The sequence below is a fragment of the Camelus bactrianus genome, chromosome 7 (assembly GCF_048773025.1).
Source record: "Camelus bactrianus isolate YW-2024 breed Bactrian camel chromosome 7, ASM4877302v1, whole genome shotgun sequence".
In the NCBI taxonomy this organism is placed as follows: Eukaryota; Metazoa; Chordata; class Mammalia; order Artiodactyla; family Camelidae; genus Camelus; species Camelus bactrianus.
In genome coordinates, this window is record NC_133545.1 from 37,673,483 (window position 1) to 37,886,272 (window position 212,790).

The 212,790-nt window shown below is 40.8% G+C and overlaps 1 protein-coding gene and 1 non-coding gene across 5 annotated transcripts; both read right to left on the minus strand.

Moving 5' to 3' along the window:
• Positions 1-18,069: 18,069 nt before the first annotated feature.
• NPSR1 (neuropeptide S receptor 1) lies at positions 18,070-154,521 on the minus strand. 4 transcript variants are annotated; one of them, XM_045516950.2, is made up of 9 exons: positions 154,378-154,521; positions 126,257-126,389; positions 65,844-65,947; positions 56,427-56,520; positions 50,025-50,226; positions 34,389-34,465; positions 24,463-24,549; positions 19,430-19,609; positions 18,070-18,787 (listed from the first exon to the last, which is right to left on the minus strand). In XM_045516950.2, exons 1-9 carry the CDS (start codon positions 154,519-154,521, stop codon positions 18,696-18,698), a joined length of 1,113 nt encoding a protein of 370 aa, XP_045372906.1. In that variant the 3' UTR covers positions 18,070-18,695. The 4 variants fall into 4 exon arrangements, with proteins under 4 accessions (XP_045372906.1, XP_010953686.1, XP_010953688.1 ...); XM_010955384.3 differs by having other exon boundaries at positions 18,070-18,548; positions 19,429-19,609; XM_045516951.2 differs by having other exon boundaries at positions 18,685-19,609; positions 65,844-65,914.
• On the minus strand, positions 36,046-36,148 carry LOC123616963 (U6 spliceosomal RNA). The gene has a single exon (XR_006725050.1). It is a non-coding gene; the product is annotated as a U6 spliceosomal RNA (small nuclear RNA).
• Positions 154,522-212,790: the final 58,269 nt, after the last annotated feature.

Here is a 212,790-nt window from a genome sequence, read left to right on the forward strand (position 1 = left end):
TTTGTCTTTAAGAAATCCCACCTCAAGAACTTTATTCTTTCAGGTAACAGGAAGTTCTGAGGTAGGCAGACTTCAGGCATAGCTAGTTTGGTGGCTCAGTGGTGGCACTGAGGACCTAGGTCTTACTGTCTGCTCAGGCCCCCTGAGCACGGACTGTGCCTTCAGTTCCAGCACCACATTGAAGCACCACAGGCAGGCCCTTCAATACTCTGCCTGTGGCTCCCCCTAAAGAACAAGGGAACCTTCCCAGCAGCTGCCCACTCTCAGAAGAGCCTTCCCTTCACAGCCACTGAGCTGGAGTGGAAAAAGAGAAGAATCTTGGTATCTTCATATCGATAACAAACACTGTCACTCCTTCCTAAGGAAGAAAAGCTCCTTCAGGCAGGTGAGCAGGTGAGGCTCACGTCCCAGCGGTGGCGGATGACTTCCCCAAGAGTGCGCCTTTGATATACAAACCAACCAACCCAGAGCCCATACCCTCATCTTCTCCAGTGTCAAACCCTCACACACCACGTCCATATCCCCCCACCCTTCATCACCCCACGGCCTGGTGCCCGACACCCAGAGCCCACTGAGATTATTCAAACTCTCCCATCCTAAGCTTACTCAGTGTACCTACCCTGCTGGACCCCTCACTTCTGGGGAAAACGCCAATAAAGGCTCTGGGCCAGGCTTCCCTCTCTGCCTCTTCTGCCTCCTGACCTACCTGGGTACTTCCCTGCAGTAATGAGGCAGGACCCTGTGGGGCCTTCCCAGGACAGACCCCTCCCCCATACCCTCTGCTGTGGCCCCTCTCTGAAGTACCTGGATCATAGTGCCAGATGCACATTTCCTGAGCTGTTTTACAGGTGCTAAAACCACCACCAACTGGAAGAAATTAACTACTTGGTGACCATGAGCCCTCAGATCTTCTGGGGCCTAGGGACTGATAGTGCTGACCACCCTGTTACCTCAGCATCAGCCGATCAGAGAATTGTGCATGAGATGACCACATACCCTGACACCCACCTCCCTCATCTGGCCTTTAAAATTGTTTTGCTGAAACCCTTAGGGAAGTCGGGGTTTTAGAGCATGAGCACTCTGCCCTCCACCCCATCCTCCTTACATTGGTGCTTTTACAAAGAATGCTTCACTTTCCTTCACCACAACCCCGTGCCAGTAGATTGGCCTCACCACTGGGTCTTCCTATGTGTGACCCCATTTTAGTAAAGCCTCAAATGACTTATAGTCCACCCACTACCCTGTTTTTCACCTTCCAATTAATACCACCACAGACGTCCGTTTCCTTTCTTTCTTTGAGCACCTCTGAGCATTTCTTTTCTCCACTTCAGCTCTTTTCTGAGGGCTGGACCCTGCTGCTCTGTCTGGGTGTCTGCTGTGAGGGGACAATGACATCCTGGCCAACTCCAGCTGGGCAACATCCTCACAGCCTCCCGATGCTCCTTGGGTGTCAGCTCTCATCCTGCCCCTGGGGGCTCGGCAAGTCTCTAAGCCCTTGTGAGGAAAGACGTGGTCCCAACCAGCATCACTGGCCTCACCTGTAAGCTGGTTAGAATCGCAGAATCTCAGGCTGAATCCAAACCTGCATTTTCACAACATACCAGGGGATTCCTGTACACACTGAACTCTTAGGAGACCAGTTCTAATGGCTAACATCTTCCAAAGAGCATAGCTGCTTCCGGTGCCCTACACTCAAGAGCTTGATTCAAGGGATTGTTACCCCAAAGGGGAAAGGGGAAAGACCCCAGTTCTTGTCATACTTGTAAAGAGATTATTCAAACGGGAGAGGAAGCGCTGTGTAGCGAAAGATTTCAAAGGATTTATTAGCAAAGGGAAAGTATACCTCAAAGAAAGCGAGGCAGGCTGATCCAAAGGTGGAGAACAATGGTCTTTGCCCCTACCCTTATAACCTCGCTTAGAGGCGGGCTCTTGATTGATTGACGGCTCTAGCCCCTGAAGTGCTGAGTCATGATCATCCCCTTTTGCGCATGTCCTTACCCATAATGCACAGCGAAAAGCCCATGGGAGGGGCCTAAACCAGAACGCTAATTACATTGCAATGAGCCTCCGGTGGTGCCTGATTAGGTCCTTCCCGCTACCGGGATGTTGCGGCTGTCAGGTTCTAACCGGTTTCTTGCTGGCGCTCCTTTAGAGGAGGTAAAGCCCCTTAATGCTGGAGGCGGGCTTACCGCCATCTTCCAGACCATCCTCCGTCTCCTCCACGTAATTGGCCTGGTGCCCGCATTTATCTAACTACCTATCACCTGGCACCTGACCCTGCAGCTCCATCACCTGTCTGTCCTCCACCCCGGACTGGCCTGGAGCTCGGCAAGTTTAAGGTAAGGAATCAAGGCATTCTTAAGGAGGGCGTCAAGCCCCACAGTTCCTGGAGGCCTCCACCTGCGGCGGCTCTTGCTCCCGGCCAAACCTGGCTGAGATTGTGAGGAGAGAGTGAGGACCAGGAGGGACAGCGGCACTGAAAATACTGACTAAAAGGGCGAGACTCCTCATCTGTACTTGGAATGACAGGACCAATTCTGTTTAGGAAAAAAATACAATAGCTCTTTATTCACTGGGTGTTTCAGGATTTCAATGGCAGGAACCAGCCAGATAGGCCAGGGAACGATTAACAGACAAAATGCGAGGCATTGTTGCACGCTTCGCTTAGGCCAGCTCTGAAAGCACTATTAAAACAAGCTTTGTTCACACAGCCGCTGCCTGGGCCCCACCACCTTCCTCAGAAGTACTGGTGGGCCTTGGACAGGCTGAGGCCTATTCATCTGTGCTCAAGAAAATGGAGGTGGAGCTACAGCAAACTGTGTGGTCTTGGGAGGGCGAGAGTGGAGGGGGAGACAAGGAGACAAAGGACAGGTGGGACAGAAGGTGACAGGGGCTTTGAGGAGAAAGGGGAAGGCGGACGAGGGCAGGGAACTGTCACCACTGGCCCACGCCATGAGACAGGGTGTCAGAAAGCCCCCGTTCAAACCCCACAGCCCACTTAGGGCTACATGGCTTGGGCATTTTTTGCATCCTTTCTGAGTCTCATTTTCCTCGGCTGCAAAATACAGACACTGCCATTTAGCTCACTAGAGGATGTCACAATGAAGCTAAATGAAATAGAGTATGAGAAAGTATCTAGTACACTTGGCACAACAGTCATGAGTTCTGGTTCAGAAAGTCATCGCTTTCTGTTTCCTGTCAACTAACACACACCGCACCCCCAGCCCTGCCAGTTCCACCCCCTAAGAGAGGTTCAGGGCCGATTCCCAAAAGCAGTGAGGGGAGAGGGGTGAGGTAAGTCTGGTGGTAGTTAGAAGACTGTGGCAATTATCCTAGCAGTAGTTAATTATGGTCTGAGCTAAGGCAGGGTGTGTGGAAATGGAGAAAAGGCAGCGATTTTCAACAGGATCTGATGTCATCAAATCTGTGTTTTAGAATAACCACTTTCAAGCACTATGAATGGGTCTGTGTTTTCTCCCCTTGTATTATTTTATTGTTTTCCTTGAATTGTTTTATTGTCCAATCCCTGTTTCACTGATTCTTGCCTCCACCTGGTGATGAAGGACAATTTCCTCCTTGCAGTTGCCAGAGGCTATTGTTCAGGAACGTTCTGCCTGCTACCATACTGTGTCAGCCCTGTCTTGGAGGGCGGCAAGATGGGCAGCCTTCTTTCCGTGGTCGTTACGGGACTCGCTTCCCCAGAACCTTGGTGCTCAGGAGAGGTTGGGAGCCACTGCTTCCTTCTTTCTGGCCTTCCTCACCCAGGCCTTCCCCATCTGTATTCTGTTTTGACGGAGAGGTGGGGGGTGGGGGATGATGACAAGCAATCCTGATGGGTTTACACTGGAGCTGCTAAGGGGGCAGACACAGTAACTGAGAGCATAGCACCTGCAGTACCCCAAGTTCAGTGCAGCTGTATGTTCAGATCTCATTCCCTTCCTTTGACTTTGGAGACTCTCTGCTAAGGGACCCTCATCTCTCATTGGTCAGAGAGGCTGAAATTCCCAGTCTCAACGTACTCCCTAGCTGGATCAGAGCTACTCAGAGCCAGATAGGCCAGGTGGGCATAAGGGAGAGCTGGGGGCGGGGTAGGGGGGAGAGGGGTGCTGACTGGTGGGTGCTGAGGGGCGCTGAGACCTCGTATCTCCCCAGCTTTCTGGTGGAGCATGATAAGGGATTCCAGACCCCTCCTCACTTTTACTTCCAACATACCCTCTGGGCTTCTGATACCTGTTTTCCTCCTGCTGACTTCTTGTTCTTTAATAAAGGAAATTCACCAGGGGTTTATTTAATAATATTCCAGTGTACACTAGATTATTTGGCTATTTGGCTAGTTTGAACTGTTAGTCTTAGATTCATCTCATTTGATTTCCTCACACACTTCTTTGTTTTGGGGGTAGGGGATTGAGAGAATTCAGTATATTATAGTTTCTCATGTTGTAAATTTTAAAGATAGTAAATTTTTAATAAAACTGATGGGCTTTTTCCATCTGGGGTAGACGTGTGTCATTAGTTTATTCATTCTGCAGATTTCCGAGTGCCTCCTTTATGTAAGTGAACTCTTATACTGAATGTGAGACTATTTTGTACTTCTGGAACCTATGCTATGAGGCTGCTGAGCCTGGGGAGCTGCTTGCTTTATAATTTCTTAAGAGATACTGCTTCTTGAAGAAGCTTCATTGATGTCTCCAGTGACTCTCCTTATTTCCAGGTGAAAATCAATCATTATTGTTGCTCCTTGGGAGATTCGGGAAATATCCAGGAAGAAAGGCTATGTTCCTCTACAGCTGTGACAGGTGTGGGTCATTGGGGACTTGACTGTGTTTCTGCAGTAGGACCCAAGATGTTACTGGCAAGTGGGCATTGCCCCCAGGCCTGTATTCCTTAGCCTGATGAGCTGATCTAGCCTACTGCCTGTCCCTCCACCTCCTGGCTTCCAGGCCCCAAATAGCTTCAAGCCCTTCCTGAAGATGGGGACAGGAGATGCACTGGAAGTCAGGTCAGATGCCAGGATCTCCTTCCTGGGTGGAAGGATGAGAGTATGGACAGGAGTTAGTTCTCCTCTCCCTAGCAGAGGAGAAGTCAGCTCATTTTTTTACCAGCACCACAGTGTCCTTGAAGAAACCTCCTTTGTTTCTTCACGTGGCCTGGAGAATTCTTCCATCTGGTTTGAGTTTTGCTGTGAGTGACTTCTCCTTCACCCTAACCTCTGAACCTCATAATAACCTAAAGAATAAAGCAAAGATTCACCTATCTTATTCTCCTTTCTTCCCAAAGTGCCAGTCTTGCCAAACTCTTTATAATTTATTCACACTCTCTTCCTAAAGTTAGTCACTCAAGGCATCTGACAGGTAGGTAGGAAGAAGCAGCTCACATGTTCATGGTTTTCTAGGGGGTCACTCATCACAGTCACATCACAATTATGGGAATGGATTGTTCTGGTTAGACAAGGCCCAGTGACACACTCAAGTCAGGTCAAGGAAAAAGGGGGTTATTAGAAGGATGGACATGGAAGAAACTGAATAACTGTCAGGCTCCAAGACGGTGCTGTGGATGGGTTCCTCCAAACTGTTCTCTCCCTCTCCCTCCTCAGGCCTCTCTCCCTCTTCCTCTCTTCATTTGCATTTTTCTGTACAACTGCACCATTGTTCTTTCTCCATCAGTCAACTTCCTCTGCTTACTCACTGGTCCTGCTGTCTTCTGGGCTTGAAATGGTCTACTGTGACCTCTCCCATTTGAATCCTGTATCATGAAATTTGGGTTTCAATTTCCCCTAAATGGCTCGGTCTCTTGGCCATAGTTTGCTGACCAGTCTGTGGATGAGCCCCCATAGATCGAGGCTTTGGCCACATGGGACTGAACATTGGCCTGAGGATTAAAGGCTGTGCAGGACAACAGTCCTTAGAAAGGACTGTGGGCATGACGACACTAAACTAAGCCCAAGCTAACATCATCCCTGCCATGGGGAGGGGCTGAGCTCTTCTCTGTCCATTTCAGGAAAAGGGAGGTAGTCCCCAGGGCAGGTGGACTCTGAAGCAGGGAGTTGCTGAGGACACAAACTTCCCTAAGAAATAGCTTGGTGATCTGTGAACAGGTGCCACTATTCTTTAAAAAAAATTAAAGAATGTGCCAAGAACCTCCATTGGGTCTACTGAGAATGACCCTTTGTGGACTCTGGGATCTGGAGCAGGTGGAGAGGGAGGTCAAGAAGGGTTGTTTCTCCTCTAACTTTAACCCAGCGTTGCCCAAAGGGGACTATTTGGCTGGACTTCCATGGACTGGTCACAAGAGAGAAGCAAAAGTAGATCCTCCTCTGTTTTATGCCTAAGGAAGTTAGGAGGGTGTGTATCTTGGAAAAAAACTGATAGAATCTGGATGAGGAGCAAAGGAAAGATTGTTAGAGGTCAAAACAAGAGGTGCATAAAAAGAAAACACTTTTTTGGTGGGGAGATACTTCCTTCCATGGTAGCATGTGATCATCTTAGTCTCTGAAAAGAGGCTCCTTCAGTCCTACCTGGTGGCTCAATCTGATTGGCTTGAATGTGGGGGAGACTATACTGAGCATGCTCAGCTCTGCTCCACTCTTTCTCTTGGGCTTAGGCTGTCCACAGGGGACAGACGTTTTCTGTTGCTCCTTTATGTCTCCCCAGCTAACTCCCTGCTGTAGGAAAACCTGTCCTGGGTCAGTGCTTCCAGGAACTAGGTGGGGATATCAGGCAGGGGAGCCTAAGTGCTACAAGAAACAACTTCCAGAAATCTCTTAGCTTCCCACTTTTCTAAACCTTCAAAGTCTTCTCCATTCAGCTTGCAGATGGAGTTGGGGGGAGCATGAGAAATAAATCATGGGAAGTTTTAATGGCTCATGCTAAAGGGTATGCATAACTTTTCTCACAATCCATTGGCCAAAGTTACCTATAAGAGAGGCTGAGGGATGTGCAGTGCAGCTGTGCCCAGGAGGAGCAGTGCATACAGACAGTGGTGAGCAGTAGCTGATACGCCACAGAGGGAAAGCCTAATTCTACAGTTCATTATCAGTAGGCTCTCTTCCCTGTAGGCACAAGCCGCATTTGTTAGCAATAAGGGTGCTTCTTTAATCTCCCTTCTGCCATGCTTTGTTTTATAATCTGTTCAAAGCTCTCATGGGGAAGAGAGAGGTTATTTTTGGACCCCTCATCGCCAACATTTGGTTGCAGGGCCTTGGAACAAGGAGAAATAAAACATAGGAGGTGAATAACACATTCGGAGGAAATTGGACTCTAATTTTCCTTGAACATTAAATCACAAGGGGAAGAGAATATGATTTTGGACTTTAAAGCGTTTGGACTTTAATATCTTTGGACTTTAACTTAATCGTTGACTTTAATCATTGAACTTTAATTTCTTCCCAGAAAATTCATGATGAGAAGGGGTTGATATTCAAACTTGGAACATCTTGTAATTGGTATTTTATTGCTGGAGTATGTTAATGTCATTTAATTTCATTGTAGAACATATAATGATCTATATTTAGAATGATAGTATAATTTGTCACCCAAACTAGGATCGTTTTGAGAGAGAAAGGTGGCTTTATTAATAATTATGCTGGGACAACAGGCATAAACCTATATTGTTTGGTTGACCTGCAATGTATGATTGCTCTAGCTATATTTGACAGCATGGAAGGGTATCATTAGGAATGGAAAGTGTAATAGGGAATGGATTTCTAGCAATGGAGTATATTTAATTAATGAAGATTTCCTGACCTATATAAGAGCCTTCTGGGGATTAATTCTGATATGTCCACCAGTGGTCCCAGGAGAATCCACAAAGGAGCTGTCTCAATCAGGGGCCATCCAAGGGAAAGAGATTGTAGAAGATTCTTCAGATAGAAGGGACTCAATGCAGGAAACTGGGTACACAGGCGTGAGAGGGCTGAAATAGCAAAAAAAAAAAAAAAAAAAAAAAAAAAGGTAACATAGAGATTAATAACGGCAGAAAGCAGCTACCTTCTCTAAGACTGGGGTGATTGGAACACAGGAAAGAAGTCCCTCCACCGTCCCCCATTTTGTGTTCTTTTTCCCAATCTCCTGCCCATCTTCCTTTGGCTGACCCTCCCTAATAGGAACCAGCTGTCAAGGGAACTGGGAAATGCGGTTTGCTGAGTCCCAGCCTCAGCTTCAGCATCAAGAGTGGTGTCGAGGGTGGGCTTGGAGTTGAGAAACAGTAGGGACATAAAGGGCTCAGATGCAGTGGATGGCGCTGGGGGAGTGCCTGATGGAAGAGGAGCTGAAAGGTCTGGGTAGAACTTCTGATCTCATCTGGAGATGGCCACATTCCTGGTTGGCCGTGGGCTTAACGGTTAAGTACAAATGGGTTGAGAACGAACAGTGGGGAAAGTCGGTGGTGGATGATGCTTCTCCATTTCTGACGTCTCCTTTCATGTGGAGATGTCACGTTCTCAACTTTTATTTGCTTTAATGGGGAGAATAAACTGGGCATGTGCGGCTCCCCTTCTCCTGGGCGCAGGCTGCTTGCAGGACACTGATGTTCTCCTCTGCCCCTTCATCTGTAAATCTCACTACTTACATTTATTGGTACCTCACCTACTCTATTCCAGGCACTGGCCTGGCCCTGGGGATGCAGCAGTGAACAAAATAGACAAAGATCCTTGCCTCATGGGAGTTACAGTCAATAAACAATAAACATAATTAGTAGATTCTGTAGTATATTGGAAGGTGATAAAGGCTGGTGCAAAGAAAAACACAGTAGTGTGGGAGATCAGGATTGCTAGGTGGGCAGCTGCGCTATTAATCAGCGTGGCCTGAGTAGGTTCCATTAGCAAGTGCATTTGAGCAAATGAGAGCTATTTGTCTGCCCACCATCAGAACCTCATAAACACCAAAGCTTTTCAGGTAAATACTGATTATTCTGTTTCTCAGTCCAAGCAACCGCTTATTCCCAGTCTTGGACATGCCCTGAGTATCTTGTTTGAGGAAGGCTCTGGCCCCCAGTAGAGGCAGGTTTAATCACTAGGTTTACCTGCTGAGGTGTCATCTTGGAGCAAAGCCTCAATCATAATTGCCCGTAATTAGTGCGTTAGCCAGCTTCACAAACAGATGCACGTGATCCCTTCGCCTACTCACCTCACACTGCCTCGGCTTTGCAGCCAAGACAGCAGTATTAAAGCAATAGCTATTGCTGTTGGCAAACAAATGTGCACACTGTTTGTGTTTAAGGCAGCGGTCTTCAGGTTGTGGTCCAGAACCTGGGAGGGGAAGAGGCATGTCTCTGAGAATCTTTCAGGGAGGGTCTTTGAGATCAAAACTATTTTCATAGTGCACTAGAATGTTTTTTCCCTTTTTCATTTTCATTCTGTCATGTGTACAGTGGAATTTTCCAGAGGTGACATGGCATGGAATAGCATAACAGATTGAGTGCAGAAGCAGATTAAAATACTCCTTTTTTCCCCTAACTACATATTTGTGTGAAGCCTGATTTTCTTTATATATTTCTATCAAAACAACATATTGCAACAGATTGAATGCAGATCTGAAAATCCAGCTGTCTTCTATTAAGCCAAACTTGAAGAGATTTGCAGAAAGTTAAAACAAGCCACTCTTCTTGCTAAATGTTTTTTTGGAGGGGAAATACAATTATTTTCCATATAGAAGATATTTATGTTAATATGTACTGATTTTATATTATTGTTTATAAATGAGTTCATAAGTAAATACTAAATATTTTCTCAGTTTTAATTTCTAATGCAGTAAATATCAATGGGTATATTACACATAAACAACCGTAAAGGGCTCTTAAGACCAAAAAGTTTAAGAAAGGCTGTTCTCAAGGGCTTTGAGATGATGCCACATCCACATATTGTTACAGCCCCCAAAACATCCCTTTAGAAGCATCCGTTTTTGTTCCCGGACATCATGTAAACACCTGGCCATACTTCCCCACTTCACTTTCTTTGGGGTATCTACCTGCATGCAGAACTACCTTGTATCTTTCTATTAAGGTATCTTCTTGGAGGAAACTGCCTACATTTAGTCCAGAGTGGAAGTAAGAAATCAGAGATGTCCTGAGTTTACCTAAGAGGTTGCAAGGTGATAAAGTTGGACTCTTAGGAGAACACATCTGTCCTAGCATTGGATCCAGGGCAACAGGACAGAGGTAAGCAAAGGTGGCTCCCACACTTTCTGGCGATGAGGAACTTGGGCTGTAATGACCGACATGTTTTTGATCACTGGCCCATTGAAGAGCTGCTTCAGAACCCCCTTGCATTGGAATCACCCAAGTTGCTTGCTGTACATACAGATTTCCAGGCTCTGTCCCAATCTTTGAATCAGAATGAGGCTTGGGATCTCAAAATCTGTACTTTTTTTCTAACCCCTTGGGTGATTCTGTGATGCAGCCAGGTTTGAGACCATTTAGTTAGCCATCTTAAACCCTATCAAGTCGTTGTGGAGAGGAGTTACATGCTTTTGGCCCCCAATGTTTCTCCCAGTCACCTCCCAGGGGCCCAAAGTACCCACTTGCTGGTGATTAATTCTTTGGGGATAGGACGAAACCACCTCAAGTATTCCCTATTTACGTGAAATCCTCGCCCGAATGCTGATGCAGCTGCGCTCTGGGAGGAACGTCTTAGCAGGTGTATGATCTACTTGCTATACATGAGAGATGAGGAAGGGCAGAAAGGATGGGGACAAGAAGGGGAGACTCTTTGGCAGGACATGGAGGTGGGAGGCCAGGAGTAACACCTTAAGGACTCCAGGCCCCCTCAGTAGGCACGAGAGAACAGAAGCTGGGTACTGATTTCTGCTGAACTGACGCCCAGGGCTCTGTGGAGGAGCCAAGATATTTCTGCAGATTTTGAAAAATGTTGGCATCGATATTCCTATTACTGGATGCTAATGATACATGTTGGCTCAGAATGCAGAAAGATAACCCAGACGAATCTCTCAGCCATCTCATCTCTGCTGTTCCTCCTGTGTGACTGAGACCCAACCGATCACCTCCCTGTTTCCAGTCTGGCTCCCTTCTCGGCATTGCTTCCAGAATAGTGGTTCTAAAGACTTTTTAAAAATAGAGTTTTAGAAGCTCTTTTTGCTGTGAAATACAACACAAATTAGTAAAAATGCACAAAACATAAATAAATAGCTTAATGAGTAATTAGAAAGTGAACACCCTTGTAACTGCCACCCAGAGCAAGAACTAGAACCTCGCCTGCCCCTCTTGTCCACGCTTCCCCTCCCAGCACAGCTCCGTCCCTCCCCACAAAGGTGCCCCGATCTCGGCTTTAATAAAAAGTAGTTTCCTGCTTCACTTTATGTGTGCAAGCACCGCCAAAACATAATAGTATAATTTTGGTTGGTTTTGAATTTTACATAAATGAAGTCATATAGTATCTTTTGGTATCTCCTATCTTCTTTACTTTTATATTTGCTTTTTAAAGATTTTTTCATGTTGTGGCAAGCAGCTGTGGTGTTTTGTTTTGTTTTTTGGGGTTTTTGGGTCATTTTTGTTGTTGTAAAGTATTCCATTGTATGAGGTATACCATACCCTGTCTATTGTACTGGTGGGCATTTGTTTTGCCTCCAGCTGGGGTTCTTATAATCACTGCTATTTTACACATATCAAGGTGCACATAATTACACTCTTCTGTAGTATCTGTACTCAGGAATGGAATTTCAAGGTCATAGGGTATATGTATCCTTAATTTTATTAGGTAAAGTCTAGAATAGTTGTACTAATTATTCATCTACCAGAACAGAATGAGAATTTCTGATACTCAATGTCCTCACCAACACCTGATACTGTCAAAAGTTTTTAATTTTTGCCAATCTGGTGGGTGCATATTAGTTATCTCATCGTGGTTCAATTTATTTTTCCCTGACTTTTAATGAGATTTAACACCTTTTCATGTTTATTGGCCATTTGGAAAACCTCTTTTCTGAAGTCAAGTCTTGCCCATTTTTCTGTCTTCTTTGTCTTTTCTTACTGATTTGCATGAGTTTTTACATATTCTAAAATATAGATCTTGGTTGTTTGCAAATGTCCTTTCCCATTCCAAAGCTTGACTTTTCACCCTTTTTATGATGTCTTTTGATGAACAGCTTTTCTAATTTTAAGTAATCAAATGTATCGATCTCTTCCTTTAAGAGCAGTAGTTTTTGTGTTTCATTTAAAGAGCTCTTTTCCTGTACAGAGGTCTTAAAGATATTCTCCTACATTATTTCGTCAAGGTGTTCTGTCTCATGTAGTTAGATCCATAAGCCTTCTGGAACCAATTTTGTGTGTCATCCAAGAGGCTTTCATTTTCATTTTTTCCCATGTGAATGCTCAATTGTCTTTGCATCATGTATTGAAAGGAACACCCTTTCCCCATTCCTCTGCAATACTACCTCTGAAATATATCCAGTTTTTCTGTGGGGAGGCATCTTTTTCTGTTGCATTTGCTCATTTGTCTACTCTGACACAATACCACAATATTTATTATTACGGCTTTGTGATATGGTTTGGTATTTGGTCAATTAAACATTCTCATTTTATTCTTCTTAGTCAAGAGTGTCTTGGCTGGTTTTGGCCCTCTGCATTCCTAAGTAAATTTTTATAGGCACTTTGTCAACTTCTACGAAATTCCTGCTGGACCTTTGATTGTCATTGTATTAACCTTACAGATCGATTGGAGAAGAATAAATGATTTTATGATATTCAGTGTTCTAAACAATAGTCATGATGTATTTATTTCTACATTTAATTAGTTCTTCTTTAATACCTCTCAATAGTATTATGGTTTCTCCATAGAGATATACCATTTATAAATTTATTCCTAGGAACTTCATCTTTTAAGGCTATTTTAAGTAATAATTTAAGAAGTAATTTTGTCTCTGTTGCTGTTGTGTGGAAATGATATAGATATTTATATTGATTTTGTATCCTGTGAACTTACTAGACCCTATGATTAATTCTAATAGTTTATCTTATTTAGCATTACAATAGAATTATTAGTTCTAGTAATTGTATATTATTTTGGATGCTCCACTGTACATTTATATCAATAATACTGGTTTTTATTATTCATTACCAAAACTTAGACCTTTTATCTACTTCTCATTGTTAGTTTCTGCTTGGTTTTCTGCACTGGCTGGGATCTCAGTACAATATTGAATAGAAATCATGACGCTCGCATCTTCACTCATTTTTTATTTCAAAGGGAACACCTCAAAGTTTCATCATTAGGTTTTTTGATACATGACTTTTAGAGTTAGGCATTTCTTTTTATCTCAAGCTTGTAAAAATCTTTTATCATGCCTGGATTTCCAATAAGTTTATCAAACATTTTCCCTGTTATCTATTGTTATTTTTATTTCAGTGTAATCTATTAGTGTGTTATTTGAGTGAGTTTCTAATATTAAGCCAACTTTGCGTTCCGAGAATGAATACAACTTGGTCACAAGTGTGGGTCTTTTTATATTTTGCTGGATTTGGTTTGCTAACATTTTAACTGGAACTTTTGTTTTTATTTTCCTGACAAAAGTTTGCTTGTAATTTTCCTTTTTGCAATGTCTTTGTAGGGTTTGGGCATTAAAGTTTTTTTAAGCCCCATAAATAATTGCAGAAGTCACTCTTTTTCTAGTCTCCTGAAGAGTGTATAAAATCGGAGTTGCTTTGTAATTAAATGGTAGTAGAACTCACCAGTGAAGGAATATCCTTTCTTTAATAGTTATGATACTTACCACTCAGATTTTTTGTTTCTTCTTACGTCAGTTATAGTAAGTTGTCTCGTTCATCTATATTTTCAGTTTGTTTTAGTATAAACTTGATCGTAATATCCTTTTATTATCTCTTCATTGACTCCAGGACTTAACAGCAAATATCCTTAATGACACTGCTTATATGTGCCTTGTCTCTTTTTTCCCTTTGATCAATCTCACAGGAGGTTTATTAATTTTATTATTTTTTCAAAGGACAGAATTTTATCTTTTGAGCTTTTAAAATTTTTTTGTGTGTGCTTTCTATTTCATTAATTTTACTCCCACTCTTATCATTTTCTTCCTTTCATTCCTTTGGGTTTATTTTGGTGAATTTTTCTAACTTCATGAAATAGATGATTTATTCATTGACTTTGAATTTGTCTTCTTTTCCTTGAAATGTTTGTCCATATCCCGCAGATTTGATATTATTTTTTTATCATTCAGTATAATATTCCATATCCTTTCTTCCTTGACTATAGTCATTGAGAAATACATTTCCTAATTTCCAAACATGTGGGGATTTCCTAGTTATATTCCTGCTCTTGAGTTCTAGCATAACCGCACTGTGATCAGAGAAACCAGACTGTATGACCCCAACCTTTTGAAAGTTTTGAAGCGTTTTTTATGGCCTGACATGTGGTGAACTTTTGTAACTGCTTCACATGCACTTGAAAATCCTGTTTATTGTGGGGTGGAAGGATAAAGTGCTCTTCTTGTGTTATTCATGTTGTTCCAATTGTGCAGATCATTCCTCATTTTGGTCCGCTTCAATTCCTGAAAATAAGTATAATAAAATTCCCCTCTACGGCTGTGGATTTATCTGTTTTGTAGTTTTGACAACTTTTTAAATACGTATTTTGAAGGCATGTTGTAAATGCACAGAAATTTAGAATTACTGTATCATCCTACCAAGTAAAACATTTATCACTTGAAATGTCTGTTTAATGCTATTAATCTTTTTGCTCTTAAGTTTATTTAGTTTTTATTAATATAGTCTCCCTGGCTTTCTTTTAGTACTATTGCCATGCTTTTGAACATTCTTTTACTTTCAAACTTTCTGTGTCCTTGTGTTTTAGGCATGCCTTTTGCAAACAACAGACAGTGTTTTTTTTTCAAGTCTAGTCTGATAATCTTTGATTATTAACTGGAGCATTAAATCGGCTAACATTTATTACAGGAACTGATAAATTTGGATAAAAATCCACCATCTCCCTGTGTGCTTTCTATTGTTTATGTTCCTGTTTCTCTCTTTTCTTGCCTTCTTTTGGACTGCTTGAATGATTTTTTATCATTTGTTTTCCTTCTCTTTTAGTTTTGGAGTTACATACTTTATTTCTATTATTTTAGTGGCTACGACATGCATTCTTGAAATGAAAACATGCATTTCCTCTAGGTTTATATATACTATGGTTCTGTGTATGAATATGAATACTGTCACCTCCTTGGACCTTCTTGGGGGTCCCTGAGCAGTCTGAAAACCATGAGACTGCATGAGCCAGACCTCCATCCACTTTAACATTCTATAAGCATGGAATTGCACCTTTAAAATGTTACCCGAACCAGCCCTGTTAAGGATAATGCATTTTTAAAATGCAATCACGGAGAAATGAGGCATAGGTTTTTCAGTTTTCCAAAAGCGAGGAGGTTGGCGCCTAAAAAGGACCATCTCCTTTCAATCGAGTGCAATTGAAAAGCTGCAGGAAACACTGGGAGACCTGCATATAAAGTAAGATGTGAGCACATATCAGGTGATTAAAGAACTGTCTTTGCTAGCAGGCCTGCAGCTCACCTAAGATGATTCCAGAAGAGCAGAACCACTTTATTTCTTACTAAAAATATTTTTGTTTTCCTGTTTCCCCAGCAGACCCAGGCTTGTCCCTTTCAGCACTGTGGATACAGGTGGAAGAGGCAAAGTCCTTTCTGTATCTAAGTGTATAGAGTTGTTCAAATGATGTGAGGAAGAAAGTTTAAACTGCTTGTTTGTTTGCTTGAAAAGGGATGCGTTTTTCCTCATCATTAATTACAAGTTAAAGCCATTAAAAAGATATTACCAGTTTCTAGGGGGGAAAGTTAGGAGATGTTGCTTGGTGCAATTAAACTTCCATTAAATTATGCCCCACACAAGTCCTGAAAGCAGATAAGTTTTTACTATTCATATGTAATTTTGTTCAGTAAAGTGGAAACACTTATTTTTCTCTAGCTTGGCTAAATATATATTAAACACACCTATTCTTGTTATCCTAAATGTTCACCTGTGCCCAAAGCTATGGGATAATGCAACCATAGACCTCTTTGACATCTTGGTGTGGGAAGTATGCACCTTTATTTTATAGAGTACCCTGCTGGCCTCTGCCCTGACTTGGGCACCCAAGCTACAAACAGTGACATCACAACACTAAGCTGCTCACTTCCTCCAGGAGCTCAAACTTTGTTTCCCTGTTAAGGAATGATGTTTCTCTGACTTCATGGTGATAGATGGGGGGCTTTACACCTTCTAAAGGGCAAATGATTCAGCTTTGAGCCACAGAGTCATTGGTCTTCGGGGAAAGGATTCCAGAAGCTCTAACTCTCTGGATGTAATTTAAGCCACTACAATCTTAGAACCTGTATCTGCAAAGAACCCACGAGAACCTCTGCTCCAGCCTTACTTGCTCCCATCTTACAGATGAGACAATCGATGCTCAGAGACATTAAATGATTTGTCCAAAGTCATAAGACTGGTAATTACCATTGTTCCATAATGTTGAAATCACATGTCCTCCCCAAATACATGAAAATGAGGATTCCCAAATCCACACCAATTTGAAGCAAGTTTCATTTTAATGGCAGTTTGTCCCGCAGCAACCTGTACCATTATCTTACTGAGTTCCCAGCTTCGCTGGGCAAGGGAGACTTGGTACTACAACAACTATAAAATCACAATCACAGTTGTTAAAGAGCACAAAGCCCCTCACTCGACTTTCTCCTTAACTTTCAGGATCTTTTGATGGATGAGATAGGCATGTAATGTCTTTTGCAGACCAGAGCTTGACAGAGATCAAAAGCATCTGTCAGGAGAACCCAGGTCTCCTGTTTTGCCGTCTAGGACACCCGCCAGATTTTCCTCTGTTAATTGGCTCTCATGCAGCCATTTTGTGGGTCTTCTGTGGCACATCTTGATTTAAAGTAAAATGTCAAAAAGCACTTCTCAATCACTCAGAGCTTCCAGAGTTGCTCACATTTAGCTGATTGGACAGAAAGGAAAGGAAGGCAGTCTCTCTGTTGTGTGGACATACAACTAGATTATTCAGGCCCTTCCAATTCAGAGAATAATTCTTAGAGATATGGTGGCTGAGGGGTCTGATTTCTGCCTAAGAAATGCTTTCCCTAAGGTCAGATGGAATTGAAAAGTGAGTTTATGGGGAAAATGCCACTGTGACCTTAAACATGAAGTCTTTGGGTTGACACCGTAACAAGGAATGGAGTGCTATTAAAATATATTGCACATTTTAATAACTCCACTAGCAGTAGACCAAAAAAAAAAAAAGATTTAAGCTCAGAATAATTTTGGGAAGGAGGATTTTGCCAAGGAGATTTTAATGTCAAGAATGTCTGTGAGGCTAAAAATAAGGAGCTCACGCGCATCCCAGAGCCGTGGGTGGGGATGTATATATATATATATATAATCAAATTAAATTATTCCACTTCCACTTATGGAAAAATCTGATGGTAAAATTTGACTAGAAAACATTTAGTCATATTTCACTTGGGTTATGCTTATAAATATCAAACTCCAGACTTGCCAAAATAAGTCCCATCAGTGCTTCCTGGCCAAGGTGTTAGATAGACAATGGTTGTGACATGTGAAAATGATAAAGATCTTACAGGAACATCATGCCTGGGAAAGCCACAGGAATGTAGCTCCCAACTAAAGAGGGAGAAGTGTCCTTGAGGTGTGAGGAATGGAGCCCAGAGCGGCCTAAATGTAGAATGCAAAAGGTGGGGAGACTTCAGAGAGCTGAAAGGACATGTGTGAAACCCAGGTCCCACCTCGCAAAGACTGGAGGCTGGAGACCCCTGACTTTTTGCACTGTTTCTTTTCCTACCAGAGAAAGCAACCCTCAATTTCTACCTTGCTCTGGAGTGCCAGCATTTGTGTTCTTTCTACAAATCATTTGTTGATACAATGGGACTGTGAGGTTGGCTGCTGCCAATACATCCATCTGCCAACCAAGGCCATCTGCAGAGGAGACACAAAGCATCAATGCCTGGAAATGAATTTGTTGGCATTTCAAGGACAAACATCTCTTTGGCTATAACTACTGAGATTTCAATCCAAAAATGGGAGGAAAATCTAGGTCCAGGTAAGTCTTTTATTTACTTCTTAAATTGTAATTATAAGACACATGTACAACTATGCTTCTTTAGTCCCCTCTGCTTGCTCAAGCTTGGAGCCTGGGCCAGTGATGTCTCTGTCCATTGATTCAGGTGCCGACCACCTGGGAGTAGTGGGGAAGGAAGGGGCATCTCTCCTGGCTGGTATGAATAGTTGGTGACTTGATATTAACCAATACTTGCTGATGCAGGTGACACACATTAAGGCATTTGCCTTGTGCATCCCCCGAGTGATGAAAGGTGCAGGGTGGAGAAGTTGGCTCAGGCTTTGTGCACATGCCCAAGGCAGTGATGGAGACCCAGGAGAGCTGATGGGGCTCAGCCTGACACTACCACTGCTCCAGGGTCTACATGAATTCCGGCTTGGACAGAACCTGCATCTCATGCCTCTCACTTCTCTCCCGACATGTCATTCTGGAATCCCGTGATCTTTGCTCCCTAGAGAAAGAATAGAGCAGAGAAGGAAAATAATTTGACCTGATGAAAAAGGAAGTAGGGATGTTAAAAGATAATAGTTATAGAGAATGTATTAAGGACCAGATACTGTGCTAAGCACTTTATATGTAACCCCCTCACCTTCCTTCCTCACTGCTCACTTCCCTCCTTCCCACTGGTCAGCACCAGAGCCCAAAGGACAGAAATATCACTGGCCAAGAGGTGGGAACTGCTATTAGCCCAATTTTACATGGGAAGAAATGGAGGATCACGGAAGTTAAGTAACTTTCCCTAGGTCCCAGGTAGCTATGAATCAGCAATGGCAGGATTTGAACCTTGGCCATTGACCCGAGATGAAATCATTTTACAATTCTATCGCCTATGGATTTTTCCACCTGCTCCCTGTAGCTTGTGCAGTAAAACAGCTGAAAAAGAGCAAAATGACTGAGTAGTTGTGGGAGGGATTTGATTTCAGCTCTGTGGCTAATTATTCTTATAATCTCAATAATGTCCCTTTACCTCGGGAGCCCTAATTTGTTTATCTGTAAGATGATAATAAAGTTTCAGTCTTGCTGCCACCACAGTGGCATTGCATTGAGACAACTCATGGGGAGAAGCTTTGAACTAAAAAAAAAAAAAAAAAAAAAAAAGTCTTTGATGTGTGACCTGATTAGGGTGCCTGCTATAAGAGGTGATGTGTGCAGAAGAAAGACCATGAGCCCTGGCCGGGGCTGGATTTAAATTTGTCACACTGGCAGAAACCTTTTGACCCTCAAATGTCTCATCTATAACCTGCCAGGGAGCTCTGGCGTGAGGAAGACACACGTCCACGTTGAGTGCTCTGGCCAGGAGCATGTCCTTCCCGGGCAGGAATGCCCCTTACCCGCAGGGGAAGCAGATGGAGCCGCTGAAGACACAGTAGATGAGGGGGTTGATGGCGCTGTTCAAGGCCGGCAGGTTCTGAATGATCACAGAGGCATAGAAACGCTCCTTGGTGTTTGGAAGGAGGCTGAAATTGTCCAAAATGTCGAAGAGGAAGTATGGACTCCAGCAGCAGATGAAGGCTGGGGAGAAGACAGCCATTAGCATCACAGCAGAGCACAGCCCCGCGGGGGGCTCCCCGTGTTGGCCTTGGCAGGAGCTTCTGCGAGGAGGTTTCTTAGCACCTGGAATCTCCCCAGAATATTTAGAACAGTTGTGTGTGTTGACATTAGTGTCATGTTTACTTAGATACACACACACACACACACGCACACACACGTACATGCATGCACATCGCATAGATACATTTCTAAATTTGAGTAAATTTGCTAGAGCTTCTCTGTCTGTAAAGGGAGGGTCTGATTTGACTACTGTTGTAACTCTTTATTGAAAGGCTAGAAACTGATCAGCATGGCCTTAGCCTCTCATTCAACACAGTGAGAGAAAATCCAGCAAAACCCTTTGGAGACTGTGGGAAAAGACAGAACAGGAAGCCCTTTGTGCAGATAGTGACTCCTGGTTTTAGGGTGTCGCCAGGGGAAGGGGGAGAGGAAAGGGTGGTACCTGATGTTTCAAAACACGGCCTGCCTGAATTGTAAGACTCTCAATTTTCTTTTCCATTTCTAAATCAGCCACTTCAGAAAACACCCACCTTAGACCCCTTTCCAAATCAATTGGTGTGTGTGTGTGTGAGAGACCCTGATTCTGTTTGGATCCAAATCCTCAGAGGAAAGGAGTGGGAAGTGGAGATCCGGAGCGTGATGGCCAGTTTCATGTGCCACCTTGACTGGGTCCTGGAGTGCCCAGGTATTTGGTTAAATGTTATTTCTGGTTGTTCCTGTGAGAGTGTTTCTGGCTGAGATTAACATCAGAATTTGTCCTCCCCTCTGTGGATGGGCCTCATCCAGTCCACGGAAGGCTTGAAAAGCACAGGAAGGCTGAGCGGGAGAGGCTTCACTCTCTGCTTGACTGTCTTCTGGCTGAGACACTGAGCTGCTTTTGCCTTCACACGTGGACTCCAAATGAAACAGTGCTGTCGGCTTTCCTGGGGCCATAGGTCTTGAGACTCCTCAGCTCCACAGTCATGTGAGCCAATTTCTTATAGTAAATCTCTTTACACATATATGTCTTATATCTATGGAGGACCCAGAGGTAAACCTTCTTGGGGTTGACTGGACACACACGTGGGCTCTCCTACTTTCTCTCCACATCCTTTCCACCTTCCTTCTGCCCCTTTCTGCCCATAGTGATTTTCCTCGGAGAATTCAGGCTTCTTTTGCCCTCCGCCTGAAGAAACCAACTTTCCTCCATAAATCTCTGACTGACACATGTCTTTTCCCCCTCAGACCCTGGCAATCTGTTAAAGGAGAGCAATCCAAACACAAAGACCACTGAACATTCTGGGCTTTGGTGGTGAAGCCTGGCATTGGCCCAGAATAGTGGTTCTGGGACATAGAGGGACAGAGCTTCTTTGCAGAGGAATTTTGAAAATGTGTGTTTATGTATTTGTGTGTGTGTGTGTGTGTGTGTGTGTTTGGGGGGAGGGTTCCGGTTTTCCTAGGGATACGAGTGCCTGCCCCTGCGCGATGCAGGCAGTCCTAAGCATGTCCTCACATTCTTTGAATGCTCATTTGGACATTCATGTAGCAGGGAACCCTGTTTATAATTACCTCAGTCTAGCAACCTAACTCTGTCTTATAGATGCACACAATATTTTGAATATACTGAATTTTCCAGAAATGCAATTCCCTTGTAAATGGAGAAAAGATTAATTTCTTTAATTTAGAACTTTAGCAGGATTTGTTCCTCTGCTCAGAAAATAAAGTCAGTGGCAGCAATACTGCTTTATTTTTTATGTCTCCATGAAACACACCTGTACTGGGTTTCATTTGCAGCTAGTGCTACGTCTGACTGACTACTTCATTATTCTACTAGTATGGCTGTGCCCATGTATTTCTATATTGAAATCTGCATTATTTTATTATAAATTATTTTCTTTCTATTCCTCTTTTATATTATTATATATTGGTCTTTTAAGAATTATCTTAGGTAGCTTGTTTTATATATACATTTCACTTCAGCATGGTAGAGAGGCATAACAAAATACTCGTCACAGGAAGGGCCGTTTTGATTGGGCTGTTGACGCTGGCCGACCTGCTTGTGGGCACCCCTGCTCTCTGACGAGAGGGACCCTCAGCACCTGGGCACGTGGTTCCTGATTACAGAAGGCCACGTTGGCTCCGAAACACATGTATAAGATGTGTTTCCTGGCTTAACATGCAGGGGATGTGTATCTATGCTTCTCATTGTCTGGGAAGGCAAGAGAATCTCTGATCTACTTCAGAAGCTCTGGGGAAGGATTCTGAGCCCTGGTAGGTGGCAGGTGCTCTCTCCCCAGGTCTGCCTGCAGTGTTGTTTTGTGAGTATGTTCTGCTGGCAGAGTCACACTGCGTGTGGTCTGCGTGGCATTTTGCAGTCACGTTTTAAGAAAGATGATGTGGGCTGTTCTGGTGATTTGATGTAATAGCAGAGCTAACGGGAGACCTGTGCTTTCCCAGAGCTTCCAAGAGCTGCAAGGGGGGTAGGGAGGGGTAGTCTTTGAGCTAAATAAAAAGGAAGTGGCACAAATCCCTTGCCTTCTTGCATATCCTCATTCACTCACTCCACAGATTTAATTAGGCACCTACTGTGTGCAGGACTTATTTAAGGACTTGGTGATGATAATGTAAGAAACACAAAAGCAAAAGTGATGGCTCTCATGGATTTATGATGCCAGCAGGGGAGACAGACAATAAGCAGATCAATACATATCCTATATTGTCAGGTAGCAGTAGAAATACAAAGAAAAATAAGGCAAAGACTAGAGGAGTGCTATGTAAGACTTGCCAAGGAGGCCTTCCTGAAGAGGTGGTGGTGTTGGAAAACAAAACGATGTGGGGGACTAAGCCTTGCCACCAACTGAAGGCAGGGCGTTCTGGGAGGGGGAACAGCACCAGGTGTGAACAAGTTGACATTCTGAAGAAGGAGCAAGAAAGCCAGTGTGGCTGTTACAGAGTGAGCACGGAGGAGAGTGGGGAAATGGGGCCGGAGACACGGCTGGGGGACAGATCACACAGGCTATGTAAGACGTGGGGAAAAGTAGGATTTTATTCCAATGTAGTGGGAAGCTAGGAGTGGGCTTGTAGGGGAGTGGTAGTGTCTGATTTACATTTTCTAAAGGATCACATTGGCTGGGTTGCAGAGAAGGAATAAGAGAAGATCAGTTGCAGGGTTGCAGGCAGAAGTTAGTAGGAGCTTAGACCAAGGAAGTAATTGTCTGGATGGTGAGAAATGGTTAATTTGAGATCTCTTTGGTAGGTAAAACCTCTAGGCCTTACTGGTGGACTAGACATGTGGGGTGGTAGAGAAATAGAATAAAGACAGACAGATGACCCTTAGGTTTTTGGTGTGGACACTGGGTGAGAGATGATGTCATTTACTGAATTGGGGATGACAGGAGGAACAGTGACTTTGCAGGATGTAGGAGCCCATGCCGAGACTTCCAGTTTGACGTGTTGAGTATGACAAGTTTATTAGAAATATAAATAGTGATTTCAAATAGAAATCATAGATAAAATTTCCAAGCAAAGAAAGCGTGCCAAAGAGGGGCTAATCAAATGTTGCTTAGAAGTCAAGTAAGGGGAAGACTGAGAATTGACATTTGAGTTAGTGAATTTCTATTGTCAATGAACATCACTTTTAGGAGACTGAAGACACCAAACAAATTTATTTTTTTCTGTTTTAATTTGATATGTAGAATTTTTAAACCATATCAAATATAGCATATATTATCACACACAAAAAAATTGACATTTGGCATCTTGGGGGTTGTGGTGACCTCAAAAAGGGTGCTTTTATTGGAGGAATAGGGAAGAAAGCTAACAGAGATAGGCTCCAAAGAATGAGAGGTGAGAAACAGAGGAGTTGTGCTAGAAAAGGGAGTGGTGAAGACGGTCTGTTACTGGAGACTTGATCGGGGGAGCTATTGACAGTATACTTATGTGCATATCATCCAGTTGAGGGGGACATCTGTGGGGGAGAAGACGTGATGGGAGGAACAGAATGCTTGAGTGCAGGAAGGAATGGGATACAGGGCTCAAGTGAGCATCTTGGGTTTAGAAAGAAGCAGAGTCATTTTACTCACAACAGCAGGAGAAAGGACAGAGCACATACTAGAGATGCAGGTAGGTCCATGGATGTGAAGGCAGGAGAATGAAGTTCTGTTCTAATAGTGTTTTCTTAGTGAAATAAAAATCAAGATCATTAACTGAGAAGCTGTAAGGGAGAGGAAGTTTTGAAGTTTTGAGAATAACAAAGAACATACACCAATCTGACACATATTAGGTGCTCTGGAAATACCTTTTTTTTTTTTTTTTTCCTGAGGTGAAGTGACTTTATGGGTTTTAAGAGTAGAGAGAAAGGAAAAGGAAAGGGAAGGTGACATGAGGGCAGAGAGAAGGCATCTGTTAGGGAAGAATTTATAGTGACCTTGAAGCTAAATATCCAGGAGAAAGGGAATGCCATTTCTGTGTTACTCTGGAGGCTGAACTTCAGCCCTGGGGAGTGTGCCTTAAGGAAATCAACTGGGTCAGCTGCATGATGGTGAGCACTCTCTTCAGCTAGTCACGTCCTAATTAGATTTTCTCCACATTATCCACCACATGGCTGTGATGGACAACAATTTTATAAAGAGAGGGGTTAGAAACCAAATGTGGACCCTTGAAGGAGCCACAGGTGGACTGGTAAGTTCCATACATTCCTCTCTAATTAGACAAAGGTAGAAGTGCCCATAGACAAATTCTCTACTTCTGTGGGCTTTCCACTACCAGGTCCTAGGTATGGGTTTGCTTTTGGAATGTCCACACGGTTCTGCAACACAAGGAGGGACGCCTCTTACCGAGAATGATGACAATGCTATACTTGATGGCCTTGATTTTTGCCTTTGAGATGAGCCCTCGGCTATAACTGGTGCACAGCTTTCCATCTGCAGATACAAAGGAGAATGTTAAAAAGAAGTGCTGTTTCTGCCAATAAGAGCATCGTAGGTTAGACCCACAGTGCCATGGGACCACTTACATCCTGCTCATGTATGTCCAGGAGGACCTCCTTGGACATTTTCAGGGTAAAGATGACTCTGGGCTGGATGCTGGAAGCTGCCCAGTTTGCAGCTTAATATAAAATGCAAATGCATTGGGACATCCAGACTCTCAAGAGGCTTGGCTGTTTGCCCTGAGTCAGCTGAAGCTGGAATTAGCCGTGAGACCAGAGGGGGCGATGCTGAGACACCCATCTGGTCCCTTCAGCAACCTAGGGCAAAGCCTTCTTCCTAGCATCGTTACTCTAGACTAACTTGTTCATCTAACTCAGAAACTCCATTCTCAACAAAAGCTCAAGCCAGGGATACAGTAAAAGTCTGTCCCAAATAGGAGCCTGTATATAACTTTAACCCTATGTCGTTGCTCTTTGATAGTAAACATGTGAGGGGTAAATACAAGAATCCACTAGAATGCAAGCTTGATAGAGACCGGGACTTTGTTTTCTTCACTCCTATATCTTCTAAACATAGTGAATGATTGATAAACATGTGTTGAATGAATTAATATAAACCTCTCTCAAGCCAAGAAGTAGTGGTAAAATAAATGTGGATTAGGTTGGGCAGCGTTCAGAGCAACAGTTCTTAGTAGGAGCAGTAGTTAAATGGCAAATTTGGGGTTGGAGATGCTGATAGGGTATCAGGGTGATACAAGGTGGAAGACTTTACTGTCAGGGCTTCTACCAGCCCGTATGGTGCCTTTGTGAAAACTGGGAAAAGTGCCCTCCCTGTGGACGCCTATGGCCCTGTCCCAGAGCAGGCCCTCAATGAGGGAGGCATGGACGAAGGCCAGCCCCACACATCTTCAGCTGAGTGCCCGTGATTAAGGCTCAAGGGGCACAACCCTAGTGGTGGTCCAGGTCAGAGGCCCACCTAGAGCACTCAAGTCACATGGAGAAGGGCGTTGTACCCGAGAGGCCAACTACGGTGCTCGCTTGTCCGCACCACTTTGTTCAGACTTCACGCTGGAAGTGTATTCAAATCCCCGTGGAAACTGGTGTGAAATTTACCTTTGCATTATTTATTCTACCCGCCTCCAATCCCATGCAGCCCAACCCACCAAGCAGAGCACATCTGCTAAGAGATAAGGACTGAACCAAATACGCTAAAACAGACTTCGTCTTCCCACGGAACTTTCGCTGCGGCAGGTAACGTCACACACCCTCCACTAGGCTGGGTGAGATGAGAGGGACCAAGTCTGAAAACCAACTGTGAACGAAGAAGGGGGCCAACCCCTCGCCATTATGGAGAGGAGGTCACATGGCAGAGGCAGAGATCCCCAAGGCAGAGCTGCAGCTGTGGGCGTGGGACTGGGAAAGACACGTGAAGCAGAGGGAACGTCCTCAGCCAAGGCACGGAAACAAAATGTCAGAAGTGCTCAGACCTCAGTGAGTCACCTCCCCTGGCGGGAGCCTCAAAGGACGCTGGGTTTGAGGGTGTTGAGAACTGAGGCCAAAGTGGGATGACCTTGACTGTCTCCCTGCGGAGTTTGGGCTGAATTTCTGAGGCAGCCGCAAGCTATCGAAACTGAGTATTTTCACAGTGTGAACATTTACTCACTGGAGAGGACAAACTGTTAATGGGAATAATAGGAATAAGGGGCTTTTTATGTGCAATGAACCGAAATGCTAATTATAATTGATTTTTTATTTCTTAATGTCTAGCCCGTAAGACCGTTCTTAGGCCCTTCAGATTATCCTGTGCATTTTATAGAACCACAGAACTTCTGTGGTATAAGGAAGCAAATGCTTCAGAAGCATTTATAGCAGGGGTTTTCAACTGAGGGCAGTATTTCCCCCTGGAGTTACATTTGGCCATGTCTGGACACATTTTTGGTTGTCACTGTTAGGGGTGGGTGCTACTGGCATCTAGGAATGCTGCTCGACATCCTCAAATACACAGAACAGCCCACTGCAAAAAAAAAAAAAAGAATTATCTAGTTCAAAATACTGGGAGTGCCAAGGTTGAAAACCCCTGATTTCCAAGGTGGCATCTTAGGAAGGACACAGAGTTCGGGGTCAAACCTAAATGCAGTAAGTTCTACAACTTACTGCCAGCAATGTCACCTTAGGCAAATTGCCTACTGTTCTCACCCTCAGTTTCCCAATTTCAAAAATGAAGTATAGAACACCAAACTCACAGAGTTATTTTGAGGATTAAAATAATGTATTCAGGATGCCAAGCCCCATGCTGAGAATGCCAATTCCCTTATTAGTTGTGATGAATGAGGTTTTAATGGTATTTCAGGAGGAGAATGAGCTGCTTTTATGGACGTGAACAGAAGGTATTACTACATTTAGATAGGCTATTACACAATTTTATCTGTATATAGGAATTATATACATCAAAAAACGATCAGGGTGGGATTATACCCATGGGAGGCAAGTGAAAAAGACAGCGGATCAAGTTATATCTTTTCAAAGTATCTGCATTTGCTGGACTGACAGTTGGCTCCTAAACAGGGCGGCTCTGAAGACTTAGTTGGTTTTTCAGAAAACTTCTTGAGAATGACATTTGTGCTCTGAAATCTGTTTAAAATGGAAACTGGCAGTCCTTTCCACAGGGCAACTGGGTGACAGTATAATCAGCTCGTGCCCTTCAATCTCCCAATGGGACCAGTGAAAAGCATCTTTAATCTGACCATTCTAGGAAATGCAAAGCCTCCAGCTTCTGAAGATGGCCCTTCAAAGTGAGCTGAGCTACAAAATGCTGATAATTCTCCTTTATTGGGAGATAAAAGGATTATTTCTACCCAGGCCTTGGTGCTGAGCTGGAGCGAAAAGCAGTTAAGTTCATCTGTCACTGTGCATTAATGGGGGGGTACCCTAGAGGCGGTGGGTTGATTAGATTCAGGACTGGAAGCAGCATGCTGCCTTAGGCTGTCCTACTTAAAGGATGCTTCCCTAGCGGGGGTCCACGCTAGTCTCCAAGTGGCCGGTTCCTGCTTCTGACCTTCCTGGGGCTTCATGCCCCTGGTAGAGCCACTGGGAACCCATTCTTCTTGTGAGCTGAGCACTGGAAGGGGGAGCAGTTGATGTCTTGGGATTTTAAATGAAGCAGAATTTATTTCTGGTGGGTTGGGGGACTGTCAGTGGACCTGTAATGAGTGCGGGTGGTTTGTTTGTTAACAAGGAAGTTTACCCAGTAATAAGTTAAAAGAAATACGTTTTCATGTGTTGGGAATTTTATTTTCTTCAGGTTGATTTTAAAAATTAAACATTTTTAAGAGTTTTGCCTGACTTCTAAAATTTTTAAAACTTAAAATTTATTTTCAGTTTCTGATCATCGATGTCCTCTTTATCTGTAGCTAGAATGAATGTTAAATATTTTTAGCAGCACATTATGTCTCATTTGCTGCAGGACTTTGGCCACTTCCTTCGAGTGGTGTTTTTTTTGACCCTCTAACAAACAGGAGGTCATAGCTAGACATTAGGAGGTTTGACCTAACTCACCTAAATCACAACCTCTTCTTTTCCTCAGCAACTCAGTTCAGGTGGAACCAGGAACCCTGACAAGTCAATAATAGTGGCAGAGACAGGTTAGCTGTCCACTAAATCCTTTCCTTTGCCCGCAGGGCACACAGAGGGACTACGTTTCCCAGCTTCCTTTTCTGCAGGGTGTAGTCAGTCCTGTGCCCAAGTCTGTCTGTGGGTACATGGGAAGGATTCATATATATGTTCCCGGGCCTGGCTCAGATAAACCGCCTGAGTAATCCTTCACCCTCTCTCCCCTTCCCTGGCCTGCTGGTTGCTGACGCTGAGCGATACCTCCGCAGCCATCTGTTAAGGGTGGCAGAAATCTCCGTCTGCTTGAGTTTCTGAGTGACTGTGTGTCCTTCCGTTTAACTTTTACTGTCGGTTGGACTTTAACTGAACAGAAAACAAACTCCTGTTTTGTTAAGGCTGTTGTATTTGGGGGTGTTCTCTGTTACAGGTGCTAGTGTTTCCTTAACTAATGCAGAGATTGGTGCTGCATATGCAGTGTTCTCGTAACAAAAACCTAAAATGTGTGACATCGGCCTAGTGGGAGGGCAGCAGGTGGCAAGGAACCTGGTAGGACAAGCTGGGACACTAGAGCTCCACTGGACAGGAGTGTCACATATGAATGCCTATGATGGCAGAATGTCTGCCTACTGAGACTGGACCCCCAGGGGACAAAGGTGGCGTAGTTGTCCCAGAGAAAGAGAACCAACAGAAATACATATAAATACATAGTTATAAGAGGAAATTTATAGTAGGAATTGACTCATGCAGTTATGGAGGCTAAGTCCCATAATCTGCTTGCTGTCTGCAGGCTGGAGACCCAGGAAAGCTGTTGGTATAATTCAGCCCAAATCCAAAGGCATGAGAACCAGCAGAGATGATGGTATATGTCTAAATCCAAATGCTGGAGAAGCAGGCAACCAGGGATGTAAATCTCGGTCCTAGCTGAAGACCCAAGAACCAGGAATTTCAATGTCCGAGAGCAGGAGAATATAGGCGTTCCAGTTCAAGCAAATTTGCCCTGTGTCAGCCTCTTTTGTTCTGTTCAAGCCCTCAGTGGATTGGCTGATACTCACAGGTGTTGATGAGGATGATCTTTACTTAGTCTGCAGATTCAAATGTTTCCAGGAACGCCCTCAGACACACCCAGAAATAATGTTTTACCAGCTCTCTGGCTAGCCCAATCAAGTTGACACACAGAATGAGCAATCGCAGTTGGTAAACTGAATGTTAATAGTATGTGTTGATTGCTACCAGCTGTGTTTAGCAAAGTATTAGAAAAAAGAGACAAACTCAGACAAGAGTTGGTTGCCTTCTGAACAAAAGTGAAGGGAAGTTAAAATTTGGGATCTTACAGAGTTACAAGGGTCAATTGCTTCTAGACCCTCATAGCACCGGCTACATCCTTTGTGGGGCCCAGAACAAAATGAACATGCGAGCTAAGCGCTAAAGCAAACGTGTATACCCTCTGAGTGTGCAGGTCCTGTGCCAGTGGAGCCGGCCCTGGTACCCAGATTAAGTTAGAACACTGAGAAGTTTAAACTAACAATGGCCCATTAAGAATCATTCTGGAGGAGAAGATCAAACTAAGGATGTGGCCTCCCACCTATTGTTTTAAATGGCCCTAAGCTAGCTTCCATTCAGTTAAGAGACAAGGATTGGATAAGGAAGCACAGAATCAAGTCAGACTTGTGAATGATCTTCAGAAAGACTTTGCATGTGGTTGCTGGCGTGTGAAGCTGATTGGAAGCAAATAAATCAGAAGCCTACTAAGTTTTTTAGGAATGATATTGCTAAATAAACCATGAGATTTATATCTTTGTTAATACTTAGAAATATCAGAGTTTAAAATTTTTACCAATTCTGTGGGTGAAATAATGATACCTAATTGAAGTTTACATATGCACTCTCCTGATTATCAGTGAGATTGAGAATCTTATTTTTGGCCATTTCTTTTCCCTTCTGTGAAGTGGCTGTTTGTGTCTTGCTCCTTTTTCTTCTATTTATCTTTAAAAAAATTTTTTTTAATTGATTTTTAGGAGTTCTTCATACATTCGAGATCCTAATCTTTTTCCAGGTTATATGTTGCAAATAGCTTCTCCCACTTTTTGGCTCGCTTTTAGATATAAACAGAGTCAAATTTATCCATCTTTTCTATGGTTTAATGTATCTTGTTTAAGAAATCCTTTCTGATTCCAATGTCATAAAGATAACACCCTAAATTTTCTCTTAAATTTTTAGAAGTCCTACATTTCACATTTAAGTCTATAATTTCCCTGGAATTTAGTTTTGCCTAAGGATTGTAGTGAAGTTCTGATTTCATTTCTTTCCCTCTGATCTTCTGACATATTTCAAGTTCTCATATATATGCAGGTGTGTTTGGGGGCTGTTTTATTTTCCATTTTTCTATTGAATTGCATCAATACCGCACTCTATTAATCACTCTGACTTTATGATAAATCAATATTTGGTACAGTAAACCTCTGCTAACTTGTTTTACTTCTCCGGAACTGTCTTCTTGGCTCTTGAAATTTCCATGTATATTTTAAAATTGGCTTGTCAAGCTCAATAAAATGTCCCATTTCAATTTTAATTGGAACTGCATTAATCTGTAGATAAGTTGGGGAGAATTGACATTTTTTATGGCACTGAATCTTACTATCCATGAACATATTATAAGTCTCATTTATTTATATTTTTTCCATAAAGTTCTTTGTATCTTTTGCTGAATGTATTTGCAGAGAAGCCATTTTACCTTCATTTACTGATGAAGAAAGGTAGCTAGTGGGCTTATTTTAAGTTCATTTAGCTAGAAGTGAACAGGACTCTAACCCAGTTCTTAATCCAGAACCTTTTTCCTCCACCTCATTCTGACCTGTTTAATTGGAAACATGCACTTTGGATACAGCATGAATCACACTGCATCATATCTTCTAAGACGTAACAGCCAGATGCAGGTATATTCAGATATGTGGTAATTTAGTCTATTTCATGGGTTCACCTCCCCACCTCCTGCCTCCATGTAGTAAGTGTTCTGTTTTATAGGAGTAAATAACCCTGGACATTTATGAAAAATAACCTACAGGATTGGAAACCTCATCTGCTCTACCTTTTTCCTTCCAAGCATTTGTGGGATAGTCTGTAGATTGTTTTTAAACAGTTTGTTTTTTTTTTTTTGTCTTTCTGTCAGCCTTTGAGGGGGAGAAAATAGACACATTTGCCAGAAAGAGGAGTGATTTAAGTTAATGATGGCTTGAATTTTGCAGGCCATGTTTACAAAGTGAGCTCTGTTCACACTAATCACTGCTTATGTCCCCTTGTTGGTGAGCACTAGTCCTGGCATGCTTACACCACTGGAGACCCTGTTTACCAGCCAACTCCAGGGCTGCTTGGCTCTAATGACAGGTAAAAAGTCAAATGAGTTCCGCTTATGAATAAGATACAAAGGTGATATGGGCTTTTGAGACTACAATCTGCTCCTCATTCCAGAAGGGGGTCACTGATGGTGATACGAAGATATACACAACTCAAAGATAGGCGTCATGGAGATACAAACTTGTATTAAAGAATAAAAACAGACCGTAGCCATGTCCACCTTTCGGCAGGAGTCACAGCATACTGTATATCAGTGGGATATCAGATCTCTGTGTGGCTCTGTAATATTTCAAGCACTGGAGGATGGGAGAACCCAAGAGCATAGGAATTGGAAAATCGAGTAGCAGGGAGATATGGGAGATTCTAGAGAGAGACAGGAGCCCAGCCACAGCAGTGGAAGGCCTGCTGCGAAAAAAGGTGTGGGAGACACCTGAGGTGGTGGGGTAGCTGACAGAATGTGGAAACCTCTCATCACCTCAAACATTAGAAAAATGAGGTGGATTCCATGGTTCGCTGGACCAGGAGCAGAGGGAACAGAGGGGTTGTAGGAGGTGAGACAGGGTGTGCACTCCAAGAGACAGGGAAAGAGGGCACAGCAGTCTCCTGCAACTGGCAGAAATCACAGGGCAAGGTTTTAAACCAATCTGATTTAAATCCAACAGCACAGGAAGACCGCCGCCTACTTATAATTAGGTCACCCTTTAGATTTTTAAATATATCAAAGTGAAACAGTTCAGGAGATGACTCTGGAATAGCTTTCTGAAGACAGAGCATGGGAGGGAGTCTGGTGGAAGAGAAGCCATGCCAATGATCCTGAGTTTGGGTTGTTTAATCAAAAAAACTTAAAAAAATTTTGAGCTCTTTTTTCAGTCATTCACCACCTTCCCTTCTGTAATGTCCTTCTGAGAGGCAGCCTGATGTAGAGAAGAAAAACGTGGGCTTTCTAGCCAATCATATGTGCATTTGAATCCCACTGTGTCATGTGCTACCTACAAAAACAAGCAAATTGCTTAACCTTCCAGCCTGTCTTCCCTTTGTAAACGATAAGTGATACCACTACCTCACAGGGGTGGTGTAAGGATTCAGGGAGATAAAAGTATGGAAAGGACCAAGTGAACTCGCTGACAGTAGATGCTCTGTCTTGTCACTTCGTGTTGACAGACTGAACACACAAATGGACGGTGGCCAGATTGTATATGAAAATGGAACTCTCACCCACACTGTGCAGCAGCCATTCGGGGAAACCAACCCGTTATCTACAGTACCCAGACCAGGAAGCCAACCTACTATGTACAGGTCAGACTTGCAGGAAGTCAGACCACTGTCTCTATCCCACAGTCCAGTAAACCAAATAATAATACCCACATAGCCAAGACTCAATAAGTGACAGCTTCTTTAATTTTTGCCCCTATTTTCAACTTAAAACCAACCCAAGAAAGCTAAATATGCACCCCTAACCCATCACATAGGATGGGTTCTAGTTAGCACACTTAAATCTTCCCCCGATAGCCACCAGTCAGGGCACACCTGAAGCCTTCCCTTTCTTCCTCTAGAAAGCTTTCCCATTCCTCTGCTTGCTTTTGTGTTTCCGCCAAAAGATGGTGGCTGACTCCTTTGCTATAGCAAGCTTTGAATAAACAGCCTTTGTTCTCATTTGGTTGGTCTTTGTTTATTTCCACTGTGTCTCCTTTTCTTTTCCCCTGAATGTTCCCCTGTTATGGACTTAATGTTTGTGTCCTCCCCAAATTCATATGTTGAAGCCCTAACTCCCAATGTGATCGTATTTGGAGATGGGGCTTTTGGGAAATAGAGGTAGGTGGGGTTATGAGAGCAGGAACCTTACGATGAGATTGGTGTCCTTATAAGAAGAGACATTAGAGAGATTTGCAAAATGACTTTGCAAGGTGACACATCTCTTAGTGGCATATCTGGAACAGAAATGAGTTCTTCTTACTCCAGGGATCAGTGTTACACCTTGCAGTCCTCGTGTGAGTGCATGTGAGTGAGTATGTATGTGTGTGTGCATATGGTTGTGTGTGTGTGTGAGAGACTGGGTGTGTGAATATGTGCATTCGATTTGTACGAGGAATGGGAGGAGGCGTGGAAGCTCCTTGAGAGCAGAAGCAGTCTCCTCCTTCAGAACTAGCTGCGTTATAATAACCAGAACCCCCAGGAGCCCTTTCTCTTTTCTTTTGGGGCTGCTGGTTTGCTGTGTTCTCTACAGGTCGAGCTCATTCAGCTCCAGCAGTGTCTGCCTAGGAAGCAGGCAGGGTCTCCAAGTCTCAGTAGCTACTGTGTAGGCGGTGCTCTGCACTAAGGTTTGCAGAGATGAGACTTGGGGAAGGGTTTGGTGGGCACTCTCAGGCTCATTCTGGCATGAGGTGATGGGGTGGGATGGTGGGGAAGGCACGGACCAGGCCTTGACTGGCTTAGGGTCCAGCACTGTTCTCCGGATGGGTGGAAGTTTTCTTGTAAATTGAAGCCAAATAGAAATGTCTGTCCTTGTGTTTTGCTGAATGTGTGGCATCCTCCCTGCACAGTCCTCTCTTTTCATCCGAGTCCTCAGGGTGCTTCTCTGCCAGACCTGAGAGAGTGGGGCGACCCTCAGATCCTGGCTCAAAGGCTGCTTGGAGGGACTCTTCTGGCACAGCTTGGCCAGCCCCAAAGTCCCCCTTCGTCAGTTTTCAGGGAAGCCACGTGGAGAAGGGCAGAGTCTGCCCTGGACAACTTTGGTGGGTCTGACCTGCCAGCTGGGCCTTGGTATAACACAGCAGGCTTGCTGTGTCCAGAAAGCTCAAACTCCTGTTTGCTAGAGGAAAACGTCTGCAGAAGCAAAATCAGCTAAGAGTTGGGTAATGCAGATTAGAGACTTACCTGAGCAGTTGGAAATCACCATCTCATGGGCTTTGCTTTTGATCCAAATAGTTCTGATCACAATGGCATAGATGACACTGTGGAAAGGACCAAAGATAATACTTAAATGGCTGGTGGGTCCCTATTGTGGGACCACCCCCAGTTCCCTGAGTGTGAGGTGTGGGGACAGGGGTCTCTCAACCATGGTCTGTCCCCCTCTATATTTCCTGATTACAGAGTCACAGTAGATTGCAGCTACTTTTTTAAGCAAGGAGGCTTGGACCTGGTGAAGTTAAACAATTTCTCAGTCAAGACTATTGAGTTAATAATACAAACCTCAAGATTTTCTTAGTAATCAAATGTAACATTTTAAGTGCTGTGCACAGTGCCTGAAAATTAGCAGAGGCTCAATAAATGTCATTTATTTTCCCTTCTTTCTTCCTCATTTTTCACAGAATATCACACTTACTTTTACATGATATAATCTGCCCCCAACTGGAAGAAAAAAGTGTTAATGACTCAAAAGCATTAGCAAATTTTGTATCCTTTGTCCCCTTTTATAAATATAAACATTTATGCCCTTCTTTAATTAGTTATTTGACATTTCTAATATATTAAGAACCTCAACTAAAAACTTTGAGACAAAGCACTGCTTTATTTTAAAACTGCACTAACTTCCCTCTTGAGAATCACTCGGTTAAAAAAAAATCAGAGCTCTAGTTTGAAGTAGCTGACAAAGCACTAATTGCTTTTAATGAGTTTAGAATATAACTTAATTAATGACTGTGTGAAAACTCTCTGCTTCTTATTGCCTATCCCTGATTAGAGAACCCCTCTGAGTGTTCCAGGAAGGCTCGGCGCCTTTGTGGAGCATCCTCACTCCTTCTCATATACCTGCCCAGGGATTTTCTGGAATTTATATGTCTACATTAAAGAAAAAAAGAGAAAGAAAATTGTTAGGGAGTCTATTCTTTAGCCAAAGTTGAATATTTGTTAAAGCAGGGAAATTTTTTCCCCGGGTAAATGAAATACAAGAAAACGTTACAACAGCACCCAGCGTTAATCGTGTATTACAGTGGCAACCCCAGTGCTTAACTGATCAGTAATTCAAGTATTTACTGACCATCAACCATATACACAATGGAAAACTAAGAAAGATTTTATGTGTTAGGGGTTTGGGTCTTAGTCACCCTGACCTCATCTCCTTAGGACCAATCAGGCAAGTGGAAAGCCAATACCAGCTTTACTCTTAGCCAGGAAAACTAATAAGTAGGGTGCCCCTTCAGTTTATTACCTAAATCAAGCCACTTCTCGGGGTGCAACAGTCGTGCATCAGAAAGCACTCGGAGTCATATTAGTTCCCTTCTTGCTGACTTCTTTCTTCTAATTCATCAGCAAGCTCTGTGGATTGTCCTTCAAAATACCTCCCTCATCTGTACCTTCCTCTCCATTCCTGCTCTGCATCCGTTTGGACCATTTTAATATCTTTTTGTTGAATATTTTGATGATTTTTTTTATTGTGGCAAAATAAACATAACATAAAATTTAGCATTTTAACCATTTTTAAGTGTACGGTTAGGTGGCATCAAGTACATTGACATTGTTGTGCAACACCACCATCATCCATCTGCAGAACTTTTTTATCTTCCCCAACTGAAACTCTGTACCCATTAAACACAAAAGTATGCTTGACTTCACAAGTCAACGTGTCATCCTTATGCAGGGGCCATGCTGATCATCTTTGTATTATTCTAATTTTAGTGTACGTGCTGCCAAAGCAAGCCCCACCCCCTCCATCATCTCTTGCCTGATTAGTGCCTTAATCTTCTAAATACTTTCACTCTGCTCCTTCACCAACGCCCCCACTACAATCAACTGGAGCTCTGGGACAGAGGGCCATTCCCTGGCTTAAAAACCTTTCAGCGCCTCCACTTTTCTAGAAGACGATATCCAGTCTCCCAAGCAGAGCATTCAAAGCCTCCCACAATCGGCCTCTGCCTTCCTCACCTCCATCATCATCCTCCTCCTTCCCTGCATCCCACTGTCTCTCAACCCACCTTTCCCCACGTCATGACAGGAGTAGCCAACTCAACTAACCCAGACTTCATGCTTCATAGGCAGTTGACTTTGGGCAGATATGAGTCCCAGTGCCTTCCATTTCTCTGTGTGTCTGCTTTGCTTTCTTCCTGAAAAATTTTTTTTTTTTTTTTTTTTTTTTTTTAGCTCATTCACTATATATCACTTTACTATGAAAGCTTTCTGAGCTGTCTCTGTTTCTCAGTGACAGTCAGCACCACCTACCTCAGGGCCTCCATGCTGGTATAACACTCGGTACACAGAGCCTTGTCTATGGCAGTCATAGCTTTAAAGATCAAGTAGACTAGAAATAGCCCATTCTCAGAAATGTGGCAGAGGAACAGCATCTCCATCCTTTTGGGTCAACTTCTTTCATGTCATCTATCCATTTCCACTCTCTCAACAGGCATAGCTTTTCTTCAAGTTTCTTAGAAATTGGAAACCTGAAGGGTCACCTAGATTGAGAGAAGTATCCCTTCCCTGCAACTGGTGGTTTTATTTCTTGATTTTATGGAAGACTGTCCAAACATAGACCCGTTTTCCTTCATGGCCTTCATGGAGGCACCTCATGGCGGAGGGAGAGTGTGAGAGCCCAAGCCAGAGAAAGACCTTGCAAGTGGCATTTAGTACTTAAGAGGATGCCTGAGGCCATTTCCTGGGTCTTGGTTCTGGACTGTGTGTGAGGAAGGTTCAGGAAACAGAATAAAAAGTTTTTTCTGTTCTCAAGTCATATGGAGAGCATTCTGCTCAGACCATAAGTGCCCCTTTCACGACCCCTGCAGGACTTAGCACAGGCCTGGGGACTTACTGGATGCCCAGCACAGTTGTGGGGCCACAGGCTGTATCTCAGCCAACTGCCTCCACCGTTGCCTCACTTGGGGGCCTGAGGTTGTTGTCCAGTTGTGCTCTGTAGATCTCATTAGAGGCCAAGCATAGGGAGTAGGGGTAGGGGAGCTGCTGCTTCTCTTGGCATGGTCCTTTTTCTCTTCTTCTAGCAGGGACCTTAAGGATGCTCCCTGGTCAAAAGTGTCTCTCTCCTTCATTATTAATTTCACTATGTTTATTTGAGCACTTACTTTGTCTCAGGCACCTATTGAGCCATTGTGGATACTATGGCAGGTAAAACAGAGTCCCAGCCCTCCTGGAGCTCACATCTTATTTGGGGAAATAGACAATAAAATGAGGATACAGGAATATATGATTACAAAGGAGCAAAATGCTATGAAGATGAAATGTAGGGTGATACAACAGTGTATAACAGAAGTCCTGGCTTGCTCTGGGGGTCAGGGAAACCTTCTTGGAGAAGGTGAAATTTTAGCTGATATCTGAAGGATAAAATAGTTTCTAAAATGCAGAAGAGGATGATCATTCAGGCAGAGGGAACAGCATGTGCAAAGGCTCTGAGGCAAGGGGGAGCATTCACATTTGAAGAACTAGAGAAGGCCAGTGTGGCTGAAACTCAACAAGTAAGGCAGCTTGTGTAGTCTAAGATAAGGATGGAGAGTGAGGCAAGGACCAAATCACACATGGCCTTGTGTGCAGGATTAGAGGTCACGAACTTTATCCAGAAGCAATGGAAATCCACTGAATGGCTCTAAACAGGAAAGTGAAATGATTGATCAACATTTTTTCCCCCAAATCAGGCATTGTTCAGTATGCATAACTTGTTTCTGTACATATGTATAGGCTGGTACATGAATTGAATAGTCCTAGAAGGTATAGAAGAAATTTTTAACAGTGCTACTTCTAAGGAGAGAGACAAGGCAGAAGGAGGAGGAAGATTTTTATTTTTCATATCATACTTTTTCGTTGGCTTACCAATTTTCCCCACAAAGTGATGAATCTGGCTGTGGTGTGGCGTAGGGATTTAATGGGGGCAAAGAGTAGACAGGAAGCTATTGCACCAGAGTGAGTAGAAGATGGTGCCCATCATGGGAGTATATACTGATGGAATTGTCTTTAAATTTTATCCCTTCTTTTGTAAAATGGCTACAGTAGAGTGGACTGATGATACAGAAGAGAGAATGTGCTCCAGAAGCAACTCAAGCTATTTGGGGCAGGGATCCTAAATTGAGAACAAGAGTCAGGTGCCCCATTCTCACCCCAGTAATCATGTAGACAATGGTCAGGAGAGAGGGAGTCAGCATTGAGCCAGTCCCTGTACAAAGTGCTTTTTACATCCTCATCTCATTAACTCCATTGGTTACGATGGTGCTGGGCACTGTAGGATAAATGCCTAATATATTTTGATCATGGTTTCTGTTTCACACAAGTTCTCCTTGTACGATTTCATATATGAACTATGGGAACAAAAATTTATTGTCCTCATTTTATGGATGACAAGGCTGAGGTCCCATGACTAGGAGGTGTCAGAGACCAAATTCAAATCAAGTTCTGTTGGCCACCAAAGCTCTGATGAGATGTTGTGAGGACAATGGTAGTGATTTGCTCACCATAACAGTCAACCAAATTATGCCAAACCTTTCATGAAAATTATTTCATTTAATCTCTCTGACAGATTTATATGGTCAGTGCTAGTATTATTCCCATTTTCTAGATGAGAAAGCTTCAGTTTTTAGAAGTTTGGTGACTTACCTGCATTCATACAGCTAGAAGATGGCAAAGCTGGACCATAGCCTGGGTCCTCTGACTTCTAAGGCTTGTTAACCAGCACGTGAGGCTGTATCAGAGCAAGGAGGATGCACAGAACTCCTTTGGGGGATGTTTTGGGACTACACACGGTATCTGTGATGCTAGCCACTTCCTGAATACCTTCTTTGATCCCTAGACCAGGTTAGCACCCCCTGCTGTGGGTGTCAAAGGACTCTATTTACCTTATCGTGACACTCATCACACTGTGTTATAACACCTCCTGTAATTGGCTGCCTTCTTGGTTACACAGGAAGATTACTTAACTTAAAAATTATGTATGTCTTAAAAAAAGAAAAAGCTGCAGGAGTTTAGCAACACTAAACCCATGCTTAAAGAAATATTGAAAGGGCTATTCTAAATAGAAAATCAGCAGGATGCTACAGAAATGAGAAACACACAACTGGAAAGGTGATAACTCATGAATTACAAATAAAGTAAACATGAAATTATAAAAGAAGACATACAAATCACTGAGAGTGGGAGAGGGAGGCAGGGAAATATAGAATATTTTTTTCTTTCTTTTTAAAATTTTTTAACAGTAGGATGGGTTTGAGATCATGTTACTATCAGTTTAATAAAAACAGTTATAGTAATGGGTGGATAGATTTACAAAAAAGGGTAACCACAAGCCAAAAATTTACAAAGGAGTCACAAAAATTAAATAAAATCCATGATAATACAAAGGAAAATTACCAAACCACAAAAGGAAGAAGAAAGGAACAAAGAGGATATACCAATTCAACTGCAAAGATAAGTTCAAAATGGCAATAAACACACATCTATCATTAATTACTGTAAATGTTAATGGACTAAATGCTCCAGTCAAAAGACACAGAGTGGCAGACTGGATAATAAAGCAAGAACCTTCAATATGCTGCATACAAGAGACCCACTTTAGGGAGAAGGACACATATAGATTGAGAGTGAAAGGATGGAAAAGGATATTCCATGCAAATGGAAAAGCCAAAAAAGCAGGTGTTGCAGTACTGATTTCAGACAAAATAGACTTTAAAACAAAGGCCATAAAGAAAGGTAAAGAAGGACATTTTATAATGATTAAAGGAGTGATACAAGATGAGGATATTACACTCGTTAATATATATGCACCCAATATAGGAGCACCTAAGTACATACAAGAATTACTAACAGAGATAAAGGGGGATATTGATGGGAATACAATCATAGTTGGAGATTTTAACACTGCATTAACATCACTAGACAGATCTTCCAGACAGAAAATAAACAAGGCAACAGAGAAATTAAATACTACAATAGAAAAACTAGATTTGGTGGATATTTTCAGAGCATTACACCCCCCAAAAATAGGATATACATTCTTTTCAAGTGCACATGGAACATTTTCCAGGATCGATCATGTACTTGGGCACAAAAGAAACTTCAACAATTTTAAGAAGATAGAAATTATCTCAAGCATCTTTACTGACCACAATGCCATGAAACTGGAAATTAACAACAGAGAAACAAAGGAGAAAAAAAGGAAAGCATGGAGATTAAACAATATGTTATTGAAAAAACAATGGATCAATGAGGAAATCAAAGCTGAAATTAAAAAATACCTTGAGACAAATGATAATGAAAGCACAACCACTCAAAACCTATGGCACACAGCAAAGGCAGTGCTAAGAGGGAAGTTTATAGCGATACAGGCCTTCCTCAAAAAAGAAGAACAATCTCAAATAAACAATTTAACCCACCACCTGAATGAATTAGAAAAAGAAGAACAAAAAGCCCCAAAAAGCAGCAGAAGGAAGGAAATAATAAAGATCAGAGAGGAATTAAATACAATAGAGATTAACAAGACCATAGAAAAAATCAACCAAACCAAAAGATGGTTTTTTGAAAAAGTAAATAAAATCGACAAACCTCTGGCCAAACTCACAAAGAAGAAAAAAGAGACAGCACAAATTAGCAAAATAAGAAAGGAAAATGGAGAAATTACAACAAACAAAATAGAAATACAGAATATCATACGAGAATATTATGAAAAACTATATGGAACCAAACTGGATAACCTAGAGGAGATGGACAAGTTTCTGGAAACATACTGTCCACCAAAACTGAATCAAGAAGAATCTGAACACTTGAACAATCCGATCACTAGAAAGGAAATAGAAATAGCAATTAAAAACCTCCCTACAAATAAAAGTCCAGGACCGGACGGCTTCACCGGGGAGTTCTACCAAACATACAAAGAAGAACTCATACCAGTCCTTCTCAAACTCTTCCAAACGATTGAAAAGGAGGGAATACTCCCAAACTCATTCTGTGAAGCCATCATCACCCTGATACCAAAACCAGGCAAAGACACTACAAAAAAAGAGAATTATAGGCCAATATCACTGATGAACATAGACGCCAAAATCCTCACCAAAATTTTAGCAAATAGAATCCAACAACACATAAAAAAGATTATACATCATGTCCAAGTGGGGTTCATCCCAGGGACACAAGGCTGGTTCAACATACACAAATCAATCAGTGTAATACATCACATCAACAAGAGAAAGGATAAAAACCACATGATCATCTCAATCGATGCAGAAAAAGCATTTGATAAAATTCAACACCCATTTATGATAAAAACTCTCGCCAAAGTGGGTATAGAGGGAACATATCTCAACATAATAAAAGCTATAGATGACAAACCTACAGCCAGCATAGTACTCAACGGTGAAAAACGCAAAAGCTTCCCGCTAAAATCTGGGACAAGACAAGGATGCCCACTATCACCACTCCTATTCAACATAGTCCTGGAAGTCCTAGCCACAGCAGTCAGGCAAGAGAAAGAAATAAAAGGGATCCAAATTGGAAAAGAAGAGGTAAAAGTGTCATTATATGCTGATGACATGCTACTATATATAGAAAACCCTAAAAGGTCCACACAAAAGCTACTAGAGCTGATTGAAGAATTCAGCAAGGTAGCAGGTTACAAAATTAATGTTCAAAAATCAGTTGCATTTCTTTACACTAACGATAAATCAACAGAAGAAGAAAGTAAAGAAACAATCCCCTTTAAAATAGCACCCAAAGTAATAAAATATCTGGGAATAAATCTAACCAAGGAGGTGAAAGAATTATACACAGAAAACTATAAACCATTGATGAAGGAAATTAAAGAAGACTTCAAAAAATGGAAAGATATTCCATGCTCTTGGACTGGAAGAATCAATATTGTTAAAATGGTCACACTGCCCAAGGCACTCTACAGATTTAATGCAATCCCTATCCAATTACCCAGGACATATTTCACAGAACTAGAAAAAATCATAATAAAATTCATATGGAACCATCAAAGACCTAGAATTGCCAAAGCATTACTGAAGAGAAAGAAAGAGGCTGGAGGAATAACTCCCAGACTTCAGACAATCCTATAGAGCTACAGTCATCAAGACAGCATGGTATTGGTACCAAAACAGACATATAGACCAATGGAACAGAATAGAGAGCCCAGAAATGAACCCACAAACTTTTGTTCAACTCATCTTTGACAAAGGAGGCAAGAATATACATTGGAATAAAGACAGTCTCTTCAGTAAATGGTGTTGGGAAAACTGGACAGCAGCATGTAAAACAATGAAGATAGAACACTCCCTTACACCATATACAAAAATCAACTCAAAATGGATTAAAGAGTTAAACATAAGACAAGATACAATAAACCTCCTAGAGGAAAACATAGGCAAAACATTATCTGACATACATTTAAAAAATTTTCTCCTAGAAGAAATAAAAGCAAGAATAAACAAATGGGACCTAATGAAACTTACAAGCTTCTGCACAGCAAAGGAAACCATAAGTAAAACAAGAAGAAAACCTACGGAATGGGAGAAAATTTTTACAAGTGAAACCGACAAAGGCTTGATCTCCAGAATATATAAGCAGCTCATACGACTCAATAAGAAAAAAATAAACAACCCAATCCAAAAATGGGCAGAAGACCTAAACAAGCAATTCTCCAAGGAAGACATACAAATGATCAAAAAGCACGTGAAAAAATGCTCAATATCACTAATTATCAGAGAAATGCAAATCAAAACTACAATGAGGTATCACCTCACACCAGTCAGAATGGTCGTCATTCAAAAATCCACAAATGACAAATGCTGGAGAGGCTGTGGAGAAAGGGGAACCCTCCTACACTGCTGGTGGGAATGCAGTTTGGTGCAGCCACTATGGAAAACAGTGTGGAGATTCCTCAAAAGACTAGGAATAGACTTACCATATGACCCAGGAATCCCACTCCTGGGGTTGTATCCAGAAGGAAATCTACTTCAGGATGACACCTGCACCCCAATGTTCATAGCAGCACTATTTACAATAGCCAAAACATGGAAACAGCCTAAATGTCCATCAACAGGTGACTGGATAAAGAAGAGGTGGTATATTTATACAATGGAATACTACTCAGCCATAAAAACCGACAACAGAATGCCATTTGCAGCAACATGGATGCTCCTGGAGAATGTCATTCTAAGCGAAGTAAGCCAGAAAGAGAAAGAAAAATACCATATGAGATCGCTCATATGTGGAATCTAAAAAACAAAAACAAAAACAAACAAACAAAAACAAAGCGTAAATAAAGGACAGAAATAGACTTACAGACAGAGAATACAGACTTGTGGTTACCAGGGGGGTGGAGGGTGGGAAGGGATAGACTGGGATTTCAAAATTGTAGAATAGACTACACTGTATAGCACAGGGAAATATACACAAAATGTTATGATAACTCACAGATAAAAAAATGTGACGAGTGTGTATATGTCCATGAATAACTGAAAAATTGTGCTGAACACTGGAATTTGACACAACATTGTAAAATGATTATAAATCAATAAAAAATGTTAAAAAAAAAACTATTGCTAAGAGATTTAGAATTCCAAGAAAAAAAAAATTATGTATGTCTTGCTATTTTTGTATCCCCCTTGCCTAGCCCAGTGTCTGGTAGAGGGTGGGTGACCTATAGGTATTTCTAGAAATAATAAATAAACGGAAAGAAGCATTATGGGTAAGAGGCTCACAAGCATATCTTGTGTAGTTGGGCCTAGGGAGATACGAAGGCAGAACCAACTTTGGGGAGAAAATGTAGGAACTTCTTATTACTTAGCAATCTAAGAAAAATTTAAAGTCTTGCTATATATAGTCCATTGCCATCAGGTTTGATGGGCTCCCAGGACAGAGAAAGTCAAAGGGATGCTCTTCGTACCTCCTTATTACCACTGAATTAACTGAGATTTCCTAAGTGTCCCAGAAGAAGCGTTCACTCTGATGACTTCAGTAGTTCAGATGAATCCACTGATACCTGGAACCAGCAAGTATGGGCACTTGGGTACCAGTAGGATACTTTTTGTAGCAAGTTACAGAAAACTCCCAACTCAAAGTGGTCTAAGCAACTAGAATATTTTTTATCTCTCATGATTGCAACCTCAGAGGATCAAAGCTGAACTTCAGAAACCTGGATTCTTTCCATCCCTTTCTCTTTTCTTTCCAGTGTAAGTGTCTTCCTAAGTCAGGCTGCAGCTATTCCAGGTGTCAGTCCAGAGACAGCAATGTCCAGAAGAAGATGAGAAGCCATTGTCTCTTGGACTTGTTTCCTAAGAATGGGGACATCTTTCCACAAGCTCTTCAGAAGACACTCCCTTACATCTCATTGGCTAGAACTGGATCACATGGCCATTCTTGGGCCATTCACGTGTGGAGGGGAGGGACTGCCATGAGTGGCTTAGCGTGGAATGGATGTGGAAAATTCAATCACAAGTATCTACCATAACCTAGCAGACTAGTGATATTGGCTTTTTCAAAAGACGTAACTCTTGCCACCCCTCAGTTAATAATATAAAGGATGTCACTTCCTTCACTGCTGAAATGGGTCATCTGACCTTGGCCTTAACCTTATGCCTTGGGCAGTGCTGCCTTGGACCTTGGGGTCCCACTATGGCCTTGTATTCCACAGAACTATACTGACCTCAACATAGAGCTTTCCCACAGTCTGATCTCCTTGCCCCAAGCAAAATAAATAATTGTTTTCTTTGTGTAACACAAATCAGTGCTTTATGACAAATGTGCTCTTTTTCACTTTTTCCTTTGCAGTTGTTGGCTATGGATCTTTCATGCCTCTACCTTTGTCTCACAGAGTAAAAATGATCGGTGAATGAGAAATCAATTAGGTAGCAAGAAAATCACCACAGCTAAAGTAAAGCAATTACACCAGGGCTAAAAACCTTCCCCAGCAACAGTCAAACAGCTACGTCAAGGGAATTTTAAAACAGGAGTTGTGTTGACCCAGAAAAACAATGTATTGCCTTTATTGTCAGTCACTATGGTTTCAAGTCCTGGGAGCCTGATTTGATTAATGACAGAACAGTGAAATCTTCATTGATACAGAGCTCTCATGAGAGTTTGTCACTGGCAATACAACTCCTTCCTTCCTCTCTTTCCCTCCCTCCCTGCCTTTCCTCCTCTCTCCTGTCTGCCTTCCTCCTTTCCCTTCGCGTGTATTTGTGGAGTGCCCCCCATAGGCCAAAAACTGATCTAGGCACTAAATGATCAGAAATTTCCATATTGAGGGTGTGTGTGTGCGCGCGTACGCGTGTGCATGTGTGTGTGTGTGTGATGAAGTGACATGACACTTCCGTCTGGTGGACAAAGTTTTCAGTCAGGTTTGCGTTGTTTATTTAATCCAGCACGTACGAAGTGTCCACTGTGTGCTGGATTTGGAGCCCAGAAGTTAAACAACAGCCCCTGTACTCAAGAGATGCAACCACACAAGCAGGTGGTGACACTACCATGAAGCCTTGATGGCAACACGGACAAGCTGAGGCAGGTTGTGCTCTAGGACTGGCAGGGACAGCTCCGTGTGGGGTCCGTGTTTGAAATGGGGGGCAAAGAATGCAAATCATTTTGCCAGAAGCAAGGCAGGATGAGTCTAGAGGAGTGTCCAGGCATAAGGGATGATGCGCACAAAGGCACGAGGTGAGAGGAGTGTGGGGCATCTGGGAAACAAAAGATGGTTTCTAAGGCTGGAGTAGTGGATGCAGGAGAGTCTGTGAGCAGCTTCCCCGGGAATAGCCACAGAGTCTGGAAAAGGCGAGCCATCTTGTCCTACCTACCAGATAATAAATGTATACAAACAACAGTACTTAATTATAGCAATATGCTATTAGTGGCAGGAAAACCACTAATTTAGTTGTTTGTGTATTCTTGCCTTTTCTTAATTATGTCAGTCACTATTACCTGGAAAAAAAATGAAAGCAAATTCAAAGTGAAGAAACATAACAAACTAGGGAAATATTTGCAACATATTTTAAAAGGTTATTGTATAAAGAATTCTCTAAAGATAGAGAATAGAGAAAATAAAAGCAAAATAAAGTGAAGAGAATAGGAGTTCAGAAACAATAAGAGCATTTATAATATAAATATACATACGATAGAATTCCCATTTTAGCCCATAGAGAAAAGATAAATTATTCAGTAAGTGATATTGGGACAAATGATCCAGCATTAAAAAAAAAATTAACTTAGGTCTCGAATTCATATTAACATCAAAATCAAGTAAAAGTATTTTTAAAGTGATATTTTTAATGTGTTCCCAACACAAATTATTTTCAAATAATTAAAATAATAAATCATAAAGTAAAATTAAAGTATAGATAAGTAATGTAAAAGGGACAATTCCCTAAGAAAGAAATGAAATGAAAAAATATAAAATGTGAGTAGATGTGAATACACTAAAATGTAAAATGTCTATATATTACAGAAAAGCCATATACATTTCATTCATATTTTCACATGCGTTTATATAAAGTTCTGCAAAGTGCTTTCCTATGACTTTTTTTTAAGTCGAGTCATTTGGCTTTCTTGTTTCTAATTTTGGTTATTCATGATTTCGCCTCTTTCCTTGATGATGTCAGTCTTATTAGCCGAAAGCAAAATAAAGCCATATTCAAAATGAGGAGGCAAATGACAAACTAGGGAAATATCCTCAACATATAAAAACAGGAAAGGTTTTTACATAAATAATATCCCTAAGAGAGAGAACAGAGAAAATAAAATGGAGAAAAATGGGTAAAAGAATAAATAATTTACTTAAAAAGCAAAACTGAATACAAACATAAAATGTGCTCAGTCTCATTTGTGATGAAAGAGATGCAAATTGAAACAAGATATATATGTATTTTTTGCTATCAATTTGGTAAGAATATACATGTGTATCTCTGTGTATGTATATATATATATATATATCATGCATGAGGGACAATAAAGCATGAGGTACGGTTAATAAAGTGAGCGAACACCTTATTTGAGTTGTGTCTTGTCTACTCAATCTTGAAATTAAGAGTTTAACCTTTTCTAAAAGAGCCATGAGCAATAGAAGCTCAGGGGACCAAAATGTAGTTAAGAAAAAAGGAGTTAAGCTTTAGCTCTGAGACAGATGAAATTATAGCAACTTATCCCAGGAACTGCTTGGAAAACAAATTCCCCACAAAATTCCATCTGGGCCTGGTCTTGGTTCAGGAAGTGGAGAGGAGCCGAGAGTGGGGGATGATGCCACATCCCCGCATCTCCCGCATCCCCCGAGAGGAGAGGAGTTCTCTCTCCAGCGGAAGCCTGACCACGGAAGAGTAAAGATGATGACTTTATCAGGCATGAAATGCTTTAGGGAAGCCCAAGGACAGAAGAAGTCACTGAATTTCGTGGTTCTGCCCCAGCTGGAGGCAAAGAGCCAGGAGCAGGACTTAGGGAGACTTTGGTGAAGGCTGAGTGAAACCCGTTTTCAAAATCATTCCCTTTAATCATTAAATTAGACTTTGCTTTTTCCAAGGATACTACAAGAAAGCACAAGATGGGCCGTAGGCAGGTTTGAGGAGAGGTCCCTGTGGGAAGAGGCAGCTCAAACTAAAGGGGGAAATTTCAGGCAGTAAAAGGCCAGTGTGAGGGATCTGTCCAGACAGCACATTGTGAGCCATGTGGTTCATGGCTGCACCCGCCTTGCTGAGCAGAGGTTTTGACTGATTTCAGGAGCTGATCGGAAATCAATCAGGAGAGATGCAGGGACATTCGCTGCCACCGGTATCGATGTGTCAGTTGTCTGTAATGGCATGAGCCGCTTCCTTCCAAGTGCTTTCTTAACTCTGCGGCTGGCCTCTCTCCTCTTCCATGTGCTCCTTTGAAAGTGGCTGTTACTTACCTTTGATTCATTGTCTAAATAACCTTCATCTTCCCTTCAAGTTTCCTCCCAGATTCAACTTGGTAGAGAGGAGAACAGTAAGTTGAAGTGAAATGTAGACGTTAATTTGTGGATTCAGCAGAGATAACTGGGTGGTATCCAATCTTAGCAAGGCTGCAGGGCTGACTGCGGGAATCATTCTGCTCCTGTCCAGCTTGACCTCTGATGGAGAGCAGGTCATTTCGTTTCTTTTAGTCCTAAGTCTACTGGTGAAAAGTTCAGGGGCTGGACTACATGATGGATAGCATTTCTTCAGCTTTAGTATCTTAGGACACTAAAGATGAGCAAAGAGCAAGAACAAGTGATTCCTATAATGTCAGAAAACACTTGAAAAATACCCAACCACTTAATCCAAGAAATAAATGCACACTGAAACAATGAGATGCTTCTTTAAACCTCTATTCTCGGTAAAGATTTAATGAAGAAATGATGCCACCTTCCTTTGGGTTAGAGGAAGAAAAATCAGCTCTTCTTTGCTGTTGGCAGGAATAGACATTTTTTATAGGGCAGTTTATGAATATGCATCAAAAGGCTTTATATGAGCATGATCTCTGATCTCGTAATTCCACTAGAATGAGTTCTAAGGAAATAATCAGAGACTCATGAATAATTTTAAATACAAAGATTTTTTTATCACAGCATTATTTATACAATTGAAAACCAAAGGCTGATCTTCCTTTGCTTGGGACAAATTATGTGACACTATATGGACACTCAAAAGGTGCAGGGTCAGCAAGCCCATGTACGTACTCAACGTGCCAGGTATCTCCCTGAAATTCCCACTCCCATCCATCCGTGCAGAGCCACCCTTTCGGAGGTGATCCTGCCACGTGAACAAATGAGACCCTGCCTTATCCAACTGGTTGTGGTCTTCTCTGCTGAAAGACCCATCACTGGCTGCAGGACAAAGGGAAAATCCTATGGCTTGGTTACTAAGGCCCTTCACAATTGTGCCTTACCCCGCCCAGAAAGAGCTTATTTCCAACTCTCTTCCACTGGCACTGCCTGCCGGTCCTTTCCCGTGGACACGTGTACTCTGATCTCCAGTCACCAGGGAACCTGCCTTCTCTCCACCTTCCCCTTCTCCTATCTGGAGCCTTCCCTCCTTCAAAGGATGCATCCAAGAAGTGTCCTCTGCCATTACTTGACCTCACGGCATACATGCTGTAGCACATTTTTGTGTACTGTGTTTTTTGTTCAGCTTTATTTCAAGTCTGTCTATCTTTTCGATTGTAGTGTAAGATCTCTGAAACTGGTACTAGGTCTTACATTTGAAAGGATGCATGATATTAGAGAAAGAACAGGATATGAAATCAGACAAACCTGGGGTTAAATCCTGTGTGACGTTGGGTAAGTTGCTTAACCTCTCTGAGCTTGTGAATTATCATTTATAAAATGGAGATAATCTTAGTTATTTCATAGAGTGGTAGTGTGGTTAATGGGACAATTGTAGACCACTTAGCACAATGCCTGCTCCACTGTACACACTCAGAAAAGGTTCATTTCCTCCTCCTTATTCCATTTTGGAGGAGTTGCACTTAGCACATAGTAGCTTTAGATAAAATCTCGTGGTCTAACCAGTTCCCCAAAGGACACCAGGAACAATGAGTGACCTGTTGGGGAGGAGAGCAGCAGTGGGCAGACCAGGAAAGCCCCTGTGTGGGTCTGGCCTTCTGGCCTCTTACCTGATAATTGTCAGAGGGATGAAGTACACCAGGAAGGCCACGATGGTCATGTATGGGGTCCAGTAGGAGTCATCAGGCCACAGGGCCCAGCACTGTACTTCACCATTGGAGAGTTTCCTTTTCCCAAATATGATCAGGGTGGGAATGGAGAAGAGGAAAGAGAGGCTCCAGGCAATCACGATGAGGACCTTGGCTTGCTTCTCTGCTCACAGAAAAGAAAGGGATGCCTGGGCATCTAGGAACATCTTTTGGGAGCACACTTGGCATCTAGTGTAGATGAGAGGTCTACATTGTATGAGAGGTATTCTAGACCCTCTCGGAGCCTCAGTTTCCTCATGTGTAGAATGGGTATAATAAGACCCGCATCTAGGGCTGATGTAAGGATTAAAAAGAGAATGCCTACACAGAAGTTAGCACACTGCCTGGCATAAGGTCAGTGTCCCCAGATTTCTACTTCTCTTCTTCCCTGATTTACCTGCTCATCTTGAGATGTTGATGCATCCATTCCTAAAGGACTATGGAGAGCTCAGTTTGTATCGCGCATATTTGGTAAATTGCTGGGCAAATGCTTGTCTCTGGCACCTTGTCCCTCCTCAAAGGCAGGGATGGGACCTTTGGTCTGTCTTTCTTCCTTCTATCGTACCTAGCTCTGCGAAGAACTGTGTCAGTGTTTGAAAGCTGTTTTCCAAATGTTAAGTAGCCTTCCTTTATTTGAAGGAACAGGGCAGAAATTGTAGGGCAGGGAAAAAACACTGGACTTGGTTCTGGAGAGCGGGGCTCATTCCAGCCAAGCCCCAAAGCCTGGTAGCTGTGACCCTTCACACTAGATTTGGGCTCTCAGATGTGATATTCTGAGCTTGGCCTGAGTTCTTCTCTATAAATTAAAAAAAAAAAAAACACACTCTGCCCACCTAACGAGGTCATGATGCGGCTAGAGAGAGAAAATTGATATACATGAAAATGCTTTTTAAAAACAGTTGTATGAGTTGATGCCTTCTGTTAAGCCCTTGTTAAAGCCTTTCATCTTCATCCGCCCTTAGCTGTGCTGCCTGTGCTGCCTGGAGCCGGCGAGCCTCCTCCATCCAGGGACAGGCGATCTCCCTCCGCCTCCAAGCCTTCAAATTGGAAGCAGGTGCATGGCTTCAGGTGGGGCCAGAAAGGTACAGAGGGCCTGGTCTAGGAGCTGTAAGAAGTGAGAAAAATTCTAGAAGAAACTAGGTAGGGACTCTATTAGAATCTTGAGTCTGAAATATTGGGGAGAATGATCTAAGTTTCTGATTTTGCTGAATTGGCACTCTGAAATTGGTATTAGATTTAGAAAACAGTTGTTACTGACACACTGAACAAGCAGCAATCTTGGGGTGGAATTACAGTAGCAGTATTTTAGGCCTTTCCATTGTCCCTGTGCGTGTAGGTAGGAGGGTGGTAGCTCACCTGCTCCTGGCTGAAAACTCAGGCAGGCCCCTTGATGTCAGTGATCATTCATAGGTGGCTAAAAAGCCCTGTAGTCTCTGTAAGTGTTAACCAGCGCTTCAGTGTAGTAGTGAACTTAAAAATTAATACGTAAAATTCCAGATAACAATATTCAAAACTCCTAAGATGATTTCAAGTCACGTCTTCTTTGCTCAGGTGGGCCTGCATCAGGTAAGAACCTGAAGTCTGGGGTTTGGGGCTTCTCTCAGCTGGGCTTCAGGGAGCGAGGAGGGGCGAGGGGACAGGAGAGTTGTTATTTGGCTGGTACTGACTGTTACAAGTTGCCTCATGCTTCATGGGCCTGGCTGCTGTTTAAAGCTGATGCTTCATCTCCTGAGGAACTTTCCTGGGTTCTTTGGAAACTCCGATTTCCATTTGCCTGACTTATTTGGCCTCTTTCCATTGGCTGTCTGCTCCTGTTCCTCCCTGGTACCCTCCAGCCTCTTTCCTTGCGACCTCACCTCTGCTGGCAGAAGTGCAGGAAGCCCAGGTAGCTCAGGGACAGCCAGAACCTTCCACATCTGTCCTAGAGTGGGACCACAAAATAAACTCTCCAGGGGCCAGTGTGTGGAAGTGCAATTTAAAAAGCACTGATAAAATAACATTTTTCCCCCCATGGTTACACTAAACTCCAATTTTATCAATAGCCTATTATTAAGTATTTAAATTGTTTCCAATTATGTTTTATTATAAATAATTCATATACATCTCTTTTCAATGCTCTGGTTATTTCCTTAGGATGAACTCTTAGAGACTGAAGATTTGGGAAGATGTTGCTAAATTTCCCCCCAAATTGTCTGCAATTTATGGCTCCCTCTGGAAGTGGACAGAAGTGCCCGTTTCCTTACACTCTTCCCACACTGAGAGGATTCTTCCTCCCAATCTTGTTATCTGGTTGGTAAGATTTCCCAACCAAATGTTCAATCCTGTAGTTCTTCACTTAGTAGTCAAAAAGGGCATTTCTACGTATTGTTCATTTATTTGTGTTTCTTTGTTTCTTAAAAATTTGTTCATGTCCTCCACTCACTTTTTCAATTGGTATGATCTTCTTTCTATGCCAGAGTTCTTTATAAGAAGGATATTAGCCCTTTGCCTGCCATATACAAGTATTTCCTGTCATTTTGCTTTTAAAGTGTGTTTACAATGTTCTCTATTTGTATAAATAACTAAATTTTTTTCCATGGTAAAAACTATATTTCCCTTATTGTTTTTGCTTTGGGTGTTTTCCTAGAAAGATATTTTCCTCACCAAAATGATGAGAGTTTTACCCAAACCCATATCCTCTCATGTTTAAAATTTTAACTTTTCCAATCCAATTAGAATTTACTTTTTTCCTCAGTTTTTAAAAATTGAAGTATAGTTGATTTAAAATATTGTGTTAGTTTCTGGTGTACAGCATAGTGATTCAGTTGTACATACTCAATCTAACTGGAGTTTACTTTGTAATTAGCTGTGACAGGTAGTGATTTAATTTTTTTTAATGGCTAGACAGCTAGTCTAACACTGCACACTGACAGATTCATTCTTTTCTAACTGATTTGGTATTCTATGTGATTTAGATAGGTGATTCTGCTTCCAGTATCCTATTGTTTCAATTATCAAAGTTTCATATTCTATTTTAATATCTGGCACTCTTTATTATTACTTTACATTTTCCTAATTATTCTCATATTTAATATTCCTACATAGTTTTAAAAGTTTCCACTCCTCTGGAGTTGCTGGCTAAGGAAATTACTGCTTTTGTAAAAAGCAGTAAAACATCAGTAACATGTGGCCCCTTCTTTCTGCTTGCCTTCCTTTGGCTTCACTGCCGTGTGTGTGCTCAGCCACAGGACAGTCCCTCCCGGCTTCCACTGGCTCCACTCAACACTTTGCTCTGTGGGGAATCTCTTTCTCCCACCTGCTCTTTGCTCAGCCACAGAAACCCCCAACCCTGCTCCTCACAGCTGCCACATCTTGGTGCTTCCCACCAGCTGGAGCACCAAGATGACACTAGCAGAGGGTTCCCTGGACCCTTCACGACCTGTTCCACCCACTACCTCACCGCATAATCATGAGGATCTTTTCAACTTCCTAAAAGGCCATGCAGCTTTCCCAGGGGGTGTGGCATCTGTATCAAATACGGCTCCCCAGTGCTGGGAATCCCTTGAAGTTTCTGATTTTCAGGTGGCTTCCTTCCTTGGCTCCAGTCCAGCTGCAGGTCTCCTCCTATTTGTGTTTCTTCCATGACTTCATTTGGGACTGGGCAGGGAGGGGAAAACGGCTAATTTCTTTTTCCAAGCTTGCATCTTTCCCTGAAACTATTAAAGATGATTATTTTCCAAGTGCCCTACGTGGAGCCTCTATTAATTTTATAGTGAGGAAATAAATCGCCTTACATCTTTAAAAGAACACTATAATATTCATTGCTGCCTTTCCTGTAATTTAGAACACAATTTGTAATATTGCACAGTATCTCCAAGAATCAGTTATATTTCTCATAAGCTAAACAGTTGATTTATTTTTTTATCTAATGAATGTGGTGAGACCACATTTCCCTCCTGGCTGTGGATCCCAAAGCCTCTACTTCCAGCAAGTGTCCTGGGACACCCCCTCACACATTTTTTCATACTTATGTTCCCTTCACTCCTATTTTTTTTTTACCTTAAAATACTCTGGTGTTAGTGTCTTTTTGTACACTGCACACAATACTTCCTGGAGACTGCCAGACATAACAAAACAGATGGATGAGTAAGGGTATCACACTTTTGCATACATACATCATAAAATGTCTCCCCCAGTTCCCCTCATCCCATCCCCTGCCTTCTTCTCTGCTATAATCACTAGAGCATGACCGTGCCTGGAGAGCTTGGTGCTTGTCTTACGCTTTTAGCACCCCGTCACACACATAACCTAGCAAAAGCCTAAGAAGCAGGTGTAAATTCTATCTTAACATTACTTTTAACTGCACACAACACATCTATATGTTTTTGGTATAAAAAATACTTTATGGCATGTAAGTCCCTGTGGGTCTACAGAGAGTCCAGTCCCCCCACCCACCAGAAGTGTGGACAAGTTGGTGTGCAGTCCTTGAAGGCAATTGTTTATAATTCTGAGACCTCCCTTTTTCTTGCATTCTCTCCTGATTGTCTCTCTCTCTCTGTACACAAGATCTAGCACTGTTTGTGTTTTTTCTTTATGTTAATGTTGTCATACTGCATGTACAATTTTATGTTGTTTTTACCACTCAAAATATGATGTAGATATTTTCATGTCGATGCATGTCACTGTCCATGGCTCTACCACATCCTTACTGAGCAGCACGGTGTACAGTAATCGAGGGCACCTGAGCTAGCCTGGACTGTCTGGGTTTAAATCCTGCCCCTGAGCCTACTAACTGTGTGACCTTGGACAAGCTATTTTAACTCTTTGAATTATAATTGCCCAGACTGTAAGATGCAGATAATAATAGAACCTACCTCCTAGAGATATGAGGACTGAAGTATTCAATGTACATAAAGAACTTGGAGTCATGAGTAGCACATAGTATACTGTCCATAAATCTAAGCCACTGAAACTTCTCCACAGGACACTAGCCACTCCTCCACTGAGGGACACCAGCGTTAGCATTGAATTGCTGCTATTCTAAGCAGTGCTACAACACACAACACACAACACATGCGTGTGCCTGCACACGTGTGAGTGTCTGTCCAGAGAAGATACCAAGAAGTAGAACTTATCAAAGAGCTGCACATTTTAGATTTTAATTAAATACTGTTGTCATTCAAAGTATCTGGGCCCATACTCTCTGATGTATTTAATATTATCTGATGACATTAATTCTGCTTATTCTAAAGTTCTGCTTGCTCTATTAAGTTTGCTTCCTTAGGTGTAAATTCTGCAGAATGGTATTTTAAATGTATTATCTATTTTCCACGGTTTGGCTTTTGTGGAAATTTTTTTTTAATGATATTTGATTGCATCTCATTTTTGTAGTCAAGATTTCATATTAGGTTCTTCGTTTTATCAGTTTTCAGAGGCTGCTTGAGAAAGTATAGTACGTTGGCTCCTTACTTGCTTTAGGGGATCATGGAGGCAAGTGGGCTCTGTGGGCAGAGCAATGTGCAATTAGTCCTGTGACCAGGTACCCACCACCCTTCCAAGGTGTCATTGCTCTGTCCCTGTAAATCCAGCATCTCCACTACTTGGAAGCAGAGACCTCCATCCCTGCTGCCCATCTGGGAAGGGGGAGGGCATTGGGAAGGGAGATGTGCTATGATGAACCCTCCTCACTGTGCTCCAGGAATCATCCTGGCAGTTCCCTTGTGTCCCTCTTGCTCTGGGTATTTACACGATCTGTTTAGGAAGACTTCTCCTGCATTGCTGCAGCATTACCTGTGGGTGCTGTGGGCACTGTGGGCTGTGTGGTTTCAGCTTTCCCTCTGACCCATCTGCTTCCTTCTTTCAGAGTTTCTTCACTGTCTCTAGATCAAGGAGGGTTTTCCTTGTTTCCACTGTGATTATCAATTAAAAACATCTTTCCAATTATTTCTATGGTTTGGGAGTAAGGAGGGCAAAGTGCTTCTTTCTGAAAAATGAACAAGTTGAAGTGGGAGTGTTCACTTCTTTGCATGGGGATGTATGTCAACACTCCCTTAAAAAAAGAAAAACTGGAGGCATCAACGTCAAGGTAAATGGTCACAAAGTGGATCCAGCAAACCACCTTTCCTAGTGGCTCTTGGACGTCCATGGGAGCCATCGGCATTTTCCCAGGCACCCGAGCTTTCTTTCCCACATCTTTTTGGACAATCAGACTCATAAAATGGGGGAGGAAGTGGAGGAGGAGGAAAAAGACGGAAGAAAAGAACCATAATGAAGAAGATGATGTAAGTGAAAACCCTCACCCAAGGATGATTTCCTTACAGAATGGCACTTGGTTGAGCAGCTCACCTCCTTGCAGGAACTTCATGGGGTAGACGATGGCATGGTACCTGTCTATGCTGAGGGACACCAGGACATAGGTAGAGGCGTAGAGCAGCACAACCTGAAGACAGAAATGAGAGGAGGTAAGTGGCTTCATAGAAGTGAGGAAATGCACACAATGGAAAGAAGAGCATTTTGTTTGTTTAGAAACCTGGGCACTGAACCAAGGGACGGATGAGGTTTGTGGTTCCAACAGGAGTGACTGACTCCCCACGTCGGGAAGAAGACTGCTGCTCTCGGTGCTGGCATTTGCACCGCTAGCTGTAAGAGAGTGCTTCCAGCTCTCACTTGCTCCCTCATTCACTTGGCTTCTTTCTCCAAGGATCAGTCCCCCTTGACATATGCACAGTATATTTGTTTGTAATTGACTTTTAAAGCTATACTAATTTTCTCTGCCACAATGGACATTCCAGAATAATAGAAGCAAATATCCATTTGCTTTTTATCAGTGTGAGCTGTTGAGAGACAATGACAGTAGCTAGGAGGGATGGATTTCAGGGAGCCCGTGCGCTGTTTTGAATCATTTATCACCGTCTGCAGTGACACTCTCAGAGCTCCCATCCTCATCCACTTCTCCCACAGAGCTGTTCACTAGGGTCAGCCCTTGGGTCTCCTCTTCTGCCTTCCCACCCTCTCTTTTATTAAGCTTATTCATGCCTTTTAATTATCCTGTGTACAGTGATATTTTCATTCGTTGCAGACGAGAGAATTGAGATATAAGAGGTTATATCTCTGATGTGAAGAGCACACTCAAAATGTAATTAAATAAAATATCTCTGAAAGGATGATCAAGGTGGAGAATTTTCAGATAACTTTGAGTCTCATTTCTACCAAGAGTTCAGCCATGTCATGGCTTTTTAACCTCTGGGTGAAATTCAGAGTGGGTAGAAAAGTAACTCAAAGATTGAAGTCTTAAGGGTGAGTGTCTGAATTTCTTCTAAGATGAAATAGAAATAACATGACTTTGGTAATAACCTTTGTCTAAACTTGTACCTTTTTATTCTTTCCCTGGCTCAAATACCAATCAACTAAATCACTGTTCTTTATTATTTTTATTTCTATAATACTACCACAAGTGCACCTCAGCACTAGTGTTGTAGAAGGTGCCACAGGGAGGGCATTCTGAAGACTGATCAGAGATTGAAGGCTCTCCTGAGGGATATAAGAAGAAATTCTTGTTTTGCTAAAAAGGTGATAAATAGTCAGAGAGAAAAAAGATGGCCAAATTTAACAACAACCACCAAAATAAGATGACTGCCTCCTTAGAGAGGACTGGGATTTCTATGTGTGATCCATGAATTCAGAATTGTTAAGGTGGGCCACACTCATTGGACGAGATGGCATCAGAGGAGGATGGAAAAGAGAGCTCCCAAGGGCAGAACCCTATGGGTTAGGACGCTGTGATGAGAAGGTCACAAGAATCTCTGCCATCTGCGGTCGTGTTGAGTGAAATAGCTGACACAAATTCAAAATCTCGAGCAGGAGGAATGGTCACAATCGAGTGCCCAGAGAAGCAGGCAGAGTAAATAAAAAGAGATCCACTTTGAGATACAGTCAAAAAGAGTATTTAATTTCAGGGGTCTTCAAACATCTAGGCAGGCTTTTAAAAAATGTTAAAGATTATCTAAAAGAAATGCATATCAAATTGTCATGCCTCTTCTCCATGAAAACAAATGCCAGAGAACAGTATACAAAATATTTAGAGTTTTGAAAAAAAATTATGACTCAAGAATTTCGAATATGAAAGAGAACATGTATATAAAAATAAATAAAAATAAGATAAAATAGATGAAAAAGAGAATTTTGTAAATATTTGTGCCAAGGCACAGATTAATTTTCTTGGATACAGAAGAAGGGAAATATAACATCACCTTCTCTTTCTGAAAAATCTTTCCTGAGGAAATATTGCTGCTGTTTGAGAATTGTTTCAAAATTAAGAACTCAAGAAGAGAAAAAGGGATAGAATAATTACTGCTATGGTAAACAATGAGTCAGAAAAAACACAAACTGTTCATAAAATAACTATGAATATAGTTACGAAATATTTCAGAGAAGAATCTGGGGAGTTGAGTGAGGGGAGAGAGTAGAAGAAATCACGTTAAATTTCCATTTAGACATTTTAGACATTTTTTTGGTTTTTAATTTGATAAAGACATATTACATTTAAATGTTAAAGATAAGCTATGATAGAGTAAACTAAAAATGGAGAAAAAATTTATTAGTATCCTATGGCTACTGTAGCAAGTTGCCACAAACTTTGTGGCTCAAACCAACATAAATTTAGTCTCTCACATTTCTGGAGACCAGAAGTCAGAATCAGTTTTACTGGGTCAAAATCAAAGTGTTGGCAGGGCCACCCTCCCTCCAGAGGCTCCAGTGGAGAATTCCTCCCTTGCCTTTTCCAGCTTCAGGTGGCTGCCAGGATTCCTTGATTTGTGGACCAATCCCATCTCTGAGTCCATGGTTACAACGCTGCTCCTGTCTGTGTGTCATATCTTCCTCTGCCTCCCTCTTACACGGATATGTACTATTGTATTGGGACTCACTAGGATAATTCAGAATTATCTCCCCATTTCAAAATCTTTAATCACATCTGCAAAGTACTTTTTTTTTTTCCATATAAGATGACATACATACTTTTCATGAATTAGGATTTGGAAATGTTTGGGGACCATTCTTCAACCTAATACAATTAAATAAAACCAAATAGTAAAGGAAAATAATTGAATAAAAAAATTAACACAGAAAGATTAAAATGAAGTGATTGAAATAAGACCGAATACTGTTTGTCAAAATAAATATGAATGGCTTGAGCTCCTTCACTAAAACAAAGACTAATTATACACCTCTTCCCAAAGTCCAACTGTATGCTGTTTAGAAGAGAATCCTCTAAAATCAAAAGATTATCAAAGTTTAAAGACTTAGAGAGCAATGTCCAAAGGTATACTGAGAAGCTAAAAACTAAAAGAAGGCATTTATTACAATACTACTATTAGACAAATTAAACTCAAAGCAAATAGCACTACATGGAATAAAGGGATTCTTTATATTGATAATAGATACAATACACAATGGCAATAGAATATTAATAAACCTAGATGTAACAAGTAACACATCACTAAATATGTGTAACTAAAATGTTCAAAGTTCTGCAGAGGGAAATAACACAGTAATGCATAGGTAGAAATATTTAAACAAACTCTAATAATAATACACAATATTGTAAAATATCTAGATAATATTTCAAAAATCAGTCATAAACTAAACTACCAAGAAAATGTCAATAGATTCCAAAAAGTGGAATTTACACAATTCACATTTTTAAAACAGCAATAAAAAAGCTGAGATTAGTATCATTTTTTTTTAAATACCACTTCAAAATTTAAACACCCTTATAATTAGCTTGAGTCAAGAAGGAAATTAAAGTACAATTATAGTCAATTCATAAATGTCAACAATGAAAATTCTACACATCAACAACATATGGGCTACCATTTGGAGAACAGATGGCAGCTTGAGGACATATGTCTGAATTCTCACTACCCCACCCTCAATTCTGACAAAAATGACCCAGGAAATATGAAACCAAAAAAAAAAAAAAAAAAAAAAACTTGCAGAAAAGTAAGACTTAAATGCAGGAAACTTAAAAATGTTTATTTAGAAAATATACCAGATTGGATTCATTTAAAGTAGGATCTCTGGACTGACTTTTAAAAAATCAATATACTTTACGTTTTAGAATAATTTTAGTTTTACAGAAAGAATTGAGCAGATAAGGCAGAGTTTCCGTATTAGCACTCCTCCCTTCCCCACACTTTCTCTTATTATAACCACCTTAAATTAGTGTGGTTCATTTTTAAAATTGATGAACCAATACTGATACATTATTATTAACTAAAGTCCATGGTTTATACTGAGATTCATTCTTTGTGTTGTATGAGGTTTGGCAAATGCATAATGTCATTTACCCACTATTATAGTATCATAGAGAAGAGTTTCACTGTCCTAAAAAATCCCTTGCACTTGACTTATTCAATCCCTCCAAATCTCTGGCAACCATTGATCTTTTTACTGTGTCCGTAGTTTTGCCTTTTCCAGAATGTCATATAGTGATAGTCATACACATGTAGCCTTTTTAGACTAACTTCTTTCACTTAGCAATATGCATTTAAGATTTCCCTATGACTTTTCATGACTTGATAACTCATTTTGGTTTTTATGCTGAATAATATTCCATGATATGAGTATACCACAGTTTATTTCCTCCATGTTTTTTCATGGCTTGATAGCTCATTTTGTTTTATCACTGAATAATACTTCATTATATTGATGTATCTAAGTTTATTTATCCATTTAGCTTTTGAGGAGTATCTCACTTCAGTTTTTGGCAATTAAGAATAAAACAGCTATAAACATTGTTGTGCAGGTTTTCATGTGGATATCAGTTGTCAGCTCAATTGGGTGAATACCTAGGAGCACAATTGCTAGATCGTATGATGACAGTATGCTCAATTTTATCAGAAACCACCAAACTGTCTTCTAAAGTAACTGTTCCATTTTGCATTCCCACAAGGAATGAATGAGACTTCCTGTAGCTACACATTGTCACTACCAGTTCATACTGTCAGTTTTTTTTTAAATTTTATCCATTTTAATAGATGTGTAGTGGTACACATTGTGTTTTAATTTGTAATTCCCTCATGCCATATAATGTTTAGCTTCTTTCCATATGCTTGTTTGTCATCTGTGTATCTTTTCTGATGAAAGGTCTGTTCAGATATTTTGACCGTTTTGACAATGGTTGATGGTTTTCTTATTGTTGTGTTTTAAGAATTCCTTGTATATTTTGGATATAAATTCTTTATCAAATCTATGTTTTTCAAACATTTTTCCCATTGTGTGCCTTATTTTTTCAGTCTCTTAAAAGTGTCTTTTGCAAAGGATAAGCTTTGAATGTTCATAAAACCTAAGTGTTCGCTTTTTTCTTTCATGGATTATGCTTTTGGTGTTGTATCTAAAAAAAAATTTGAAAAATGTAAAATCTCCTAGATTTTCTCCTATGTTATCTTCTAGCAGTTTTATAATATTGCATATTTCATCAAGATCCACAATCCATATTAAGTTAGTTTTTGTGAAAGGTATAAAGTCTGTGTTTAGATTCTTATTTATTTAGTTTTGCACATGGATGTCCAAATTCTCGAGAAGCATTTCTTCATTAGGCTATTCTTTCTCCATTAAATTGTCTTTGCTTCTTTGTCAAAGATCAGTTAGACTTTTGTGTGTTTCTGGGCTCTCTATTCTGTTCCACTGATCTATTTGTTGATTCTTTTGCCAATATCATGCTGTCTTGATTTCTGTAGTTTTTATAGTAATTTTTGAAATCTGATTCTATCAGTCTTCCAAACTTGCTCTCCTTTTTCAATATTGTGTTGGCTATTCTGTGTCTTTTACCTTAAACTTTAGAGTTTGATCGTATCTATAAAATTACTTGGAGAGATTTTGATTGGGATTGCATTGAATTTATAAATCACATTGGGCAGAATTAACTTCTTAACAATAGTGAATCTTCCTATCTATGAACATAGAATATCTATACATCTATTTAGATATTGTTTGATTTTTTTTAATCAGAATTTTTCAGTTTTCTTCCTATTGATCTTGCACATATTTTATTTTATTTAGACCTAAATATTTCATATTTTTGGTGCTAACATAAATGGTACTGTGTTTTTAATTTATAATTCAAGTTGTTCATTGCTGGCATACAAAAAAAAAAGGCTTTTGTGTACTAACCTTAATTCTGCAAACTTACTATTTTCACCTGATTGTCTGTGAAGACAAACTTGTCATCTGTGAACAAAGATGTTTTTACTTCATCTTTTCCAATCTGTGTACCTTTTATTTCTTTTTCTTGTCCTATTGAATTAGTTGGAACTTCCAGTAAGATGCTGAATAAAAGTGGTGAGAAGAGACATATTTGCCTTGTTTCCAATCTTAAAAGGAAAGTTTCTAGTTTCTGACCATTAAGTATGAGGTTAGCTGTAGGTTTTTTGTAGATGTTTGTTATCAAGTTGAGGAAGTTTCTCTCTATGCATAGTTTGCTGAGAGTTTTTATAATGAATGGGTATTGGAATTTATCAAATGCTTTTTCTGTTACTATTGATGTAATCATACAATTGTTTTTTATATTTGATGTGATGGATTACCTCAGTTAATTTTGAATGTTGAACCAGCCTTGCATACCTGGAGTAAATCCCCCTTGGTCATGGTGTGTAATTCTGGTTTTTTTTTTTTTTCAGGTTTGCCACAGATGAGTTTATTCCTCACTCTGAGATGAATGTAAGGTATTTCTTTTTTTTTTTTCTGTAATTCATTTTATAAGTTCTTTTATTCAATTTGCTAATATTTGTTGAGAATTTTTACATGTATGTTCATGAGAAATATTGGTCTGTAGTTTTCCTTTCCTGTAATGTTTTTGTCTGGTTTTGATGTTAAGATAATACTGGATTCATAGAATGAGTCAGAAAGTATTCACCTTGCTTACATTTTCTGGAAAAAAAATTGCAACTAATTGTCATTTCTTCTTAAGTGTTTGGTAGAATTCAGCATGGAACTCATCTAGGCCTGGTGCTTTCTTTCTTGAGAGGTTATTAATTGTTGACTTGATTTCCTTCATTGATATAGGTCTTTTCAGATTGTCTGGTTCTCCTTACGTAAGTTTAGGCAGATTGTGTCTTTGAAGGAATTGGTCCATTTTATCTAAGTTGTTCATAAGTTTTCTTTATTGTCCTTTTAATGTTCGTGTGATCAGTAGTGATGGCCCCTCTTTAGTTTTGATGTTAATAATTTGGGCTATTCCTCTTCTTTTCCTGATTAGCCTGGCTAGAAGTTTATCCCTTCAAAGAACTAGCTTATGATTCCATTGATTTTCACTATTGATTTCTTGTTTTCAGCCATTTTATTTAATAAATGCCCCATGGACTGTTGCAAACTTCTGGTTAATTTCCAGGGTGTTAAATTTTGGATTTTGACAATTTTTACGTTTTCTTGGTACCTTTATGGAGAAGAGAATTATCAGAGTTTCTAACTCTACCATTTTGCTATGTTACCAGAATGTATTTACGTATAGTGTTATCTTAATAGTCGTTGTAAATAGTGTTAGAAAAAAATATTACTGACAAGAATAATTCTTGATAAAGAAGGCATTTTATAGTTAACAATTAGAGAAAAAAAGATCATACTGTGTTTTTGAAAAATGTGAAGGTAAGTGTGGAGCCAGCCTCCAAGACATCCCCAATGATACTTGCCTCCAGGTTTCACTTCTGTGGCTCCCTTCTCACCCTAATGAATCAGAGCTGACTTGCGTGATCAGTAGAATAATGTGGAGGTGATGGTGTATGACTTCAGAGACTAGTTCATAAAATATATTGCCACTTCTACCTTGGTTTCTTGAATGGCTTGTTCTTGGGAAAGCTGGTTGCTGTGTTGTGAGGACACTAAAGAATACTTGTGAGATGCCCACGGGGAGAAGAGGTGAGTATTCTGCCAAAAGCTAGCACTCTTGCCAGATCTGTGAGTGACCACTTGAAAATGAGTTGTCCAGTCCCAGTCAAACCTTCTAATGACTGTAGTCTCAAGCAACATCTGACTGAATTTTATGATAAGCCTTTAGCTAGATCTGCAAGACCCAGCTGTCCCAGAATTGTTGATTAATAAAAACTGTGAGATAATGTTCACTGCCTTAAGCCACTAAGTATTAGCATAATTTGTTTCTCAGCAATTGAGGCAGCAAGTAATTGAAAACATTTATCTACAAGGAAGCAAAAATCCTCAAGAAAAATTGAAATATGTTTTAAAAAATTGCCCCTGAGAGAATACCCGGCCCAGAGAGTAATAAGAGATCGTTCACATCTACTAAACTTCCAAGGTTATCATCAGAGCACAAAAAAGATTATAATTGTAACTATTCTCTATTTGCTTTCTGAAGATAGAACAACTCCATTATCAAGATCTGAATATGATAGAACAAATGGAAATTGTAATCTCACTTAAAAATATAGATGAGAGATTCTAAAAATCCTACTAACAAATATAATGCAGCAGGCTAAGCCTTTCCGGAGATGCACTACACATCTATAAAGCTACAATAATTTAGACCTAAAGTAATGGTATCAGAATAGAGATATATTAATGAAAAATAATTTTAAGAACTCAGAACAGAGCACATCAATCTTAACGCCAGTTATGAAATAGTTCACTCTTTCCATAGTTAGTTGAAGTATACAATCTATATTATATACCTATATGATGTATTAATAATATATGTATATGGTACATATGTAATACTTTACACCAAATATATGTATCTTACATTTATATTTTTTCATTGCAGTATGCTCAACAGGCAAAGCGTAAGCACCTTTAATCTAAAAATAGATATTAACAGTAACAGAAAATAGCAAGTATTCCAGCTATAAAAGAACTGAAAAAGGATAATAGGCAATTTAGAGAAGAAGAAATTTAAATGCCCATAGATCTTTTAAAAGGTTCAATTTAGGTAGTAATACAAGAAATGCAAATTAAAACAACCTGAGATAATATTTATTTTCTAACATGCTGCCAGAGTTTTTCAAAAAGAACAGTAGCCAGTGTTGGGCTAGTTTGAGGGAAAAAAAGCCAAAAAAAAAAAAAAAAAGAATAAAAGAAAGTTGGCCTATTTTCTGGAGATTATTCACCCAGTGCTATGTATGAGCCAAATGTTTGTGTCCCTCTCAAGTTCACATGTGGAAATCTTAATACCCAGTGTGATGGTGTTAGGAGATGGAGCCTTTGGGAAATGATTAGGTTATGAGGGTGGAGCCCTCATGAGTGGGATTTGTGCTGTTAGGAAAGCTGTCCAGCAGAGCTCCCTTGCCCCTTCTGCCATGGAGGAATTAACGGGAAGTCTGCAGTCTGGAAGAAGGCCCCCACCTGCCCATGCTGGCACACTGATCTTGGACTTCCAGCCTCCAGAACTGTGAAAAATAAATGTCTGTTTTTTATAAGTCATCTGCTCTGAGGTATTTTTCTTGTAGCGGCCTGAATGGACTAAGACAACCAGAATATGTCAAAAGCTTTAATAGGGACCCAGAAATTTTACTTAATGCTTGAAATGAATGTTTATGTCCTTATTATTGCTTCTTTGTGTTTTCTTTACACATGTATTATTTTTAACAACAAAAAAATTTTTTAAAGTCCTACAAATTTTGTTTGTCCTTTCCACTAGGAGGGAGTGAGCAGTTTGTTGCATTGGAGTGCAGGGTTTTATATTATTTTCCTTATGGAGAATCCAAGGGCTAATTTTGGTGTCAGTTTGTCTCATCACATGTGGAAGGTGCCACATACCTGCAAGTAGCGGACCACTCGGCAGACCAGATCGGGAGCCATGAAGTCTCCAGTGAATCGCCAAATGATATCTGTCAAGATGTTAACCAGTCCTGTGAAAGAGTCTAACAAAAACAGTGGTTGAGTTCAGTCTCTTTCAAATTTGCAGCTATGCCACAGTAGAAATAAATTCCTGGGGAGATTTTTTTTTTTTAATTTATTAGGTGGCCACTGAGGAAATACAAGTCAAGGCAGGAGTTTTGACTTTATTATTGGAGCCTGTTACCACTCAAATGTAGCCACTTAGGAAGGATTTTGGTAATGACTGAATTATACTAATCAGAGTTGTAACAGTCTATTGGATGTCAATGTCCATGGTCTTCACCACACTATGTGTGTTTTTCTCTTCCCTTCCTTCTTTCCCTCTTTCTTTATTTTCCCTCTTTCCTTCCTTTCTTCTTCCCTCCTCCTCCTTCTCTCTCTTTCTCTCTCTTCCTTTCTTTTCGTATCTGTTTTCTCTTATTCCCTAAACTAATGTCCAGGCATGAGGTTCTGTCTTCCTCCTTTTCCCTCATTCCCTGCCCTGCCTGCTCTGATTTCTCTTTATTTATAGGGCCACTCTGCCCACAGAAGTCCCTTTTATTCCTGCAGAGAACTAGGAGGGTCAATCTTCCCTTTCTGCATCTTCACAGTAAGTCTGAGTCCCCAGTTTAGCATCAAAGCCTTCCACGATCTGGTGTTAGCTGCCTCTTGCCAAGTCCCCAGCTGTCATTTTTATATTAAACATCACATGGCTCACACATTTGTGTTTTCAGAGATACATTCCCTCTGCTTGGAATGGCCTCTTTCCATTTCTCAGCCTATTGAATTGTTGTTCCCCTTTCACTCTCTAGCTGACGTGTCCCCTGCTGCAGGAGACTTCCTTAACCTCATAGTAGGGTCCACCACAAAAGACCATGTGGCCCTCCCTGTCTTATGCCTGTCTGCCTCTTCCCTTTTGTTTCTCTATAGATAACAACAATTAGAAGCATTGGCAAGCATATGGAATGACAGCAAAATTTCAAAAGATTGGAGAAGAGAAATCTCACGACAGTTCTGGGTAGTCAGAGAAGTTCTAACTGAGAAAGTCAGATGTCTTTAGAGCTGTGGGTTGTGATTTGATCAAATAAGAATTTCATGGAGCTTTTCCTGGCAGGGATGGACTGGATGAATGAGTGGAATAGACATCGGAGTTACTTGGATATTCTCTTTTGGGTTTTATTTATTCCTTAATTTAAAAATAATCAGAAAAAATAAAACCCCAAGCTTATGTTTCTCTAGATCTAAGTGGCTATATGAACAATTATAATGTACTCCAGTAAAAATGGTTTTTTTTTGTTGTTGTTGTTTTCTGCTGGAGCTCAGTCCTAAATAAACCCACTTCTGGGAGGAGACTACCAATGGCCTGTGCCACTGCATTTGTTATTTCCTATTAAGCAAATGCTGCTCTATCTGATCAGTAAAAGCTATTTAGTTGCCTAAGTAACTGAGTACGTTGCAAATAAGCCTTTCCTAAGTGGTCATTAACAGGACCTTGGGAACAGGTTACAGGCTTAATCACTTCCATGTATGACTCTTGCTTGTTAAAAATGTCTTCCCTGAAAGATTCTAGGAAACGGTTATACTCAGCAAAGCTGAAACTGGCTCACAAAGGGCTTTATTGTGTCTCTGATATGTTCTCGGAAACAGGAACATGGGTTCCCAATTGGAGCATGAATATGGGTAGAGTGGGAAGAAGTCAAAATGAGGTGACACCTGAGCTGAGCCCTGAAGGGTCAGTAAGGAGAGGTCAGGGGAAAGGGAGGAAGGACATTGATTCTGGCACAGGTGACAGCATGAACAAAGTCATGGAGGTGAGAGAAAGGGAGATGAGGAACCAAATAGCTTATGCATGTGGAACAACATCAGTTTGTTACTGTTGAAGCCTAAAACAGGTGCTTGAAAGAGGCAAGAAATGGTCCTGGAGAGATAAGATTCTAGGGATTTTAGAGTCTTATATGCCCATTAGAGGAGCTTTCGTTTCTCCATATACTGAGTGAACAGTTAAATGTTCATGTATTTAGGCACGTGTTTTACATAGATTTCTTTACTTACTGTGGTGGTTGGGGAGTGGGAGGAGTGAATTTGGTAGGTTCAATACTGGAATTACTGTTTAGATTTGTTAGGAAATCGTGCAGAATGTCCAGAAAGAGATTGGTACCTAGTCTATGTCAAAGAGGAGTAAAATTATAGAACAAGGTGAAGATTTGAGATGTACTTTATAAGGTAAAATAAGGAGAATTTGGTGACTATTAGATGTTTTAGAGGTGAGATAGAGGGAAACGTTGACAATATATTTCAAGTCCTGGCTTGGTATCCCCTTGTAGATGGTGGTGCTTCCTGTGATACGGGAGGATAATCTCATTCTATTTGCTTCCTGTTTTCAGCTGTTCCAAATGAAGCTGCCATGAACATTCATGTATAAGATTTTGCATGAACATAAGTTTTCATTTCCTTAGGGTAAATATCCAGGAGTGAGATTGTTGAGCCATAGGGCAAGTATCTGCTTAACTTCATAAGAAACAGCCCAACGGTTTTCCAGAGTTCCACAGTGATCTCCACCAAAAAGTCTGAGATACAGTGCTTGTGCATCCCTGTCAGCACTTGGTATTGTCAGTATGTTTCTCTTAGTCATTGGACTATGTATGTAATGGCCTCTTACCGTGGCTTTGATTTGCATTCTCCTAATGGTTAATGCTGTTTTTGCTTTGGTCATCCTCAGCCGTCTTTGGATGCTCTCTTAGCGTGGGAGCTGGGGTGCTGGAGGGTTTTAATGCTCCACTCTCGGCTTTCTGTTGCATCTGCATTCCTGTAAGGCTGTACTGCCTGTTGCTCAATGCTTGCTGTGCTGGTGGATGTGGGGCTATATTTTGTCCTGACTCAGCTTGGTCTCACATAGACCTGTGCACCTGGGCCTTGAGGGTGGGACACTCTCATTGTTCCAATTCCTCGCTCCCATGGCAATCACACTCCTGCCTTTGATCTGGGGTGATCTTGTGTGGGAGAGAGTTTCAGTCTCTTCCCCTAGCGGTGGGAGACTTCTGATGGTATTGGTGTAGTATCCTGGGCCAGCTGCTTTGTACCTCCATCCCCAAGAGTTGAGGGTTTCTATAGTTGTTTTCTGTTCCTGTCCCTGTGCTCCAGGGGCATCAGTATTTGGTCTCACAGGAGCCTGGGGGTTTTGCTGAGAAACATGACTCCAGGAGGGCAATATTTCATGCCTTTCCTGCAGATGTGGCCTAAACTTTCCTGTATACATGCACACTGTCTCTGCACCAACTCCTTTATTCTGCCATTGTAGTGTGGAAGCAGCCATAGACACTCCTCTAACTGAATGGGCATGGCTGTGTTGCAATAAAACTTTATTTGTAAATATAGGCATAAGGCTGAATTTGGCCTGTGGGCTGTAGTTTGCCAACCTTTGGTCTACAGAATAAACTTTAAATGCCTTATTGTGACTTTGGGAGCCTTCCTGCCTCCCTCTTCAAGCTGATCTTTTCTCCTTTTATTTTAAATTCATACTATAAGAGAAACCCTTTCAAACAGCACATTAAAGCTGATATCCAGTTAGTTGGTCAAAACGTTGGTTATAGAAAGGACACCCACAAGCCCACCTTAAAATATCTTAACACAGCATATAAATGTGCATTTGCTTGTCCTTTCTTTAACATAGGGCCAAGACTTTTTGATTTTATACATCATCTTCTTTTGGTGCATAAAATAAACCATAATGCATCTTTTATGATTTCCAGTTCTGGTTTCTTTAAATTAGAGTGAGAACTCGAGATATCAGCAAAGCAATTTGAGGCAGAATCTCATTGTAGGGATTTTTATAATCCGCCTTCATTCTTTTATAGTTCCATTCCCTGAGCCTAATTCTACTGCAGCTTCTGGTGACTCAGTAAAAATAAAAAGTCAAGTCTTTTCAAAGTATTCAACTTAATTTTCACAGAAACAACTCTGCTGTGTTGTCTGTGTTCATTATAATTGATATGTTAATTATGTAAATGAGTACAACTGGCATAAACTGGTTGGGAACAAACACTTGTGACTCCTATAACCCAAGGGTGGGGAGCAGAAATGGACAGGCTTTTTAGGGTCTATCCATCTCGTCATGGATGCTAGTTAGTCACAGTGTTTTGCAGAAAGAGTGGAGAGTGTTGGTGAATCCAGTTGGCAACAGCTTCTACGGAACCCCTTACTGCTCCTTGACCATCCCCAGCCGTTCATTCTGCCAGCCCCTTTCTTTATGCTGTTCCCTTGATATGGGAGGTTCTTTATGCACCTCCACCTGAAGGGCATTTCCTAACTCTTTTAGGTTTAGTTCAAGTTTACTTCCTTTATGATGCTTTTCCTTTTCTTCTTCATGAAGACTACTGAGATTGGTTGATTTCTTCCTCTGGGCTTCCCCCTACCCTACTATTGAAGAAGTACCTGTAACACATCAACACATTTTTTCCCTTCTTTCTGATTCTACTATATGGGAAGATAGAGATTTTTTAATTCACCTTCATATCTCCGGACCCTAACATTGTCTTATTAAGTGGGAAAAGCTTGATGACTTTCCGTTAGGTGTATAACTATATTATTATTGCTGTTGCTTGATTGGCTAGCTACAGGAGAGGTGGTTCCACAGAGCAGACTGAGCCACATTCACCATCTCCTTCAGCGGAGATTAAGATAGTGATTACAGAATCAAGATCCTGGAAGAAGGAACATGATTGGACATTTTCATCCCCAAGCAGGTTTCTGAAAAAATTTGGATTCTAAGGTCTCTGCTGGGTGGCAAGACCACAGGGGTGTGCCTTACTCATGTTTATAGTCTCATCTCTTTTCATGGTGTCTTACAAGATACTCAGTGCTTGCTAGATAAAAAAGGAAATGTTGGCCTAGTAAACAGATTTGCAAACTTCTTGAAAATGCAAGGCCACCAGTGTAGGATTCACTCTGAGTAGAGAGCAGGCTGAAGCATCATTTCTTGGATTTCTGCTTGCTCTGAGTTGATGTTTGAACTTTCCCCTGCAGAGCAGAACACAATTTTTATGATAACATTGACATTTTTGATAAGGTCAGTCCTTTTTAACTCCAACTGTGGTGTTATGGGTGAGAAGTGCCCTGGTTTTACTGTAGGGACACTCTGGGTAACAGTTTCAACTGTGAATCCCCAGGGTTTATGATGCTTCTATCTCAACTCAGTGTCTTTAGTGTTGTCTGTTTTGTTTTTAAAGCAGGGGAGGTGATACTAGCTTGTCTGCCTGCAGATGCACAAGAAACTATTTTTGATATTACTAAGGATCCCACTCCCTCCCACTTTTCTTTTTTAACAACCATATGCTTGAGAATGCTCTAAATGGAACAAGATTTGAGGACCTTATGTGAAAGTTTGTTTAATGATAGAGCTTGCATTGCCCAAACTGATGTCAGGTGCTTGACTGCCAATTAAAATTATTTTTCAAAAAAGTAAGTTCCTGAGTCTCTTAAGTTTTGGGCTCATTTTACAATACTAATATGATTCTGGCACTGTGCCCTTCACCAAGATTAAGTACTAGCTGAGCTTAATGGCCTAAACTGTCAACTCCCTGGCTCTTTATTAATCCCGGGAAAGTGGCCTGCACCTCAGCCATTACTGCTCAATTAGGTAAATAATCATCACATCCATTCTCATTAGAGCACTCTCTTCACAGAAAGCTTTGTTCATGAGATTTTTCAATTAGTCTTAACAAGTCATAAAAATGCCACTAATGTCTTCTTTTCTCCATTGGTCCACCAAACAAATAAAAATCATGTGTCTAATTAAGGAAACCTAAGTCCTCCTAAAACCTATTCCCTTTGCTTCTGTTGTGTTCAAAAGCCAAGAATCTCATTGAATGGGGCCAGTGGGCCAGCCTGGGTCATTGATCATTGCTGAGTGGTGAAGAACTCTTACACTCATCTGTGCAAACACCAGGTTTGGCAAGGGCAAATATTTCCATGAGATAAGGGAAAATAAGGCTTTGAGACACTGCTATTTCTCCTCTTCACTCCCCTTTAAGGGGAAATTTCTTGAGGCATGGTTGTGCTGTTATCGTTGGACAACATGAGACTCAAAATGGACAACTTGTTTCCTCTTTTAATGAGATTTTGTTTTCCTAGCAAGAAGAATTGACATCAATGACCTGGGATGTTTAGAAATCTAATGTGGGAGTAGGGAGTTCCATTTGCAGTTATCCAAGAGATAAGTTCTTTGACTGACTTTCTTTCCTTCGTTTTGCCCAAGGACAGCTGGGTTGTAGCAGGCTGGGATGGAAATGGATGGAAGTGGTAGATTGCAGCAAGAAATATTTGGTTCCCATCTCATCTTGCTGCAACCAGGTATAGGTCTGTAGGGCATGAGGCAGACATGGGGACATACTGCTCAGGTCTCTCTTCAGGAAAGAACTTGCTGTCCAGCTTTCCAGAACTTATGGTTCAATGGCATCCTCTAGTTGTTAGATTCCTGCAGGTTTGCCTCAGCTTTCTAGTTGAGATCATGCTGTTCTTACTCCGAGCTCTGCCAGTGCCTGAGTGAGATGTAGGTAGAAGGGTCTAGTCATTTCCATGCAACCTGGGAATCCTTTAATGAGCTGGCAGAGCTGCTGGGTTGCCATCCTGCTCTGATGGGTCCTGCTGATCAACCCGGCTTCTTTTCTTTTCTTCTCATAGGTGTTACTTCCCTCAAAACCTTTGCTTGCCTAATTCCGTTTCCCAAAGAACCCAGCTTGCAACAGGAGGTAAGGCAGGAAGGGACACAAGATCAATTCATTGTCTTGGGATGGTCTTTATGGCCGCTTCTTTGCACAATCTAAGATCTTAGCAAATACCCTGTTTTGCTGACCCTACCCAGGACTGTACTATGCAGTGAATCACCTCTCTGTCATCAAGGGCTTTGTAGTTAACAGATATTGTTTAATAATCATTAGGACCAGGTAGCCCAGATGCTGTTAGTCCCAAAACAATGATGAAAACCTTCACTGGTGTATTCCCAGCACCCACGAGACTAGTTACCCATTCATGAATCTTAAGTAAGGAATGCACAGTTTCCAAGTACCTATCCCCATATCCTGGGTTAACTATAAAATTGTCCCAGTGGTTCCTGGACGGTGTGGAGTGCAGCTATGAGTGCTCCCAGATAGGTCTGCCTGATCCCGATCCCACCCTGTGAGTAAGTTACTCTATAATAAACTGATCATTGCTTATACAGAGCTGCTTGCCTCAGTTTTCATTTTCAAATGCCTTCTCAGTTCGGTGGGCACTTTTCATTCCCTCTGTGCTCCAACGGGCTTCATATTTTTGGCTACTATTGGAAGTATGCAAGAATCACTGATTTCATTTATTGTAAGGATGTTGCTGAGAACATTTTACTGAAGTATTATCAAAGTCCTGCATATAAGGCTCCATGGAATCAATGTTCGTGATCAGGAAGCATCTTGCAGTGCAATTCCCTTGAGGCTGGAAGGACTCATATCTGAGGAGTTTTGCTGTTGGTTTTGGCTAGTAGGGAGCACAGAATGAAATACACTCACCTCCAGTAACTTTGTAGTATCTCAAAGCCTGAATTTGTTTTTTGTTTTTTTTTTTTGTCTCTGTAGTTATGGTTTATTTTCCATGACTCTCATATTTTGTTTTGTATTTCTCATTTTATTGGTTATGCCTTACCTGTTATAGGCAGTGGATAAAGCATGAGTCCTAGAGCCCGACTGCAGGGTTTTGAATGTTGGCTCTCCCATGTAGGAGCTGTGCCATCGTGGGTGTGTTACTAACCACACTGAACATCAGGTTCTTTGTAAAAATATGATAATGAGAGTCCCGGATTTATAGGGCTATTGTGATGAGATGATGCATGGATGTAAAGGATGTTCTTGGGACAATTGGTGAAATTTAAGGCAGTTTGTAGATTACGTAGTCGTACATATTTAAGTGGATGGATGAATGGATGGATAGATGGGTGGACTGGGTGAACGGATTGAGAGAGACAGACAGACAGACAGACAGAGGGAATGATAGCAAATGTGGAATGGGTTAACATCTGAGGATTACGAGGACAGGGTACACGGGGATAGTTTGTATTATTCTTGAAATTTTTCTGTAATTGTGAAATCATGTCAAAATGAGAAACTAACAATGCAAAGTGTCCTGGTGGGGAAGACACATGATCTGGTCCCTCAGCCTCTGGGGCAGAGCCTGCAGGATGCAGCAGTTGTGAACTGCACAGGACTGCAGATGTGACATGCTGAACAAAGGGTGCTACTCTATTAGAAAGTGAGTTGTATAACTGTTTGCTAAGTTTCTTCTCATTCAGACCAGTATAGTTCTTCTGGGCAAACTCCTATTCAACGTATGTGTTAATTACTTGTTCAGAGGAACATTTGCAGGCAAGCTGATATCTGTTCCTTAAGGGCCACCAGACACTGACTGCACTTCACACTTTTGGGTGGTGGAGCTGAAGTATAGATGCTGTTAAAAAGCAAATCTAAAATCACAACAGCTAATGCATATAGTGCTTACCATGTGCTGTGTGTTTCTCTAAGCACTTTATATATAAGAACTAATTCAATCCTCACCACAATCCTATGAAGTAGATGCCTTGAATATAACCCTCATTTTACATACAGATGAAGAAACTGAGGCATAGAGAGGGTAAGCCGCTTGCCCAACTGTCAGTATGTAAAGGAGCCAGAATTCAAACCAGGCAGGAAGTCCCAGAGTCCAGGCTCTCTCCTCACCACTCTACTCTTCTGCTTCTCGGGGGACTCTAAGCAATGAAACTGCTCTGTCCAGACTATTCTTATAAAGCAAGCTGAGGCATCCACGATCAGAGTTACTCCCAGAGTCTGAGCTGCCCATAATATATTGGGGCAGAAGGGAGAGGTCTGTGTTGAGTGAAGAATGGAGCCAAAAGCTAGGAGGAGGCATGGGAAGGTAAGAGCGAGCAGGTGGGGGAGACTAGCAGAGCCAACTTGCAGAGCCAGAAGAAAGCTGGATGATTTTGGCCAAGGGGAGTCACTAGATCAGGAGAGTGAGATGAGGCAGTGCCCAGCCCCGTGGGTGTTTGACAAAAGCGGGAACTGACGGGTCGGTCTGGGAATGAGAGAGCTGGCGGGGCTCCGGAGCTAGTACTCACACCCAGGACACTTTGGATTTCTTCCTTGGAAAAGGCTTGTTGGTTCCAGTGTGTTGTATGAGGCCGTGGCCTCATCCTTCCAGGAGACACCTTTCCTAAGAAATAGCTCTCTGAGTCAGATCCTTGTCTCCAAGGAGAATGGGGACAAATATTGGCTGACTACCTTGGTGCAGGGCATTGTGGTAGGAAATTAACATATGTTATCGTATTTAATGCAGTGTTTTGTATGAGTACATCTGAGCCAAACTCTCTACCCTGCAAATAGAACAAGTGAGCATTCACAGTGTGCATTCAACTTTGGTTCAGTGGAATTGGGAATGTAAATTGGACTTTTACGTACTTCTAATTGAATAGAATATTTCTATTTTATTATTTTTTATTTTTATTTTTTGGTGGGGGGAGGTAATTAGGTCTATTTATTTATTTTTAGAGGAGGTACTGGGGATTGAACCTAGGACCTCATGTATGCTAAGCATGTGCTCTACCATTTGAGCTACACCCTCCCCTCAGAATATTTCCAATTAGACCGAACAATTGACTCTAATGTGCAGTACAACTACAGATACTCAACAACAACAACAACAACAACAACAAACAACAACACGGAATCTTAGAAGAAGGAGAAACACTGTCATTGAACCAACATAGAAACTTCTGCATGTGATAAATGTCAACTTCAATAAACAAAGAAGGCTAGGCCAGGCAAAATTAAGTTTTACAAAATTACATAATCTCTTTCCATCACCGTAACTGTCCAAAGAAAGGCAATAATGTAATTTTTTCTGCATCTTGCGGTCATTACGAGGATTAAGTAAAGCACGTTTCAGTGCCAGCCACAAAGGAGGACCAGCGTGCTACCTGCTGTAATCACTTTCCCAAGAGAGAAATGAAGTTAGGAGAATTTAAGTAATGTGTTGAAAGCCACGGAAATAACAGACGGTAGAACCAGGACTCAAACCCAGATCTCTGGACTCTGCCACCTGTTTTTGTACAGTTTTCAGGCTAAGAATCTTTTTTCAAGAATGTTTTAATTTTTGAAAAAAATCAAAAAAATGTTTTTGTGGAACGTGAAAATTATACGAAATTCAAATTTCAGTATCCACAAGTAAAGTTCTGCTGGAACATAGCCATGCCCATTCATCCACATATTGTCTGCAGTTGCTTTCAAGCTACAATGGCAGCATTGGGTAGTTGAGACAGAGATCATATGGCTCCCAAAGCTTAAAATATCTGACCCTTAGCAGGAAAAGCTGGCTGAACCTCATTCTAGACCTTAGACTCCTGCTCTTTCCATTACGCCCATTTGCTGGTGGATCCAGATTGCTTGTGACTTTGCCAAATCTTCCACATTCTTGGGAATTAGTCAATTACCATGCAGGTTGCACCGAAGTGCTCCCTGCTGGCTGACATTGGAGAGTTCTGAAGGTACCAGATGGGAACAGATTCTTTTCTTTCATCTTAGCAAAAATCCAATCTCACTCTCTTTTGTGTTCAAAAGGATTTGATTAATTAGGACATGAAAGAGGAAAAGAACAATCCACGCTGTTGGGCCGGGCTGAACTGGCAGTTGGAGTGGCTGTATTTCAGCTCCTCCTCCCCACGTCTGACCAGCTCTGTCTAACAGGCTGTGTACTTGGAGATTGTAGCACAAGCTTTAGAGTCAGGGACGTTTGTTTGTACTGTGGCTTTCCACTTGCTAACTATGACTTTTAAACTCCCTCAGTTTCAGTTTCCACAGGTCAAAAAATGGGAGAAATAAGAATACCTATAGCTCAGGTAATATAGGGAATTAAATGAGAAAATAAAAAGGTTTCTTTGGGATTTTGTTTGTTTGTTTTGCAAAGAGTTGTTTCAGTGAGCATTCAGTAAATATTAGCTATTATTACAATTTGTGGTGCTTACTTATCAGCAGGGAAGGAGCTAGTCTCTGACCCGAGTAAGTTAAAATGCCCTGGAAGGTGTTTTTAAAATGTGTTTTTGTATTTTTAAAAAAGTAATACAAGCACACAATACAAGATTCAAGTAGTACAAGTCATAAAAATAAATGCCTCACAAAACAATGTGTCTGAAATGTTCAAGGCAGTAATAGTCACAATAGCTGTAAACTGGGAATGACCCAAATGCCCATCATTAGAATAGAGAAATCGATTGTAGTATATTCATACAATGGAACTCCATTCAATAGAGTGAACGGTCTATAACTACAGGCAACAATGTTGATGAATCTCTTAAATGCTAAGCAAAAGAAGCCAGGCAGCAAAGCACACAGACTGTGAGATTCTGACTAGATCAGGTTCAGAGTCAGCTGAAAACTCCTCTTTGCCTCTGGGATCACCCTACGTGGAGGAGAGGGGTGATGGTGGGAAGCTGGTGGGAGGAGGCTTGGGGGCAGCTAGTAATACTCTGTTTCTTGACTGGGTGCTGCTTACACAGGTGTATTCAGTTTGTGAATATTCATCAGCTGATGCTGGTCATACATGCACAGGATTAGACTTCATATTTCAATAAAAATAATAAAAACAGAAAATAAAAGGCACCCTCCTACTCTTGCCTCCTCGTCACTCAGTCCCCTCCTCAGAAGCAGCCACTCTTACCATCAAACAGAATATCCAGAGATAGTCCCTGAATATATAAGAACATGTCTGCCTGTGTATAACGTGTGTATTATTATTATTTCTTGAGAGCAAGTTTTTGTTTCATAAGGACTTTATATTTCAGAGAAGTTTTAGGGTCACAGCAAAATGAAGTGGACGTACAGAAAGTTCCCGTACACCCCCTGCCCCCGCTGACTCCCCTCACTATCCCACCCCACACAAGACAGGTGCATTTGTTACCAAAGATGAACTACACACACACATTGTAATCATCCAGAGTCTATAGTTTACACAGGGTTCACTCCTGGCGTCGTACATCCTAGAGTTTTGGACAAATGTATGCTAACATGTACCCATCACGACTGCCCTTCGCTGCCCTAAAAAGCCTCTGTCTGAGAGCAGGTTTCGATGTACGTAGCCCTTTGTGCAGTCAATCACCTGCTGCAAAGGGGCCAGTAGGTCTCAGAAGGGCAGGCAGAGCAAAGGAGACCAGGAGTCCCGATGCTGGGTGGCCCTCTCTGACCTGGCAAGGTTTCTGCAAATGTTCGGTGAACTGTCAAAGTGAATTTAGGGTCTTCAGCATTCTGGGCCTTCTTCCTAGTGTTGGGCTGGGCCCTGGATAAAGTCATCCCTGCCTTCTCTGTGTCTGAAACTCCAGGTATCCCATTGGGCCACCCAGGCCTTCTGCTCGTGATGAACATTCACCTGGGTTTGTGAGTCAGAATAACACCTACTGTCTCGGAAACAATTTTCCTCATTTTGAAGCTGGCAATGTCCGACAATAGAGTGGAATATTTGAAACCAGGACCACCATGAAACATCTGGAAAGATATCCTTGTGTTTCTGGTCTTTTGTTCTGTTTTATCCTTCTAGCTGGTGACTTTCTCCTATACTTTTGGCAGCAGCAACAACCATTCTCTTAACACACAGTTCCAGCTCCACCTGCTCCATGAAGTGTCTGCCATGTTTCCCTGGAGGACCCTGATTTGCATCACTTCATTTAGTGCTTATTTAAATCACCATCAGTCCGTAATTACAGATTGCTGACTACGAGGCTTCAGATCCCCTGCCATGTGCTGGGAATTCAAGAAAGAAAATTCCATTCTTGTCCTCAACTTGGCACATTTTAGTGTTAAAGGGAGGCATGTAGAATAATTAAACATGGTGTTGCATGATATCTGCACCAAGGATGGGGTAACCGATCAAATCTGCCAGAGTACAGACTGAGAGGATAAGGCAAGCTTCATAGAGGTGCTTTGCACCTTGAAGAATGAACAAGGCTTTGCTAGACAGACCAGAGCAAGAGATGGGCACTCACGTAGAGACAGTGTCACCTGTGAAGGTGTGAACATATGAAGCACATGTTGCCCTCATCATTAATGTGTACATCTCATTTAATATGTTAATATGCATATCATTTAATTTACTAGTCTTTCCAATGAGATTGTGAGAGACTCATGGATAAGACTCAAAACTTGGGCTTCTCTTTCCCCACTCCCCCAAACACCTAGCAAATTTCTGGACACTAGAATCAAATAGAAACAAAAGATGAAGGACAAGCATGGCAGGAATCTTCTTAAAAGATTTAACCAGAGGCCTGAATTTTAAATATTCAACAGACCTCCATTTTTAGACTGTGAACTTCTCACTGGAATATATAGGAAATATAAAGGAAACCTTTATATATAGGAATATAAAGGAAGCCTTCTAAGGAGATAACACTGAACTTGAAGTGGAGCAATTGCTATTGTCAGGGCCAGACTGTGCTGAGCAGCGTGGCTCCTTCTCACTTTCTGCCCTATTCAGTGCCCCACCCCAGGGTCCCCAGGGCTTGGGTCTCAGATTCTCAGGAGGATGTGAATTCTTTTGAGTGCAATGGGCCTGTGACACAGTCACTGTCTGAATCCATTGTTTGCCACTTAATTGCTCTGTGACCTTGGGCAAATTTCTTAGACATTTTGGGTTTCAGCTGCTACCTTATAACATTGAGGTAGCTGTACTTTGTCAAGGTTAAATGTCATAAGTGTCTGGAATATAATAGGGTCTCGATAACATAAGCTTTCCTTCCTTCCTTCTCCTCACTTCCTTTCTGTCCCCTTCCCTTTTTCCCCTGGAATGTTTAAGAGGAAATTCGGGCAAGGGAGAGCCTAGGAGATAGAGAATGAGGAGATTCTGAACAGCTGATAGGAGAGGTAAATGGATGGACCCCGAGGAGATTAAGACATTTTGGCATATTTCATGCAATTTACCACCACAGATCGATGCCACTGCCTCTGAAAAGTTTCCTGAAGATTGAAGTTGGGGGTTTCTTCGGGCACCACATCAGGATTTGACTGGCAACAAGGGGGCTCAGCTTTGTTGGGGTTGCAGAAAAAGGACAGGGTACTATTTATCTAGGAGAAGAGAAGATTCAAGGTCACACTCTTGACTTTAGTATGTGCCTGTCATACCTTTCCTTAAGAGCTGTCACCTGGGAGGAGCATTAGACTTCAGGCTAACATAGGGCTGGGCTCAGGGTCTTTTCTCAGGGATATCTTGGAGCTCCCAAGTGGCTTGCCTTACCCCCAGGTCCTTGGTCCATTTGTCAGGGATTCAGGCACTGTGGAGAGACGGATGCATCTGTGTCTATGATTCTAGAATGACTCACTAGGATCCCTCCCTGTATCTTCCACCCTACTCCCAGGCAGGAGATTCCCAACACTCCACTTAACCTCCTCCCACCCGCTCTTGCCCCCCACATCAGCCCACCAAAACCAAGGAGCTCTCAGTCGTAAACAAATCCAACTGACAAACTAATTCTTAGGGCCTAATGGCTTAAAGGCTGTTAGTTCTCTCTGCAGCATTTTCATTTTAATGGGGGCAGCAAACCTTGGCCCAGGAGGGACTCTTTAATGGAGGGATTCCAGGCAGTGTGGACTGCAGAGGAACAGAATGGGCTGGCAGCTTGCCCAAGGTCACACGGCAAGGTGGTGGCAGAGCTGTGAGTAAAACCCAGCTGCCCCCCTTCCTGTCTCACACTGATGGAGGCTGTCTCTTGTTTGGTCACAATGAGGACTCCCTGCCCCATTCTCAAGCCATGTCAGCGACTGTGGCCCAGCCTGAGTGTGCAGAGGCTGTGATGTGAGACCTAAACTGTCCACCCTCACTGCTTGAACCTTGCAGGAAGTTGAGGCGGCTTGATCAATAGATATTGTGCAAATGCCTAGAGCAATAACATTCACTTCCTTTATCAGGCTAACAGTCCCCATCAAGACTGTGCCTGCATTCTGACAGTTTTATTTTTCCTGGTCTGTCAGCCTGAAATCAGGGTCTGACTGATGCCCATATGAAGCATAAAAGGTATATGACTGGCAGAGGCCCAACTCCTTTTTCTCTGAATTAGAGGCCCTTGCTTCACGAGCTGGCAAGGGCCCCAGCTCTATGCACATCAATTATGCTCTCTGGCTGAGAGCCTTGCTGAGCAGAACCAGGCAGAAAACATTCCTGAAGCCATGATGAGCCTCATTTGTGATGCGGTCCCCATAGAAAGAAAGCAGCCAGGCAGTGGTACCCAGATCCCTTTTCTCCATCTCCTCTTCCTCTCCTTCCAGCTAAGGGATCCTGGAATCTAAGCATTTGCTACACTTCTGTTTGTAGTTGTGCAGGAAAAATAACATTCGTCATCTTCTGAAACTGAAATTAATAGCTACTATAAACACTTACTCTGTTGGATGTCAAAATTTAATTGCCATCAATTAAGTGTTTATTCTTCTCGTGACTCTGCAGTCCTCTTAAAATTCTAGAAAGCTTACTCAATATCAAGTTGTGTGTGTGTGTGTGTGTTCCTTGGTGTCATCCCTTATCCTCACTGGCATCTACTGAGATGATGTCCCCAAGGAGCCTCCTTGATCCAACTGTGGGACTCCTTTAGGCCACTGGCTCTCTCTGCCCTTGGTTGCTCAGAATATATTCTCTGTCCCCGCAACAGAATGCCGGGTGCAGAGACCATATGTGGCTGTTTCAGGTTCTCTGTCTAGACACTTACAAACACATTTCTCACCTTCAGTGCTTCATGGAGAGGGGAACCCAGTGCCTCACTCATTCCCTGGATTGCCCTTGAGAAAGTAGGTAGCGCAAGTCACAGATCCTCTTGCTCTTGAATTTCTCCAACTTGCATCTCCCCTCCCGTATCCTCTCCACATTTGTCCTGTAGTAGGCTCGGCTCTCAAGGTCTCCTTCTCAGCAATGCCCTGATTTCTCAGCTCCTATCTCCTGCACATGTTCTCCTCACCCTTTCCCATTCCTGGATCCAGGTGGCCTGGCTTTTCATCTTTTCTTCCAAATCATTTGAAATTCAAAAGCCAGGAAGTAGACTATTTTATTTTCATGTTCCTTTGATAATCCTTCACTGTAGTAGTAAAAACCTTATGATATAGCTGTCCAAGTGGAGGATGATGTAGTGATAGAAATTCTAAACAGGAGAGGGGCAAAACACATTGGTTAAGAAGCAAAAACCTTATACCATTACATTAGATATATTTTTTAATTGCTTGCAGTCTTTCTCAACCAGAGTTCCAGAGAAATCAAAGACCTAGGGGCAATGATGAGCGCTTTCATTTCCTCAGTGTTTCAACATCGGCACCTTCCTTAAAGTGTCAAGGGCAGTTCCCACGGGTGGTTCCCAAAGCATAGGAGAGAAATAATTCATTTAAATCAATGGATGCTTTAGGGACGGGATTCCCAAAGTGTGATCTGAGGGCCTCTAAAGGTCCCTGAGACTCTCAATCTATCAGGTCAAAACTATTTTCATAATAATCCTAAGACTTTATTTGCTTTTTTTACTTTCATCTCTCATGGGTGTACTATGGAATTCGAACAACTCCACTGTGCAAACGTGAGCATCTGTGTACACACAGAAATGAGGTGTTCAGAGATTTCATATATTGGAAATATCAGAAAAACAATATTATATAACATTAAAATATATTAAAAGAAATAAAGCAGGGGGTTATAAATTGGATGACATTAAAAAGTGACTCTCTAATTGACCAGGCATATTAAAACAAGAACAAAATAAAAGTTTTAGAAATGACAAAAAAGTATGTAATAATTAACATTTGTATCTCCATAAACATGTTGAAGAGAAGATTGGAACCAGATGAAACAGAATTAGTAAGCTTGTGGAGAGGTCTCAAGAAATTACCTTGAAAGCAGTAGAGAGAGACAAAGAGGCAGATCAAAGAGAAGTTACAATGACAAAGGCTTGATCTCCAGAATATATAAGCAGCTCATACGACTCAATAAGAAAAAAAATAAACAACCCAGTCCAAAAATGGGCAGAAGACCTAAACAAGCAATTCTCCAAGGAAGACATACAAATGATCAAAAAGCACATGAAAAAATGCTCAATATCACTAATTATCAGAGAAATGCAAATCAAAACTACAATGAGGTATCACCTCACACCAGTCAGAATGGCCGTCATTCAAAAGTCCACAAATGACAAATGCTGGAGAGGCTGTGGAGAAAGGGGAACCCTCCTACACTGCTGGTGGGAATGCAGTTTGGTGCAGCCACTATGGAAAACAGTGTGGAGATTCCTCAAAAGACTAGGAATAGACTTACCGTATGACCCAGGAATCCCACTCCTGGGCTTGTATCCAGAAGGAACCCAACTTCAGGATGACACCTACACCCCAATGTTCATAGCAGCACTATTTACAATAGCCAAGACATGGAAACAGCCTAAATGTGCATCAACAGGTGACTGGATAAAGAAGATGTGGTATATTTATACAATGGAATGCTACTCAGCCATAAAAACCGACAGCATAACGCCATTTGCAGCAACATGGATGCTCCTGGAGAATGTCATTCTAAGTGAAGTAAGCCAGAAAGAGAAAGAAAAATACCATATGAGATCGCTCATATGTGGAATCTAAAAAACAAACAAACAAACAAACAAAAACAAAGCATAAATACAGGACGGAAATAGACTCATAGACAGAGAATATAGACTTGTGGTTGGCAGGGGGGTGGGGGGGTGGGAAGGGATAGACTGGGATTTCAAAATTGTAGAATAGATAAACAAGATTATACTGTATAGCACAGGGAAATATACACAAAATGTTATGGTAGCTCACAGAGAAAAAAATGTGACAATGAGTGTGTATATGTCCATGTATGACTGAAAAATTGTGCTGAACACTGGAATTTGACACAACACTGTAAAATGCTTATAAATCAATAAAAAATGTTAAAAAAAATAAGAGAAGTTAAAAGATGTACTGAATAGAACGAGAAACAAACATCTCATTGGAGTTCTAGGAGGAGATGTTAAAGAGAATGGAAGAGAGGCATTCTTCAAAGAGATGGTGGCTAGAAATTTTATATAATCAATGAAGGATGCCAGTCTCAGATACAGGAAACCTGACACAGTCCTGGTTTTACATATCTCAGACTATTTTCAGACGATATTACAGATTTAGGAAGAGGAAATGGTTTCACAGAGATAGTGGATGTTGTTTTGGATCACAAACCAAATGGATTTTTCATCACGAGCAGAGCACTTGGGGATCAGGGCTTCTTAATGGGTCACCTAGAGTTTCCAACACAAAGAAGTCATGGGGAAACTTTATCAGAGTCCAAGGCCAACACTAGGAAGGCCTGGCCATCCAATTCACTCTGATAGTTCAACAAACATTTGTTGAATCCCTGCCAGCTGTCAGGATCAGGGCTTCTTCCCAATTCCTCTGCTCTCTCTGTTCCTCTTATCCTGAGGTCTGTCTCTCACCCTTTTGTAGCAGGTGATCAAACTAGACACAGGGCTAGGCACATGAATGCCTGCTCTCAGGAATGCAGAAAAGGATGCACCATAAACCAAGAAGCGCAAAATGTCGGAATAAAGAAGAACATATCAGGCAAATATGAACTAAAAGGAAGAGGCTATAGCTACATCAGTATAAGATACAGTTCTTAAAAGCATGACTAGAGATAAAAAGTTACTGAATATTGATTGAAAGTTTAATTCACCAGGAAGATGTCATGATTCTAAACTGGTTAGAATAAATAAAGTAAAAAATTAATGAAGCTACTGGGAGAACTAGGCAAACCCACTACCATAACTGCAGAATTTAGCAGCATCTTTTAGTTATTTATAGATCAAGTAGATAAAAAAATCACTAATGATAGAGGAACTCTGAATCACACACGAAACAATCTTGACCTGACGTAAATAATTAATAATACTTCTCAAATCTGGAGAACATGTATTTTCAAAGGCACATAGCTCATTATAAAAATGTTATGCATTATGCCATATGTCAAGTTTCATCCAATTTCAAAAAAATCTAAAACATAGATGAAATTAAGCCAGGAAATAATAACAAAGACAAGCATAATACTTTTGAAAATTAAAATTCTAAATAATGATTTGTCAAAATTGTCAAGAAAGAAAAACTCTTTCTCCTGGTAAAGAAGAATCTAGGTTTTCTAGATTTTCCTTCCCTATATGGTTCCAGGTTAGAGTTTTTCCACGAGAAATTTCAAAAGGAAAACTGACAGAGGTCCATAGCCATAGAAGGCAGATGTATGAGTAACTGCAAGGTTCACAGTAGCTTCTCAGGCTTCAGGAAGAGCCTGCTTTGCTTCTGCAGGTGATTGGTGGGAGCTTTGCCATAGATCTTGAGAAATGCTGCAGTTCCCTGAAGAATGTTTAAGAACCACTAGCTTTGGGGGAATCTTACCTTGACTTTCTGGCTTCAGCCTTTTTCCCCCCACCCTCTTTGAGAGGGAGGTGATTAGGTTTATTTATTTCTTTATTTTTAGAGGAGGTTCTGGGGATTGAACTCAGGATCTTGTGCAAGTGGTAAACATGCGCTCTACCACTTCAGCTATACCCTCCCCTTGGCTTTAGTCTTCTTGATCTTCACTCTTCTAGCTCTGCTCACACTTAGGAAAGTACAATTTATCTACTAAATCCCTTTATTTCAGTAATAATTAGAGTAACTCTGATTTCCTGATCAAATCTCGACTGATACAGATGGAAAGAATCCCAGTGGAGTAGGTTTGGGGAGGGGAGATTAGGAATTAGTTTCAGGCATGAATTGTTTGAGATACCTTTTGGCAGTGATGTACAATAGGGTTGCATATTCAAGTTCAGAGTTCAGGAGTGAGATCTAGTCTGGAGATGTAAATGGGAGGTTTGTTGGCATGTAGATGAAATGTGAAGTCATGCGGCTGTGTGAGATCATTAAGAAAGTGGGTGTGACTAGAGAAGAGGTCTCTGGGACCAAATTCTGGGATGCCTGGCACCAAGAGATCAGGGAGAAGATGAGGAATACAAAAAGGATACAAGGAAGGAGGGACCAATAGGGTGGGAGAAAAAACAGGAGAGTATGGCATTCCAGAAAGCAAGTTTGGAATGTTCTGCACGGAGGAGGGAGTGATCAATTGTGTCAAATTCTGCTGACAGGTCAATCAAGATGATGGAGAACTGAACGTTGATTATGCTTACCAAAAATATGGAAACTAGAGAAAAGTAGAAAGTTGGGAAAGAATGAGGATCATATGCTATATCATCATGAAAAACATTAGTTATTTACATTAATTTTTCTATGGAAGGCTTTTTGTATAGCTGGAGTTCATGGCACATATATAATTTTCTATCTTGCTTTTCATTTACTTCAAGCAATTTTTTTCTATATTATTACAAATTTATTACTAAAACTATTTTTAATTATACATTATATTCTTTGAGGGGATTCAGCATATATTATTTAACTGTTTTTTCAATGTTGGACATTTAATTTGTTTACAATTTTCTGCTTTATAAATAGCTCTGCAAAATTTCTTTGCAAAAAGCTTTATCAGCAGTTTTATATGATTTCCTCAGGGTAGATTATCAAAACCTTAACTACTATTTCAAAGAAATGAACATTTTTAAAGCTCTGTTTTATGCTTTTGGAAATTAACTCAGTAAGCATTGCTTTTCGCAGGCCTCGTTCCGTTTTCTCTGGATCTTGAGTTGAGAGCTCTCACTTTTCCAGCTCTCATAGTCCAATAATCACTCAGTTCCTTTTCTGGAGGAAAGAAGGAAGGCTGGCACAGGATTTGTAGGGAGCATATGCGTGGCATCCAAATATGTATTTACTTAGTAATTCATTTATTCATTCCTTCATTTACCAAAGTCAGCAAAAAAAGAGGAGAGGAACAGGGTTCTGGGATAAGAAACAAGAGGGATGGCCCTGCCATGAGTAGCACAAGCTGGCCCTCATTTTAGCTTTGACCTCCAGGGTTGTCTTTTCCCTGAAACCTCCAGGGCCTCCCCAGGAAGCATGACCATCTCTGCCTCTGCATGTGGCTATTCATGAAGACTGGGGAGGGGACAGTCAACCACAGATTATTCCTGTGGATCACCCTACACTGGTGAGGCTCAGGGAGATGTAAAGTCAGAGACTCACTGAGGTTTGACTGGTCATCTGTTGATTTTGATTACCCTACATCTATTTCTTCTTTTGATGACAGTATCTCAATTATCTTTTCCCGAGGAGGTCTTAATTCACTTGATTTGGGTGAATGACTCCATCCCCCCGCACCTAGTGTGGACTCATAACCCAATCAGAGTTATTGACCCCATGGTCATCTTGATTGGTTACTAGCTTTAAGGAGAATGTACCCCTAATGCTGCTGGGGTTCCTTGTGGAGAGAGCCTACCTGAGAGAAACACCACCTCAGAGAAAAATACAACCATTAAATGAGAGAGCAAGCAAGAGAAAGACAGATAAGATCAGTAGGAGATGACAGAGAATACATTTGCAGGTGGACATGAGTTTTCAAGAAGACTGAAACCTAAGAATTTCTATGAAACTTCATAGCCATAGAGACCAATTTGCTGAGAAACACTGTCCTCAGAGGAGATGCTCCATCTCAGTCTTAAAGAAAGGAAATGATAAATCTCGTCTCAGATAGGGGCAAGATCCTCATAATGAGATGTTGCTATTTTAATATCCAGATCTCCCTTGAGAATAGGCATCTGTAATTGAGTCATTTTTTCTTGTAACTTATGAGCGAATACAATTTTGCCAACACTGGCAAAGAATTATTTTTCAAATAACTAGAGGCTTTCTTTGATGATTGCTATTCTGAGGCTTTGCATTGTACTCAAAGCTTGAAACATATTAAGTTTTGAGAAGGTTCTCTATATTTTCCATCTCCGTATTGTCCATCTTAATAAGTGCCACCAGATACTTCAAGCTGTCCAAGACCTACACCTTGATGTTAGATACTTCCTGTTCCACTATTTCCATCATTCAGTCATCATCAGGGTTTAGATCCTAAATTTTTAAAAAATATATCTACATCTATTGCCATTGCGTGGTTCAGAGCATCATTCTTGACTCTCATCTTGGATGAGAATCAGGTGGAGAACTTAAAAAAAAATAGTGATGCCCAGAAGTCACCCCCAGAGATTCTGATATATTTGACCTAGAATGGTGTTCAGGAATCTGTAGTTTCAAAAGCTCCCCAGCTGACTCTAATATCCAACCAGGACTGAGGACCACCAGATTTAAGGCTAGCTTGAGATCCTTATCATCTTTTTAGGGCTATGAAAATAGTCTCCTAAGTTGTCACCTTGACTCCTCCAGTCTGGTTTCTTACCTGTCTGTCCTGCTCCAATCTGTCTGTCCATTCCCAGGGGAATCTTTCAGTGAAGCTGGTTTCCAGAGGAACCAGTCTGATTCCATCACTCCCATGGTTGTGAGCCGTCTGACCCTCACCCCTAAGCATGGCTTGAAACTCAACCTCAAGGTCGGCTTCCTACCTCCCATCTCCTGACTATCATCTCCCATGACTTTCCCCTCTCAGTTTGTTCTGTAGCAGTACCAAAGTAGTCTTTGATATTCATAAGAGAAATACCTCCTGACAGTTGTTAAACTCCATTTTCTTGAATGTCACATAGTATTTTCCATACAATGCAGTGAATTATAACTGAAAAAAATTGTGACTTCCATGACTCTATAAATGCAGAACTAAGGTAATTAAATAGCAATTATAGTATATTTTGTCATAAAAATAATCTCTACACAATATTGCATTACATCTCTACAGTAATACTAACCAAGAATGATGAATGATGTTAATTATTCCTGTAGAATCCACATTTGTACAGAGCTGTGATTAAGGAGCCCTCTCCTCACAAAGACCTATTATCCAAATTCTATAAAGAAACAATATTTTTAAAATTTCCAACCAACTTTTATTTTTCAGCATATGCTATTCGAAGCCTTAATGGTACTTTTGCTGTGCATGGGCTCCTGTAAAGGGCCAAACACCTCCTAACACTCTACATTAACCACCATTTTATCATTCATTTATTTTATCTTTAACTGGATGAGCAGTTTTTGAATTATTCAGGCAATCATTCAGTTTCATGAATCACCTTTACCTCTTTCTAAATGTTGCACTTGTTATCATTCAAACTTTAACAGATACATGAGTTAATATTTTTCTCCTTTGTCATTTATCCAGAACTTCTCTTTTCTGTCCAAGATCTGTTGACCTCTCACTCTTTATGGCCATCTAGCGCTGGCAGTTAACACAAAACTGTGTTTCTGTGGCTACTTTTCACAAAATAACAGCCTTATATTACAAGTGTGCATGTGTATCTGCTGACAAATACACAAAAAGTTGTCTAGTAAAAATGTGACTGCTGGGTGTGTAGATGACCTCACTCATTTGTTTAGCGATGTGCTCTGCACACTACCCTTAAAGCATGGGTGATCGAATCTAGCCTCAGTGAAATTAAAATCCACAGAATGTCATGAACCTCTGATATGGATATCAGAATATACAGAAGTGACCCTAAGATTCTGTTTGGATACATGGGATAGTCCAAAAGCAACCCTGGGAATTCTCACTCAGTTGCCTAGATGATAAGCCAGTGGGGACAGTGAGTTTTCCCCAGGTTAAGAGGTGGGGCTGCACCTGAACTCAGCTCCTGTGGGTCTCACGTCGGCAGCTGGCTTTCCTAAACTTCTGTAAACGACTGACATCTACACTATACTGCCTAGTGTTCAGGTGGCCCTTGGTCTGCCACTACCATGCCCTTCCCCTCACTGATAAACTTGCTCTATCCCTTGATAAGTAAGAAACGTGAGCAACTGGGGAGGCTGGGTTCCTCCCCTGGAAAGTACCCTCCTGGTCTGTCTCAGCACTTCCTGTGGTAAGACATTAGGGAAATCTGCTTTTATTTTTACTGACACTTGCTTTACAAGTTTCATAAAAAAAAAATGCTGTCTTTTACCCATAACCAGTGAGGTGAACTCTGACCCGAGCACTATTACCTAAGAGCCTTTTAGTGCCAGGTGTGAATTCTGGAAACTGAGACTTCAAGGTGTTGCTTGTTTTTATCAGGACTGCTGTGCTCCGTGCCGTCCTGTGCCCCTCTCCTTCTAGCACACTCTGTTCTTCTGCCTATGATCCCTCCCTCCACTGGGCACCTGGAAAACCTCAGCTGGGACTTCAAGATCCTTCTGTGCAGAATTAAGTCTCATCCCCTGGCCTTCATCCAAAGCAGAGAAGCACCACCCTCTCCTCTATGTTACTGAGAGTTGCAACAGACCTAGGCAGTTCTCCAGTATTGGAACATCATTTTCCATGAGTGGCCTGCCTGGGAGCCAGGGGTTCACCCCAACTATTTATTTTGTATGTGCAATTACTATTTTTATTCCATAAGTAATATATATTGATGAAAAATTAGAAAGTACCAAAAAGCAAAGTATGATCCAGAGATAAACTTTCTAACATATTCTTGATACCTTTTCAGATTTTAGTAAAAATGGTCTGATGCGTTTCCTTTTTGCATCTTACCTGTTCACATATTTGTGTTTATTTTTTCTTTTTATTATGGATTTGTAGGAAGTCTTTATTTGGTGATTACATCAACCCTTTATCAGTTATGCAAATACTACTCATATTGTGAATATTTTAATTTATAATTTTATTAAAAAAATTTTAACTTCATGATTTAAATTTTCTGTTTTTTATTTTTTATTCAAATCTGTTAGTCTTTCTTAATACTTTCATCCTTGATGTCACACTTAGAAAAATCCTTCCCCACCCTCATTATTGAAATTCTTTCCTAAATACAAGTTCATGTTTATATTGGAATTTTAAACCTATTTTGATGTTTATTTTAGTATAGCTCCCTCCTTTCTTCCTTTCCTTTCTTCCTTCCTCCAGCAAATGTTTTTCGAGTACCCACTCTGTTCAGGCACTCAATTTTTTGGTGCTGAGGAAACAGCAATGTACAAGGATGACACAGTTCCTGTCTTCATGGAGTTAACCTTCCAATGAGAAAAACAGAGAATAAACACAAAACCCAAATAATGTAGATTTTGACACAGAGGGATAAGTGCTATAACAAAATAGGAAGTGGTCTAAGAAGCTAGGGAATGGGGTGGGAGTGTTTTATATAAACAAGCTAAAGATGGTCTCTATGCTAGCTCCTAGGTTGCTTATTTCCTTCACAACAGGCTGAGAGCCCTTACCTCAAAAGCCCACTGGCACCAAACTCAAGTTTTTACGTCCAATTTCTTTACATATAGCCTAGATAAACAGGTCTGTAGCCATAGACAGCTTGCCTGCTTTGTATACTCTGAAAAACTGCCCAAAATCTTTTAGCTTTATAGCCATCAAGACCGAAAGCGGATGCTGTCGATTTTGGAGCTCCCAGACCCTAGACTCCCTGCTGTGCTGCTGAAACACATCACCTAGACACATAAACCCCTCTCTGATCCCACTCTGGCCTTACCTTCCTTTTTTTCTGAACAGTGAGCCCTACACTGTAGCAGCTGGACAGCCTGTGGCTTGTGGGGGACTTGCTGATGTGCAAACTCGTCAAAGCATCGCCTAGAAAGCTCGTGTGTGTTACAGGCACCTCGCAGTCACATCTTTTTCACTGATCGGCCCCCAGATCCCTGAAACCCTCTACAGGATGCTATTTCAGCTAGGAAGACAAAGGAAGAGCTCACTGTGGAGGGAGCATTGAACAGAGACCAGGAATAGCTTTCGGGGAAGACTTCAAGTCCGAGGGAAGAGCAGCCACAGAGGGGGGAAGGCAGCACTGTTAAGTTCGTGAAGGAAGGCTGGCGTGCCCAGCTTCCGGAGCACACGTCCTGCCCTGCCCTGCCCAGCTTCTTAGACCACCTTTTCTTCCTCCTGTTCATTTCGAAGAATTTCTCTTATATCCTAAAGTCTTATGTATATTTGATTTGTTTCTGGCCTTTCATTCTGTTCCTTCACTTTTGAATCTTAAGCCAAGCCTCGTTTCAAGGTGAGCAGTTACATTTTATGTAGTGTTTTCCCTTTCACAAATTTCTTGGAAAATATCAAAAATATGTGTTTCCAGATGTGCTTTAAAATAGTATCTGCTAGTTTTAAAATTAAAAAATCAATTGAAGTCTTCATTTGAATTTCATGGAACTACGATTTTCACTGGAGTCTTTACAATGTGATGTCTTCTGACCAGAAACATTGAATAGATTTTCAGTTGTTAAATCTTAACAGTGTCACTAAGTGAACTTCTGTAATTTTCTTCATGTAAGTCACTGCATTTATTTTAAAGTGTATTCATATGCATTTTATATTTGGTTGCTATTGAAAATTCAATCTTTAGTTTTTAATTATATTTTCTAATAGGTTATTGCTGGTATGTAGAAAAAGCTAATTGCTTTTTCTATTTGGTTCATTTTATAATCAGCTACTTTAATTAAATGTCTTACTAGGACCAGTGAGTTTTCCAAACAGTCTTACATTTTCTTCTAAAATAGTCACATCATTTGCAAACTGGTAATTTCACTCGTTTTTTTCACTTACACCTTTTATTCTGTTGTCTTCTTATTGAATAGCATTAGCTAAATTCCTTAGAGAGTTTTCTTTTGAACTACAGAAACTTTGTATGTGTTCATTGATTTTTCTATCAGAGGTTGGTCTGTTTTTTTTAAAAGATGTTTCAATCTTGCAAAGTTCAGGGATATAGCTCTTCACTGGGATTGGCCATCCTTTGATTCTTTTATTCACAAGGAGATGGAAATTTCAGGACATGGAGAGGCAAATAGAGATCAGTCAATGGATTTTTCTCCCTCTCTGTCCTCTCACGTGTAAGGTTAAGCAATCTCCAGAGATCCTAATAGGTGTGTAGCAGTATCTAACTGTTGTTTTACTTTGCAATTCCTTAATGACATATGTGGAACATCTTTTCATATGTTCATTTGCCATCTGTATATCTTCTTTGATGAGGTGTCTGTTCAGGCCTTTTGCCTATTTTTTAAATCGAGTTGTTTGTTTTCTTGCTGGTGAGTTTTGAGAGTTCTTTATATATTTTGGCAAATACTCCTTTATCAGATGTATCTTTTGCAAATGTCATCTCCCAATCTGTGTCTTACCTTCTCATTCTCTTTATCCACTTCCTTTTTATTACCAAGCTGGTGACAACAATTAGCTTGGCACAGTGCAGAAAGCAGTCTTTCCACTGGGTTTTGCCCACATTCTGGGGTACCCTACTATTCTCTTGCTACACAAGGAGTTCAGTGTGAGGATTCTGATTATGAGCACAGGCTCTGGGATGTGTTATTCTGGGTATCGCCTGGTTCCACTGTCCACAAGGTGTGCCGCCTAGCTAAATTACTTAATCTCTCTGTCCTCAGTACCCTCAATCACAGATGGAGATCCAACCAACACTTATCCCAGGGTGGCTGTCAGAACAGAATAAGCTAATTCCAGTAGAGGATTTGGCACAGTTGCTGGGACTTAGTAAATTCTCCAGAAGTGTTATTATGGGTTTATGACATGGATTGTGATGTCCTTTTTGGGCTTTAGAGTCTTAATTACCAGGTTTTAGCCTTAGAAACATTTTGTCTTTTTGAAATATGTGTGATTTCAGGAATGGTTATGAAAGTTGTATCTCCAGGCACCTTGTAGCTGTTGGCAGTCTACTGTTTTGAGAGCTGTGGGCTGAGAAGGGTTTTAGAGGTCCCCTCCCTTCTTGGTTCTTTTTAAAAGTGGAATTTAAATGGATTATTAATTTGGGTAGCTTGGTAACACTTGTGGTTTGTTACCATTAGACATTTCTCTCATCTAACCCCCTGGGGAACAGACATAAGGGGATTTGTGTTTAATTATTTCTGTCCAATAAATGAGGGCTTCACTGCATGCTATATTACTATCTAACTTTTCATATAGTATAATGATAATAATAATCACTTCCATTTACTGATTACCTACTGTAATCTCGACACTACGCTAAGCACTTTGCAGACATACATGATCTCATTAATTTTTATATATTATTAACACATCCACTTAATAAATGGTACAATTGAGACTTAGTTAATTGGCTTGCCACCTTCACCTGCTTGGTGACACAAAGAGCTGGGATTTGACTCTAGACCCTATGATGCTGTGTTCCTGACCACCTTGTGTGTATCACCACCAGATACCCACTCAAGATTCCCAAAACATTGTTCCAAAACAATCTCCATAAGAAAATTTTGAGGGGGTAGTTAAAAAATACTCAGCTTCCTGGGTTCCCCCCAGACCTATTGAATCAGGCTGTTTGCTTTCTCTCCCTTTCTGAATACATCTTACCCCACAAACGTTTTACACTTATCAGAAGAAAGAAAGCTTCCAGATCCTTGGAGGAGGGAACAGATGTCAGGAAATAAAGTCGTATGGGCTTATTGGTAGAACTAAATGAGTTTATATCGAACTATGAACAAAGGCTGCCAAACTCTAAGGGAAAACTTACATAATATGTTTTCTTTCTCAGGTTTATTTTTCTGAATCTGTCTGTGGCAATATGTCTTCACTGTTTTAGACTTTTTCCTTTATGCTCGTTATGCCATTTTCCCAGATCTGGTTATAGAAGGTGATACAGAGAAAGTCAATATTAATTATCCTTTTGGAGAAACCAGCTCAGGTTTGGATGACTGTTAGGACAAAGGTCAAAGTGAATGTATAATGGGTCTTTCTTAGATAAACAACAAGTTTCTACTGTATGGCACAGGTAACTATATTCAATACCTTGTAGTTACCTATAATGAAAAATAATATGAAAAGGAATATATGTATGTAGTTCATGACTAAAATATTCTGCTATCTACCCAAAATTGACACAACAGTGTAAACTGACTATATTTCAATAAAAAATATAGGTATTAAAAAAACAAATAAATATAATGGGTCTTTCTTGATAACAGCATATTCTTTCAAATAAAAGCCCCTAACTCTTCAGTGTGGGCAGTAGATGGGTTTTGGCTCAATCAAATGGATACATTTTCTCTCTGACATCTGTAGAAATTGGGTTACCTTCTTCCTGTTGATTGCTGTAAGGATAAAATGACATACATTTATAATAGGGTCTGGCAAACTAAGAAACATTCATATTATTTCATTATGATTATTATCATTGTTAGTGTTATAAATTATAACTGGTAAGAAATGTTGAATAGGTCAAGTGAAAAAGAAGTCCTTTTTTGATAAAGAATTTTGTTGAAGATTTGGAATGAAAATCCCACTGATCTATTCCTACTTCAAATGTCTGCTAAAGATCAATAATTATAGACCACTTTATTTTCTGCCATTTAGAAAGTTGTGCCTCCTTCCTCCTGCATGTAAAAGGATGCTTTGTTCAAATCTGCAGGCACTTGGAGTCCTCAAGGAGAACCTGTCAGTGTGATGAATCTTCATGTTCTGACAGGAGCTCCCATATGCTGGATGATATTTTGGAGCAGGTCCTTGGGGAAAGGACCCTTCAGATCCAATGAAGGTCACAGTGATTATTACTGGGCAATGGGACATCACTCTTGTTATTGTAAGTCACAGAGGTCAAATGAAAATTTCCTAGAAACAATAACTGTGCTCTGCTTGGCTGGTCCAGGCGTCCTAGGAGTTCTCCATTCAGGTGTAAATGAGGCACTAAGCAGAGACGAATTCTTTTCTGCAAAGGAGCCTTGGGCAGCCTGTGTGGAGATTGCTACAGCCAGGATGGATGGATTCACTTTGACATAATGTGCTGAGAGGTTCCAGAGGGAATGGTGCTTTCCTCCTCCTGTGAAAATGTTAATTCAACTTTAGCGGGTGTGTTTGCAATTTGGCTGGGAAAGGCCGCTGTGAGACAGCCAAATAATGGGGCACACTTCCGGCTGATAGGTCTTCCCTTCTTCTCCAGCTGGCTGACTCTTTCTTATCCTTTAAACTCCAAGGAGGCATGATTTCTTACCGCACTGTAATTATCTGCAACCTCACTCCCATATCTCACCAGTCTCCATCCTAATCAGCCTTGTCTTTGGAATCACTCAAGTCTGCCCACTTCTGTCCATTCCCACTGCCACTGTCTGGCTTCTGGCTGCCATCATCTCTCAGCTGATTTGCTTCAATTACCTTGTCTCTTATACCAGCCCTGCAATCCTGTCTCTACCCTTGAAGATCTAATTATGTCATCTCTTGAAATCTCTTACATGCAACTTGCAGAAAAACTGGAGAATACAGATGAGTCAGACAAACCAGGATAAAACAGGAAATAACAAGCATGCAAAATCTTGCCATCTAGATATAGCAACTATTAACATTTAACTGCAGGAATTTCTAGAATTTATTTTCTATTTATGTGTGTTTTTTCCCTAAAGCAGAGTTATATTGTATATACTGGGTTTTAACTTTTTTTTTTATGTGACAACATATTGTAAACAGGTAGGATAGGGGATCTCAAGAGAAACAGAACAGGACATGGACATAAGAGAAGCCATTTTTGGCCTCAGCCATTTTGTGATCTAAGGCTGGCCTCAATGCTTGCCCTTGAACAAGTCTCAGAAATTAATGATCTTAAGGGAACAAAAGAATGCAGAAACGAATGACTGCTATCAGGCAAGAGACGTGATATTAACAAAGATAATATTTCAGTTGTTAAAGTCTCCCAGTTCTGTTTCAATGGAAAAGATTAGCCTGAAGCCCTTAATCATCAGGTCATCTGGAACCTAAGGGAAGATGACTTGACCTTTTCTGACCTTTGAGACTTCAATCAACTGAATCTTGGATTCTGTCCACCACCTCCCAAGCTTCTTCATGAATATTACTGTACCCTTAGCTTAAAATTTCCCCAATTTTGCTGTTCAGGGAGATGCTGCTTTGGGAAAGATCTCTGATGTTCTCCTTACTGTAAGTAATAATAAATCCTTCCTTCTCCCAGTCTTTGGCTTGGCGCCCATCAATGGGTGAACCCAGTGTTTGGATAACAGTATCACAGCTTATTACCCTATAAATGGACTTTATTTACATTGTTCTCTTTTATTCCATCATAGGTAAAAAGTATTGTTTATATAATCAATGCCACCATTGTTTTACTCTTAATATTTTTTTTCACTTTATAACTAACATTGTAAATTATATCCTTATTTAGAAACCATACACCATCCTTAAATAATTCCATGGGTAATTTTTCTAGTAATGGAATTAATGGTACATTTATATATATTCTTTTTCTAGTATAATGTTTGATATAAATGTTCAGTTTACTACCACATGTATCAATTATTTAAGATGACCTGTATTTTAATAATTTTAGGGCCTCTATACATGACTTCTTCAATTTTAGGCCTTAAATTCTGCTCCAACTCTCCAATAGTTGTGGGATACCTTTACATATATTTTTAAACATTTAATATTAATGCCATGATTTTTACACCACTATGAAACTAAGCAGGACTTTCCTGGGGATAAAAGCCCCTTGTGCCCCCTGTTTCTTGTTTGTAGAAAAAGTCTATAGTCTCCTAGGCCTTCTCTGAGTTCCAAAGAAGAGACTCAATCAGTTACTAATTAGGGAAGTGAAGGAATGCAGAAACAAAGGAAAAGTAGTCAAGAAACAGTAGTTTAGTGATAAAACAGAGTCCTAGTTTCTCCTCAAGGGACATACACAACAATCTGACACATATCTTCGAGTTGTTTTGCAGTTATTAAGACACCCTCCAGGGGAAGATGTTGACTACATGCTGAGAACAAGCATGTAGGCCCCAGACAGGTTGGAACTGGAAGGTTGATAACTGAGATTCCTGAAACATCACCCTGTTTGTTACCTTACCATCAACCAATCGGGAGAAGGTCCATGAGCTGATCGGGAGAAGGTCCATGAGCTGATCACGCTCTTATGATCCTCTCCCCTAACATTGTCTTTAAAAAATCCTTACCTGAAAGCCATGGGGAGTTTGGGTCTTTTGAACATGAGCTGCTGTTCTCCCAGCTTGGCTCTGCAATAGATACTATACTTTCCTTCACCACAACCCACTGTCAGTAGATTGGCTTGGCTGCGAGGCGGGCTAGTGTACCCAAGTTCGGTTCCGTAACAGCTGTAGACCTGCATTTGTCATTTTGTTACCTTCATACATGAAAGGTAACTTGGCAGCCTATGAAATCCCTGAGCCAAAAACTATCCCCTTAAGAAGACAGATGTCTTACAATGATGTGATGTTTGGTTTACTGTGGGTATTGTAAGTAAACAATTTTGTTCTACCTAAATCTTTGAGGATTTTTCCTTTGACCATTATAATTGCAGTGCCTGCACATAAAATTAGTGTTTTTTGAGTGAATGAGTAAAAATGCTTTGCTAAGATGTGACTAGATGATGGTGGAGGTGGGGTATCTTTTCAATTATTGTGCCTGAAAATGGTGAGCTCTTGCAATCTGCTTACACAGATCTCTCTCTCCCCCACTTTTCAAGCTCAGGAAAGATTTCTTCTGTTATAGACTTGATTCTGCTTTTCTCTCTTTCATTTTCATTTCTCTTCCAGGAACACTCTTTGCTGTCTTCCATTTCTATCTCCTCTTACTGTGTTTGACTTTCTTATCCTTTCCCTTGGCACCTGGAAAGACTTCTCAAACCTGTCCTTCTGCTATTTGATGGGATCTTCTGCACCACGAATGGGCCTTTTTCAGTTGTCATTGCCTCAAGTGTTGTTTTGGTGACTCCTTTCACACCATCTTCCTCCATTCCTCTCCCCACCTTTTTGCTTATGACACTGTTCCTACGTACACCTTCTTCCATCTTTGGATGACACTAAAACATTTCCTTGAAATCTCTTTTTTTCTAGTCATTGAGGTATATTTTTTTAGAGATGTCTTTTTCTTCTGAGCCTTCCAGATGTTCTTTCTTTTTTCTTAGAATAAAGTATGTTTCTATAGTTCCAAATTATTTGATGGATTTTTTATTTTTCTCTAAAAATAAACATTTCTTTTCAGATTTGATGCTTAGAAACAGGTACGGTAAATGAATTACTCTTGTTCCTGCTCTCTGTTCAGCACATGGTGAACCAATAATAAACACCCTTTATTGCATCTGGAAGGCAGCGCACAAACTGAGCACAAATAGCTCCAGGCCAATTCCAAGTTTCTTATGGGTCTTTATCCAAAGGAAGTCTTCCCTCTCCTTCAATTGCCTGATTCTTTAGGACTCTTCATAAAGGTAGTTAGGTATATACACACACCACATACATGTATACCTCACATCCATACGCTACACATAGACCACACAAACACACACACACACACACAAAGACATACCACATACATATACCACACACATACGTATATGCTTATACACAACACATCACATCACATATCACATACGTAACATACACACACACACACACCCTCAGTGTATCGCACACACAGACAACACTCCACACCCCACACATCAGACAGACCACATGCAGACATATACTACACACGCCCCACCACACATGCCACACACACAGACACCCTGCCCCCGCAAACCTCCAACAAACCACGCACAATTCCCACCAACTCCCGATGTAGACTGTTACCAGGGGACTTCTCTCAGCTCACACACCCAGCTGCTTGCTTGTGGGACTGCAGGTCACATTAAATCCTGAGTCAGCTCCTACATCCTGCCCGTGTTTCCCCCCAGGACTTGTATTCCTTTTTAGAAAGTAGTTAATGGGGTCAAGAGTCCCTCCTCTGCTTGCCTCCCAGCCCGGCAGCATCAAAGGATGAGCTCCTCCTTGTCTGGAGGGTCATACGGGCTGCAGACAGCACCTCGGTCTTGCATTTGTTGACAGTCTGTTTTGTGTGATGCAGAGGACTCCCTGGCTTGGTGTTGCTCAGTGCAGCTCCATCTGCTTCATAAGTAGAGTCAATTCCTCCCTGATTCTGACATTAGATTGTCTGTCTGTGATAGTTTTCAATAGTAATGAGAGTTTTCATTCCCCCCCCCCATATTTTTAAAGTGAGAAAATTGGACAGGTTGCATTGAGGGCTGTTAGCCAGGCACAATCTTGAACTGGAAGTCCATCTAGATTTTTTGCATAAGAGAATGAAAACATTCTGTTTGTGATGTAGGAAGACACTGGCAGCAGTGTGAGAATGCGTTTGGAATCCTCATTAAAGAATCAGGTATGACATATATATTTATTCAGCAAGGTGCCAGCTGTATGAAAAATCCCTTTCTTGTTTCCCATAATATTTCTGAAACTTCTTAGCAGCACATAGAGACAGAATATCATCATTATCCAGGGACTGCGTGTTACCGCTTTTTTTCTTAGGGCAGATCTTTTCTAGGTCACCTGCTGCTCCAAGACACAGCTCTGAACAACCTAGCCTGCTAACCATCTGACTCCATTCTCCTAACTAAGTCACGAGAGAGAAAACGGCTTTGCAGCAAATTACGTCAGGCATTAGCATCTAAATAAAAGGAGAGGGAGAGGCCTCCCTCGCATCTCTGCTGGAGAGGTGCAGGGGTGGGAAGGTGTCTGCATTCCCCGCACGTGTGCTCTGAGGGCTTTCTCCTTCCTCCGGCCCCCTGACAACCAGCCAGGTTACCATCCCATTTTCTACTTGTTGTCTAAACCTCCCCCGTGCACTTACTAGGTACTGAGTACTCACTTACTCCCGGCATAGTTACCACCTGCCATGGGCTCTGGATAAACTTACAGAACAAACCCCGTCCTCCGCCTCTCTCTGCTCCCTGCTGACCCTGGGCACCTTCTCTCCAAGCCAGCAGGGCCAGGAAAAGCATGGGCCTCAAGGTCAAACAAACCTGGATTTTAATTTGTCACTTTGTGTCTACTGGGCACTTTGTTGAACTCGACTTCCCATCTGTAACAGAGGGGTTCAAGGTCTCCCGGATTTTGCACGGCCATGTGTGTAGAATGTGCATGTGAGTTAAATTAGGTCACATCTGCAAAGTGCCTGGATATTATCTCCATTTTGCAAATGAGGAAATCTGGGAAGGATGTAATGACTTTCCCCAAGCTTGTGTGGCCGTGAAGTGGCAGAACCAGCTACTTGCAGTCTGTATTCCTTAGGCCACAGCTGCCTCCTCCCTGGTTCCCAGACTCACAAACATGGAGATTCAGCAAATACACCTGCAAACATTCTATTCTATTCCAATTCATAATTATTCTACAAACTCCAGGACTCCTTTGAGTCTTCGTCTTAAATCTAAGAGTGCTCCTAATTATGAAAAAGCTGTTTCTAACCTTTTTTTGGACCTCTGAGACTTGCAGGGAGCCAAGGAATGGATAGTTTCAGAACAGCCCGATCATAGAAAACAATCCTCTAAAACAGAGGTCTTCAGGTGGGGTCTAGGGACTCCCAGGGATACTTTGAGACCTTTTCAGAGGAGTCTGCAAAGTCAAAACTATTTTTACAACAACACTAGGATTTTATTTGCTATTTCCACTCTCACTCTCTCATGTGGAGTTTTCCAGAGGCTATATGATAATGCGTCTGATTCTCTGATGCCAACTGGGTATCCAACAGTCCAACTCAGTTCTGACACTGACTCTCAGAGTTGGTGTAGACACTGCAGGTTAGGGGCTCAGTCCTACAAGACTGCTCACTTCAGACATCAGCCACATATGGGTGCCCAGGTGACCCACACTTCTGCCCGGCTGACTACGGATTGGGGAGTTCCCACAACCTTCCCTGTCCCTGTTTGATAATTCGTTAGAACAACTCAGAAAACTCAGGAAAACCTTTGACTTATGTTCACCAGTTTATTACAGAGGCTACAAGTCAAGGAATGGAAGAGATGCACAGTGGGGCATGTGGGGCACCCACGTGGCTTCCATACTCTTGTCAGGAGCACCGCCGTCCACCACTTTGATGTGTTCACCAACCAGGAGGCTTCCCAAACCCTGTTGTTTAGGGGTGTCTTATGGAGGTTTCTTTATATAGGCACGATTAATTAAATCATTGGTATTGGCGATTGAACTCAATCTCCAGCCCCTCCAGAAGGCAGAGGGTAGAGCTGAAAGTCCCAACCCTTAATCGCAGGGTTGTTTCCTCTGGAAACCAGCTCCCATCCTGAAGCTACCTAGGTGCCCTCCAGGAGTCACCTCACTAGTACAAACACAGGTATAGTAGAAAGGAGCTTGTTACGAATAACAAGTGCTTGTATCACCCCATCACTCAGGAAATTCCAGGGATTTCACGAGGGATGGGACACACGTCAAATACATGTATTTCCTACCAAGCCACACGTGTAATTTCACAGCTAACCAATGAAGAAACAATGCAATCATCTTTTTTATTTTGTTTTGGAAAAAACAATTACTTTTCATAATGTATGTTATTTATGTTAACATTTTATTATTGTTATTTTAAATAAATTGACAAAAATATTTTTTAAATTTCTCAACTAAATTTCTAAGATGATAACTAGGGATAAGTGAACCCACATAAACAAAAGTTAAAACTCCTGCTTTAAAATACGGTACCAGAATAATTCCCAGCTGGATTTGATCATCATTGTGTTTATCCCTGTGCTTACACTCCCCCAGAGGGCGACAGTGACACATTGAGAGGCCCCGGGATACTAAATCCTTTAACTGAGTTGGGGGATGAGGGGGGTGGGCAGGCATCTGACATGTTTGAGGCCACTCAAGGCTCCCCTTGCAGGACATGTCCTAATAAAAATGCCTTTGGTTCCAGAGCTCACACTTGCTGGATGTGCACACTGATTGCTTCTTGTTCGCTGATGAATAGCTCCTCAGATTACCATATACATGCTGCCTTCCCAGGATTTGAAAGTAGTCTCTTCCTAGGGTGAGACCCTGAGAACCCTACGGGGCTCCTGGGGGCACATTCTGATTTGGGGGCATGGCTCATTCAGAGCAGCCCTGTACCAAGTAGTAGAGACTGTCTCTGGGGTTCCCAGGGCTCTCATTTGGATCCTTTCCCTTCTCAGCTCCTCAAATCCTCAGGCTTTTCATCCTCTTTTATATCTCCCCCTTGTCTAACTTGCTTTCAGAAAAGAAATTTGAGAAATTAATTTATACTGAGGTGTGTGTGAACGATAAGTGTTGCTATATATCTTCTCCCTAGAATGTTTTTGTTTTGTTGGAATGAATGTGCCCTGCCTTAGAGAATTTCAGACACCAGGAAGTGACACGTGATAAAAATGTTACTGGAGTAGGGATTTTCTGGTATCCAATAAAGCACACCGAGGAGGGAATTGCCTGGCCTCTTTCCCTACAATAGAAGCCTTTGTTCCCAGAACAGCAGCCACGGGGCTCCATGTAATCTGTTCCTGAACACCCCAGTCCCCGTGTGAAGCAAACAAGAACAGTGGCAAGTCAGAGACTTGGTATTGAGAGACAGAGGAAGGAATTAGGACCCTTACACTGCGTTGCCCCCATCCCAACGCAAGACCCCACCATGCAGATCTGTGTTCCCAGGAACTGTGGCAGATGTGGAGAGAGGAGAAGTGATCTGGCTCAGGCATTTAGATGGGAAGAGGGAGGAAGTAGGGGCAGGTAAGATACCTGTCCAGTACTTTAAAGAATCCTGATTAAATCATGATAGCTAACATTTATTGGGGCTCATGTATCAGACACGGTGCTTAGCACTTTTCTTCCTGATTCAATAAAATTCTTGTACTGACCTCACAAAAAAGGAACTACTTTCATTTCATTTGACAGGTGAGGAAATTGGAGCAGGAAGAAGTCAAGTAATCACCCTGAGAGCTCTCCCAATAGAGAATGGGAGAGCCAGGATTTGAATCAGAACCTGCTGCCAATATGTACACTCTCCTGCTCTTCTCAGATACGGGTTAACGTAGGAACACAGTGTTTTCCTGACAACGCTAGGCTCTTCCAAGGCACCAGATAAAGTGCCTAGAGGGATGTGAGGTTTGCCATCATTTTATATGTTGGTAAATGTCATACATCTGCTTGTTTCCTCCCAGGGTGGAGGGACGAAAATGCCGTTGTTATAATTGTCTCATGATTCAAGTAAGAAGACTCTCTACCGACAGAATTTAGAACACAATCTTCCTCTCAAGCCTGTTCTCAGCTGACTGGGCCCTGAGGTGTGTATGACCCACCTGTAAACTGAGATCTGAACAGCTCAACCCCAGGCATGATTTGTGCCCAGTCCTGGTGCCTCCACTCAGGACTCCAGCCACATCATCACCCCTCTCCTGGTTGTCTGTGCTGCCTTCTTTGAGTTTAACCAGCTTCCTCATTCTGACTCAACTTTCTCCTCTTGGAGGTATATGCTAGGATTGCTTCCACTAACCTCATTTGAGCTTTCCCACCTGGTGTTGCCCCCACGAGTGGCCTTCCCATGTGGCATCTCCAGCATCAGGGCACCCCTGGGGCTACAAAGATGAGCCCGCCAAGTCTCTAGAGTAAGAGTAGATGACGCTTATGCTTCAGACAGTCTCCAGACGCAGCGCCGTCCAGGCTGCTTTGCTGTCAGGACCCTGATGCATCAGCGCAGCCTCCACACTTGTTACTGACAACAGAGAGGCAGGCAGGGTGATTTTAAAGGGACTTTTTTCATGGCTTCAGCCTGGAAGTGGCACAGTCACTTCTGCTCACAATTCATTGGCTTGAACAAATTACATGACCCCATCCAGAAGGTAAGGATTATTTCTGCCACACATTTAAGATAAGACCACACAGAATGTTCTGTAAGGCTGACTGACAATTCCTTGGTAGAGGCTCCAATGAAATGATGGTTTTCTGACTTTCTTAAATGCTTCATTGCGTGAGCTACTTTATAATCCACTTGTGCCTGATTGGCTGTCAAAAAGGGGATTTCTTTGGGAGAAGAATTTTCTGGAGTCACATTCCTGGGTACTAATTCCAAGAGCAGTACTGGCTTGGGACAGCATTGCCTTTACCTGCTTGAGCTTCTTGATTTTTTCTAAATTAGGTGTTCTTTCTTTGCTGCCTTTCAAGCAGCCCGAATTAGGAAACCGTCAGATATCTCTGCTCTATTCTGAAGCATCAGCCAGGCAGAGAGGAACCTGCCACAACCCAGAACGCCTGTCCTGACAGCCAGGCTCTCCTCACCCTCTTTCTCAAATCAGCTGTCCTCAGTCTTCCTCCAGACCGAGGCAGCACAGTTGGACTTGTCATTGGTGTTAACCCAAGCACTTGTCTCCACAGTGAATTGTGCTAGCCTGGGGCTTCTGTTCAGAGATCACTGCTGCTCGGTTGAGATGGGAGGTTTGTGACCCTAGAACAATTTCTTATGAACATGCATGTAGTCATGTGTCCTTTGAAGAAACAGTGCATCTTCATCCATCTGGCTCGCGGTCTCTGCGGCGCTCCCTGATACATAGCCAAAGTCACGGGGTAGCCCACCTACCCATCTAGCCCCAGCCCCAGCTCTGCTTCACTCCTGAGTCTAGTCAGGAACAACGCACTGGGTCTTGGATGGGGAATGACTCTGTGGACCCCCACTTAGTCAGCCATGGAGCTCACATTCCAGCTCTGCTAAGTGACGTCTGCCTTCTCTCCGAGTTCATCTTCCAGGGGATCTGCCACCTTTGGGAATTCTGAGGAAGTCCTGCGAGTGCTTACTGTGCAGAAGTCCTTCTATGGGAATAGTTTTACAATCACTTCTGAAGGTTGTCGTGTTCTGAATCCATGTTTCTGTTTGGCTTTTACACCAGGATTTCCACAACCACAGCCAAGTATGGACACATTGCCTGATTCCAGCAGTGCAGTCACTAGTGTCTGAAAATCCACTCCCCCCATGAACCATGTTTTGTGCTATTCACACCCTTGTGTGGCCACTTCATCTTGAATCCTGGCTGTGACTCATGCCTGACCAATGAAATGTGGCAGAAGCGGCACGTCATAACTTCTAAGCCTGGGCCACAGGAGTCCTTTTAGCTTCTGCCTGGTGCTCTTGGAATCCAGCTGCCACCCTCCAAGCTCGGGAGACACCCATGTGAAGATGACCTGAGGAAGCTGCCTGAAAGTCCTTGCTAAGCTGCCAGTGTCACCATGCCAGCCATGCCAATTAAGCTATTCCCAGCCGAGTCCCAGACATCCGGGAGTCCACCTCATGGACCTTGCTGTGTCCTGCTGGATTTCCTGACCCTCAGAAGCATAAGGGGCAATAAGCTAAGGTTTTAAGCCACTATCATTTAGGATAGTTTGTCACATAGCAGTCAGTGACCAGAATAGGGGACCTTTGTTTATATGAATGATGTCCCCTAGGGGTGTCCAGTGGACATGGCACCTGGTGTCTGGTACACAGTAGGCATGAGATCCTATTTCTTGAGGTTCTCATATCCGGAGGGAGCTGGGGCAAGTCCTGGACAGATGGTTGGTTCCCCAGCCAGCGGGGAGAGTTTGCATTTCCTAGTCCTGGACACTGCAGTCTCCCCAGTTCCAGGCTTCATTCAGGGAGCCCAGTTCCCTGCCCTTGTCCTGGAGCCCTGACCTCCCCTCAGAGATGTGGGAAATAGAAGCTAAACGTCACATCTCGACTCCCACTGTGTTCTGCAGGGCTCCCGCTCCCCCAGCCTTCCCGTCTAAGGATTTGCTCTTTATTTCTGGCCCCTGAAGATTTCACCTTCTGCCTTTGAGATAAATTATTAATTTTTAAAAATACATGTTTTTTTTTTCTTCTAGAAGTTTTAATTTGGGGTAGGGGTGAAGGTGGGCTACAAAGGAGGAATTCAGAGGCTGCTCCAGCTGATATTTTAACCTCATTTCCTTATCTTCTCTCTAGAATGTTTTTGGGCATTGGTCCCCACATCACAAGACAGTGCTAGCAAAACTAGCAATATGCTAACTCCTTCAAGAGATGCAAATTCATTCAGAAAAATGAAACCTTGTCCTTGGCTTCTAGATTATTAAATTCACAGTTGTATTCTATTGTTCCACTAGGATGGTTCTGACAATTGAAATTCTATTTGCTGTGGGGACCAGCGATGGTAGTTACTGATCAGCGAGGCACCCTCCCTGCCCAGTCTGGTCTCTTTTAACAACCACCAAAGAGCTGTGTCCTTAAGATCACGCCCGCTTGTAATCCATCTCTACTGCAGACAACAGCTAATGGGGCCAGGCTGCTCACATGGGTCTCCTAGATAATGTAGAGGGTTTTTTTCCATTTATATTTTAATAAAACTAGCAGATGGGAAGTCAAGCTGTAACATTCGGCTAGAGAATTAATATACTGAAATGTGGCCTTTTGACAGATGCTCAAATGAGTAAAAGGCTATCAGGGCAAGTGAATGGAGAAAAAAATAATTATAGAAGGAAGGAAACTGGAAACAGAACTGAGATGATTACATACATCCTTTGAGAAATGAATAAAGGACTCTCTCAGAAGTAATTAAGTCTCCTTCTTATATCCACATGCTGCGTTTTGGCTTGCACACTTAAACACATCTCCAGTTCAGTTGCACCTCTGCTCAAAGACTTCAGTGATGACTCAGTTCCCTAATTTATTACACTCCAACTCCTAGAGTTGGTCCCAGGCTTCTTCAGTCTGACCTCAGCCTACCCCTAGAACAGTGATTCTTAACCTTGGGTACATTTTTTAATCACTCTGGACCTTTATAAGTTGTGGGTGCCTTCTCACCTACACAAAAAATAGACCAAACATTGTAAGTAACACGCATGCTAACCATATCATTGTCCATATTATACCCACCAACCAACTTCAATAATGGAGCTGAATTTTGAAAAGATCACTTTGGCTACAGTGTGAAATAAGGACATAACAAAACAACAACAGAAGAAAATACGACAAGGAATGCAAGTGAAAAAGTAGACTGGAGAAGTTGAGTTTCAGATGGGTATCTGTGGCCTTAGACAACAAATTAATATCATTTAAATATATACTATAGGTTAGAACTCAGGTGGGCTCTGAGTGCAAGGGGGAAGAAAATGTATAAAAACAATATGAAACAAAACAGTGATCTCCGGTGGTTCACAGTGCAGTGGAAGAGATAATATATAACAAGCTTCTGTAATACTAGGCATATTGTGAAAACTGAAATGGCGTAAAGAACTACAAATCAATTACAGTGGGGAAATAGAAAGCAGAGTGTGTGGTGGATGTTTGTAGAATAATTAATGGGGAAAATGCTGATGCCTGGGTCCCACGTCAGAGATGCTGATTTCACTGGTCAGGCTAGGACCAGGCATCAGTACTTTTGCAAAGTCGTCATTGACTGGAATGTTCGGCCAGTGCCAAGAAGTGTGCAGTATGGTCTCATCCACCACTTCCAGGCTGCTGGGGGCAATGGAAGGGATGCCTTTCCAAGAAGCCTGGGCTTAAGTCTCAGATTTCCCGACAAAGAGAGCAGAGACTAAATGCTAACATTTCGTGGGCAGGATCTGTGCTGGGCATTTCATGGGCATCTTCTTAGTGTTTCTCAACCTTGGGTACATATTGAAATCACCTGGGGACTTTGAAAAACTACTAACGCCTTGATTTGGCCCAAGACCAATTAAATCCGATGTTCGGGATGGGCCTGAACATAATTTTTTTTTTTTTGGTAATGCTTTTGTAGTTGATTATCTGCTCAATGATAAGAACCACTAGCCTTGGAAGCTATGAGGTGCCTCTAGTGCATAAATTTATAAACCCACTCACGCCTTTGTGGAGCCCGTGTTTTCTAGCCAAGCAAGCCTGTTTGCCGTCTTCCGAGAACAGCGCATACCTCTTGACATCCTGTTTTCTGGGCCAGAACAGCTCCCAGCCTATCCCTTTGGGGAAACTGCCCATCACTGAAGATCCATCTCTTCCAGAAAGGCCTTTCTGATTTCTTTTATGAGAATATAATTTCACCTTCTTTGAAATCCTCTTAGCTCTTGCTTTTAAGGATTTTTTTTTTTCATGACATTCTCCCTGGCCTTGTGTCATTTAGATGAACAACTTTGATTTCTTCTTGCTATACGGAAGCCCCCCAGTGAAAGACAATTTCCTACTAACTTCACTCTTCCCTACTGGGCCTACCAGAGGGTCTTGTGCACAATAGACCCCAAATTAGTATTTCCCCCACTGAATCACACTGCAGGCCAAGGAGAGCATCTTAGTTATCTAATACCAGGCCAGATAGAAAGATCTTTCTCTTCTTGGCTAAAGGAATTCTTTTCAAGCTTCTGATTATTCATAGTCTTTGAGACTTCAACATAGGAAGTATAAAGGGCACTTGAGTTACTCATAGTGGAATCTAGGAATAGGTAATTCACAGTGGATTTCTTTCCTCTCTTCCTTTGCTTTCACTCCTCTCATTGAAGGGAGGCCATTGTATATTTAGGCTAAGGATCTTGAGGAGAGTGTCAAAAATAACTAAGAACAGTCCTTACACAAACCTCCTGAGCTTTTCAGGTTTGGCCAGGAAGTAGCCTCTCTAGGTTTTCCAAGTAAGAAAGATTTTAGATAAGACTTTGGAAGGCTCAGGGAAGCTTTCACTTGAGTTCATAAAATCAAAAATCACTTGAATGGCGACAAAGCTACTGCAGATGAACTTAGTTGCCTGCAGCATCAAAGCAGGTAGTTTGCAGGAGCTTACCAGGAGTCTGCAAACTTCTAGAATCTTTGAAAGCACCAGGAAAGCAAGTAATTTCCAAGAACTTGCTTAGAAGGTGCTAATGCTAATCCCATGTTTGCCACCTGCTTATGCTCTGTCAGACCTGCCGCTGGGGAAACTGATTTCTCCTCATCTGTCTTCCAGATCTCATGTCTGTACCCCTCAGTGGCCAAATGTGACCTGGAAGTAAATGGAAAAAAACAGTTCTGGGGAATGCAGGCTGTGATACAAAGCAAAATCTAGAGAGAGGCAGTGAAAACATCAATTAACAACAGAGAAGCTGGCAAAATGAACTCAAGATACATCAAGGCAGGCTTATTTAGGGGAAGACTTGGAGGGGGATAAAGAGAAAGAGGTGATGTAAATGGGAGAAAGAAAAAAAGCTCAAGAAAAAAATGTCTTTTGAAGCAGGGTGGGTAGCCAACAGAAAGGTACCTCTGTGTGCTGGTCCCCAGGAGGCTTACAGAGTGCCTTTCTGGTGGTGAACTTGCCAGGGTCTGTGGTTTTGTCCTTGGCACAGCTGGTCCAGAAATTAGGCTTCTAATCCGCAGCTACTTCTCCAAAAAACTCACAGTTTTCTGATAACAGTCTGTCTGAGAGGCTTAAGTAGTCATCAGAGGGTGGTGTCATGATCACACAATCAGAACAAGAACTGGTGGCTGGTCTTAGAGACACCCTCAAACCCTCTCGACCAGCATGTGTTTAAAATCTGCACCCACTTCTGTTCCACTGGGCCAGGCATGCTGCCTGTTTTGCTCACCACTTGATCCCAATCCCTGACACTTAGCATCAGCTTGGTACATAGTAGATGCTCAGTGAGCTTTGATTGATCAAATGGATACATAATCATGGTGAGGCCTGATGACATGTCCTTGATTCAAAGGACAGAACACCACGCTAGTGACCTGACTTAGGACATCTGTCTTGGCCAGTAGTAGACAACTAATTCCGTAATTTCTCTCTTTTTATTAAAAAATTTCAAATTGTCAGTCTCTTTAAATTTATAGATCTCTACAGATATACATGATATGATATGTGATATGCAGACATACAGATAAATATGTACCTCTCTATATATAATATAATGTATCTATGTATTATAAACTGTATTCTGTACATTATTTATTATATAATTTCTGTATATATTAAATACACAGTTACAAAAAGATATATATTATATAATGTGTATATCTAATGTTTGGATATACATAGAATAAATATATACCTATATATAATCTATATATAAAATAGATATGTCTCTATTATATGTATATCTATACATATAATATATACATACACATATTATGGCATATTACATTATCATATTACCTATTGAGAGGATTGCATATCACTGATTAAGTTACAGTAAAGTAACTATTTCTGTGGATCTAGAAGACTCTGCCTTTTCCCCTCATGGATTGGTTTAGTAAATTTAACTATTAAAAGGATACCTTCTTTCCCTCTCTTTCACGTCCTGGGGTTGGGGCTTCCGGAATGCTCACCAGGATTTCCTACATCCACATGCAAAGAGGCTCGACTAACCACTGCCCCTCACCTGTACTTTTCCAGCACTGCCTGACCAGGTGTCTTCCAGAAGGCTCCATGTTTCCTTCCATAGCTTGCCTTCTCTTCACTGACTGTCCAGGAGGATTAGACCAAGCTTCTCAATGGCCCGTTGATTAACTGACTGATTGATGATTGATGGAGGGAGATCAAAACTTCAACACTGGATTGTTGAGCTAGGGCTGACTGAGAATTCGCTGGGCGGCAGGTGTGGTGAGGACTATTTTTCCCCATCTCCCTGGCTTTGTTGATGCTGTGCCCTTGATATGAAATGCTGCGAGTTCCTCCTGCCACCAACTGGTTAATTCAGTCTGATTAATTCTCTCCACTTTTCTGGGAGCTGTTCATGGTGTTCCACGAAGCCTTCCTAGACACCTCTGTCCTACTTTGTTCTCTTTTGCTCTAATCTACTCTGTACATTTGGCTATACTAGTCATTTTAGTGCTAATTACATTCCATTATACTTTTCCTGAATTCCTTCAACTGTGTATGTGATGATAAATTCTTGAGGTAAAGGAACATGTCACATATTGGGGGGGGTGTGTATGTGTGTATTTCCCCATTGTGCTTAGCAGAGTGTTAAGACCTGTAAATATATTATATTCATTTTTCATTTGTTAATTCATTTTCTCAACAAATATTTATTGAATGATTACTCTGTGTCCAGGTCCTTTTCTAGGTTCTTGTAGAATAAAGATCCCTGCCCTATATTTTAGGGAGTTAGGCAAACAATAAACCCAATACATAAATAAATTATTGTATAGTAGAATGTAATAATTGCTATGAAAAAAGAAAGGAAAAATAGAAGAGAGTGCAGGAAGTCTCAGGACTTCTAGGGTCTCGGTCTGGTAGGCTGTATTAATTAGGTTAGTCAGGGAAAGCTCCCATACGAAACTGATACTTGAGCAAAGATTTGAAGAACATGAGACAGTGGGCCACGCAGACATCTGGGGAAAAAGCTCTCTAAGCAAAAGGTACAGCGTGTGCAAAGGCCCTGAGGTAGGATTGTGCCTGGCATGTTGGAAGAACAGCAAGGGGTCCTCTGGGCTGGAGGAGAGTGAATGAGGGAGATAGCAGTGGGAGAAGAAGTCAGAGAGGTAATGGAAAAGCAAGATCATAAAACCTTAAAGGCCTTCATAAAACTTTTTGGATTTTACTCCTGGTAAAATGGGGAGTTCTAGGAGAGGTGTGAGCAGAGGTATCTCGTGATCTGATTTTTATTTCAAAAAGGACCTTTTAGTTTGCGAAGTTGAGAGTATTCCAGAGGCCAGAAAACTTTCTCTTTAAAGGATCAGATAGTAAATATTTTAGACTTTGTGGGCCATACAATCTGTGTCTCATCTGTTCATTTTTATGCTATTTTAGTACACAAGTAGCCATAGACAATATGTAAACAAATGGCCCTGTCTATGTTGCAATAAAACTTTATTTACAAAAATAGGTGGTTGGCAGAGTTTGACTTATGGACTATAGTTCGCCATCCTTGGCGCAGACTACAGGGAGGCAATTGTAGAAGCAGGAAGACCTAGTAGGAGGATGTTGCAGGAACCAAGGAGGAGATGAAGAAAGCTCAGAACAGAGTGGAAGCAATAGAGACGGCAAGAAGAGGCTGAATTTCAGACATTTATGTATTTTTAAATCAGATGACTTTCTGATGAATTGGATGTGTGGTGTGAGAGAAAGAGGAATCTAGGCTTACTTCATATTTATTCTAAGCAACTGCAAAGATGTGCAGGCATCAACTGAGGTGCAGAAAGCTGTACTTGAAGAAGGGCATTTTTAGACATATCAAATGAGGAGTTGGCAGCATGAGTCAGAGCATTGTGAAGTGGATTGGCCGAAAAAGTCTGCTATCAGGACATACATTAAACACAAGTGTTGATTTCTTGAATTTTGAGACAGTGACCCAATTGTATAAAAACCTAAGGCATTTAGAGGCATGCAATGATATTATAATGGAGGAAGAAGTTGGTCATAGATCACGTCCAAGCTTTGTCTTTAAAGCAATGATCACACTGTTATTGCCCAAGAAGCAGTAAGCCAAAGAAAACTGAACTGAAAGTCACTAAAGTTGTAAAACTTCCTTAATGATTAAAATTAGAGACAGGCAACAATTTTTAATGTTACACATTTTGGCAGAGATCATCCAGGATGGAGCCGATCATTGCTGAGCCAAGAACAGGGTTGCACAGGACAGAGTTGTAGTGGTGTCTGTCTGTATACTGAGTCACTCTATGCTGGGAAATCCTCCAAGGGTGACCCCTTGAACAGATGCTTGGTGGCTCTCAAGCCTCTTGGGGAAAATGACACCCCTGCAACTCCATGTTCCTTTTTCTTGCTTCCCTCACACTACGGAGGAGTGATGGTGGAGGACAAAAGACACTCAAGGATTATGCCAGGCCACTTACACTCTCTGAGCCTCGCTATCCTCATTTGGAAAATGGGAATATTTATCTCACAAGGCTGGTATAAAGTTGAAAGAGATGATGTTTGTCAATATCCATTTGGAAACTCACCCTCCTCTATGAATATCAGGGATACAAACACAACAGCAGTTTAGCTGATCTGTGTAACTTCCCCTGAGTTGAATGGAATAGGCTGACTTTATAACTTCATAAATATTACTTTTCTCAGGTGGTGTTTTAATATTTTTACTCTTCAAAGATATTCAGAAGGCTCTTGGGCAGTGGTATATTCTGCCCTGCTCTGGAATCCAGGCATTAACTGTCCAGCAGCTCCAGTCTTGAAGCCCTGAGAAAAACCTTTCCCCCTCCCCTAAATAGAAGCTCCTGAGGATTAGGACTCAGTCTTTTCCCCCCTACCATTTGTCTAAGATTACCTCTCCCACATCTACTTCTTTAGGTAAGCACTGGCTCTTAGTTCAAATACCCATCCCAGCCCCTCAGACTGTGTGCTTCGGGAAAAGCTGAATCCATAGGAGTGGGACATTTGACTTAAGTCTGGGCTCATCGATGTAACTGTATGTCTTGTTCACACTGATTAGTTCAAATATGAGCATCTAGCTCAAGTTAGGTTGGTGAAGGGCAGGTAGAGGTTTGCTAAGCACTGCTGGGAAGGGTGCCTTCCTGCAGTTCTCAGAAAGCTTCGAGAAGTCACAATCTGCACGCATGTGGTCAGGAGTTCCACGGGAGTCATTAGTATGAGTGGGATTGTGCCTCCCATCCCAAATGTATTTGGTGAAGTCCTAACTCCCAGAACTTCAGAATGTGAGAGTATTTGGAAATAGGGCCCTTAAAAAAGTAATTAAGATAAGATGAGGTCATGTGCATGAGACCTAATCCATCTGACTAGTGTTCTTAAAAGAACAGGAGATTAGGACACAGACATTCACACACACTGAGGAAAGATCAAATGAAGCCTAAAAACTGATAAATAGAAACCTCAATTAAAATGGAGTTGGGAGGCCAGAAGGGGGAGCTCTCATGTCCTATGAAGATGGCAGAGCTGGACAGGAAGACTTCCCCTTCACCGAGCCAAAAAGAGAGGCCTCAGAAGAAGAAACCAAACTTGCCATCATCTTCATCTTGGACTTCTAGCCTCCAGAATGTGAGAAAATTAATTTCTGCTGTTTAAGCCACCCAGGCTGCAATGGGTAATTGTTATGGCAACCCTGGTAAATGAATACAGCATCCTATAACCAGGACAAGGAGCAAGGCTGAGAGTGATGCTGTCTACCACGTCAGAGACAGGATCCTGGCTGGCGTTCCTGAATTGCTAAATCAAATCAAGCCCAAGGCTTATTCTGCCAATGAACTTTGCATGACCAAAGCAGATTGTTCCCTTTGTTGCTTTATTGTTTCAAATATAACTTATAACCACTGTGACCTTAGTACCTAGACCCAAACCTCACCATAGTGAGTGCTTAATAAGATTTGTTGAGTGATGAAGGAAGGAAGGAATGAATAAGCCACAAAAGGAATTGTAGTGTGTTGATCTGGGAAGCCCAGTGATGCAGAAAACAACAGAGGAGTGAGTCAACCTTATACTGTTACTATTATTATTACATTCCATTGGCCACATTCCTTCTGTGTGGACCAGGAGCCAGAAACCACCATTATTAAGCAACAGAGCTAATTCATAAAGGTGACCTGTTCTCATTATAACAAAAGTTGTTTAGTTAGCAGACATCCGAAGATGTAAAAATTCCCCTCAATTTCTACAACTGGAAATTTCTACTTAGAAGCACAGGACTGTTAGAACCGGATCCCTTCTGGTCTCTTAAGATCATCCAGAGAACCCCTTCATTTCAGAGATGAGAAAACAACATCTTAGGTTAAGTGCACTTCACGGGTCACACGTGTGCTACTGGTGGAGCAAAGAGAGGAACAACAACAAAAAAATCCAATTTCTCTAAAGGAGAAAAAAGCTTTCCTAGGATAAGAGTCCATTCCTTTTAGTTAAATTATTCCTATAGTGATAGGACAATACTTTCTTTTCCTGCTCAAGAGAAACTGATTTCTTTACAAACATAGACCATCTCTTCTCAGAGCAGGAAACAATGATGGTATTGTGCAGCCACTGTAGGAATAATCTAGATAAAGGCATGCACATTTATTCACACATTAGCCAACTAAGCAACTTTTGGTGGGTTGAGTGAGTCATAGCGTAGAGAGCTTTTATAACATTAAGCAGAAAAGAGCACACAAGAGTCAGGAAAAAAAATGTACATTCAAAAAATCCCTTTAGTTCAGGAAACGTACCTTAAATATTAAGCAGTGTGTTTTGCGTTCTTGTTACATTTTAGAAAAACTGACATTATGGCATAAAAGGTGAACAATGAGATAATAAGACATTAGGTAAGTTGTGAAAAGAGAAATACTGAGAAGCTGATGGCAATAGAAAGGCACTAGATAATATAAAGAATGAATGTTTTGAAACTGCTCATAGGGAAAGCAACTTTTAATATGCTTTAGGAACATTAAAAAGTAGAGTTAACACTGCTAATCAAAATTAAATCAATGATTAGAAAAAGTTTTAATATTTTTTCCAAATGTAGAAGAATAAGACCAAGATATCTAAATGATGGGAGAGAAGGACCAGAGTTACATGTGGGTAGTTAGTGTTCTGGAACATCACACCCGAACAAACAGAAGATAATCAATATTCAGATGTATGTAAAATGAGCTAAGAAATCACTTTAATCTGCAGACCAAAAGCAGAAATGATCTAACAGATCAATAAATAGATATAACCAGGCAAAAGTATGACTCCTCTAAGAAAAAAAAAGTATAGAAACAAAATAAAAAAATTGATAAGCTATAAAGGAAGAAATTCCAGGCTGACTTTACACCTCTTTTGTAACATGAAATGCCAGGAGTCAATGGAACAACACCTATGGCGATTTGAGTTGTGAATTCAAGATTTCCACATATATAGTCATTGTTGGAAGAGCAAGAGAAAGTTTTTTTCATTAATGCCAGGTGCTTGAGACTGCTGAACCCATCCTGAAAGGGGAAAAGTTGTTACTCAAAGTACTCCAGAAAACTAGAAGCTCTGTCAAAATAAAGAAGCCAAGAATGGGGAAGCCAACGCTGGTGAGCACTGAAACATCCCAACATAGAAATACTTGTTGATAACTACTGCAAGTATAGTCACAAAGCAGAAGACAAACGCAATAAATATATTTTTAAATGAGACTTTATTAAAATGCTTAATCGACTGCTTAGAAAACAAATGCAATAGAAAGTAAATAGATTTATTTAATATTAATATCCCATAAGTAAAATTTAAGCAAATTGATACGTGAAACCAGAAGGATTGTGTGTGTGCATGTGTATAATATTAACCACTTAAAACTATATTAAAGATATATTATAAAATTCAACACCCATTTATGATAAAAACTCTTGCCAAAGTGGGTATAGAGGGAACATATCTCAACATAATAAAAGCTATATATGACAAACCTACAGCCAGGCCAGCATAGTACTCAATGGTGAAAAACTCAAAAGCTTCCCACTAAAATCTGGGACAAGACAAGGATGCCCACTATCACCACTCCTATTCAACATAGTCCTGGAAGTCCTAGCTACAGCAATCAGGCAAGAGAGAGAAATAAAAGGGATCCAAATTGGAAAAGAAGAGGTAAAAGTGTCACTATATGCCGATGACATGTTACTATATATAGAAAATCCTAAAAGGTCCACACAAAAACTACTAGAGCTGATTGAAGAATTCAGCAAGGTAGCAGGTTACAAAATTAACGTTCAAAAATCAGTTGCATTTCTTTACACTAATGATGAATCAACAGAAAAAGAAAGTAAAGAAACAATCCCCTTTAAAATAGCACCCAAAGTAATAAAATATCTGGGAATGAAACTAACCAAGGAGGTGAAAGAATTATACACAGAGAACAATAAACCATTGATGAAGAAAATTAAAGAAGACTTTAAAAAATGGAAAGATATCCCATGCTCTTGGATTGGAAGAATCAATATTGTTAAAATGGTCACACTGCCCAAGGCACTCTACAGATTTAATGCAATCCCTATCCAATTACCCAGGACATATTTCACAGAACTAGAACAAATCATAATAAAAATTTATATGGAACCATCAAAGACCTAGAATTGCCAAAGCATTACTGAAGAGAAAGAAAGAGGCTGGAGGAATAACTCTCCCAGACTTCAGACAATACTATAGAGCTGCAGTCATCAAGACAGCATGACTGGTACAAAAACAGACATTTAAACCAATGGAACAGAATAGAGAGCCCAGAAAAGAACCCACAAACTTTTGGTCAACTAATCTTCGACAAAGGAGGCAAGAATATACAATGGAATAAAGACAGTCTCTTCAGTAAATGGTGTTGGGAAAACTGGACAGCAGCATGTAAAACAATGAAGCTAGAACACTCCCTTACACCATATACAAAAATCAACTCAAAATGGATCAAAGACTTAAACATAAGACAAGATACAATAAACCTCCTAGAGGAAAACATAGGCAAAACATTATCTGACATACATTTCAAAAATTTTCTCGTAGAAGAAATAAAAGCAAGAATAAACAAATGGGACCTAGTGAAACTTACAAGCTTCTGCACAGCAAAGGAAACCGTAAGTAAAACAAGAAGACAGCCTACGGAATGGGAGAAAATTTTTGCAAATGAAACCGACAAAGGCTTGATCTCCAGAATATATAAGCAGCTCATACGACTCAATAAGAAAAAAATAAACAGCCCAATCCAAAAATGGGCAGAAGACCTAAACAAGCAGTTCTCCAAGGAAGACATACAAATGATCAAAAGGCACATGAAAAAATGCTCAGTATCACTAATTATCAGAGAAATGCAAATAAAACTACAATGAGGTATCACCTCACACCAGTCAGAATGGCCGTCATTCAAAAGTCCACAAATGACAAATGCTGGAGAGGCTGTGGAGAAAGGGGAACCCTCCTACACTGCTGGTGGGAATGCAGTTTGGTGCAGCCACTATGGAAAACAGTGTGGAGATTCCTCAGAAGACTAGGAATAGACTTACCATATGACCCAGGAATCCCACTCCTGGGCTTGTATCCAGAAGGAAATCTACTTCAGGATGACACCTGCACCCCAATGTTCATAGCAGCACTATTTACAATAGCCAAAACATGGAAACAGCCTAAATGTCCATCAACAGGTGACTGGATAAAGAAGATGTGGTATATTTATACAATGGAATAGTACTCAGCCATAAAAACCGACAACATAACGCCATTTGCAGCAACATGGATGCTCCTGGAGAATGTCATTCTAAGTGAAGTAAGCCAGAAAGAGAAAGAAAAATACCATATGAGATCGCTCATATGTGGAATCTAAAAAACAAACAAACAAACAAACAAACAAAAACAAAGCGTAAATACAGAACAGAAATAGAATCATAGACAGAGAATACAGACTTATGGTTGCCAGGGGGGTGGAGGGTGGGAAGGGATAGACTGGGATTTCAAAATTGTAGAATAGATAAACAAGATTATACTGTATAGCACAGGGAAATATACACAAAACGTTATGGTAACTAACAGAGAAAAAAATGTGACAATGAGTGTGTATATGTCCATGTATGACTGAAAAATTGTGAGGAACAGTGGAAATTGACACAACATTGTAAAATGATTATAAATCAATAAAAAATGTTAAAAAAAAAGATATATTAGTCATGAGCCTTTAGGAACCAAATAACAAAATGTATAAATAAATATTGATAAAAAATATTAGGAAAAAATGAGAGAAAGCATGAAAGTTTTTGACAACACTTTTAGTCACCCATGACGTATCAAATAAGCATGACATACATATATGCAAATAGAGGAAATTTGATTTATTAATTAATAAGGGAAAATTCAGAAAGGTAAGTGCAAAGAATACATTGGGAGACCATATACATATGGACAATGGAACTCTGCTCCACAACCTGTAGCAACTAGCTTAGGAAGCCAACTTACTATCTGCAGCAACTAGTCCTGAAAGCCAAACAGTAACTGCTGTAATGATCTGCCCCAAATAGCCAGCACTTGATTAATGACTGACAGCTTCCCTAGTTAATAGCTGACTCTGCTTCCCACGTAGGACCAACCAGAGAAAGCCAAACATGCAATGCTAACCAATCACAGAGGACGCTGTGCTTCTGAGTAGCCTGCCTACAGCTTCCCAAGCCAACAGCCTCCAATCAGGGCACAGCTGAAGTCTTCCCTTTTTTGCCATTATAAGGCTTTTCCACTCCTCTGCCTACATTTAAGTCTCTGCCAACACAAATAAGTGGCTGACTTCCTTGCTATAGCAAGCTCTAAATAAACAGCCATTGCTTTTTCTCATTTGGGTGCTCTTTTTTTTTTTATTTCCACAACTTTAATTATTAGGTCCTATTTTCTAGTATACATTAAGTACTTTTCAAAACAAATGATTACATGTTATACCTCAAAGATAGTTTTAGTAAATTCCAAAGAACAGGAATCCTTCTAAAACTATCCTTTGACTGCAAAACAATAAAATGAAATGTGAATTATAAAATGTTAAAGAAAAATAAACTCATCTAGAAATTAAAAATAAAAATAGCTCAAAACTACTAAATGGTTATTGTGTGAAAGAGGAAATAAATTCAATACTAAAATATTTGGAAAATAAAAACAGTAAGAATTATCTCATAAGGTTTATGAATTCAGAAAAAATTCAGTCTTGCAATAATCAATTTGGATTGCAATAATCATTTTGTAATATATACATATATCATTACTTTGTGTGCGTTAAGCTTATACACAGTCTACATCAATTTTATCTCAATATAGCTGAAAAAAATAAAAAAATAATTGAATGTACAGAATTAAAATAAATGAACAGAGTATGCAACTCAAAAACCCAGGGAAAAAGTGGATGAAATCAGCATTGGAAAGTGATAGTGAACTTCATGTAAGGCTTTGAACACCTCACTCTTCCTGGTCTCATCTCCCTTGCTGAACCTCTCAATTTTCCCTGCTGTCAGATAATTAACAGGAAGGTTTTGAGGGTGGCACATTCCTTAGTTTATTAATAAATTGCTCTCCAGGAAGTGCTTTGAGACAAAGCTAATTTCCACCAATATGAGAAGATTTGGTCCTATCAGAAGAAGAAAGTTATTTGAATATGTGCCAAAAAATGTTTTCTATCTTTCCTTGGTTGAACATTCAATGGGAGTTACTCTCATTAGCTCCCCTTCTTTATTGCATTTGAATAAAAAGAGACAAGTCAGTCTTGAAGATGATAAATGACTAATAAATTTTAATTGGCACTTTAGCTCATAAAATATAAACAGGCATTAAAGTCATCCAGAAAATGGTCAAAATGAAAGTGCTAAAAATTGCAGAATGTGCCAAAATAGCAGTTTCAAGGTCTTCTGGTTCTTTCCATTCTCAAGACTAAACCTAAAGTCAAAATTCCTAATGGAAGGTCTAAAGAAGAATTAGGTAAGATTTTTTTTTTGAAGGGGTCAGAAATATGGAGAAGAAGGAAGTGAGTTAAAATATACAGATGCAAAATTAAGACAATTCTTCCATTCAAATGTCTGATGATGTGTGCTTTGTTTTCATAAATACATGAGCGCTGCTATAGTTACTGTGGGGAAAAAAAGACAAATTAGGTGTGACTTCTTCTCTGATACACTAGCTAGGATAGAAGAAAATGCTCTTTTTTAAAATAAGCCAATTATACTTGAGTGGGTGCAGGCTGAACATTAAGAGATGAACAAGGAATCCTTGTGCTCAAAGAACTGGTCATAGTTTCTGTAACTATTGCAAGCCAATAAAGCTTTTGTTTTCAAGGTCCTTTTTTTTTTTTTTTTAAATTGAACTACAGTTGATTTACAATGCTGTGTTAGTTTCAGGTATAAAGCAAAGTGATTTAGCTATATATATATTCTTTTTCAGATTCTTTTTCATTATAAGTTATTACAAGGTATTAGATATAGTTCTGTGTGCTATACAGTAGGTCCTTGTTGTTTATCTATTTTAAATATAGTAGTGTGTATATGTTTAATCCCAAACTCCTTATTTATCCCTCCTCGTCCCCTTTCCCCCTAGGTAACCATGAGTTTGTTTTCTCAGACATAGAAAACAAACTTTGGGTTTCAGGGTCCTTTTTAAACAAGACTTAATGTGGATCTGTGTTGATGTCTTCTAGAGCATTTGTCCTATGACATTTTCCATCATCTTTTTGTCCTGGGTGACCTAAAAGAACATCGACCAATTATGAAAGTCAAAAAAGTGTCTTCCTTTGATGCAGTAAGTTCACTTCTATAAACTTTCTTAAGTAAATAATAAAGAATTCTCACAAGATGTAATTGTGAGACTATTCATTGCAGGATTGCTGGTAATAGCCAAAGACTGGGGAGTGGGGATATAAATAGTCAACAATAGGAGTTTAATACTTAATGAGACAGTCATCCAATGGGTCACTGCATGTTTGGACAACGTGCAAAGTGCTGGCCCGCCAAGATAAAAGGTCAGGAAAAGACAGAATGACACTCTGGAGGAAGCATCTTCAAAGCAGGGGAGTGGGTGGTCAAACAGATTCGCTGTGTAAACTTCTGCATTCTCAAAGGAAGCTAAAGAACGGAAGACCAGCTACGCCAGAGACTGCGACTTACCTCTACTCTCTCATTCTTCCTTAGAAAAAGAAACCTGATTTTATTCTGGCCAGTGGGTTAACAATAAACAAATAAAAACATTCACCAGCTCTTTCTTCATTAGAGATGGCAAATGAAATGCAAGCAAAAACTAATGGGTGGGAGTTCCAAGAATGCCAGTTTAGAGGATGAATACCTGGTATGGGCCCCTCTTGTCCTTCCTCCACTCTTCTTTTCTGCTGACTAGAATTGGGGAGTAATGGCAGGAGTTCTAGCAGCCATCTTGAACCAAGAGCCATCCATACCATGAGCCAACCATCAGGATGAAAATCCTTTAATAGAGTGGAGATATAGAGGAGGTTGGGTCCCCAATGATAAGGAAACACAATACGAGCCCTAGACTGCCTATCTCCGGAATTCTTTACATACAGTAAAAATAAATCCTTGTAAACCTAAGCTACCATTATCTGGATTTTATAGATATGCAGCTGAATCTAATTCCAGTTGATTCACCAACAAAATGAGTAAGAAACCAAATGGAAATCAAAATGTTCCTCAAAGAGTCACTCAAGGATAAAGGTATGTAAGTAGGAGGCTGTTCTCAGGAGGTGAGTCATGATGGAAAATATTTTTTAATGAAGGGCATTAATATTGCCTTATCCAACAATAACAGTTAGAGCTTATTTTTCTCCATCAGAAGAGCATATGTGTGTCACTGATGATGTCAGTTGAATCTGATGATTTAAAAATATGTTTATATGAAAGAATCTGGTCATCCTTCAAGGCAACACCGGAGAGTCAAAGACACAAAGGAGCAAAGTACATTGTCTTGAATAAAAGAATAAATTAGTTGAGGGCTGCAGTGAACTTCAGGCCTTTTGGAAGACTCACTCTTTAGCAAGTGACTCAAAGGATTCAAAATTAATCATTTCATTCATTTTATTTCAATGAATGGAACAACTATGGTGGTAGCATTAACATCTAGCATTTATTGAACAATTACTATGCGCATTACACTGTCTTAGGTACTTCATAACTATTATCTCATTCAATCCTCTCCACAACTCTGAGAGGTATCTTTACTTTTTGGATTAGGAAACTGATAATCAGAGAAAATAAATCACTTTCCAGAAGCCACAGAGCTAGGAAGTAGAATTGCTGAGAGTCAAACCCAAATCTGAATAACCTAAAATACTGGCAAAGCAAAATATCCATCCAAAGAGGTGAGTTTGTGAACATTTTTGTGTATTTTAAAGAGTAATTTTGTACAGTAGGTGATAGAAGAATAGATGTGTTAAAAGATCATATATCCACTTGGGATGTTGAATAAAATAGAAAACTGAAAATGTTGCCAAATCTGGCCCTTTCCAAAACTTGGAACCACTAACATTGTCTGCCTTTATATAAATTCCTCATGCCTCCCCAAAAGGATTTGAAGTAGGAAAGTCTGAAATGGGTGAAATTTGTGTTCGGTGACATTGGCCACTTCCTCAACCCCTCAAAAAAAAAGATTAGGGAAACTGAGATGCCTGTGAAACGAGAGGAAGAGTTCAGCAGAGTTAGGAAGCAAAACCCAGAAGTGATGAGTAAAAAGTTAAGTCCAAAAAATTTGAAAAAATCTTGAGGAGGACATGAACATAGGGTAGGGGACTCAAATCAAATTTATATAAATTATCTCAAAGGACAGGATCCTTTAGTTATTACCTGAGTAAACTTTATATATGTGCATATGTATTCTCAACTCCCTCAGTGAAGGATCTGAGATCATGGTGAAAGATCTATGAAGGAAATTTTAACATCTTACATAAGAAGTTAGGCCAACTTCAGACCCTAAGCAAAGCTTCTCTCTCCAAGAATTCTTCACGTGAAATGCTCCTGATCTGACTCCTTAAATTTTTTTCCTCGAGGGAATAAACAAATAAAATATAGACTATCTAGAACATTCATGAGAAATTAAGTCCAGATTGATACAGCAGACTATGGATTCAAATAGAAAACACAACTTTTCTCTTTGACAACAGATAGTAAAATTGCCATTATTCATTTATTGATTATTCTGGACAACACTTTAACTTCTAAGCTGATATCCTTGCCACCTCTGAATTCTTTCACTCTGAAAGAACACATGGTTCCAAAGAATGTGGGTTACAACACTGTACTTGAAAAAAAATTAATAAAAAAAGTAAATTACTACACCCTAATCCAGGGATTTCTTCCTCTTAGTATTTGCTAAATAATCCTAATTACCCTTTATGGCTACAATCCTAGGAGTGAAAAATGGGGAAAGACTGAAGGAGTTTCCTTCCATCACAAGTCCCACTTCTGTGACTCAGGCTCCTTTTACCATCTCTATATATCTCAGTAGTGCTCTTGTTTTTCACCCTGGCCACAGTAGCCCAGCTCAAGCAAATGGGCCTCCTACACTTTGTTAAGGGGGGGTGGGGATTTCAAGCTACCAACAATGAAAGGCTAAGGTTCTTTTGGAAGTTAATGTGTCATATTTTTCATATATTGTGGCTCAAGACTAAACTCCCAAGAACCTTCTGCTGCCATTACTGCAACTGAGAGCACAGCACAGGTTGAAATGTACCTAACAGCCCTTCCTTTTTTCTTTAAAATTTTTTTTTTTATTGAAGTACAGTCAGTTTACAGTGTTGTATCAATTTCTGGCATATAGCATAATACTTCAGTCATATAGAAACATATATATATTCATTTTCATATTCTTTTTTTTACCATAGGTGACTATAAGATATTGAATATAGCTCCCTGTGCTATATAGTATAAACTTGTTGTTTATCTATTTTATGTATATTAGTCAGTACCTGCAAATCTAGAACTCCCAATTTATTGCTTCCTACCCACTTCCCCCCACTGGTAACCATAAGTTTGTTTTCTATTCTGTGAGTCTGTTTCTGTTTTGTAAATAAGTTTGTTTGTCTTTTTTTTTAGATTCCATGTAAGAGTGATATCATGTGGTATTTTTCTTTCTCTTTCTGGCTTACTTCACTTAGAATGACAATCTCCAGTTTCATCCATGTTGCTGCAAATGGCATATTTCTTTTTATGGCTGAGTAGTATTCCATTGTATAAACATACCACAACTTCTTTATCCAGTCATCTGTCAATGGACATTTAGGTTGTTTCCATGTCTTAACTATTTTAAATAGTGCTGCTGTTAATATTGGGGTGCATGTGTGTTTTTGAATTAAGGTTCCCTCTAATAGCCCTTTCTAATAGTCATCAACCATTGCTCCTTGTTAGCACTTAACACTTACAATTTTTTTCTTTTTTTTGAATTTGCCCTATAGTCAGATTCAAGTTAACCTCATATGACAATTATCTTGTTCCCAGAGCTCAGGACTCCATGGCTGTCTTGGGCTAGACCCTCTGGGAATTCCATCTGCCCACTCTCTTCTCTGGCCTGTGGAATAAAACTCTCTCCTTGGTACTGTTTTCCTTTTGAACATGAGCCCTACCCATTTGGACTCTACTCTTCTATGTGGGGGTATTTCTTTCACAGATCATTTTTAAATTTGAGAATATTTCATCATGCCCTGTCTAGGTATGATGTATTCACTCTTCAATGGTACTAGCCAGTCTCCAAATCCACATTTAACCATCTTAATCCAGGGTATGATCCTTATACTATGCCCAGCAGGGGTGTAACACATCACTCACATTTCAAAAGCAGTGCTCACAGACTGAAATACGCAAAGTCCTTGAGACTTCACATTTATTATTGAATAGAGACTGGGATATATTCTTTAAGCTCATAATATGGTATGATATGGTATTATCACCTTAGTGAACTATGGAGGCTACTGTGTATAGGGAAAGTGGAAGCCTACAGAACCCTTTGGTAGCACTGATAATGGTATTTTCAAGTTTGTTGTATAGAGAGTTATTTTTATATTGGAATCTTGTAAAAATTTAAATATGCTATATTTGCTGGAAGAGAAATTCAAATTTGGGTTTTATAACCCTATAGAAATTACTCCCAAATTTGCAGTTGAGTTTTAGACTGACAGTACACCGATTCTGTTGGTAAAATAATTGAAAGCTAGGAGCCAGAGGAATTTTGCACCCAGCGTATTCCTCTCGCACCTGCAGTTACTTACCTGCGATGGCCAGGTGAGTCACGAAGAAGGTCATTCTTGACTTCCTCTTCCTCCTCCATGTAGAGAACAGCACGATGGCATTTCCAACAATGGTGAAAACAAAGAGGACCCACAGGGTTATCAACTGCTCTGTCTGTGAGAAACAAAGCAATACAAAACCAATGTACCAGTGAGGACCAGTGTGCTTTTACAGAATGCAAGTCTCAGGCTTTGGTGTTGGTCTCCTGTCCCCACCTGTGAAGCTCGACTTTCAAGAGAACAAAGACACAATGGTCCTTATTTACACCAGCAGCAGTGTAAACTGATGCAACCTTTAAAAAAGTCAATTTGGAAATGTATGTCGAGACAAAAACAGTATATGTGGAATTCTTTGACCGAGCCATTTTAAATTTATAGGAAAGAATTCAAGGTGTGAAAAAGAACACTATAATCCCAAAGATGTGCATATTCATTGTAAGAGGAAATTGGAAATTGTTTAAAGATAACAGGATACTTAAGTAAATAAAGCACTTCAATTCACTGAGCTATTATGTAGCTATTAACAATGACAGGCATGACAATTAGGTGGCAACATTAAAAGTGCTTATAATATAATGGTAAGTGGGAAAACATGATAAAATTGTATATTGGGGGTGATTACAACTCCGCAAAATTATACATGTAAGAAAAAGACTGAAGTATACTAAAATATTAAGAGTGGTTATTTTAGGGGAGTGTGATTATGGGTTATCTTACTCTTTTTCCTTTGACAGAATTTTATAATATTAAAGTTCCACTGAATAACATAGAATTAGTAAAATGAAAAAAAAAAAAAAAAAGCAGGAATGCTATTCATTGAAAATGCCAAGCCCTCCATAAAAAATTTTCCATGATTTCTTCAAATGGAGCTTTTCATATGTTTCAAGTCCATAGCCCAAAATAAGCAGAGGCCCAGGGCACTGGGATAGGCTGGACGCAGGGCTGGGGCAGGGCTGGGCGGTGGGTGAATATGAAGCCAAGGGGATCCAGCGGCGAGTCCAAAACTGGAAGCCAAGGGACTTCAGCCCAGAAGGTTTGGGCAGAATCCTGGTAAGATGCACACGTCTAAGACTGGAATTCAGAGTGCTTCTGCTGTTTGGAGGAGATGATAGGAAGAACCTGGAGAAACCCCTTGTGATGGTAAAATGGTATGTGTGGATCCGGCCAGGCTCTGCACTCGGTGGTTCTGTCAAACCATGGTGTATGATGGTTGCTGTGAAGGCACTTCGTAGATGGGGTTACATCTGCCATCACTCGACCTTAAATAAAGCAGTTTACCCCCTATAAATTGGGTGGATCTCATCCAGTGAGTTGAGAGTCTTAAGAGCAAAAGCTGAGGTTTTCCAAAGAAGGAATTCTTCCTCAAGAAATCCTTGGAGAACACAGAAATTGTGCCTGAGTTTCCAGCCTGCTACCCTCCTTTAAGGATCTCAGACTTGCCAGCCCCCACAATCATGTGAACAGATTTCCTAAAATAAGTCTCTCTCTCTTTCAATATAATATAATATTATCTATCGATCGATCGGTCAATCTACCATCTTTCTGTTGGTTCTGTTTTCTGTGAAGAACCCTGACTGACACCCTCCCTGAGTACCTGAGACATCATGGCAGCACTTTTTCTTATACTAAATTAATTTTAAATCATACAATAACAGACCAATACTTTCTTCTTTGAAAACAACTCAGATAAAACTCAAATCCACTCTGGCTTCCATCCTCCATCTTTTCCCCTCTCTCAGAAAGTAAACATCATTTTGATTACATTGTATATCCTTCCAGTCCTTTGAATTATACCTTAGAAGTATGTACACACACAAACACACACACACATCCATAGCAAATATATATCAAGCTGATATTAAAGTTCTCCATCTCAGATTTACAAATGGGTTCCTGAGGCCCTGATGGAAGTTAGGGCCTTAGAGCTGCAGAATGGTGGAAGTCAGGGAGGATAGGCATTGGGGTGGTGCTAGGGGGAGGGTAGGTGCACAACTGGAGGGGGAGGACCACAGGGTTGATGACCTCTGCTGCTTTGAAGGGCACAGGTGGCAGATACCTCACCTCCAGCATGCTTACATCATCTCCCTTTTGGAGGGCAGAGTCTTCTTTGCTCAGTATCAGGCCATATACTCTTTCTCTGGTCCTTTTCGGATGAGAAGGGTCACACTTTTCTGGATGACTCATTCATTTCTCTAGCACAAGATCTGGGTGGCACGGAAAAATCATCATGAATGGAAAGTAATCATTATGAAAAGGGCTATTCTGTATGGAGTGAGGGAATGAATTTTTCTAAGGGAATTCTCTCCTTTGAGACCCATGGACAACAGTGCTGTCAGGAGCAGGTACAGCAGGGGAAGGCTTTAAGTACCAGACTGATGTTCCCCATTCAGCAAGTGGTGTGTAGGTGGTAGGACATAAATAAGTGGTCTGAACTTGGAGGACCTACGTTTTAAAACTGCAGAGCAACTTGAGGACCAACCTAAGAAACTAGGATTGGAATTCTCTCTTAGCAGGAGGTCTCGTAGACACTAGGTGCTGATAGATGATGCGGGCGCTACATGAGGCATCTGTATACGTACTGGGACATGGTCCTAACCTAGTGTGCTGTCAGGGAAGAGGATGGTGTCCTGGGGGTATTCATGGTTCAAAAGAGATCAAGGAGCCCCTAGAGCAGGTGGTGTGGCAGGTAGGGGTCTGCGTAGTCCTTTCCAGCCCTGCTGAGAATGCAAATGAGAGATTTTCCAAGATTTTCTCCTGTTTCTCTTAGGAAATCTGTTTCCTAGGGAGAAGCATTTCAATGCCTTAAAGTAATTCCTTTTTTTTTTTTTGAATTACAAAACACTGTATCACATCCAGTAAATTTTCTCAGCTTGGGTGGGGGTGGAGGGTAATTTATTTCCAACTCAACCTGTACTAAGTCAATCTCTGCTGAAGTCTTTCAGCCTCAGAGGAAGAAGGAAGGGAAAAGTTAGAGTGCTTGTGATGTTTGTCAGATCAGAAATTCAGATCTCTATGGAGAGAGGGGAGAGAGCTGTGTCTGGAAGCAAACAAAGGAGGAGGTGTGGTACTCTGCAGGGAATGGGAGGGTGTCAGGAAGGCAGTGGATACAGAACTGTTTTCCTCGCTGAGATCCCTGTCTTCACCTGCACCATCCTGGGGCCTGCCCGGCTGCCCACATCCATTTAGCTGGGAGAAAACAGCTGGCCACCAGTCTCCTCCTTGAAGTCTGTGACGTTTGGTGAACTTCCCACAGAAATCTGCCTCAGCCCCAGGTTCTGGACTGAGTCCTTCTGTTCTGGGATTCCCTGGGGGTCGGCCCCCATCCCTGATTCTCCAGAGAGACTCTTAGTTTACAGAGAGAATAAGTGAGCCTGCCTGCCCTGCCCTCAGGCAGCTTATCTGCTCTCCACCTTACCATCTGCACCCTACAGAGGTCCCTCCAACCTTCCAGCAGGAGGGTGTCAATCTCCTCAATTTTCTACTTTTGACACAAAAATTTTTTTTCAACTAAAATTACACTCTGAAGACCTTTTGGATGAGAATTAGAAAGTGAACCCAGGGTAATTTTGAGCTAGAAGTCAATTTTTTTCGAGAATATACCTCTCTCCATGTCCCCTTTCAATACATGACTAACTGCCTGCGGTGAGTACAGTCAGGCCGCATTTCCAGAAAAGCAATACTGAAGTGGATCAATGATTTGCTTTTCATGAGGTGCATTGGTGACAATGCTGATTTCCAGAAATCAAGTTTCTCTAGTGGGCCTACCAGTGGGCATGGAGTAGCTGCTTTTTTCATCTTTGTCCTGCACAATCACAACCTAGCCATCGAATCTCTTCTAAGTAGGTTTGGGGTTCAGATCTGCTCTGCTGGGAGCACAGAGTGACAAACACTGCAAATCAAATTATCCTGGTTAGATGTATCAGGTCAGGTGTCAGGAGGGCTGGTGCAGTCGATGCTGGCTTGGCTGAGCCTTTTCTTAGGAGCTTCCAGTAACTGTGCTTTGGGCTGGTCCACCCAGGGCGCTCTGTAAACAGATCAGTGTCTCTTCTCCTTGGAGTTAGATGATGTCTGTGGGGTGGGTTGAGCAAATCCTGTGAAATTAGGTCTGCTTCTTCTGCTTTGGAGTTTTCTACTGGAAGACAATCTCACCTTAACTCATTGGCTTCAGGAAATTTACAGATGGAGAAAATTCTCTATTGTTGCTTTCTAAGATCCACGTTTATTTGTTAATTCATTCTATATCAATTAATTGTCTACAGTATAAAGTACTGGTGCTACAAAGGGTATTAAAACATGTAGATTGCATAAATTATACCCAGCCGAAATTAAATCCTGTTTCATCAAGTTGTACAAAGGTCATTAAGTATGAAAACAGTTACGTAGTTGTAATATCATTTTACTCATAGCATTCTTAACCCATGCACGCACATGCACCTGAACAAACACACACACATCCCAAGGTAATATGAAGATTTCAGATATTGTGAAATTTGGAAAATTGGAAAATGTGCATTGGAGAAACAACTTCAGAGGCATTTGAGCATCACAGAGGTGAGCAGTTTGGTAGAAAATTTGGTAGGCTTTCAACCCAGCTTGACTTTGAATCGGATTCTTTATTACTTGCTAGATGTGTAATACATCAGTAAATGATAACCTCTCTGAGCCTGTTTTCTCATTTATAAAATGAAGATGAAAATAAAATATGCCTCAGAATGTAATGGTTAGTTATGATGATGAAAATGGAGATTTCTAGCTCAGTGCTGGATGCATAGTTCACAGGCAATAAGAATTGGCGAATTCTCTCTTGGTTTTGTGGGCTACGTACAGATTTGAGGAGTGATTATAAATAATTTACTACCTTTTCAGAATGATGCTTGAATTCACTCTGTTCATCCTATTTTCAGTTCCAGTTTGTTGGAGTTTCACCGGAGCCTAACAGGCACTCCACCTGCGCCCCTTCCCCACAGGTACTAATGGTGTGTCACACCACCAGTCTCAGACGGATTTCAGATTATAGTTGGGGATTAAATGCCCCCTAGTGGTCATGTGAGGCAAACATTCAAACCAGATTCTCAATATTGAGCAGAATAGGTGAATTTGGAATTTTTCAGTGACTAAAGACTAGAGTGTTTTCAACTCAGTTACATAGCTATCAGCTCATGACTAATTGGTTTTCAATCTCAAGTTAATGAGGTCACGCAATGACGTTAGCTCCTTGCAGATCAGAAAATTACAACCTGGGATTGAAAGGGATGAGTTGCAGTGTTCTCTTGACCATGCAGGCGCTGCTATGGGGCTGAGAGCTGGGATATGACTCCATGGGATAGGAGTCCAGAGTCAAAACGATTTCCAGGGGGCCAGACATTACGTCTGGCTCACCACTCCGGACTGGCATTTTATCTTCCCCATAGAAAGTGCTTATTAAATATCTGTTGGATGGATATATGGTTGATGACAAGGGCAAGGATACTTATAAGTTTTCCAGAAAAGGTTACTTGAAATGCAGATCATCTTAGGAAATACAAGGCATTTAGTTGGATGACGCTAGTTGAAACTAGGTATGTCAGACTTGTCTAGAGAGGAAGAGATGATTTACTCAAATCTAAGGAATAATAATCCTCTTTTCCAGTGGAGTCCTGGAAACTGAAAACAAACAAAACAAAAACAAACAACACTCTAAGTTATCTTTAACAGTCACATGGTGAATGGGAATGAACTAACATAATTTGATCAAATCACATGAATCTAGCTCCTGACTGACTTAGTTTGTGATGTATAATAGGTACTCAATAAATGCTGTTGGTGACTGTCATGTGCCAAGCATCACAGCCTGACCAATGAAATGGCACTGTCCTCAATCTTATAGGTAAGGAAGTGGAGTTCAGAGAAGTTGCTACCTGGGATACCTGGAGCATAAGCGATGCAGCTGGAATATGAACGTGGCTTTGCTTGAAAAGTCCACACTCAGATTTCTGTAGTGGTTTTCTGCTCGAATTTTGGGCCAGAGATAGCATAGTTGCCTCATTTACTTTCAATTATCAACTGGGAAACAGATCTTCATTTTCCCTCTGACCCAAAACTTGTTGGAAGCTGGGTTTCTGGAGCTGGTTTCATGACTGTCTTCCCCAAGACTTAGAGTAAAGTCAATACTCAGTCTGTGTTTGGATGGATGGACTTGGGAGTAATGTGTGGCTTCCACACTACAGAAGTCATAAATATCACACAAAATGCAGCTGTATCATCTGCCCCAGCGATCATAGAGCTTTCTGTACCCTTTACATTTTCATGGTTCACTTTATGATTCTTGTTATTTCTGTGATGTTGAAGATGAATCTCTCAAACACAGGAAGGAACAAATATATCACGCTTCCCAAGGGAGGAAATGAAGTCTCAGAAAGGTTATGATTCAGCCTCAGTTCTCAGCGAGCAGGCAAAGCAGATTTGCTGTCCTGTCACTGAGACCCGTGTGTCACCTGCCATTCACAGCACCCAGGCTCTGAGGCCAGCTCCAAGCCTCATTAATTTGCCTACGTGGGTTGGAAATATCAAAAGCAGAGATCTGAAAATGTCTAATTCCATTGAGGGTGAATCACTCTGTAACACAGGGAGCACACAATTTAAAGTGAGACAGTTAGGAACAGACTGCAAAGCTTTGGGCTCCCGAAGTTGCTTAATTAGACTTGGGGGATGAGAGGCATTAAGAGGATCTGTAGACCCCTGGGCAGTGACCATTTCTGAACAGTTGGAAACTTCTCATTCAGGAGTCTCAGTTTTTAACTTGTGTCTCACCCTACTTGCTGCTTCAGAAGCACTGCCAGGTGGTTAACAAGCAGTAAGGCGGTCAGCCAGGAGGCATGGAGGTAGGACTGGGCTTGCTCAGGAGTGCCCACCTTGGCTTCTCCTCCCCACCTCCTCCTGATGATGCCCTTTTTGAAAACCTGCATTTTAACCACCCTCCCAGTAACCCAGCTTGGAGACACTCTTGAAAACGCAGTGAAATTATTGTCATCACAACCACCAATCTGCATTCATCTTTCCTAGCTGTTTTACATAGAGCTGTGGGAATTCTATCTTGGATTACTTCCAGGATAGCCTTCATTCCTAATACTCAATTGTGAAAAAAATATACAGCAAGATTTTTTATTAATTACTATTTCAAAAAATTAGAAATTTACATAAAGCTACACATAAGTGTGAATGTCAATTCCAGTCTTACACTTTTGTAAGGCTTTTCATATCATTTTAACAGGGGTCTAGAACAGGGATGCAGGTTGCACCCTCTGACGAGGGGATGGTGGGACAAGCTAGCAGGGGGGCCTCCTGCATGAAGAATAGGAGATCCTGTGTGGGATGGGAGGTATTGTCATAGCCTGGATCTGTTGAGGTTGCCAAGGTGAACCCAAATTGTCGAGCACTAAGAGTCAATCTGTGAACTCTCATGCAGTATATAAAAGGGGGAAGTCATTTACCCTGAGGGGAGAGCCTTAGCATAGGCCTATACGTTGGTGTAGAAATGATACTCAGGCCAGAAGTGGGAAATTCTCCTTGAAATCATCTTGCTGTGAACATGATTATACTGGTTTGCATTCTGCATAATTAAGCTCAGCAAACCCTTATTGAGAATCTAGCAGCAAAGTGCAACATACTTTGGCAACCATAGTTTCATAGAAGTTACATAGGACCACAGAAAGAAGGCTAAGACCAGGGGCTCCTTGTCTGATGGTGGAGGCATACATGTAAACAAAAATTTTCAAGGTGAACTACTGTAATGGAGATGTTGTAGAATCCCAAATAAGAGACATAAAGTAGAACTTGAGGAAGAGCTGGTCATGGCTGGTCAAAAGGCACATCCTAGAGGAATTAATACCTGGGTTGAGTCTGAAAATGAGTAGAAGTAGCCATGCAAACAAGTAGGTTGCTTAGCAACAGTAGGAGTAATGGCAGACTGGAAACTTGTAGGTTAATAAGGACAGATAGGGGCCATCCATGAACATCATGTGGTCACAGAGCAGAGATAGGCTGATAATGAGAAATTGGACCTGTGTCCTAAACACCAACTCTTTCAAAAGTGGAGAGAGTCCACTCTGGGTCTTTGTCCTGAGTTAAAGAATTTGCTACCAAAAGGAAAGATTCCTCTCCGTCTTGAATATTCTCCAACTGTCTTCATTAACTGAATTAATTTGCCCTCCCTCGCAACACCATCATCATGGGTGACAGAATACAGCTTTAGCTCCTTCAAACTGGGGCTGAACAGGAGAGCAACTCACCACCTAATGTCTTAGTTTAGCCTCCAGGACACACTGAATAACTGCATCAGCTGTTTCTACTCTGACCAGAAAAGGTTAGTTCTTGGTCTAGGGTATTTTATTGTTACTACCATGAGTCATACTTTATATTTAATTAGCAATGTTAACTTTCCACAGCCCAATTGTTCTCATTTCTGTCAGGTTTCCGTGCAGATCAGGAGCTGCATTTGCATAACTGACTGAGTTTTCTGTTACTAGTGAATCCTTGGATCTGTTACTAGTGGATCCTTGGATCTCAACAAAAATGCCAGTGTCCTGTATTCATTTAGTGTGAATCCTATCTTGTGATTGATTTTTGAATCTCAAAAGGACCTCCAGATTAATCACAAATAGGGTGTCCTGGAAGCTTTGAGTCAATTAAATTATGGGGTTCCATCTGAATTCCCCTAGTATATCAGACCACAGATGCTAGAAATCATCTGAAAACGCACTGGGCTCCAAGCCCAGGGAGACATTAATTTTTGTTGAACAAATGAATGACATGTCTTCTATGTACCAACATCTGAGATTAACATTTAAATTGCTATTTGAGCTCTAGACTCTTGAAATGTAGAAAACTAACATTTGGATAAGTTTGGCCCAAATCTCTAAAATGTCATCGAAACCAAAGTAAATTACTATGTAATAAAAATATCAAGAAATTATTTTTCCTCATGACCCACATAATTAAAAAAACAAGCCTGTGGGACTTTGTTTTTTATTTTGGAGGAACTACTGAACAGGGGAAAGTATCGGAGGCACTTTCCCTCTGAGGGCTTTTCCCAGCTCAGACCGTGATGTCTGCAATCTGTAATTTACAGTTCGCCCAGGAGGCTGAAAATAAAGTAGCTAGAATAAACCGGGGAAGCTAGCAAGCGGAAGAGCAGAAGCAGATGTGAGGCCAGGGTACGGAGCTGAACGTCATGGTGGATGAGAGCAGGCAGGGGAAAGGGGCATGAGAGGAGCTCAGTGTGGGGATTCCAGGGAGACCGTCCTAAATTGCTACTCCTGGCAGCTTCAGTTTCTGTGCATCTGAGTTGGATTGGTCTGCAGAGTTGAAAAGGCTGAAGAGTTAGTGTACACCCAGTGGCAGCTGGTCATCTGCCTTGGTTTCCGTTGTCCTCTCATTCTCTTGCCTGCATTTCTGGTCCCCTACATGCTGTCTGAGTCTTGCAAGCCTCCCTAGCCCAGGGTTGAACGCTAGTTCCTCCATCTCTCACCCGTCACTTGGGGGCCTAGCCAAAGATACAGGCACCTGCCTGATTCCAAGCATCACTCCCACTCCACCTGAGCCTCTTGGATTTCGATGGAGTTGGCCGCATCACCTTGGGAGTGTGCTCAGGAGCCCTGGCTACCCCAGCGGGGGCCAGTCCCCTGGGCCAGGCTGGTCCTCTAAGCCTGATGGCTGCCTCTGTCTAATCCTCTTCCTACAATTCTCTGCTTGACAGGGAAATCCAAGTGCAGTTTATGGTTCAGCCTATCCCAATGATAACAGAAAAATAACACAGTTGGACAATGGATTTTTAAAGGAATAGATAATGCACAGGTTGCATGCTTAATTCAGAAATCACTATTAAGATATCTATTGGGGGTTGGAGTGGGAAAAAATTCTAAGGGGAGCAATAGGAGAAAGGGGAGAAAGAAATGAAATGGGAGAATCACTGCATTGCCCCCACTAAATCCCTTAATTCTGCTGGGGCTCTGGAAGTGCATAACCTTCATTATTCAAAGATCACACCCCTCTCCACACATTTCCTTACTAGGGAGACTCTGGCAGGTCCTCAGACCCTTCAACATGTGATCCTTGGGGGCCAGTGCATTATCTGGAACCTCCTCTTCTCCCATTCGGCCTACTTTGCAATCACAAAGGTGTCTGCTCTCAAGTGCCTTTTTGAACCTCCCTTTATATTTCTATGCAGAAGAAATAGGTCTTTTCATTTGCTCTCATGGAAGTACAACATGCAAAATATATTTGAGACATTGCATGCTGTATTTTACATTATTATTCTGTTGTTTCTGATAATAAATATAATATATGCTCACTGTTAAAGGTTTAGTAAAATATTTTAAAAGTACAAAGATAGAAACCCACCTTCCAGAGAGAATTTCTTACTTTCCCATTTTTGGTATATTCCTCTCCGTATTTTCTGGGTATATATCTACATGTAGATATTTATATGCCTATAAAACTTGGAATATATTATATAGGCAGCTTATTGTATTTAAAAAAAAACCTCTAGCATTGAATGAGGAACAATAATTAATATAGGTGCATAATATTTCTTAATACTCCATCCTATGATTCTGTCTCAATTTTACTCTTCTACTGTCAGATACGTACTGAATAAAACAACCTAATACATATATGACTATGTGTAAAGATTTCTTGAATATTTCTTTAGTATTCTTAAGGTTTAATCCTGCAAACAGACCTTCTAAGTCATAGTGCAAATATATTATTTAGTTGTATATTACCAGATTACTCTCTAGAAAAATTGGGTTAGTTGTCTTGATTTACTGTCCCACCAAGAGTCTACAAGACTGTTACATGCTTTATGTACCATTTTTCTTTAATCATTATCAATTTGATATGTTGCATATTATATTTCATTGTTAAGTTTTTATTATTCAGACCACTAGTAAATAACCCTTTTTATACATTCTTTTAACTCTGCATTTAATCTAAATTTCTTATTTTCTTTGCCCATTTTTTTTTTGTTAGAAATACCTTTTTTCTTCTAAGAGCTCTTTATACATTAAGGATGTTTAAATCATGTTATATTGGTAATGTAATTATTACATAGTCTATATGTAATGTTATAACTTTATATACATAAAAATACTATATATATTTATTTTTATCGAATATACTATTCTCAGATTTTTGTTTCCCTTTGAATTTTTATTTTTAGACTTAGAAAGTCCTGGCTTATCCTCAAATCAGTCTGATAATTATACTTTTTCTAGCTGTTTTGTAAAAACGTAGTTCCAAAATCCAACTAAAATAGATTTTACAACTTTACATGAGGTAAGAATCATCACCCACCCACCCACCGGTCTTACTGCCAAAATATTCATTCCTTCTTACTAATTTTTGTAGTGTCTTTGTAGTGTTAAGTTTATATTTGAACTATAATTTTATCTTTAGGGCAAACTTTGTTATTATTAATCTATCAACTACTGTGCTAATTCAGAAATGTTTTGCTTAATGCAGATTTATATTTATTAATAACTGACAGAGAAATATCCCTCTTCCTTATTAGCATTTATATTCAGATCTCTTAGGTTTGCTTACTTTTTTCAAATGAGTTCTTGAATTATTTTCTCAAATTAAAACAAACACATTGAAGATTTGACTAAAATTGTTTTAAAAGTAATTTGGGGGAGAATTGACATCTTCACAAAATTTAGTCTTTCTATCCTGGAGCACCATGTGACTTTTCATTTATTCATGTATTTTATATATTTCAGTGATGCTTAGCATCGTAAATTAACACTGTCTTAAGTTTGACTAGTGCTTTCCAGTTTATAAAGTATCCTCACATCTTCATGATCCTCTCAATAAGCCAACCAGGAGTTCTGACTTAGACTTAGACTATGGTTCCTGTCCTGACTATCATTTAATGGGTGTGTGACCTTGGTAAGATCATTTTACCTCTTGGCCTCATCTGCCCAAAGAGGTGCTTCTGTTAGGTTATTCTGCAGCTTCCTTGGGGAGAGACCATGATGTGGCAGAGCCCTTCCTGAGGTGTGTTCTAGGAGCCATTGTCTCCATGGTGTATTATTAGCAGTAATGCTGTAATGTCCTGTGGTCAAATACATTTAGAAAATTCAGGTTAAGCAGAATTAAACAGATTTTTTTAAACTGTAAGCCTTCTCAGAAACTTAATAGGCTAACACATCCTCTCTGTATACAATAATATATAATATGCACTAATTTTGCAAATATTTTTGGTGATAGACCCCTTTTATCTGTATAGCAACCTACATAATTAGACTTTTGTCTAATTAGATGTTTCATAGAAAATCTTTTGGGAAATTCTGATATGGTAGAAAGAGCATGTGTTTTGGAACCAGATCTGGCTTCAAATTTTGGACTTTTAACTATGGTGTGAACTTGTCTTCTCTGAGACTCATTTTCCCTCTCTATAAATCAAGGATAATAAAGACCAATTCAGAGCTGCAGGAATTGCAGGAGACTGTTCTGCTCACTGTAAAGGAGCAAAATTTGCCCCCCAAAAATGTATCTCTTTGGTGTGAAGATTAATGTAGGCTGATTATTTTAAGAAAGAGAAGACTCAGGAAGCCTTTCTTTTTACCTCCCCCTTAGTTGGCTAAAGAATTTAGGTAAAGACCAGGTGACTGAAGCATTGTGCTGTACACGAGAAACTGACGCATTGTAAACTGACTATACTTCAATTAAAAAAAAATATATATATATATATATGAACTGTTTCCAGACTAGAGCTATTATGCCAGTGATATCTGCAAAGAATGTGGTCTAAGTGTGGTGGGGGAACTCGCAGGCTTAGAGATCAGAGTCCACTCTGTCCCACTGTCTCTGCAGGGCCCAGCAAACATTTATTTACCAAACGTTTTGCTTTTCCATCTCCATGTGACTTGTCTTCCACCCACTGAAGTCTAGAACCCCTATTCCCAACATCTTTCATCTTTAGATGAAAATGGTGTTTAAGGTGAGAGTTCTCGCCTTAAATTTTGGTGAGTTACTCGGTTCTCCTGGGTCTCTCCCATGTACATATACTATCAAATTTTGTTTGGTTTTCTCCTGTTAATCTGTCTCATGTCATTTTAATTTTTAGAACAGCCAGAAGAACCTGGAAGGCTAGAGGAGTATTTCTTCCTCTCCAACGTCACCCATATCCCCCAGCCTTTCCCAGAGGGAGAATTATATTTCTCTACTCCAGGGTTATCAGATCTAAACTTACACTGGCCAATGAATTGTGAGCAGAAGTGATATATGTCATTTCTGGGCAGAAGCTGTAAGAGCCAGTGCAGGGTTCACTGTTCTCTCTGTCTGTCCGTCTATCTTCTGACTCTGATATCATGGAAGCCTGTGTTGTGTTGAACAATGATCGGTATCGAGGCTGCAAAGAGGAGAGGAATTTTATTTGGGGGTCTTAAGAATTGCAATTTGGGAGACACAGATTGGTGTAAAACTAAAAGAGTGTTCTGGGGAAGAGAAAGAATCAGGGGCTTATAAAGACAAAAAGCCACAAAGTTGTTAAAGTTGCCTAGCAACAGTTGTGATTGATGTAAGTCAGAAAATATTTGCCCTAAAGAATCAGAAGTTGTTTTAGGATAGAGATACGGGTCCAATAAGTAGATAGGCGGTCACAAGTTAGAGTAAGGGTTCCATAATTATCTTGAGTTCTGGAAGATGTTCCAGTGCCCTTCGTTAGGACAGTAGGTGGTCAAAAGGACAGATTCCACCCAGGCTGAAACAGGCATTAAGTCATACTTCCTCCATGGCCTCTTGGCTCCACTTTAGACCTCTCACTTAGCAATACTGACTCCATTTTTATTTCCTTCCATGGCTGAGATGGAGTTTCCATCAGCTTGGGTCCTTAAGTGACTGCAATAAGCAGGGGCCCCTTGCTAACCTGTAATAAACATGTGGCACAAGTGGAAAATAACCATTATGTTTTCAGCTCTCTGAGAATACCTGATTATTTGTTACCACAGTATAAAGTTTAACCTGAGTTAATGAAGGAGTAAATAAAATAATCAATGGAAAAGACTACGTTCTTGGCAGAGTTAGCATTCAATAAACTATTTTAAGTTTTATTTTGGGCTAATTATTTCTGTATTCTTGAATACTTTTTGCAGTTTTATCCCAACCAAAGTGAAAAAAAATTCTCAACAGTGACTAAATGCATTGGAGAGGTAATCAAATTTATTCTTAATCAAAAGACTACCTTCTGTTTGTATGGATTGCTATGTGTTGCCAAGGGCAATAGTCCACAATACTAGATGAAAGAAAGGAAACTTGCACATGGGCGTTGGCAACATTCTCTTTCATTTTTTTTTATTAAATTAGGAGTTGTGAATAATCGTCCTTGAGGAAACACTTAGGTTCAATACCTGTATGTGAATGGAATTCTGAGCACCGTGGGGAAATCATTTGTCCAATGCAGAGCCTGGAACGCTGCAGGCCTGGGTGAGTCACAGCTCCATCCAGGCAGAGGAGCAAGGCAAGGAGATTTCAGGAGCTGGAAGAAAAGAAATGAAGGGGAACTTTCTTCCCTTTTATTGTTGCTTCTTCAAGGAAGTCTAACAATCCTCTAGACCCTGTATCACCTTCTGCACTCTCTCCTGCCTGGAGAGCTCTGGAGAGTAGGGTTGTATTTACATGGAGCCAAGTTCTTTTTAAAATGCAAATAGCCCTGTAAGGTTAAGTAGGCTGTGGGAGAGACACCCAAGGGAAGGAATTTGTTTACTCAGAATAGCTCTTATGCAAATACTTGGGATCAGTTTATTGAGGGAAAAAGTTTTGCAATGAAAGGAGGACCAGGCAAAAGAGGGAGAAAAAAAAAATTTGAAAGCAGAGTATGCAAGGTCCTAGCTGAATGCCCTGGTGGGGATGAGGGCAGGCAGAGGAGGCTGGGAAGAGAGAAATGCGGTTTGTGAGAGGGTGGGAAAGCTTCATCTGGGTTCTTGTGAATCACGTCAAGGTTATGCTCGCTTCTTATATCTCTCAACCACCTACTTCTATCTGTAGGAGAACTGTCTCTTTCCTTCCAAAACTGGAACTAAAAAGGGGATGAGTCCCAGGAAGTTTCTTTAACCTTTGGCAATGGGGCAACAGCCTGGGTGAGTGGAGTGTGGGGGTGAAACAAGAGGGAAGGGGGTAGGGCACAACTATTAAAAGAATGACAAACCAGTTGAAGACTGGTCTCCCAGCAGAACTTGAGGCCCAGGACGGGGAAGATTTCCCTTCCAGTAGACCTTGAGCTTCTTTATACGCTCTTTGTAATATATTAGCATGGTAAATGCACACCCGCCTGACGCCACAGTAATTCGGAGGCTAACCGTAAAAGCTCAAAACGTCGGTGGTGGCCTGTATAGGGAATCCCAGCCCCTTCCCCAAAGTAGTTGGAATAATTCTCCCACTTGTTAGCATATGAAATTACAGAGCCCTTAAAAGCTAACCACCCCACACTTCATGGCCGATCTCACTTTTCTAGACGACCCCATCCTCTGAGGCTGTGGCTTCTTGCCTCTCACCTCTGGCCTCTGGCCTCTGACCTCTGAAGTCGGCCCGCAGTCTGCTTATGGAGTGTGTATGTACTTTTACTTTAAACTAACCCTCCCTCCCCCTGCCTCACGCCTCGTGGCCTCTTGGGCCTTCTGAGACGCCTACACTTGGTCAAGGGAGTGTGTATCTCTCTGAATAAATCTACCTTCACTCTACTGTGGCTCCCTCTTGAATTCTTTCCTGCACGAAGTCAAGGACCCTCACTTGTCGGGCGCATCCCAGGGACTCACCGGAGACCTGGGACAGGGCCATTCTCTCGTGCCCCGTTTTCCTGCAACAGGAGGGTGGAGAGCCTGGGAGAACACCTTTGGGATGGAGAGTCTGTGAGACTGCTCTTTGAGGACAAGGGCATTAGCCCTCTCTCAGTCCTGACCCCTCGCTGGGTTGAGGGGACGCTCCCAGGAGATGGGTGAGTAGACTTCCTCTGTGATTACCTACCTCCTCGCCCCCAAAACTATGTCTCTCACATGAGATTTGGCTCCTTCCCTATCTCACCATCCCACAGGGACATCATTACTGTTTTGCTCCCACAGCACAGCTGCCCAGGTCCAGAGAAACCCTGTGATGTATGATATAAAATTGGCTTCAGGATCCAAAGCCCATTTCTCACACTTTTCTTGGTTGTTTTAAACCATCAGGAGAGGATGTGATTTCTTATGCTTTAGGGTAGAGAATAAAATCCTCATACTAAGCCATCATGAAAAAAATGAACTAATGTTTTGGGTAGTTTTTTGAATGAATTTTTTTTTTAAAAGTGCTTTTAGTATTTTTCTCATAAATTACCTTAGTGAATGGCACTGTCATTATCTGGAATGTGAAGAAAAATTACATCATTTCTGAAATCATTCTGAAAAATTTAAGGCTCTTTTCTATGGGAAGGAGAAACTTTCTTGGTTACTTAGAAACATACAATCCAGGCTGAATCAATGTATATAAAACTCTGTTCAGTCCCTTCATAATCCAGATAATAGCAGGTTGAGAAACAGGAGCAGAGCCAGCCCCTGGACTGCCCAAAAGGAGAATAAATGAAATGTCTACTTGACTCTCAGTGGTCCACTTTCAAGGGCGCGACTTCAGTACTCTAAACATGTAGTTTTGCACTTCGTATTTGTATCACCTGGGAACCTGTTCCACTCAAAAATAAAAGCTCACTTCACAGTGGCTTAAACAGATAAAGATTTTTTTTCACATAATAAGAAGTCTGAAGGTAGAGAGCTGCCACCCTTAATTCATTGAAATTGCCTTAGCTTTTCTTCTGTGGTTGCAAAATAGCTGCTGCAGCGCCAAGCATTATGTCTAAATTCAATGCAGAAAGAAGGCAGAAAGTAAAAGTCCAGCCATGTCTTTCCCCTTCTTTCAGAAAAAGAAAAAAAACTCTTTATCAGAAATCTCACAGACTTCCAATTAAGTTTCTCAATCTGTGCCACCTTTTGCTGCAAGGAAGACTAGGATAGTGAATATTCAGCTTAGGAAGTGAGAAGGGGGTTGAGACTCACTATGGAGTCAACCAGACAGCATTGCTGTCTACAAGAGCCCATGCGGGACCTGTTCCTGAACATGCTTTCCCCTTTTCCAGGCTCACATAGTTCCTCCTTTCACCAATGCTTTTGATGTTTTCCAAAATTTGGTAACATCATCAATATTTCTCACTAGTACTAGATTTTATATAGTGAAGATCCATGCCTAATGGCTGATGGTTGATGTCTATTTTCTAGAATGAAGACGATCCTTGGGAAACATTCATAGGGCTGTGTCCTGAATTCTTTGTTGCCATTTTCCCCTAGTACAGTGCTAAGCTCATGATAAGGTTCATTTACTTTTGGAGATTCCAAGGGTCTTGTCAAGGCTGGGCATGGTTATTGGCACTGGAGATCCAGTGACAAAGCAAGATACAGCTCCTGTCCTCATGGAGTATAGTTTGTAGACGTCATGAGATTGATAACAAATGCACAGACACATAATGTCATATACGTTAAGGAGACTCTTGAGGAGGTGACGTTTGAGCAAAGACCTATGTGAAGTGGGGCCTTCATCATTCTGTCCATTTTGATCCATGCTTGTTGCTTTTGGAGCTTCCTCCATCCTGAGTCCTGCACTAATCTTCTAAATCTAGATCCCACTTCAGGTTGTCCTGAGGCTTCAGTTCTGCTTCCACTTTGCTGTCACTTGGGGATTCATGACTTTTAAATGAAACAAATTTTCTTGAAAATTACACTCACGAGGTGCATCTCTATATAATAAATATTTTATTAAGGTATACTCTAAACAGAAAAAAAATTTTACCCTTTTAATGTCTAGAGTTGTGAATTTTGACAGATATAACCGTCGTTACAATCAAGATATAGTTCTATCACCCAAAGACATTCCCTTGTGCCCTTTTGCAGTCAACCTCTTGCTTATCCCCAGTTCAGGGCAACCACTGATTTATTTTCTGTCTTTAGAGTTTTCTCAACATCATGTATATGAAAGCATGGCAGTATGTAGCGTTTTGAGTTTGACTTCTTTCACTTAGCATAATGCATTTGAAATTCATCCAAGTTGTGATGTGTAAGTTTATTCCTTTTTATTGCTATGTGATATTCTATTGTATGGTTGTACAACGGTTTGTTTATCCATTCTCTAACTGCTGGACATTTGAGTTGTTTCCAGTTTCTGGCACTTTCAAATGAAACCAGTATGAGTATTGACATACTTTTATGTATGTCTTATGTCTTTCCAAAATGTCTTTACCGTTTGCTTTGGCGTCCACAATGAATGATGGTTCTAGTTGCTTCACGTCCTTGCCAGTTCTTGATATTGTCAGTATATTTTAATTTTAGCCATTCTAGATGTTGTGTGGTAGTATTTCATTGTGGTTTTATTTTGCATTTCCCTAATGACCAGGGATATTGAGCATCTTTTATGTGCTAATTCATCATTTGGTGATATGCTTGTTTGAAACTAACTGTTTCTTTTAAATTGAGATTTTTTTTCTTCTTATTGAGCTTTAAGAATTATTTATGTACTCTGGATAAAAATTATTTATCAGATACATGATTTGTAGATATTTTATTCTAGTATGTGATTAGCCTTTTTATTTTCTTAACAGCATCTTTTAAATTATAGAAGTTCCTAATTTTAATGAAGTCCAATTTATCACATTTTTCCTTTATGAACTGTGCCTTTGGTGTTATATGTAAGAAATCTTTACCTAATCCAAGGTCACAAATTTTATCTCCTATATTTTCTTCTAGATGTTTTAGTTTAGGTTTTACATGTAGGTATATGTTCCATTTGGGGTTGATTCTTATGGGTGTGAGGTTTGGGTAGGGTTCACTTTTTACATTTGGCTATCAGTTTGTTCTAGCAACATTTTTGCTTTTCTCCACTGAATTGCCTTTTTATCTTTGTCAAAAATTAATTGACCATCTATGAGTGAGTCTATTTCTGGACTCTATTCTGTTCCACTGTGGTTTCTATCTTTTCCTCAATACCACATTGTAGCTTATAATAGTCATAACCAGCTAGTGTGAGTACCCCAACTTTATTCTTTTTTCAGAATTATTGTAGTTATTCAATTTCCTTTGCCTTTCCATATACATTTTACAATCAGCTTATCAATTTTAACTCCCATATCGTCTTCCTTCCCTGCCTTTGCCAGTCTTCTCTGATTCCCTAAACCCTGCATGATCCGACAGGAAGTCCCATTGCCCCTTCCTGTCCGCTTGCAGACACTCCTTGTCTGACTGACCACTGACACCTCTCACCGGGTCGTCGTAACTGACTCTCCTTCCCCATTGTCCCCTCCCTGCCACTCCTCCAGCACTCTGCAGCATGGTTAATCTCTCTCAAGTCACAGTTTTCACTGTTAATATTTTTGCTAATAAAACTTCAAAGATTTCTTCTTCTCTGTAAGGAAAAAAATCCATGTTGTTTAGTCTAATGGTCCTCTTGGGTCTTTTTATCTCTCTAACTCTTTCATCTAAACCCAAAGCTTTCCTTTACTTGTCTTCAATGAAGATCAACTTGATTTTCTATGTAGAAGTCCTTCTTTTTAATTTGTTTATACCGCCCTCAGCCACTTCCCCTAACCCTTGTCTTTTCTCCCCTTATCTAAGTGACTGCACTCTCTTCCCTTATATCATAATTATTGACGGGGTGTCTCTTTCCCCCATTAGACAGAATTGTCTGGGAATAAGTTACCTGTTTTGTTCATCTCTTGAAACCCTAGTGCCTAAGGTAATACTCAGTTAAGCGCATCTGTGATTCTCCCCTTGTTAGGGCACAGGGGTACGTGCCATATGGAGAGGAAAAGAATATAATTTCAAAGATTGTATCCTGCTTTATTATACTTTTGACTTATTTTTAGGTTTGATTTAATTTGTTTTAAAATTTAAATTGAGTGAGAAATATTTATGTTTATCTATAGGTGTTAAGAATTTAAAAGACTGAAATCATCTTTGTAATGTTTGTTGAATTAAAGCATTGGTTTACCAGTCTCTATGGACAATGATACATCCTCTTTGGCTCCCTAGTACCTAGTAGAGGGTCCTACCCAGAGAAAGCAGCTGCAGTCTCACTCTTCATAGGACAGACACATTTTTTGCTTAAGGTGTGCAGAGGCAGCAGACAGGATTCACGTGTGACTGCCTGATGGAGATTCTAGTAGACAAGCCTGATCCATTCACCGCACCACAGAAGATCCTGTTGTCACAGGTGGTGCCCTCCGCCCTTCTATAATCAGGCATCAGAACACACAGAAGGAGAGAAGGGGTGTGAATGTTAACATCCTCTCCCAATACCTGCCCAGTGTCTTAGGGCTCAGGTGGGGAACCAGAGCAGGCAGCATGGAAAGGGGAGCAGACAGATCTTTGTTTAGGTCTGAAGATCTGCCTACACAGCCTCCCTGCCAATATGACCTGTTGTGCTGTCAGGAATTGCCCCAAATCATGGTACCTTTAAAATTTAAACCCGATGGCTTGTAGAATAAGGATTAAGACTCTATCCACTCTAATGTGTTCACATGAATTTACTGAGACCTTAGGAATAAACTTGCTATACAGATTGTTTCTTGATAATGATCTTTCATTCCACAAAATATTTATCAACCATTTGTCTACTATGTGTCAGGCATTTAGGGGTAGCCCTAAAATGACTGACATCTAGTGCGTTTGTGTGTGTGTGTGTGTGTGTGTGTATCTCTGTGTGTGTCTGTGTTGATGTACACATGTGTGTCTGTGTGTCTGCATTGACGTCTGTGTGTGTACAGGTGGATACACATGTCGGGAGATGAACCCTGTTGCACAGAGATTTGAAGGACAGGGATGATGCTGGACAACCAAGCAAATCTGAATTCTTCACAGAAGAGGGGGCAGTTGAGCCTAGATGTGACATCAGAAGAAAAAGCTATGAGAAAGGCATTTCTGCCAACGGTAAACAGAAGCTTATTTCTTTGGAATATGGTGAGAGATTCGATGCAGTGTGGTACAGGAGGTGAGGAGAGGAGCAGAGAGGGTGGTCCAGTCAGACTGTGAAAAGTCAGAAGGCCAGGCTGAGGAATTTGGGTGTTATTGTGCAGAAGGTGAAGCTCAAACCCAGCTTTAAAACTACGTTCCCCACACTGGGGCGTTCTGTTAAGCTACATTTCCCGTGCCCACCAGCTAATTAATTCTTGCCAATGGAATCGGAATCAGTCTTGTGTCATTTCAGGCCAAAGCAGGTAAGTTTCCCTTGGAAACTGCTTGTTCTAAGAGGCAGAGCTGTCAGTTGACCTGTTTGCAGTTGGGACTTGACGAGAAAGTAAACTTGATGTATTAAACCACTGAGATTCAGGGTTGAATTTTTATTGTTGCAGAGGCTAACCTATCCTGACTAAACTCAGCAGTAGAATCATATTCTTTTCCCTCCTTTGTTCCTTCCTCTCTCCCTTTCTTCTTTCCTTTCTTCCTTTCATTTTATTTTTTAGAAAGTTCAAACCATGAACTTCTCTCATACTTCATATTCACATCTAGTTTTTTAAAAAAAAAAAGAATTCTATTTTAAACCCTCCTAGAGCTAATGAAAGCAAGTCATGTCAATGATAAACTCATGTTGAATGAAATCATACGAAGTCATGTTGTTAACTGTAAGGTGCTGATTAGTATAAGACCCCCATCATTTAGGCAGCCATCAACATGAGAAAAAAAAAAAAGAACACTGATTATTCTTTAATGACTTCGTCATGACCTTGGGTGGTTTTGCCAACGTGTGGCCTAGAAAATCTTTTTGCCACAGTAGAAGCTCATCCCTTCCTTCTCCGGATAGGGCATCACTTCTCATCTCTGTATATAGCCCTTCTTGTCGTGGGCCATTAAGCTTGCATAGTTAAAATTAGACATTGTATCAGGACCATAAAGTATGAAATGGAATCTTCGACATGTCTTATTTTACATTTTCATGGAATAATTAAAAGAAAAGAAACAGCTCTGTTCACCACCACTATTTGAGGTCCTAGTGCATATTAAGGCTGTGGAAGAGCTGCAACCACAGCGATTTTAGAATCAACAGAAGTTTCTTCTGTGTGGATAGTGGTGGTTCCTTGTCTCTCAGTTAGCAGCTTTGGGAAGGAGTCAAACAATTAATTCCTGGGGCTAAAACGGCTAGTTTATCAAACACTTGACTCCAGGCCATCTCTGTTCTTAATGGCCTCATAAGCATTCAATGGCTTAACTTGTCACAACAACCCTGGAAGGACATTTAATTATTAGCATCATTTGTTGGATGAGTAAAACAAGGCACAGGTAGACGTGAATGGCCCCAAGTTCATGGCTAGATAGTAATGAACTGGGACCTGACCCCAGCAGTGGACCTCACAGCCTGTGCCTCACTGTAGTGATGAGGACGATTCGAGATGCTGAGTTTACTTGGGGACGACGAGGTTACTTCTTCTGCCATCAGCTAGACTGAGAGTTCCAGACAGAAGCTAAGTTCCGTTACAGAAAAATAAAGTTACCTTTCTTGTCCACTTGAGTACATGGCTTGATACCTTCTTACCCACTGTATCAACAATAAATTATTTCAAGGATGACAGGGTGACTTTTTTGGGGAAGCATTAATGGATATGCTCTTTTCTACTTCCTTTAGAAAACCTCCCCGAGCCCAGGCAGCCAGAGATCTCTACCCCATTTGCCTTCAGGGCACAATCTTTACTCTAGCAAAGCAGACAGAGAGAAACAAGTCAGCTCCCAGCTTTCAAAATACTTCATGGAGAATATCATAAACAGTTTGAAGAGAAGTGTCTTTTTCTTCTGCAAGAGGACGTGTCTTTTGAGCATTCACAGCAGAGAGTCTGGAATAATAAATTTGGCAGAAAACGGTCTAGTCAGTTTCCCCAAGACTGAGAAAGCAGGCAGCGGCAGACAGGAGCGACAGACGTACGAGAGTGGTACAGGATGTGAAGAGGCTTAGACAATGAGGAGAGGATGTGGGATGGCCCCTCCTAAGGCTGCCACGAAAAGAGAGAGGAAGAGACTACGTCTGGGAGCATAGGATTAAAAGGGTGCTGAGCTGCACTTACTGTGCAGGAACCTGAGACCTACCCAGCTATTGTGAGGAGGAAGCTGAACAGTACAATGGCCACGTGGGGAGAGAGGGGACCAGTCCAGAGTTGGTGGGAGAGATGCCATCAAATATTTATTTACATCAGGGACCCAAAAATTCAAGCAGGGTTGAGAGAGGGAAGGAGATGCGAGCCCCCCTGTACCTGAAGGAAATGTGACAAAAGGACCTTGCAGCAGAAAACAGTGCAGCTTGACCTGGGCCAGATGGGGATGCAGACAAGGGTCCGGAACAAGCATGACCACTTCTAAAGGCCAGACAGGACTCTGCATCTCAGCCGGCAAGGCCAGCTTGTCCAGATTCCTCCCTCCCTCACTCCCACCACACACAGGTGAATGCGCTACAGAAGCTTCGTTCCTACAGCTTAGATCCCTTTCCCAAGTCAGAAAATGGGGAAACCCTTTACAGGCTGGAAAATTCTGCAATTCTGAGTTGACTCTGAGTAAACTAAGATTGTTTCCTGCCATCAGATGTATTAGGGACACAAAGGGAAATTTAGTGGAGGAAGTTTTCCTTTTTCACACACTAGAGTACATAGCTTGGGAATTGCATGACATCCTTGTGGAGCCGACCAGTGACACATGTGCCTTTCTCAAGGACGTGGAGTGAACTTGGACGTGATAGAGCTGACCCAGGGCAGGGGACTGGAAAGTGGCCTTCTGGGTGTGCGTAGCAGAAATAGGTAGTGGTAGCAGACCTTTAATGATTATTTAACTGGGCAAAACTAGTAGTGATTTCCTTATGAACAGCTACAATATTGCACTACAGAAACTCAAAATGAACATGTTGAATGAAACGAATTGGAAGAGGACCAAAAAGTGCATGATGTAAATGCAAGACCCCTCGTTATAACTTGCAGGAGATATAGTGGAAGGGCAGGGACTGAAGGCTCCTGGATTCCAGGAAGGGCATCCCTGACCTGCATTGTCCTGGAGTCCAAGGCAGGAAGGGAGACAAGCAAGTCCTGCAGGGATGTGATGGGACAAGAGGAGGAGGGTTCAGGGAAGCAGGCCAGTGGGCAGAGAGGAACACCACCCTTGATTTATGCAGTGAATGACAGTCACTGAAGGTGAAAATGCTGATACTCGGTAGAGCGAGTTCTTAGAAATGAGTTGTCGACCTAAATATAATAAGAAACAAGCACAGTACACTTAAGCGTCTTAAATTGAGTTTTTCCTAAAGTCTAGTATGAGATAATTGGGATCTGGGTTGCACTGGAATTAATTTTGTTATATTAATGGAGGAAGGGTGTGTTAAGAAAATGAACAGTAAGACGGCAGGCAGGCAGGCAGAGGGTGCGCAGACAAAGGGAGCAAACTGTGTCCAATCACCCTCAAGCACTTAGAAGCAACCATTTACATATAAACAATAGTTAGACTAATTGCATATCATTTGCAACTACTTGCTGAAGGAGATTCAATAAATATCGTTGTTAGGTAATATGTTAGCACTCTTGGCTCATGTTATTCCCCCACCTGAGAGTAATACAGCTGAATTCATTTGCATTATTTTAGAATTTAGGCAATTTACTAATTCAGACAGGTTTCTCTCTCTTTGAATTGATTTTCTCATCATTAAGAATCAGGGATTCAGGAAACACTGCGAGTGAGTTCACCGGCAAAATTCAAGGCTCTTAAGAAGAGAGTTGCATTTTTGTCTTCTACTTGGACAGGCTTATATTCAGGGCCCCCTTTCAGTTTCTGATGAGGCAGGTGTCATCCCTGAAACCTCTGTTAGATTCCTGAAGCCCATATAATTGCTCAGTGTTGAGGGCTAGGAACTGAGGAGGTGAACTGGATGGGACCTTGAACGCGTGAGAAATCGGAAACTAAAGAAAGCTGGGACCTGAGCTGAGAACCTTGAACTCAGGACCACACATGAAGTCCATGCTAGAGGAAGGGAGTGGTGAACTCACCTCTGCCCTCCCTGCTGAAATCCAAGGACATACTCAAGATGGCAGAGTAGGGTAGAGCTGTGAGGAGCAGGCACAAGGATTTGGAGAAGGAGACGGGAGAAGGAAAAGGATCTAAGCTTGTGAAGAAAGGGCTAGTAAGATCTAGACAGGGATGTCTTGCCTCCGTCCCAGAGAGAATCTGGGGTTCAGAGAAGGACTAGAGGGCTAGGTAGGAAACTAAATTAGAAGCTCAGGCATGTAGACTGAGCAAAACAGCTGAGACTAGGTAAGGTGGCAGTGGGCTGGGTATCAGCTCCTCAGCACTAAACTGGGAACAAGGTACCAGTGTATGATGCCCGACTATTTCCAAACCCCACCCTCTGGGAACTATAACTTCCCTTGGTCACATTGGCTTGGAAATGGAATAAGGATGAGTTGAATGTGCCTGTGGACAAGGACCTCGGTGAGTACAGCTGGTAGGGACTCAGCAGGGCAAGGGGCTGATGTGTGGAGTCACGGTTAACAAGACCCCTACCTCTGTCACCGAGAAAGCAAGCTTTCTGATGCCCTATCTGACAACAAGTTGACAGATGACAGACACAGAGCACCACACTTCATGTATGCAGTCAGTGTTGATTGAGTATGCCTAGCACAGTGTTGGTTTCTGGAGAAAACATGAAACAAACATCAGGCATTCCTTTCACTGGAAAGGTGACTGTTACACGTTTTCCTGACACATACTGATATAGCAGTGGAAGGCAGAGCTGGATTAAGTGAGAAAGAAAGAGGGCCACTCCACGACACTGCTGGAAGTCAGAGGAGGGGTGAGTCAAGGGGGCTTCAGGGAGGAAGCAACTCAAGAGCAGCCTTAAAGAGAGGGTAGAATTTAGATAAACACAGATGAAGGTGGAAGGGCATTCCAGATGGGAGGAGACACCACGGGTTGAGAATTAAGTGAAATACTTCACAAAAGTCATTTAGAGAGATTCCTGTCACCAGGAAAGCCCACAGCAAGTGAAGTTTATGGCTAGTGCGGTGGCTATTTGTTCTGCTTCTTCTACTGCTGTTACCATGTTAATTTTTTTTTACATTTTACTGCATTTGGAAAGGCAGTGGGGGTTAAAGGGACAAGTCTGGGAGACAGTAAAGAAGCACAGCTCTGACTTCTTGAGTAGGGTGCAGAAGGATCACAGGGAACAAGAGTTTGCATCAGAACTGTTTTTGTATCGGCAGTGCATCAAAACTACTTGTGCTCAAAGGGGACCACTGAAAAAGTTACACTAAGACACCTAAGCTAGTTCCCAAAACACCACCACTGACTGTCCTGCAACTAAAATTCACCGTTTTAGTGAATGATTACATCTCTCAAGCAATGAAACAGCATTTTAAAGCTCCTGGCCAGACATAATTCCTCTTTCTGCTTCTCTCCTTGTCCAGTGGTCCAGCTGCCCGAGGGCAAACTTATTAATAGAAATGAGATAAAAATGATACGATTCTCCTTAGTGCCTGGAGACAGTATCCCCAGAACAGAGTACAAACACTGGAAGAGAGTGAGCATGGATTTTTTTTTTTTGGTCCAAATATGCAAAACATCCCCTTAGGAGCTATATTCAGAAAGTGGCAAATGAGATTTCAGCTGAGGGTGATTATTGCCTGAATCTCAGAACAACTGCCTTATTGCTGATTATTATCCCTTTTGCAATGGCTGGTCTCTCTACGTTCTGTTTGCTGTCATGTTTTATAAATATCAAAGAGGCTGCAGAGGCAGCGGCAATGAGAGGAGCTGCATGCTTCCTGGGTGCAGAAAGCCAGCTTCTCTGAGATAGAATCTCTAGGTCTGCAGGCTGATTTCATAGAGATTATTCCTCTATCAAAAGTAAATGGCAACAAACTCCAATTTGAGTTTCTGTCCTCTGTCGTGGAGCAGGGCAGCGGGGCTGTGTGTGTGCATGCCTGCATTAGGATGTGGCGTCCAGGGACGGGTCCTGAGCATCCGCCTCGGTGACTTGATCGGCTCTGCTTTGCTCCATTGTCTCCTGGCTCTTGATGGGCACCAGTGAGGCTGGCTCCCCAGACAGCTCCCTGCTGAAAGTTTTATTCCTAGTGTGGGCAAAGGAGCAAAGCTCCAGCAGAGAGGTGGATCTTAACAGCAATTCTAACTTGTCAGGTACAAACCAAATTATTTCCAGAACACCCAGAGGATTACAAAAAGAAAAAAATTGCTAGCATTTTTCTTGAAGTATTTTTCTTTTTGGTATAAAAGACCAGTTTGAGACCTGGGAATTACTGCAACGCCTGAATGCTCCATCAGGCAGCATGTGAGAGAACCTGAAGACCCAGCATTCCGACGCAGGAAGCAGGAAAGTCTCATTTTCCAGATGCCCAGTTTGTTCCTGATCACGGTCTTATTGCAGAAGAGGGAAAAGTATTGGCTTAATAGGACCGTCCCCTCAATGTGGCCCTTGGATACTTTGAAGGTGAAACTCACCAAATGCTGATTTCCTCATTTGTTCTAGGAGACAACTTGTTGCAAACGGTGACATCACCAACTATAGTTAAAGAAGCTAATTCTCACTGATGTTCAAGGCAAAGGATCAACAAAGAAAGTGTGGTCCTTCCTTCCGTACTCAGTGCTGTGTCTCTCACTGCTTCGGGCTTTCCACACCTCCGATGTTCCCAGCAAAAACCTCACAGCAATAACCACTTACAAAAAGCAGACATTTCAGGCACTACTATAGGATTAATTAAAAGTGCTTTCACCTAAGGAAAGGGGGAAAATTAAAGTCACCCACTCATAAATGTTACTCTTGATTTACGTATTTGCAGTAGCAGCAGCAGCAGCAGCAAAAAAAATAAAAAGGAGTCTTAAGAAGTTACAATAAAAGTTCTTGCACACTATGAAAAACTCATTGCTTTAGCTCATCGGGGTTTTTTTTTTCCAAACTCTTTTTACTAAAGAAGAATAAACTACACCCATTCACAATATCGGCTATGATCATTTAACTGAGTCTCTAAAATTCTACTTGTCCCATTATTTAAAATTAGTGTTCAGAGTGGAAGGCTGGAAACTTACCTTAAAGGAGTGGTAGAAGGAGCCCCATTCCTCTCCTTCCACCACTGCAGTGAAAGTTGCCGTTTCGGTGCAAAGGACCGGAGGGTCCAGCGCCTGCACGGTCCTGTTGGAATCGGGGCTGCCGGCTGTGAGGTTGGCTGGCATGGCTCAGGTGGAGTTGAGCCTGGCTGTCCCTGCAGCCAAGGGAGGAAGAGAGGCCAGCCTTTTCCTGAGAGCCGGGCAGCAGCTGCAGCCCTGCACCTCCTCTGCCTCCCTGAGCTTCTGGCTGGAGCTCGGCTGAGCAGAGGCACAGAGCCCTCCCGGAGCCCACCTCACTGAAGAGCTTTGCCTGACGACGGGGAGAAGCCACGTGCTGCTCTCTCCTCAGCTGTTACGATCCTATCCAGCAGCTGGCACAGCCTCAACACCCCACAGCCTCAACACCCCACATCCCTGCCTGGGGCCGGGGCCCCTTGCCTCCAGAGCAGGTAGGAGCCCCCCCCACCCCAGTGACCCATGTGGCTCCCTGGACCGGCCTCCCTGCTCAGTTGTGCTTTTCCTAACTTCCAGAATGGACCCACCCCCCACCCCCCAATTCTGCTCCAGCTTCAACAATACTGAAATTTGGACTAAACAGCCAGTCGATTAATTCAGGTCATGCTTGCATTTCTGAAATCAAATCATAATGATGCATTTGTTTCAGCTGAGGTTGCCTTCCGACTTACAGTCCTCACCCAGGCATTTACTTAGTAGCCTGCACATCATTTCAGTAAATGTGGGCAGATAGCACATTTGTATTTCCCACCTGTGATTCTACTCTGGGTTTTTGGGGGGCATTTCTCAGAAAAGCCTGGGGTCTGTGTTTGTTGGTAGACTGCCACCCCGCGTGATGTGACTGGCGCTGGTGCCTGGTGCGTACTCTCGTCACCTCGATGTTCTTTTATTTGACATACAAAATCACTCTGTGAGGGAGGCAGGGGATGTACCTTTACATTCTCATTTTACACTAGAAGAGACCGCTTCTTAGTGGTGGAATGACTTGCCCAAGATCCCATAGCTGGTGATGGAAATGAGATGATAACTCATCTCTTCAGAAATTCCTGCACAGTGACGCTTTTACTGTAACCTACGTGGGTTCGTGTCAAATCTCAAGTGCCAATGGAGGCATGACGTTAACATGAGTAAGGGTAGCAGGCCAGGTGTAAAACAAAAGGATGCTTGAGTTTCAACCAAGCATAGCGCCTGATTACTGAAAGCTCTCTGTGAGCCAAATATGCACAGCCACTGGTTCACAACACCTAGTATAAGAGGTAGTGATGATCATGAAAGACTGAAGCCCCCATGAAATCTCTGAGAAGGTTTTAGCATATCCATCTAGCCTGGGAAGAGTACAGTGCTCTAGAGATGAGATGTTAACTCTACGCTGAAGGTGCAGCAAGTAGGAAGGAGCTGTCCAGAAAACTGGATGCGCTGTGGGCTTGTGGGGGGAGGGTCAAAACCGAACAACAACCCAACAGCAAAATGAGCAAAGGATGTTCTGACGGGCAAATAAACAGGAAACGATGCTCAACCATTAATTAAAGAAAACCATCTTAAAGCAAGATAGAATTTTTATTTGTTGGCATGGTGAAAACTAGGGCCTCACTACCCCAAGTGTTGACAGAGATGAGAAGAAATGAGTGTACTTTTCCCACTGCTGGTGTGAGAGTTAGCTAACACCGTCACCTTGAAGAGCAATTTGGCAGTATCCACCAAAGCTGAAATTACACAGCCTATAATTTCCTGTCTCTGTCTGGGTTACGTACGTGTATTTAAGTTACAGAAATTCACTGCACTACACACATAAAATGTATGTACTTTTTTGTAGGTACATTTTACTTCAATAAACGTTTATAAAACCTGTGAGAAATTTCTGGGAAAGGGCAGAAGCTGGTTAAGTCATAGTGTGGTGAGAGTGGAGAGAGAGAAAATGGTAGACACCATGGACAGGAAATAGGTGGAGAGAGCTGTGTTGTTTTCTCTTCACTCGTGGTCCAGATGGATCATTTTTTCATCTCTGGCTACCCAAGAGAAACCTTTATTATGTGTACAAGGAAACATGCAAAAAGATGCCTTTGCAACATTGTTTAGAAACAAACCAGAAGTAACCTAAATATTTATGGTGACAAAATCAATGAGAAGCTCTAAACCAGAAACTACCTACACGTCCATCGGCAGTAGACTGGATAAACACATTTCCTTGTAGTCATGCTGTTACCAAACCAAACTTGAGTCTGCTCGCTTGTGCACAGTAAAGCCGGTCTATTAACATAGGTTTGTGGTGAAGGAATGCACGGGGTTTATTGCAGGGCACCAAGCAAGGAGTCTGGGCAGCTAGTGCTCAAAAAACCTGAACTCCTCAAAGGCTTTAGGGAAAGGTTTTTAAAAAATGGGGTAAGGGAGGGAGGTTGTGGCGTGTGTGATCAGCTCCTGGACATTCTTATAATTGGTTGGTGGTGAGTTAATGGGGAGTCAACATCATCAACCTTCTGGTTTCAAGTCTGGGGTCTTTGTGCTTGTGGTCAGCATACAGGTAACTTCTCCCAGCTGGTGGGGGTATCTGCATAAAAGCTTAAAGGATGTGGCTCAGAATATTATCAATAGCCCTTGAGGAGGAACTCAAGGTCCTTGACTTTGTTTGACGGCCATACTATTATTATTTTGTCTTGCTTGACTGTTTTCCTTTTTTTCTGCATTTTCTCACTTCTCTGATTAAATTAATTCTTTGGAACTTTGGGAAGGCCTAAGAGGCTAAAGATTTTCTACAAACAGGTGGCTAGCAGAGGACATGGGGAATTCTGTCCCAGGAAGGCCCCATAGGGTCTTGCTCGGTTATAATATAATAAAATACTATACATCAATGATAGTGAACAATCTGTAGCAAATATGACATTATAGACAAAATGCACAAGTATAATATTAAACAAAATAATGCATTTTAAAATTTGCATAACATAACTGTCATATAACATATAATATATATTTACAGTGGAATACTACACAGCAGTTGAAAGGAATGGTTACAGACAAGATGACAAACTAATATGGTATGCTGGTTAATTTTATGTTTCAACTTAACTGGGGAGTGAGGAGCCCAGATATTTGGTCATACACTATTCTCAATGTGTCAGTGAGAATGTTTCTGGATAAGATTAACTTTTGAATCGGTAGACTGAGTAAAGCAGACTGGCCTCCCTACTGTGGGTGGCCTTCCTTCAATCTATTGAAAACCTGAATAGAACAAAAAGGCTGATCCTTTCACAAATAAGAGGAAACTCCTCCAGCTTGACTGCTTTGAGCTGGGGCATCGGTCTTTCCAGACCTTTAGACTTGAACAGAAACATCAACTCTTCTTGGGTCTCAAGACTGCCAGCTTTTTGACTAAAACTACACATTAGCTCCACTAGTTCTCTAGTTAGCTGACCACAGATTTTAGGACTGCTCAGCCTCTGCAATCACAGGGGCCAGTTCCTTACAGCAGTTCATTCTCTCTCTGTCTCTCTCTCACTGTATCTCTTATTGGTTCTGTTCTCTGGAGAACCTCAAGTATTATACACGGCCTCTGGCTTCTTACCTGAATTCATCCCTAGAAATTCTACAAAAATAAGAGGGCCATTGATGGATTACAGGACTTAGAGTAAAACCATGGGATTCTTGCTGGAAAGGCTTAAATGTTACAGATGGGTAATACCATGTGTTTGCAAGGATATGCAAGATGAAAAACTATCATACACTGCTACAGCAATGTAAATTGGCACAAACACTTCGAAAATCTTCTTGGCAGCATTATCTGAAGCCGAACATAAGCATATTGTATGACCCAACAATTTCCTTGCTAGGAAAATACCTGACACAAATGAGTACTTATGTTAACCAAAAAATGTAAAGATGACTAGAGCAACTCCATGTGTAATTGCCCCTAATTGGAAGCTAGCTAAGTGCTCATCAACAGTAAAGTGGACAATGTATTTCTTTTTGTCTCATCTGACAAGATTGAACTTTACTTGAGCCTTGTGATCTTGGAAAACATAGAAGTTAATCATTTCTTTTTGTTCCAGAAACAGCTTACTGCAAGTGAGCATCATTCCCCATATGAATGAGATCAGGCTCACAAATGCCTCCTTAGAGGTCATCGATACCTCCAAGGTTAGACACAGACCTTCCGGTTCCCTTTCTTTGTCTCATAAATGGTTAGCTAAGTTCTTTAGTCCCCACTGATCAATCAGAACAAAATACTGGTTAAACAAACCAGCAGTCCCACTCCTGGCATGTATCTGGAGGGAACTCTAATTCAAAAAGATACGTGCACCCGAATGTTCATAGCAGCACTATTTACAATAGCCAAGACATGGAAGCAACTTAAATGTTCATCCAGACAGTTGATTGGATAAAGAAGTTGTGGTATATTTATACAATGGAATGCTACTCAGCCATAAAAAAGAATAAAATAATGCCATTTGCAGCAACATAGATGGACCTGGGGATTGTCATACTAAGTGAAGTAAGTCAGAAAGAGAAAGAAAAATACCATATGATATCACTCATGTGGAATCTATATTTAAAAAGACACAAATGAATTTATTTACAAAACAGAAACAGATTCACAGACATAGAAAACAAATTTATACTTATCAGAGGGGAAATGGGGTGGAAAGGAATAAAATAGGAGTTCCAGATTTGCAGATACTAACTACTATATATAAAATAGATAAACAATAAGTTTCTTCTGTATAGCACAGGGAACTATATTCAATATTTTGTAGTAACCTATAATGAAAAAGAATGTGAAAACGAATATATATGTATATGTATGACTGAAACATTATGCTGTACACCAGAAATGGACATGTTGTAAACTGACTATACTTCAATTAAAAAAAAAGGTGAAGATTCTGTCCTTCCCACAGGCTGAACTTGGGGCTCCTCAATTTAAGCCAGTTTACAACCCCTCCTTAATAGCTCTTCAATGGAATAGGTGATGGCTCTGCTATCAGACCATGCCACTCTGTTCATCCTTCTCCAAGAATGCTTCTTTCTAGACTCATAACCCTCTTTTTGTTTAATTCTGGAGACACTTGCAAATCTCCTGGTGGGGACATTCTCCCAATTGCAAAGGTCTTCCTTTCCCTATTGGCACTGGTTCCTTTCCCTCTCTAGCCACAATCCTTAAAAAAAAAAATCTTATTAAAGTCCTAAGTTGTTCTTTGATAGCTCCAAACTGTTCAGAAATGCATATTGTACTGAATTGAATTTGCTATTGGTCATAAAAAAATCTATGTGAACAGTTGCTGTATGAGGAAAACTTTATGCAGGTGATGTGGGGATGTTCCTGGTTCAGTTGGAGAGAACAGATATGACACTCCAGGTTCAATCACGGAAGGAGAGTAAAACAGCACAAAAGCAGGAGGTGACACAGGCAGAGTGTGGTTCATCTCTGAGAGAACAGTGAAGAGAATTAGTATTTTGATTTCAGAGGAAGCAAAAATCATAGTTTTGAGATTTAAATTTGGGTTTTGGTGTTTTTAATTACTTTGGATGAAGCACGCAGCTCTTCCATTCTATCAACGTGGAGAATGATTGACTAAGCGGGTTTAGGACAAAGGAAATTAACTTCCGCTGGAGGGATTTTGATTCTCTGATACCAGAATGTGCCACCGCCTGCAGAAACTAACTTTCTCAGGGTTAAGGTGCTAATAGACACTCTGCCCTCCATGACTTTTCTCTCATAGGAAGGAGTTGACCGTCCAAGCATGCAGTAACCATGATGCTGCAAATGTTATTAAGTAAGATATTTCACAGTTGCTGCCCTTGGACCTTTACTCTAAGTGCCTCTTTAAGACTTTATGTAAATATAAGGAGAGTTATAATTATAAAAGGGTTTTAATTATAGTGGTAAGAGTAGGAGAGGATGTACGGGAAGGAGTAGGGGAAATTACACCTAATCACTGTGCTGAGTGCTTGATCTTCGTCACAACATTTAATTCCCAGAATATTAAAGTAGGCGGAAGTTCCCCATTTTAACACTGCAGAGAGCTCTTGGTAAAGGAGACCTTTTTTTCCAAGTAGAGAAACAGAATTAGAAACAATCATTGAGTCCATACTGGTTAACTTTCCCTAGTCCCTCTGTTTTTGCCTTGCATTCTGTTGTGGTAGTGAGGGCTGTAAATCATTAGTATGAGATAATAGTATCCTCAGAGAGAAAATTGCTTTGAAGGCAGAAATAATTCTTTGGGATCCTGGAGAAAAGATAAATGCAGTATTAAATCTGGTAATTGCTTGCTCGAATAGGTACGAGAGGTTACTCATGTCACGGTGATTAAGAGATATATTCCTTAAAGAAATGGAATACAATGTTCTACTTTAAAGTGGACATTGGAAGAAATATGACATAGCAGTCCCTGCTTTTAGGATTGTATTTTTCTAATTATAACAGTAAAATTTGGCTTACTCGAGATAAATATCTGAACATGCAAAACACAAGTTATATTAGCTGCTAATATGTCCCTCAGTCCTCAAGTGAGCTCATACCATACACTCTGCTTGGCATTCTGCTTTTTAATTTCACATATTGTAGGCTTTTATATCAAATAAAATGGTCATTTTTAGTCTCTCTCTCTAATGCTAATATGTGATGTTCCCATGATTTATTCAATCATCCTTATAATAACTGAGATTTGTTATCTGATTTTTCAGAAACTGCCCTGAACAATCATCTGTGAGTACTTGTCTGATAATTTCCTCAAAATATATTCTTTAAGTATAATTGCTGCTTTTTCTTTTCTTTCTTCTGTTTTCGTTTTGCTGTTCTTTATCTGAATCCTTGAATTAAATGTTTAACATTTATTTTCATTCTTTCATGTTTAAGGCAATGAATTTTCCTCTGAATATGCTTTTAGCTATGTCATATAGATTCTGATATGTATTACTCTTATTTTCATTGTTTCCTACAGTATATGTAATATGTGTCTTGATTCCTTCTTGGAACAAAGAATTACTTGTGAGTGACTTCCAAATGTTGTTATTTTTGTTCAATCCAATGTAATTTCATATTTTTATGAAGAATCCATGGAATTCTATTTACAAGACAATTAAATACACACACACAGATACTTTCATATGCATATGTGTCAGGCACCCACATTAATTCTACTGTGTTCTTTAGAACCTCAATTTCCTTACTAGTTTTTGTCTACTGGATTTTTTGAAAACTCAGAGAAGTTTGCTAATGTTTTCTATTATGGATTTTTGAGTTGTAGGGTAAATATATATTTATTTTTTAACTTTTTACTTAGTTTAATTTTTGAACCAGGTAAGACTATTCCATAGTCAAAAATTAAAATAAATTAAAACCATAAAAATAAAAAGCATTAAAATGTCCATTTATTTTCCCCTTTATTCTATTTTTAAAGACTTTTTTTTTTAGAATTGTTTTAGGTTCTTAGCAAAATTAAGGGACGGTTTAGAGATTTCCCATATACTCTCTCCCCCTACATATGCATGACCTTTCCTGTTATCAACATCACTCACCAGAGTGGTACATTTGTTACCACTGATGAACCTACAGTGACTTATCATAATCACCCAAAGTCCATACTTCAAATTATTGTTTGGACATATGCTTAATGACATGTATGCACCATTATAATATCATACAGAGTATTTTCACAGCCTTAAAAATCTTCTGTATTCTGACTGTTCATCCTTTCTGCTAACCCTGGCAACCACTGATCTTTTTACTGTCTCTGATTTTAATTTTAGAAGAGAATAGTTTTTGAATAATTTTGTCTTTTCCAGAATGTCATATAATTGGAATCATACAGTATGTAGCCTTTTCACATTGGCTTCTTTCACTTAGTAATATGCATTTAAGATTCTTCAATGTCTTTTCATAGCTTGATATCTCATTTCTTTGTTGTGCTAAATAATATTCCATTATCTGAATATACAACAGTGTATCCATTCACCCACTGAAGGGCATCTTGATTGCTTCCAAGTTTTGGCAATTATGAGTTAAAGTACTATAAACATATGCATGCGGGTTTTTATGTGGACGTAAGCTTTTGGTAAATACTTAAGAGTGTGATCACTGGATCATATGGTACAAGTTGTACGACTTCTTTATATATTCTAGTTTCCATAAGTGTTGTTTGTTGTTTATAGCTTTATTATCTTGGACAGGGATGAAGTCTGTACAGCCTTGCCATTTCCATATACTGATGAGTAGTTGCTTCCTTCTTGAAAAGAGAAGATTTAGATTAGCATTTAGACTGAGAATTGCAGGAAGGTGGCAGGAATATGGATGATCAGATCTCTGGGACTTTTCTTTCTGAACTTGAATTAGTTGAGTCTCAAAAAGGAGATCTGTGGGCTGTTTGGACGTATACTCTGCTCTGGTTCAAACTTGACTATACTTAGTAGAGCTTTCTTGAGCTGTTATCATCCTACTTTACTTGACTTTTATCTTGGAATGCATTACACATATCAAACACTAAACACAATCAAAAGCATAACAATATGGAAGAACACTTCATAAATACCTGAGACTTTAATCACATAATGTGTTTTTGCCTGAAAGTCTAGAGATGTTCTGATCACATATCACTGTGTAACAGCACTGCAAAACTTAGTGGCACAGGTCAACTATCATTTTATTGGGCCTACAGATTCTGTGAATCAGGAATTGTGGCAGGGCATAGCAGGGATGGTTTGTCATTATGCTGTCTCGGGCCTCCATAGGAGAACTTGAAAACTTTGGGTAATTTAAATGATAGAAGATTGAAATATTTTTGAGAACTTTACACTCATATGTTTGGCACTTGAGCTGGGATGACTCTAAAAGCTGGGCTCAGTTGGAACTGTTGACCAGAGTGTCTACATGTAGTTTTTCCATGTGACGTGGGCTTCCTCACATCATGGTGACCCCAGGGTAACTGAACATCTTACATGGTGGCTCAAGGATCCAAAAGTGAGTATTCCTATAAATAAGGTACAGCTAGGTAGCTTTTTATGACTTAACCTTTAAAATTACATATCATCACCTCTATCACATAATCTGCTGCTTAAAGCAGTAACAAATCTGTTTAGATTCTGAGATGAACATAGACCTCTTCTCTTCATGGAATGCTTTGCACTTTAAAACCTCCACAAGAAGGGAATCAATTTGTCAGGGATAACCTGGATTGACTGAACTTCAGTGTAAGACTCTCTTAATTATTTGACAAATAACCTATCTTACTGTAAACAATACTAACGTTTCACGTGTGTTGTTTGATTCCAGTTAACACAGTATTATTGGCATTCCCCAGTTAATTGTTTTTTATGTTTGGTGATTTCTTTCTTAAATTCCTTTTCCCCAGTTTTACTGAGATGTAATTGACATACAGCCCTGTATGCGTTTAAGGTGTATAGCATGATGATTTGACTTACATACATCATGAGATGTTTGCCATAGTAAGTTTAGTGAACATTTATCATGTCATACAGATATAAGATAAAAGAAAAAGAAAATAACAGTTTTCTTCATGATGAGAACTCAGAATTTATCCTCTTAACAACTTTCCTATGTAACATACAGCCATGTTAATTATATTAATCATGTTGCACATTATGTCCCGAGCACTTCTTTACCTTCTAACGGGAAGTCTGTATCTTTGACCACCTTCATCCAGTTTCCCTTCCCCTAGCATTCCTCAGTTAATTTTTGTTTTTAAGTATTATCATGGATTCAAGGCTTATGTATAAATTAATCTTCCTATAATGAACCGTAATGATTATTTTTCTCATCTTCTGAATGCTCTGTTGTAAGAGCCCTTATTCAAGTTGTTCTGCTTACCTATTTCTTTACTGCTTCCAGAATGTCTAAATAGATCACCACTGTCCAACTGCAAATTGTCCCAGGCCCATCTTACTTTCCTATCCCAAGATCTAGCACCTTTACTTTACAGGGAAGATCTAATTATCTTTAGGGAGAAGGTATAAAGATTGAATGCAGACCACAGGGGCTGTGGGTTTATATTCCAGTCCCTGACTTCAAATCAGGCATAGCCGAGTCATTTCAGTTTTAGAGTAAAGGTTTTTTTCAAAGTCCACAGTTCATGTAAATGATTTCAATTTCTACTTTTATATCTTTCTCAAGTATAAGAGCTTCTCAGTCAATTATTTTTTCTTATCTGAACTGTCAGCTTTTCTTCTTCTCCCTTCACTCTTAGATGACAAATTTGTAGCAGAATGAAAACATCATGCTCCATATTGTCACACTGAACTCTGTTTTAAATTATAATGCTGTAAAGAATCTTAGAAATAACAGTATTGAGGTGCATTCATTGAAAACAAAAACACCCTTCATCTTTTCAGTCTTTTCATTTTAGGGTAATTCATTTTACGCTCAGTCTCTGAATTGTTCTCTTTCGGCTTTCTTTTTCTTCCCATTTCCCTGGCATCATCACTTTCTAAGTCTCTGCTATGGGGTTGTGAATCCCTGATTGCATACCAGCTGTTAATTCTCAGTTGCCTTCTGGGCCCCTGAGTTTGGAACTTTTTGAATCTTGTCCACAGCCTGAGGTGGGTTGGTCTTGCTATGCCAAACCCCTCTTACTAATCCACAGCAGTCTGCCTTTGCTGGTGTGTGGCAGTCTGCGTGACTGTCTTCTCTCTGAGTTCTGGACGAAAACTGTGGTACAAGCCTTTACTGCATTCAGATCCCCAAGCCGATTCTATCCAACCCCCCATTAATGGGTCAAACCTGAGGAAAAGGGCAGCCAGGAGTCAGATCCCAGCGTTAGCATCTATTTTCTTGCGCTTCTTTTCCAATTCTCTATAGGAAACAGTTTCATCATCTCTGTGTGCAGCCAGGAAACAACTGCTACTTTGAATTCTCCTCCTCCTGCCTTGCTGTATAACTGTAGGCTCTGTGTCCATCAGGAATTTTTGCAAGAATCCTGGATCTAACAATTAGAAGTTAAGGCTTCCAAGATTTGTGGGCGTTCTGCTTCTATATCTTTATAAAAATGTCACTTAATTCAGTGACGTCCTTGTTCTGAGCATAGCTATGTGGCCAGAGAGGGCAAAGCATGTAGGAAGTTACTGCTGCTGCCCATTTGATGGTGTATCAGCTTTAGGATGCCATGGACTACAAGGAGCAGAGACTCAGCTCACAGTAGATTAAACCGTGAAGACATATTGTTTATACCATAAAGGGCTGGAGCTGAGCAGTATCAGGCTAGGTCTGGTAACTCAACTCAACAGGGGACCCAGGCTCTTTTGATCCACCTCTTAGCCATTTTCATCATGTTGCCCATGACTGGCTCCCTTCATGATTACAAAACGGCTGCCATCCCTAATCATCATACATTCACATGTCAGTGTCCGAAACAAAAAGCAAGGATGATATGGAAAAAAAGGGAAAAAAAAAATTCTGGTGGTGGAGGAGGGTGTTCCTATCTGGCTCTCTTTTCTGAGAGGAAAATGTTTTCACGGTGCTCATGAAGGTACCAGCAGTTACCCCTTTTCCACTTGACTGGCAAGAGCGAGAGCACACAGCAACCCCCAGCTGTAAGGGGGTCTGGGAAATGAGTGCCTGGTTTTTAAAGACTTGACAGAGGGAGACAGCAAGGAAGAAGAGTGTTACAAATGACTGTAGAGGAGCTGAGTTGGGTGATGGCTACAAGGAAGCCCAGGGGAGATGCAACCTAACCTAATGCTCAGTCAACATGTTCTCCTTCTTGACATCAGACCTGGGTGCGCTCCCCACTCTGCCATGCCTGCTGCCTTTGCCACACGCACCAAGGGCGCCACTGAGGGATCAGGGCACTGAGTCCTGCTGCACCCTAGTATATTCTCGGAGTAATCCACAAGACAGTACCATGAGAAAGTGATCAGGTTGGCTTAAAAGGTAAAAATCTAGATTTCACTTTGGAAATTTTTGAAAAATACTATCTCTGGCTTTAGACCACTTTGGTTTTTATTGTCAAGCCACTTCTCAATAACTGTCTACCTTTGGCAAGTTAGATCTCTCAGCTTCGATATCTTTCTAAAGAAAATGAAGACAGTGATGTCCGTACCAGTCTTTGTAAGGATTAAATACAAATGTACACTTAGAACACCTGGAACATCATAGATGCTCAATCAACGTGAGGATTAACAGCGAATGACTGGAGTAGTTGGTGTGCTCCCTAAGTCAAGAGCAAAGGACCCCTTGAAGGTGTTGAAAGTGAGGAGTAACTCAGAAATTCTGCCGGTTGTGTATGAGCCTTGGAGGATGGGTAGGGACAACAGAGAGAGAAAAGACGATGTTCTGGATGTAGAGGAACTAGAGAAATGTCGAGATAAGATTTGAAAGTAATTTATGTGGAGACTTCAAGCTGTGAGTTGCGGGAGATAAAAACTAAATGCTCGCAGATTTTGGAGTGTCCCGAGGGACAGGCTGAGGAATCTGAACTTGATTCTGTAGGTAAAAGGAAGGCATTGGAGATTTTTGAGCAAGGCAGTGGTATAACCCCATTCTGACTTAACTTGAGGAAAATTTTCCTCTCCTTTATCATAACATTTAAAGACAATATTTTCATTGATAGTTGATCAACCTGTTCCCAGGAGCAACTTTTTGCCTTATGTCAGGATATTGGCAATGTTGGTTTTTCTTTTTTTTAAGTTTAGATAGTTAAGTGATACAAAGACAGAAACTGATTGTTATACAGAACTATACAGAAGTATAAAACAGAAGAGGGTGTCCTCCTCCGTAGGGATTTTTTGCATTTTTTTGCTTATATTTCTTGTATATAATTTGGATATAGTATTGCTGTTAGAATTGGCCTATACTTAGAGGCTTCTAGAACCACATTAACTGGTTCAAATCCCAGCTCCATCCCTCTTTGGTATGTGATCTTGGGAGTTATTAACCCATCTGTGACTCAGTTTCTTAATATGTAAAATGGAGAGAGTAATAGTATCTACCTTTACATATAAAGCACTTTAGAATAGACAGTGTGTGGCACGTAACAGGTGCTCAGTACATGTTATTAGTTGCAATTGCTCAACTTAATTTGTAAACATGTTTTTCTCTGTCAATCCCCATTAAGTGACAATCTCACTTGCAATGAACCTTGATGTGACCTGCCTGGAAAGGGAGAAACCCGCATTTACAGAGCATCTGCTTGGCACTAAAGTGGTATCCTCACTACAACTACTTTGTTAAAACCTTTGGCTGCACTGGAAACTGTGCCAAGTAGTTTGTATGTATTTTTTATTATCTCCATTTTGCTGATGAGGAAACGGAAGCTCAAAGAGAGTTTTAAAGTTTACTTAAATCACGTTCACCTAGCTAGTTAGGAGAGAGAATTCCAGCTGAGGTATGTGCAACATCAAAACTCAGATTATTTCCCCTAGAACATCACGGAAAACATTGTGTGCTGCGGGTTAGGAAGTCTGGGTACCATTCTGAACATCAGTCCTTAATAACTACAATTCTGTGAAATTACTTAATCTCTCTTATAGTATTTATTAAAAAAGTGGGTGTACTATTATTGCCCTGCCTGTTCCAGAGTTGATATGAGAATTAAATGAGGTAATAAATGTGATAGTAGTATAAAAGCAATTCTAGTGCAAGAAAATTAAATGACATTTGAGTGAATGAAATAGAAGAAGTCATCATCACCATCATCACCACCATCATCGATAAATATAGAGAGTAAACCGGAAAATTTCAAGAGAAGGTAGAAATCAAGCATGAGTCTTGTACTGGGCATTTTCCCATCTCGGCTGCACAGTGCTCCTTGGGAAGTTAAAAGATAGATCAGGATGTAAAAAGAATTGTGTGGAAAGTAACACAGGCAAGACTTTTGAAAGAAATAAACATCATTGACTTAGAAAGTAATTTACCCATAATTTGGATAAAATTAGTTTCTCTACACAGTTGACATCTTATTATCCACATCAGTTAAATATTCAAGTGAAAAAAATTAATTTTATTTTGTGAATCAAAAGATAGGCTGTGTTTTAAGAAATAACACACGCTGACAATTAATTTGAGCTGCTCGGAACACTTTGAAAAATTAAAAATTTATAAACACAGCACACGCTCCTGTGTCTGTTGTAGTTAACCACCATATGTTGCCTGGATAAGAATTCATTATTCTCCTCACTGTTTTTTCTGTTATTTGCTTGTAATGAGACTTTCATCATTAACCATTTGTTTCCATTCCCTAGATCCATATTGACTCAAGTTGTGCGCATTAAAATTAAAATGTCCTTTGGAAGTGAGTAAGTCAGATAACACTTACATATTTAGCATCTATTTAAAAGCATTTAGGAATTGAAAGAGCACTTATGCTCTCATAATCGTATTAGAACCGTGGGGTCCTCCTGAGTTGGAAGTTGTACTTCTGATCTCTAGGGTCCTTTCTGCTTTGAAACAGGAAGGGTTGGCAGGGAGCAGAGTACCTCCTTCACGCACATGGAAATTGTACAGATCATGCACTCACTATGCTAATACAATAACAGAGGATGCATATAGAAAGATACATATCTTTTCCAATTCATAACTCCAGTTTTTTGGGATTCTCCCAACTCAGCCAGATGGTGAATAAGGTCTCTAATCAGATCTAGAGTTTAAGAGAAAGAGAATGTATGTACGTTTTGGAGCTAGATGATCCACTTGGCTTCTAAGAAGCTCCTGCCAAGAAAATTTCAACAAAGAAACAATTTATATCATGTAAGCTTTAAAGGAAAGAAATAGTTGTAGTTGTGTTTTCTTTGTCTACGTAAGGCTTTTTGAAGTGGAAACAGTGCTTGATCAACATTTAAAATGTATTGCCAGGAAGAAGACCAGGCCACAGATACTTTAAGTGCTGTTAGAACAATGGTTGCAGTAATAGCTTTGAGAAATGTGTTACTGTGAGTATCATCAGCCTCCTGGCTTCAGGGCTGGATCATTCTGATCATTTTGATCTCTGTCCAATTGTTAGTTTTTCAAAGTCTTTTTTGATCATTCTCTAAACCCTGCTACTCTGTATCTTCCCAGACTGCCGTCTTATTCTCTACAGGACTTACTATTCCCTGAGCTTCTATCCTGTATGTATGCTTTATCTGCCTTGCTCCTGCTTTTCTCCCTTACCCCCCACCCCCACTAGAATGTAAGTTCCAGCAGAGATTTGGTCTGCTTTGTTCATTGCCGTATCTACAGTGTCTCAAAAAATGTCTGACACAGAAAGTTCCAAGCAAACACTTGTTGAATTAGTGAATGGATGAATGCATGGCTAAATAGGCTTTGTAAGACCGACTCAGGTCTGTGGGAATGCAGGATGCAAGGGTATAGTAAGATGGGCCACTGTATTGCTGGGGAAGGGAGGGGATATCATTTAGAAGGCCAGAGGGTGAATAGACTTTGTACCTTCTTTCAGGGTCAAAATTCAGAAACTCAAAATTACTATCTGGTTCAATGGGCACTAAGAACAGGAAATGAGATTTAAAAGAGTATGAGGAGCTGCAGAGTCAAATAAATATAACAACGAGGTATAAGGACCTTTCAGCGTCAGGAAACTCAAAGCTTGTTCCTCTTGAGCACTGGCGGAGTCGGGGGAAGGTGGTTCTGTCTCGCTATTTCACTAATCAGGGTAAACAACTCCCACAGGTTTTATTCCAAGCTGATTTCACTCAGCTTCGGTCCCCAGTACTCCTTTTCACTCTCAGAAATAGGCATAGAGTCCTATTATTTGCAAACACTCTGGACAGGAGCTGAGTGGGAGGACTCTTGCTAACATCTCTCAGCTTGGTAACGCTTCCCTAGACTCAACTCGGAACTGGGTCTCTGCAAACCCCTTATCTGTTTTGTCAGCTGGCTCACTGTTACCTCTGCCAGTAGAGGGAGCTAGAGGGAGGGTGGCCGCCTGGAAGAGGGAGAAGGGCCCTGCTTCTTCAGGTCCGTTTCCTGTTCATCTTAGCAACACCATAGCAATGGATGTTCACCCTGGCAGTGGCAGGGAGTTCTAGGAGCAGTAGTTTTCCAGTTTGTTGTAGGCCCAGCCTCGTGGACCCCTCCTCAGGGGTAGAAGTGCTGGTAGACCTGCTCAGAGATTTGAGTCCTGGCTCATCTTATGCCTTCTGCAAGCCTGTACCCTCTCCTCAGAGGAGATCCATCCTAGGTCCTCGGGACCCCTCCTCTTAAGCATCCCCAGTTCCTTCTCTTGTCCTCCCAACACTGGGGATAGATGCTCGTTCTTACAGTTACAACCTCTGTAATACTTCTGTCCCTTATTTGCATTTTCAGTTCTTCAAAACCAATTGAACTATACTTTGCATTAAATTCTTTTTGTAAAAATAATTGATACGATGATGGCTACCTTCTGACTGGATACTGACTGAGACAAACCTAGAAGGATAATTGGTTTTAAATGGAGAAGTAAGGGGTTCTCAGTTTACTATTTCAGGCTGGTTCAGAATTATCCTCCCAAACAAGATCTACAGTCTAATACTATTCAAATAATATGGATGGGTAGGTAAAGGAGAGGGAAAAGAAACGAAATTAAAATCTAAGGGACAGAGCATACATGTTAATAAAATAAATGTTACTAACTATGAGAACCGTCATGGAACTATCTGAATTATAGAGGTTGACATGATAATAAAAGAAACAAATGTGAAAGGAGTTCTCAAAGGAGATGATTCATAATGTACTGTTGAAAGAGAGAAAAAGGAATCAGATGTAATATACTTTATTATTTTAATTATATGTGGGAGTAGAAGAGGGCAAGCAGAAGTAATAACACTTTGAACATTTTGTCTGATGGTCAGCATCAATGGATGCAGCTTTATATTTCATGCTGGTAGATGAATTTAAGCTCTTTTTTCCTCTAACATAAAGGCTATAAAGATAGCTCATCTTTATATCCAGTATTCAAGGACAACAATCTAATTGCTCTTTTCTTAAACACAGAAACACATTTATCCTTTTATTATTTTGTCATTAGTATTATATATTTATTTTAGAATAGACTATACAGATAAGCCAAAAATAGTATCATTCAGATGATACTAACATTAATATCTGTGTGTGTGTTCTCTAGATTCTCTAGATATTTTTCTATGTGCTTAAGTATTTGTGTGTGTATTTATGTGCCTATTTGAAAATATATAAATGTTTATAACTTGCTTATTTGCTTAAAATATATCAAGAATATGTTTTCCCCATCCATAGTATCACAGAATAGTTCTTATTGCCTGTTTCCTCTCAGATTCACTTTCTGTTTTCCTACTCTGTTCTGAATTGCAGGGAATTACATATTGCAAATGGCATCCTCTCTCTAATTTCCAGGTAGATTCACTAAAGTGAGGAACTGGTGGAAGCTTGGAAAGGAAAAGCCAGTGTATTTCTCCACCTTTCTCTTTGCATTGAGTGTAATTTCTGACAGCAATAAGTCTCTTTTTTCACCTGCAGCAAGAGTGGGGCAGCCCTTTCCTCTGGCCCCAGATTCTCCCAGATTCTCTTGCTTTGGTTCCCACTGGAAGCCTCTCTCCCTCAGGAAGGTCTCAGCTTCTGGATCCACTTCCTCCCCATTGTCAGTCCAGGTGTAGTGTCTTCCCGGTGTTGCTGAACTCTGTGTTGCCTCATCCCCTTCGCCTTCTCAGTTCAGTTCTTCTGTCACCTATAAAGTCCTTGACTGAACCCTGGCTGACAATGACTCAACTGCTGAAACCTTTTCTATTTTATGCATATGCCATAATATATTTAATATTGCTTCATTACGTAACACTTGCAATGCTTCAATTTCCTGCCATTATGAACAAAGCTACAGTAAACATCTTTGCCTTTTAGTCTAACCTTGACTTCATGGCTTTATTTTAAACCAAATTTTGCCCACTTTCCCTCAATACAGGTTAAAACATTTAAAATACCTACCCAAAGTGAGTAATAATAATGAGGGGGATGATGCCAATAATAACTAACATTTTATGAGTCCTTCTACATGCCAGCTTTTCTTTTAATATAACCATGTGGTTTACTTGTTAGTACATGCCGGGTGTAGCATTTTTTTCTTCCTTCCAATTTACTTAAGAAAAAAAATTTTCTCAAATTAAATTTTAAGGGGCAAATATATGTGTATAATAACAATGTGTGAAAATAATGGTAATTTTGTCTCCTCTTTTCTAATATTTATAGCTCTCAATGTTGTCTTTTTTTTTTTTTTCTTTTGCTTTCTGGTAGGGGTAAAGATCTTATTGTTTTGGTCAAAATATCCAGAACAATATTGAATAATTCAATTATACTGAACAGTCTTTTATCATTCTGAACTTTAGTGGGACTGTACTTAGTATTTAACTCAAGTATGGTTGTTTTCATCCTTTTACTGATATTTTTCAAGTGTCATTTCTGCATCTTTTTTATGGTTTTTATTTGATGATCTATTTATATGGTAAATTGCCTTAAGAGACTTCCTAATAATAAATTATACTTTGTTTATGGAATAAATCTCTGCTAGTTTTCCCATTTGTTCTAAGATCTATTCCCTGCCCTTATCCTTGGTAACGCTGAAAGTGATCATGCAAACCACATTTCTCAGGCTCCCTTGAAAACAGAACTTCAGTTAAGTTTGGCTATTGGGTCTCTACATTCATTTTGCCAAATACTCAGTAAGTGAGACTTTTTTTATCTGAAAGTTGAAGCTTCTCTACATCTCAGGTAATTTTCTTCTAATTTTTCTGATTATTGCTCTACTTCTGTCTCTTTTATATTTTCCTTCTCCAAATCCTGTTGTAGGTGAATGAAATCTCCTGGTCCTTTCAATTGTGTCTGTTTTGAGTATATTCACCATGTTAATTTCCTTTTTTCCTTGTTCGGAGAAAATTTCTTAAGCCTCTCGTTCAGTTAATGGATTCCAATGTTTTAAAAAACGCATATTTTGTCAGTCACAGCCTCCATTACATATTCACCCTAATTATGTCGGTCATCTGAAGATAATTGTTCCTTATCCCAGATTTGTAACTTCTCATAAGATACAAGTTTCTCTTGAATCTTTTTGAAAATATAAATAAAAGTTGCTAACATACTTTTCTTTGACTTTCTCTTTAGTGGAAAGCACTTATTCTGATTTCTCAGAACGATCTCTTTGTTTGGAACCACTGGATGATTTTTAGATTTGCAGCCTTTTCTCTATTCATCCTTAACTGAGAGATGTATATCTATTTAGTTTCTGTGTTAGTGGCTGAGAAGGATTCAGCCAGAAACTTTTAGATAACTGTTCAGATATGTTGTTCCAGGCAAAAGAAGGCAATGTTTGTGGTATGTCTGTTTTACTCTGTGAAGAAAGAGGTCGGATCGCCTGTGACATGCAGGAATGGGTGGAATGGGTTTGAGTGGGAGGCGTTTGCAGGCTACAGAGCACATCCCTGCTTGGCTTCTTCCCCGCCTGTGCAGGTGCAGACGGAAGTTATCTGGGGCTGCTTGCCTGCTCTAAGTGGTGTTGGGAGCACACCAAGTAGCACTTAGGCCCACTATTCCACACGCTCAGATCGCTCGTGCGTTTGACTTCTCCTTAATATTTGCTCCTGGGACCGCCTCACCTTTAGCGCCTATAACTCTGTACCAGAATCCATGTTGTGTCTGGAAGGAGCTACTGTTGGATGTCAGTGAATTTTACTATTGAGGTTTACATATTTTTCCAAATAATTTTCAAGCCCACAACATTGAATATCTCTTTTGGGCGGCTTCCTTTGTACTGTCTGAGAACACCTAGGTGTTTTGAGGTCTGCTAAGGGATCAATCAGTGTGGTTTCCACACCCAAGGGAAGAGTTTGCCTGTAAACTTTCCACTGCTATGTGGTACATACCGCAAAGTGGCCCTGCCCCATGATCAGCTCCTGAGGCCTGAATGAGGAGAGGACGCCTGAGAACCGAGATCCACCAACTGGGCCTCATCCTGGGTTCTCAGAGCTCAGTTCCTTCAGTTTCCACACCCGACCTCTTCCCAGGTCCCCCCACATGGATCCGGAACCCCAGCTAGAACAAGACCAATTCTGGTGCACTTCCTCTGCTAGATGTAAAGCTAATGTCCCCTTCTTGTTATTGGGGTTCTGTAGTCAAGCTAAAAAGTTAGACTTTCAAAACACAGAGAGTCCAAATGTGCTGACATTAAGCTGACAGCGAGATTACTCCTCAGCTTTATCGGTGAGACTCTCTCAAGTGTTTCCGGGGCGAGTAGGGAGGTTATACCCTCAGTTCTTGGTGGGGGGAAATTCCCTAAGGGACGCCAGAGTGTCTCTTCCTACCCTGCAGGCTGGCATCTTTAAGAATATTCAGGGGACTTTCTGGCTCCTGTCTCACCAGAGGTAGAAAAATTACCTTCCCTATATAATCTCTGAAGTGTGTCTCCCTACCTGTGTTCACTGTGAGCCTACCCATCTTCTCTAAATGCGGCATTGCCTGTGATCAGTACTGTCTGTGGTTGAGCCTCTGTGCTATTTAATTAGCACACTGCCTGGGCAAATATGGCTTGGTAGTGACTCAGATCCCAGAGCTCAGGGCTCCACGGCAGCCAGTGCATTTCCCGAAGTCACTAATGAGGTTAAAACTTTCCTCCCGCTCTTCCAACTGCTGCAATTTGAGCTGGCCTTCAGCCCCCATTTCTCTGAGACAGAGATAGTTTAATGAGTTTTGCTGGCAATACAATCCATTTACTTCTGGGACATACTGTCCTTTCTTATCTATTTATTCATCAGTTGATTGGGCTTTATCTTAGTGCCCGCTCATCTACTTTAGAGGTTCATGGATGATTCTGCCCAGAGGATGTGGCACCTCTTTGTTTCTCCCTCCTTGAGACTTGAGTTTTCTTTGGTCTATTCAATGGGGCATTGGGATTGATAAGGACATTTACTGAGCACTTACCATAAGTAAGATGTAATGTTACATATTTAGACAAGACACAATCTTCTACACGGCCAGTTCTACAGTTGAGACCGAGAGTCTCCGTGCTTGTCTTTTACAAAGATATGCAAATGAGAAAACAGAGACTCAGGGAGGGTTACCTACCTGCCCAAGCTTACCATTGATTACTAGTGGCGTCAGAGTTGGTGACGTCAAACAGACAGACATGTTCATTGCTGACAGCAACACTTTGGGAGGTGGCGTGATAAGACACATTCTGCTCCAGTTGTTTTATTCCTGTTCACTGGTACCAAAGAAATAGTCTATTAGGAGGAGAATATACACAGACCTATGCATTGCAGTACCACTCATTTCAGGAAAAAAGAAAGGAGGGAGAAACCTAAATGTTTAATAGGGTAGTGGTTGAATGAATGATGGTACATAAAGCATAATGAAACATGAAGCCATTCTGAATACGGAAAATACTTGACATACTATGTAGTGAAACTTGACTATAAAATAGCAAGTATGGCAATATTAATAAACACGAGTGCAGAATGAGGGATGGTGTGTTATCATGATCTCTTTCCAAGCTCCTTTAATTACTGTGATATTATCTTTTCTATTAAAAATCAATGATCCGGTACTTGATTTAGCCACTCAACTCATTTCCTCCTTTCTCCTTCCGACTCTTCCGGAGTGAGTGCGCTTCTCTGACTGCCTTGTTCCTTTCCCAGTCCTCTCTACTCTGACTTCTATCCTGACAGTATAATGTCTCCAGTCACCATCACCACCTTTGTGCTAAATCTTTTCTTAGATCTGGGTTACTTTGAACTTTATATAAACTTTAATGCCATCGACTTTAATACTGTATCCTAAATCCTTTATTTTCCCCTAATGCATTATGATAAAAAAAAAAATGTCAGCCATGGAGAAAATTTGAAAGCATAGTGCAATTACAACTAGGTTAAAAATTACTCATATTTTATCACATTTGCACTCCTTTCTCATATATGTATTTCTGATGTAAATAAATACATATGTTGTTTTTGCTGAACCATTTGAAAGTAAGTTACAGTTATGATCCCCCACTCCTAAATAAATCTACACATGCCTCCTCAATGTGGGATAGTCCCCAACTTAGCTACATTATCACATGCAAGAAACTAATAGTTTCCTAATGTTATCTAATAGTCAGTATATTTAGATTTATTCAGTTGTCCCCAAATCTTTTGTGACTATTTGTTTTTAGCCAGAATTCATTCAAAATTGGCAAATTGTACTTGACTATAAAGTCTCTTACTGTATTTAAAACTAAGTTTCCATTACTTTCCCGTGACATTTTCATATTCTGAAAATTCCATGTAGATATATTTAAATTATTTCCACTCATGTTCAGTTTTGTAATTTGCTCTTTTTTCCTTTCTCATTTAATTTTATGTTGGGAATACATGTAAGTCATTCACATGGTCTGAAGGTCAAAACTATAAGAAAAGTTATTATCATATGACTCCCAGAGATACCTGTTTTCGTAAGTTTCTAGTTCATTGGTTCTGTGTTTCATTTTGCAAACATAAACATATACTTAATTCTTGTTTGCTAAAAGCATTGATATATTAATTTCTCTTTCTTCTTACACAGAAAATAGCATGCTATAAACACTGCTTTGTGGAAACCATCTGTATCAGGTCACAGAGATCACATTTCTCTGTAAGAGTCGCATTATAGTCTATTGTGTGGGTGATCAACATCCTTCATTGATAGACTTCTGTTATGTAGAGAATGCCACAATTAATAACCAAATGCATATACTTTTTCATATTTTTGGAGATTTCTTTTCAGGCTAGATCTTGAGGTGGGATTCTTGAGTCAAAAGGAAAATGCATGTGTAGATGTGTTCATTGTTTCCAAATTCTCTCCCGGAGTCAGCACTGCCTTCCTGACACTCTCCATTTGGCTACCAGAACACTTAAGTTGTTTCCTTTTGACTTCTGACTTTTTTTTATTGTTCACCAGAAATAATTTCCCCTTCTAACTATATCGTTTATCCATTTGTTCAATAAACATATGCTGAGTCTAATGCAAGGTATCAATATTTGAGAGATGAACAAGTCACAGTCCCTGATTTTAAGGAGCTTACACTTTAATGCAGAGTAACTTGCAAATTGATATTGAAGCATAAAGAGTTACTTGCTGATCGAAGCATAAACAGTGTTGTTGGATTCTGTGGGGAGTCCAACCTGGATTTGCTGAAAAAATCTTCGAAGAGAAGTGATCTTTGAGAAGGTTTATGAAGGAAGTGAGAAAGGGCAAACAGATGCACAGAACTTTGTGTTAAGACATTGTGATGGAGCCTGGTGCATTGAGGGTGGGAGAGGGTCAATGAGGCTGAAGCACCGGGTGTGTGTGAAGAGGTGTGGCAAGAAATGAGGCTGAACAGGTTGCTGGAGGTCAGCTCATGCAGGATGTTGTATGTCATGTGAGATTGGGGTTTTTATCTCACAAAGCAAGAAGAAAATGGGATATAATTAAACAAATGTGTGTTCATTATATGCTAGATATCATACTGCATAATCACTGAAGATACAAAGTCAAAGATAAAAAGATACGAAGTCAAGAAACCCTTAGGTATGTAGCACAAATAAGCCATTGAGGAGAGCATGCACTGGGTACCATGGAAGCACAAAAACAGGACACCAGACTCTTAATCTGCCCTATACCTGCTCCTTCTCTTGGATTCTCAATTTTCATAAAGTAGCAAAGTGGTTTAAGCCACAAATCTGTGAGTCACTGTTGGTACCCTCTGTTTCCTAACCCCCACATCCAACACATCACCAAGTCCTGCTGATTTCACCTTCAAAACGGATCTCAGAATTTTCCTATGTTAGTCAGTTCAGGCTGCTATAACAAATTACTGTAGACGGGGTAGCTTAAACAACAAACGTTTATTATTAACAGTTCTCAAGGCTGGGAAGTCCAAGATCAAGGTGCTGGGCTACAGTGTCTGGTAGGAGCCCAGTTCCTGGTTTGCCGATGGCTGTCTGCTCATTGCATCTTCATTTGCTGGAGAGTAGAAAGAGAAAGGCAAGCTGTCTCGTATCTCTTCTTCTAGAGTCACTAATCCCATTTATGAGGGCTCCACTCACATGACCTAATTACCACCCAAACGCATTACCTCCTAACACCATGACATTAGGGGTCAGGACTTCAACAAATGAATTTGGGAGGCACACAAACATCGTATAGCATTTCCTTCCCATTGTCTTGTTCGGATTGTCTAGACTGTCTGTCTCCCTGCTTTTACTCTTTCCCAAATCTCAATCACTCATAGTAGCCAGAGTGAATGAACAGTTTCCACATAAATCTGATCCTCTCAATGCTTACGCCTTCCCAATGCCTGTTGCATAAATTTCAAACCCTTAACAAATCCTATACACATATATGATCTGGTTTCTCTCCAACACTCCAGTTCATCTTGAACTGTTTCCCTCTTACTTATCTTCATTGGGTGTCTAGCAGCTTCTGGAGCATACAAACCTCTTTCTACCTCAAGGCGTTTGTACATGCTATCTTCTCTGTCTGAAGCACATTTCCTTGCCCACCTCTTCTCATGGCTGCCTCCTCCTCATCCCTCAGGTCTCCAGGTACATGCCAGTTGCTCAAGGAGATCTTCTCTTACATATAATCTGCATTAAGTTACATTCTGACTTTCTCAAAGCAACATGAGTTTTTTCTATATGTCTACTGGGGATGAATTGCTCTGACACCTCTAGAGTGTAAAAAAAAAAATCTCATCTCTCTTATTTTTCTAAAAAACATATTACACAGCTCAGGAGCCCCAGTCGCCAAGAATAAGAGTTCATTAGATGGAGAATGGGGGAAAGACTGTTTCCTTGATCTATGTTGTCAGCTTGGCTTCTTCTGCTGAATGATGCGGATGTTGAGGTTTGTCTGCCATCAACTACTGCTCCATGAACGACTACAGTTATGCTTCTTTACCATCCAAAAGTTTGCTCACCAGGGTCTTTGCCAGGATATCAAGGCCTGGGAGTCTAGTGTGGATAGCCAGAGTTGCCACTCACCCATCTCAGCTGGAAGTCTTCCTACTGCAGGAAAAATAATGTTAAAAAGGATCTTAGTTTCTGTTACCCAGAAGCACAGGAAGCTCCTCCTCCCCTGTACCACTCTTCATGAACTCAACTCCAACTTCCATTTGGGGACTGTCTTTGAAACTCCTCTGTCTTCTAGCACCAGCTTTGCCTCTCCGAACCCCACTTTGAAAAACCTGTCCTAATACCTCTGCTGTGTTGATGTCCACTGTGTCTCAGTGTGGTAACCACTCCCAACATGTGTCTACCAGCACTTGGAATGTGGCTAGTCCAACTGAGATGTGCTATAAGTGTCAAATACACTGGGTTTTGAAACGATATGAAATGATACTTTAGTATGTTTTTATTCCACAGTAGACCTTCCAGAACAGAGGCCTGGACCTCATCCCCACTCAGCATCTCCATCTCCAGGGCATGGGTGCCCTGAACTACGACACATAAAGCCTGAATAGCTTTCCGTGGGAGGAGACGGATAAATTACTTTTATATATTTTTTTCTTAATAAGTCAGTTTCAGCCCCCAAAAGGCACAGGGTAATTCCTTTATTAAATTATTGGTACATCATCATCCTGCCACAGCAGTCTCGTCACAACCTGTAATTATATGTGATTTGGTTAATGTTTGATTCATCACTAGATATAAGCTTCATGAAGGTAGAGATTATTTCATTTTTGCTCACTCCTATATCCCTAACACCTGGACAATTTTGAGTAACTTTCACAATATTGTGTGGAATAAATGAATGGGTCATGGTGAGGAAAGGATTTCAAAAGGAAATTCCTTGAGTTAAATTCTGAAGAATGAGTCGAAATCAGTTAGACAAGGAAGAAAGAATTACATTTCTGATAGAAAACAGAATGCAGGAAGGATGAAGCCATGATTCACCATGGCTTTCCAAGAGCAGAATCGTGATGGGCAGGAGCTCTTCTGGATGTCTTGGATGCTTTTTTTTTTTTTCTTTCCAATAGGTACTGGTGATGTTGTTCCTTATAAAAGAAAATAACAACATTAAATTTATGATGCTGTCAGATTGTGGGCTGGAGGAAAGGGTAGGTACAGAGAGAGCAGGAGACAGCTTTGTCATAAATCACATATTGGGATGAAGGCAAACGGTAAACTTTATGGGAGATATGTGAGCTTTGATATTGAAACCAGACCTGGATGTGTCTGAAGTCTCAGATCTTGAAGTTACCTTCTCTGAGACAATGGTGTTCTATCCCTTTATGTAGACATCATGGAGTAGAGGATCCGCCTAGCAGAGTGCTAAATAAGGAGCCCAACAAATACATGCAGGGGCAAGAAATACAGAAAACCAGTCTGATTTGTTTATTTGTGACACTATGGGCACGTCATACCAGTCCTTGCTAATTAACCTTATTATTCTGAGCAGCAACATATGCTTCCCTGGCCACTACTGCACAAAATGTTGACCATTGGCTGGGTCCTACTAGCTGGCATGCCACCTCCCCATTTCTCTCTGCTTCATCCCTGGTACCAGAGGTCTCACAGTTCTTCTGGCTGAAGCCGTCAGCACCTTTAAGAGTAGAGTTGTTGTCTGAGTCCCTCTGGCTTTGAGCCTTGTCCCCTGACACTTCCCTGTGGCTGATGCTGTTGGGTGCTGCCCTGCCCACCACCACTCTCAGGGGCAACACTAGGTGATGACTTTAATTCTGTACTTCCTTGGAAGTCACTTCTGTCCTCAACCTGATCCAGGATACAGGTTCTGTATGAGTTTTCTATTGCAGCCATAACAAATGACTACACATTTAGTGGCTTAAAACACCACCAACGTATTACCTTATAGTTGCGTAGGTTGGCAGTTTGGACACAGAGTGGCTCAGCTGGGCCCTCAGCTTTGAGTCTACCAAGGCTGGAATCAGGGTGTTGGAAGAGCTTTGTTCCTTGTCTGGAGGCTCGGGGGATAAATCTGCATGCCAGCTCATTCAGGCTGCTGGATGAATCCACTTCCTTGTGGTTGTGGGACTGAGGTCCCTATTCCCTTGTTGGCTGTTAGCTGGGGTGAGATCTTTGCTCCCAGAAGCTACCTGAGTTTATTTTCATATTTTCCATGTGGTCTGTTCAGTAATGGCATGTTAAGGTCCTCTTATGTTTCAGATCTCTCCCACACATCTTTCTGACTCCACCTGGAGTTTCTCACTGCTTACAAGGCATCATGTGATTGGATAGGCCCTCCTGGAAAATGCAGGGTAATCTCCGTATTTTAAAGTCCATAACCTTAATGACACTTGCGAAATCTCTTTTGCCGTGTAACGTAACATGGTCACAGGTCCAGTGATAAGAGTGCCTACATGTGTGGGGGTACTTTCTGGCTACTGAAAACTCCCAAGTTTCCCCTTGTCTACTTTGGGTGAAGAGGTGGTGCCACTTCTCATGATAACAAAGGTACAATTGTGAGCCTGCTAGTTTGGGCTAAGTGATTTATATTCAGCATGTCATTTAATTCCTGCAACAATTCTGGAAGTCTCTCCTTATACCAACCAGAAAACAAGGTTCCAGTGATGGGACTAATAAGCAAATAGATTACGTTGATAATAATAAAAATGATCATAGATAATACTGTAGGTGCCATGGAATAAAAATCCTTGACATTGGCTTTAACCCTAAGAATGGCTTGTTCTAAAATGGTCTGCAAGAGTGACACTGTGATGAAAAGTCCAGCACTACCTTTGACTCACGAGAGGAAAACCATTCATAGCCAGGAAGGCAATGGTTCCCATCAGTGAGCACAGCCATAATTAAGGGCCTGAGAAATGAGGTCATAAGGAGGTGAGGTGAGGGCAAGGAAGAAGTTTCAAGTAACAGGTGAAGGCACTTCAGCACTGAGTCTGTGGACAGAAACTGTGTGTCAGAGGGTGTCCTTTGCAGGTACCTAGTGCGGGGATGGATGGATGAATGAGTGCAGAGGTTTGAAGGCTTAAAGCTGGATCTTGAAAGTTGCCCAGAACCTTGTCTTTTCAAAGCACCTTTGTGGAACCCCTTACCCGCTGCTTGAAGTAGCGGATATGCCGTTTGCTGCAGATATAAACTGAAGCATTCCCTGGGGATGACCCCAGGGATGCTATGAAAACATTAAAGGTAAATCAATTTCCCAAATGTTGAAGGCAAAACATAAACAATAATATAAACAAACAAATAAGAAAACACAAACCCCTCAAGGAAGCTTCTAGAAACAGTGAAAAGGCTCTTTCTCTAGAACGGTTATCTGCGTCAAGTGAAATTTTTTATTTGTGTTTTCCCTTGCTTCTTAGAAATAACAGAATTACTGGGTCCTTGGACTAACATGGCCAAGCTGTTGCCCCTTAGTTGGCATCCCAGGCTAGGTCTCGGAAGAAGACAGTCGTGGTTCCTAAAAGACAGCAGAAGGCTCCCATCTCTGTGGGGCACGAATCTCCCGGAGGTAAAAAGTAACAGATGGGGATTTGAATCCTAGAGTTCTGTGTTGGGAGCTTACTTTAAGCCTTTCCAATTAGTCAGAGAGGAAAATTAATTCTGGCGATGTATCTTCCTAATTAGCAGAGTGACTCTCATTAAAATTGTTAAATCACATATTTTCAAATGAATTGATAATTAAATGAAAGAAGAGGCTCATCTCCCCCCATCCCCAGGGGATGGGATGGGGAACAAGAATTTCATCTGTTGTAACACACTTTTTTCTTCCTTTGTGTCTTTTTTTTGTTGTTGTTGAAGAAACAGCCTGATTCAGAGAAACAATTGCTCTCTGTGGAGGTTTCAGCACCACAGGGGTGAGCTGAGTGATCTGGGACAAATCATCCCCAGCTTCACGTCTTTAGCTGTAAATACTGGTCCCTTTCTTTCTCCCACTCTGTTTAGGCAGTTTGCAGACACAAATGTTAGCTATATTAGTCACACGGGACTGGCAGAACTTAGTATGAGACTCCATAGAGTGTGGGGGTTGATGAAAACAGCTGACATACATGGTGTGACTACTCGCCGGGAATTGCTCCAAGCCAGAAGCTGCCAAACGTTCTCATTCCATGGCATTCATCATGATGATAATTTTTTTTTTCATGGCACATCTGGGCAGAAAGAAATACACATCATATCCATTTACTAAGTAGTTAGGTCTCAACAACTTAATATATATCTATGTCCTGACAGCTTAAGTAGCCATTTGAAAAAAAATGACATCCATGCATTAAAAGAAAATACTTTTATTTCATTTAAAAAATAACACAATTACTTATAATTGGATGGGGGTGCCTTTTGGGTGCTACACAACTTCTCAAATGTAGGGATCAGATTAGACCCTGCCACCTTCAGTCTCTGCTCCACATTGATTTTCGGGTGGTACTTGCCTCTTTTTTTCCCCACAGGGTTAATTGAAAACCCAGCTTTGTGAAGATATACCATCATCGAAAGGAATGCAGTGTGATCGCATGTTGAAACTGTGAGCTACTCTGAACTAGCATTTTCACTCAATGTCTGACAGACGTCAGGCATCACTGCATTTCCCTTGAGAATTTTAAGTATCCCAACAACCTTCTATGTGTTCATCGTGGTGCCCTGAAGGCTCCCTGGCACACCAGATAAGGATGGCAGATCTAAGAACTTTAACTGTATTATGTCATTTAATCCTCATGACATCCCTGTGACTTACTGTCTCTATAACTATCTTCCGTTTTGGTGATGAAGACATTGAGGCACAGAGAGATTAAGAAATGTGCCCAAGATCACAGCTCATGGAACCAGAGTTTGAACCCAAGTGTTGTGGCTCTAAAATCCTTGCACTGCCCAAGTGCACAGGTTAGGGATCAGGGAAAGCTGGCTCGACCTCTCAGGAGGCCTTGACCTCGGGCAAGCTAACTGCCACCTCTATTTCTCAATGTCTCTTTCTAATAAAAGGAGACAATAAGTTGTCTTAAGGATTAAATGAGACAACAGATGTGAAGACCTGAGCTTAGTGCCATCACTTAAAACTGGTAACATTTTGCAAAAGGTTTCATTTATCCATTGCTTTTTTTTTTTTCCCTAAAGAACTTTGTGAGATAGAAGTCAGTTTTAGGAAACCAAAGCCCAGAGATAGTTCAGAGGACACTGCAGCAAGCCTGTGATTGATTGCCTCAAACCTAGTGCGACAGGAAGTGTCATCTTTTTTATTACCATTTCTCACTCAGGCCTTTGTAAAAGAGAAGACTTGAGCTTTAGGGGAAGGTATTTCCTATCAACACATGGTAAGATTTTGAGGAATTGATCGAAAGACCTCAAATACTTTGATTAAACAGCTTTAGTTTTCTGTTGATATAAAGAAAAGGAGAGTGAAAAAAAATGTAGAGTTCTACTTATCTGACAAAATAGAAAAAAAAGTCACAATGTGGTCCTAAGGGACCTTTCTTTTTCATAATAAGTACAAAAACAAGAATTTTTCTCCAAATTAAAACATGATGAACTGACGGAAAAACTTTTCCCCTACCCCCTGACCCATTTCTTTCTGCCCCACAGTCTAAAGTTGTTTTGCTTAAGTCCCACAAATGTGTAAAAACCACTCCGACATGTTCCCATCTCCTCATGGGATGAGCCCAGGGTAGCCATCCCCCCCAGGCACACTTTCCCCTCAGAGCCTTGTGCCTGTTTCCAGAGATTTTCCTACACGTGAACAACAGCATTCTGCAGTCAGCAGTGGTCTGTGGTAGCCGGGCTTCTTTTCTGTACTACACAGAACAGTTTAACAGAAAGAGGAGTCTCACTCCATCCTGCCGCTGACAGTTGTACCGACTTGTGAGGTCTCACCCTGACGTTCCCGCATTTCCTCATCAGTGATGCTGGAGTAACAGCATTTCCCTTTCACTGTCATTAAGAAGATTACCTTTGATGATAAATGTGAAGATGAGCAATAATAAATGTTGAACAGACATTGCATTGATTTTGTCTAACTGTAGACCTTCTGTCTATGGTTTCTCAACTCTAGAACTTTGTATCTATTTTCCTGTGGCCGCCACCCTCTAAGTAGGATTTAGGAATTCCTGGGCTGTTTTCTTCAAGGATGTTTGTTTTTTTTTTTTTCCCCTACATTTAGCATTTATTTTCCTTATAAATATTTACCCCTTTTTCATTATACTAATAGATAAATTGGTGACTGAACGTGTAAAGAGTTTGCATGCACTACGATTTGCATAGCATATACTCATTTGGTTCCTTTTCCTTTTTAAAAATTTTTTAAATTGAAGTGAAGTCAGTTACAACATGTCCATTTCTGGTGTACAGCACAATGTCCCAGTCATGCATATACATACATATATTCCTTTTCATATTCTTTCATTTGGCTCCTTTTTGATGCAATAGAAATGAACATCAGAGACCTGTTAGAGTTACAAGGTCATTAGAGAAATGTTAGTAAGTTGATGAACAAATCCAAATTACCTTTCAAAACAGTTTCCTACAGAGCAGATTTTCTCCAGCTGTCTTTTCACTCTTTTGGGATAGATAATATTTAGAGTTTTGTTCTAGAGCATTTTCTCTATTGCCATTCCCAGTAGAAGGAACCTCAAGCCTGAATGAGCTGTGTATAATTTAATTCTTAGAAATAACTGAAGAAATCTGGGGCCTTGATAGCAGAGATTGAGAGAAAGGAGGATGGTTGGAATACTTACAAGCTAGTCTCCCTCTTACTTGGTGTGTTAGGGCTAGCAGGTTAGTTCAGTTTCAACTATTTAAATGCAAAGGACAGGAACCTGCAGGTAGATATTTAGCCAGATGTGGCAGTGGTGGCTCATGGGTGGCAGTGTGCCACATACTCCAGTATTAAAAATTTTATTGCTTTGTAAATAAATTCATTTGTGTCATTTTTTTAGATTCCATGTGTAAGTGGTATCATATGATTTTTTTTTTCCTTTCTGGCTTACTTCACTTAGCATGACAATCTCTAGGGCCATCCATGTTGCTGCAAATGGCATTATTTTATTCTTTTTTATGGCTAAATAGTATTCCATTGTGTATATATCTATATCACAACTTCTTTATCCAGTCATCTACTGATGGACATGTAGGTTGTTTCCATGTCTTGGCTATTATTAATAGTGCTGCTATGAACATTGGGGTGCATGTATCTTTTCAAACTAGAGCTCCCTTCAGATACATGCCCAGGAGTGGGATTGCTGGATCATATGGTATCTATTTTTAGTGTTTCAAGGAATCTCCATACTGTTTTCCATAATGGTTGCACCAAAGTACATTCCCACCAACAGTGTAAGAAGGTTCCAAGGGAGAGTTTCTGTTCAGGTATCTGCTGACCCTGGGTGGGCTCCTGCTATGAGCAGTCAGACCAGCAGGCAGTGTGGCACAACTTAGCCATGCTGGATTGTGCTGGATCCAGGAGCCTGGATTCTCTTGCCATGACATCCTAGACTGTGGTTTGGTACCCATGTTCTAATACTTGCCTGGACCCCACAGCTCAGGATGCCCAGGCACCCTTACAGAAGCCTGCCTGCAGCTCCTGGTCCTCCCAGCATAGACACTGCAAAAGAGAACTCACTACTCCAATTCTTTTGCCTTCTTCTCTGTCCCTTATTTCATAACATCAACTTGTGTTAAACCCCAGACTTACACCCTAAAGGGGCTATAATCTCTCTGAGGCCAGAGCTGAGGCCAGAGACTCCTTATTCTGCCTGTTTTAAACCCTTGCTCTGTGTAATGTGATGTTGATGAGTAGTAAATACATGGACAGCTGTTGACATAAATTATTAAAAATTAAAGTTAATTCCAAACAAAGACATCAAAGCACATTCTAATTCTGCCATTACAAGAACATTTAAAAAACTACTTCAGACAGTCTCAAATATACCTGTTCTTACTAAGATTTGCACTTTTGCTTTTCTCCCAACCATTGTAAACATGGGGGCAAGGCTGGCGGCTCCCTCAGGCCGTGTCCCCAGCTGCAGCTCACCCAGTGCTTGAAGAGTCTGGAAGAACCATCCCATAACTTGTCCCTGCAGTGACGATCATACATTTGCAAGTCAACTGTGGGCCTCAGGTAGACCTAAGTAGAACTTTGTGAAGAGGCTGCACATTCAGGAAATGGCTGGACTGGATTCTCCATTTAATGATTCTGGAAAACTGACAATTGTTGGCTTGGGCTTGGTTGTCCAGTATGTTGAGACGCGGTGTAATCAGAACACTGGGGCTCCATCAATGCTCTAATGCGTCCCTGCCCTGTGTTTCTGAATTCCTGATTTCTATTCTTTTCATCCCTGAGCAGGAGTATGGTTGACCTCAGAGACACTAGTTTCCTCAACATGTAAAGGGTATTTTCCAGTTCAGAAAATATTTTTAATGAAGCTTTGGCTTGTTTCTTAATTTTTTGCATTCTGCATAACAAGCAGTTAAGGTCTTTAATTAACCAGCCCTCCAGCCCTGCCCACCTTTCTCAAAGCAGATTCTTCTATTTTCTCGGAGTTGTTTCTATAAGTATTTACAAAGATGCACACATTCACTTCTGACAAGAAGCTTTCAGGCAAAGGGCATACAGTTGACAGGGAGTGAGAGCCTTTTCCTGACATATCAGAACCCAGATCAGATGGGGAAGACACGACCAGTAAGCAAAGCAGTGTTGTGCAGAATAGAATGTGGGGAGTACTGTTAGAGGGTGTTAAAAAAAAAAACAAAAGGAAAACGAGTTCTATGTCTGCGGTCACTGAAGAAGGCAGCACACAAGAAAGGGAACTTTCATGCAACAGTGAGAGGAAGACATCAGAGGAGATCTGATTCATACCTATCACCCTGTAGAATTTTGCAGAAGCTTCCTGAGCCAGTCTTTTCAATCTTCAGCCACCTCCAGGCACCACTGTTTCTAACCCAAGAATCCCCCGAAACATCCCTACCAAATGCTTGTCTGTTTGAGCCCCATATTGGGGCGTTCACTTCCTACTCCAGTAGCCTCTGTATTTTCGTCTTCCTTCACTTCACGCAGATGTGCGGCCAGCTTCTCTGCAGCAGCAGGCAGTCTTGTCCTCTCACTGTATGACAGCTCGTCAAGTATGTGAGGACACCTATCATGTCTTCCATAAATCTTTGTTTCTCCAACAGCTCCCCATGTGACAGTACTGCGATGCCATCACCGTCTCAGCTGTCCTCCTCTGAACTGGCTCCAATTTGCATAACTGTTCATAAGTAGAATCTAGAACAAAACTCTGTGATGGGCTCAGCATCCATTGGGGCTATGACCTTTCTTTTCTCAGATACCACGTGAACCTAAAACTTAACATCAGCTGTATTGGAAGCCACACAGAATTGTTGATTTCCACTGAACTTGCAAACAAACAAGCACACACCTGGCTGATAGAGACTGACTCCCGGCCAGTATGGTGGTCTGTATGGGATCCTGGTTCCACCTTCCGTTATATTACCAGTCTCTGTTTCTCATGCTCTGGGGCAGCCAGACTGATCTCCCCTACTCTTTGGCCATGGTTACTAGATCAGTGTACCATTGCTATCCATGTCCCAGTCATTAATAAAAATATTGACTGGAACAAAAAATGAGGACAGAGCAAACCATTAAAAAGTGAAGTAAGACAGAGAAAGACAAATATCATATGATATCACTTATATGTGGAACCTAAAAAATGATACAAATGAACTTATTTACCAAACAGGAAGACACACAGACATAGAAAACAAACTTATGGTTACCAAGGAGGAAAGGGGGGTGGAGGAGGGATAAATTAGGAGTTTGGGATTAACAGATATAAACTCCTGTATTTAAAATAGTAAACAACATGTCCTACTGTATAGCACAGGGAACTGTATTTAAAAAAAATTTAAAAACCTTGTCTTCTTTAAAACTCTTTTCAAAGATAAGGACATAAGACAATTTGTCAGGCTGAGTACAGAAAACTCATTTTGAACATGTCCTTTTCATGAATTGTGACCTTTATGATGGATAGTGTTCCTGTAATATTTCAAAACAATTTATTTTGATCTACACTTTCATTCAGCTACTGTTTCAAGTTTTTATTCCAAGCAAGGGAGATACGGCAATGAGGGTATTTTGCTAGCTGAATATTTATTAGTATAACCTCCAGCTCTCTTTCATTTTGAGTTTTCTTATTATACTATTTTCTACAGTAGCCTTTCATATAAAAGGAACCTAAGTTCTTGATGGATTTTTGCATTTTGTTTCTTAATGAGACAAGACAATGAATTTTAAGAGTTTCACTGAAAATATGATTCTTTCCTCTCATTTGGAGGTGTGTGAATTGAATTGTTTTACCAAACTAAAATTTTCCATAAACTTAGGTAGTGAAATATTTATTTTTCCTTGTGGATGAAGAGCTGACTTCCCAGACTATTCAAGTGCCCAAAGGAAAGGGAGCATGTGCTGCACACTCTCTGCAGGGATCTCAGATGTTCACTTGCTCAAGAACCATTTCAAAGGAATGGCAGTTTGCTAAGAACCAGCCAGCATCCCTCTCTTCAGAACATCAGGGTCTCCTGACAGCACTGCAACCGGAAGTTGAGATATGAAGAGTGAATAAATGGAAGCAGGAAGAACTCCTGCCAGTTCCGTAATGCGTGTTCCCGTGCTGCATTCTCCAGGTTGGATCTGTCCTGTCCACTCCAGGACTTCCTGGGTGTCCTCAAGGCTTATTTTCCAGGGAAGAGCTTCTCTACTGAAGGGGTTTCTTCTCCTTCTCCCTCCACTGCAGGGATTGCTGGAGGCCCCCTTTACCTTTCTCTAGAACTTTCCTAGGAAAGAGTCTGACCAATCTGTTCCTTCTTGATTAAATGGTTTCAGAAAGGAGGAGGCCAGTTACTATACATACTCAGCTTCCCATGTCACAGAATCCTGCTCCTTTTCTCTATCACTAATTTTTGACAATGTCCTCACTCCTCCAAGTAAGCTTCCCAAAGGGTATAAACCTTGGGAAAAGGGCAAAAGTGTCTGATGGAAATCCCACCTTGGAAAGCACATTCATTCACTGGTTTCCAACAGGAGGGTAACCTTGGTACTGTTTCTACCTCTGGGGATGGTGCTTACCTACCTGCGCTAGAATTTTGGCTTTGTAGCATCGCTCTTAGAACAGGAAGGCTCAGGGAGGGTCCAGACTCAGTGCCAGCAGGTGGTCCTCTCACAAGTCAAGTGCTAGGCTCTCTACAGTGTGCGCTGAACTGTCCTGCCTGGGGTTACTGGAGATCCGAGACCTATAAATGAATAGAGGCAAGGCGTCCACCATACCGTTAAGTTTGTCCCTTTGTACTCCCTGAGACGACTGCATAATTTGGCCCCAAAAGTGGCCAGACAGGTCCCTTTTCCTGATCCCTCTCTAAGTGCACACAAGGTATCAGTATTTTAGTATCATTGTCATTATTTTTTATAGGTACATGATACTCCATTGTGTAGACGTATCATAGTTTATTCAGACACTTTCTTGTTTATGGGGATTTAGATTGTTTACAAGATTTTTGCAGTTACAAACAAAGCTGTCAAGAATAACTTTGGCATATATATTTTCATTCTGTTTGAGGTGTAACTTCACCGTAAACTCCTCGAGCCTGGATCACAATATAAATGCGCGTGTAATTTTGCTACAGATTGCCAAATTCACTCCCTTGAGGGTTGTAACAGTTTACACTATCAATGTAGGAGAGTGCTTTGTTTCCTTGTAGCCTGGCCAACAGAATTTGTTGTCAAGCTTTTAATTATTAATTAATTTTTATTTTAAATTTTTTTGTTTGTTTCCCTGAAGTTTATATCAGTTTATTTTAGGGAAGATTTGATCCATAAAAATCAGAGTACTTCCTGTTTGGGAGCATCATAGCTAAATATAAATCTAGTTGTTGTCAAACTTTTTAATATTTACCAAACTGGTAGGTTCAAAATAATACATCAGTGAGCATTTCTCTTATTATCTATGAGTAAGGGTGAACATCTTTTCATATGTTTAAGAACCACTTTTAGATCTTTGTGAGTTTTCTGTACGTGTCATTTGCCCATTTTTCTGTCAGAATTTTTAAATTTTTCTTTCATTTTGAAGAGTTATTTGTATGTTAAGGATATTAAATCTTTACTTATATTTTGCAAGTGCTTTCTACAAGTTCGCAATTTGACTTTTATATATATATACATATATATGTATGTATGTGTATATATATATGCCATGTAGAAACTGTTAAAATTTATTAAAATGTTTTAAGAACTTATACATTTTTAAAAACTTTATTTTGAGTCTTAAACTGCCTATTCTGACACTAGGTAATAGGGGATTTTATGAACATAATTATGGACTGAATATTTGTCCCTCCCCCCCCCCCCCAATCCATATGTTGAAGCCGTAACCTCTAGTCTGACCTCTAAGGAAGTAACTAAGGTTAAATGAGACTAGGGGCCTAACCCCCTAGGACTGGTGTCCTTGTAAGAAGAGACACCAGAGAGCTGTCCTCTCTCTTTGCTCTCTAAGGACTCAACAAGAAGGCAGTCATTTTTAAACTGGAAGTGGTTCCACCAGAAATTGAATTCACTGGAACTTTGATCTTGCACTTTCCAGCCTCCAGATATTACATATTTTATTATATTTTAGTTTTATCATTCTATTGGCTTCTTACAGAGGTATGATGGAGTCTTCCATTAAGATTATAGATTTAAATATTTTCTCTTTTATTTCTTTCAATTTTTACTTCATATATTTAGAAATCCCCTGCATCTCTTTTTTTTTAAGTGAAGCAAACAAAGAGGACTCTGCCTACAGTATAACAAGTCCAATGACAAGGACATTATAGAAAAGATGGTTTACTGGTTCAGGTACAAGTAGATGTGTGGAACTCAATGAAAAGTCAGAATCAGAGCCATGTATCTGGGAGAATTTAATGTAAGATAGTAACACATTAATGGAGGAGAAGACAGATTATTAATGGAAGATGCTGGGAAAACCAGCTCACTGTATAAAGAACTATGCATCATGCAAAATACAGGGATGAATTCCAGTGGACTCTAAGTATTAAAGATCAAATATAAAGACAATAGAAAAAATGCAGATTATCTGTCTGACTGCAAGTCAGATGGATATTCCTAAAGAAGATCCAAAAATATATAACCCACAATATTAAATAATAAGACTGAATTATATCAAAGCTGAGATTTATATTAAGTTAAAGCCACCATGGACAAAATTAATAGACAGACAACAGACTGGAGAGCAGTATTTGCCAAATCTGACTGGCAAGAGATTAAAATGTAGACTTTTTAAGGAATTTCATTCTGTTGAAAAGGAAACCATTAGGAAAAAGTCAAGACACCAAAAAGAAAAAGTGGACAAAGAACATGTATACTCAAATCACAGTAGTGAAAAATCAAATGGCTATTAAGTATATGAAGTGATAAAGTCATTAGTTAATCAGGTACATGTGAAATAAAACAATTGTGAACTCCTCTATTACTCCTATTACATCAACAAAAGCGAGTAACAAGTATTGGTGAGAATGAGAGGAATAAACTCGTGGACCACTGGTTGAGAGTGAAAAAGACACAAGCAATATGAAAAGCAATTCAGAAGTACTTTGCAAAAATAAGTCTCTCTTGCTCTCTCTCCCCTGTGTCCCAGCTAAATTTGCACATAGATCCATAAGGAAAAGTGCATGAGGATGTTCATTGCTGCCTTGTTTGTGATATAGAGATCCTGCAGACAATTTAGGTACCATTCCTAAAAGACTGGATTATTATAATGCGGTGTGTGTTAGTTTCTGGGGAAGGAGGGAGGGGAATGAGAACTGGAGATAAAACAAAACAAGCTAATAAGAAAAACAAAAACAAGAGATGATACTTCCATGTGCGGATGATGTTAGTTAATATCATGAATTAGGAAGCATGATGAACTCAGTGCTCTGTACCTGCAGGTCCAGAACAAAACAAGCTACTCCAAAATACATGCCTTTGCATGCTACTGTTACACATTTTAAAGAAAGTTTTCTTAAATTGTATTGTTAGGCCAAAGAGTACGTGCATTTTTAATTTTATTGTATATTACCATATTCCTTTTTTTGCTGTTTCAAAAGATTTTCTTACGTACTCTCATCCGTTTATACTTTAGGTTCAATTTAGAGTGAATCAGGTTCTAGAAGTAACCCGTGGTGATTTTTATTAGAATCACATTCTCATAAAGAATTGCAATTTAAAGTTACATTAAATGAATAGCTTAATTTCTGGGTAATTGACCTATTTTCAGTCTGAGGAAATACTTCATAAGCATAAAATCTAAGAAGCAATATAAATAAAAACATTGAAGTGTTATTAATGATTTCTTCTTGGATAATGGAGCTAAGTGTGCTTTTTCTTCTGCCTATTTTTCTGGGTTTTCCAAATGTTCTTTAATATGCATGTTCTACTTCCACAGTGAGAGCATTTATTTAAAAATTGATCCATCCAGTAATAGGGCTAGGAGGCATGGCTATTTCCAAAACTTCTTTTTTCCCCCCTTTTAATGAGAAGGGAGATTTAAGAGCTGCATTTTAAATGTCAGAAGTTATTTATCAAAGTTGGCTGCGATGATTAGAGAAGTAGAAAAATTGATACTATAGTTTTAGGTAAGTAAAACTACTTTCCTTATTTATAAAGCAATGCTTCAAAACCAAGCAGGTCTCATTATGCAGAATGGTCCCTGAGAACACTGTTACCAAGTTTCTCTTAATGAAGCACGGCATAAAAATGGTCATTTATTTTCTCCCAACATATTTAATGACCAGAAATTCCCAGAGGGCAGGAGGAGTAGATTCTTGCAGGCAAAATTAGCACATCTTGGCAGAGAGATGGACCATAGAGATCTGTGAAGAATGGAAACCTTTGGAGTTTATCCTTACTTAATAACAAAAAAAGGGGGGTATCAAACATTCAGTTTGCTAGTCCTCCCTGAACAAGTGGGAGCATCCACTGAAGTCTCTGACCACGTAGAAGCAGGAGGTGAGAAACATTTTCACATCTGTGCATTTCCACTCCATCCTAGTTCTGTTGTTCAGGATAATAAGGAAGGAGGTAATGGGGAGTTGGGAAGGGGAGGCAGAGACACTGAAAATGAGAAAGCGTATGGACACATTGTAGTGAGGAGAGAGGGAACCCACTGCAGTCTTCACACTGCGACATGGGGTCTGTGAAGCTGGAGGGAGGTGAGTCAGCTGTGTGAGTAGCTTCTGGAGAGTTCTGCAGGAAGCCACTACAGATGATGTTAAAGGCTCTAGAATAACTCCTTTAGCTGAGATGAATAGAATACAAGATTAGAGAGAATAAATTTTGGACTGTAAAGAGCAAAGGTCTTATTAATCTTCAAGCTTTAATTTCTCTCTGGAATATGAATAGGGGAAAGATTTTAGTAATTAAATTCAAGGTATATCTATCTAGGTGGCATTTTATTTATTTGTTCTTATTGCAGAACCTCTGATATACTGGCTGGACATAATTTGGCATGGGAAATAAAATAGATAGCAAATTTTCACCCTTGGGAACTGAATAGCCTTGTGGTTTTCTTAATTAATTAATTGTTCTGATCAGTTTTGGAGCTTTATGGAGGCAGATTATATATTGCCCATCAGCAGTCTCATGAGAATACACAAAGTAGCTTGGGTAGGCGCCCAATGAATGTGGGAGCTGGTCTTCTCTATAAAGCTGCTCATTCATCATTCTGCTAATGCAGAGAGTGCAATTAAAATACAGCTTTGTCTTTAAGACTCACTTTAGTTTATTCCTTCAGACTTTTAGGAGGCACCCACTTGCTAAAGATTAACACCCTACATGAAGAGGATTAAATACTTACACAATTCCACAATTCCAGCAGTCAAGAGGAGATTAGGGAAATCCTTCTACCCTTTGATTGTTGGCTCCCAGCTACCCCCAGTCCATTGTTTGAGGCTGGTGATTTAGTTTTCAGTTTCTACAATGTCAAGAAATGTTTTAAAAATAGTACTTTACTTTCAATGATGCAGCGTAATAATAAGGAAGAACAGGAACTTTGTAGTCATTTACCTGGGTTTGAATTTCAACCCTATTAATTACTAGCTGTGTGATGTTGAGAAAATTACCTCTATGTTTTTGTTTTCTTATCTGTAAAAGGGGATGTTTTACTTCATAGCACTGAGCAATAAATAAGTTAATAATTACAGAACTTTTAAAAATAGTCCCTATACATAAGTGTTATGTAACTGTTTGTTAAATAAAATTTGTCCCAAAATTGAAATATTAATAATAGTGATAAACTTATAGTCCCCAGCTGTTACATTTGGCAACAAACCAATTAAAAATCCTTCATGATGAGGAAACCGAGTCTCCTAAAGATTAATTATTTCCGAGAACCAGGAGAGGAGTGTGATCTAACAGGGTCTGGATCTCTGACCTTCTGACTTGTGGTCTCATGACTTGTCCTCTGCATCATCAACTGAGCTGGAAGAGAAAAGTCAGACAGGCTGGATGACACCATCTTTGGGGTACAAAGGCAATGGGATGGACACCCCAGGACAGGAACCAGGAAGTGCATCAGTGGAAAACTTTAGATGTTCAAACCTACTTACGTGTTTTCCAGATATTCTAAACTTTCTTTCCTATATTTACCGTTCCAACTAAGAGAAAATAGAGTCTTGATGTAAGTGAAAATAACATTGATTCAGCCTTTTGGTTCTTCCCATCTGCCAAGTGATGGAGACATGTCTTGGGATTTTTGTGTGTGTGTTTAACTCCTTTTTGAAAAAGCATGACTCATAACAAGTATTTTCCAGTTGCCACTTTGCTTTTCAGAACCACCTACACATATACACACACAAACACATATCTATTTGAAACTTTATTTCAAACATAAATATATATTTATATATTAAACTTTATTTTTTTCAAATGCCTGCCATTTTGCATGGATTAATGCACTTCAGTGAAGTTATTATTTTCCACGCTGAGTTTATCCTGCCTGGCTGAAGCACTGCACTAACTTTAGCTCTATACTGTTACGTAGTTTCTTTCAAGGGAAATTGATGCTGATTCATCAGTGACTGGACATAAGGGCTCTATCAGGCAATGTTGTAAAGTCCAATTTCTAGAAATTTCTGCTTGATGAAATATTAGAAGGCTAACTTTTCCCCCCTGCATCTCTGCTAACATGGTAAAGTGCAGTGGTTTACAAACTGCTGGTGTGGACCCCTGGAGGCAGAGTGGTAATCGGCCAGTTTGCATTTGCCGGACAGGTGGTAACTGGTCCATCTTTTTGGTTGTTTGGTGCCTTTGTCTTACCAAGGGTTAAATATTCTTTTCATCACCTTTCCCAGAGGTCTTAGGGCCATGCCTTCGGACAGAATGAGGTTCTCCAGGACCCACCCCTGATTTGAAATTATTATCTTTTTGTATTGCCTTCCTCATCTGCAGAAAGATTCCAGTGGCTAAGAATGTTTTGAAGCAGTGGCATGTGAGGGAAGGGTGTAGTGGTGAGTCAGATCAGGATAGATCTTCTGTCAAAACAAGTAGCGACACCTTGGGAAAATTACTTACTTTCTGAGCTTGGTTTCTTGATTTTGAAACAGGAAGAGACTGGACTGGGGGATCTCCAAATTTTTTCTTCCACTCTAACTTTGTGTGATTCCCTGGGGTAACTGAAAAGTACTTACTGTTAGCAGCACAAGTTGTTATTAAAATAAAGATGCAGATAGCAGTGTGAAGGTTTGTGGTTGCAGCAGTTGGGAAGGGAGAGATGGAAAAGAAAGTACCGTAGATGAAGCACAGTATATTAACACCACAGGCTTATTGCACATCTGAAGCAACAAGGCTGCAAGGCCCCTTTGCCCAAGGTGGCCACATCACGCCATGGACTATCAGATTTTTGTCTCAATTTTCCACATTGACTAGGATTTCAAGCAGATAAAAGGCTCGATGCTGTAGATCCAAAATAGCATCCTGGAACTCAATAAAGTAGGAAGGTTGATAGGTGCTTGTGTTCGGTCTCTTAGGGAAATCATGACAATTGTTTACCTTGATTTTCTCCGCATTCCCATGGACGACTGCTGAGTTTCTGGAATTTCTGTCTTTGGGTCATTAGGCAGGCCTGAGAGTCTTAAGGTCTTACTTAATTGAGATCAAGGGAAATAAATAATTGGACCTAAATATATTAGGGTGGGATTAAAAACAATTGGCTGAAATGTGAGTTTCCATATTTGTTTCATTTGGGGAAAAGTTTACTTTCTCAGAATTTCCACCTTTCTATCTGCCTTTATATTTTTTCACTCACTGGGAGGAATAGTTGCTGAGTGCCAGAGGCTCTGGTGTAAACTTTTAATCTATCAAAAGCAAATTAATATTCAAGTCAAGGTGGCCCACCACTGTGGAGATAATGCATACAGAAGTAAAGGAAAATGAATCAACATTTATTGGCCCACTCCCACTATCTCTTGCCTTCTGAGATGCCTGCACTCTGTCTATGGAGTGTGCATCTCTCTGAATACATCTACCTTCACTCTAAAAAAAAAAAAATTTATTGGCCCAATAAACAACATCCCTAGTCCTTCCAGAAAAACATTTCCATGTGACCCCAGGGAACTCAACATGAAAGGGAGACACTGGCCAAATGACAGGTTCCTGAGTGTAAATCAGGAACTCCAGTTAACCGATCTGTAGCAGAGAAGAGACAGCTCTTTGAAAATTGCATGATTTAGTCCTTTCCTCTCCTTTGAGCGCTTTGTGAGAGGGGGAAAAAAATCATTTCCTATTAGTTGCACAGAACTCATTTACTTCACTTCCATGCAGTGATTTTTCACTTTTATGAGTGTAAATTACTGAGGTTCTTCTGTGGCCTGAAGGCTGGAGAGGTGGTCCTCAGAGAGCCAGAAGCAGGCCGGGGTAAACAAACGCCCAGCCGACTAATGGGCCCTGCCCTATTACTTTGTCTACAGTTTCTCAGGTGGGCAGTTACCTCAATTTTATTTCAGCAGGATGAGAGTTAAGGGACCTTGGTACAAGCGCACTGCTCCCTTCAATCATTTGATCAAAATAGGTTTCAATTTGCAGGGACTTACACAAGAAAAAGGAGGAAGATTGAACTTAAATTCCTTGAAGGCCGTGCACATTTTACCGACGCCTTGTTGTGGAAGGAGGAACGCGGTCATGGGAGTGGTTTTTCATAAAGCAGCTATGTCCCCTACTTTGTCAGCGTTTTGTCTTAACCAGTTTTCTCCTGGCTTTTGAGAAGAGATCAGGATGCTGGTGCAGAAGGAGCAGTAAGTTAGGTGTCAGAAGACCTGGGTTTGAACACCGTTCTGAGCTTCCGAACCCCGCTCTCCAGAGTGGGAGAGAGCGGTCACACTTCCCTGACTTCACACAAAGGGCATTGAAATGCAAGTGAAACGGCGTCAGGACAGCGCTGTGAAAAGTCACAATTGTGACTTGTTTTTCTCAAGGAGAAGCTCAAAGCTCTTCTCTGCTTCAGGAGTTGAGGTGAAGAGGACAGAGTTAAGGTCATTCTATAGCTCAGTGAGAGACTGTGGCAGCTCACCGCCTGATGGCTGGAGGAACTTTCTGGAGTCCCTTAGTTCCACCTCGTGGGAAGTGAACTCTAAGGAAGCCTGCGCAGCTGTTTCCATCTCTCTGCAGCTTCTTGGGTACCACTTAGACACAGGCACTGAGGCAGTGTCACAGAGAATTCTAGTGCCGTGTTTTTCCCCTGACTGCTGGACATTTTATGGTCAATATGTTTTTGGGGTATAAATGTCTGTGCTTTCTTAGAGGATCATGACGTCCTCGAATAGCAAGTGCATTGGGGGATGCTAGACTATGTGTGTAAGGCTAAAAGACTGATCCCAACCATTTTCAAGAATAAAAATAAAGTTTCTTTTCAGTACAGTGAATGCTGGCCAATCTCAAAATGACTGCCTCAAACTGACAGTATTGGAACCAGAAAACCTTTCTCCCGCAACTGCCTTAAGAAAGTCAGAAAGCTCTACACACCTCAGAGAAAGGCTTCCAAGAACCATGATAAGAAGAGCATTAACCGTGGGCCATTTAACCGGAGATAATTTCTTTCTGCAGCTGACCCTGGGGTGTCCCACCCACAGACCCTCATCTACCCCAGTGCCACTGCAAGTGAGGTCCTGCACTGTCCGGGGGTACCTGTTGCCTGCAGGAGGCTGTGCAGCACCCACCCAGCCCCGCACAGCAGGTCAGGAGTGCCGGGGGAGGGAGTCCCAGGGACACTCTCAACCAAAGAGTGATGAGAACTGGGGTCATCCACAGTAGGATCTGGGTGGTCGTGTATGGGCAACAAGGCACAATCTTTATTTACACTTTTCTGAGTGTTTGAAAATTTTCATAGTAACATGTTGGCTGGGATGGTTATTGTGAAAGACAGAACATGGGAAAAATATTCACCGTGTGTTGGTCAGTAAAAGTGAAGTGAAGGTTACAAATCAGTGTACACTATGATTATGCTTTTGTAAATACTATATATATACACACACACACACATATATATATAGAGAGAGAGAGAGATGTATACACCACTTTCAATATCTTTACCTGTATGTCTTTATCTTTTGGAAGGAAAAACAGGAAAAAGATAGCAATTGTTAGCTGTGGGTAGTAGGCAGAGAATTTTAAAATTAATTTTTTTGTTACTTCTTTTTATTACTTCCAGATAGTACACAATGTATCAGTTTATACAGTCAGATTAAAAAACGTATGATTTACCAGTTGTGTTTTGAAGAGTGTTTAATGACAGAGGGAAATAAAGATATACCTAGCTGTTGTTTTATGATATGGGGACAACTGAAAAACTGCTTATGCGATTATGAAGGTTGTGAGAGCTTTTTATTGCTGGTAACTAAGGGGAAACAAATCAGTATATTGGAAGTTAAATCACAAGGGTAATCATGCTTGTCTCTGAGTTGTGCTTTTACGGGGAATTTGTTTTCTTAAATTCTTAAAGCTTTTTGTAGATCCAGATTTTCTACGGGAACATTTCTTACTTTTACGAACAAGCAAAACGTTTTATTTTAAAAGGAGAAGGCCTAAGTTCTTATTTCAGGTCTAACACTTTTTTAAATCTATGTTTATCCTGTAGGACTGTCAGGAGTTTCAAATGTATGAGAAAATACTTTTTTAAAGGTAAAAATGAAGAAATCATAACATATATTAAGGTAGTTTTCTTACAACTTTTCAAACTCGAGAGGTTATATTAAGCATTAAGAATGTGAGACCTTTATTGCAAATAAAATCTTCAGGCTCTACTGATTCACCTTTCATGAGACTCATTTTTCATTAACTAACCAGAGCATGACAAGCCTGATGTCAGTCTCTAAGTCGGAGAATGGCAAGAGTCCATAGCAGGGGAGGATTTTATTAATCCTGTGCGTGCTGTGGCTCCCTTTATTCTGCCCTCAGAGCTCAGAGCAACATGGCTTAATGGAAACATGCAGACCATGTAGATGGGCTTGAAGTTGGTACACAGAGGCAACTGGGAGGCACCCTCAGATCCGTGAGGGCGTGCAATAGCTTGACTGCCATCAGTTCCTTCCCTCCCTGTACACTCTGGCCAGTTCTTCATCGAGCAGTGACATTTATCCCTCCACTCAATTGGTTCTGGGTTTGGTCCGAATGCTTTCACCAATAAAATATGGTAGAAGTGGTGTTGTGCTTGCTTTGGGGCAAGCTCTTAGGAGGACTGTTGGCTTCTGCTTCCTCCCTGTTAAGCCCTGAGCTGCGTGTAGGAAGTTCAGGTGAGTCTTCTGGAAGGAGGAGTCACGTGCAGCAGCTCTGAGGTGCCCAATGTGTGACTTTTCTTCCACTGGGACAGTTGGTTTCTGTTCCTCTGTCACAAGTAAGGGGTCTATCTCTGCTGGGAACCATGAGGTCATCCAGCTCTGTGAGCGATCGGGTTGGCAAGTTTAATTTCTGTTTTGAGAGTGGCTTTGACAGAAGCAGATGGTTCAGGATGCCCCTTGGGCACCCGCTCTAAGCTGCATTCCCCAGTCAGCTTTATCAGTGATAGGACTCTGGTGTTCTCCATCCATCCGATGACATTGTCTGATTTCTCAACCTTGAGGTGGGACTTGATGAAGAAGATATTTGTCATCCGCTCAAACCTTGACACTTGAGGCTATTCCTTTATCTGTGTAATTAGAAAATTGCTTGGATGGACTCTAGCATGGGTCCCTTGTCATTGATTTTGTCTGCATTGCAGGGAGTCATTTCAATTATGTATAGATGTTTCCAGGTCATCAGAGTATTCTGATGCAATTAGCCCCTGCCATACAAGTGTGATCAGCCCCAAAGTTTTAGCTAGTGGGCAGAAAAAACACATACATTTTATCTTTAACGTTAATGTGAAAACTGCTGTGCTTCTATTAATGGAAAAGAAAGTTCAAGCTTTAAGCTGTTAATATCAGTAATGAGTGTTGTAATTACATACTGTAGATAATTACAATCTCTATCATTATGCAATTAAATTAAAAAAAAAAAACTCCTGATGTAACAGGGATTTCAGTAATAGTGGTAACTTCAGTGTTTGCCGTTTTGCTAGTTTACTGTTTTGCTTGTTTGCTTTTGTGCAAATGACAAGTGATGGTTGAAACGTATCTGGGACACAATTTTGTAAAAAATTAAAATATTATTAAAGATAAACTCTAGCTCTAAAAGTTGAAAAGTGTATGAACGGAAATATGTATCGTATGCCTCTGAGCTATCAACCAGGTTGAACACTGTAAAAGTGAAAGAAAAATTCCTCTTTTATATAGCAGAAGTGGGTGGTTTATAAATGTGTGGGTGTACTGTGTGAAAACTCATAAAGAGAGCAAATGAATGGATGTGCATCTTTGACTACAGCTTCTGTTAATTCTTTGATCTTTCACTCTGGAACATCAATTACTTCTATTGGCTCTCCATATTCACCAAATTTCTTAGTGTTTAAATCTCTGTTCATTTCCTGAATATTCTGGGAAGCTATCCCATTTGCCTCTCCATCCTTACCCCAATCCCTGCATTTCTGTGCTTGTTTCAGTTGCTCAGATACTTTTGACAGATAATGATGATGCCAAAAGTATTTTGATGACTAATAACATGCTACCCCAAACTGTCATTGTTTTGTATACGTAATCCCATTGCAGGTATCAGGACTTGGAGTCGCACGAAGGTCAGGCAAACTGTACAAGGTTGTACAGTTAATCAGTAATAAAACTGGAATGTAAAACCTTGTTTCTCTGATTTCAAAGCCCATGTCTTCAACCACTGGATTATATGGTTTCTGAAATTTTACTCTGGGTCCTGCCTAGATCATTTTCATGTACATTTCTCCTCTGAACTGCCCTTACATAGGGCCATTTTGCTTTCCCTTCAACTAACAGGAACTCTAACAGGCCTAATAGATGTTTCCTCTTTCCTTTTCTGCCGACAACGTAAACTTCCTTGCTTCGATTTTTCCATTTACATTTAATCTGCCAAACATAAATTACTTCCATTTGTACTTCTTTTTCACTGTTCGTGTTTGTAATACAAGAAGTTCCTTGTCCTGCCAACAGTGAATTTGCCTGTCTACCCTGCATCCATACCCCCGACAACTCTCTCATCAGGGACTAGCTCCATTGATTATTCTCTCTCCTCTCTGCATGTTCCTTCCCAATGGCATTTGAAAAATTCTTTTCACATTTAAAACAAGTTAAAAAAAAAAAAACACAAAAAACTCCTTCAATCCATGTTTTTCTCTGACTACTCCCCTACTTCTCCTGCCATAACCAGCCCTCCTGAAAGAGTTTTCTGAATTTCCTATATCCATTATAAATGCTGTATCCATTTCTCAAGCTACAATAATGCAGGTTAGTGATCCCCACCGTGGCCTCACTGTGCTGTGGCTTGGGTGTCATCTGTTGAATCAAATGTGCACCTTTTCACGCTTGGCTCGGTTGCCCTTCAGCGTTCATTACCTGTCTCTCTATACAACCCACTCCTGGAAATTCTCTCTCCTGGGCTCCCTCCCTTGTGCAGAACAACCTTGTGTTTCCTTCCTGCTTCTCAAGATGCTTTCTCTGCATCTCCTTAGCAGGCTCTTGTGTCTACTCATCTCTTAAATGTTCACACTACTCATTATTTACTGCCTTTTCCCCTTCTCCCTTCTAGATGTGTTTTGAACACATCTGCCACTTTCTGTCTACACTGCCAGGGCCAGATTCCAGCAACAGCATGCAGTCTTGTCTCTCTGCTTTTGATCTTGCTCTATTGGGCATTCTAATCTAATCTTGTCACTTCCCTACTTAAAATGCTTTAAGGGTTTCTTTGTGAACTTAGGTGAGTTTCAAACTACTTCCCAAGACTTAAACTTTTAAGCTGGGCCGAATTAATGTTGATTTACAAAGTTACGGGTTAGAATTCCAGCAGCGTGGCAGAACCCCGTGTTGGTGTAAAAAAGAATAATATTTGTCACAGATTTAATCTATTACCCATGTTCCTATTGTTACGGATTTAGAAGGCTGCGTTACCTAAACAAATAAATACCAAATACAAAAAAAAGTGTATTTCTTTACACTGTGGTCTGAGATGAGTCTTTCTGTTTGACAGGCAGCTCTCCCCTATTTAGGGTTCAGGGAGCCCTTGGGCCTCATCATTATATGTATCCAGCCAACAGAAAGGGAAAGAGAGTACGTGAAAGGCATCGGAGACTGAAGCACACAATTTCTACTTTCCTTCTCTTTACTACAGCTATTCACACAGTCATACCAAGAAGAAATGGGTTAGCTCTATTATCGATATAAAAGGAAAAAATGATGTGTATAACGGAATCACCTTGCTGCACACCTGAAACTAACATGGCATTGTAAATCAACTACACTTCAATTTTAAAAAGTCTCCTTTTCATTCAAAAAAAAAAAAAAAAAGAAAAAGAATTATTGAGGACTTGATATGTGTCAGACAGGCAGGTAGGCAGTGAGTGTGGTTGGAGCCGACAGGCACTCTTTTTGGAGGTACAGACAGGATGCCATGGAAATGTGGGGGTGGTGGCTGTGGTGACCATGGGGGAACGAGATGTGTAAGCTTATTCTTTATCATTTTCATCCTCTCAGGCGAGAGACTACTGGCCTGTCTTGTCATTCCACACTCAGCATCATATCATATTTTGGCTGATCCCACTGCCCCCATTTTTTATTAGGCAATTGGAAGAATGAAACTTTTTTTCTAAGAGAAACATGTCATTCCCTAAAAGAGTCCTGTAAGAATAATTGATTGAGATGGTAGAAGCCAGTATACTCTGCTCTCTGAGGAATTTCACTGGAACTCTGCCTCCAGCCAGAGTGAAGCTCTCAAACCAGGAAATGAGTCAAAACTCTACTGGGGATTTTCTCTGTGTAGCAGTTGCTTCTGGATAGAGAAAAGCCTTCAAAATTTTCCTTGAGTATATTTATCAACAAGGAACTGGCCCTGGAAATGTTTCTCTTGCAGCCTTACATTCTAAGACAACAGAATATTAGCATTTAATAATCACTGCTGGTGACGAGAAAATACAAACCTAGTTGGTAATACATGATCGGAGATGACTAGTGAAATTGTGTCTACTGGGGCAAATCATTTTAGCAGGTATCTACACAGGAGAAGCAAATCCTTGTGTGATACTGGGCATGTGATACTGGACTGGTTTGCACCTGTAGGAAGTGGTCCTAGTAATAACTATCTCACAAGCTGGTCATGAGGATTAAACAGGAGACCTTATAGGAAAGCACTTTGCCCAGAACAGGTGCCTGATAAAGATTCATTCCTCTCCTTCCTTCCTTCCTTCCTCTCTCTTTCCCCTCCTCTCCTTTCCTTCTTCCCTTCCTCCCCTTTTCACAATCTCCTCCCTCTCCTTCCTTCCCTTCTGTGGTAGAGCTGAGATTTTCAGGAAGGGACCACAGAGACCTAGACAGAGAGGAGACTGACTGGGCACCACGAGGGAAGGAGAGAAAAGTCAGAGAATAGGGCTGAGGGCAGGCAACAAGCGAGGAGGATGGGGCTGGAGAGCCAAAAAAAAAAAAAAAAAGAAAAGAAAGAAAAGGTTTTACAGTAAGAAAGTGTCATTTGGCACCGGAGATGCATGAGGCTTTAAGAGGTCAAAGAGATAGATTACATGCCTCTGACAATCAGCCCCTGCGTCTGGACCCAGGGACTCTCCTGGCTGAGTCGGCCTCGCATACTTTAGTGCCTAGTGAGGGAGAGCAGGGCGGGGTGTCCCCAAGAGCCTGTCCCCCAACTTCTTCCATATCCCCTCTTTGGAATCACTTCTTGTTTAGGAAGTTATTTACCTTCCACCCCAAGTTTGCCTGCGATCTTCTACTTACCTTTCAGTTCTCCACTGGGATGTCCCTTAGTCGGTGTGCCTGAGTCCTGCAGGTGTTCCCCAAAGCATCTTGACTGCACTTGGGATGTGCATTCATTAGTTCAGCTCAGGCCAGAGAGCACTTGTAGGGGCTCTCACGTTCCATGCACTGGGCCAGGAGGTGAGTGTGAAAACGTGACTGAGACAGGGTCTCACTCTCAAGCCCATTCCCAGTAGGGACAGTGGTTCTTCAAACCCAGTTTCCACTGGACAATTCATTTCAGAGTGCATGGGACTATGTGTTCAAAATGTCTAGTTCTACACCCTACTCCCAGGTACTCAGGTAAAGGAAAGGCTTGAGAAGCTATAATTTAAGAAGCTCTCCCAGGTAATTTTGATGTGTAGCCATGTTTGGGAACTTCTGAAAAAATGAAGGAAAAGTAAGCAGTTTAGAATATTCTCTCTGATGGGGCTGGGACTGATGATGTTCTGTGGTGCCAATGGTAGTTGGGCCCAAAACTTCTGAGGACAATTAGGTGAGCTTGCATCTTACTACATTGTCTTAAAGGTTATGTTCTGTTTAAGGTTCTAACAGTTGGTCTGGTTAAGACTTAACTTGCAGAGAAGGTGGGTGAGCAAGCCCCTGTCATTGGACACATGAGGTCTGCGGCTCTGTCGCCTGAACTCCAGCTGGCCTGCTATTGAGACACGGAAGTTGGTACCAAGGCCTGGGCTGTGGACAACTGCCGTCCTCCACGTCCTGACTGTGCAGTCCTTTCCCACTACACACACCTCCTTTCTCTTGCTCTCATTCCGTCTGCCTTTGTGTCCTGGCTCCTCAGCCCAGGCCACACCCTCTGATGTTCTGCTCCTTCTTTAGCTGGTTTCTTGCTGTTTTTCCCTCTCTCCGCTCTTGGTTCTGCGTGCTGCCCTGTTCTTGGTGCGAAGCTCCTCCTTCCAGCCAGGACGTCAGACAGTCAGAGTCCTGCTGGACAGGCTGCACCCACTCCCCCCACTGTTAGAGGAGGTGGCTTTCCACCCATCTGACCCCCTTCACTGTGTTCCACAGAGTGCAGTTCTGTCCTCGAGTCACACGAGACCTCCCCAGGGAGCTGAGAAGATGTGTCTGACGCCCCTTTCATGTCCCTGCAGAGGGAAGCACCTCTTGATGGGGGTCCCCAGAGGGGAAATAAGAAGATTTCACGTAGAATGGTCCATGGTTGCATTGAAAGTGATTTCTGCTCCTTTAAGGAGGTAGAAGCCACTTCAGAGAACTGGAGTTGAAAACCCTGCTCTAAGTTCCTAAAGCCAAAATCTTTTTTCCTGAGGTGAGTCTTGTCTGGATAGGTCTAAATTCAAAGATGGACAGCATCCTGAAGGGGATGGGAAGATGGATGAAACAAAATAAAACAATGCAAAAGTAAAACCCATTTTCCTGAGAGATTTAACATAGGTTGTTTAAGTTTGCAAAACAGAAATACCAGGATCCCAGAGTATTAAAAAGAGAGAGTCCTTCAAGAGCCAAGCACTTACAAGAGGTAGAGAATGCAATATTTCTTTTAAATACACCAGGCAAGAGAGTTTGATAAACCAGGGCTAGGTGGCCTTGGGCTGTGCCCTTGGGACAATGCTGGTGTCCCCGTGATGGGTGGCTGGGTTAATCCAAACCTCTTATGCTAGAGAGCAGCCTTGTCATCTCTCCCTTTCCATCACCTGCTGACTCTAGGTCATTCTGAGAGAGAAAGGATCAGAGAAAGGAAAACAGGTGGAAACAGTGGCAACCATATTACTTTCCTAGGGCTCCTAACAAATGACCACAAACTGGGCGGCTTAAAACAACGGACATGCGCTTTCTGCTAGTTTTGGATGCCAGAAGTTCAAATCAAGGTATGGGCAGGGTCACACTCCCTCTGAAGGCTCTACAGGAGAATCCATCCTTTTCCCTTCCAGCCTCTGCTGGCTCTAAGCCTGAGTCTGACACTGACCTCCATCTTCACATGGCCTTCTCTGTGTTCTCCCTTCTCTTCTGAAGACCCCTTGTCACTGGATTTAGGGCCCACCCTAATTCAGGATGATCATATCTTGAGATTCTTTCTTTGTTGCTGTTAGTCCTACGTATTTTTTATTGGACCCAAAGACTCCCTTCAAAATACTAGTCAGTATTCTTGTAGAAACACTCATGCTTTAAGGCACCATATATTTCTTCTGGGTTTTTGTTGTTCTGGTTTTATAGTTAGACTAATGGAAACATCTCCCCTAACAAAATTGCCCTTATGGAGCACCAATAAAAAATACATTCATAAATTGCTTGGAACTGCCCTTTATAGCTATGCTGACAAATCTTAAGAAAAAGAACTAATTGAGTCAGTATTAATTGACGCTTTTTCCTCTGTGTACTCCTTGGTATAAAAATAAATGGAAACAAATACGGAATGTGAGGGTATGGTTCAAAGAATTTAAAAAAAGATGGCATAAAAAGGATCCTATAAAGTAGCTTATATTTCCTTTTATGGAAAAGAGTTGAATACATTTGAGACATTTTTTTCTTACAGTGTTTTTTAAAATTTTTTATGCAAAACATTGGCTATATTTCCCATACATCCTTGAGCCTGTCTTATACCCAAAAGTTTGTACCTCCCACTCCCTCACTTCTATACTGCCCCTTCTCCCCACTCCTGACTGGTGCCCACTACTTTGCTCTCTACATCTGTGAGTCTGCTTCTTTTTTGTTATATTCATTAGTTTGCTGCATTTTTGAAATTCCACATATAAGTGATATCATACACTATTTGTCTTTCTTTGTCTGGCTTATTTTGCTTAGCATAATGCCTTCCAAGTCCATCCCTGTTGCTGCAAATGGCAAAATTTTGTTCTCTTTATGGCTTTCATGGCATATGTACACCACATCTTCTTTATCCAGTCATCTGTCGATGGACACTTAGGTTGCTTCTGTGTCTGTTTCCTTCCTTTACAGCACGGGCCACAATACAGCACGGGCCACAATTTTCAATTACTTACTTGATTATTTTCTCTTTCCCCTACTAGACCAAAATGACAAGTAGGCAAGAAACAGGTCTACTCTGTCTACCCTACATACCCAGCAACTGGCACAGTGTCAGACAAGCTAACAGTTGATAAATAAGGATGGAACACATTGAATGAACAAGCATCTGGTTGTGACAAACCCCCCCCCCACCTGTTTGCACTTCTTTCCTTCTTTTTTGGACTTAACTTTCTTATGTGATTATGTCAAGCTTTATTCTTACTGTTATATGAACCTCACTGGGATAATAACTGATGGAGGCCCTTTTGCTTCTGCTCCTCTAAGTAGTTTCCTGTCTCTCTCTGAATTCCACTGGAGCGGAGGGCAAAACAACTAAGCAGCTGTTTCCGTGCACCAAGCACACTGGCTGCAGTGCTTTGTGATCATGACAGTTTCTCCCAAGGGGAGGCGTTGAGTGAGGGAGAGAGTCGGCCATAGCTGTGAGGGCAATGGCCAAGCTTTTGAGGCAGTAAGTACAGCAGTGAAGACGGATGAGCAGCCTGCCAGCTCCCATGCTTCCACCTTGTGCAGATGGGCTTTTGAGTTTTCCCTGCGAAAATGACAGCATCCGATGTAGCATTAAGCTATAATATATTTCTCACACTTTGGTGAAGATTCTTTTATTAAAGCTTCTTCTTCATTGTCTTTACAGAAATGATACATTCTTACTATAAAAATTCAATCATTATAAAAATTTAGAAGGATGAGAGTTAAAAAAAGTCACCCAAACTCCACCACTGAGAAATACAATGAGCATTAGATAAGCCTGATTCAAGGCTGCTCTCTGTGCATATATACATACAGAAGGATGGATGGTTAGACAAATAGTCTGAGAAATGATTTTCATAACAATGGGATGATAATTTACATAATATAATATTTTTGGTAAGAAGGTGTGAAATTTATTTTTATATGAATTAAACAGAAGGAAAAGAAGTTGATTTGAAACTGAAGCATTTGCTGAATTTGTTTTTTTTTAAATGAAGATGTTAGATTCTAGAAGATCCTTCTAAAATTAAGGACAAAAGTATTTTAAATACCACAAGAATGGCCACAGTTGTTTACTGTTCAATCTACTGAACAGCAGATTCTGAACTTCTTTATAGGGGCTGTATTCCTTCAAGTCTAAGACTGATTGCCTTCTTTTTTTTTTCCACACACAATGAACATTTATCACCTCCTTAAGTTGTTCTAAGCCGTATGTCGCAAGAATCCACCTCTTTTCCTGACACCTCCCTTTTGAAATCCTCTCTTCTCATCCTCCCATCTACACAAATCACTCTCTACACAACCGTAAAACTGTTACTGGGGAGATTTCTTCCACTACTCCCCTACCTTGGATGCACTGTTTTTTAAGATATCATATCTTTCTCTTTCATATGCTCTTATTTTGCTAGAACACATTTTAATCACCTTCCCAATAATGTACGTGGGGAAGAAAACCAGTTGTGAGTCACTTCATATCTCAAAGAGCCTTTATTGGTTTGAATGATTGACTGGTTGGGCTTAGAATTGATTGTTCTGGGTCCTCAGTGGCCATTTCATCAGAGTCAACCTAAAAATACATTTTCTCTAGGGATATTCTTTTGTCATTACTATTTGGAAATTAACTCACTGGTTTTTCTTATTTCAATTGGAGTCTAATTTACGTATAGTTTGGTGAGATTTAACAACTGTATATACTCATGCAACGCTACCCCCAAGCAAGAGATAGCATATGTATGTTCATCATCCCCCAAATTTCTGGGCTCAACCCGTGCCCCACGATCATTAGAAGTAGCCACGTCTTTATCTCTAGCACCGTGGATGAGTTTTGCCTTTTGTAGCACCTCATTTAAGTGAAACCTAACAGTATATACTCTCATGTCTGGCTTCCCTTATCGTGCAAGTAACCACTTCCTCCTCTTATTTCTTCAGGCTTAGGGGTGGCAAGAACGCCTCACTATTACTAAACCCAGGGCACTCTACCATCCTTCATCGTGTCTCTGCGTATTTACATTGCCTTTGTCCTTTGTTGTCTTTTAAAAACTCTGCCGGAATTACTCTGTTTTAGACATGCCATCTGTTTCTTGCAATGAACTTAACTGATACCATTTTAGATGATCTCTAGTATTCCTATCCTATCTAACATTATATAATTTTATGGAAAGATCTTTCACCAGGCGTGGCTGTTTATTATTGCAGAAACCATTTCAACAAGAGTCACAATACTCTTGACAAGATATATAGAATACCTTTTGTACAACCCAAAGCCTACACTGCTTGCAGATACATCAATAGCCATACATTGTCTCCATTCACCTGACTTGAGAAGAACCTGGGATTGACTTTTTGCTCCAGTGTTGCTTCAACTGAAGGTTATTTTCTGGACAAAGAGGACATTCACATAATAGGCAGAAGTAACACTGATTGTACTTGTGCCTGTCATTGTCAAAGATAATGCCCTCTAAGTGGTGGTGTGATTGAAAAAAGTGGTGTGAACCATCTGTTCTTTCTCTGACATCCGTATACACAAGGCAGCTTTGGTTGCTTTGACATCACAAGTGCTATTTGCAGTATATTTCAATTCATGATTCTGCCTTCCAAAAGTGCATTCTTCTGAAAATCTTTGTTAAGAAAGGTTGACCATTTACACAAATGTGCTAAAATCAAGTGGAAATTCTTGGAAACTTTGTACTTAGGGTTCTCATTGTGTTGGAATTATATTTAATTGATAATTATTTGAAATAAGTTAGTCATATGTTAGAGCACAGAAAACTGGGTTTTTTTATATATTGCTGGATGGAAATAAAATTTGGCCAAAAAATAAGGAGCACATAGGAAAGAATACTAACAGTGTTCTCTATCTTTGAAGTGTCTGGCGATCTGCCTCCATGCTAAGCTATTGTTTGTTCTCACTGAGGTCAGATTCCTAAGAGAGCAGGTGCGTTTGTGTAATGGTTTATACAGCATGGAAATTTTTGTCTCAAATATTTGTCCCCAAAAAAGTAATAAGATAACAACTGGAGTTAAAAATTTTAAAAGATATGTTCCAAACTGTGAAAGATCAAAGATTAAATATTAGGCGAGATTACAAGGGAACTTAATAATTGTAAGGTTTCATTTAGTATATATATATATATATATATCAAAGGTCTTCTCCTGTAAGCAGAGAATTAATCCTGTTAACCATGTTGTAGGCCAAAAAGAAAACCTTTATAGTATCTTCAAAGTAAAAAAGTATGAAGGCCTGATCTGACCACAGTGCAATTAAACCAGCATTAGCAAGGTGGCCTGCGATGGTGAAATGGCTCCCGCCAGCATCTCAGTCCCCAGGTGGCATCCTAGACGGTGTGTGTTTCTCTAGCAGATGCTTAAAGTTTAGTTATTGCATCTCCTTCACCTGTGGTCCATGAGCTTTTCAATCTGGAGGTTCTGCCCTGGTTTGGGGGTACAGTGAGTCTATGTGTGAGCCCTTTAGGAGTGGGTTTTCCATTCCCTGCATGTCCACAGGTTTCCTGGACATAATCTTTGTTGTTTTTCAAAGCCAGGTGTTTTGGGGGCTCATCTCCTCTGGGCGGATCTGGGGGCTGGGCTGCCTGATGTGGAGCTAGAATCTCTCTCCTCAGGGCAGAGAGTCTTACCTTTGTGAACCCTCCTGACTGTGGATCACTGTGGCTGGGGTGTGGTTTCTCCCTTGGAAAGGCCATTTCTCTGCCTCTCCTATCCATCTTGCTGCTGTCCTTTTCTCTCTGTCATGGAGGCTCTGTTCATCCAGTTTCCAGGTTCTTTTTCGAGGGAATTATTCCTTATGTAGTTATAGATTTGCTGTATCCGTGGGAGGAGGTAAGTTCAGGATCTTCCTGTGCCACCATCTCGAATCCTCTTAGATGTATCTTTGTGCATGTATTAGTGATTTATGATACCGATTTTAATGTGTTGGTTAAAATTTTTGATAAGTACAATTTTCATAGTTTAAAATTTTTAAATGCATATATAATTAATAATAAAGTATTTCATCTATACATTTCTCTCCACTTTCACATGTTTTCCCAAGGGTTCTAATGTTCATTTCAGAATTTTATTTTGCTGATACAAGTTATTACAAAAGAAGATTCTTTTTCTTTCCTCTCCTTTTTTTACACATATTATATACAATTG

Bases quoted from the DNA above. Each gene is read 5' to 3' on its own strand.
- NPSR1 (XM_045516950.2), bottom strand. From the start codon at position 154,521: ATGCCAGCCAACCTCACAGCCGGCAGCCCCGATTCCAACAGGACCGTG. The intron at 24,550-34,388 runs GTAAGTCTCTAA...TTGTATCTGCAG, and splicing joins GGTGATTTCCAACTGCTCAG to ATGGAAAGCTGTGCACCAGT. The intron at 19,610-24,462 runs GTAAGAGGCGTC...TCTTCTCCCCAG, and splicing joins TAGCATTGTCATCATTCTCG to CCTTCATCTGCTGCTGGAGT.